The 288,358-nt window shown below is 40.3% G+C and overlaps 14 protein-coding genes and 1 long non-coding RNA gene across 24 annotated transcripts; 6 read left to right on the forward strand and 9 right to left on the reverse strand.

Moving 5' to 3' along the window:
• Nucleotides 1–13,727: 13,727 nt before the first annotated feature.
• On the reverse strand, nt 13,728–15,954 carry phospho2 (phosphatase, orphan 2). Its single transcript, XM_026377687.1, has 4 exons — nt 15,889–15,954; nt 15,246–15,323; nt 15,028–15,122; nt 13,728–14,921 (listed from the first exon to the last, which is right to left on the reverse strand). The coding sequence occupies exons 2-4, from the start codon at nt 15,314–15,316 to the stop codon at nt 14,356–14,358; spliced, it is 732 nt and encodes a 243-aa protein (XP_026233472.1). The 5' UTR covers nt 15,317–15,323; nt 15,889–15,954; the 3' UTR covers nt 13,728–14,355.
• A 1,090-nt stretch (nt 15,955–17,044) lies between these two features.
• LOC113174841 (synapse-associated protein 1-like) lies at nt 17,045–21,567 on the forward strand. Of its 2 annotated transcripts, none has more exons than XM_026378996.1 (9): nt 17,045–17,368; nt 17,678–17,796; nt 18,037–18,103; nt 18,834–18,907; nt 19,018–19,157; nt 19,253–19,407; nt 20,283–20,332; nt 20,444–20,600; nt 20,735–21,567. In XM_026378996.1, exons 1-9 carry the CDS (start codon nt 17,167–17,169, stop codon nt 20,863–20,865), a joined length of 1,095 nt encoding a protein of 364 aa, XP_026234781.1. In that variant the 5' UTR covers nt 17,045–17,166; the 3' UTR covers nt 20,866–21,567. The 2 variants fall into 2 exon arrangements, with proteins under 2 accessions (XP_026234781.1, XP_026234782.1); XM_026378997.1 differs by having other exon boundaries at nt 20,453–20,600.
• Nucleotides 21,568–27,759: 6,192 nt separating this feature from the next.
• LOC113174198 (adhesion G-protein coupled receptor G5-like) lies at nt 27,760–44,126 on the forward strand. Of its 2 annotated transcripts, XM_026377974.1 has the most exons (16): nt 27,760–27,957; nt 28,042–28,132; nt 36,004–36,067; nt 36,950–37,209; nt 37,623–37,809; nt 38,046–38,088; nt 38,366–38,459; nt 39,384–39,506; nt 39,695–39,811; nt 40,447–40,489; nt 40,609–40,715; nt 40,906–41,021; nt 41,118–41,383; nt 41,476–41,575; nt 41,814–42,088; nt 42,879–44,126. In XM_026377974.1, exons 3-16 carry the CDS (start codon nt 36,004–36,006, stop codon nt 43,022–43,024), a joined length of 1,941 nt encoding a protein of 646 aa, XP_026233759.1. In that variant the 5' UTR covers nt 27,760–27,957; nt 28,042–28,132; the 3' UTR covers nt 43,025–44,126. The 2 variants fall into 2 exon arrangements, with proteins under 2 accessions (XP_026233759.1, XP_026233760.1); XM_026377975.1 differs by lacking the exon at nt 28,042–28,132.
• A 1,204-nt stretch (nt 44,127–45,330) lies between these two features.
• slc7a6 (solute carrier family 7 member 6) lies at nt 45,331–51,876 on the forward strand. 3 transcript variants are annotated; one of them, XM_026378044.2, is made up of 11 exons: nt 45,357–45,467; nt 47,158–47,246; nt 47,479–48,037; nt 48,124–48,249; nt 48,502–48,646; nt 48,745–48,868; nt 48,971–49,074; nt 49,198–49,294; nt 49,974–50,123; nt 50,358–50,541; nt 50,643–51,876. In XM_026378044.2, the coding sequence occupies exons 3-11, from the start codon at nt 47,608–47,610 to the stop codon at nt 50,708–50,710; spliced, it is 1,428 nt and encodes a 475-aa protein (XP_026233829.1). In that variant the 5' UTR covers nt 45,357–45,467; nt 47,158–47,246; nt 47,479–47,607; the 3' UTR covers nt 50,711–51,876. The 3 variants fall into 3 exon arrangements, with proteins under 3 accessions (XP_026233827.1, XP_026233829.1, XP_026233828.1); XM_026378042.2 differs by lacking the exon at nt 47,158–47,246 and having other exon boundaries at nt 45,331–45,467; XM_026378043.2 differs by lacking the exons at nt 45,357–45,467; nt 47,158–47,246 and having other exon boundaries at nt 47,326–48,037.
• A 42-nt stretch (nt 51,877–51,918) lies between these two features.
• slc7a6os (solute carrier family 7 member 6 opposite strand) lies at nt 51,919–57,059 on the reverse strand. The gene is made up of 5 exons (XM_026378045.2): nt 56,817–57,059; nt 55,194–55,520; nt 53,696–53,902; nt 53,255–53,387; nt 51,919–52,670 (listed from the first exon to the last, which is right to left on the reverse strand). The coding sequence occupies exons 1-5, from the start codon at nt 57,003–57,005 to the stop codon at nt 52,540–52,542; spliced, it is 987 nt and encodes a 328-aa protein (XP_026233830.1). The 5' UTR covers nt 57,006–57,059; the 3' UTR covers nt 51,919–52,539.
• A 935-nt stretch (nt 57,060–57,994) lies between these two features.
• Nucleotides 57,995–60,807, forward strand: LOC113174239 (E3 ubiquitin-protein ligase TRIM21-like). The gene has a single exon (XM_026378046.1). The coding sequence runs from the start codon at nt 58,585–58,587 to the stop codon at nt 60,223–60,225; it is 1,641 nt and encodes a 546-aa protein (XP_026233831.1). The 5' UTR covers nt 57,995–58,584; the 3' UTR covers nt 60,226–60,807.
• A 206-nt stretch (nt 60,808–61,013) lies between these two features.
• On the reverse strand, nt 61,014–67,054 carry LOC113174896 (adhesion G-protein coupled receptor G1-like). Its single transcript, XM_026379089.1, has 12 exons — nt 66,911–67,054; nt 66,467–66,527; nt 65,644–65,743; nt 65,279–65,401; nt 64,837–65,013; nt 64,704–64,758; nt 64,524–64,615; nt 63,503–63,621; nt 62,710–62,984; nt 61,844–61,937; nt 61,379–61,692; nt 61,014–61,287 (listed from the first exon to the last, which is right to left on the reverse strand). The coding sequence occupies exons 1-12, from the start codon at nt 66,969–66,971 to the stop codon at nt 61,169–61,171; spliced, it is 1,590 nt and encodes a 529-aa protein (XP_026234874.1). The 5' UTR covers nt 66,972–67,054; the 3' UTR covers nt 61,014–61,168.
• A 1,532-nt stretch (nt 67,055–68,586) lies between these two features.
• Nucleotides 68,587–75,718, reverse strand: LOC113174636 (adhesion G-protein coupled receptor G5). Its single transcript, XM_026378714.1, has 14 exons — nt 75,709–75,718; nt 75,210–75,277; nt 74,642–74,863; nt 74,268–74,439; nt 72,353–72,518; nt 72,120–72,242; nt 71,878–72,000; nt 71,571–71,610; nt 71,360–71,466; nt 71,028–71,143; nt 70,303–70,571; nt 69,860–69,965; nt 69,275–69,603; nt 68,587–69,093 (listed from the first exon to the last, which is right to left on the reverse strand). The coding sequence occupies exons 2-14, from the start codon at nt 75,265–75,267 to the stop codon at nt 68,981–68,983; spliced, it is 1,944 nt and encodes a 647-aa protein (XP_026234499.1). The 5' UTR covers nt 75,268–75,277; nt 75,709–75,718; the 3' UTR covers nt 68,587–68,980.
• A 220-nt stretch (nt 75,719–75,938) lies between these two features.
• Nucleotides 75,939–86,825, reverse strand: LOC113174448 (adhesion G-protein coupled receptor G1-like). 3 transcript variants are annotated; one of them, XM_026378483.1, is made up of 14 exons: nt 86,753–86,825; nt 85,938–86,122; nt 85,782–85,848; nt 85,400–85,541; nt 84,793–84,912; nt 83,087–83,203; nt 82,874–82,919; nt 82,657–82,751; nt 81,236–81,351; nt 80,675–80,943; nt 80,481–80,577; nt 77,979–78,108; nt 77,711–77,858; nt 75,939–76,880 (listed from the first exon to the last, which is right to left on the reverse strand). In XM_026378483.1, exons 2-14 carry the CDS (start codon nt 86,119–86,121, stop codon nt 76,789–76,791), a joined length of 1,623 nt encoding a protein of 540 aa, XP_026234268.1. In that variant the 5' UTR covers nt 86,122; nt 86,753–86,825; the 3' UTR covers nt 75,939–76,788. The 3 variants fall into 3 exon arrangements, with proteins under 3 accessions (XP_026234268.1, XP_026234267.1, XP_026234269.1); XM_026378482.1 differs by having other exon boundaries at nt 75,940–76,880; nt 85,782–85,851; XM_026378484.1 differs by lacking the exon at nt 84,793–84,912 and having other exon boundaries at nt 75,940–76,880; nt 85,782–85,851.
• A 2,175-nt stretch (nt 86,826–89,000) lies between these two features.
• On the reverse strand, nt 89,001–97,845 carry LOC113174449 (adhesion G-protein coupled receptor G5-like). The gene is made up of 12 exons (XM_026378485.1): nt 97,498–97,845; nt 97,196–97,313; nt 96,643–96,735; nt 95,460–95,585; nt 95,252–95,297; nt 95,006–95,100; nt 94,016–94,131; nt 93,609–93,877; nt 93,415–93,511; nt 92,173–92,302; nt 90,962–91,109; nt 89,001–89,666 (listed from the first exon to the last, which is right to left on the reverse strand). Exons 1-12 carry the CDS (start codon nt 97,674–97,676, stop codon nt 89,581–89,583), a joined length of 1,503 nt encoding a protein of 500 aa, XP_026234270.1. The 5' UTR covers nt 97,677–97,845; the 3' UTR covers nt 89,001–89,580.
• A 1-nt stretch (nt 97,846) lies between these two features.
• Nucleotides 97,847–98,889, reverse strand: LOC113174450. Its single transcript, XR_003299906.1, has 3 exons — nt 98,804–98,889; nt 98,035–98,162; nt 97,847–97,906 (listed from the first exon to the last, which is right to left on the reverse strand). It is a non-coding gene; the product is annotated as an uncharacterized LOC113174450 (long non-coding RNA).
• A 7,034-nt stretch (nt 98,890–105,923) lies between these two features.
• On the reverse strand, nt 105,924–110,848 carry LOC113174637 (adhesion G-protein coupled receptor G1-like). The gene is made up of 12 exons (XM_026378715.1): nt 110,780–110,848; nt 110,025–110,119; nt 109,849–109,918; nt 109,465–109,606; nt 108,693–108,812; nt 108,334–108,459; nt 108,126–108,171; nt 107,863–107,957; nt 107,026–107,141; nt 106,543–106,811; nt 106,348–106,445; nt 105,924–105,932 (listed from the first exon to the last, which is right to left on the reverse strand). The coding sequence occupies exons 2-12, from the start codon at nt 110,116–110,118 to the stop codon at nt 105,924–105,926; spliced, it is 1,185 nt and encodes a 394-aa protein (XP_026234500.1). The 5' UTR covers nt 110,119; nt 110,780–110,848.
• Nucleotides 110,849–113,346: 2,498 nt separating this feature from the next.
• mmp15b (matrix metallopeptidase 15b) lies at nt 113,347–138,479 on the forward strand. The gene is made up of 10 exons (XM_026377992.1): nt 113,347–114,529; nt 121,646–121,794; nt 122,202–122,324; nt 122,648–122,955; nt 126,008–126,169; nt 126,740–126,936; nt 129,351–129,489; nt 130,466–130,616; nt 130,908–131,026; nt 133,235–138,479. The coding sequence occupies exons 1-10, from the start codon at nt 114,416–114,418 to the stop codon at nt 133,759–133,761; spliced, it is 1,989 nt and encodes a 662-aa protein (XP_026233777.1). The 5' UTR covers nt 113,347–114,415; the 3' UTR covers nt 133,762–138,479.
• A 38,705-nt stretch (nt 138,480–177,184) lies between these two features.
• Nucleotides 177,185–182,501, reverse strand: dhcr7 (7-dehydrocholesterol reductase). Of its 2 annotated transcripts, none has more exons than XM_026379064.1 (9): nt 182,405–182,501; nt 181,575–181,678; nt 180,387–180,609; nt 180,193–180,283; nt 179,821–180,034; nt 179,398–179,602; nt 178,948–179,079; nt 178,105–178,590; nt 177,185–178,011 (listed from the first exon to the last, which is right to left on the reverse strand). In XM_026379064.1, exons 2-8 carry the CDS (start codon nt 181,661–181,663, stop codon nt 178,126–178,128), a joined length of 1,419 nt encoding a protein of 472 aa, XP_026234849.1. In that variant the 5' UTR covers nt 181,664–181,678; nt 182,405–182,501; the 3' UTR covers nt 177,185–178,011; nt 178,105–178,125. The 2 variants fall into 2 exon arrangements, with proteins under 2 accessions (XP_026234849.1, XP_026234850.1); XM_026379065.1 differs by lacking the exon at nt 182,405–182,501 and adding an exon at nt 182,300–182,393.
• A 13,375-nt stretch (nt 182,502–195,876) lies between these two features.
• Nucleotides 195,877–254,110, forward strand: mtss1lb (MTSS I-BAR domain containing 2b). Of its 3 annotated transcripts, none has more exons than XM_026377810.1 (15): nt 195,877–196,604; nt 212,103–212,164; nt 212,368–212,441; nt 232,634–232,718; nt 233,576–233,667; nt 235,007–235,081; nt 236,098–236,106; nt 237,886–238,043; nt 238,183–238,290; nt 238,388–238,485; nt 239,798–239,945; nt 240,247–240,321; nt 242,047–242,229; nt 242,422–242,587; nt 242,698–254,110. In XM_026377810.1, exons 1-15 carry the CDS (start codon nt 196,518–196,520, stop codon nt 243,582–243,584), a joined length of 2,307 nt encoding a protein of 768 aa, XP_026233595.1. In that variant the 5' UTR covers nt 195,877–196,517; the 3' UTR covers nt 243,585–254,110. The 3 variants fall into 3 exon arrangements, with proteins under 3 accessions (XP_026233595.1, XP_026233593.1, XP_026233594.1); XM_026377808.1 differs by having other exon boundaries at nt 195,878–196,604; nt 239,669–239,945; XM_026377809.1 differs by lacking the exon at nt 236,098–236,106 and having other exon boundaries at nt 195,881–196,604; nt 239,669–239,945.
• The last annotated feature ends 34,248 nt before the right edge of the window (nt 254,111–288,358 follow it).

Below are 288,358 nucleotides of genomic sequence, written 5' to 3' on the forward strand. Positions count from 1 at the left end.
GTTAAAGAATATTTCTATCAACAGCAACTAACCATGTAAATAACCACCAAAGTACTACCATGTGTTTAAGTATAAGTATATAAGTATAGTTTAGTTTTTCTTATCACTAATGACACAGTATACAACTAAAATATTAACTGGTAAGACATCAATCAATACAGTATGTGAACTACATTTACCCTAATTTCTTGAGCAGAAGAAATTTCTTTTCTCTGAACAGTCTCTAAATTGTACTTTCCCTGTCTTTGAAATTGTTCCACAGCGGTTCCCAGCTGCAGGGCAGGCAGGCAGTTGAAGTTGCAGAGGATTCCCTTTCACCCACAACCAGTTTTCCAGGAAACGTAGACCAATCCACACTTCTTGGGTCTGAGCATCAAGGATCGCACTTGTGGCAGTGGATGTAAAATTTCCAGAACGTATTTGCAGGAGGTCATATACATGTTTGAAGTAGTTGTCACTTGAATAGGGATCTACATGAAGAGCCCTGCAGTATTCCAGAGCCTCCTCCCATGTCTTGTCCTCTTGTACTAAGATAGGTACATCTTCATAACACAGAGAATTAAAATTACCCCCACATGATGTATCAAACCAAACTGCCCCTTTCATAACAACACAATTCTCATTCCCTCCTTTGTTGTTAGGTTCTGTCTCACTCCACTGTGTAAAGCTGTTTTTCTCTCCATCAGACCAATTCCAGAGAGTAGAACCTTTTGTGACTCTTTGAAGACCAATCCAACAGTAAAACTGATTACAGACTGGTTTCTGTTCAGCATATATTTCACTTGCGCTGCTAAAAGTTGCCAGGTCAGTATAGTGTTCCCTGCAGTAGTTTTTGGCATCCAACTGGTTCACCATGACCGGTACAAAAACAAATAATTTCTCATGTTGAGAGACCTTCATGAACAGAAAGATAAAGTTCAGAATGAAAATGAAGGAATGTCCAGAGCTGCTCTTTGTCAACATGATTCCACAGACGTGGCTCAACCTGGAATCTTTGACTTGCAGAACAAACATCTCTGTTTTACCCTTAAATACATGAAAACAAATCTGCATGGCTTGTGCCAACCCACTTTTGGGTTGCAGACACAAACTAAAACCAATCCCCACCAATTTTTTTTAACACAAGCATCATGATCTGTTCTACTAATTCTACCTAAACAGCTTTAAAAAAATTATAATAATAATAAGTTGCCTTGGCCACATTAAAATGAGTTGGTATCAGAACACATAAAACACAGACATTCAATCAAGTCAAGGAAATATAGACTCATTTATAGCTAGGGTTATATAGCATGTATTTCATTTACGTTTAATAAAGTACTATCATATTTAAAGTACTAAAAGAAAGAGGGGGCAATTTTGGTGTGTATTATAATATGAAATTATTATTACTAAAACATTTTAGTATAGTGCCCAACTGAGCAGATAGTTAGGCAAAAGGTTTTTCTCATCACTACTAGACATGTTTACCAAAATTAAATATACAAAACTCAACACTGTCAAATTTTATACATATCCAAGATAAAATAAGTAGATGTATTGAGTATTTTCTCACAACATCCCTGTATCCTATTTGTTAGGGAAATTAGAAAACCAGGCAAATCCTCCGACAATTCAAATAGATGTTATGCCATGTAAACTGCAGCTCACTATCAAGGTTAAACAGGGCAGTGAAAAGAATTTAGTTTTGCTTGTATCCCTGCAGAGTGTGTGTGCAGTTAAGTGGCAACTCTGGTTCATTTAAATCAAACGGGGAACAGACTCGAGACAACTATTCTTAAACACAAAGTACAGAAATACAGTTCAATTAGTTCAAACACAGTTACAATTAACAGTGAGGATACTTACACATTCACATTCTAACAGTTTATTCCTACAGTTAAAGGCATTAAACTCTGACTTTTGGTTTTTGCATAGGGGGAAAACATTGGCTTAGGAAAGCTTGGATTCATTCAATAATAATACAAACACAGCAAGCAAGCAAAAATAATGTATGGGTAAAAGCAGGCTGGTTTAGTCCCATAATGGCTAAACACTGAAAGATTCAATGGTCCTTTGCATTACTGGTAAGAGGAGATAGCAGCTTCCTGCTAAACCCCACTTTCTAAATTAGTCAAGGTAGCATTTCCAACAAGAAAACACAACAACCTCTTGTCATCAATCAGTTTTTCTTCACTTTCTTCTTACTTGTTTCTTTCGAGTCAGTCGGAATTGCCTCTGAACTATCCATGTTGCTTTATGAGCTTTCATTACTGCTAGTTAACATGAGTGCAAGCTTCTGCCACTCTGCAGCTGTGGTAAAGTGAGTAAAGTTTAGCTGTTGCTAAATAGGTTTTGTTCTGCTCCATTATTATTTTAGTAATTGTGTATTGGTGCTTGCCACCTGACTGCTGCAAGATATGAACAGCAAACAATTGTGGAGCTAAGAAAACACACACAATATTAATTCAATTATAATATTAGGAGTTCAAATCTCATAAATGTTTCTCTTCTGGAGGACAGTCCCAATGAGCCAATCAGCTGTCCACTGCCAGGCAGGGGTAAGATGCTGGGTGGATGTAGGTTTTTTTACCTAGCAGAAAAATATTTCTATTTATAAGAATTGGAAGAATTAGAAGAAAAATGCATAATTGGGTTTAACCTGTTTTAGCGGTGACTCCCCTATTTGAGCAGCACCCTGCTCACAGTACCTACGTCCGATTGTCTGCTCTTATTTTGAGAAATGACTCTCCAGCCTCATTTGTTTGTGAAAGATTCTGCCAGCTCTGACAGCATTTTCTGAGAGACATGATAAACAAATTTGCATTTGTTTACCTTTACGCCATCCTCTCCACCTGTCAGGATGAAGCTGGCACTGGAGGAGTGGTGGCATTGGCTCGAGGGAGTTGAACATACATTCTCTGTTCAGTCAGCTAGCTGGGGGTTCTGCAGAGGTTCTGGTGGCTTACTCTGGTGGAGTCTAGTCTTGCTGTTTTTCCAGATACCACCCAGTGGGCTCTTACATTCTTCTTACATTAGGGGTGGTAAATGTTTTCTACTCATTTCCTTTCCCAATTCTGACAAGTGATAGGCATTCTGTAAATCTAACTTGCAGAATAGTTTAGTCTCTTGTGTCAGTTTGAATGTGGAGGAGATGAGTGGGAGCAGGTACCTGTTTTTCTTTGTGATGTTGTCGGTATTCGGTGCACGTCCCTCAGTCCTTCTTGCCCACAAAGATAAATACAGCTCCAGCGGGTGATGAAAGAGGACAAATAATCAAGGCAAGGATATGTTTCAATGGAGGTATCATTCTAGGGGCTTCAATGGTCTCAGTGACACACTCAAGCTTGATTCCTAGCTGGACAGCGAAATCCTCATCTAGAAGATCTGCATCAGCCCATATAACTTGATGAAAATTGAAAGGCAGAGAGATTAGGACCATGGCATGTCTGCAAAGCCTGATGATCAGGAAAATGGCGACCAAGCCAAGGAGGCTTAAGGTGAGTGCCTTGGGCTGGAAGGGGAGAGGTCCTGTGCCACATGGCGCCCTCATGGCTGCGCTCCACTGGGGTGAGAGAGGTGGCAAGCGCCACTGGCTAATAAAATCCTTGATGGTTGAGGACAAGCCCTGGTAAAACACATCGAAGAGGGCAGTGTCATTCCACTTACTTTGTGCAGCAGTTGTTCAGAAATCCACATTGCACTTAGTCTCCAAGTGAGTTCATCTTTGGTAGGGCCTGAACAGTCTATCCTGTCACGTTTTTGGTGTGGACCCAAAAGCACTTAGCAGGCTGAAGCAATGAGTAGATTCTTTAATGTTCATAATGAGTTCATACAAAAGAGTCCATAATGTTGTGAACAAAAACAGCAGGCTGCAGCAAAAGGCCGAAAGAAACAAAGGCATAACTTGAAAAAGCAAAAAGCTAACAGTTATCCTTAGTGAGAGGTAAATCTCCAATCCTTATATGTCTTTGTGCACAATTTAAATCATTGAAATGTTCGTCTTGCGTCAAGTCTGTTTTGGATCTTTTTAAGACTATACTCTCCCAGTTCATCGCTGCAGTTTGACTGATAAAAAGTAGTGAAGGCGAAATAGCTTAGTCTTACTTACCACTTACTAACTTACTCACACATAGCTAGTCTGACATTCACTTCCGAATTTGACCTTGTGTAGTTAATAAAAAAAACAGGGCTGCAACATAAGAAAAAGGAGGAAAACTATAAATAATCACATTACACAAATTAAAAATTCACCTTAACACTTTTTTACCATGAAATTTTAACCAAAATATGTTAACATATTTTTTTAAGTGTTTCATGAAAATACTTTCACCCTTCTAATTAAGCCAACATTTAATCTGTAAGTACTGTGTGAACAGAAAATATTCCACATTAAAAACAAATTTCTTGGGAATTGTCAACAAAAAAAGTTAAGTTACATTGGACAAAAATACTCTTTTTTGCTGGAGCGCCACCACTGTTATAATTATAGCAGTGACATTGGCATTTTGATGATTTTGCATATGATTATGCATATTGAATATAACCCTCGAGCTTGAAATGTAAATAACATAACGTTTTTGTTTTGGGGTTGTTTTTGTACTGATAAAATGTACACATTTCAGTTTTATTAAAAACACCTTAGAAATTACGATGAAAATAATGTAACGCATAATCCATTTGTGTTGCATACACTGTAGAAGAATCCCCCTCAGCTTACTAACAATAGGATCCTTGACAGCTACTAAAACAAATAACGTAGACCACATTAAAATGAGATGGCATCAGAACACACACAACACTGAGGTCCAATCAGTGAAAAAATGTTATTCATTTTTTTCATCATAAATAGACACATGTACCAAAGTTGAAAATCCAAAACACTGTCAATGGCAATACATTTCCCAAAGTGTTTGCTAAAATAAAATAAGCATATGTATTGAGGTGTCATCTGCACTGCTTACACAATCCCTGTGTCCTATTTGTTAGGTAAATTAGAAAACCAGGCAAATCCTCCAACTATTCAAATAGATGTTATGCAGTTCACCATGTGAGCAAATGTGTGTTTGCATTTAAGGGTATAAAGACAATAAAGCGTTTGACAAGGGTCCTAAACTAAAAGTATTCCCCAATCTAGGTCCATAATCTTAGCAGCCATCGACAGCATGGACGTAGGTCCATTTCGCTTTTCTCTATATAAGATTTCCTCCAGGTGTATAGATAAGAATGAAACACACATATGGTCACAGTGACATTGACTTTTGACCTTAGGGCACTCTGATCACTTCATCCTTGATCCTTGGACATTTTGTACCACTTGCTGTCATAGCTGTCAATTTATCAAACTAATCAAACTAATTTTTTTCCAGGTTTGTTTACACTTGACTCCAGTTAGCTTTTTGGAGGTTTGAAGGTTTTCACATACTTTTTCCACTAGCACTTTGGGGTTTTTTTCTCAATAAAGACATAAAACATCTTAATTTCTTTTGTGTTATTATTTTAGGCACATCAAATTTGTTAATAAGGCTTAGATGAAGATCAGATTACATTTTATGACAAATTAATGCAGAAAATCATACAATTCCAAAATATTCATGTACTTTTTCTTGCCAATTATGATGGTTTGTAGAGTTCTAAAACTGAGCTTCTCGGTTCTGCTTTGTTTCTAAAGAGTATATATTTCTACATTGACTTGGGTCATTTTCTGTTTGTATTGAACAGCACAGGGACTTAATGCTAATCCCATCCTGGCAACAATAGGCAGGACCAGCATCTGCAAATGTAAATGTAAATGTAAATTCACCCTCATCTCCACCGTCTCTTTCCTTTGTTCTCAGTCTGAACCTCTTCCCTTCCTAAAGTTAAACTTTGGTTTTTATTATCCTGTAATAAGTTACAGCAGCTCTTTATTTTGTGTTGTGTTTTTTAGTTTTATTGGAATTTGGTTGTCTTCAACCAGCTTGTGTCATGTGCTTTTCCTAAAGTTATGGGCAGAAGTGAACTGACTGAAAATCTTTCTAATCTCCTGCATTTGTGAGAGGACTTTTGGTGATGTTGTTAGGAGGCACACGTCACCATTGATACAGCGTTGCTTGTAGATGGCTGAAGCTAGCCTGTTGTTGACTGTTAACTTTGACCCAGCAGAACACAAGTCTGATCTCAGGGAAGACTTAAAATCCATTAGCAGTTAAGGAGGAAGAGGTGTGGAGCAGGAGAGAAGCGCTGAGAAAAGCCGCTGGGATGAGTCCCACTGTGGACCCCACTGGCCTTGGCTGAAGGATTCAGTGCTGATGAACAGACAAACAAGGCCCTGCTGCTATCTGACTTCTCAGTCTCCATTGCCTCCAGCAAACTCGAGTAACCTGAATAAACTCAGACTGACCTGCTGAATTTCTCAACTTAAAGGCACCTGTCAATTCAGTGCAGTTGTTGCGTCCCACAAAACTATATTTTATGTTTCTCACCCTTTTACTTGTAGTTCTATTGACGTACTACACTATTTTTTATTTATTAATTTTAGACTTATTGTAGATTAGTTCTATTTTTATCTTCAGTTTTGCAATATAAATTATCTTCAGATGAGTGGTACCTCATTTTAACATGTATTTCAAACATTTACACAAACTGAATTCATGTTTATGGTGATGTTATGTATTATTTAATGGTAATTATCGGCACAATCTACAGACTTAGTTCTTATTACCACACAGTGTTTATAAGGTAAATGACATAATGCTAAAAATAGTTTTGGTACATCACTACTTTATCTACACTTGCCAACACCAACAGTAATGCTGGTAGTTTGATTTATTCTCAATATTTATTCTTTATTCTCGGAATGAAAACTGCAACCAAAAAAGAAAAGGGGGAATCTATGAATCTATCACCAGTAGTGTCAGGCTGCACTGCTGCATACCTAAATATGCAATTTATTATATTTGTATTATTTCAAAATTAAAACTGAAACATGTTTTGCTTAGGTATTTCTCTTCCATGTAAATACGTCAAACATTTCACTGTTTGTGAACAGAAAACCTTGTACAATGCTTTGTATCAATACACTAAAACTACAACTACTTGGTCATTTTCAACAAAACAATAATAATATTAATAATTTGACATCAGACAAAACACACTTTTAATTTTATTTTACTATATTTTATGTATTGATAAGGTATGATTTTTTAAATTTAATAACAATTATAGCTGTGACATTTGCATTTTCATGATTGGTTAGACAGACAATTGACAGACATGCTGTATATTTGATTAGTTCAATGTAAAGTTGTTGTTTTTACTATTAAATAATGTATAATTTTTTTACGTAAGCACAACGTCATACCAACAAACTATACAATGTATCATCACATTAGTGATCAACACTATTATGCAGACACTTTTCTTTTTTTTACCACTGAAGACACAGTATATAAGTATTATTAACTTAAAAAAACATTTATCTACCTATACAGTATTTAAACTACATGGATCCTAGTTTCTTGAGCAAAGAAAATGTCTTTTCTCTGAACAGTCTCTAAATTGTACTTTCCCTGTCTTTGAAATTGTTCCACAGCGGTTCCCAGCTGCGGGGCAGGCAGGCAGTTGAAGTTGCAGAGGATTCCCTTTCACCCACAACCAGTTTTCCAGGAAACGTAGACCAATCCACACTTCTTGGGTCTGAGCATCAAGGATCGCACTTGTGGCAGTGGATGTAAAAATTTCCAGAACGTATTTGCAGGAGGTCATAGACATGTTTGAAGTAGTTGTCACTTGAATAGGGATCTACATGAAGAGCCCTGCAGTATTCCAGAGCCTCCTCCCATGTCTTATCCTCTTGTACTAAGATAGGCACATCTTCATAACACAGAGAATTAAAATTACCCCCACATGATGTATCAAACCAAACTTCCCATTTCATAACAACACAATTCTCACTCCCTCCTTGGTTGTTAGGTTCTGTCTCACTCCACTGTGTAAAGCTGTTTTTCTCTCCATCAGACCAATTCCAGAGAGTAGAACCTTGTGAGACTCTTTGAAAACCAATCCAACACAGAACTTGATTACTGCATGGCGTCTGCAGAGCATTTATTTCACTTGTGCTGCTAAAAGTTGCCAGGTCAGTATAATGTTCCCTGCAGTAGTTTTTGGCATCCGACTGGTTCCCCTTGCCTGGCACATATACATAGTTTCTGCTTTGGTGAGAAACCCGCATGAACAGAGAAATGCTGAAGATGAAGCCGAGAGTGAAGATGAAGAGACGTCTGCTCCATTTTGCCGTCATGATTCCTTAAAAGTGGCTCAATTTTGCTCTAAGGCATCTGTGACTTGCAGCATCAAGATCTCTGTTGTATTCTCTGCTAAACAGCCTTTAAATACCTGAAAAACAAATCTACATGGGTTGTGCCAACCCACATTTGGGTTGCAGACACACTAAAAGAATCGTCACCACTTTACTAACAAAAACATCCTTTACAGCTACTAAAACGAACTGAACAATTACGCTGGCAACATTAAAATGAGGCATTAGAACAAATACAAAACAGAGACTCACCCAGCGAAGGAAGTATTAACTCTTATTTAGATTTAGGGTTAGAGTTACACACTGTCACATTGAGCAGACAGGTAGAAAGCTGTTGTTCATCATCAATAGACACATAACCAAAGATGAATATCCAAAAATACTGTCAACAACCAACAACCATACATTTTAAAAAACATCTGATAAAATAAAATAAGCAGGTGTCATCTTTGGTGTCATCTGCAGTGCTCACAACTTCCTTGTGTTCTATTTGTTATGTAAATTGGAAAACCAGGCAAATCCTTCCATACTATTTAAATATATGTTATGCTTTCTAAACTGCATAACCATCAAGGTTAAACAAGAAAATTAAGTATGGGTTTTTCTTGAATCCCTGCAAAGTGTTGTAACAGAGGGAGGGCAAGCTTGTAACAATAGCTGGTGGAAGGTAAACAAGGAGAGAGTGCAGGCCCGGCAAGACAGAACGTGTTGTACGCAATAGGTGAAGTTGATCTGCTAATTTATACATTTGCAGATTGTTGTTTGCAAATTAAGCTCATGTGGATGTTATATTATCTGTGAGTGCTAACGGCACGGCTGTAAGTACCACAGCCAAAACTAAACCCATTATCTTGAAAGCAAACGCAAATCACGCACTCTGTTGTTGTAGTTATATCCAAACTCTAGATGATGTCCTTTTTCATTTCACGTTTATTTATTAGTGTGGAGAAGCCGGCGAACAGAGAGAAAGGAGGAGGAGGGGGATAGAGTTCATGTGTGGCTGAACTGTGTTATTAAGCTTTGCATTGGTAACTAGCAGTAGTCTGAAATTTTGAAAGAGAATTTACAGGCCGTAGCACTGCTGCTAAGAAGCTAATAGTACATCTTGACGTGTTTCTTCAATGTTTGATAACCTATAGTAATAATTTAAATATTTATTGATTTTTATTTATAGTAGTAGTTTAGTATGGTTTACCAAAACATTCATAGGTAAGATCTCCATCTACTGTATTAGAGTTCTGCACCTCACTATTCATGTCTGATGCCAACGTAAACTTCCAATACATAATATGCATACAAGTGGAAATATTATTATTATTATACATATTTGTTACTTCATTGTCTTGATAGATTTCTGATACGTTTCTCCTCAAATTCACTAATAGAAATAAAATAGAAGTCACTCTGAGATCTAAGGGAAATACAGTATCTCAGTATGTCTTCTTTTCAATTTTGCCAGTGAAAGAATTTGCAATTATTAGCAAGACTTAGCAATAAAAAAGCCACTATGGAGCAAATTGTGATTCTATACAAACTTCTCAAGTCACTGGGAACAGCTAATGTTAATACACAAACCAAACCAAACACTCCATATCATACAAACACAGTTACCTTTTACCCTAAGTCATTAGGTTGACCATGATTTCTGCATTAACAGAAAGAGGTTGAAGGTGAAGCTGTTTGCCATCAGGAGTCCCCAGAAATGGTGGGTCTTTGTTGTGGCAGCTTTAATTTGCATCAGATTTGCATCAAGATCTCTGAAATCAAACTGACCAATTACATTGCGTATGTTAAAAAGACACAGCATCAGAACACTCACACACTATACTAATGAAGGAACATACCGTACTTTTAATTCTTTAAGGATTGGAACACTTGAAATATTTAAAGTATTGACGTTTGTTGTATTACAGAACAAATGGTTGTTATTGAGGTGTTTTGTGATATAGTTCCACATATTGCAGATTATAATGTACCAAGGATTTTTTTATCTTTGGTGTTTAATCATTCGACACAGTTGTTTTCTAATGTTTTCTAAAATGTATATATGACTTACAGTATGTCAACTGTAAAGCAGCATCCCCGTGTAGCTATCTAAGAGGGCAGCTGAGGTCTTAAACAGTGACCGTTCTGATTCATTAAATCGAACAGAGCAGACTGATGCCGGCTATTTTTTAATGCAGGCCAGAGAAATTAAATTCAACATGACTCCAGTGGCTGGAGCTGGCAGCGCAGCTTTACCTGTGAACATATAACAGAGCAGGGAGGCAGGGAGATTTGCACCATATTGCAACACTGACTTATCAAACAGTGACTTTCAATGGATTGAGTGCTGTTACAAAACTGTAGTGTCTTGATAAGCTGTGGAAACATTCATTGTTAACTCACTTAATTACCACTCACCTAATTAACTCAATAAAACGTCATATGCCCCCCCCCCCCTGCACAGGTTCAAATTTGTGTGTGTAGAAGTGATTGTGTTGACATCTGCACACACTCCTCACAAAAATCTTGATTTCAGCTTTGTTAATATCTTGAAATAGGGTTAGGCTTAGGCAAACATAGTTGGTTATGTGGTTCAGATCATGTTCAAATGATTGTAACGTTCACTGATTCTGCCATAGCAGCTTCTCTGCTTTATCCACCTGCTTTATTAGTTGCCTTGGAGACTGCGTCCCATGATACCTTGCCGAGAGACTGGATCAGAGTTGTTAGAGAGAGCTTCACATTGTACAACAATAACAGAATGCTTCAAACTATTATAAATTGCGTCTTGAAGGTCTAATCTTGAAGAGCAACCTGTTCAAAACAATCAAGCAGTTATGTGGCTCTAACTATGAGGAGACTTTGAGATGACAGATGACAGTGGAGGCTGAAGATGAGCTAAGGAACATAGGTGAAGTCACAGAACATCAAGGTTCCTAACTTTCTGTTGTTACATGTTTTAAATAAGATAAATGTCCAGCATTAGATTTATGCAAAACAGCTAATTACAAAGGAACTCATTGTCTCTTAACTCAAAACGTCCATTACAGTACTGATTAGTTATGTGAGCACAATCTAACACAAACAAATTTACCAAAAACAACAATATATAGCTAAAATATAAACTAATAAACTAATACACTATAAAATCATCCACTATTCGTGTAATTTCTCGAGTAAAAGAAACTCCTTTTCCCTGTACAGACTATAAATTGTACTTCCCCTGTCCTTGAAATTGTGCCGCAGCATTCTTCCCAGCTGCAGGGCAGGTAGACAGTCGGAGCTGCAGAGAGTTCCCGCTCATCCACATCCAGCTTCCCAGCAGATAACGCCTTGGGTGTGAGCATCGACGATCACGCTTGTGGCTGTAAGTTTCCAGAGCGTATTTGCAGGAGTTCATAGACATGTTTGAAGCACGTCACTTGAATAGGGATCTAGATGAAGAGCCCTGCAGTCTTCCAGAGCCTCCTCCCATGTCTTGTCATCTTGTATTAAAACAGGTGCATTAACATAACACTGAAAACTAAAATAATAATTACAAGGTACATCTATCCATCCGTTTAATGTAGTAGTGTCAGATTGAGAAGACAGACAAAAGGGTGTTTTTCCTTTTTCATTTCAGTAGACAATGTACCAAAGGTACTCAAAACACGGTCAACAACCAACAAGCATACAGTACATTTTACAAAATGTTAACCCAAATCAAAAAGTAGATGCATTGAGGTGTCATCCGCAGTGCTCACAGCTTCCCTGTGTTCTATTTGTTAGGGAAATTAGAAAACCAGGCAAATCCTCCAAAAATTCAAATACATGATACACTATGTAAACTTTAGAGACCAATCCAACACAGAACCTCGTCATGGTATGTGAGTGCACACGGCATCATTTGGTTTCTGAAAGTTGCCAGGTCAGTATAATATTTCCTGCAGGTTGGGTCACTATGTCTGGCACATAAGCAGAGGTTCTGTCTTGCTGAGACACTTGCATGAACAGAGAGATGTTGAAGACAAAGACGTGGCTTGGCTTTGCTCTGTGGCAGCTTTGACTTGCAGAATCAAGGTCTCTGTTAAAGACCCCTTAAATACCTAAACCGAAGACAGAGAAAGTTCCACTATTACTCCCCTAAATCAAACTGACCTACTACATCACCCACACATACCACACAGATCTGTGGTGTTTCATCATGAAGACGTAAAATCTACACTCCAAGCTACCAATAAGTATACCTTTAATAAAATAAGTATATGTGCCGAACTATCACCTACAATGCTCAAAGCTGTTCTTAGTCCTGTTTGTTAGGTAAAACACTTGCATGTAAAAGGTGTAAATCATTTTTAGTGGCTCTAGATAAATATGTTCTTCTATTTCTCACTAAAAATGTCTCTTCACATTTAACTTTATTTCATCAAGTAAACTCATTGCAAATAACAATCTCCTTTCCGAGAGACACGTAAGAACAAGAAAAGCCCTTGACTAGAGGGACCAGCAAATACTGCATCTGCATTCAAGAAGTATTATTGCTTATATACATATACAGGTGTGTGTGTGCAAATTGACCATTTAATTAGCTTTATAGATGAGCAGATTCATCTCCTGTTCAATTCATCAATAAGCAGCCAAATACTTTATCCCACGTAATGTATACTGTAATCTAATGGATTCATATCTCTGGTCAGTCACAGATACCAGCTGTTTTCTGAGTCATTCTGGTCTAAATACCAAATCCTTTGACTGAACTAGTCCAAACCTTACAGACTTGCGTGCCAGTTTGAATGACCCTGTGATGCTCGCACTGTTGAGCATTGCTGTCTTTTCTACAATTATAACAATTAATCCTTTGTTTGAAATATACAAATACACCGTAGCTTTCCTCTTTCGTCTTTCTCTCCAGTCATGGCACGTACTTAACAATTTCTAAATCCCATTTACATTCCCAACATTTGTCACATTTTCCATTATCAGACTTTTAATTGAACACACAAGGGCACCTTTTCAACCTGTCTTTATCTGTCCTCGCGTTTCTCATTTGTCCTCTTTCACTTCAATTTGGTCCATCACAGACATTATGCAAAGGAACTTCATGTACATACTGCTAAGATTTTCTAAGTTAGTTAAACCATCATTCTCTAAGACTAATAAAGACCAGTGTTTTCTGCCTCAGCTTGCTCAGACAGTTGTCACAAGTGTATTTTTAGCTTCTGTCTGCATGTCTCCAATATGCCCTTCAAGCACAGAATAGATACAGTACAGTATTTGCCCAATTAATTTAGACCAAGTATCTCAACGCATGACCTTTCATCAACGATTACTATTCCTGTGAAGTGCCACAATACCCAGTAGAAGTTATACAGTTATATAGTATAGTGGTGTTTTAGTGAAGCCTCTAGAATATGACTTAAATTGTGAATAATTTTTACCTAAATCCTACAACTGGAAAGAAAAATCCAATGTTTGGACTCAGACATAGGCGTTACACAATTATTTATTGTGGAAAATTTTTTAATCTTACATGTGGCAAAGGTTTGTGAAGCTCTATGGTTATCAATTAGTTCGGTGCTGCAGTCAAAGGGATGACAACAAGGTGTGAGTCTGGGAAATCGTGCCTTATTTAGAGAAGGTGACTCTGGGTCTTTACTACCAACCTGACAACACAAGTTGTGTGTCGTGGTTCAAGCAAAGGAGAATTCTGAATACCTTAGCAGAGCTGTTCATGCTCACCAGGCTGGAAAGGATTACAAAGGGATTTCTAAAGAGCCAGTCAAATATCAGTTGAGGTGAGTTCAGCACCATCGTTCATTTTAGGTCTTCATTTTACTGTACTTCTGATGTTTTATGATTATAGTAGTATCCCCACAACTGAGCTATACTGCAGATAAAAGACCTAGACTGTCTATTCATACAGCTTAAACAACCAAGTCAGGTTAATACTGTTCAATACAGGCAAATGACAGTTAACATCATTTAAAAGTTATAAATACTATCATAACAAAGTGACAATTACAGTGAGTAATCACAGCCCTTTACGATGCAGACTTCATATTTGTAATATTACACCTAAGAACAATCGTAGTATTGCACTCCAGGGGCCCAGGCTATGACTGCATAGTTGCTCTCACTTCCTGGAGGATGTCAGTGCCGCTGCTCCAGACAACAACTCTAGCTCTCAGAGAAGGGTTTTCTTCCCGAGCTTCCAGTTTGGCTATCAGTTTTTCAAGGGTGTACCCCTTCCTGGGCATCACTACATCATGTCCTCTCAGACAGGACGTAGGGCAGAAATCATTCCCACCATCCCCCACGTAAAATATCTGCTCATACTCCACACCCCCGTCAGACTTTTCCGAAAGGTAAAGCTCCAGGACTTTTTTCTTACACAGGTTGACTGGGCACCGATCACAGTCGTGAGAGTGGTAGCACCGCACCTCCATGTACCCCTGCTCATTGAACTTAGCGGGGTTGCTGTAAACTCGGTCAACAGCCGCCTGGAGTCCAGCTGCTTGGAGGATCCAGTCTATGAACATGGTGTTGGAGTCCGAGATCACAATGCAGTCAATGGTGTCTTTATTCTCCGATATGAACGTCAGCAAGTCTGTCATTCCAGCTGTGAAGGGGATGGTCTCCATCACATGTCTGATCCTTTCAGGGCTGATCTCCTGATCTCCTGTATCACCAGATGAGAACCACGATAGTCACAGGACTACTGACATCCAAACATTGCAGCTCTATGAAACAATGTTTGTTCTACATACAGGACCATTAATTCTCACCTATGTGGCTCATCACTCTGCCCATGAACTCAGTCCACCGGCCTTTTGTGTAGGAATTCTTCACAGAGTCAGGAAGAGTCTGACTCGGAAGGCATCTGAGAGCAACGAAGGGAAAATACACGAAATGATATAGTATCAACAGTCCCACTCTTTATAATGAGCAGTGTGGAGCTTCAGTCTCCTAGTGTAAAACAGTTTTGTAGTGATTGATCATTTACCTGACCACCCAGGTGTCGCTGTTTTCATCGACCACTGTGTGGTCGAAATCAAACACTATCAGAGACCTCATTTTTCACCTGTAGAAACACAAGAAGCATAGTTAGGGGTATTGAGGAAGTTAATTTATTTATTATTTAGGACCTGAAACATGCACCTTTAGTGTGTTCCTGTTAGATAAACTGGCATTAGGCTTGTTTGTTCAGTCTAATCGTGACATGTGAGTTGCTATTTTTACAACGTTAGCTAAAATTATCAACTTGTATCATCAGTTTATTACGGCTAACCAACTGCCTGATTTCAAAAAAGCGCTTTCCTCTATAGGCCGATTGTATCACAGCACGTTAATTAATGCTTATAAGAGGTTTGTGTTACTTCCTATTCAATCTGGATATCGGTTTTAAACTCATTATATTTCGATTGGCATTTTGTGATAAGGAGTCTGGTGTAAACAACAAGTAAAACGTAAACAGACTATCGAAACAGAAAATGATTCCATTAAATTCTGCTTCACAATTCACACTAGACAGGAATAAAATAGAATAATAGACAGTAGAATAATTTCTGCACTAATGTATATGTTACTTTAAGACACACAAAATTCCCAGTAGTACATTTAAAAAGCTTGATAAAGTATAAACCTACCTCAGTCCACCGGTCTGTCTTCTTCCTCCTGTTCTGTTACAGAATGTGCAACACTTCCGGGCTCATCACCGCCACCTGCTGGTGATGTGTCAGGTTTTGGAGTTGTATAATAAATTATAAATTATTCATACCCCTGACAAATTCTAACTTATAGTTACTTTTATTCAACGAGCATGTTTTGTTTGGGAAATGACACAGAGCTTCTCCAAAAAATGGCATATCCAAAATTATTGTGTAATTAATTACAGCTTTTTGCATGTCTCCACTGGTATTTTTTACCCATTCATCTTTAGCGATGAGCTCCAACCCTTTCAGGTTGGAGTCTTCTCCTTGCCATCACCCTGATCTTTAGCTCCCTCCTCAGGATTACGGCTGGGCCACTGCAAAATTTTCATCCATTTCTTCACCACTTTTGCTGTGTGTTTAGGGTCGCTGTTGTGCTGAAATGTCCACTGGTGCTCAAGGCTCAAGTTTTTCTGCAGACTGCCTGATGTTGTTGTTGCCGTTTACTCTGATTATTATTACTATGATTCCCTGGACCACCGGCTCAAAAACACCCCCAGAACATTAGGTTCCCACCGCCATGTTTGACACTGGGGATTGTGTTCTTAGGGTTGAAGGCATCTCCTTTTTTACGCCAAATGAAGGCTACATCCTCATGGCCAAACAATTCATTTTTTTGTTTTATCTGAATATAAAACAGAAGCCCAGGAGTCTTCCTCTTTGTCTAGATGAGCACTTGCAAAGGCCAAGCAGGCCTTTGTGTGCCTTATCTGGAGAAGTCTGTGTAACCCAGCAGTGTGCAGTGTCCGTAAGACTGCCTTTATATGTTGCCACCACCAGAGCCCAGATTCATCAGGGTGGCCTTGGAGGTGATCCTTGGATTATTTTTTTCCCTCTCTCACTATCCTGGCCAGCACAGGTGTCACTTTTGGCTTCCGACCACATCCTCTGAGATTTTTCACAGTGCTGAACATCTTGTATATATATATATATTTTTTTTTTTTACATAAAACGTGTAGGGACAAAAGTTTTATTCAAATTAAACAGGTCAGATAAAATAATAAATAATTAGATCTGACCAAACAGCAAATACACACCACTTTGGCCACCAGAGGGCAGTAACTTGAACTGCTGAACGCCGAGCAGAGAAGAAGAAGAAGAAGCAGCAGGCCTGCCGGTGTAGTTCCTGGTTACATAAAGTAAAGAATCCTCTCTCTGTCCAGATTGTTGTTGTTCTCATCTCTGAGTCTTGGTAGTTATTTTATTTCGACCAGGATGTTTAAAGGTTTGGGGACGTGGTTGGGGTTGGAAAACCCTACGCACACGAAGACGTCGGATGACAAAGAAACTCTGAGCGTGGAGCAGGAAGAAAAGGTGGTAGAAGCACAGAACGAGGTAAACAAACAGCAAGCAGCTGACCAGGATGGAGAACCAGAGGCCAACCAGGAAAACTCCGAGCAGGGCAGAGGGCTGGGGGGTGAGGAAAATACTCCGTCCTCTCTGTGTGCTGTGTTTGGAAAACGTGAAGTTAGTTATTATTCTGGTTGGTTTGATGATGGGCTTGTCTTAGCTCGACGTTAGTCCTCCCGTATGTCAACTGTCCAGGCTCTCGTTGGATCAGCTGAACGTGGTGAAATGTTTCCTCATCCTATCATTTCAACTCCTTTAAACATATGTCGTTAACAGTGTTTGGCCGCAGGAGTCCTCCTGTTCTCATGTCCTACAGCCCTTACCACAGTCCCACCTTATGGTGATGCTGCTGCTGTTGTTTCTCCTCCATCTGTAGAGTTCATCTTCAGTTTTGCCACCAGTGCCACCAAGAAGATCTCTGAGTCAATGGTCGAGACGGCTCAAACCATCAAAAAGACAGTGGAAGAAGGCAAAATCGACGGTATCATAGACAAGGCATGTTATTTCTCTTTTTGACTTGTTTGACGAGTTCTGCAGCACTTGGAGTACACCTCTTCACCTGGGGAGCTGTAGTCGCTCTGTAGTCGCTCTGCTTGCTGCCAAGAGAAGCGATGACATTATTATTGCAATTTTCCATTATCAAATGTTCCCCCTAGACTTTATCTGTGTAATGTGTGTGTGTGTGTGTGTGTGTGTGTGTGTGTGTGTGTGTGTGTTATACTCATGTATTTGCAGACTTTTCTTGGAGACTTCCAAAAGGAGCAAGAAAAGTTTGTCCAAGAGAAGAAAGCAAAGAAGTCAGGTAACAATTTGAACACATGTCCAATTACTTATGAATAATGTAAACCTGACTCAAAAAGGACACTCCTCAGTGTAAGATTGTAGAATTTAGGTTTTTCATGATAAGATTGTGAAAAAAGATTCAGACCCTCAAGGCTGAGACTGTTTAATCAGTGGATGTTTCAGCAGGATAATGCACTTCGACATTCACCTGCAGTTTTTTAAGGTACTCGGCAGGAACATTGCTCGGATCATCTTGTTGGAGAATTTGCCACAGTTTTTATGAGGATATGCTGTAGTCTTTAGTTGCTTCTGTCTCTTCTTACAATCCCTGACTGACTCTGCGATGTTGAGATCACTGAATCTAAATATTTGAGTTTATCATCACACCACTCCTCATTGTCGATCAGTTGTAAATACTGGTTGGAAAATTGAGTTTTTAAGTACAGAATTGTGTTTTGACCTGGCCAAACAATGAACTGTATCTCTTTGCCAGAATAAATACAACCTGCATCTTATCAGTAGAAGTTTTACCCACAAGGGAATTTCTATTATGAGACTGTATTACCAGCTTATGATACTAGTTCCTGTTACTCACTGGCCAAGAAGCTTCAATTACCACATTTACAGGTGTGTACATAAGATAATAAGATGACCTAGATGCAGTTTGTTTCCATCATCTTTGTATTTTGTACGTTGATTGTGGTTTCTACACACTGCGGGTGTGTGTGTGGGCTGATGTTTTTGTACAGAAGCAGCGGTTCCTCCCTGGGTCGGCTACAACGAGGAGGAGACAATCCAGCAACAGATCCTTGCTCTCTCAGCTGTAAGCTAACCTGAAAGCTCCATCATTCCCTGCGACATTATCTCAGTCTTTGTAGTCTAGAATCATTGGGCCTTTTTGTGGGAACTGACCTCTGTGGCTGCTGGTTCTAGGACAAGAGGAACTTCTTGCGGGACCCACCTGCTGGTGTTCAGTTCCACTTCGAAATGGAGCAGATGTATCCACTGGCCGCAGTGATGCTGGAGGAAGACCAGCTTCTTAACCGCATGCGCTTCGACCTGGTTCCCAAACAGTCAGTGACCCTTGTTGCATTGTGTGCAGATTGCATAGATTTAATACTGAATCTATATTAAGATGATATAAAATGGATGGTGATGTGTTTGGCAGTGTGAAGGAGGAGGTGTTCTGGAGGAATTATTTCTACCGGGTGTCTCTGATCAAGCAGTCAGCTCAGCTCACAGCACTGGCAGCGCAGCAGCAGCAGCAGAAGGACGGCGAGGACAGAGGGGCCAGTGTTTCACCTGAGGACATCGTCTTAAAAGGTCAGACTTTATCTGCACTCCTGCAACAGCAAAGGCACTATGAGGCCAATCCCGCGTTGTCCGGGCTGTAAGATGAACCGTTGATCCCCGTTTCATTCTTCATTCCCTTCCTTCTTTTAGTGGCTCCCATTTAGTCCCTCTACCTAAATGTCGTGATTGATGGAGTGTTAATGACATTTACTGAGGCTCTTCCATAGCCGCAGAGGACTCCTGTAGCTCTGACATATGTCTTGTCAAGCAGTTAGCTTGAGCTAGGTTTAAGGGCCAGTTTGAAACTGGTGCCTTATCTCGTAGGAGCCAAAGAGCTGGTTCTTTTCCAGGAAAACTGGTTTGAGAGCAGCTTGCGTAAACAAAAACTAGTCTTTAGAGCGTTCCAAAGCTGAATCAGCTGTGAATGCTGATCTAGCACCCAGACCATGTTGGTGAAAAAGGGATATTAAGATTGACTGTTGGGTTGTTAGTTATATGTTTGACCAAATCCCTTCATATCTAGCGTCATCTCTAGTCCTGTTGGTTCCAGGGTCTTGCTATTTTGTAATTACATTTTTCTTTCATATAAAATTTCCTAAAATATGTTTTTGGTTTGTTTAGTTTTTCTAAAAGGTGGGGGAGAAATTAAACATTTGATTAAGAGCCTGGAAACAGAAAATCATCAGCATGTGGTATGACTAAGCTCAGTGGAGTTGGAGATGAAAGTTATGATAAGCAAATTTTCACTATCCTGATTATTAATCATCTTGCATGTTAGTACAGCTGCTGCCACTCATAACAAAACCAGACTGCGGTTTCAGAGGAAATCACTGAGCAAGGAACATGACACTTTTGGATTTGCATATGTAAAACCTAACAGCAGTGTATTATTTGTTTGTTTGTAGACAATGTCAGACCAAAAACACCACCAGTTTCCATCAGTGACATACAGAAGGTAACCGTTTGTGGGTTTGTATGTAGATTTTGGTACTTGCCACAGTCATTGGGAAACTTAAGAAAGTCGTACGCCGAGTTGCCTTCTCAGTCCTGTCTGTGTCATTGGCAGCCACCTCAGGAAGAAGAGGAGGAGATGTCGACAAGTCCTGGAGTGTCAGAGTTTGTAAGTGATGCTTTCGACTCAACGGCCATCAACCAGGAGGACCTGAGGAAAGAGATGGAGCAGCTGGTGCTTGACAAGAAGGACAGTGTTCCCTCGCCTGATGGTTAGTGTTAGAGGAGACAAATACGCCACACAGCTGGGAGCATTCTGTGTTATTATTCTGTGATTATATTTTAATATGTTGGAGAGAAAATGACTTTGTTGCTCATAACCCCGCTGTACCCTCTTTGCATCCAGATGAGTCGACAGACTGGGAGAAGGAGCTGCAGCAGGAGCTTCAAGAGTACGAGGTGGTGACAGAGTCGGACAACAAAGATGACCAGTGGGACCAAGAGATCGAGAAGATGCTCCAGACTGACGACAGCTAGATGACGACTGTGTGTCTCTCTTGTACAAGCACCGATCTGGGCCGGAATGAATGAATCGTGATGAATAATGCACAAAGGGGTGAACTTCCACACACTCTTAGCCCCATTCAGCTGTGATTTCTGTCTTGTAAACATATTTGTGTACCTGATGAAGGTGTAAGTCCAGTAATAGCAGGGGTCATAGAGTGTCACCTATGATGGAAGCAGTGGGTATGTCCAGGCATATTATTGAAGAACTACTTAGTTGCTCCTTCTGAAAATAGATTTATCTGCTTGGTTTCTTTTCTCTTCTCTGTTGTTGAAGGAGAAAAGCCAATAGAGGGCGCTCCAGTACAAGTACAATGAGTTTTCTGTCGCAGAGGGCCCATGTGAAATCTCGGCTGATCTGCATCAAGTTGATCTTTGTTCCCACCGCTGCTTTCTGGTGGGTTGTACAGTAGAGTCCTAGTATAGTTATAGTCATTTTAAATGTAAAGTCAAATGTATGTAAATAAAAAAGATTCTAACACTACATCTAACTCCAAGTTGCATTCCCCTTTTAAATAAAACAGCTTTGGAGTTTTAAATGGCTGTTTTTTTCCTCCTCCACCTGAGCTCCTGTGCTCATACTTGCTTTACTTTGTTGTCACTACGACTAAAATACTGTACGATTTCTGTTTCATCTGTCATTCTTTAATAAATATTCACCTTGTACAACGGACAGTAGACAGTAAGTCATATGTGGGCACATGCTATGCATTCGTTTTTTTATTTACAGCAACATATAAAAATCTTTGTAATAATATTTCTTAGCTTATCCACTGAGTCCCTGCATGGATACAAATAAAAACTGATTTCCTGTGGTTATAAAAGGGGCTCGTTGTTCAGAGAAGATGGACATTCTTGCAAATGTGGACATAATTACAAGTATTGAACATAATGGAATCAACGAATGCTGCTAATTGTAGCGTATCAACATATTAGTATACTACAAAGGACACAACATGCACATTAGAGGTGCTTTCCATGGGTAATTATTTTGGTTATTTTATTATACAACACAGGCTAAATGAAAATGTAAATAGGATGATAATAGACAACAAAATCCTAATGATTTCCTTATAGGAGGTACCAGGATGTTTAATAGATGGTTAAGTCCTCTTATTGAGAACTGATGAACACTGGGAGCTTGACATTTACAACTATACAAAATCTGGGTTCACATAGAAAGTTCTATGTTTGTTAATAATTATTATATCAGTTAAAGTTGTAAAGCTGGAAATACTTTTACTGGCATATCTGCATATGCATGCGAAGGTCCATCATGTCCATTGTGCTCCATTAGCATATTGTGTTTACTAATGCAGGTTTAGCGGTTTAAAATGCTAACTGATAATATAATAACACTCGAAAAATACTTGGTAGCTGTGTTAGTACAGTTGAAAAAACAATATGTGAATATGTTCATGAAAAACAAGGAGGCCAAGCTCATGAACAGTAGTAAACATGCACACATAAATGGGTCAAATCAGTCTCAGTATACTGGTGACAGATAAAAACATGATTTACCAATGTGTGGGAGTGTTATGAGTTATTTCTAGTGTTCACAAAAACATTGTCAAAAAATAAATAAATTTCTGTACGTATTTTCCAAAGATTTTTACAAATTTTACAAATATGTAGTACTGACTGCAAAAATCAGTGTTTTATATCATCTCTGACTGTTGCATGCTCAAATGTTTTGCTTTTGGATAAACAGCATTTTGAAATAAGACATGAATGTACTGAAAAATGGAATGTCCAAATTTTCTAATAGCAATTAAATGCGGCATTTCACTTACATCAGGACCGTAGAAGGTGAAGCACCATCTAAAACAATCTGTAAATAAATTTTAGATCCAAATACCGCCATTTAGTCAAGCTTGGCGTAGTTATTTGTAGAATTGATTTATACGAGTTTTAATGGGGGATAAGAGGGTGGATGGGTGAGAAGACAGCCATTCAAGAGAGTGAGTAAGTGAGTGAGGAATAGTGGAAAGGAGGCCTGGATGTTTGGGTTGTAGAAAGTCTATAATCATGTTAAAGACACGCACATAGCTCTGCTTGTGCGAACCAGACAGTCAAACTTGTCTCTGCATGTTCCTTACATTTCTGTTTGAGAGTAGGGGAAACAGATCTGCCTCGAGTGTCAACACCACCCCCACCACAACGCTGACACTCGAATGAATTGGAGAATAAATAGTCATTTACAAGAGGGAATCAATGCAAAGATCAATATGCTAATGTGCGCTTTGCTTTTTTTCTTCTTCTTTGGTTAAAGGCATGTGAGCAAGCGTATAATGTGATAAACAACGCCCTAAAGAACAGACTCTATCTCAGTGTGACACGGTGTGCTCTGCCTTTGTTTTGTCTCCGTTTTATATGCACACACGTCACTCTCATCACAGAAACACAGCCAGGGTCCACCAGCTGGTCTCTAGCAGGACACACAGTGGTAACCATGGTAACAAAGCCCGTGGTCCCGTGTGTGCAGGGTTATCGCCCGTGTGCAATCTTGGTTTAACAGTCTTTTAATAATACATAAAGGCGGGTCTCTGTGTGTGTGTCTGTGCATGTGTGTGTGTGTGTGTGTCTAGCCAACAGATCCACTGTCTGTATTTCAGACAAAGAAAAAACAGCAATGAGACATATAGTCATGTTAAAAGATTGTCTGAAATAAACAAACACATTGTGTGTGTTTCATGTCTGCCATGGAACATGCTGTTAGACACAAATCTAAAACTACCCTACAAATTAAATTTAGATTTTTAGTAGTATTTTTAGTGTTAACAAAAGTAAGTAAACAAAAACAAGGCTGGGGGGTGGAACAGAGAAACTTAGACCTGCTGAAAGGTGTTAGGGATGAAGGAGAAGCAATGGGGAAGTGAGAGTGCGAATAGAAAGAACAAGGGAGGATTTGAAGATACTGAAAAAAGGAACTGCACGGTTCCTTATATTACCTGTCATTCATACCACAAGCTCATTTAAAATGTACTGTAATAACACTAACCCCCTGAGTATAACACAAGCATTGAAGACACGCATCACTCACTCACTCACTCTTGTGGTATATTATCAACATACCAGGAGGAATGCTGGATTGATAATAAATAATTCAATATGATTTTTTGTAACAAGAAAAGAACCTTAACTAAATGTATGACAGTGTGTGTAGGCTATACGAACTGTACGGAAGCCCATTTCTGCCTTAATAATTAAATTTGGCCAAGCATTTGATTCGAATACCTACTTGAACATTTTAACGACATCAGTTTAAATATGGTTCCTCTGTTTCAAGTCTTTATATATTTCATATTGGCAACAAAATTTTACCAGTCAAATATTAGCATTTAGTTTGTTCTTTTTTTTTTTTTTGTGCTGATTGGCTCCAGTAAGTTCAGAGAACTGCAGAGTTTTATGATAATTTCCAGCCAGTGACTCCTTTCACACGCGAGTATCATGTGATAGTCAACAGTAAATTACACAAACTGAAATTATACTTAAAACACCTTGAGGTGGACATATTGCAATATCAAATATTTCAGTGCTTAAATGATAAAATTTCATGCTTAGGTACTTGCTCGCATCACTCCTTCAAGACAATTGAGCTTAGAATTTAGAGCGAACTTGTGTTAAACTGGGTAAACTGCTGTTTCATATGTGGTTGCTCTTTCTAAGGAATCAGGGGGCTTTACTGTAGAGTCCCATGTGTTAGAGTTTCATTTTTGCAGATTTGAGGTCCTTCTCAGTGACGAATTACTGTACTTTCACCTCAACATGCAGGTGCTGTTGTTTTGCAGCTCTTCTGCATTAGCATTGCTTTTACATTGATAAATGGTTGCAGTATTGCAAGCATTGCATGAATGACATGAATGCACAACTCCAAGGAATGGAAGGCTGAAATTGTGGCAGGTGGAAGGCTGATTTAAACCCCTGTAAAGCTGTTTTCAGAGTGAATATTGGACTTTCCCTTTTATGACGGTGCTGTAAAGTCATTTAAGCCAAAATGGTTGTGTTGCCTCGATACCCTAAAAGGCCCTGAGACTTTTGTTCCTCAATTTAACAGGAACGGGGCACAATGATACACTGTGTCTGCCTCCATGAAAAGACAGCCATGAAAAGACAGGCATGCATGCCTGAAAATGGTTTCAGTATGAAATTGAGAAACTTGGTGGATTTTGATTTAGCGGTTAAGGATTTGAGAACTTGTTTGTTAAGGTTAAGACTGTGTATGGCATAAGGTGAGAGTTCATACTGAGGAATGGGTGAGAATACACACAAGGTAGCTGCATTTGTTGAAATGTGTCATGTTTTTTGCTTCATAAGTCCTTACAGGTGCAGTAATACCTACATGTTTTCAGTATACAGTGTATCATTGTGAATACCGGGTTGTGTTTACCCATCACACCCATCGCCTTATTTGCACAGTGAACACTGAAAACAGACATTGGTAGACGGGACCCTTCATTAACAAAGCTTTTGATTTTGCACGTTACCTTTCAGTGAAGGGATCACAAGCCAAGTGACTGAATTTCACAGTGCAGTGTGCTTAATTTCCTGTCACGCTGACATTGGAACACTTTGACCTCTGTGTCTGTCTCTGTGACCACAACCTGACTTTTCTCAGGTTCACACTGACGTGTAAATATGTATATATATATATATATATATATATATATATATATATATATTGTCTTGACCACATTTAGAGCATGTGAAATGAGGTAGTGGTAGTATAAGAGTAGAACTACATGACATTGTTCACTGCTGGCAGCCATGCACAGACATTTTCTATTCTGTTGAACCTAACACTATTAAAATAATTGTTCATCTATTAAGGAGGAACTGCAGTCACCTAGTCCCTGCTGCGGTTTTTGCATGCTGATGGGAGATAAGATTACTAACCTGAGTCAGCTTGAGCTTGTCTACAGACTCCCACTCTCTCTGTGTTTCACGTCTTTCACATTTCCGTCTGCCTTTCACTCTCACTCCCTCCGTCCACCCGTGTATGGGAGTGTATGGGATTTGGCAAATTTATCACCACTTTTGTCTGCGCCCTTAGTCATCGCGTGTGCCTGTAGTTCTAGCACACCTGTCATCACTGAGACAGAAAGCCCCTTTATTACCCACACAGTTCAACTGACAAATCCAGACAGGCATGCATGTGCACACACACACACACACACACACACACGTACACATGCACACACACGTATTGAAGACAGTTGAACAGAGGAGCCAGGTGCTAAATCTTCCTTTTCCCCCTCCCCACTGACCACCTTTTTGCCCAAACCTTTACTTTTTCTCTTTAGAAGAAGAAGGAGACATAAAGTAAGTCAAAGTGTGAGAGAGGAAGTCTGAGCGGAACATGTGCTTTAAACTGCCAGGTAACCTCAAACAATGACATCAGGTAATATCGTGGGTTTAAATATTAACTTTTCCACCTGCAGCCTTCAGGTGTGTCTCGCACATTTTGAGAACAGCAGAGTAAATACGGTTTGGTTAGCAAGAAAACACAACATGGATTGTGTCAGAAAATAAAAGCACCACCATAGTTCAGAAAGTACACAATGCCCCTTTTTATATGCACCAAAATACTGCCCTTGTTCCTCCTTTGAAGAGACCTGTACCAAAAACCGAACAATGATGTGTGTTCAGGTGTCACTGGGAACTTTCCAGACAAATAATAGTGTCATACAGTCAGCGCTGTAATGTTTGCTGTGAAGGCAGAACGTCTATAGTAAGTAGTTATGCACAGTGTAAAAAGTGGTTAGAGTTCGTTAGAGGTATGTGTTAGAGGGATGTTCTTCATACTGTACATACTCAATACATTACTGTTAATGCGCTCTTATCTTGATAGACATCAAGAATATAATGAAATGGTGGCAAGTTTCAGTTCTTGTTGTTCGGGAAGCTCAAGGTAGGTAAAAGGTAGTTGTTTACCATTGTACACAACATAACTCTTGTACAGAAAAATACTTTTTCATATTCTCAAGAGGCAGTGCTTGTTTTTTGGTAGTGGTTTGCAAAACAGTCCACCCCTGATGTACAACGCTGCGGTCTGTGGTAAAATCTGTATGTCTGCCAGCTGCCTGTGGCATCGAGGTGCTGCACTGGCTCCGTGATACCAACAATGTCACAGGAAGATGTAAATAAGGAATGAAACTTCACCTACAAAGTTCACAGTTGAGGATACACACAGTGACAGACTGACTCATATCAGTGCACAGTATCCTGTGTTAAGGCGTTTAACTTGACACATCTCTTGAGCCTTTTTAATCCGATAATACATCGTGGGGGGATAATAACATGTAAAAGCAAAGCCTATTAGAATAAAGACAAAAGTCAATATGAACTTGTTTCTGATGCTTGTCTGCTTGTCCTGAGAGAGGCTTTGGAAAGTGAAATGGCTGATAATGCTCCAACTTCTCCAGGCACAGCCACCCTGTCTGGCTTTTCCATTGTGACACCTTTGGTGCTATGACAACAGTCAGGACAGACTCAGATTGTTGAAGAGGCAAGAAACCAAGACAGGCAGAAATAACCCCGCCTTCAAAATAAAAGAGAACATCATGTCACAAGAAAAAGCTCACAAACCAAAACCAATGACATCATCCAGAAAATAAAACTTCAACCAGATAACGGCGGGTGAACAGGTAAGCTACAGCAAGAAATTGACGTGTATTTGTCTGGGAAGTAAAAGGGAAAATAACCACAATACATTATAGCTGTTGCTGTTGTGTTATGAGTGTACATCTAGAAATAGCTTCTTACGTTGGGTGATGTATTGTGAAAGTCAGCAACGGAAGTGCGCGTCGTCTCCATGGCAGCTGCCTTCACACCAGCCTGGTTCCCCCCTCACTCACTCGCTCGCTCCGTGTCCGAGCAGCGGGTCCGTGTGGCGGCTTCAGTCAGCGCTTCATCCCGGCGTCTTGCTCTTTTGGACTTTCTAGTTTGAAAGAAACACTCCGACCGTCTCAAGTATATCGAAGGATTTAACATCACCTGGAAAAACAGCCAGACGCGAATGCGTGTTTTCTGTCCCTCTGGTCAAGCTAAATCGGTTCATTTGAAGTGAGTCCATCCCCGGTTTAAACGTGCAGTAATTACTAAACTACTTTATACATTTTCTTTTTTATTTTATTTTACTCGGTTCAGTTTGTGCGGAACGGGAGGGTGGAAGTTTTAACTGGAATCTCTGAGCACTAGAAAGTCTGCTCACAAAAAAAAAAAAAAAAAACTACTCAAGGTAAGTCTTCATAATTTACACACCTCTGGAGAAGAATGATAACTTTAAGCTAACGCTAAGTAAGCTAGGCTATATAATTATAGCTAAACATTCATTAACACCTCCAGTAGTGATGTCTTTGCACTTTTAAAGCAATTTTATCAAGTCGTTTTTAGCCTTTGTAATTGTAATTCTAGCCTAATGTGTAAAGTGTACGAATAAAGTGATGATAAGCTGAGAAAAAAGTGACGGTGGTGCTGTATGTGGGTATGATTAAAATGAGCCTACATATAGCCTCAAATCTCCAGAATAATACATACCTTATTAAGTTATTTATCATCCAATATAATCTAATCTAGTCTAATCAAATATAATATAACAATTTAAAATCTATTTTCTGTGTGTATATGTATATTATTTGGGGCAGGTGGTATGATGGCATCCTTGTCAGTATTTACAGTAACAGAGCTGTGTCAAGCCCTGTGTATTATCTGGTTTATATTGGTGTTGAAAGGCAGACACTAAAGGCTCGGAGCAGTGCATTCACACAGCTCTACCTTGCTTTCCTTACAGCTGTTAGCGTGCGGTTTCCTGACAGTGCCTAGATGCACAATCAAAAGAGTTCACTCATTAAAAAGAGAATAAAAGGAACTAGACTACTGTGAAAAAAGCTCAAAATTGGCATTACCCCAGTTGTAATATTGGTGAACCCTACAGATCAGAGACGCGCTTGATGTCTCAAACCGAAAGTAAGTGAAAGACGAGCAAAGAGGGATTTTTTTCTGAGCTCTCAATCCCTTGAAATGCAAATATTGTAGTGGATGTATGAGTCATTGCAGACGCTCCTTTTCATTTATGCTTACTTTACTTTTCATAATGAGGAAAAGAAAGCCCCTGATGGCAATTCCAACCTCGTGACCAACCCCTTAGGTCACACTTGGTGTGGTTCAGGCTTAATAATATGCTGGCTTTTGTCTGCGTATCTGTCAGTGTGTATGTTGCCTTATTGATTTTTTCATAGCCTCAAAGGAAATATCTGCAGCATTCCACCTGCTGCTCCAATTTCCTCGCGGAGGACATCCAGATACAGATAAAGGAAGCCAGGCACATTCGCGCAGACATGCACTCTGCGTAACTACGGTGCTTTCACAAAGAATGCAAAGTCCTAATACAAATGTAGCCGAGGGAGAATTCCACATCAGCCATCCAATAAATCTAATCTTCCATTTCAACTTGATAAGTTTCTGTACAGCAGACTTCAGTACTTGACCCTGCTTTGCAGCTCTGCGGATCTTTATTCTAGTATTTGTTACATCTGGTGAGATAAAACACTGAAGTTATTATAAACACTTTCAATTAGATCTCATGAATCTCACTTTCAGAAGCTTCCTCAGTAGCTGCTCAGTATGACTATAATGTATCACTTTCCCACGTTGGGGAGCTAACTTGCTTATACTATGTGCTATACAGCAACATCAGCCATAGCATGCCAGTTGTTTCCTGTATTGTGATGCAGGAAACCTAATCCAGATCTTACCAGCACAACACAGTGTGGGACAGTGCAATCTTGTCACTGCAGCATATTTTGCAAAAAGACAAATGGTGAAGACAAATGAGTTCAGTGTGTTACTTCCGAAGACACAAGGAGAAGAGACAGTTTCTTAAACACTTTACTTAGCTTGGCCGTGCTACTCCTTATAAATTAAATCTCTAAAACTTTAGAAAATAAGCAGATTAAATTAAAGTATGGACATGATGATAATTTACTCAGAATACTTAAGTGGTCTTTAGCCTCTATATGTTAGCTGTCATTTCTGTGCAAATGTGTGTGTAGACATATTTTAACCATTGGCTTAAACAGCCTCCAAACCAGCCACTGATCTCTGACCCCTATTCACGCTTGCTGTCACTTCAGCTCTAAGGCCTAACAACAAAGAACAGCTTTTGTTCTCTGAATTACTCTTTCATGCACATTCTTCTGCTGCTTGCAGAGGAGTAAGGTAAATCCAGGCTGAAATTCTCACAGGACAAAATCCAAACTATAAACTCAGTATGCTGTAAATGTAGGCTCAAGATAAGATGGCAAGTCATTCAGTAGTCATTATATGCCATCCTTTGAGGACAATGAATGTTTCTGTTGTAACATATTTAATAGTTGTATAGATAGTGACCAAAGAGGTGTAACAACCAACTGAGAGCTAGCTAGTATTGATAATATTTAGATTAGCTGTGGGAATAACAGGTTAATTCATAATATTATGAATGATAACGATAAATCTATGTATGTATGTTCTGCAACACACTGTATAATAGAAGAATATAATTTACAGTATATCACTATATCTGTAAAAAAAAAAAAAAGTTTTTTAAACATACAACATATATTGTGTGATCTGACAAATTGATTTGATAATGTACACATAGATATTGAATGTCATGATTGGGTGTGCAGTTTTGTAAAATAAAACAAGTGTATCTTTTGAGCACAGACAGCTGCTAAACAGCCATACACTTGAATAATAATAATAATAATAATAATAATGTATACTTTATTGATCCCCTTGGGGAAATTCATTTTGGACAGCTGCCAGACTGAGACGGCGCTAAACTAGAGGATTCTGGTGTCTTGTCCAAGGACACCTCAGCTAGTAGCCAGGAGGAAACGGGAATCGAACCACTCGCCCTGGGGTCTGTAGGCGACTGCTTTACCACCTGAGCTACTGCTGCCTCTTAAAAAAATGAGGAACGCTTCACGAATTTCCGTGTCAAAAGCCTTATTCATATCAGTTTGTGACTAAAATGGGCTGTATTTTGTGAAAGTGCAAAAAACTTTTTTTCACTTGTTTTCTGTTAAGTTGTACATGTTGCAGAGTCAGCGTTAATATGATGCAATATGTTTAGATGAATAAAGAAGAACTCTGTGGCATACACCTCTAGGCTTGCATTTTCACACTTCTCAACTAATGAACCAAGATTATGCTTTCGTGTTTTCTCTTTGATTAGTGTGCTAAGATGGAATAGTGAACTCGTTCAGGTGTTTGAAGCGAACTTATATAGGTGTAGTTTGAACTGTGCAGACAAGTTCATGAGCAAGGGGGCATTACACGATAGTTTCGTTTCCATTGTCTTTTATTCCTTGCAGATTATCTTAAACACCAAAGTGGGTCCAAATTAGGAGGTGGCAGATTTTTACTCCTTACCCCCTTCCTTTTGGCTTGTATTTATTCTTTGCTGCCTTTTACAACTGTAGTTCACCTGACCTGCTGTTCACCTACAGCCAAGACACGTCTGTTGTTATTGCCACTCTGATTAGTTGTACAATTTCTACAACTAACTATGCTGTATCACAGTCTGCAACTATATTTAAACATTTTTAAGTTTTTGCAGGTACCATGCAGGAAAATTGGAATTTTGATGGCATCCTGTCAGTGGATTTATATAGCCTGTACAGTCTTGTATGTTGAATCATCATTGTTCTGAAATTGGAAATATCATAACATATTGCTGTATCTATTTTTTACTCCCAACCTAAATGAAAAAAAAAAAAATCCAGCAATCAATAAATCTTTTAAATAACTCAGACACTTCTAAGATATATAAATACCTGTCTGTCATACTTCTCGGCTGTATGGCTGGCTGTGAAGATGATTAATATAGTGAAGTGAGTCATACCCCTATAAGATGCAGTCATCGTAGGAAGACACATGACAAAATTTACAGGAAAACACAAAGCAACAGTCTGGGAGATCATAGGGGTTATGTTCCTCTCTTGTTCACGTATGCTGGGGTTACTGAAACTCATGCATACATTCACACATAAATGCGTTTGTTTGGTATATGGATTGTGGTCACATTAAAGAAGTATGTGTGAAGATGTGTAGACGGCACTGGATCAACAAGTTTCAGAATGACTGTGAGCTTGTTAATGAAAAAGCAGAAATGCTAAGTATACAAATTGTTAACAGTGAGCCGACATGGAATTCACACACACACACACACACACTTATGCCAGTCTTTGGTCAGTGCCTCTTCTCGCCCACACACACACACACATACACACACACACACACTGGGCACACAAGAGCTGGGAAGTGAGAGAAAAGGGGAAATTCTTGTGCTGAATTGAGGCCTGGGTGTGCTGGGCTGGAACAATAGAGCGGGAGTGGGGATAGAGAGAGAGTTAGTTTACATGTCACGCCAGTTCAGTCAGTTATAAGAGAGGTTGAATATACAGGTTTGAGCTAAGAAACAGTAAATAAATGTTTTATCAAGAAGCCTCATACAAAGAACATGTCACATAACTGGTATATGCACTCATGCATATATACTCTGTGCCCTGTGCAGAATATTTCCAGGCTCTAAAAGTGTGGCTAGATGTTATATGTCTCACATTTGCACAGAAGGGTTTTGTGTTGATTGCCGGCTTCACTTGTGCCTTGCCTCATACATGTGCAAAGAACTGAGCCTTTCACTGTGTGTTCACACTGGTAGTGAACTGCGTGTGGGTGGGGTGACACTGGTTTACTGTTTCCCTCAGTACAAGTGGAGGACTTCTTCATTGATATAGTGTCTATAGTCAGAGAGCTGTAATGACAGTAGTTTGGGTGAGCCTGTGGTGAGTTACACATTAATGCTATGTGTGAATTCATCACTAGTGAAATGCTAATAGACATGTCATCACCCAAAACACAAGTGTGTTGTCCAGGCTTGGTCTACATTTAATTTTGAGAATGTACAGCTTTTACCAAACCTAGGCAGTTTATGTTGAACTAAACATATTTCATTCAAATTTACTTTGTACTTTGTAACATATGTTACTGTCCAAATATTATTTTAAAGCATTGATATTTGATGGTAGTTAAGTACGCTCATAGCTTTATCTATGATTTTTCCATCTATGGTTTTAATCAGAAATGCTAGAATAGTTTCCCTTTTGTGTTTTGTAGTCAACAGCATAGAAAGAGATTTGGTTAGATGTAACTGAAAACGTCAGAATGTAGACATTTTGTGGCAAAGTCACTTCCATGTCCAAGAAGGAGCCTAACATCTAACATTCTCAAATTATGCAACTCAGTTTCTAAATTAATACTACATGCAGTATGCAGTGAACAAATCCACATTGACCACTTTTGTCAATGTGTAGGTAAGTTAGTGCTGGGTTATGTAGGACATAGTTCAACCACTGCACATTTCTCGATGTAATACATAGTAACTGATGTGCTGCTTGACTGTGTACTCTTGTGGTTATTGAGTGACACTCAGGTCTTCACCATTTCTTGGCTGGTGGCCTCTAAACCATTAAAGCTAACTGGTGGTTTTAATGTTGTGGTGGACGGGAATCAGCTGTCTGTGGCTACACAGCGCCATAACCAGTGTTCTGATGCCTGATGGCATTACTTTTTTCACTTGCTGATCCCTCTCCTCCAAGAATGTCACTGCTCGCTTATCTATTAACCTGCTAAATCTGTTGCCACTTCAGGAACATGGTGTTTTAGCAAGATACTAAAACACTGCATGGGTCCTCCCTTCTTTGCAAGAGGTGGTGTGTGTGTGTGTGTCTGAGTGTGTCTATATAATGTATTAGTTCCTTGTTATAAACCACAGTGAAGTTACACCTTAGCACATTTTCGCCAGACGTTTTGTATCGCTCTTAAATTATCCGAATGAGAAGGGCTCAAACCTCGAAGGCATGCTATGTAAAACATACAGAGGTTGCAGTTTGACTTGAACTTTATGCACTAGAACTGAAGTCAAATAACTTAATATCCCATTTTATAATATCTATTATACTACATTGCATTGTTGTATTTCAATATTAATAATTCTTAAAATTATTTAATACTTTATTATATTGACATATAGAAAATATCAACAGGAAACATGACTATCAGACTACATAAGTTAGTCATCTTAGGCACTCTGCTGAAGAGATTAATTTGGCCTGCTCATAGAAAACTATGTATATGCTATATTTCAGCTTGATGTCCTGGAGATCAGCTTTTGTTATAGTGAAACAGAAAATGTACGTGGCATACTTTAAATGGAGATCAGACTTTCTGTCTGCAGTTTGGCCCATATCATTACAGATGTGCTCTGCATCTCACTTCTGTGTGTATCCTGCCGAGAGAGAGAAGTTGAGAAGTAGCTCCGTCTTTCTTACCAGAAAACTTGTTAAATTGCAGCAACTGTGGTTGTGGTTGTTGGCTGGGCAGTCATCTACAAGCCCTAGGGTTTGATGTATGCACTTGAAAGTGGGAAAGTCAAACTACATGTGTGTAAAAAGATGATGATCAGGAAGTTAGATTTTGATCTAGATCTAACTGATCAAACAAGAGAGCCTTTAATGTGACAGTTGATGAGTGAAAGAAAATGAATACAGAAAATGCAAACCAGATCAAGTCTGTAAATTTTAAATAACGGAAGTCACTGTGATACTACTGATATACTTCTGTCTGCCCTGCAAACCATTCCACAACAAGTAATATTGAAAAAGGAATTCAATTGTTGTAGTATAACAAATGACAGTGGTGTACAATGGAATACATAAATGCATACATCTTATACTAAGTATTTTATTTCATGTTATTTAGCTCTAAGAGATTAACATTGGGTTTGCTGACTTTGTTATAATAACTTTGAAGCAACACAATACTTGGGTTCCTGAATCATTTGAAATATTAAACCTTGAGGTTGTATAATAGTGTTGAAATATCACATAGCACAAAATTTCTTTGTAACCTGTTGCTTATCATCCTCCCCTGTGTGAGTGTGAGTGTGTGTGTTTGTTTATCAGTCTGTCTAGCTGTCCAAGGCTTAAGTCCATCTCAAGTATCGAGTGTGTGTTTCAGTGTACATAGTTATTAATAGCCAACTGGCCAACCCTGGCTATGCAGCTTGCTATTTCTCTTACTCTCTGCTTCTTTCTGTCTGTTTCTGTTTGTCTCTCTGCTTTGTCTGTGGTTCAGCTGGTTCCTGTCAGTCTAGTACTGTTAAGGACAACCGCGACAGCTCTTTTTCCCCTTCAGTATCACCGCGTCTGCACCTCTTTCCACACTGTCACACTTTTGTTTCGCAACTCCACGCAGTCACAGTTGAAGCGTTTGTTGCATTTTAAATTGTAAGTTTGTGAGTGTGTCAGTGTTCAGACTGGCAAGTGCATTATCATGTGGGCAGCAAGCAAATGCTGTACAGTCTGTGTGATGAAAGCTGTCTGCGTTTTTGGTAGAAATTGAAAATTAAAGATTAAAATTTAAATTAAATTGTTAGGTTGTTGTTAGGTGATACATGTCAAAGCACTTGTGATTCTCACATTGTCTGACATAATATGATAAGAAATAAGTTCTGTTTTTCCTTTAGGGAATTTGATATAGATATTTTTTTGTACTTGCATTGTATTAATATTCAAAACATCAATCTATCTATCACCATCACCTTAAAACAAGAAAGTTCAACTTGGTAAAATATGATAAAAGGAGTGAATTACTGGCCCATGTTCATGTGTAAGGCAGTTAAAGAGGAAGAGTGTTTCCATTGATAACAGCACAGAAAGGTCCCTGTGGGTATTTTGAGCGTGAACTCATTTGTATTAATCGGAAAGTACTATCTAGATAACAAGGCAGGGGTCTGCATAAGAATAGTATCATTAAAAAAACGTTTTAATGCGTCAAACTGGGCTGCCTTGAGATATCTTGAGCTTTTTGTTTTTCATAGGATGTGTCTGCACAATGTAAAAATGTAGGAGATATGATTGTGTTTGACATTTGTCTTTTTTTCTCTAGTTCTAATCTTGCAAATGCACATCACGCTTTTTTAAATTCTGCTTTTTGTCAACAGCTGGTTGTAGTGTCAGTTCTAGTATGCTGGCTGACTGTACTTTCTGTTTCCTGTGGCAGATGAACCCCCAACTGGTAGATCATCTGAGGGTTGTGTTCACCATGAGCTTCCTCCTCGGCATAGGTAGGATTGAACCACACTGGAAAAACACATCTTTATCTCAAGTACATCCAATTTTCACCACTGTGTTACAGCACACTGCACAGTGCACTCTACAATCTACATGTTTTCATTTGTAAAGAGTCTGAAACAATAGGTATTATAGGAGAACCTTTAAACACACACCACATATTATGTCAGCAGATGATACATTTTACCTGCCATCAATGTAGTGCTGTCTGAAGTTCACTACTTGAAGCACCACAGGATATTCAGTGTGGTATTCAGCAGGAGACAAATAACATTTTATACTATATATGATTTTTAGAAATAATCATCAATTATATTTGCACTTGTAAATTGCCCTTAAAAAGCTACTGCAAAGACTCTGCAAGACTACAGAATGAAAGCAGAAAACTGAAGGAGATGCTTCATTCCTAATCTGCAAAGATTTGTTGTGGTAACCTGTGGGAGTAAGACATGCACTGTGACCTTGGTGCTAAAGATGACAACACATTACACTGTACACAGTCTTATATAATTTGTGTAAATATATGCTTGAGGTCTGACAGAAGTCCCACAACCTCTATTGCTCATTCTTTATTCAGCTGACATGTGATCACGCTTTCTTTTTACAAGTACTAGACAGAATTATTTGCTCATCAGACTAAATCATTTAGCACGTGTGCTGACAACTGACAAACTGAAAAAGTAACTTTTCACTAACTCTCTTCCTACTTCTGTTCCTACCAATCCTCAGCATCCTAAACACAACTGTGCAAGTTATTTTTAATCAGTCTATCCAAAATTGAAATTTTTTTTACAAACTGTACAGTATGAGTAGACGTGGCTGTGGTTATCAGCAGGACAACAAATCTGATAATATCTGCCTTTTGTCTTGTTCAGCTGCAGCAAGTGAAAATGACCTGGACTTAAAGTTTTGTGGCACCTGGGTCCATGGCAAAGGAGCCCTGAGTCTGGATATCAACCTCTCCACAGGCTGTAAGGGACTCTTGATCTCAGCAAATGAGACCTATCTGTCAATCGATGGGCAGATCACCTCCCAGTGTAGCCGGTCTGAAGTGATTTCCCTTAAAAATCACCAAGAGCAGCAAACTGAATTCTGTCTTTACTGGGATCCACTGGTAGACCAGATGAAGCTACAGGTAAATCAGAAGGATTTAACATTTATCAATGATTTTATTTTCATGCTGTGAGTCCATACTTGTTGAATCTAACAGTTAATATAACCAATGTTCTAAATTTACACGCATCATTTAGTCAATTACATAAAAATAGTGTAGAAGACAAGGTAGGTTCTCAAATGCCCTATCAGTTTGAAAAGCATCTATTGTATCACTCTGAAATTGAAGGTGTGAAAACAAATCTTAAGTTGTTTTTTTTTGTTGTTGTTGTTGACAACTGATCTGACAGCTGATGCTGCATGTGTTATAGTAACATGGATGTATGTATGTAAATATTTTAATGCTCACAATACTACCTGCAGATTAATAAGATTTTGTATTGAAATTTTAAACAAGACTTAGTTGGTGTTTTGGTTTTTTGTAATGTTGCACAGGTCGGGGGAAATAACTTCACTCTGTGCTGGCCTGTCAGACTGCAGGGATCCTGCTGCACTGATCTGTCTCATGGTCAAAATGAACCTATGGCATCCTATGGCATACGCGATGGAACCGTCTATACTGATTTGATCAGTAAAAACACACACAAAGCCTACAACTTTGGTGGACAGCCCATCCAGTGCAGTAAGGAAAAATGACGTTTATCTACAGTACAGTAGTAAATGGAGCAAGCATGTAGCAAGTCTATTTTTCCACATTGTTGATGTTAAAATTTATCTTTGTGCATTCAAATGTAAATCATAATGAATAGATGATCTTTAAAATAAAAAGTATTAATATTCGAAGATTAAAGAAATGTACTTAAAAATTAGATTTCTGCTTTAGTCTCTTAGTTGTTGTTTTTCTTTTTTTGTTTGCAGCTATTTTATGTGAACAGGCGCTCAACAGATCCTACACCAGCACGTAATTTTCTCTTTTTTTACCTCAAATGTCTGAAGTACCATGATGTGGTGTTTTAGTCAACATCCTCCCTCCTCCCATTCTAATTACTGAGGCCCCTGCTTTGAAACTTTATGTAATCAAGTGCATAAACTTTGGCCACAAACAGGAAGCTAAGCTTTAAGCTATGTTAGAGGGCGGGGGCATACAAACACAGTCTTACTTTTGTAAAATGACTATCTAAAACCACTGTTTTGAACTTAAAATATTGTGGTGTTGAGTGTTATGTGTGTTTTTACAGATCACAAGACACTGTGAGGAAGGAGCATATCTGTGCTCGCAAGTCTGAGGTGGAGATGAAGGCAGATTTCACAGGCTACAACGTTATATCGCCTGTAAGACGAACACAAAGAAAAAGCACCAGAGCTTCTATCAAAGATGACATTTAAATAACATTATGCAAACACTAGATGTACGGCCTGTAGTTGAGGGTAGGATCACTTCGTTTTTCGTAGTTCTGCTCACAAGATGTGCTGACAACAAGCTGTATAGAATCCTGACGGTGTTGTCTAGACAGGCCCCATCAGCCACATTGTGACCACACTGGTTTTGTTTTTGTTGCATGTTCAAAAAATGACGCACATCTCCTATAAGACACAGAAAGAAACAAGACATGAAACACAGTGTTATTCCTGTTAGTGTTGGTTTATGTTGTGCAAAGCGTAAGCAATGATTTATAAAAACAATCAGCATTTAGTAGTCACTTTGGTGAGTAGGCTGAACTACTTCAGAGGCTGTGTTCATCCATTTTTAATCAGGCGCTTGCTTTCTAGCAGGTGTTTAAACAAGCTAATGAGTATTCATTCACGTCGAGGGGGGTGGTGCTTTGTTTAAGAATGTAAGTGAGAGGTTAGCCACATGAAGGCCAGTGATCATAGCGTTTTATTGACAAGTAGAGGACCGTTGCTGAAAAGCTTACATTTTACTTGAAAATAGGGGCATTTGTATACATACCCAACAATCTATAAGGGTCTAGATCTACTCATTACAACTGGGGTACACCATGGGATTGTGATACACACACAACCACAAGCAGAACAGCAGGGTGGTACAAGGCATTGATTTAAGTTCAAATTTGAAAACGTGAGAACATTTTATTTTTGCTAACACTGTTCTTACATCCTGTACTTGCCCTTAATAATTGAGAAGTGATACTCTATGATTAGTCAGTTTGCGGTTAAGAGTTTCCTTGTTTACTTATTATCAGTATTGTCTTCGAACTCTAGTGGGCTACCTCTCTCCTGTGTTCTGTTTTCCAGTTCACTGAAGGTAATTCTGTAAAAGCCACTGCCATTGTCCATCTACCTCCTGCTCTGAAGCAAGCTGCAAAAAAGACAAATAAAGTGGTCTGCACCTTTTTCAACAGCAACTACCTGTTTGAGGTGAGGCTTTGTTCAAGGCGCTGTGAGCGGAACACATCGTCCTATCTGCCATTTTTTTTATGTTTTGTTTTTTATTGATAGGCCTGCTAAAAACCTTACTTTTGTTCCTCTGGATTTAAATACTGTTTACAGGCTGTATTGTATGAGGAGACATTAACAGTGTATGTTTGTCTGTGTGTGTGTTCCAGGAGGATCACAACGAAGTTAAGGTTCTCAACAATGTCGTGGAAATCACAGTGGAGAATGAGGTTATCGCTAATCTGCCTGAGCCAATCAGGATTACCTTTCACCATGATACCATATATGTAAGTTTTTGTGTGTGTGTATGTGTGTTGCCTTTTTTTTGTTACCTCTGCATCAGTGTGTACTTTTGTACTTTTTATTGTCTAAATGTATATTCAGAATTTTATTAATTGATTTTTATTCTTCAGAATCTTTTTTCTTCACTTCGACTTTCAGCAAATATTTGACAAAAGGCAATTTGAATTATTTTGTATTGTAATGGGGGAAAGATGTACCGTGTGCACACTACATTTCAATTATCACAACAATCAACAATGTTTGCAAATGTCAAACTGCGGATGCACCTCTCCAGGCTGTCTACTTCAACCATACAGAGAACACACAGAAACCACCTGAAGGGTGTTTTTTATTACCACAATTTGCAAAGACAGATGTTGTTTACATGCTTTTAATAGTCTACAACTCAAGCTCAATTCAACTCAAGTGTGGTGATAAGTTAACTTGCAGCACGCTAGATGTTTTTTTTTTGATGTAACTAATGAATCCACCTATTAGCAGTGGCAGCTGTTTCACTGCTGCCACTGCTAAAGTCAAGTAATGTAGTGATTATTTTTAAACTTTTTAAATTCTATTAAAATGTGCAGCACTAAGTGGGGAAAGCATGACAGCTCCCATTCTTATCTTCTTTTCATTGCAGAAAACGCATTCAAGGAAATGTGTTTCATGGGACACTAGAAAAGGTGAGAACCTTTCAGAGCCAAACTTATAACAAATATTTAATCAACAAACACAATATCTGTATTTCTTTGTTTATTCATGTAGCTCCCACAGATAATAATTCACTATTGTCTCTATGCAGATCCGCTACAGGTCAATTGGGCGATGGATGGATGTGAGACAAAGCAGAGTGGAGAAAAGCAAACAGAGTGTCTGTGTAACCATCTGACTTACTTCACTGTACTGGTGGTGAGACATGCAGAGATATACAACAAGACAGAGAAAAAATAATCACATAATAATAATAATAATAATAATAAATTAATAAATTTAAAAAAATCAACACTGTGATACTTCAATTAAATATACTATTTACTACTGATATTTTGGTGGGTGAAGCTGTTGTTGCTCTACTCACTGCCTCTGTGTCCTGTCACAGCAACTTGAGCCTAGACCAGTGCGCCACCTCCTGGCACTGACTGCTATTACATCTCTGGGCTGCGCCGTGTCAGTGATCAGCTGCGTCGCTCTCATCATTTACCTCTTCAGAAAAAGGTAATGGTTAAGAGATCTTACTCAGCTTATCAAAACAAGACTAATCTTCTTTTGATAATTAAGAAACTCATTTCCATTCCGTCCTTCCCCTGGCAGACGATTTAAGGAGAAGTTTACGCGCATCCACTTGGGCTTGGCTGTGTCTCTCTTCCTTCTCCATCTACTCTTCTTCTTAACTGGGGTCCTGGCCAACGTAGGAGGAGAGCGTGTGTGCACCTGGGTGGGGGCAGCCCTCCACTATGCCCTGCTCAGCTCCTTCACTTGGATGGGCTTACAAGTTTTCCACACCTTCTGGTCGGTCTACAAGATTTTTATACAAATGTTTTCCCCACAGCACTATATATGGATTCTGGTCGGCTTTGGTAAGCATTTGAAGTAATACTTTTAAAATCGTATTTTGTGGCATATTAAAGTAACATGAAATTAACAGTAGACTATGAAATGTGTTTTCCAGGATTCCCAATTATACCTGTTATGATCCTGGGATGTATAGGTGGCATTTATGGTATCAGAGAGGTGGTGCCAAGCAACGATGTGAACAACCCATACTTGATGTAAGCAAGATTCTTTAGACAAACATAGCTGCTGTGGAGAAACGTGTGTAGTAATGCCTGGATAGTCAGTCAGTTAAATACAAGTAAAGACAAATAAATACAGAATTTAGAGCAGGGTCAGGAGTCAAGAATTTGTGTTTTTATTTAAAGTAGTAGTAGTAGTAGTAGTGGGGTACTTTGTAGCCAAGTTCTTGTACTTTTACTTGAGTATTTAGTTATTGTACTCTGTGTGTTCCAGGTGCTGGATGAGAACCGAGAGGGAAGCCTTGCTGGCTCACTATTTCATCAACTTACCCATTCTGATCTTCCTGGTCCTCTCTGGCATTGTGATGCTGTTCGTGGTCTACAGAGAAATAAAACCTAGAGACGAATGGAAGAACAATCGCGTGGCTTTTCTCAGCATCTGGGGCCTCAGCTGCCTCTTTGGGACAACTTGGGGCCTGACCTTCCTGGACTTTGGACCCCTCTCTGACTTTGTTCTGTTTGTATCCTGCTTCCTGAACTCTTTTCAAGGTGTGTAACACACTGATCCAGTTAAAATGTGTTTTGTGGCCTAGATTCAAAGAAAATACTGTTGAAATGAACCACTAGAGGCTACATACTGTATCTGTGTTATTGCTACAGTCACAGATGCTTTAACTATGTATGGTCAGTCTGCAGACAGAAAGATTTACATTGTTGGCTCAGAGATTGTTGACTGTGTATTTGGAGCCAGTTGGGCCATTGTATCAGTGTGGGAATGAGACAATGCCCAAGATTAATCAAGGCCCTCTGTTACTGGTGCCTATCAGTAGAAAAGCTGTTTCCTCTCACATGCAGCTTGTTTTTGATTCCAAAAACTCAACTTATTAACCCTTTGTTGCTGCAGAATCAGACAGTCAGACAGTTTGATCTAACAGCTTGCTAACCTGTGACAGTTTAATGATACATCGGGTTAGCAAGATGTTAGTTCAGGTAGGTTTAGATGGGCTAAGTTAAATTTATACATAAACATTAAGCTAAACATTTAAACTGACCCTCCCATTTCAGTTTAAATGTTGAATTCCCACATACAACTTAACATTTACCGTTGGCTTCTATTATGAAACCCCACTGCCTATGAGAAAAGATAGATAAGAAAGATGTGAAATGTCAACTGCCTGAAACAGAATTAAAGTAATTCTAGACATGTTTATAAATTACAAAGCAGCACATTCATTTAGTCTTCATCGTACATTAGAATTAAACTGTTCTGCTGTGAAGGGCTTGAATCTGTAAAGAAGATCAATGAATGAATGACTGATTCTCACCTGTTCCACCCCAGGCTTCTTTCTGATGCTGCGCTTCTGGATACTGGACTGTATGCGGAAACAGGCAGGTGGCTCTTATTCTGGCAGCACCAGCAGCAGCAGCAGCAGCAGCACTGGATCTACCAAGCAACGCATGCTACAGGCCCAGGAGAAGAGTTGAATAAGCTGAAAAGGCAGCACAGCAACAGCAGTTCTTTTCACTGTAAATGATAACATGGAGGAGGTGATACACTGTAGATTCACTGTTTCTTCTGCTGAAATGCTGCTGGGAAATTTGTGCCCACAGCTGACAATCAGTAAAAAAAGCAGTAAAAAGCTCACACCTCACAGACATCAGCTTAATGAATTTCAGAAAACTCAGTCAGTTACATGTCTTACTGTTCAGACCCACCTCTTGCTTCGTGTTGCTTCAACTGGTGCTCATTGAATATTAGTGCCAAGGAAATGATAATGCGTTTTAAAAGTAATTTGTTTATTTACAGCTACAGGTGACATGGTATAAAGCATGTGGCTGTAGAGGGGCTAAATATAATTATGGCCTTGCTGAAAGTATTTTCTAATCATCCTGTGGTAGAGTTTAGCTAAAACATGTGAAATAAGATATGTGATTCTTCTTCTGTGGAGCAGTGAAGAAGATGCAACCCCAGCACTCAGGAACTCATATTTCAGGCCTGGAGCCTGAATTTGTAGAATACCTAGACAGTGTCTAGTTGTACAGGACAAAGAATTTATTTGATGTTTGAAGCTGTAAGCTGTGGATAAGATTCATGTTAGAGAAACACTTTGTTTCCATATAGTTGTATCTTACTGAAACTCTTCTTGAACCGTAGATAAGCTTTTTGTTTTCAGTTTTGTACTGTGTGCTTTTTATAATCGAGCATTTTTTATAGCACTTTAGGTTTTTAGTCTTTACTTACTGTACTCATAAAACCTTGGTGAGTTGTGTTTTGCACCGCTGTGCATCAGAGAAGACATTTTTAAACACAGAGATGAGCCACAACATTAAATTCACCTGGTGGTGAACGGAGGTCAGCATGGGTAACGCCGACCAGGTGGATTTAAAGTTGTGGCTGATCCATGTAATGGCTCAGTGTTTTCTAAAGGAGGGTTACTTCATATTTTCTTTGAATTCAGAATGTCACATTTGAAATGTATTGTACATTGTACATGTTTAATTGTCTGTCCCATTGAAAAATCCAAAATGAAAATGTCTGCATATTATATATACTGTATGTGTGTGTGTGTGTGTGTGTGTGTGTGTGTGTGTGTGTGTGTGTGTGTGTGTGTGTGAATGTTATTTTCTTCTAGCACAGCCCACAATGTTTTTTTTTTTTTAATACTGTGATGTTTGCACTGTTTTATTTTAGAAACTGAATTTTTACTGTGTTACTGTGGATCAGTTTGAATTAAAATCCTTTTTATTAAGAAGAATTAACGCTTGTTCAATTACAGCTACGTGGTGTCACGTGTGTGTGTGTGTTAGAGTGTGTGTGTGTGTGTGTGTGCAGCAGTGCTCAGTAAGCACATTCAAGACTTGTTTTCCTGCGTTGTTGTCCCTCCTTTATCTGCGCCTGTGTATTTCCTCCCTGGGGGGTTTAGATTTGTTGTTCTCTTCACAAACTGCTGCTTGTTTACTGTTGAACACTCTCTGCGTCTCTGCTACAGCACGCAACCACAGTCGATTTTGTACAAAGTTCATAATTAGTCAGTGCCATTTTTGAAGAAGCTGACATATTGATCTGAAAAAAAAAAAAGTGTCTCCAGCGCCACCCGGTGCACGCATGAGAGCTCACAGTGTGAAAAACATGGCCTCAAACTGGAGCTGGAGATGTTACTGCTCAGCATGTAGTGAGGGATGATCACATGGAAACTACTCCACAGCATGACCAGAAATGTAACTGCACAGTCATAGGAGCACGGCAGTGGCAGTGGTATGCATCTGCCTGCCAGGGAATTTTCTTTTTCTAATGAGTTAGATTAAGATGAATCAATAAGTCCTGAACGACAGGTACTTGGAGACAACTGAAAAATACCTCTGCCCACCTGCTTCTCATCACCAGTGTAGGATTTAAAGAACTGGGGGCTGACAGCTCATCCTCCGTTACAGCATTCAAATGTGTGCCCCTGAATGGGTCCTACATATACTACAATTCAATGAATCTGTGCTGTACGTCAGCCTGTACTGAAGTCTCAGTTCAGTTTGTGTTCACTAACATGACAATGACACATACTGTGCTGTTAAAGGGCACGGCCCCTCTGCCCCATGCTCCTAACAGGACCCCTCTAATGACACAACCTTCACACACAAGTCAGTTAGACTGTCAGTGTAGTGTTACTGTCCCAACATATTCCAGCTCCTTCTTACTGTGACTAAGATTGTGTTGAGGGCTGCTTTGCCCTGTGCTGCTGCTGAGGACAGGTACTGTGTGTGTGTGTGTGTGTGTGGACATTAACACACACAGACACACTGCAGCGTCACACACACGTCTCCTCCTCCTCCTGCAGCAGCCAGTCAGTTGTTTACCGGCTCTGATGCGTCTGTCCGCGGACACCGTGCGCCCCGACGGTCAGAACCACGGAAGGAGGAGGGGAACCACCAGCAGGTAAGACTGAAACATGTCCCGGGACACAGCCAGGGGGGGGGGCTCACCTTTATTCCGATGCAGCATCGGGTCCCGTCTGTTGACAGCAGGGACAACAAAGGACAAAGAGTCCAGCAGTGATCATGAGAGGTGGACGGGGTTTGTCAGTGGATTGATGCCAGACCGGACTAAACAAATCCAGTAACCTACACGTTAGAACAGCACAGCAGAGCTCTAATACCTGTATTACTAGTCCTATTACCACAAACTACAGCTGGGACTGTTGTCATCACTGGGAACCGGGCCGGACCGTGTTATTGCAGCATATTGGTTTCTAATGGACGACAGGTATATTTGTCTCTCTGTTTGCCTCCTGGGCACATGTGTGGTTTCGATCTCTACATGACTTGATATTGAGTAAAACACTGTCTGAGAGACTGAAAAACAAAAAGGAAAAAAACAAAAAATCTAAACGTATTCCAGTAAGGTTGCGACAGACCTGATTGTGGTTTTACTTTGAAAATCAGAAGCGGAAGTGCTGATGCCGGTTTTGTTGTTCAGAGCCTCCTGAACCGGAACCGGGGTTCCTATAATAATAATAATAATAATAATAATAATAATAATAATAATAATAATAATAATAATAATAATAATAATAAAAGGGTGTTGTTGTTGGTTGACTTTAAATGATCAGTGAAATAAACATGAGATCAGACAGATGAGCCTGCTGAAGCAGCTCAAAAACCTTATCCAACACAGAACCCACTCTGTTAACTCAGATCTGCCACATGTTTATTAGATTGCCTCATTTTGTTTTACCATGTTGAGTTTTTATCATCAGGAGCTCTCTTGACATGTCCACCTGTCTCGTCCTGCTGCTGTTCAACAGCTCCCAAGTGGCGTGAGGCCACATGTTAAGGAAAAGGATGTGAAATAAGGCTGCAGGTGGATGGGAGCCTGAGATCATGTGAGATCATGCGATTCTTGAGCCTTGAGCAAGCGGCTCTCTACAATAATGTGGAGGGGAAGTCACTGCACCCCTCTCTGTCTCTCAGCGATCATCACACAAAGCAGTGGACACCAGCCCCCCCCGTCCTCTCAGCACTAACTTTACGCTCAGTGTCCTAATTTTGTTTTCGTTTTTTTTTATTTTAATCTCAGCGTCCCCTACGCGTTTCCAGCTCCATCACATGGTTCACTGTAGTAGATCACACCTATGTTACGTCTTCTTCGGGATGTTTACTGAGTTGCATAATGACTGTTGCATTTCACAGATGGGCACATATGCACACACACACACACACACACACACACACACACACACACACACACACACGTTCACACACACACGAAGACTCACACCACCTACCATCTCTTGCTCCCGGCTTGAACCAGTCGTTTGACTTGGGATTCAAGGCAAACAGCTTGAACTGTGTGTGTGTGTGTGCCTGTTGTTGAGTAATGGGAATCAGGTAAACATCAGCGTGGTTATTTTGAGTCACTGGCTGCTCTACTATCAGCAGATAAACAGGTGGCAGATGAGGAGCAGATGTGGAATGTTTGAACTGAAGCATGCGCCTTTCATGCGTGCAGGCACAACGCACAGGCGCCGGCCCTTTGTGATAACCGACCTCTCACTCCCATGTATTGTCACGACCATATACGCTCACTTTACATTTTGAGCTGGCTTCTTGTTTGCTGTTTGGTTCAGATCACAGATACGAGCCCCTGCTGAGTAACTCTCAGCCCAGTGAGTCACCGTAAAGACAAGAATCCACCTCAGGGCGTCACACGTGACGGGTTCGTCCCCTTTAATGTTTCCTCTGTTATCTGTTCATCCAAATTGTCTTGTTTACGTGCTTCGGCTGAGCTCAGGCCACAGCCTTTTCTTTCACCAGTGTTAGAGACACTGGTGGTACAGAAATGTTTGAACATGCATCAACATAATCATCATCATCATTTTGTTAGTTTTAATACTTGGTTGCATTTCACTGTATGACGCCACTTTAACACATGTGAATCTGTTGGACAGGTTGTTCCAGAGGTCGCCAGATAAGGACAGGGGCCTGTTGCGTCCACAGCCGGTCCTTCAGTTTGACGGCACCGTGGCCGACCGCGAAGACTTCAAGCTGACCGGCAGCGCGTCCTCTCTTCCCGTGTCATGGAGCCGCCCAAAGAGAGCATGCAGCTTAAGAAGGAGATCTCCCTGCTCAATGGCGTCAGCCTGATCGTGGGCAACATGATCGGCTCTGGCATCTTCGTCTCCCCCAAGGGTGTGCTAATATACAGCGCCTCTTACGGACTGTCGCTGGTCATCTGGGTCATTGGGGGACTTTTTTCTGTGGTGGGGGCCCTCTGCTATGCTGAACTAGGCACCACTATCACCAAATCAGGGGCATCCTACGCATACATCTTGGAGTCATTTGGTGGCTTCATTGCGTTTATTCGTCTGTGGACGTCTTTGTTGATTATTGAGCCAACCAGCCAGGCAGTCATAGCCATTACATTTGCAAACTACCTGGTGCAGCCACTCTTCCCAACATGTGAGCCACCATATGCTGCATCGAGGCTCATCGCTGCAGCCTGTGTCTGTAAGTACAAGCGCTTTACTCTGTGACCCACCTGCTGTCTGCTTGTCCAATCCAAGAACACCCATGAAACTGCCCTGTCTCCCCAGGCTTACTGACGTTCATCAACTCCGCCTATGTAAAGTGGGGCACCCGCGTGCAGGACATCTTCACCTACGCTAAGGTGGCAGCCCTCATCGTCATCATCGTCACTGGCATCGTCAAGCTGTGCCAGGGTGAGCGGCCCTTCTTTTGCTGTATACATACATGTGTGAGCATGTACATCGCTCATGTGTTCGATCGCTTAGCCTACTGTCATGGCTTAAAACAAGACGCTTTAACAATACAGACGAAACTACATTTCAACAGAACAGTCGGGAGCAGTTGTGTACAACCACAGATACACAGCATCATGACCACCGTTTACATACAGTACAATTGATGTGGAACCACCAACTGATTCCTTAATTGCTGTGTCTCCACCATAGGTTACACAACCAACTTCGAGTCATCCTTTCAGGGATCATCTACGGATCCTGGTAACATTGCACTGGCCCTCTATTCCGCCCTCTTCTCCTACTCCGGTTGGGACACCCTCAACTTTGTTACTGAGGAGATAAAAAACCCAGAAAGGTAACTTTTGTGATTCCTTTTCATTAAGGAAGTATGAGCAGTGTCAATCAGAATATTTCGATCAGAGCTGGTTATGATACAAAGTCCTGTCGTTCCAGGAACCTGCCCCTGGCCATCGGCATCTCTATGCCCATTGTCACTATCATCTACATCCTCACCAATGTGGCCTACTATGCTGTTCTGGATGTTACTTCTATACTGGCCAGTGATGCTGTGGCAGTGGTGAGTACCACTACCAGCAACCAAGAACATGTTTTTCATGAAAGTCGATGTTTATGTGAGATGAAACCACAGTTGCTGAATCACAGTGTGTGTCTGGTTTAGACGTTTGCAGATCACACTCTTGGTGTGATGAGCTGGACCATTCCCATTGCTGTGGCCCTGTCCTGCTATGGAGGCCTCAACGCCTCCATCATAGCTGCATCCAGGTACAACACACACGTAATATGTGTAACTTATTTTGACTTGCAGATACATTTAATATGATTATTATAGAGACCAGTGTATTACACTGTCCATTATGTGTTCTAATTTATGTGTGTCGTTTCCAGGTTGTTTTTCGTGGGTTCACGTGAGGGTCATCTTCCAGATGCTTTGTCTATGATCCACATAGAAAGATTCACTCCAGTCCCTGCTCTGATCTTCAATGTATGAACATGGATTAATTACAGTACATGCACAAACCACATTTCTAGAATCTAAAGATTTTCAGTGTTTTATATTCTCTATATTCTCAATGATTCCAAAATTAGCAGGTTACATGGTAAAAGATAAACTATTATGATATTACTATATATAATATACATATTTGTGCCAAAGTTCATAACAGAATTGTTGAGAAGAATGTCGACCTTTTACTGTCTATGGTAGAAAATATTGTGAAAAGAGTCAGGGGACTCTGGGGAAAGCACAAGAGCCAAGGACCAAAACCACTCAAAACAATGTTGAAGCCCTTTAGGTGGCTCTGCATGAGAAACGGTGATGCTACCACGATAGATTTAGCCATAAGGGCTCAAGACTAATTTGGACAACCATTGTTACTTAACACAGTCTGTTACTGCATCGTGAAATGCAGATGGAAACTCTGCTATGCAAGGAGGAAACACTACATTAACTCTGCACAGAAACACTGGCAGGTTCTCTGAGTTCATGTCAGACGGACTGAAAGATCCAAACACTGAAAAACTTTTCAAGTTAAAGTTTAAGCAGCTTAGCAAATCGCTGATTTTATTTTTCCCCCTTTCTCTTCATTAAAAAAAAGGTCCCAGCATTGCTCTTTTTAACTCTGTGTTTCTAACAATGACTCACCTCTGTCTCCGTTGTCCAGTGCGTCATGTCACTGATCTACCTCACAGTGGAGGATGTCTTCCAGCTCATCAACTACTACAGCTTCAGCTACTGGTTCTTCATGGGTCTGTCTATCGCTGGACAGATCTACCTTCGCTGGAAGGAGCCGGACAGACCCCGACCTCTCAAAGTATGAGCAAGTTAAACGCATGTGTGCAGGATAGGATTTGAAATGATAAACCTGACATTCATTGCAGTTTGACTGGTTTATAGACAGTTATTGCTCAGCCGACCCCGGCTCTTCCCTAGTGATATATTTTAGATTTGTTGGCTCACATATCGATAAATATATTTCCAAAACATTTTCAGAGTTGTTCGTTTTATTTGTAGCTCATGCTGTCCCTCCTGATTTCTCCCCCTGCAGCTGTCTTTGTTGTACCCTGTGATATTCTGTCTGTGTGCCGTTTTCCTGGTGGCAGTGCCTCTCTACAGCGACACGCTCAACTCTCTGATTGGCATTGCCATCGCCCTGTCAGGCATCCCCGTCTACTTCCTGGGCGTCTATTTACCAGAGTCCAAGCGGCCACCAGTCATCACCAACTTACTGCGTGAGTTCCACTACACGGCAACAAAGGCTCATCACGTCAGATGTCTCGATCTATTCCGACATGTATGGACTTAGCTGACATCTTGTTATGTCTCACTGCAGGTTCTTTGACTCACTTCACCCAGTACACCTGCTTCTGTGTAATGACAGAGACAGACAAAAGTGAGTAGCACCCCATAGACCCAGCAGTCTCTGCATCCTTCCAGCAGACAGTCACCATGGGGACCAGGGATGAGGGACGAGGGATTCTGCTATGGGGAAAAAGAAAGTGTTTTCTTTTTGTACTGTACGCTGTACTGAAGCTCAGACTTCACTGCCTTGTTTACAACACTGAAAATGCTGCCACAGATGCACAGGGGTGAACCTTGCAGATTTATCCTGGACATTCCAGCAGAGACAGTGCTGAGAGACCAGACATCACGAAACAGTTTGCAACACTATTTAATTACCTCTGTCATACAAGTGATTTGCCTTGTTACTTACACAGGTAACTGTATAAATACCATTTTATTAGCATGTGCCTGTGAGACTTTGCAGGTGACCATAGGGACCTGAAAGCATATGCAATAATTTCTTATAGGACTTATATAACTGAAAGGTATTATGTATGTGAGAGTGTGCTTTATTACAAACAAGACTTCAGCGTTATACATGTTGACTTCCTGAATGAAAAAAAAACATTTGTCTGCTGCTTTGTGAGGACATGTGACTCATTAATGTCATTGCCTTTATGTACTCTGTGCCATTGTTTTTATTTTTATTTTGGAATGTTTACTCTTTAGATTTTTTTTTCTTTTTACGGTATTAATTACTCCATCTTCGGGGCCAACAGTGTGTGACATTCCCACATCCACGATTTACCTGGTCTCAAAGTAAACTGCTTCAACATACTGTATCTTATTTCACTTACATCCACCTTAAACCGCACCTGTAGGTTTCAATTCAACTCCTCATGCCGTTCCATTCAGTAGGTCATATATGATTCAATGTGATCATAATTACAGTTAATAGCCAACAGGACTATGCGCAATCTCGGTGGCCGTCTATCAGAGTAAACATGACATAAGTTGTTTTTTGCAGTAAGGTTTTGTAGACAAAGCACTAAGCTGGTATTAATGCCAAACTTTGAGCCTAACAGTAGGACAGCTAAGGCTCTTAAACCTGCACAAGGGAAATTTTAACTCCATAAAACACCTGTCACACCTGCTATTGCTGGCCTACTTTTTATAAAACACTGCATTGCCTCAGGAAACCCTTGTGCTTACCAGCTTCAAACTTGGTGCATAAGTCCACTTTGAGTCTGACTTTTCATTTATTTTGAGTAAATTATGTCATAGAATAAATTCAGTTTGTGTGTTTATCATGTAGAAAAACAAAATCCAAAGACTCATGCTTTTATTTTGAAAGACGTCCTTTTATACACATCTACATATTTACAAAAAACAGGTTGATTCAACAGCCATTCAAGAGAAACAATCGGAACTTCGAGGGGAATTTCTGAACCAAACTCATATCCACAACTCACATTATGCAAAAACTAACACACACACTGCCACGCATTAACATGCACAAAATGCAAACACGCTAAACTGCAACCACACGCGAACCGACATGTCTCACTAACAGAAGTGTTCACGGCACAAAGCATACGAGGCATAATCACACTAATGTGCAACATTTCTAACACACATCCACAACTGAACAAACACCCGCACGCAAATTCACTCCATCACAACAAGGAAAAAAAAACAAAAAAAAAAACAAGACACACTGGACCCTTTCTGGAAATAACACCCACTGTTTCAAAGTCTGTGTAGTAAAGAGGGGATAGATGGACTGAAATGGATCTTAAATGTAGTCCACTGATGGATACAGTACATTGTGCTGTCCCATTCCATTTTCCTTCACTCTCGTCTACACAGAGGTCTACTGAGCAGGGTGTTATTTGTGCAGAGGGCATTTGGGAAGATCCACTGACAGGTGTGGGTTAACAGGTAGATCAGTCAGAATCATATTTGTCTCCATCATCATCATCCTCACCGTCATCACGGTGGCCCAGCTCGTGGAGAACGTCCTTCTGGTAGCGCTCCCAGCTCCTCCGGCTGTACGAGTGCTCCTCCTCCCAGTAGCCTGTAAACATGGGTCGGAAATATCAGCCAATCATTGATGGGAAGGGTTGCATGAAGTGACCACCATTTGGAAAAGTGTACAATTATGATAAAAACACTCAGTGATGTGTCTCTAAACACACATCAATGACGTGCTGACACTTGAGGATTCAGTGAAGTGTTCTGCAGTAGACCGAGGCAAGTATCCAGTCTGACAGGTTAAACAAAATCAACAGAAAGACAGAGAGAGGAGCTGCTGACGGAACAAAACATTTCATGTTTTTATTGACACCAACATTATGTGAGAGAGGGGAAACAACACACTGCATGTTCCCAAAAACGACACTGACTTCATTTTTTCCTAATGGAAAAACAAACAAAAAAACTAATGTGAAATAAAAAAAACAAATAAATGACTCAGCTCTCATTATGGGCCCCACACATGCATTTTTTCCTGGTAATGAACAGAAAAATGTATCTGTCAATAGACCAAAACTAAACAAAGCACTCCTCCAAAAGTCTTCTATAATAAGAATTAGACATAATATAATATAATATAATATAATATAATATAATATAATATAATATAATATAATAGATACCCACCACCATAGCGCTCCTCTCTGTCACTGTCTGGGTCACTTTCCTCATCAGGGTAGTCATTCCTCCAGTTGCCTTCCTCGTTTTCATCGTCCTCATCCTCATACACCTCCTCTTCATGAACCACAAGGTCAGGCACCTACAGTAAACACACACCCATCAGGCCGTCTAATTTTTGCTGCAGCAGGAGCAAAATGTACATGTACGCAAAACCCTGGAATATAATCAAGACCAGCCGTGTGTCTCTAGACTAGCTATCGAAAGCCAATGAGGTCGCGATCTGTCCCCCTAGAAGCACTAAAACAGATGTGCCACGGAACGGCAGAGCAATGGAGACAAATCATAAATTACATGGCTTTCAAGATCTACTCTAGTTCAACCATGTCTTCATTCACTCACTCCGATTTCAGCACTCATTCATCTGTCCGTCCATCCATCCACACACACCAGTTCTCCCTCATCAGCGTAGGCCCTGACAGACAGGATGTCCTGGATCCAGCCTGGTGTGACCGTTTCCTGGTAGTAGAGATCGTAGACGTAGTCCTCGTCCTGCTCCCGGTGTTCTTCCCCCAGTCTTTCACCAGATACACTCAGACGCTCACGCAGCATCTTTGTGTTGTTACACAGGATCACTTCTGGATCCGAGGACAGCGCCTTTAGAAAAGAGGATCAGATCCATGTTAAGAGTGCCGACTACTGCCCTTAACCGGTTAACAGTGTGTAACCGCTCAATATAATTACATGAATGAATGAATGAATTAATAAGTAAATAAGTAAGTAAAATAAAATAGAGAAATATTACAACCAGATGTAATGGGTTGTGGTGGAGATCCATACTAATATTTTATATTAAAATTACTTTACGAACGAGCAATCACAAATTTATAATAAATATAATTCATTTGCTAAACTGTAGAAGGCAAACGTTGCCTTTGCAACTAAAAAAACACAGGTGACGTACACAATGTCATCTTTGAAGCACACCAGAGCTGCTGCTGTGGTTTTTATGTAGAGACCATTACAAAAGCAAGTCATAGGTCCACTTCTGACAAAAACACAAATATATCAGATTTCAAGGACATCAGAATTAGGGCTGCACCCAAATACTAAGATATCCAGATATTTGTTCATGGGATAGATATTTGGTTTACATATGTGATGTTGATATTTATATTTTTAATTAAATATAAGATATCTGAAATAATTTAACTAACAACCGTATTTAAAATGTGGGCTATGTCTCAACTTGGGAGCAGTGAAAGCAACTGAATGAAACTTGGCCACCACAGTGGCACAAAAAGCATGAGTGGAGATAGAGCAATATACGAGAGACATGACAAAAGTTCATTCTGACCTCCTTACGTGGACATGCAAGGCAAAATAGCACAGATTACTTTTGTTTTTATTTATTTTATTGCTATTTTATTTATTATAAATAAACTGCCCAGTAGTTGCAGATCTGGGTAAATAATTGGCATGTATTGTAATGGCTGCACAGCACATTTCTCTTCCTGCGTGCCTCATCATACCAACTACTAAAGAGTTAGTATGCGTATTAACATCTCACTCCACTGTTTTTTATGTTCTTAATGGAAATCCTAGGTTTGTGTTACCAGCCAGAAAGTGAAGGTCACAGTAGGGACTGACTCACTTTGCAAGGCGGTGTGATTTCAGGCAGGATTATAAAAGGTACTGAAGGGTTAAAGACATAACATTTTGCTATATGTGTAGAAAAGTCAACTTATAAACTTTTTTTTTTTTTTTTAATGAACTGTTCTGTTTGTCTTGCACTCACTTTTGTCCTACTGGAACCAGTGTTTCCACTTTGTGCTTGTAATTTCTAAAATGCTTGTCATTTTAGAAAACCTTTTTAGAAATGTATTACCATGTATTAAAAGAAACAAAAGACACAAATCAATCTAGTTAGCTAGAATAACAACTTTACCTTCCCAGGAGACTTGTCCTGGTCCTCAAGATTCTCGTGTACCAGATCAACCACCTGGATTTCACCAAGACCCCAACATTTGTCCTCTTTCCCGGCTTTCTCTACATCCTCAGAGGCATCTGTCTGGGAGTTTTGCTGCTCAGCTGGACTTGACAACCCTGTACGGTGGCTAGAGAGTATTCTGTAGCGTTCCTCCCTCCTGGTGCTCCACTTCGTGCTCCGCAGATCCCGAATTATCCGCTGGGAACTGGCAGCAGAGGGACGCAGAGCGTGCGCCATGCGAGGCCGAGCCAAAGCCTGACGAACCTGCGTCTGAACAGGAGCATCCTGGCGATGAGAGAGCAAGGGTGAGAATATACAGGGCTCCAATACAGAAAAAAAGAAGACATTTAGCAGTAATTTCAGACACCTGGAAGTTGGAAGAAATGCAACAAAGTGACACACGGCTAAACCAGGACACATCAGACTTGGTGATCTCCTTAGATTGTCACACATCACTTTTAAAAAAACAAGTCTGTAACAGGGACATTGAGCTACTAGCTGTTAGCCGTATTGCATCCCATGAGAGTTTTCACATGTAGTGGTGTTGACTTTTTACATGCCTCCCTCCTCCTCTACCCTCCCCAACTTCACCCAGTATGTAAATCGTCACACACAGTGCCACAACAATAAAAGTCTGCACTTGCTATATGCAAATATTAGGAATGCATACACCTCTTCCTCCTCTGCATGACTGGCTGTCTATCTAGGGAAATCGCCGCCTTTGTGGACTGAGGAAAATCATCTGCTCCTAAACACCAACAAAGCCAAGGAGTTGGTGATTAACTTCTGGCGGAAACCTCCACCACCCATGCAGGTTAGGGCTCCATCAACAGAAAGAGACAGATAAAGTCTTAACAAGTTGGTAAAGAGAGCTGGCGCCATCCTGAGCTGCCCGCTTGATTCCATCAAGGCGGTGGCAGACAGAAGGATGTCGACCAGACTGACATCCATCATGGATAACCCCTCTTACCCCCTGCATCACATGGTGAAGGCTCTGATTAGCTCCTTTAGCACAAGACTGTTGAACAGTGCTAGAAGGAGCGCTACCACAGGTCATTGCTCCCCTCTGTCATTAGACTGTACATAACAATAAGTGCAGTGACACACAATCACACAGTCAATATGTCATTTTAGGGGTTTAGCATTCAATTTGAAACAATAGCCCTAGAATGTGCAGTATTCATTAATCAAAACCTCCATCTCAAAGCCCTGTACATATGTTATGTACATGTATTTCCTGTTTGTCTCTGTTCCCTCTGCTGCTGTAAACACGGGAATTTCCCCACTGATCTTATCTGGTCACAGCTTCAAAATGAGCTAACGTTAGCAAAGGCTAATGCTATTCGGGAGCTGACAGCTAATGTTGGCTAACCACAGTAGCCTGAGTGTTGTGCTAACAACAACTAGCATACAATACGCGTTGCTTCTCAATGACGACCATAAGTTCAAGTTAAACTTCACAAAGCCGTTACGTTCGTACGTAAACACTAATATTCATCTTGTTAGACGCTACTCCTGCTGTTTCAGCGGCAGCTTCGTTGACGTTAGCCCGCTCGGTGCCTGTAGCATTGGGCCTCTCACCTGTGTCGCGACTGTCGCCACGAGTTTAAACACAGAGTTTTCCACCTCGGCTTCATTTGGCTCCGGTACCGTTTCGCCCGAGCTCTGCGACGTTTCCGGCCGGATACGTTTGCAGGCCAGCAGCAGAGCATCAGCGGGGTCGGTGCCCCGTTTTCTCTTGACTCGCAGGATCGTGGTGTTCGGATCCATGTTGTCTCTGTCTGGCACGCAGCAGCATCAAAAAGGAGGAGGGCTCACTCCGCTTTTATTTCCGGGTACCACAAACGTCACACAGGAGCGCTGCTAGTCCCTGACAGGAATGTGATTAATACAATTTACATGACACTAAATCTCTAATACATTTATTTTATATTATATACCAAATTATCAACATTAATGCGTAAGGTGTCATGCATTAAATTTGTATTTCCTTCAATGGTTGAAATGTATCAGTTAATTAACCACTGTTGGTGGTTGGATCTCAGCAGGATTTGAGGCTGAGATGTTAATAGGTGCAGAGTAACAAGCAGTTCATTTTCACCCATGCACAACAAAACACTGAGGAGCACAGATGGCGTCAGGTCCTAGCAGCTGTCCCAACACATGTGAAGTGACTCCAACCTGCTACTGCTCCACCCTCTGCTCCTGTCATTCAGTAGAGGAGTCTGAGCCTAGTCCCCAGCAAATCCATGCAGACAGAGAAAAATCAATCCATAGATATTCACAATAACAACAAACACAAAAACCTACAACAAATGTAAGTGTAAGATGTTATACAGTATCAAACAATCACACTAAATACAGCTGTCTTTCCATGAAGAGTCAATCGCCCACTCCCTCACCAAGACAAACGTACACTGTATTCTGTTTGTGTGAATATTACTTCCTGATTAACATGTTGAAATTGCAGATCGACTGTATGTATATAAATCAAAGATACTGCTAGGTAGTCATGTAATGTAGTGATGAAGAGGATCTTCATTACAAACAAGTATATTTAAACTAAACTTGTTAAATTTTAATGCAGCTCTTCTATAACAATCCATCCCATCAAATAGAAGCTTGAACTTAATTTCTTACACCACTGATGTACATTTGAGTAAAATTAATTCAATAATTTGATGAAATGCTTATTTGAGGAAACACACTGATCACGTGAGAGCATGAGACGACACAAATAATTAATGTAGGTCAGTAATGTGCTGAATCTCATCCTCTGTCCGCCAGACTCAGCCTTTTTTCCCGTCACATTCTTCTTGCTGATGCCTGCAGTAATGTATTGTGTATTTGTGATGTTAACTAACAAACACACATCCGGTTGGTCTTGCTGATCAGTTCTGGTGATTTTAGCATGTCGCTTCATGAACAATGAAGACAGCAGGGTTTTAAAAGACAATGGGTTTGGTGGGGGTTAGTACCAGCAGCGGCTTAAACTGAAGAGGCGGAGCAGCATTGATCACATCCCCCAGTATCATTAGAGGTTTTGTACAGAGGCAGCTGGGCTGCAGTCAACAGAAGTGTCTGCTACAAAGACAGTTTAAAGCTTGGTCCTTCCAGCATTTTACAAGAATAATCTCCAACAGTCCTACATATACACATGTAAGTACATATTTATTCTGTTTCAATAGCCATCGTAAGCATTCCTCTGTAGCATATAGCACATTTAAGTTTCTGGATAACTATGTTTTTAAATAGCTTTAACCAACACTCTCTTAATCCAACATTCATATTTTGAAGTATTCAAATTCTCTTGTTATTTCACATCTTTAATTTTTAGTGTGTGTTCAGCATGTCAGCTGTGACCTGTCTGCTGTCTGAAGACCACTTTCTGTGCCCCATCTGTCTGGATGTGTTCACCGCTCCTGTTACCATACCATGTGGACACACTTTCTGCAAAAACTGCATCACTCAAAACTGGAGAATCAACAGAAAATGCAAGTGTCCCGTGTGTAAAAAGCTTTTTGACATTATCACTGAGCTGCATGTCAACATTTTTATATCGGAGATGGCTGCTCAGTTCAGGCAGTCAACTGCAAAGCAAACCTCAGAGGTTTCCAAACCGGGTGAGGTTCCCTGTGACGTCTGCACTGGCATCAAACTGAAGGCCCTCAAATCCTGCTTGGTGTGTCTGGCCTCGTACTGTGAAGCTCATCTGGAGCGACATCACACCGTGTCAGGACTAAAAAGACACAAGCTCATTGACCCTCTGGACAATCTAGAAGGCAGGATGTGTCCAAAGCACAACGAAGTCATGGAGCTGTTCTGCAGGACTGACCAGGTGTGTGTGTGTCAGCTGTGTAACAAGTCTGAACATGAGGGTCACAGGGTTGTTCCTCTGAGGGAAGAATGGGAAGGAAGGAAAACAGAGCTGGGGAAGGCGGAGGGTAAATTAGAGCAGATGATCTTGGAGAGACAGCTGAAGATCCAGCAGCTCAAACAGACAGCGAAGCTCAGCAAGGACGCTGCGGACAAAGAGACAGCAGATGGCGCACGTGTCTTCAGTGCTCTGAGGCAGGTTGTTGAGACAAGCCTGGCAGAGGTCACTGAACACATCAAACAGAAACAGAAGGCAGCAGAGGAACAAGCTGAGGACTTCATCAAAGAGCTGGATCACGAGATCTCAAAGCTGAGGAAGAGAAAGTCTGAGGTGAAGCAGCTCGTACACTCTGATGATCACCTCCATCTCCTCCAGAGCTTCTCTTCCTTAAGCACGTTTCCTCCCACCAAAGACTGGAGTAAAGCCAGTCTCCGTCAGCCATCATATGAGGGGGTCGCGGCCAGAGCTGTAGCTCAGCTCAAGGACACACTCAGCAAAGGAATGGAGAAGCTGCTTGAGGCTGAGTTGAAGAGGGTGCAGCGGTATGCAGTGGATCTGACGCTTGATCCTGACACAGCGCATCCAAAACTCATCCTGTCCGATGATGGGAAACAAGTAAATCACAGCGACGTAGAGAAGAATCTCCCCGACAACCCGGAGAGGTTTTCCTACTGTGTCATCGTCTTGAGTAAGCAGAGTTTCTCTTGTGGGAGATTCTACTACGAGGTTGAGGTTAAAGGGAAAACTAAGTGGGATCTAGGAGTGGCCAGCGTGTCGGCAAACAGGAAAGGACAAATCACATCCAGCCCGGAGGCCGGCTACTGGACGCTACAGCTGAGGAACGGGAAGGAATACGTAGCTCTCACCGACCCTGATGTGGTTCTTTCTGTGAAACAGCGACCTCAGAAGGTGGGAGTGTTTGTGGATTATGAGGAAGGTCTAGTCTGCTTCTTCGATGTTGACACTGCAGATTTGATCTACTCCTTCACCGGCTGCTCCTTCACTGACAAACTCCACCCGTTCTTCAGTCCCTGTTTTAATGATAACGGCGACAACTCCGCCCCTCTCAGGATCTCTGCTGTTAATCAAACTGATTGTATCAGTCACCTTTGACCGTTTGTCCCAAAGTACTCACTTTTGAAGCCGTGACTTGAATCAGCTGGTTTTAATAAACATGCAAACAGAACACGTTTCACTGTTAATCAAAAAGTAAAGTGCAAAGCGGCATCTACATCACCTACAACAGGACAAAAATCTCAGCCAGTGTTTATGTCCACACTGTGCTAATTTGTTAATGAAAGGTTGTGTTTAAGGCTTCAGGGTCACAGCAGGATCTCTGAGGGGATGTCGCACATGTAACACGTATTTGTTAAACTTTTAAAGTCATTAGCAGAAACAAAGAACCTGAATACGCGATGTAACTGGTTTACAATCCCAGCTTCACACACTAAGTTGTCTTTCGGATCATGCTACACATTATGCTGCTTCCTTTTTCACATTAAGAAAAAGCAGCAATATGTTAACTAACTAATTAAATCACAGTAAGCTGTCATTTAATTGCATGTGACCAGAGTTAATAGCACCCCTAACAGAAAGAAAACCACTGACTGGAGCTTTGTTTTCCTACTGTGACCGCTGGAGATATTAATGCCAGTGAAATAAAACATTTTAGTCATAACAAAAAATTAACAGTAAGTAAGTTAAGCTTTTTTTTTTTTACATAGGAAACTATGTAAACTATGTGATTATATATATATATATGAGATATCTAAAGCTATATATACATTATAGATAATATATTATATATAATATATATATATCTATGATATATAATATATATTCTATATAGATTAATATTATATACATACTATAAACTCACTACAGCTGGTGGTAATTTGCACTAAGGAGACCTGCTGGTTTATTTGTTTCTGACTTGGCAATTTCACAAATGCCGTCCCAAAGAAGCCATTCAGAATTTTCTCTTGGTGCCCCTCTCTGAAGGAAGCTATATACCTAATATAGGCAATGGACAGTACATATGCTTGAGCTGTGAATATCAGTTATTGAAACTGGTCGTCATCATCATCTTCTGAGTGGAAGGGTCTCTGACTGAGGAGTTATTGTTATCTCGAGATTTGCAAGTCAGAGCCAGGCACCACAGGAATATAAATACACCTGAAAGAGAGAAGAGAGGCTGTGAATTCTTCCAGAACATTATAAAACAGCCAGAAAAAACACTATGGATGAGGGTGATGCTCATACTGACCCTGCAGCGAGTTTAATATTGTGAATATGTAAATCCCAGGGAGGGAGATGTAGGTGGTAGCAGCTAAACCCCAGGGTAACCCCAGCACACAACTGAGGCCCACCACAGTGGCACAGTCCTTCCATAACCTAGTCCCTTTCTCTTTGTTCATTTTATTCCAGCTGCTGCTGCCTCCACCATCTTCCCTTAGCCCCCGCAGTTTTAACACCACCACGCCCAGCATGCAGGAATTACACAGTATCACCAGGCCTGAAAAGGCCACAATGGTGATGTAGCTGACTAGTGTCTGTGGGAAACTGCTCTTTATCCAGCACCTGCGGGTTTAAAAAAAAACAAAAAACCAAACTGAATGAGAATTCAAATGTGTGCAAATGTGCATACATATGTAGGACATTTGATTGTGTGTTAATATGTGGTTTATAATTTGAATATTTATAATTGTGACAATGAATTCTGATTTCCTACATTGTTGAAGTTTGGTTGGAGTCCCTCAGGTCCAAACTGTGGTTTCCATAGACCCCTGAAATTCCACAAATGACTGCTGTCAGCGTAGGAACACCTGCAAAAAAGACAAAAACGTCTTATAAAAGTGTACATGACCAGGGGCTGATGATGGCTAAAGGTTCCTCAGCATTTGCTTACACCTCTGTTCTGGATTTGAATGCGTATTATGTTATTACATGTACCGAAGGTATATGGAAAATGTTTGATACTTGTTGAGTGGCAAGAAATGGGCTTGGTTACATTTGATAGTGGGTTTGAAACTATTTATTGCTTCGTTTTATTTTATATTGTATTTGAGTTTGTTAAAAGAATAAAATGCTGTGTTTAAATTTTAAAGAACAAAATTCAAACAGATGCTCGCTGCAGACCTCTTGTTTCCCTCTTATGACATTTCTGGTTCTCACACTGCGTTAGCACACACCCACATGTCACACTGCTATTTGGTTCACTCTCATTGCTCTTTGCAGCTTATTTCTGTATTACGCAGGTCGCTATTTTCAGCGACCTGCGTAATCAGTGACACAGACAAAATTAATAGAAGACAAAAACGTAAAAATACCTGAACTATAATAAGGCATCTGTTTTTTCACGTAGCAACAGAGACATATTTTAACATGGGGAAGGCAGAGGGGAGTTCAAACACACATACTAACAGTTAAAAATCTGTATTAAGGCGATAAAACTGCTCTTCATAAGAAATTGGAATATGGAAGTGGACCTAACAGTTTAGCGTTTAGCCTTTACAAAATCAGTTTAATTCAGTTTGAGTTGTCTGTAGAGAAACATCTAGCACAAGCTCTGTCCCAACCAGACTCCACTCCACTCACCCCATCCCACCAAGCTGAGTTTGAGCAGGTATCTCCTGACGTAGATGTTGAACACTCTGACGAGGAGGAGGTACAGGTGGAATCCCTCCAGAGCCATCCAGCTGATGGAGGCCAGCAGGGACCAGTGTAAAATCAGACCCAGTGCTCGGCACATCAAGTCCTCCTCTTTATGACGCCATGCCCAGAAGCTCGACAGCAAGAAGCTGAGGTGGAGGCAGAGCAGCGCCCCTGTTAGCTGCATATGCACGCCGATGGCCTTCTCGGGACGTCGGCGTCTGAAGGAAAAGCAGTGTACTGTACATCAGGAGTATTTTTCTACTGTCTATTTAGCAAATACATACATGTGGCCATGTTGGGCAGAATTCTACATTTACTTTTACCTCTTACAGCTCATCAGAATACTCTGTATTTTTACATATACATACATTATTGGCATGTTTGCTAAAAGTGTTTAATTAGGTTACAGATGAATATCCCCTAATTCTAATGTCAGGCTGAGGGTGTCAGACGCTGTTAACAACCACTAAGCTTGTGTTGGCATGCAATATCTGATGCCTCTGACTTGCTGGCTGTGGTTTTCTCTGCACACCAGTAACTTATGTGCTTCACGGAGTGCATGCAAAAAAATTGCAGTAAACAAGAACCTCACACAAAAATGTCAATCATGTGGTTTGACTCATACACAAGCATTTACAGTAACATCATATAATAGATACATGATTACAATTTGAACTAGTTCACATGCTAACATGTATTTTCGACTTTCAGTCAAAAAAAAAGCAAAGATACTCACTGTAGACATATATAGACGATCAAGGTGATGATTGCGAAGAGGACGGAGAGTGCTGATCCAATGTAGGTTATATAGCTAAGGGTTGTAGAATTGCTCTCATCTACTGTTAATACGGGGTTCTGGAAGAGAGAAAAATGCAATGAAAACTCAAGGCAAACACACAAAAGAATCTAATAATTGAATTGGATTTGTCTGGAGGTACAACTGTGCATTTCATTCATCTATCGTCTGTGTGTAAAATCTGAAGACCAAAGCCTAAATACTTTGACATCTTGCTGAATGAGGAGACTTGACTTTGACCTGACTTTTTTTTTGCAGACTTTTGCTAAATTGATTCTACATCTGAGCTGAAACTTCCTTGTATGTCCATAACCCATTGACACAAAGGTGGCGGCCATTTTCATTGTCCAGCCATAATAGGGTTTCAATGTACTGTAATTCTTATATGAACCTACAGTTCAGTCAAGACGACACAACGTTCTTTTTCCCTCTTTGCTGCTGACAGGATCGATGCACTTCTCCCTTTAACACGTTCACCACCTTCGGTGTCCCACATATCCTCATCCACGTCTCCAGCCATCACCTCTTTAACTCCTCCACCCCCAGTGTCTAGGCTGCATCGTGAGATATTCCTCTACTGTTCCTATCTTGACATCCCTTCATAAAAATAATCTCTGTCGTAGTGGACTCTTGTTTTGCTTGTGCACACTGTCAGTACATTTTTTGAATGTGACTGATTTATTTTAAGATCAACTTAATGTTAATTTCATGTTAATGTTTAATGCAGATGGATAATGATATACTGCTTGGATTAGTTATTAGTACCATGCTATATTGTACTGCTGCACAGCAGATCAAAACTGAGAACTGTGTGGTAAATGGGGTCTGTAAATCCCCCCCCCATTTCACATGTGTAAAAGTTGTGAAAGAAGTTACACGGAGCTGCTCTGCTAACCTGCAGCTCGGCCTAAACCTTTGTAGGCATGCTGAGTGAAGATATAGGGAGATTCTATCACTTTACCACAAGAACAGCAAAGAAGCTGAGGTGGTTGCAGCTGCAAATAAATGCAGTTTCATTGACACTGGTGTCACAGCCCTCCGTACTCCAGTAGCCTAAAGAACACACATAATGGTAAGACATGTTGCTTTTTAAAAATGTCTTTAAGAAAACCACTGCTGGAGGTCAGCATGTGTAGCCCACCTGTTCCATTGCCTTCCTGTGGCTCATGCCAAAACACACAAGTCCCATTTTCTACCTGAAACAAGCAAATCACAATCAGAGGAAAACCTTTGTTTTCTAGTGTAATGGGTGCACAGTTAGTTTTAGCATTTACCTTATGGTTGTAATTGAAGATCAGGTTGATGGGCTGTGTGAGATTGCTGACAGGTTGGTTCCCTGCCTTCACTGCCAGGACTGACCCTTCCATAACAATGCCATCCACACGGGCAGGCTGGTTATTGGGTATGCGTCCTTTCATCCTTCCCTGTCTCGGAGTGTTAGGGGGTGCCAGCTGTAAGGAGGAGCAGGAGTGGAAGAGGAAACACATGACACTAATGGTGGGGGTAGTAATGTCAGCTGAGAACATAGAGTTCATGGAAATCAATGCAAATCAGCATGAGAGGAAAGTGTATATTCAGACACAGGGGATCAGCTCAAAGCAGGAGTCAGCATCAATAAGTCAAACTGCAGTCTTCCTATTATCTATACATCTATTTTTAGTACTCAACTTGTCCCACCCGAGAGGTTCTCGTGTGTGTACCTTCACAGCTACTGACCTTAAAGTGTGTGCTGTCGATCACCGAGGCCACCACCATCATCTCAGACGCAGCTTTTCCAATTTTACGGAGAGCTGACCATGGGATGTGAACATGGTGTCTGGACCATAGATTCATTTGAGCCTAAAAGTCACAAGTACACGTAAGTGTGTTTTGTACTGGAACACAAGGAAGGCAGATATTTCAAGTATGTAATAAAAAAAAAAAAACAATGAAAGAAGAAGATCTGTAAAATAATTTGTTTTTATACTCAAACACTAGCAAAAAACGTAGATGAATGTATTTCTTATCTTGTGCCTTTTGTTGGTCCATTAATTATAAAATTCAGACTTAAAAAAAAAAAAAGATAAGCGATAAGAGCTTACCCAAGATCTGGCACTGGATGAGAAGTTCACCATCTCATGGACGATGGGAAATGATGGTTTGCGTCCTTGTATACAGGTTGCAATATTGTTCTCAAAACACCTGCCAACACATATTTCACATATTCAGCAGAGGATTTTAAATACATGAATAGTTATTGATCTAACAACACAGTTAAACCGGCTTCAGGTTACATGCGGTAATACCCTGTGAGAACATTTTGAATGAATTTGGAGACTGATGTACATTATTGTCACTGATGAAGTAAGAAAAATGCTGCTGGTGTGGTATCAACAGAGAACTGAGGTGAAGGCCGACAATCTGGAAATGAGAACGGGTCCTTGACAACAGTGTGGTTTGTTACTTGATTTGTATAGTTGTTGTTTAGGTAACTATTTGGTTCCACAATCATGCAAAGTTGGGTCATTCAGTAACATTATTGATGTTTAACCCATGAGAATCCACCGTGACACAGGTCTCACCGACACTTTTTAAAATAAAGTTTGAATTTTAATGTATTTACATGTTTAAAGAGTGTCCTGTGTCCGACAGCTGAGCATGGAACATGAAGAACTGAACGCCTTGTTGTGTTGGGTAGTTTAGCAGTATGTGTTTTTATCCAGGTGTAATTAGGGTGTAATCAAGTACTCCTATTGATTGGGTGTCCCCGACTCTTTAAGAAATGTGTTCCACGTGGTTCATTTGGTTTGGTTTATGTTCCTTTCAGCAGAAATGGGTCTGGGTTCTTATGAGATAAGAAAGATGAATTGAAATAGAGCAGTGTAAGATCGACAGCATCGATTCTGTGTCGAATGTGTGAGTTACCTGGTCCATGAGGTAGGCTTCTTGTGACACTCGTTGGGGACATCATCGCAGCGGAGAGGTTCTGACACAGATAATAAAAGAGTCCAAGTGTGGACAATATATTGTATGAATAAACATGTAATAACAATGAATAAAACACAAAATACAATTTGTTAGTGACATATGTCAGTAAAGGGAATTTTTAACAGGCAACATTTTCTGTTCTGTTTCTGTCTGATCACCACACATTTAGAGAAACTCTGGGGTTTTAGTGTTGCACAATTGCTTGGGTAAGAGTTCCTAACGGTGTCTGACTTTTTTTTCCCTTCCCCTTTGTTAGCTCAACCACAAGTTTGACATATTAACAGCTAAAATGTTCTGAAATTCTCTTACGACAACACAGCTCTAACGCCAGCAACAAACACATGTTAAAAACAAACAAACACACACAAAAAATCATCTCACCAGCTGGGTGAATGGCAGAAAACCAGCCGAGCGTGACGAGACAAAGAACAATCCACCTCATCGCTGTTCCTCAGAGACACATCTGATGTGACGGTCGCAAGCACAGTGCGAGTGCGTATGTGTGAGATTTACTTGATGATGTGAGCAGGGAGTTTCACATTTACATCACATGGTAGTGGAACAGGGGTTAGACAGGAAGTGACCCGTCTTGACCATTTTGTTTTTTTAAAGCTGCTGTTAAGTTTTAAAGAAATGTAGAAACAATGTGTGTTTCTAGATTATTGGTTCTGTTATTACTATTAGTGTTGTTTATCCTTGAAACAGTGCAGATGATCATAAAAACAAACTATATACATTCAGTCTCCATGAAGTCAGCAATGCACATAATGAAAATGCATTTTAAGTTACTTTTGAGTGTCAGAATAAGAGGAACTGCTGACCAAACCATGCAACGCGTGGTCATTAGTGCTGTGGTTGTATGTAGGTTATTATTCAAGATTAACAGCAGCCGTGTCATCATGTGTGATCACATGCTTTATCATCTGGGACTCTAAACACATTTAGCTTCATTAGGCATCACAGGAACTGAAGACTTCCTGACTTCCCTTTGTCACACACATTCAAGTAAAGATTTCTGTTGATTACTTTTAGTTTCTCCATACTGCAAATGAACTTTATTAAAGGCTACATCTGTTACGCTCTGTAAATAAAACTGTTTTGCTTTGACTTAAACAAGAAGATGAAGCAACTGAACAATAGATGCTACATGAGTGAGACAGAGCTGGGCTGAACGCTCGTGTTGCGATGAACAGAAGGAGTTTAGGCTTGGACTAACTGGGTCATAGGTGGTGTCAGATACGAATCCAGGCCACTTGACCTTTTGTGGGTGGCCGACAGAATGGTATGTTCATTTCTTAGTCACCCAGCAAATTCAAATGAGTTAACCTTAAAATTAGCATGCAAATCAATTACGTTAAGTTATTTGTTATTTTTATTTTGTGCTATTTAGTAGTAGTAGTATTAATACATTCACAGCAGAGTTAGAATAACTTGATCATTTACTTCTGACATATTTTAAAATATACTGTGTGAAGTTGAGCTACCTTCTGTGACACTTCCTCCAACTTTTCAGTTCGTTTACATTTCCTTTTTGACTTTACAAAGCAAAAGATGAAGGATTGTGACGTAGCTGTTGCATCAGAGGGGCTCAGAGTCAGTGATCATGGTGTAATGGTTTCTATTAGTGTTGTACAACTCCTTTGATTAGATGACCCACATGTATTAACAGCTATTATAATATTTACAGACAGTGCAGAGCACTGTGTTTCACTGTTAAGTGAAAACCTCACCACCAGCAATGATTATAGAAGACCAGACTTGTGACACATCCACATGGTGTCTCTGGTGACATTTTTGAGGTTTCCTCTGTGCGACCCGAGCACAGCCAGAAGAAGAGGATCAAACAGACGATAAATTTATTCAGATACAGCAGTGCACAGTGACCCAACAGCGTCATGTCACCCTGTTGGTTTACCAGCAAAAGCTAATTCTATAGTAGCAACTGTGCAGAAATGACATACTTATAATGTGAACCAACAGTTTCAAGCAAGCACGGAATAAATGTTATGGATGTAACAAATGTATAAATGTAATGTTAAAATTAACAAACGCTCACGTACACATCTTGTTTGTGGGTAATTTACCTTGATTAAAGTAGGTAACCGCACCTATCTCTACACCTCATTTGTCAGTTACAGTGCAAATACTGCTGTGATTGCTGTCACACATCAGCCTCCCTGAGCTAAATGACCTGTCTGGGACAAAATCTACATGGTTGAGATGTGCAATGGAAACAACGTCTGATTTATGTTCCATTTTCTATCATGGATATTACAATCGAGGCAGCAAATTAAGATAGGACCTTTAAAAGTGATCAGTCTCTCTCAGTAAATATTTTAAAAAGTTATAGTTTGTCTGTTTCTATTGCTACATCATGAAATGAGCTATCAGGGAGCATGCAGTCAGATGCTACATCACGGCTTCATGCAGACTAATATCAATAAAAGGGAACTAATCAGTTTTGATTTCTGAAGTATTCACAGGAAATGAAGTCATCCTGCTCTCCATATCTCTCTTCCTCTGCTTCTGCACCGACAGACAGATCCACAGGAAGATAAAGAAACCTTGATAAAGAGACACACACATGTTAGGTTGGATTATGAGCTGACTAAGATCGACAAGATCAAAGTAATTCTAAGTCTGATAGGATACACACTGTCTTTCATGGCTTCTTAACCCAACACAGTTCAAACCAAACATGCATCTTCGGAATCAAAAGATCAGAAACACAAACTGAGAGCAGACCTTGTGTGGAGTTAAGGATGCAGAACAGGTAGAGGACGGGGTAGTTGACATAACCCGAGCCCAGGAAGGCCAGGCCCCAGGTGGTGCCTATTAGGCAGGTAAGACCCAGCACAGTGAGGCCGCTCCTGCAGGACGCACTGAACCTCTCTGGGTATCTCCAAGTCTTCCCCTCAGTATCTGCTCCATGCTTCAAATGGCTCCTGTACATTTGTTTCATTTTACATATGCTAGAGGCCACAGCCATCAATATGCCAGAGTTGAATATGAATGTAAGGGTAAAATACACCAGATTCAGAGAGTAGAAGAAGGAGTCATCTGTGATCCAGCAGCTGTGGGACCGGCAGGAAACAAAAGGACTGTGAGAGAGTTGTTTCCTAACACAGTGAACTCAGAGACTCTCTCTATATAAGACCAGACACTTTAATTTTAAGTTTTTTATTTGAACATTTACCACATGTGACGTTACTAAAGGTAACCGTGGGTGCAAACAAATTTACAACTGGTTTTTGCACCACATCACCCAAACAAATTCAGTGTGAACTGATCCTGAAGATGAAACTTAACAGTCATGTTGTGAGTACTCACATGGCATTAGTTTGGTTAGTATCAGACATGGTCATTGTCGTAAGTCCGTAAAACTGTTTGAAGTCCTTCACTCCTAAAGACACTGCCACAATAACACCAGGGACCCCTGAGAGTCAAACATGGTACACGTTACTACAGTGGTCCTCTTCAAAGAAGAGGAAGAGATAAACACACTGTCCACTTACAATACAAAGAATATTTCTTCGTTAATTTGTTGCTAGTTTCTGTAGAAGTGAAGCTCAGTAGATTTCATCAGATTCATTTTTTCTTCTTAAAACATTTTGTAAACAGTTTTGTAAACAAAAGAGAAACATATTCCTGGAACTTCCTGTCTGTTTTCTACTTTAACCACACTGATCTGGTGTCATCTAGTTAGTCATCAGACACTGACACAGCACATCAGTTGGTGCATGCCGCAGGCCAAGCGTTCTCACAACACTCACCCCATCCAACAAGAGACAGTTTAACCAGGTAGCGTTTGTAGTAGGTGTTAAACACCTTTATCAGCAGTAGGTACAGGTGGAGCGCCTCAATAGCCATCCAGGTGAAACAGGAGAGCAAGGAGTAATGCATGAGAGCTGCGACAAACACACACACCCAGTCTGGCTCGACTGTGGCCCCCCACTCCGTCAGCAGGAAGGTGGAATTGAGCAGAAACAAGGCCCCACTCAGAGACACGTGAATGGAAATGGAGCAATCCTTGTTGTGGTGTCTGAGAAAGAGAAAAAATTTATCATTTATTATTCTGTGTTATTGCTGTAGCTCGATTTCTTTTTTATTCTTTTCTCTAAAACTATACATTTTTTAGCATACATGTACATTTTTTACCTCCTTTGAAAACTTTAAGCTTCAATGCAACACAAAGTTTGACCCTGTGTAGTGCGTGGATGCAATATATCTGAGTGCATCTTTGTTTTGTAGGAGTGACGCAATACATGTTTCTAGAAATTGTCACTGATCAAGGAGCAGTAACACGAACTATTACTACTACTACTACTACAAAAAATACTTTGATCAGTCTGAGTCGAGGCAATCAACCCACCTATTTTCTGTCATCATCATCACTGATGACAGAAAGATGTCAAATAAGAGTCCCCACAGAGCCCTGATCACAACATGGAGTCAGTGTGGGATTACACAAAGAGACTACAGATACCTGTGTACCCACCTGCTGAAGAAATACATCACGAGGGAACATGCAGTGAAGAAAGCAGATAGACTACAACCTATGTAACTGATGTATGACAATATTGTCCAGTGGACTTCTGCAATTGGCTCTCTTATCTGCAAAAAAGATCAGGTAGTGGTTTACAGATTTTATACTTTACTTTTTTAGACATGTAGAAATTTTCTGAGACATGAGCAATAGTTTGCTGAGACCTATGAAATGTAAACAATATTCTATAATTACATAAATAAAGGCTTGACTTATTGTAAAATTATGATTTATAAATAGAAATAAATTGTTGGGAACAAGTAAAGTGCAGTTTGTCTGCTCACCAATAAGACAGCAAAGGGTGTTGTATGGTTGCAATTGCAAACAATGCTGTTGTGGATATCTTGGGTTCTGCTGTCGGTCTCACAGCCATCTGTTCTCCAGAGCCAGTCTGGGAACATAAGCACAACTTGGCATAAACCACTTTCTGTACCAAACAGAATGTAATTTTCATCCTTTGAGTTTTAGTCAGTGGTAGGCAAAGACCTCACCTACCTTGTTCATCAAAATAGTGACACTGCAGCCGTGTATCATTCTGTAGAAACACAGTCAGCTTGAAGTTAACAGTGGTTCTTAAATGAAGTTAAAGAAATTACAAGAAATTCCAGTTTCAGTATACTGTGATCAAATACTTTGATCTCTATTGTTTTCATTCACTTTAAAAGCTAAAAGTGTTCAGTGGTCAGAAGCTTAACAAGTTCATAGCCACTTAAAACATAACACACAAAAGGAATAATATATGTGTACTTGGAAGTGCAGAGCAGCCACACATTTATATAAAATGTGACATAAACAGACTTACAGCCATGTCTCTGTGTGTATCAACTCTGAAAATCATCTTTACTGACGTGTTGAGATCAACAAGGTGTCGTCCCCCCAGTAGTTCTATCCTCAGGACCATTGATGAGATCTTTTCCTGATCAAACTGGTGAAATAAAAACACAGAGAGCAGCCAGAGTGCATATCGTTTAATTTGTTCACTATCCTGGAAACCTGAAGGTCTTGGTGGACCTTGTTGGATGGTGTTAGAGTAAACAGGCATACTTGGAAGTGGCTGTGCTGCAGATAGCTGACCAGACCTACAATCCTCTCCTTACTTGGGATGGAGCTTAGCGCATGTACAGGAAGCCAAGTCTCAGGGATAAATGAAGCATTCTCAGGCAGCAGCTAACAAGAATGGAAAAGAAATGAACCTCAAGATTAGCTTCAACTCAAGATACAAACCCACACCCCAAATCAGCAAAGTTAATCTTATGATATCATGATAGCTTGCATGCCTGTGGTACTTGTTTCTGAATCCGGGGTTGGTTTTCTGAGTATCTGAGCTCAGCCTCACTGATGTTGAACACATTTAGAGACAGAAACATCAGGTTGTAGTTTTTGGAACTCTCAGGGTAAAGCTGGGATGTTTCCATGATGCTGTGGATCATCAGTCTTTCCGCACTGCAGCAAGAACCATTTGTGCAAACAGATGCGTTAGCCGCTTCCTCTATGTGTTTGCTACTACACTACTGTGAACATTGTCTATTATAAGGCATAGGTCATCGCCCGTGTAAACCAGACACATCTGTGGTCTCACTAACCACTGTTTTACCACTGTGTAACTGCGCCATTGTCACATGTCTCACTTCCTCTAGTGGTATCAAAATGATTCACTCCCAGTGCAAATTACGTATGTTGGAAACAGCTGTTTGCAGTGAACTACATTAAACAATTACGGTTTAAACAGCTTAACACAACCAATATTATAAATTCCCAAACAAATGCAAAATGCAGCTTTTAATGACTACAGCAGTCTCAAAGTCATTCCCTCCCCTCATAACAAGTGACTTCAGTATTTAGTAGAGCACCCTTTTGCTTCTGGTAGTGTTCCTGAGAATTCTTTGCTCATTCCTCAAGGGCATGGCTTCTACTTTGCTAATATATTTGGGATGCGTTCTGCACCTGCATTCTTCAAATATCATCATGTAAGCAACCTCTTTATCAGCGCAACAGTGAGAAACCATTTACATTCCATCTCTGTAGCCCCAGAGCATCACCAAGCCACCACCTTTCATCAGGGTGGCCTTTTTTCATCATGCTGCATGCTCCATTCTTCTTCCTCCATACGTAACACTTATTTAGGCCAACAAAGTTCCATTTTGTTGATTTGTTTTGATTTTTTAGCACAGTGGAGGCATTTCTTGTACTTTTGAGTCAGTAGTTTACAGTTTGAGCATGGATTATATTTAGCATATACCTTAATGCGCAAACTAAAACCTCAGTGCCTGTTGCCACCAATTATTTTTTGCTGTCACTCAAGGTTTGAATCACATCCTTTACATGCCACATCCAGGTAGAGGAGCCTCTGTTCCATTAACTTTGAACTTACAAAAGTTTCTCTAGGAACATTCAGTGACTTCACTATCTTTTAGTATTTTGTTTCTAAGGCAATAATCTTTTCTCTTAATTTTTCACAGTTCTTTTGTCTAACAAGGCATCTAATAAACCCCTATAGCCAGTTTAGGCATTTGATATGCTCTATCTCAGGTATGCTTGATACAATTAATGACAAATATGTACTTTTATGAGGGATTCTTTTGAGGTAGGTGAATCATTTTGAGACGGCAGTACACATTTAGTGTGGCACTTTGTGTTAAACTCTGAGAGACCACTTGAAACATTAGTTGTGTAGAATTTTTAAATTGTTCTTGTTCAATTTGTTAATGGCGAACAGCTGAAAGTTTGTAGATTTTGCCATTACACCTAATTTGCAACTGGGGTTGAATAATTTTGAGTGAAACAGTTTTTCTCTATTACGTCAGTGCTGTTAGGGTTTGAGATTAGACAGAAATGCATTGGTATCACAACATTAACAGCAGTGCTTATCATATTTTTCCCAGTCTAAGTCCCAGTCTCACTTCTGACACAGCTAATGTGTTAGTTTAATATTAGTTTTCATATCATGCAGCATAAATCTTGATCTATTGGACCTGACTGTTATACCACCACCTTCTGGCTGGTTGGTGTATGTGAGATGCTGCTGGTTGACGTGGTTTCTGAGCTGCAAGTGGATATGGAAGGCAGGAGATCAGGCAGTGTAATAGGTAGGTATGTTCATGTTGTAAAACAACCAAAATAACTGTACAAAAACAATGCTGACACGATTCTGTTGCTAACTGCACAAAAGAAAAGAGTACCACAGACGCTTACTTTATAAAGGCTGCCTTGGCCTCATGGTTGCTATTAAAAAGCTCAAAACATGAAATCCTTATTTGGAAGAGTTGAACCATTGCACTCTGGTTGGAACTGTCACTATGAAGAGAAGCAATCATTGGCAAGATGATGGAGGTCTCATTGCAGAAAACCATGGTGCAGTTGGCATCTAGTAAGTGAGAGAGGAAACGGACTGTAGATGAGATGATAAGATGATAATGTTTGAGCATCCAGGGCAGCTGGGGGTGGATGTGAATCAAATGGTAAAGCAGTCGATAACGTTATTAGTATGTCAGTGAGCGATTCGTACTGTGTAGGAGACACAGTGTCCACACATAGTTATCAGGCTATTTGAGAGACAGTGTACTTACAGTGTTGTAAGATGTACAGGGTCTTGTCATTATGTGTTGACGTTTGAAGGTCAGCCTCTAAGCATTGAAACGATCCATTGAACCACGGCCTTTCGCTGAACGTGCACTGAAATAAGCATGCAGATTCATGCTTGCTGCACTTCATGTTCATAGTCCGTTCATCGAGGACGATAGCATCTGCTGTGGTCATTTTAATTTCGCTTTCTGAAATGTTGAAACAAACTGAGCACAGAGACAAAAGGCCAGAAATTATTACTCACAGTGTTTCACATTACTTTAGTCACAATAACGGGAACATTTTTTCCCTCCTTTGACTCTAAAACATGCTTCACAATGTGGACGCTGTAAATTAAAATCCACTATGTGTTTGGTTTGTAACATGTGTACTGTACTGTCTCCAGATAATAGTAGTACTGCACTTTTTAATTTTGTCCAAAAGTCTGTAACAAGTAAAAATAAAGTAAGTAAAAATCAACACAAACAATACTTCTACATATTTTGTATAACCTTTAGACACGTTCTTGTTTATTGTATAAGTAAGTAAAACAAATAAAACTGAAATTCATACCTTGGCTTTGTTCAGCCAGCGATTTAGGCAGCAACAGTAACAACAGTAAGGGAACCATTGTGCTTTCTCTGAATTTGTGAAATAGAATAGAAAAAACAAAACTGAAAAACATAGACAAGCTACATTTTAATACAGATATATTGTGTGTATTTCAGTTTAGTTTGTTTAGTTTAATAAAAAAAAAAAACAAAACAAAACTCTACTTAGTACAGTATTGTTTTCTTACAACTGTCCAGTTCATGTTCAAACAACAGAGAACACTATACTCCTAACGATAACACTAGAAGAAATGTCCACCATTTAGAACTCTGTAACATCTTTGCCAAGATCAGTTTCCACATGAGTGAAAGGAGAGAATCATTTAAAAAAAGGAAGCTTTATAGAAACAATTTAATGCCATCTTCAGAAGAAATTGCACCGGACCACCACACACCATAAGCACATTAACACAAACAGGAACCTTTACATTAACATACAGTAGACATGCATTGATTCTTACCTCTGAGGCGAACAGCCACGGACAAGCGGTGATCTGTGCTGTTTGGGTGACTGGAAACTTAGAAAGTACAATATCGCTTCTGTCTGGTGAGCTGAGGATTTGTTTTATGCAAATATTTTATTAAGCCAACAAAATGCGTGTTTGAATGAGTCTTTATTTCATTTTTATATGTTGAGAAAAGACGTCACAGTCTAAACTCCACTAATGCAGTGAAACAAGCCTGACGGACCAACAAATGTGATGTTATAATGTGTGCAATATCAGCATACTGTGGAAAACTGCTAATGGCTGAAAGGCTTCCAGTTGTTACTGTTTAACGTACTTATCTTGTAGTGAAATGGTAAATGTAAACAAAGGGGTAAAGATAATGAACTGATAAATGGAAGATTAAATTCACAAATATATTTTATTACAACAATTATAATAGAACATTACATATAACACATACTCCCAGAAAATCTAAGCTATCTTACAGAACTCAGTCAGTACTAGGTACACTAAGTCACAGCTAAGACCTACATCTGATCTGACAGAATAAAAACCCTCTTCTCTTGACACTCCAGTTGACCTGGACACTTTTTGCACATGCATCACTGCCAGAACATGTGCTTGATGAATTCTCCCAGTGACTCTGGGGTTTTCTCCCTCACTCTTTAAATGTTCAAAAGAGGAGGAACATGACAACAACCTGTGTCATGATCTTCATCCCACAAATGGAAACGGTAACCATCTTCTCTAATCTGCACTGGAAATGGCAGAATATGTATAATAGTTCCTATTGAATAAATAAAACCCTCACTACGTAGTTTTTTTCTGAGTAAGTCTAGATATATTACTAATAGTCTAACCAATAGCTCTAAAACTGTGAGCAGCTCCAATGTTTTGTATAAGAAAACATCATTATGCAAATGATGTAAAGTAGGAACAGTGCCGAGCTTTCTAGTATTTCAGTAATACAGCCATGTCCTTACACCCAACAGACACACACACACACACACACACACACACACACACACACACACACACACACACACACACACACACACACACACACACCCGCACATCTAGTTGTGCTCAAGCTCAGCTGGTAGTACGTGTTTCACTGCTTGTCTGAGAAGCTGACTTTCCTGCCTTTCTCAATGACATCACAAACCACAGGAAGATGAAGAAACCTGCATGAGTTACAGAAAAAAAAAGTAACGTTAGAGAGAGTAAAAGAGGAAGCCATCGTGTAAATCATGTAAACTGGCCACTCTTAATACAATATACAAAAATTAGGCCAATAGCTGCAGCAGATAGAAGGATGTGGTTTAATATGTAACACTGAGTTATTTATTTTCTGACACTAACACACATTTACTTAACTGTACAAATGCCTCCATTATACATCTACAGTGGGAGAGTCCAGAGTTGGCCTCTATGGTCTGCTATGAAGAAAACAGTTCCTTTTTCTGTTTCTAGCTTAACTGAAATTTGATTTAGCACAAATGTGAAGTAGTACAAATTAGAGAAGGCCAACACCGGAAACATGCTCATCATCTCACGGCATGACGCAAGGAGAGCCTTTAGCAGGGTGAACACAAAGAAAGTGGCAAGAACAGATGGCATCCCAGGTTCCCACTCAGCACCAAGCTGGAGCTACTCTCTGTGTCAGTGGTTCCCCACCTTCCTTACTGGCAGACCATAAGCAGTAAGCATGGGCAGTTGCATGTGACCATGCATAAGCATGTGTCTTTATTATAGTTGTACTTTATTCATAGTGTTTTTCGCAGTGAGATACTCTTCCTTCTTCTTTTTGGTCATGGGCAGTCGTATAAGCATTTTACTGCATATGATTCTATGTAAAGCTGTGTACATATAATACATTTCAATTTGATTTAATTTTGAAGACATTAAGACGATTTCCTTAAGATTTATTCAGCATTTTTGTCTAACCCTTTCTGTTATTTTGACAGTAGCATCACCATGCGATAGATCTGATCTTGTGGAAGTGTGCACTGACCTTGCAGTGAGTTCAGGATGCAGAAGAGGTACAGACCAGGAGTGGTGATTGACACGAAGACCAGGCCCCATGTGATGCCAAGCAGAGTGGTGACTCCCAGCAGGGTAAAGATGTCTCGTTTGGCTCTGTCACGGTTGTTCTGCCCAAACTTACAAATGTAGTGACAAATGACACATTAGCAAGTCTAAGACAATCAAAAACTACCTGTTAAAGACCTAAAAATGTACTGTACTTATGTTGTCCAGTTGAGTGCTCAACTGGCGTTTACCTCTGTATTTTGACGCAGACTAACAACACGTCTGACCATGACCCCTAACATGATCAGGTTAAAGACGAACACCAAGCCAAATACTGCCTCTGTAGTCACTATCTTCACTGTGTTGTTTGTAATGTAGCATCTAAAAAGAAAAGAGCATGAACTACAATATCATAAAAAATCGAACTTTGTGTAGTAAAAATGGTGTTTCAGCCGACTACACACACACTTCTCATTTTTTTGTGGACTCAGCTAGTTTTTCTTTATTAACTTTACCTAAATATCTAATTGTTTTTATTTCCGAGCCAATTCAACTTAAAAGATTTGTAATGACAGATCTTACAGCATAACATATACAACACTCCTTACAGTGCAAACTGTCTTAACAGAAAAAAAAAATACATGGTGAAAAGTGACTAATTTAGACATTTCGTAGAGGTTTCTCTCATCCTCTTTTTCGATTACAGTAACCAGGGTTCCTGTTTACATGACACTTGACACAGTGTAAATGACAGTGAAACCGACTGGGCTCAAATACAAGCCATCACATTATGTTTGATGAAGTGCCATGTTTTTATTTACTCAGTTTGAAGAGTTATTTCTTCAAATTAACAGAGAACATTTTAGTGGGTGTGTAAGTTGACAAAACTATGAGTCATAGAAATATTAGGTACAAGACTGACGTGGACATAACAGGTCCAATGAACCTAGGTTTTCTAGAAGTCCAAACAATTACTTACAGTGCGAAGAAAAACTTTTTGAACTTTTTGGAATTTCATGGTTTTCTGCATAATTTTTTTTGAAAATGTGCTGTGATCTTCATCTAACTCACCACAATACAAAAACACAGTCTGCTTAAAATAATATTACACAAACATTATATGTTTTCATGTTCTTGTTGAACATAACATGTAAACATTCACAGTGCAGGGTGGAAAAAATATGTGAACCCCTAGCCTAATGAATTCTCCAAGAGCTAATTGGAGCCAGGAGTGAGCCAACCTTAAGTCCAATCAGTGTGATGATATTGGATGTGTTGCTAAAAGCTGTCCTGCCCTTTAAAAACACACACCAGTTCTGGGTTTGCTGGTTTCAAGAAGCATTGCCTGATGTGAACCATGGCTCGCAGAAAAGAGCTCTCAGAAGACCTACGATCAAGAATCATTGACTTGCATGAAGTATCTCCAAAAGCCTAAATGTTCATGTGTCCACGGTAAGACAGACTGTCTACAAATGGAGAAAGTTCAGCACTTTTGCTACTCTCCCTGGGTGTGGTCGTCCTGTTAAAATGACTGCAAGAGCACAGCTCAGAATGCTGAATGAGGTGAAGAAGCATCCTAGAGTGTCAGCTAAAGACTCACAGAAATCTCTGGCACATGCTAACATTTTTGTTGACACATCTACAATAAAGAAAACATCGAACAAGAATGGAGTACATGGGAGGACACCACAGAGGAAGCCATTGCTGTCCAAAAAAATATTGCAGCACGTTTGAAGTTTACAAAATTACCTGGGTGCTCCACAGCACTACTGGCAAAATATTCTGTGGGCAGATGAAACCAAAATTGAGTTGCTTGGAAAAAACGTACAACACTATGTGTGGAGAAAAAAAAGGCACAGCACACCAGCATCATCCCCACTGAAAAACATGGCGGAGGGAGCATCATGGTTTGGGGCTGCTTTGCTGCCTCAGGGCCTGGACGGATTGTTGTCATTGATGAAAAAATGATTTCCAGAGTTTATCAAGACATTTTGCAGGAAAACGTAAGACCACCTGTCCGCTAACTGAAGCTCCACAGAGGATGGGTGATGCAACAGGACAATGACCCAAAGCATACAAGTAATTCTACAAAAGAATGGCTTCAACAGAACAAAATACACCTTCTGGAGTCGCCCAGTCAGAGTCCTGGCCTCAACCCGATTGAAATGCTGTGGCATGACCTGAAGAGAACCATTCACACCAGACATCCCAAGAATATAGCTGCACTGAAACAGTTTTGTGAAGAGGAGTGGTCCAAAATTACACCAGATCATTGTGCAGGTCTGATCTGCAACTACAGGAAATGTTTGGTTGACGTTATTCCTGCCAAAGAAGGTCAACAAGTTCAAAGTTCAAAGGTTCACATACTTTTTCCAACCTGCAATGTGAATGTTTATATGTTATGTTATGTACATTTTATGACTTTATTAAGTCAGTTAATGAAAACCATGAAATTCCAAAAGGTTCACAAATTTTTCCTTGCCACTGTAACCTGTAGTAAAATACTAATAAATCTAAACTAACCAAACTAAGACATACACTTGCACAACATGCATTATTTAATCAAGATAACAATTAGTAGTGTGGGAAGAACAAATTGCATATATTAACTTTGTTAACTTTGACTATGTAGCCATCACATTATTACAGACAGTAGACAGAAACTCTAATGGCCATGCAAAACACAGTGTGTTTATATAAATAAATTACTAGTGTACATTGGATATGCAAACGTATCCTCACTTCTCTCTTACATTGCAGTGTCGTTGGGTTTAGATAAGTCCAAAGGGACATGACCATATGTGGATCTGTCTATGATGACCACCAGGGACACAATGACTGCAGGAATACCTGCAGGAAAAAACAATAATTTCACATGGGATTGATCAAACTTTTTCCAAATGATATTAACAGCTTGTAGGCTCCCAGCCTCGGCAACTCTACTCACCCCAACCTACCACACTGAGTTTGAGCAGGTATCTCCTGATGTATATATTAAATACTCTGACTAAGAGAATGTAAAGGTGAACACCCTCCAAGGCCATCCAGCTAAAGGTGGCCAGAAGGGAGTAGTGAAGAGCAAGAGCCATGTAGAGGCAGAGACCAGTGGAGGGCAGTGCTGCCACCTGCTGACTGGGGAGGAAGTGGACGTTGAGGAGAATCAGGGCAACGGCAAGGTTGATGTGAACCTTCATAGAGACATCTGCTCTCATGTGTCTGTCAGACAGAGGAGAACGGAGTTGTGGTAACTGTTGATTTATGTACATTATTATCAAAAAACAAAAAAAAAAACAACCTGAACATTAAGTGGAATTATATAAAAGGGGCGACAAAGGGAAAATAAGAAAACAAGGAAGTGAGGAGGCATTTACTGTACCAAGAGGGGAAAGAAGTTTCAACTGTAGATGGAAATAAATTATAAGAAAAGACTGCAGACAAATTTCATACATATGAGGAAATGATGAGAACAACTGAAGTAACAGAAAATAGAAGTGAAAGAACAAATTACCTGTTTGTGATGAAAAGCAGAACAGTGATGATCAAGCCAATGAGGGAAAGACTACAGCCAATCAGAGTGATGTACGACAGAATCTCTTGGTCTTTAGATGAAAGGGAAGGCGTCACCTGTGGAGAAAAGACGAGCTGTATATACACCTGTATTTAAACTATGACTAAAAATCAGAATAGGGATTTTACGTTATCTTGTTCTAAATTACATTTGTATTGATGTGGTTAAGAGTAGATAGTGGTTGAGTACACATCTGGAATACTGTTTTTTTTATACCATCTATATGTGCACAATTGTCTCCTATCCAGGTTTTAATTTTATTAACAAAACAAACAATTCAAAAACCAACAAGCAAACAAACAAAAAACAATGATTTACTTATACCATATATTGTAGAGTATGTTATTATGTTTTCAGGTTTTTAGATCACTAATTCAGCTTTCATTAGCACACTAATGAAAGTTACTTTACTTAATTACTTTATCTACACTGTTACTGGAGTTACCACTTTCCAAGGCACCAATAACATGGTGGCCTAATAACAACACCTGACATCAGGGAAGATTGTCAGTCATCCTGGCGAACTTATCTGTAAGTAGTTTCTTTAGTCTACAGTCTTCAGTCTTGTACAGACTAAAGACTAAAGACTATCTTGCCTCAGTTTAGATCCGTGCATGATACAACAAAAAGAAAGTGACTGAGTATGTAAAGGTGAACGCTCTCCAAGGCCATTCAGCTAAAGGTGGCCAGAAGGGAGCAGTGAAGAGCAGCAGTGTGAAGAGAGACCAGAGGAGGACAGTACTGCCACCTGCTGACGAGGAAGGAAGTGGATGAACAGGAGAATCAGGGCAATGACAGTTAAGTTCATATTCAAGTGAACACAACAACAACAACAACAACAAAAATCATCTCAAAGTGCTTACGAAACTGTCCACAGAATTATATAGAAAACCCAACAACCCCACTTGAGCAAGCACCAGGCGACAGTGGAGAGGAAAAACTTAAGATCCAAGCCAAGGGTGGGCGGCCATCTGCCCTGACTGGTTAGGGTGAGTGGATAGAGGAGATAGAGGAAAGAAAAGCATTCAGCAAAAAACAACAAACAGGAATGTCTGAGTGTCTGAGTATACCTGCAGCTTAAAAGCTTTACAAAAAAAGTAAAGGAAAGTAGTCCTAAATGCAGAGAGGGTGTCTGCCTCCTGAACCTGAACAAAATCATTAACATTATCATTACATGACCTCAAGCTCAAGCACACTTGGCTTATAGAGCAGGACCATGATCTAAAAACAAAAACAAGTCCACCTTTGATTGGCTCTAAAAGGCTAAATACAAAATTAACTGGAAAAAAAACAAAAAAAACAAAATCAAATAATCAGTTTTTCTCTCCAGTTCTATTTTGCATGTTAATAAAACATATTACCATGAGTACACCAAAGTATGTTAAGTGGGTACAGGAACAGATGATGTTTGTTTGACCATGCTCCCACTGGGTTATGCAGCCATCACTACTGTACTCTGATTAGTCAAGCAAACAAAAAGACAGGTGCATTAGGTGACATTTGAATTATATCAACTCAATCTGCTAGTTGGGTTTGAAACCTTAAAACCATGATGAATCCAACTTCTTGGTTACTCACCTAATGTGGAAAAATTTAAGAACACGCATCTGGGTTCTTGGGTTTCCTGTGACAATAACCAGGTTTTCATTACTGTTATTACTGTGTAAATGTAAAGTTGTTCAGTAAATCTTACGCACGTCATGCATTACTTCATAATATCACATGTTCATATTCATGACATCACATAACTAAAGTGAGAGCAAAAGATCTGTGCAACAAAGCTGTAGTTACGTTGATGGCTGTAGCCACATTCATGGTGATGTTGACCCGCTCATGTAGTCCTGAAATATTCTTGCCACTCACGCTCAGGCCGACCAGTCTGTTCTCATATATTACACCCGGGGCTCCCTGTAAGGTCGTCAGGACAGGACATTCAAATAGTTAGTTTGTCATTTACTGTAAAACGTAGGTAAAGTAACAGTTCTGTCTTGAAAGGAAAAGGCCACCCAGGGATCTTTTTCTTTTGTTGTTTTCATTTTTGTTAAGAACCTGTTGTTTACCTTACCCATATTGCACCAGAAGAAAAGTAGTGTATTTTATTGCATTGTGTATCTACTATAGAAAAAAACAATGAATAAAAGTACAAAAGAACAGGTACATTGACAGTTATTTGTTCCCTAAGCATTTGAGGATATAGCCCTTTGACAATTTGACATCTCTTCCTCTTTGTGACAATTTTTTTCCATTTATGCAAAAATAATGACCCTGAGATTCCTACATCTGTAATTTACAGAGTTTTTTTTTAAAATCCATAACAACATCAGAGAAGTGTGAGTGGGAATGAAGCTTTAATTAACTTTACTGGCTAAAAAAGAAGCCCAACCAGGCACCAGTGGGGGATGTGGAAAGAGACCAAAGAAGTTCTTCAACAGGATTTTACGCTGCTACAAATGCAGCCTGTCCCCCCACAACCACTCACTCCTCCTCAATGTCCCCTCCTCCATCTAATCCAACTCCTCTTCCTACACCTGTTTACATCTCCACCTATGCCCTCGCCACCACCTGAGCATGCTCCACTACTCTGTCACAGTAACAAGGGTCAGGCTTCCTGTGTCCTGTTTGTTTAATGTAATTTGTTCCCTCTGGTTAAAACAAGCACCTGGTGGTGAGTTGGAAGATTGATGAGCTTTAATATATTTAGTGAGTTTAATTCAGTTTAAACATGTATCACATTCTCAGTATGAAGACAGATTTGTGGCATTTCTAATATTTCTTTTTATCCAGACAAACCTGTCGTTCACTAATCCTGTTGTTCACCCCTGCATCTTGTAAAAAGCTGCTCATATGCCAAATGCATCATGCACACCTTAACACACAAATTATGTGCAGGACAGACATGACTTTTGAGAATGACACAGATATTAATTTTTATTTAAGTTTGCTGCCTCAGTGTTTAGATCTATTTGTCAGACACTGTTAATTTTTTTTATAGATTTATTGTCCCATTAAAGTGAATGTGATGGTAATATTCAAATGTGCTGTTTTCTCCAGTGTCATCCTGGTGACCTCTCTCCTCCCATTCTCATTGGATAAATATTGATCGCCTGCAGCTGATCAGGTGTCCTGCTTGCTCTATACAAGGGGTGGAGAGCTGCACTTCTGAGTCTCCTGGCCACGTGGTTGCCTGCTTTACACCTTCACTAAAACATATTATTACAGGCATTTCATGAGTGTCTTTTGACCAAGGCTGTAGTGCTCTGCTGCAGACTTGGGGAGACTTAAAGCACCACTACGATGTGCAAGTAGTTGGATGAAGGCAGCACATAAATGTGGCATAACTCTTTTTATATCTCATTATGAGTTTGTCTTACTCCAAGTCAAACTTTATCCAGTAATTCCTTCCTGCTTCACACAGCATTTCTCACCCAGCTTCTCATCACATGTAATAATACTGTGCTACTTTAGTTTTGCTTCTAGAAATAATTGTAATCTCTGACCTCATCTATGTGAGGCCAGGTAATCATACAGAACACAATCGTGTTGTTTGGTCCGGCATCCAACTCTTCTGGCAGCTGAACATTCACTTTGCTGTTAGTGACAGACTTATCTGTCATTGCCTATATCAGAGACACAGAGCCAAGAACAGGAATAGAAACACAGCATGTAAATACCTGTAACAACTACTGCATCTCACATCAACAGCTCAGAAAGAATTTGAATTTGCAAACAAGGTTGACTCGACTGGCGTTGATCGTTGAAGTCCTGTTGAACCACTAACTTGAATAAGAACATGTTTCAAATATACGCAAATATTTCTCTAGGGAGATGTGTTAGATTAAATGTTACTTCAATCGCCTCACAGACATGCAGGATGGATAAGCAGCCATGGTTTTAAGTTGGTTTAATGTTCACCATGTTCACCAAAGGTCAACGTCACACAACAACACATTTCTGTACAGAATTAGCTTTGAATCCATCCAATCAGTAGTCAAGACATTTCAGTTGTGGATCATGTGATGGCTTTTAAGCGCACTGTCCCTGAAAATAAAAATGTGTCACTGGCATTGTAACTCTGATTTTGTGTAAAAAACATTTCTTACTTACCTCACTGTCACTGGCATGAATTTTAAGACCTTTGAAGGGGTGGATGGGCTTGTAAAGAGAAGCTACCAAATTGCCGAAAGACATTGAAGTAGCATCAGTCACCTCTATTTCGTCTAGAAAATCTTCCAGGCTCTCGATGGCTCTTAAGAGAGAAGAAGAATCAATAAGGGCGTTCTAGACTACAGTTGTTTTCCTTAAAACATGTGATTGTGGGTCTCAAACCTTAAACCTAATATTAACCATGACCGTGTGACATTTCTTCTTTTTGCTTTGCCTTTTACTCTTATATAAATATCTGGTGGCAGGTGCTCTCACCTCATATAACGCACAACATAAAAGCGAAACAGTTAAGAATTCTTTGATATGTAATTAAAATGTTTACTTGATAGCATCCGTGTAGTGTCCAGTATTTAAAATTCTGTCTGCTTCTTCCATACAACTCATAGCATCTGCTGTAGAGTAAATACATTCTTTATTAATATTCAAGAGAAACACAAATCATACATAACAAAAGGAATATTTTGTACTAGCCACTCACTTGAGTTGTGTTTATAGTTTGACTTGTCTTTAGAGTCATTTTTACATTGAGGTGAATGGGAACATTTTGAGTTATTTTTTGTTGAACTTGCACTGTGATTTTCTCTCTCACATTGACTTCCCTGACGTGTGATGGTATGAAACATCAAAAACAGGACCAGCCACAAGAGGAACCGCCACTTCATCCTATTCAATTAAAATCAGTTGTTTTTTCATTTTGTAGCAGAGGCATCATGAAGTAAGATCAAAAGTATTAAAAGGCAATGAAACGTACTGTAGAAGTAAAGAGATTAGAAGAATAAATATGGTACACCAATATAGCAAATATATGCCTTTTTTAAACTATCATTGCTGACATGCTTCATTCATAGGGCTTCATTAGAGCAGGAGTGGTGTCAACATTAAGTAATTAATATACAACACAATCAAGGCAATGATGTAATTCTAAAGCAGGTCAGCAGTGTAAAATCTAGGACAGATGAGAGAAGCAAACAAACCAACAATCATACTAAAAACAAACTGCAGTAAACAGTAAACAGTAAACAGTAAAACAGCATTACAGCATCATTAAATTTACGGCAAAGAAACAGGATATTAAATCAGATTTTAATGCTGAAAATAAAAGTATGTTATGTATTTATGCCTTACATAGGAAGTACAAACTAAATCACCCCAGCCGGTGTATTGATTTTTACTGGGGACACAACATTTTCACACACTTACTAACCAAAAGATATTTCACAGGTGTAATATCAGCATCAGTACACATAGTTAAATCAGCTAATAAAACCTATTGAGAGTCAAAATAGAGCCTACCTTTGCTTCTTACTGAGTTCCTGTATGAATGATGTCTAGAGAAAACACAGAATACAGTTTGTGTGACAGCAAGACAAAAGCAAGTGAGGAGATGTGACATGACATAACAATCTGCATAAAAAGAGGAAGTGCCAACAGATCGACAGCCAAAAGTGTCTATTAAAAGTATCTCTGACCACTGCAAACATAGTGTCAACTCACATAAAACTATTAATTCAGGTTATACTCAGTACTCAGACTCTCAGGTTTAACATCAAATCATTTAATCTACATCAAATTATGTTTTTTGAGACATATTTCTACAGTAGTAAAATAAATATTTTAAAAAGTAACAAAAACATTCAAATAGTGTTTTACAAAAGTCTGGCTGTGACACAAAGGATTTCCCTGTATTTGCTTGATTTATGCCATGACACTTGTGTGTGGGCAGGGGGTGACTCACGTTGGCCTCTGGGGTTTGATCCTACTCTCAAACTGCTCACCTGGATCCAAAGCCCACAGGGCAGTGGACTCACACAGCAGGTGTTGATCCACATCATGACAAAGTAGGAAATACCTGATTGGTGTGTGAATAAATAAAGCTGAGTAATTAAGTTATAACAACAAGGAAGAGCTGGAAGAGCATGAAGTGGATAAAGTGATGTCTCTGCCAAGTGACAGCAGAGACTTAGCCAGACCGGCATCTACGTGTGACCAGTTGCCATAACCAAATTGTCAATCAAAGGTGTCAATATGCTTTCACAAATGGTGGGCCAAAACAAACAAACAAGCAAAACAGGTAGAGAGGCAGTGGATCACATCTCTGAGGAACAGAACTTCCAACAGAGAAAAAACTGAAAACAGTGAAGTTCCTGTTTGCTTCATGCAAAAATTTTTTAAGTCAGCAAAATGACTGCTGGTAAGTTTGTTGACAACTAAATTAACTAGATCTGACAAAGCAGCAAAGAGGATGTTAAACTGTGCTCGCTGACAGATTGATGTGGAAAACCCAAAATAGCAGTACACAGCAGTGTGAAATCTTGGTGATGTTTTTTTGAGAGACCAGCACCTGGGCTTGTTTCAATGGAAGAGAAACAACATTTCTGACGTGATTTAAACTCAAGGACAGTTGCCACACATTGTGTTTAGTATGTTAATGACTACAGTTACTACAGGCTAGAGTTTCTTCTTTACGCATCTTGTTTACGTTTACATTTAGTCATTTAGCAGGCGCTTTTTACCCAAAGCAACTTATAAGTCTGTACATTGGTAGGCAGGGTAAGTGAGAGGAGGTCTTGCCTAAGGACCCCTACTGGAGGTAGGCCATGGCTGGGATTTGAACCCCAGCATGTTGCTGCAGGATCAAGCAATCATTCAGTCAACCAACCAACCAATCAATCAATTAGCCATTATATTTTTAGGGAGAGTATAGGGAGCTGGGAGCTGTCAGACAGGATTGACTGTACCCTGTTCAGCAGCCACTTCTGCTATAACTAAACTTTACCCTTCACATTAAATGCACTTTACTGTTAAACACTGAGTGAACAAATCTGACTGATGCAAGGAAAATACAAGGACACATTAAATATAAGCTCTATAAAGACTTCTGTCAACCTGAAACTTAGCCAGCCTACGTAGACCGAAAAGACGTTGTTGACTTGGCTTGAACAGTATGTTTGTACTGTGTTTAAAGGACAGTTTATTGTCGATTATGGTGCCCATGTATTTAAATGACTCAGCTGTTTCTACAGTATGGCTATTTATTACAGTGCTGACAGAAACAGGCACATAATGCATCAAATCTAAAGTTTTAAAGTTAGGTGACAGATTAAGTGGCACTTTTTAGCTTCCTTTTTTTTTTTTGCCGTTTTCACATTTAAACACCAGATAATGTCGGGAGAATCAGGTAGAGACATTGTGAAGAGTTGTGCTTTAGGTAATTTCTGGACTATCTGAATTGGACCTGCATTCTCACATTAAGAGAAGTTCAGGGTCCAGGGTATGTCAAACAGTTTTAGTTAACTTGAATTTAAAACGATAAATGTTAAATATACCAAACAACCAAAAAGTAAACAAGAGAGACAGAGACATATCCAGAGTGTATTTTATTGTAACAAACATGATAAACAAGATTACACTGTAAAATTTCCAGACCATATCAGCATACTGTGGAAAGCCGCTAATGACCGAAAGATTTCCAGTTGCTGCTGGTATACCTCCTTATCTTGTAGTAAAATAGTAAATGTAAAAAAGCGGTAAAGATAAAGAATTCAATTCACAAATATATTTTATTACGACAAATATAATAGAACATTACACATAACACATACTCCCAGAAAATCTAAGCTATCTTACAAAAGTCACAGCTAAATCCTACATCTCATCTGACAGAATAAAAAACATCTTCTTTTGACAATCCAGTTTCCCTGGACAGTTTTGGCATATGCATCACTGCCATTCACATGGTGAATCTGGGATTTTCTCACTGCTCTACTCTATCAGTGAATAGTCAAAAAAGCAGGAACATGACAACAACCGGTGTCATGATCTTCATCCCACAAATGGAAACGGTAACCATCTTCTCTAATCTGCACTGGAAATGGCAGAATATGTATAATAGTACCTACTGAATAAATAAAACCCTCACTACGTAGTTTTTTTATAGATATATTAACAACACTCTAAACAATAGCTCTAAAACTGTGAGCTTCTACTGTGATTTGTAAAAGAAAACTTCATGATGTAGTTTACGTCAAGTACAAACAATGCCAAGCTTTAGTACTAAGTAAGTAACAGACTCCTTATACACACACACACACACACACACTTGGATTATGCTTAGGCTTAACTTAGCTACGTGTTCCACTGCTCGTCTGAGCAGCGGATTTTACTGCCTTTCTTAGTGACATCACGAACCACAGGAAGATGAAGAAACCTGTGCAAGTTAAAGAAACAAACAAACAAACAAACATTTTAGGTACAGTGTTAATGGTTTAATACGTTTAGACTCCTGAAATCTCTCTTTATCCAATATACAAAATAATCAATCCAGTATGCACTTCAAATAAAAGCGGCAGAGTATGAAACATAAGCATTTATTATGTAACATTCACTGTATTTTAATCTTATTTAGGTGTAGATTTTCCTGACATTTGAGTGGTCATGTTTATTTGCAACAGGCACAAATATCCTAAACCTCTATACTGTTTAAAAAAATCCACAGACTTTGGTTATTTATATTCTGACACAGGAATCTTCCATGCTTAGCTGTGTATACTTGTGGATTATAATTCCCTTAATTGCATCCACATTTCCTTCACTTGCATCTTTTCTTTGGATCTTATTCTCTCAAGTTAAATATATATTTAATGGTTGCAAAACTTGCTGACTTCAGACTTGCTGCACTCACTTCTGTTTGGATTGGAGTTGTATTTGTCCAAAAAGACACTTGTGTCATTGCCATGCAGTGTTGCAAGGTTTAATTATTATTTGTATTGCATTTATTAGTTTTCTGTTTTTAAATTTATTACTCATGAATCCAGATTAGGGATACACTGATTTGTAGACTTACCTTATTAGCTGAAATATTTAAGCAAATGTAAACAGTGTAAATATATTGTGAGCCAAATTTAGTCTGCAGAGACTCTGCTGTCTCAATAACAACGTCATATATATATGGAGATTGCGGAAGTTAAAGAGTCTGTATTTGTCTCTGAAACCTGCAGATATACAATCCTGATGTTTCCTCTGAAAACAAAACAAAATAAAAACTTGGGTGTCTAACATGGATTTTGGTGAACTTTTATCACTGTACTTCAGTATAAAACTGCTCTGGTGTTGTGATGCGGTTTCAGATCAGTGTCCAAACATCGCCCCTCGATCTTCGATTCTCAGAACAAAATAAGGGGCTCTAGGACGACCTTAAAGATGGAACAACGTCTGAGTATCAAGGATTGAGGAATGATGAATTAAGGGAATTCAAATGAACTCTCCGTTATTGTTACACCTTCATAGTTGGAGAGTCCTGAGTTGGCCTGTATGGTCTGGTATAAGGAAAATATGATATTTCCCAGCTTAAATGACTGTATTTACATGTGGCAAAGATTAATATACAAAGACTGATATCAAGAAAATTGCTTATGATTTATACAGAATTTTTTTTCTAACCCTTTGCACCCTTTTGACAGAAGCATTGCCATGGAATCTGATCTCGTAGAAATGCGTACTGACCTTGCAGTGAGTTCAGGATACAGAAGAGGTATAAACCAGGGATAGTCAATGACACGAAGACCAGGCCCCATGTGATGCCAAGCAGAGTGGTGACTCCCAGCAGGGTAAAGATGTTGCGTTTGACTCTGTTACCATTGCTCTGCCCAAACTGACACATTAACAGGTCGAAGACAATAAGAAATTACTTGTTAGAGACTATGAAATGTCCTATACCTATGTTGTCCAGCACAGTGCTGTTGTACTTTTGGATAGAAATGTATCACTTCAACAGAGTAAAATAAAGAATACGACAGCAGATATTTTATACTTTCCTTTTATAAAAAAACAAACAACACATGGAAGAATGTGATAGACCCCCTTGAAATGTGAGGTTAGTTTATTAAATATAATTGCTGTGAAATATTATAGAACAAGTCCAGAAAATAGCAACAATGTGTACCTAAGAACAAAATGCTTCAGTAAACAGTGTTTTTACCCCTGATTTAAATAAGTCAACCTCTCAACTTCCACAGGTGAGAGGCATAGAAACTAAAAGCTGCTTCACCTTGGTTGGTTCTGATCCTGGGAACAACAAGTAAGTCTCTCCCAGTCCTTCCCAATAACTTGGAGCTGTCTAGGAGCAGTTGACCTCAAATGTCTTGGAGCTTCATAATTTAAGTCAGAAATGTGTTTGGGCCAAAGACCATTAAGTACTTTATAAACTGTTAGTAAAATTTTAATATCTTATCTTTGGTTTACAGGAAGCCAGTGCAATGGTTTAAGGATTGGGGTGGAATGTTCCACTTTAATGGTGTTAGTGAGGACTGATGGCAGCAGCCTTCCGAATTACCGTAATTAAATCTGTAACAAATGCATGAACAACTTTTCCTGTGTTTTATTGAGATAGGAAACCTTTGACTCTTGCAGTATTTGTAGATGATAGTAGGCTGATTTAGTAATAAGCAATGAGTTTTGAATGAGTTCAAAATTGCACCATGGTTTCTAGCTTGCGTTGGGTTGTAGTTAATAAAGACATATTACTGAAGTGAGCAGCACTTAGATTATATAATCTAAGATAGAAGAAGTACGTAAATGTTGAACAAAAGAAGGTCAAGAACTGACCCCCGAGAAACACCACACACAATTTTGTTCACTCAGATTCATAAGTACCAATTGACACAACAAATCCCTGTCTTGTTAGTAGGATGCAAAGAGTGAGTAAAAACCCTTACCTCATTCTTTTGTCGCAGAATTATAACACGTCTGACCGTCACCCCTAACATGATCAGGTTAAACATAAACACCAATCCAAATACTGCCTCTGTACTCACAATCTTCACTGTGTAGTTTGTTATGTAGCATCTAGGAAGAGAAGATTATCAATAAAAAATTATGAATTGTGAATGAATGAATAAAAAGAAAAAACATTCTGTAGTAAAAATGTCAATTCAGCTGACTACATAATTAGGTACAGATGTGTACAAAACTGTTGGTATCTTTCCGTTAAAGAAAGAAAAAACCCACACAGGGCACTGAAATAACTTGAAACTGACAAAAGTAATAATACATGAAACTTTCCTAAAAAGACATAGCTTTGGAGTTGTGGTTCAACAGACATTTTTAAAAAAAACAAACTAATGAAACAGGCCTGCACAAAAATTATGGTACCCATATAAAAGATTGAAAATAATTTGACCATAGGGACACGTTTAACTAAAGTGTGTCCTGTAATTAGCATCACTGGTGACTTCAAACTTGAAATCAGTCAGTCTGCTTATTAAATGTAGGGTAAAAACTAGTCACTGTGCTGTTTGATATCATGGTGTGTACCACACTCAACATGGGCCACGGAAAGCTAAGAAGAGACTTGTCCCAGGAGATTAGAGAAAAAAAACATAGACATGTTAAATGTAAAGGCTATAAGACCATCTCCAAGCAGCTTGATGTTCCTGTGACGGTCAGACAGACTACAGTTGCACATATTATTAAGAAGTTTAAGGTCCTCAGGACTGTAGCCAACCTTCCTGGATGTGGCCGCAAGAAGAACTTTGATGACAAATTGAAGAGATGGATAATACGATTAGTAACCAATGAAAGCAAATCATGGGAGAATGTCCTTTGGACAGATGAGACAAAATTGGAACTGTTTGGCGAATCACATGAGCTCTATGTTCACAGACGCAAAAATAAAGCATGCAAAGCTAAAAACACCCAAGAATGGCTACAAAAAACCATTGGAATAATCAGTTGTGGCCGTCTATAGGTCCTGATGTAAACAAGGACCCCACTTTTTTCAAAAATGTTAAATAAATAAGATGAATTGTGACATGACGTTTACCGTCTTTATATACAATATATTAGTACATCCCATTTTCAGTTGATGTGGATGGAAACAGACACAAAAACACTTTGTAAGTAGGAATTAATTACTAATCTGGATTGTACATTAAACTTTGTCCCCACTTCTCTCTTACATTGTGGTGTCGTTGGGGTTAGATGAGTCAAGAGGGACATGACCATATATGGATCTGTCTATGATGACCATCAGAGACACAATGACTGCAGGAATACCTGCAGGAAAAAACAATAATTAAACATGGGATTGATCAAACTTTTTCCAAATGATATTAACAGCTTGTAGGCTCCCAGCCTCGGCAACTCTACTCACCCCAACCTACCACACTGAGTTTGAGCAGGTATCTCCTGATGTATATATTAAATACTCTGACTAAGAGAATGTAAAGGTGAACACCCTCCAAGGCCATCCAGCTAAAGGTGGCCAGAAGGGAGTAGTGAAGAGCAAGAGCCATGTAGAGGCAGTGACCAGTGGAGGACAGTGCTGCCACCTGCTGACTGGGGAGGAAGTGGACGTTGAGGAGAATCAGGGCAACGGCAAGGTTGATGTGAACCTTCATAGAGACATCTGCTCTCATGTGTCTGTCAGACAGAGGAGAACGGCTTTGTGGTAAGTATTGATTTACGTAGTCATATCATTAAAAAAAAGAAAGTTATATCAGGTAAAGAAAGAATTTTCTACTGAAGATGGAAATAAATGAGGCAACAAAAAAACCTTACCCATTTGTGATGAAAAGCAGAACAGTGGTGACCAAGCTTACGAGGGAAAGACTACAGCCAATCACAGTGATGTACGACAGAATCTCTTTGTCTTTAGATGAAAGGGAAGGCGTCACCTGTGGAGAAAAGACAAGCTGTAAAATTCAAGACTATACTGTAGCGCACTTCAAAGGCAATAATACCTTTATAGTTGACTATTTTTTTTGTCGCATATGGTTACACAGCATATTGTAGATTAAGATTTACATGCAAAATATACAAAAGCTGTTTAAATTAAGGATACCTACAGAGTTTATATAAATGTTTTTAAGGTCATCCTATGCGTCTTTGCAGTCAGTTTACATGTACTCTTGGGCTCTTTTGCGTCTCTGCAGTCGTTGTTTTACATCACTGGTTTTTCTGCTTCTTTTTTAGATCGTTTATATGATTTTGTATCTTAAACCTGAGCTTTGTGAATAGAAATATAAAACACTAGGTGACGGTATGTTAAAGCGTTGCACTGTATTGTCTATTTCTGTGTAAACCATTTTTAAAGATTGTTTATGATATGTGGCTGCACGGTTGAGCTCAGTATTATGTAAACTTGAACAGCAGGAAATAAAGATATGCTTGCAAAAAGATGGAAAGCTCAGGCACGCTTAAGCAGAGTCTCACTCTGTACAGTAACACTGCTTGTATTTTATGGAGATAAAGTGAGATAATTCACTCAGCCTAGTTCATGAGTCATTCAATTGTACAATATTCACAGTATTTATAAGCTTATATTCTACATATGCTTTGTTAGACAAATGTTATGTTTCTAACATTTTAGTACATGTACAATAAACAATGTAGAAACAATTCAAAATCCAAAAATCATTTACTTAGCCTTCATGATGATTTTCACAGTTTTTAGGATTGTAATACTCACTGAAGAACGGTTCAAAGAAACAACATGTACCAATGAGTTTGTCTCTACAGTTCTGCTTTGTATGTTGAAAAACATATTACCATGAGTACACCAAAGTATGTGAGGTGGTCACAGGAACAGGTGATGTGGCTCTCACCGCGTTTCCACAGGGTTAAGCAGCCTTGGCTACTGTACTCTGATAAGTCAAACAAACCAACAAGCAGGCAAATGTATTAGGCAACATTTGAATTATGTCAACTCACTGTGCTAGGTCAGCCTAAAATGATGAATCCAACTGAAATAACGGTCTTTATAATTCATGACAAATGGGATGCTGGGTTACTTACCACATGTGGAAAAATTAAAGAACACACATTTGGGTTCTTGGGTTTCCTGTGAAACAATAAGCAGGTTTACATAAGGTTTTTACTGTACATATTTAGGATTGTAACTACATCTTGGAAACAACATACAGCACCATGCATTACTTCATAATAATATCACATAACTTATTAAAGTAAGAGGAAAAGATCTTTGCAATAAAGCTGTAGTTACGTTGATGGCTGTAGTCACGTTCATGGTGATGTTGACACGCTCCCGTAGTCCTGAAACTTTCATGTCACTTACACTCAGGCCAATCAGTCTGTTCTCATATATAATACCCGGGGGTCCCCATATGGTCTACAGGACAGGAGATTCAATCAGTTAGTCATAGTCATTTACTGTATGGATCTAAGTAACAGCTCATTGCTAAAAGAAGAGGCCATCCAGGGATCTTCTTCTTTTGTCTTTTGTCATTTTAGTGAGAAGTTAGTGTTTACGTTCGTGGGTGTAACCACATTGCACCGAAATAATTTGTATTCACTTGAATTGTGTACCTACTGTAAACATTTGAGGATTCTGTCTATTTAAAAATAAAAATCTTTGTCCTTTGTGAGAAATTCTTCCTGTAACGTGGTTAGCACTGTCGCTTCACAGCAATAAGAACCTGAGTTTGAGTGCCTTTCTATGTGGAGTTTGCCTGTTCTCCCCATGTCTGTGTGGGTTTTCCTGGTGAAACGTGCATGTTAGGTTAATTAACTGTAAATTTCCCATTAGTGTGGATGATTTTCTGTCTCTACATATCAGCTGTGTATCAGTGACCTGTCCAGTGTGTACTCTGCCTTTGGCCCAATGACAGCTGGGATAGGTTCCAGCACTCCTGCAACCCTTAAGAGGAGAAGCAGCAAGGATGATGGAAAGATAACAGTGATAGATATTATTTGCATTACATACAAAGCTAAACTAGATTAAAGTTGTAAACCAGGATTATAAATTTAATTAATTCTGTGCTTTATTGATTTCACTTATTTGGCACAGTTTATCCTTGTGGCTAACATGAGCAGCTGGTGGTGAACTGGAAGATTGAGCTTATATTCAGTAAATCATTTAGTTTTAATAGCACAATCCACTTATGAAGGCAGATTTGTCACATTTCTAATGCATCCTTTTTTTTTTTTTTAACCAACCCAGACCAAACCATATGTTACAACTAACTCACTTCAGTTACTAAATCATGCAGCTTGTAAAAAGATGCTTAAACTGGAAGACAGAACTTGAAAATACTATAGGTCTAAAAGACACTAATCCAGGAGTGGTCCTTTAACTTAAGTTAATGTAGAACATATATTCACAGCAATTATTTCTAGTATTTAACTGCACGTTTCTTCTTCATAAATAAGTGTAGTCACTGACTTACCCCCTTTGTTCCAGACCAGCTAAGCATGGTGAACACAATCGTGTTGTTTGGTCCAGCATTCAACTCTGTCGGCAGCTGAGCGATAACATCGACCTATATCAGAGACACAGTGCCGAAAACAACGATAGAAACACAGCATGTAAATAACTAACAGAACATCACGAAACTCTCCAGAATCTCACCTCAAAAACATTTTCTTTTAATTTTGATTTTTTTTATATTTCTAGGATGTTAAGATGTTTTAAAGCAGTGCTGTCTTCTTGACATGTTACATGTTATTACAAACACTTCACAGAATGAATAAACATATAAGAGGTTAATTTAGCTAAATGCTAATATAAGCAAACAACACATGTGCTCATTGTGTTTGTTGTCTGAGTCAGTAGAAATTCAGAGAGAAGTATTCATTTTAAGTATGTATCATGAGTATTCTCAAGAGTTGAGTATTTTTGTCTTTAGTCAGAGATCAAGTCATGGCCGTCTACCAGTAAATGAAAGATGTCAAATCACTGTCAATATGCCTTTAACTTAGTTTACAAAAACATATCCTTACATTAATGGTGTTGCCATTTATGGTAAAGCCTGTGAAGGGGAAGCTGTTGGGTGTGTAGCAGCTGACACACAAGGATGTAAGATTATTCAGTAGACACTTTTTTAGTTCCTCCAAGGCACTTGCAAAAAACAAACAGATAAGGTCATTCTAAATGCCAGTTTTTTACCATTTATTTATAAAATGTTTGAACCTAAAACATGATTTCAACACTGAACATCTGAAAAGTATTCATGTTGCGCTAGTTTTTACTCATACCACAAAATCCTAATAGAAATGTAGAATTATATAATAAAAATGTTTACTTGATAATGTCACAGCAGGTCCCAGTAGGCAAAATGCTGTTTCCAACAGTCAAAATGCTGTTTCCAACAGTCAAAATGCTGTTTCCAATAGTCAAAATGCAGTTTCCAACAGGCAAAATGCTGTTTCCAACATTCAAAATGTAGTTTGCAACAGGCAAAACGCTGTTTTCAACAGTCATAATGCAGTTTTCAACAGGCAAAACGCTATTTTCAACAGACAAAATGCTGTTAGCAACAGTTGAAATACTGTTTCCAACAGGCAAAATGCTGTTTACAACAGGCAAAATGCTGTTTCCAACAGTCAAAATACTGTTTCCAACAGGCAAATTACTGTTTCCAACAGGCAAAATGCTGTTTCCAACAGTCAAAATACTGTTTCCAACAGGCAAATTACATTTGCCATTAACATCTGTAGAATAAATAAATACTCGATTAAATGTCAAGATGTACACATTATAAAAATAAATTTTTACGAAATGAAAATGCTTGTTTTTGATGTAGATTTGTTTGACTCGTTGTCTTTATTTGTACACTCACCTTGTAATTGAATTAAACTTGAATTGGCTTGAGTTAAACTCTTAAGAATTTTTGTCACAAGTAAATCTGCATGTCCATAGGTGATATCATGAGACACACCTAAAAAACAGAGGAGCCACCACTTCATCCTGTGAAGTAAAGAGGAGTCATTTAGAAACAAAGAAAAGAGCCTGCGCTCTGCTAACACAAATATGTAATGAAATAAGTTGAAAACTAGTCTTTATTAAAATATTATTACTGATGTGTTACTTCCATATGCCTTTTTTCACAACATGAATAAAGTGGGTTTCTACACAACCTATAACAGCAGTAAAATCAGGTGGAAGCAAGTGAAAGGACACCACATTCACTGATCTTTTCTGGGGATTCCACAGGAACTATGTTAACACATACTTTTTATAGCTAGATAGCTATAACCAACGATGACAAAGCTAAATAACTAACAAATATTTCTCAATTCTAATATCAGCATCAGATAGTTAGATAGTTAAATGTTCTGAGTTAAACAGAATCAAAATGGAGCCTACCTTTGCTTGTTACTGAGTTCGATTTATCTTATTTAAACCATATAAACTGCCACATAAGGAAATACAAACACTGTCCCTCAATCACATGTAATAATTGGTTATACAACAGGAACTATGTTTACAAGTCATTTTCATACACTTAGCTTAATAACCAACAAATATTTCACAGGTCCCCTAACCACATAAAGTACAGATAGTTAAATCAGCTAATAATACCTACTGAGAATCAAAATAGAGCCTACCTTTGCTTTGCTTACTGAGTTCCTGTATAAATGATGTCTAGAGAAAATACAGAATACAGTTTGTGTGACAGCAAGACAAAAGCAAGTGAGGAGAGCTGTAGAAATCAGCTTCATGGAAAGAAAAAACATGTAAATGGAGATCTGCATAAAAAGAGGAAGTGCAGTGAACAGATGTACCACTGTAAACCACAGTAAATAGAGTGTCTGGACAGAAACTAGGAATTATAACATTCAGTAGAGTAAGAAATACAAAAATAAAAACTTGTGTCAAACTTTGCATTAACTTTTTCTTACATGGCTAAAAGCAGAAAAAACATCCCCGAATCTGCTGACAGGTCCATTTTGATTCCTCTTCTTGCTCTGAAACAATCTGATTGCTGACTGATGTTGGCCTCTGGGGGTTGATCCTACCTGTCTCCAACTGCTCACCTGGATAGAAATACCACTGGGCAGTGGACTCACACAGCAGGTGTTGATCCACATCATGACAAAGGGGTAAAACCTGGAGGATAAAATAACAATCTTCATTTATTGAATAGTTTACTGTGACCTGTCAGCTAATGTAGCTACATGTTCTATAAATGTATAGACAAAGGGAATTCCCATAGCTGCCTTTTGCCTCCCTTCCAAGTGGAACTGCTTGAACTGTTCATGTCTTAGTTTATAATTCACAGAGAAGAAGTGGTTTGCTGTAGCAGTTAGCTCAGTTGGTAGAGCAAATAACTAGAATCACCCTGCTGTCTTATCAATCTGCAGTGGTGACACTTGTTTTTGTCCATTCTTAGAGGAAAGAATAGTAAGTCACCTTATCGATTGGTTAGATTCAGTGTGTGTGTCTGTGTGTGTGTGTGTGTGTGTGTGTGTGTGTGTGTGTGTGTGTGTGTGTGTGTGAGTGTAATATGGTCCATTACCTTTCTACAGAAGAGTTCCAAATGGGTGAGCGTTGATTCTTTTTTCTTTTTTTTTTACTTACTTTCACCTCCATCCAACTAGTAGGTAAGAGTATTGTAATTCTCACACCAAACTAGCCAAAGGAAAATTATGACATGCATCATAAATTATTTCAACTCAAAATTCCGCTACATTATCCTAAGGTGCCACACATTGTGTGGATTGATGAGACATTCCTGAACAAATGCTGCTGAGTGTGTGTATGTGTAATTACATCACCCATGTTTTCTTACATTTTACGTTTTAAAAGCTTAAAGCAAGCATAGTTTGTGAAAATATATTTCTATGCATCTTACACACATTGAACTTCAGCATTCATTGTTGCTTTTCTAATAAACGTAACATAACTAATTTAATTTGAGATTAGTTATATAGCTGGATAGCTACAAAAGAAAACAAAACGGTGATGTTGAAGTGCCCACATGGGCAAAGACAGTGACAACTGGGAGGAACATTGGGAGGAACGGCTTCCCCGAACCAGAGCAGGGTTTTGTTATTGGACTTCTTTGCCAGTGTTCAAAACTGTCTATCATTGTGCATGGCACCAGGACATCCTAGGTTGGAGGTTGATGATCAACTTTGTAATCGTGACCTCTATGCATTGTAAGGGTCTGTTAGGAACATCTGGTGGAACTCCCTTTAACTAACACCTTTAGCCAGATCCTAGGAGAGGTTGTGTTGAGTCGGAGCAGATCATATTCTCTTCCTCTTTTGCTGACATGGCAGTTCAGAGCTGTAGTGTTGGCAGGCCAAGTGAGCTGCAACCCAGACGGCCATATGGTTTCTGATATTTAAGGGCTATATAGAGCAGGGGTGGCTTACCCCCGCCTTCGAGAGCCTGTTTGTTTTCCAACCAACAGTGACCTTAAAGCTTTCGATTGTCTGAAAATAGTAGATTCAGGTAAACAGGAGCAAGTAAGGCAAGGATAGTTGGAAAACAAAACAGGACTGTGGCTCTTGAGGACTAGGTTTAGCCACCCCTTATTTAGAGGGTAACAAAACAAAAACAAGAAGTACATAAAGAGAAAAGTTAATTAAACACAATAAATAGATAAATACATAAATATAATTTTCAACACTTTTGGGCCATAAAAGTTTGCTTCTCAGACCAGACATCTTGCCATGTGTAAGTATAAATCTTCACTAGGATATAATTCCTTTAAAGCAAAAGGAGGACAAATCAGGGCTATTGAAGACTGTTTAGAGATTTAAGGCACCCAGAGAGCCTGAGATTTCAGCAATATTTTGCAAGACCCAAGGAGTTTAGTGATATTTATTAGGCTCAACAGTGGGGCGGGTTACCTATAAATCAAGGTGGAAGACAAGAGCTGCTGGACTAGAACCTCCTGACTGGCGGCCTCTAGTGACGATGTGATCTAGCCATGTGATGTCTGGAAAGGACTGAATGAGATGCATGTGCTTGCACACACTAACAAACAGTAGCAAGGCAGCAACGACTCCTTTTATTTCTAGTAGCAGTAGACAAAGCTACAGTACTTAATTAAAAAATCCAAGTCCTAGTCCAAAAGTCACAGTGGGACAGAGAAAGCATAGAGCAACAGCCCAACAATACACGATGCAGAACAGTAGCCATAAAAACTGATCAAACGTCTAATACAGAGGCAGACAGAAGACCGAAGGTCCTTGGTACAGAAGAGGTTCAAATGCCAACAGCATCAGAATCAAAACAACAATTTAGGGTGATGAGTTGCTCCCAGAAGAGAACAGACAATCTGGCAAGGTCAGAGCGCTGAAGGTGCTGCTTCAAAAGGGAAAGGTAGAGGTGAAACCAATTAGCCTGACTAGGGTATAAACTGTAACGGAGCAAAGGTAGGATCATCAGGTGACTGAGGATTTCAAAATAAAACAAAGAGTGCTACCATGACATAAGTTTACTGCAAGCCACACCATGTGACATAGCTAAACAGTTTTGGGCATAATATGAGGCAGAGTGGAACAAAGAAAAGTACTAGACACTGTCACACACTGTGTTGTGAAGGAGGAGTTTATCAACGAAAAAAACCCGTTCTTTAACAGATTTGATAACACTTCAGCTGATTACACTGGGTCAACGCTCATCATCACTTCCCCCCTCACCTTAACACACCTTAACAGATGCCTCAGAATCTCAACAAACATCATCCCACCACACTGCAGCTGACAAGAGCCCTCCATATATCGTCTTACCTCCTGGTAACCCATCTGACATGCCACTGATACGATCAGCACTCCTTTCTCTTCTAGAGGAGAATTGTAGACTAGATCAGTGATATCACCACATGCACAAGAAAATGTGTTGAGGTGCAGTCTATTAGAATTTTACTTTCTTACTGTGGATAGAATGATTTTGTACAGTATGTACTGTACCTGGATTATGTGACTGGGATTTCAACTAGATCTCACTTTTCTCATTTGGATTTCATTTCCAGGTACAGTGTTTCTGTAAGTTTGCTATAAGTAAAAAATAAATAGCAAACTTAAAAATGAACGAATAAACACAGTCTGTTTAATATATTTTATTTATTTGATTAAACTAAAGAAACTGACATCATGGCTGACTGACATGTACCAGCCAGTGAATGTTGCAGCAATACTAACAGCAGTAATGGAAACATTATGCTTTCTCTGGAATTTGTGGCAATTAAAATAAAGAAAAAAGAACAAGCTACATTTCAATATAGATATGGATCTTGTGTATTTCAATTTTCAGTATATTCACATCCAAATAAAAATATTTGTAAAGTCACAAAACACAAAAGGCATGCTGTGCTGATTACAATGACACTCTTCAGTGTTTTGTAAATGCTGTAGCTGATATGAAATGAAATACATATATAAACTAGCCTACTGTGCTAATACATAAAACAAGTAAACAAAAATGATTTGCACACTGTATAACATCAGAAACAATAGTTTTTCTTTTGTCCCTTCTAGATCCTCTCTCTACCAACCAACAAGACTGCTTTCCCATGGAAAGTCTGGTCTACTCATTTACATTTACATTTACATTTACATTTAGTCATTTAGCAGACGCTTTTATCCAAAGCGACTTACAAGTGAGGAACAAGGCAAGCAAACTATCTAAGTCAAGGAGAAACAACATCAAAGCAGAGTGCCACAAAAAAGTGTTTCTGTTTCAAGAGATGTTAGAAAGAAAGGGTAGAATTTTTTTATTATTATTATTTTTTTTTTTTTACATTAAGCTATTTGGCTGCTGCTTTTATCCAAAGTGAGGTACAAAGCAAGCAAAATATCTGAGCCCAGGAGAAAAACTGTGGCATGAAGTGTTCTAGGAAGAGCTGCTTCAGTTACATATGATATAAGTGCAAGTTTTTTTTTTAAGGTTTTAAGTGCAGGGAAAGATTTAAATGTGGAGAAAGGTTCAGAAGAGTTCTTTTTTCCGCAAGTTTTAAAAAATTGAGAGGGAGCTGAGTGTGCAGAGGTGGGCAGGTTATTCCACCATGGTGGAACCACAGACAAAAAATATAGCGTTACTTATCCTAATGAACACTAGATCAGTTTAATAAAATGTTTCTGCTTTTTACATTCATATAAATGACTTGTTGCTATCTTTGTACTAATTGCACATGACCATAACATCACAGTACATCTTCTTAAAGGCAGCAGCAACAACAAACCTTTGCATTAATACAGACAGTAGGCATGGAGAAATTCTTACCTCTCAGGCAAGCAGGAACAGAACAGCAGTGAACCGTGCTGTTTGGGTTATCTCATGACTGGGAACTTACAAAATACAATAACCTTTCTGTTTGGTGTATTGGGGAAGTTTGTTTTATGCAAATAGTCTTTAGGAAACAGTATGACTGCAGGTGATGTTTAAATTAGTTACCTTGCCATAACATTGTTAATGTTAAATATATATAGAGGCATGAAAATGTGTGTTAACCATTTCATGTAGTTCACATACATTTTTAGCTCTATGCGGTTTTTATGATTGTTATCAATAAAGAAATAAAAGATCAGTATTATTTTATGATATTATTTTAGGCACATTGTATTTGTTAATAGTCTTGACTTAGATAAAGATCAGATCACATTTTAAGACAAATCAATGCAGAAACTTCCAAAAGGTTTAATACTTTCCCCCGTATAAATATATGTGCTCTTATATGTAAGTATATATTTTAAACTACTTACATAGGTCACAGTTAAAGCCTACATTAACATTTACTGTATTTTCCCCCCTCACCTTTGGACCATTCAGCTTGAGTGGACACACAAATGAAAAATGTGTTTTAAGGCTGTATGGCAGGATATGTGACAGTGCTCTTTGTATTGATGGACACAACCTCCACCACAACATTTTTTTTAAGCATACCAGGATATACTGTATGACCATTAATTAATATAAGCAGGGGCTCTAAACCTGTGAGCTGTTTCACTTTAAGTAGTTAGCATGACCACAACCAATCATTAACACTCTTTAACATCATTACTTCTCTGCTACATTGTCAAAGATAAAAACATTCTGATCAACAATAGGAACAATGCCAAGTTTTCCAGTATTTCAGTAATATCCCCCTTATGCATGCACAAAAAAAATCTTGTGTCATACTAGTTGTGCTCAGGCTCAGCTGGTACTACGTGTTTCACTGCTCGTTGGAGCTGACTTTCCTGCCTTTCTTAACGACATCACAAACCACAGGAAGATGAAGAAACCTGCATGAGTTATAAAAGAAAAAAGGAACATGTTAGAGAGAGTAAAAGAGGAAATGATTGTATAAATCACGTAAACTGATAAGCACGTGTGTCAGGCCACTGTTAATGCAATATACAAAATGCAGGCCATTTTCCCCTTAATAGTTTTTCTTGGCATTTAAGTAATTACGTCAGTTTGTATTAGGAATAAATATACTCAACCTGCATCATGTATAAAAAAACACAGGTTCCATGCTTGACTGTGCAAATGTGTGCCTTCATTATACATTCATAGTGGGGGGTCTGGTATTAAGAAAATATAACATTTTCTGATTCTAGCTTAACTAACTGAAATTAGATTTAATATCAGGAGGATTTACTTACGATTTATTCAATATTTTTGTCTAACTATTTCGGTCCTTTTAACAGTAGCATCGCCATGCAATAAATCTGATTTTGTGGAAGTGTGCACTGACCTTGCAGTGAGTTCAGGATGCAGAAGAGGTATAGACCAGGAGTGGTGATTGACACAAAGACCAGACCCCATGTGATGCCAAGCAGAGTGGTGACTCCCAGCAGGGTAAAGATGTCTCGTTTGGCACTGTCACGGTTGCTCTGCCCAAATTTACAAATGTAGTGACAAATGACACATTAACATGGTCCCATTAGAGTCCATGAAATGTACTGTACCTATGGTTTCCAGTAGAGTGCACAACAGAGCTGTTGTAATGTATGCAGGGTGCGACATTAACACCCAGTAACCCAACAAGTGCAGGTGGATTTCAGCAGTAGCAGGTAACAAAGTCAGTTTTAGCATGCTTAAGTCAACTTCAGTCATGTAAATTGTGAACAAACATTTGAGGCCAGTTAAAATCGTCTTCTTCTCTGTCAGCTTTTCCCATCAGGGGTCGCCACAGCGAATCGTCCTTTTCCACCTCACTCTATCGTGGGTATCTTCTACACTCACACCTCATGTCCTCTGTTATCACATCCATATATCTCCGCTTTGGTCGTCCTCTTGCCCTCCTGCCTGGCAGCTCCATCTCCAAGATCCTTCTACCAATATACTCACTATCCCTCCTCTGCACATGTCTAAACCATCTCAGTCTGAACTGAACTGCTCTAACGTACTTCTCCGCCACTCCAGACGGCCTCATACAGTACCACAGCTCCTCCCTCGGCACCCTGTCATACGCCTTCTCTAAATCTACAAAGACACAATGCAGCTCCTTCTGACCATCTCTGTACTTTTCCATCAACATTCTCAAAGCAAAAATGGCATCAGTGGTGCTCTTACGGGGCATGAAACCATACTGCTGCTCACAAATCTCCACCTTCTTCCTAAGCCTGGCTTCCACTACTCTTTCCCACAGCTTCATTGTGTGGCTCATCAACTTTATTCCTCTGTAACTTTATTCCTCTTTATGAGGCCAGTTAAAATGCTGAGTAATTAGTAACTTCAGAAAACCACTAGCCATTGCTTTATCAAAAAGACTCATAAAAGAATGTGTTAGACCCTCTTGAAAGACAAGAAGAGTAGAATGCAAAGAGTGCAGTTTTTCGCTTACCTCCGTGTTTTTGCGCAGACTTATAACACGTCTCACCGTCACCCCTAACATGATCAGGTTAAATATGAACACTAAGCCAAACACTGCCTCTGTAGTCACAGTCTTCACTGTGCTGTTTGTTATGTAGCATCTAGGAAGAGAAGAGGATGAATAACATTTTAATAAATGCTGAAAATTCTAACATTCTGTAGTAAAAATATCAAATCAGCTGACTGATTCAGGTATATGCTTAAAAAGTAAGGGGTCTTAAATGAAGCTTTTAAATCAGTACACAGAAACTCTAATGGCCATGCAAAACACTTTGTAAATAGGAATTAATTACTAATCTGGATTGTACAATAAACTTTGTCCCCACTTCTCTCTTACATTGTGGTGTCGTTGGGGTTTAGATAAGTCCAAAGGGACATGACCATATGTGGATCTGTCTATGATGACCACCAGAGACACAATGACTGCAGGAATACCTGCAGGAAAAAACAATAATTTCACATGGGATTGATCAAACTTTTTCCAAATGATATTAACAGCTTGTAGGCTCCCAGCCTCGGCAACTCTACTCACCCCAACCTACCACACTGAGTTTGAGCAGGTATCTCCTGATGTATATATTAAATACTCTGACTAAGAGAATGTAAAGGTGAACACCCTCCAAGGCCATCCAGCTAAAGGTGGCCAGAAGGGAGTAGTGAAGAGCAAGAGCCATGTAGAGGCAGAGACCAGTGGAGGACAGTGCTGCCACCTGCTGACTGGGGAGGAAGTGGACGTTGAGGAGAATCAGGGCAACGGCAAGGTTGATGTGAACCTTCATAGAGACATCTGCTCTCATGTGTCTGTCAGACAGAGGAGAACGGCTTTGTGGTAAGTGTACAGTGTACAGTGAAAGAACTTTGAACTGAAGATGGAAATAAATGAGGAAACATGTAAGGAAAGGCTGCAGACAAATTTCATACATATGAGAGGAAGCACTGAGGTGATGAAAGCAATTAGGGTGCTGAAGTAACAGAAACAAAGTCAAGTGGGATTAGTTCAGTGGATGGCGTTTACCTGTTTGTGATGAAGAGCAGAACAGTGATGACCAAGCAAACGAGGGAAAGGCTACAGCCAATCAGAGTGATGTACAACAGAATCTCTTTGTCTTTAGATGAAAGGGAAGGCGTCACCTGTGGAGAAAAGACGAGCTGAATGCTGTATATTATGCATACATGACAAATTCTGCTTATGATCCTTTGGCCATTGTATGTGTCCTTGTAGTCAGTTTATTTCCTTTTGGTCTCTTTTGTGCCTTTATGGTCATTATTTTGCATCACCTGTTGTTCTGCTACTTTTGGAGTTCATTTTATACGTCTTTGTAGTAGTAGGTAATAAAATAAAAAGTTGAAAACATACTAGCACATGTTGCATAAACAAGACACATATTTAGAAAGTTGAATAATGTTTCTACGACAAAGCATCAAGGACGAGTTAACGACCGAAGAAACGGGCGTAAGAATAATATTTATAAAGAGCAAAATTAATAATAGTGTGAGAGCTGTTGCTTAGCTCTCTCACTGCATTCTAGATGTTGGTGAATGGTACTTTAAAGGTTTGCACATTATTTTTGTCTATTACTATTTTTAGAGATTGTTTGTGTCATTGTGGTTTCAGCAACTTGCACAGCAGGAAATAAAAATATACTGCACTTACAACAAGACAGAAGCTCAGATACACCTATGCAAAGTAGCCTGTGCTATACTGCATGCATTATATGGATATTATTATTTTATTAATTTAATGCATTTATTTATATAAGTCTAACAATGTTAGACATTTTTTTAGACAACTAACTATGCATCAATCAGTTTGTCGCTACATTTCAACTTTTTATGTTGAAAAACATATTACCATGAGTACACCAAAGTATGTGAGGTGGTCACAGGAACAGGTGATGTGGCTCTCACCGCGTTTCCACAGGGTTAAGCAGCCTTGGCTACTGTACTCTAATAAGTCAAACAAACCAACAAGCAGACAGATATATTAGGCAACATTTGAATTATGTCAACTCACTGTGCTAGGTGTGACTAAAACCTCCAAATGATGATGAATCAAACTTAATAATAAATAACGGCTTTTATAATTCATGACAAATGTGATGCTGGGTTATTTACCACATGTGGAAAAATTAAAGAACACACATTTGGGTTCTTGGGTTTCCTGTGAAACAATAAGCAGATTTACATAAGGTCTTTACTGTACATATTTAGGATTGTAACTACATCTTGGAAACAACATACAGCACCATGCATTACTTCATAATAATATCACATAACTCATAAGGGTTAGGGCAAAAGATCTTTGCAATAAAGCTGTAGTTACGTTGATGGCTGTAGTCACGTTCATGGTGATGTTGACAAGTTTCTGTAGTCCTGAAACATTCTTGCCACCCACACTCAGGCCGACCAGTCTGTTCTCATATATTAAACTTGGGGCTCCCCATATGGTCTACAGGACAGGACATTTAAATAGTTAGTTCATCATTTAATGTAAAAGTTGCTCAAACTGGCAACATAATTATTCTTAAATGTTCTACAGGGTTGATGTTTACCTTAACCACAAAACACAAATCATGTCAACTGAAAGCTATAAAGTAGAGTTTATGTAGGATATGCCACCAGCATTTATTTATAGTATTTAATAGCCTTTTAGATTCTGGTCTACAGTATTCAGTCTCTGACCCCATCTGTGTGAGGCCAGGTAATCATGCAGAACACAATCGTGTTGTTTGGTCCGGCATCCAACTCTTCTGGCAGCTGAACACTCACTTTGCGGTTAGTGACAGGCTTATGTGGCATTGCCTATATCAGAGACACAGTCCCAAGAACAGGAATAGAAACATAGCATGTAAATACCTGCAACAACATCATGAAACACATAGACTTATTGCACCTTAAATCAACAACCAAGGAAAGAAATTTGAATTTGCAAACGTGGCTGACTCGACTCCTTTTCTGAGTACAGTCACTGTTAGTTAACTAACTTAAGTGATTATATGTGAGAACATAGTTCTCAACATACACAGGCATCATTTTTTTGCAATTCCTAGAAGTTTGTTATTAAAGAGTGCTGCCTTGCAAACAAACACCTCACAAACACGCTGAATGGACAAACATAAGAGTGGTTCATTGAGCTAACTGCTAAGCAAACACAACACACATGGTCAATGACAATTCTAACTAATTAATTAATGTTTACCATGTTCACCAAATGCCAGCCAACCAACTGAGTTAGTTGTCTGAGTCAGTAGAGAGAGGATGTGTCATTTGGAAACACCAAATGCCTTTACCATGGTAACTTTAACCACGAATTGGCTTGAAACCCTGTAGTCAGAGTATTCTTGTGAGTATTTTAGGCAGGAATCAAGTGATAGGCATTGTGAGCCTTATCTGATAATAAATCTACCAAAAAGTAATAAATGTAAGTGAGATTCTGGCTATGTTTTAGTCTTACCTCATACTCGTTGGCATGAATTTTAAGGCCTGTGAAGGAGAGGTTGGGTTTGTATATTACAGCCACCAAATTGCTGACAGATATGGGTTTAGTATCCTCAACGTCTTGTTCCTCTAGACACTTTTCTAGACACTTCACGTGACTTGTGAAAGAGGACAGGAAAATGTAAGTTCATTATAATTCACAGCTGCTTTCTTTAAACCATTTAATTTTAAACCGCAAGATATCTCAACCTCAAACATGGTTTCAAATTTGATACTCGTGAAAAGCATTCATTTTTAACTCTTATGTAAATATCTGATACATTCTGAATATAAACACACGAACATAAAACATAAAATCCAAACTGAAAATAATTCTTTAATTTATATTTAAAATGTTTACTTTATAGAATCATTGTTGTTTCCAGTATTTAAAACGCTGTTTACTTCTTCCATATAAGACACGATATTCACTGTAGAAAAAATAAAAGATTTTTTAATTAAAAAAATATTTACTACATAAAAGGGGTCTTTTTTGTGTAGATTTCTTTCACTTCATCATCCTTATTTAAAACTGACCTTGACATGGATGTGAACATGAATTGGCTTGAACAGAACATTGATTTTGTGTCATATCAGACACAAAAAAACACCAGAGAAGCCACCACTTCATCCTGTAAAGTGAAGATTAATTATTTGGAACAGAAATACATTAAAAAAAAAAAAAAAGAACTTCCCCTGTGCTTTTCTAACCCACATATGTTATGAAATAAGTTCACACAAAGTTCCAACCTAATGATGTCCGATAATGTTTTCACACTCATTAGTCAATAGTTCATGTGCTTTCCTCAGAACATCAACAGTGTTAACATCCACTTAGTTACATATGCAACATAATCAATGCAATGACCTAATACAAAATGGCATACAGCAGACTACAGCCAAAATTGCTGTAAAACAGCACCCAAAAACAGACACCTCAAGATTAGTAACTGTAACACAGTTCAATCTAGTACAGATCACAGGAAAACAACAATATATGTGCTGTACTATGCCTAAGAATACAACAAGCACTGTCTTAGTATTGTACTGTATTTAATTTTACTATATTTTAGACTGATCTTTTTTAAACCATATACACTGCCACGTAAGGAAATACAAACACTGCCCTCATTCACATGTAATAACTGGGTATACAACAGGAACTATGTTTACAAGTCATTTTCATACACTTAGCTTAATAACCAACAAATATTTCACAGGTCTAATATCAACATCAGTACAGATAGTTAAATAAGCTAAAAATACATAAGGAGAATCAAAGTAGAGCCTACCTTTGCTTGTTAGTGACTTCCTGTATAAATGATGTCTAGAGAAAATACAGAATACAGTTTATGTGACAGCAAGACAAAAGCAAGTGAGGAGATGTGACATGACATAACAATCTGCATAAAAAGAGGAAGTACCAACAGATCGACAGTCAAAAGTGTCTATTAAAAGTATCTCTGACCACTGCAAACACAGTGTCAACTCACATAAAACCATTAATACAGATTATACTCAGCACTGGAGATTGCAGACGTGTTCTGAACTCACATTCTATATTAATTCACGTATTTATTATAGCAGTTACTTGTGTTACATTTATGTGCTAGTTACTAGCACATAAATGGTCCACACTGTGCAATGCACATCACTCAGGAGTTGGCTGCATGTCACTACTTTCACCAACAGAGGGAAGAAGCATGTTAAAAATTGAGGGGTTGCAAGTGTCTTATTCTGCAGTTTGCATTTATTGTAATTTGCCCTGGTTGCTACAAGTATAAAAATCCAAAGCTTGAAACAAGGGCTAATTATGAAAATGCATTACTGTTATGGGCAAAAATTTGAATTGCATTATTCCTTATAGCCTGATGAACAAGTTTGCATAGAACACAGGAGCCTGGATTTGTTTTGCAAATTGTGCAATTCTTAGTCCCATGTGGGACTGGATTGTGACATTCATTAGAGTAAGAAATACATAAATAAAACTTGTCTCAAACTTTGCATTAACTTTTTCTTACATGACTAAAAACAGAAAAAAAACATCCCCGAATCTGCTGCCAGGTCCATTCTGACCTGACCTGAGTGACGGTGTTTGAATTTTGGCATTTGGACATCAAGCCACTTGTTTAACTCTTAATATAGACCAATGCATGTTTATGGACCCACCTGCAAGTTATGACCCTGTACATGTGTTTCATGGTGGTGCAGTACATGTGCGTGTTGCACATTGTGCTGTATCCATCAACAAGTTTACGGGGCTGGACATGCAGGTGGCCTCTCTCTGTGTGTCTGTGTGTGTGTGTGTGAGAGAGAGAAAGACCTAATGCTTTTGTGTTATTCGAATTCTTGCATAGATTCATATGTTGCCAGTCTTACATTGAATTGTTCCCCTTGCTGAAGCTACATTATAAAATTTGGCTATACTCTTGAAATCAATCTGCTCTGCTCCCTCAGGTCTGCCTCTTCTTGCTCTGCTACAATCTGCTTCTCTCCAACACACCCAGCACAGCACTTCAGGTAGTAGTCATTATGAAATTGGAATAAATGAGAAAGAGCCAAAACTTGTTTTGGAACATATTTCTACTAAAGATATTTTTAAAAAGTTACATATTGTAGCTTTAGGTATCTAAGAAAAACAGTTAAATAGAGTTTTAGAAAAAATATATCAAGGTAAAGCTGTGACATGAAGGATTACCCTGTATTCGGTTGATTTATGCCATTACACTTCATTGGTGTGTGAGCAGGGGTTGACTGACGTTGGCCTCTGGGGTTTGATCCTACCTGTCTCAAACTGCTCACCTGGATAGAAAGACCACTGCGCAGAATGACTCACACGGCAGGTGTTGATCCACATCATGACAAAGTGGAAAAACCTGGATGATAAAATAACAATCTTTATTTGTTGAACAGTTTACTGCGACCTGTCAGCCAAAGTGGCGACATGTTATAAAACTGTATGGACAAGGGAATTTCCATATCTGCCTTTTGCCTCCCTTCCAAAGTAAAACTGCTTGAAATGTTCTTGTCTCAGTTTATATTTCACAAAGTGGTTTAGGGAGGCTTGATCAGTGACCAGTGTGTGTGTGATCAGTAGACTACAGACTACAGCCTACTGATAAGGATCTACATAGTCATGTCTCTCCACAGTCTCCATCACACAGAGTGGGAGCAAATAACTAGAATCACTCTGTGCTGTCCTATCAATCTGCAGTGGTGACACTTCCTCCCTTCATTCCTTCCTCCATTCCTTCTCACCTGGGTTCATGCTGACAACTGCCAAGTTGTAGACTGTTCATTTTATGCTGTTGCACAGAACTTTGACAGAATAGATGCTCTTACAAATATAATGCACAAATACGCATATGCCTCACGGAAACTTCTCATACTGGTTAATGAGTAGAGTCACCTTATCGCACAAATGGTGGTTTTGAATCTCATATCTTATCAGTCATTTCCTGCTCCATTCATATTGTGTGTGTGTGTGTGTGTGTGTGTGTGTGTGTCGCTCTGCTTGGTATTGTTCATTGTTCATCCACCAAGTTAACCACAGAATGACGTGACGCGCCGGACATGGTTTGAATTCAAAATAAAGTGCAGAAAGTGACCTCAGAGATGACTTTTTCAAAGACACGTTTATATTTAAGTTGACGGCCATACAATAGTAAAACTATCTCAGGGTGCTTGTGTGTGTATATGGAAGAAAATCAACTTTCTATACTGGTGCGGCAAAAAGTCCCCAAACGCTCATTTTCACTTATGGAGCGTGACAACAAGAGGTCCGTTTTATTTTGAAAGTCGGGACAGGAACTCGTCGTCCCGGGACTGTTGCACGCTGCCTCCTCCACGTCGGGTACCGAACCACCGCGGTCTGCAGACCACTGTCCGTCCTGCTCCGGCTGGGGGAGAGCACCTCACCAAGCCGCTGGCTCAGGACAGCACTAGGCAGGCACCGGCTTCCGGGAAGATTTCCTCACAGAAAAGGGAAAAACTGGATATAAAGCGGGAAGACGCGTCCATTAGCTCCTTCTTTATTTTTTAAAAACAAGAGGTCAGAAGGTAAACAAACAACAGTCGCCCGCTGTCCGCTACCACACCGCCGGGAGCTGCGGCTGAGGGAGTCGGTCAAGTGCGGGGAACTTCGGGCTCCACGTTTTGTTGTTGTTTCCCACTTTGTACACAGCAACTTTCTCAGGGTGAATAATAAAATGCACAGAGGAGGTCGTTAAACCACTGGACCCACTGAACATGTTCACCAAAGATTCAGCAAAGCGGGCGAGCTGTGGAGCCGCGGGGCAGACGGCGCAGGAGAAGTTGTGAGTGTTTAGTTGAAGGTGACCGGCTGCAGTGGAGTGGGGACGGTCAATGAAACGTTACCGGTACCGGGGCTCTCACCGTGTGTAGCGTTACAGAAAGGGGAGAGACGGGAGCGGACAGCGGTGCGGACGACTCGCCGACACTCATGGAGGCTCACTTTGCGATGCGGCTCTGACTGTCAGGCTGGAAAGGAGCTCTTTCCCACAGTGCCAATGCACTGTTGAAGACCACATTCCTGTCAGGGAGTAGTTTACTGCAGTAGTAGTAGTACTTTTTACACCGTAAACTAGCAGTACTGCAGTACTAAGCGTCGTCAGAGAGCCCAGAGGACCCACCAGGACCCAACAGGACCCAACAGGACCCACCAGGACCCACCAGGACCCACCAGGACCCAACAGGACCCACCAGGACCCACCAGGACCCAACAGGACCCACCAGGACCCACCAGGACCCACCAGGACCCAACAGGACCCAACAGGACCCACCAGGACCCACCAGGACCCACCAGGACCCAACAGGACCCACCAGGACCCAACAGGACCCACCAGGACCCACCAGGACCCAACAGGACCCACCAGCGACGAACGAGCGTTTCCTCTCGCGCCGGGACCATGGCCTCGTGGGGGAGCTGCTTCTGGTTGCTGTGGAGACGGAGCCTCCTCGCGCTCTGGCTGTGCGCGCTTGCGGCTCGTGGAGCTGAGGATGACGGCACCTTTAGCTCAGAGGTAAAAAAATAAATGAATACAATCGATAAAAGCAGCACATTGGTGTCTAAACTCATCAAATAACTTGACTTTAACAATAACAAATGACTTTATCATTTTTTAAAAAGCAGCTTTTCACCGTTTTGCTAACGCAAAAAGCAGAGATTCACCTCTGTCTGCTTCAGAAAGAGCTCTGTTTGACACAGAGACGGTGAAACTCACTGAAGTCGTGTAATATTCAACAAGTCTAATGTTTAGTGACTATTTATTGCAGGTAACTTTATAAGTTCAACGTTTTTTTTTTTTGTGTGTGCCTCATTTAAATAAACTAAAAGTTAGCTGTTCATCAGTGTTGTACTTCCAATGGGACCTAGCCGAGTCAAATGAAGACAGGGTTATTCACTGCACAGTATCTGGTTCATGCTGCTAATATTAATTTCTTTATTCCTATAATAACATTAACCTACTGTTTATTTTTCAGATCAGTTTTACAAATCATCTTTGCTCTTATTTTGGGATATGACCATGTAGTGATAATAATAGTAATAACAGGACTTTATATAGTACTTTCACATTCTAAGTGTTTTAAAACATGTTTGACTACTTGCACCTTACATGTTTGAACTAATATTGTATAGTCGTCTTGTTTGGAATCAAGCATTCTCACAAGTCAGAGGAGCATGACATACATAATTGCCCAGCTCATATCTCATTCAAGATATCAGTTAGGTTCTTCCTCCTAGTCAGTTATTTATCACAGTCCTCATATTGCCTTTTCCCCTTCATCAGTAAACATAGATTTCTTGTTTGTAGCTGTGTCACTAGGCACCAATGTGTGCCAGATATCAAGTTGAAGCTTGAACCAGCACATGTTGCATCCTTACTCTATCAGTCCAGCAGCCACCTGTTACAAATTTGTTTTTAGGGACGGTGTAGTATAAGAGATAAGAACTTTTATACCTAGACAAGACAGTGATTAGTGGTGGGGCTCTTGTTTCTGTTTTTGTGTGGCAGAGACAGACAGACAGACAAACAGACAGACAGCCTGCTGGGTCATTAGTTGTGAGCTTGCATTACCAAACCCAGTGACCAGGGTCTGGTTGTGTGTCAGGTTACAACACATTCTGATGGGGTATTAACATAGTTGTGGTGTGTGTACAGGTGTGCGTGCTAATGCGACTTAGTGAGACAAGAAAGGGTTTACACTTTGCTGCTGAGTTAGTGTATGTTTAATTGCACCCATGTCTTACATTTAACATTTTGAATACTCAGTGCACGCAAATGTGGATCATTTGAAAGTATAGACTGCCTCTGTGCATCTTGGACACATTGAACTTCAGTCCACAATATAGTTTTTACACTGAAGAGCTATAAAAGGGAGCAAAACAGAGAAGGTGCAAAAGACAACTCTGTTGAAAACCTGTCATTTCAAAGTGCAGTGTTGCTTTATTATCATAACTGAGAATCCCAAACACAGTTGTTTGCATTTAAAACAACTGTGTAAGTTATATAAGTTGAAATTTTGAACCTCAGAGGATATTGCAATGGTCCTGCAACAGCACTGAGTGAAAGTTCAGATCAATGTGTCTGTTAGATGTAAGTAAAACTGCAAGTATTTTAGTACTTTATGGTAGACTAATGGCTTATATATGTGAATGACCATCCTATAAACAAGCAAAATTAGATAACATGTAAACAGAAACATGCTCTTAGGATTAGGGATGTTAATCATTCATAAACACACCTCGTCTTGCTCTCTTTTAATCGCACTTTACAAGCAGCAGTAACAGTTAATTTGTTGGACTGAAAGTTGTTTTGTTACAGTATTTGTGCATCCATAGTTTCAAAGTAGCCTGTATCTTCAAAACAAATCCAGACTGTGTTGGATTGTGTTGAAACTATGTTGTACACCTACTCTATAGTTAATTCACAAGCTGAAAAAAACGTGTCTGGAGTTCAGCCTGATCCTCACTGTTGAAATATAGTGCAATGCATGTGTTTAGGAGTTGGACCGAGACCTCACCTCCTACTCTGTCTGGACAAAAGGGATGCAGTGGGAAGTTAAAAGGATGAAGGAAAGAAGAGAGGGATTATCGAATGTGTGTGGCAAGAAAACTCAGAAATTCTGACAAAAAAACAAAAGAAACGTCACTACGGCCACCAAGAGAAACCTGTGATGGAGTTATTTATGAATTAGAAAAAGAAAGGCAGGCAGATGGAGGGGGAAAGTTGACAGGGATTGTAGCGGTCAGTCTCAGCTGTGCAGCATGTGATGGCTGAATGTGACAGCTGTTCTCTAACTGGGACACACATATACACACTCACCGTGCAGAGGCATGCTGGGCCTGGGATTCGAAGGCATCTTAGTGAATACAATGGACCCTGTTGTGTGAAGAGAAAGAGCTGTGATAGAAAACTTGTGAATAGGAGAAAAAGAGGATGAAAGTGCACATAGAGAAACATGGACGGCTGTGGAGACAGTGTAAAACCAGCACAACAGCAATTTGTGATTAAAGCAGAGTAGAAATGGTGAGAGGTGAGACTTATTATAGAACATAACTTGACAACTTCCTCAATCTGTATCCTCTTTGTATCCATATAATCTGCAACATGTCGTCTCTTCACATTCCAGCCACTTCCCCCTTACTCCCCTGTGATTGGCTGTCACCACGTCCACAAAGATCACTACAGATGAGAACGATCTCTGAGCATGTGTGTTTTTAAATTCTCTAACACAAGAGTGCTTCATGAAATCTTCAAACGGAATAATTTAATTCTCCTCTTCTTGTCTGTCTGTTTCTTTCACTGCTCCATTTACTTATCCATCCTCTTGGTAGGACTTCTGGGGGGTAAGAAATGGCAACAGACCAAGATTCAGAATAAAAGCTCTGTTAGTATCTTGGCTGACATTGTGGTGGACACACACACAGACACACTTAAAAAGACACACTCTTGGCAGGTTTTACATCTCCTTGTATATTGCTGGGTCTGGTCTTGGCAGGTAAGCTCAAGGACTCTTTGAAAGACCATTTAATAGACGAGGCCGAGCGCACACACGCATAAGCACTCCCCTATTTCTCGTGCTGTCTAAGAGTTGTTTTGTATTCAGCCCAGCTGATGAAGCAAGGTGAGCGGCCAGACTGAAATACTTTACTGTAGCAACGCTGGGAGTGAGGGGCAGCAGGGGCTCATATGCCTTCATATATCTTCTCAACAGCACCGCAGCTCTGCCCTTGTACCCGACTACAGGGTGTTGTAAATACAATGGCAAGAAAAAGTATGTGAACCTTTTAGAATTTCATGGTTTTTTTGCATTAATGGATCAGGGTTGTTTCTTTACCTCATTGATGAGTGGGGTCATTTTTGACTGGCCCCCCACTTCTTGGTAAAGTAGCCAAAGTCCCAAAATGTCTCCATTTGTAGATTGTTTGTGAATTTCTGTCTTTACATCACTTTGTAACCCTTTCCAGCTTTATGTAAATCAACAATTCTCATATCATAGATCATCTGAAAGCTTCTTTTGGTGAGACGTGGTTCACATTTGCATCTTCTTCTTGTGCGGAGAATACTCAAAAGTGTGTTTTTTGTCAGTCAAAGTAGCTCTAGTCCAGACCTCCAAACTAATTTTCTTAACTGATTCTAACACTTTACTCCAATTAGCTTCTTGAGGTCATTATTCCAAGGGTTCACATACCTTTTCCACTAGCACTATGAGGTTGTTATGGTTGTCCTCAGTAAATACATAAAAGATCATAATTTCTTTGTGTTATTATTTTAGGCACATTATATTTCTTAATAATCTTGACTTAGATGAAGATCTGATCATGTTTTATGACAGATTAATACAGAAAACCATGAAATTCCAAAAGGTTCACATACTTGTACTCTTGTCACTGTATTTGCATGAAAGGGTGAGAGTGTGTACAAACAACATCAGATGCCCGGATATACACAAAAACACACACAGCAAAGACACAAACATCAACAGAGGCAAAAACCCTGTAGAGAAGTCGATCACAAAGGAGCAGGGAGAAGAGCCCGGAATATGAAAAGATGCATGCGTGTTGGAAATTACACCCAACCAGTGCTTGGGTTTTCCTTTAGAACACATTTATTGGAATTCAAATGGGAATTGCAATTTTAGTCCACTGTTTCTCCCTCAGTGTGTGTTGCGGTTGGATGATCATTGCTGGCTGCGTTACTGCATTGCTAAGTGCTTTGTTTTCATCCTCAGACAGTATGAAATATGAACGGCATTAGCAGACATGAAACAACGATCAATACTACTCAATACTAATCAGCTCCTGAAAGATCTTCTGTCTTTTGTGGACATGTTTTTTTCCATTCAGGAAATTCATTTATTTTCCTAAACTCATCTGAAGGAATTAGCATGCTTTAAAAGGTTTGACAGTTGAATTCAGATGCTGCATTTGTGATGAAATGAAGCTCGGCTCTTTTTTTTACTTATTAGCCTACCTGAGATTGTTTCTTTTGTATTCTTCCATTATTGTTCACCTGATATGTTGTTGCTGGTGTCATATTCATTTTTGTGTAAGAGTAAAAGTGTATGGTAAAATTGTTGGAGATGAAAGAGTTTTATGAACTCTAACACCTGTTTCCCTCACCTTGAACGGTGAGTGTGTTTGTAAGAGAGAGGGAGAGAGAAAGTGTTTAGATAGTGTTTCAGGAAGTGCATATTTATTTTTGAGAGAGAGTGTGTGTGCATCTAAATGTGTGCCAATGTGTTTGAAGCTTCCTTATCTGAAGGCAGAGGTGGGTCAGGGTCAAGTCCAGTTCAGCCCTATCTGCTCCTACACACACACAAACTTATAAACCCACTCACAAGCTGACGGCCAGCTTTCGGTCACTGTTAGGCCATTGGTGAATGTCTGTGGCCCTAGTTTTGTTTTTGCCGTTAGCACTTGTTGGATCCCTGTCTGCAACTTTTCTACTGTTCCAGTGTGTTGACTATTCGGTGGGAGAGAACACTATGATTGGCTGTTCAGTGCAACCAAACAATGGTTGAAAACGCCATTGTCTATTACATATTAGGCAATTAAAAAATATATATAAATCATCTGTTTAAACTCTATATACTGTTAGTCTTCCTTTTTTGAAGGACTAATACAAACTACTACTGTCACCTGTAGTTTGCACAGTTATTTCTTCTTGTGCAGTAGATTGTAGATTGTACGTGCTAGAGTACATGTTGACTGTAGTCTGTGTGTTTAAGTGACACTTTTTTGCCTCTCATCTGCTAAAAACAAACTAGAACAGATGTAAAACAATTCAGACTATACAAATGTTTTTGGAGAAATGACGTAAAGATGAATCAGGGTTCAAATGTTTGAGCGCTTCAGGATAGATACTCTGTAGCCTGAGGGCTTAAACAAGGTCACTGAGGTTTCAGGTGCACAGGAACAAAGAATATCACCTTACTGCACTTTACCTCTGAGTTACTCTCGATTTCACCATCGATCTTTGAGTTTGGAGAAACAGTGTTGAATGTAATTTTTTTTTGACAAAGGAGCATACGAACACCTTACCGTTTTGCAGGATTTGCTTCAGTTTCAGTTTCAAGAGGAGAAATGCAACTTCAGCAAAGACCGTCCGTGAAGTGGGTGACAACAGTCATCTACTACCTTTAATTGATCACAAAGGATGAGACCCTGTCAGGATGTGTCAGACTCAGCTCAGCATTTGACAATAATAGATTATTCTAATATTATAATAGAATTATTCGTTCACGTCATGATGATTGATCACACCAGCACTGTATAGACTGGTCTTATGTTAGACGAAGGACATATATGCAAGCATAATACAGTTGAAAAGTGCTTTGTTGAAGTTAAGTAGAGGCTTAATATAACCAGTCAGTTGCTTGGTGTTGATAATATCCCTCTCCTCTGATTTCAGATTAGTCCACACCTACTGCCTGTTGGCCTTTTTAGTACATCTAGTCATATTGTACTTGTGTAGACAGTGCAGGGTCTGGGAGACCCTTTGTAATTTGTTTTCATTGGACTGTAGGGATGTTTTGTCTGTGCAGGATCCACATACACACATAAACCTTTTGTCTTGTCTTTGTTGGGAGTTTTCAACTCCACCAATTCATATTTGTATGTGAGTGTTTGTGTGTGTGTGAGAGAGAAAGAGAGGGACAGAGAGAGAAAGGCTGAAAGAGGCAAGTTTGTTTTTATGACTTTAAAGGAGTGGGTAAGTAAATACAGAGCTTTATCAAGTAGTATTTTGCATTGTGAAAGATGGGTGTAAACGTCCATGCACAGACGCTCACACATAGATGCGTGCACACACACACATATGCACACACTTTTTTACATTCCCTGCACCACCACAGGGAGTGTGGCTGTGCATAGGCGTATCTAGTATCTCAGACTACCCAATATGCAGGCTGAGTGTGTGTGTGTGTGTGATATTAAGTTTCTACATAACAGGTGGGATAGACTTTGCGTCATCTGTGATTGGGTCAAGTATCACGTTTTCTCCCTCAAGTCTGCCATTAACCCCCACTCCCAGCCCTGGTCTTCTGGTCACATACTCCCAGAAGAAAGCCTCACAGTGTTGATCTCCTCCCTGACTTTTCCTTTGTATGTACAAAACAATAAATGCAACTCAGTGCACTGCAGAATAAAGTTGAGAAAAGGGATTTTTTATTTTTTATCATATAATCACTTTTGACTGTTTCAACATGTGTCCTTTTCAAGATCAATATAAAGTAACAGATAGTGAGTGTACTCTTCCTGCCTGAGTACCAAGGCAAATCTGTGTAATGACTGTCAAGTCATTACACAGAGCTGGAGTTGAGGAGGAGACATACTTTAAGCTGCCCAGTTGCATCACAAATATGCTGCAAAAAAGTTGCTGTTGATGTTATAATTTACTTCTTAATCACATTAAAATATTGCAAGACTTGATCATGTCTGTGTGGAATAAGCTGTTAAGGATTAAAGGCTTATTATGAAAGATATATTCTGAAAATGTTTATTTTATTGTCACTCTCATAATGAGCTTTGAGTCAGCATCAAATTATTCTGTGTGAAGAAATAGCACTGTTACTCATTTTACTGTTATAATTGTAAGAGTTTCCTTTATATTTTTCTACTTGTGTGTCTCCAGGCGTGGCTGAGGAGGTATGGTTACCTGCCCCAGGCCAGCAGACAGATGTCAACCATGCGATCAGCGCAGATCTTGTCGAGTGCCATCAGCGACATGCAGCGCTTCTATGGCCTAGAGGTCACTGGACAGATGGATCCTCAAACCATCAGGTCAGTAGGGCTTATTTGGGCTGTTTTTGTACGTTAATACTTACACAGACTTGGAAAAATGGACAAGCTCCCAAACTGCAGCCCCGCAGACCACTGCAGGTTCATATTTGTTTAAAATTTGGCAAAATCTCTAAAAGGTATTTGTTAGTTTGATTGGGCCTAGAGTTTGCCTGATATCAAAGTGAGTAATGTCTTTCTCATCACTCAATAATAACAGTTGAGCAAGTTGCACATTCTCCCTGGCTGCTCAGTGGCCTGGCTGCAGTAGGCAGCTCAAAGGTACATTGTAAATTAAACAAGAAAAAGTGCACAGACATCAAGAAGAGCGAGTAAAGGTTTTAACGTCAAACCCTCCTCTTCATCTGTTCTCTTGGGTGCTTCTTCCTTTCCACCCCCAACTCCTTCAGTGCCATGAAGAGACCCCGCTGTGGTGTACCTGACAAGTTTGGAGGCCAGATCAAAACCAACGTGCGGCGGAAGCGCTATGCCCTTACCGGACATAAATGGAACAAGAGCCATCTTACTTACAGGTAACAAAAATACATTTTGTTTGTGCGAACCTGCTAAATTGTACAGTAAATACACAAAGTCATACTTAATTGATTGTGTAATTACACATTATGTTTTTTTATTTCTGTCAGTTAGTTTTGTTGTATTAAGAATACATTTACCACATAAATCAGAATCTGTAACAGGATAATGCGTATGTGTGTTACTGTACTCAAAATTTGAGAACGTAGTAAAACTGAAAAACAGTATTTTTTCAAACTGCCTGTGAACCAATGGATGTGCCTTGCTTGCAAAGATACAGGACACTGGATTTATTTTTCTTATCACCTCTTTTTTCCCATAGTATCCAGAATTACACTCCCAAGATTGGGGAGTATAACTCATATGAGGCCATCCGACGGGCCTTTAAAGTGTGGGAGAGCGTCACCCCATTGACCTTTGACGAAATCCCTTACCAGGAGATCAAATATGGACGCCGCAAAGAGCCCGACATCATGATCTTCTTCGCATCGGGTTTTCATGGAGACAGTTCTCCTTTTGATGGGGAGGGGGGATTTCTAGCTCATGCCTACTTCCCTGGACCTGGGATGGGAGGGGACACACATTTTGACTCTGATGAACCATGGACTATAGGAAACCACAACGTACAAGGTAAATGGTGACCTTCAATCTGCAGTGTATGTTGTGTTGTGGATTTTAGGGAACAGGGTCATTTTGCTGTGCAACAGCTGAATGCTACAGGGAACTTGAGTGGAAAACCATACATATGAAGGAAACTAATGTTCTGAACATATTAAGCAAGGGAAAACGTCTAAAAGTGTTATTTAAGACACAGCAGGGTGGATGCTTCACAGTGCGTTTGTGTTGTAAGTCTATATTTATGTGTGTGTAGCCAGGGATTTCAGGTCTCTTTCATTTTTGTAGGTGTCTGTAGTTTTCAGCATGTCATGTTGCGTAGGTTGTAATGGATCTACTGTGTGTAATGGATTGCAAATGCAGCTGCCCCCGTCACTTTCATCTACAGATAACTAAAGTTGGTATAGTTCAGCTACAGTAGCTACATCATCTTTAACTTCTCAGTTGCTGCTACTCCATTTATAGCCGTAAAGGTTCAAAATAGAAACTTGGTGACATCATGAGAGCCCACTTGCACCTTGTGATACTTCTCAAATTTATCCCCAATTAAATTGTTAGGAAGCTGTAATGACATCCAAATGATATGATCATCTCTCACTGCTTCAGGCTTTTACACTTCTACTAACATGCACACTAAACTGAATTATAACTATAGCACACAATTTCTAACACTAAACTAAACATATGCAGAACTGAGGATTCTGAAAACATCTTCTTTTTTAAGAATCTTTAACAAGTGTTCACTACTCCTCTTCTTGATCTGCACCTATTCACCCGATGACCAGCAAGCGACTTGTGGCAACAATGAGCTTTCCTGCCCTGTTATCTACATAACACACAGCAGATGGAGAAAGCTAAGCTTTGTTGTTCACATAGGTCTGTGTGTGTGTGTGTGTGTGTGTGTGTGTGTGTGTGTGTGTGTGTGTGTGTGTGTGTGTGTGTCTGTATCTGTGTAATCAGCTGTGTGGGATGTGTTGCAGGACAGATCACAGGGACGGTGAAATGCCACAGTAAGTGGGTGTGTGTTCCACTCTGGGAGCTCTGTAGACTGGTCCCTTTGTTGCTTTACACTACTTACAGTACATGACTTAAAGGCTAAGTATAACTAAATTACGATCAGGTCTGACTGTAGGTGGACAGGTGTTAAACCTTTCAACATGATGTGGTTTTTATTTAACTGTTACATTATGTCATTCAGAGTTGCTGGGAAACCTGATGCAGACTGATTCAGAAGCAGACTGACAGTTTCTAATATATGTCTAATATTGTTGTTTCACCTTCTCTAATATACAAATACAGATATGCATATTTGATTTAGATTTTACAGTATTAGTTGTAACTAAACAAACTAAACATATCTTAGCTGCTAATGTTGTACAGAAAACTGACAGTTTTTTACTATTTATGGACATTCATGCATCAGCAATGAAACAGATTGTTATTGTTGTTATAGCATTGTCCAGCTAAATATTAATGTTTGTTATTGATACTGATGCTGAATCACACATAAAAAGTCGATTCGTTTAACATGAAGAGTGAGGCCTTATGAGCCATGTTTAAAGATCTACTCTCTGCTCAAGTGTCCTAGGGCATGAAACTCTGACCTTTGACCACGTTTTGGGTGGGGTCGAACAATAACTGTCTTTAGCGTAGGGATCAATAGTTTCATATAAACAATTAACAGCGTTTAAGGGCAAAGGCAGAAATTATTTTTATCCAGTCAGTTGTCTAAAAATGTTGTCTTGACGCATGATAGGATTAATCAGCCTTTGTGGCAATGTACACAGAAAGCTTCTACGTGTTATCCAAACAAATTGTTGACATGCACACTCAAACATGCCTAAATACATAAGAAACACTGTGGGCTAGTAGTGGGAAAAGGTCACAAGCCTTTGTGGTTCTTTGTGCTCAGATGTGAGTAAGTGATTGGCAAAGGCAGAGTGAACTTGGAGAGTGTGTTCTGGTTGTCAGGGATCTGCTTTATAGTGTTTTATTTTTTTTTTCTTTTGCACTGGAAGTTCCCTTAGTTGCTGCTGAATAAAGTGTGAGACGTGATAAACAACTGAACAAAGCTTCACAGAGCTGAAATATGACTTGAATGACAATGTGTGTGTAGGGTATTGAGAATTATACGTCTTGGCTGGACGTCAAACTTCACTGAGATGTTTGAAGTTTACTCCAGCTTTTCTCTGTCAAAGTGAATGGTTGTCACGGTTACCTAACAGAGGCCTCTTTATCTGCTCTCAATGCTGTCTCTTTCTCTTTTTATTCATCCTCAGCTATCAGTAGCACTCTGTCCTGGCCTCTGCTGTTTTCTCTCCTTGAGTGTTTGCTGAAACCTAGCATGGCACGAGGGCGTTCATGTGACTGAAATCATAGATGCTGGGGGGAGATGAACTGCGTGCATCTTTTTGTGTTTTATATTAGTGTGTTTGTTGAGGAAATGAGCAGATGCACAGACGGACGTCCAGAGCATTTCCTCTTCCGCTGCTCTACAGTGACATCATCAAGTCCCAATTCTCTAAAAGCATGTTGTCATTAGCCCAGATTTGACCAACCAGCGTCAGCATGGCAGACAAAGTTCAAAGTTCACAGAGAGCAGGACTTGGGCAACAAAGAGGTATTGAAGAAAGGGGAAGTACCCAACTGTTCCTGGCTTTACTTCAGACACAATCTTATAGGATTATGTTGGCCAACCCTAAACCAGGTTTTCTTTGGTTTAGAAAGGAAGTTGATGCAATGGTCAGTGTGTCACATCCAAGTTACGACCTTGTCAATGTGTAATTGCTGTGTTGGAAGTGGACAACAGCATCTTTTCACGGGTTAGAAATGTTAGAAATGTATCATTAGCGTGCCTTCTGTGGGTGAGATCTGTGGAGATTTTTATCAGTATCATATATCTGAGAGGGCAATGAACAGGCATTCTCATATATTAACGAGACCTTTTTTCTGCGGTTTGGACCCCCCACACCCCATGTCCATTAACAAGATAAGCAGTTGGATGGATATTGTCTCTCTTGTCCCCCTCTCCATTAACTTGTCCGTTTGCTCTATCATATCCATTCAGGTAATGACCTCTTCCTGGTAGCAATCCATGAGCTCGGTCATGCCCTGGGTTTAGAGCACTCCAACAACCCACTGGCCATCATGGCTCCCTTTTACCAGTGGATGGAGACTGAGAACTTCCAACTGCCTGAAGACGACCGGCGGGGCATACAGCAGATTTACGGTATGATGTTTCTTAGATGACAGTGACGAATAATTAATAATTAAGTTACCTTATGTTATAGTACCAAATGAATTAACTGATATTTCAGAAATATTAAAGGAATAAAATGACATCTTAGCTGAGAGCATGTGTCTGGTTGTCATGAATGAGATGGTTATATCAACATAGCACAGAAACTGAAGCACCTGCAAAACTAACTAATTAACACATTATATGCCCCTTTGTTTAATTTGTACCTAAAATCAAAGTGTTAAAATGACACATTTTAGATATGTGTAATGTCTTATTTTTGTCCTAGGCAACAAGTGGAGTTGTTAATTAATGAATTTTAGAGGTGCTTGTAGATCTTTTTTACTTTTGAATAGATTAGATGGTTTAGCTAACCATCTCCTGGCTGTTACGGAATCAATCTTCTCATCTACTGTAACTCTCAGTAAGAAAGCAAAATTTTGATACTAACAGCATAAAGTTTATAATAATTGAATTTAGGCAATTTCAAGCTGGACGTTTTTAAGTGATTCTTTGTCTCCTTCAGGTAGTCCTATATTTTGTGTTTGTTTTTTCCTGCAGGTCAACCAGACAGTGGCCCCACTCAGGCTCTTCCCACCGTGACACCCCGTCGTCCAGAGCCTAGGCCACCACAAACACCTCCTCGGCAGCCTGACCGCCCCAGGACCACCGAAAGACCAGATCACTATGGACCTAATATCTGTGAAGGGAACTTTGACACAGTTGCAATGCTTCGAGGAGAGATGTTTGTTTTCAAGGTAAATGCTTTGAGCATTGGGAAATAGGAGCATTTGTAACTCCTAGCTTTGTACAATTGATGAGCATACAACATTAGAAGTAACATGCATACCTTCCCATTGGTTTATTTAATGCCCTTGCTTGGAAATTCATTCGGCTTCCAACAGAGGAGCTGTTCTGACAAATATACTGTGTCAGTAATTATTCTTTTTTGGAGAATCAGTTTAAGACAAATTGTGTGTGCAGGGCCAACAAGAGGCCTGTTTTTAATCAGGTCCTTGTGGATTGTAAACCAACAGGGCCGATGTATTTTATGAGAAGGAACACTGTTAAACGGGTGAGGTGTGGTCAGGTGTTTGCTTTAAAGAGCCTCTGGACCCAAACAAAATGTTAACAAGGGCTGAAGCAGCAGTGAGCTATTAGCAGAGTTTTTACCTTTAAGAGATACTGTATTTCTTAGAAAGCAATCATTTTGCTGTAAGTTGCTGTTGATATTATACAATCCAGTACTTTTAGTATTTGTTATTTTACATCTGCATAATCACTGTCATTTAAATGAACTGAAATACCAGCAGAACATACAGTTCACTGTCTGCATGTGTATTTCTTCCTATTCAGGATTAGTCCAGTGACAGCCTACACATAGAGCAGATCTACAAAGATAAGTAATGATGTGTTTCAGTAGGAGAGGTCAGAGGAGGTTTGCAGATATTAGAAGCAGCTGGACAGAGAACACTGTAAAGCAGCTTCAGCCTCACTTTTAGAAATGATACCATGATAGCTGAAATTTTGATATTTGACAGTTAACCCTAACAACAGGGAACTGAATATACCCAACAGAGATCTGAACATGTTCAACAGTGTCAACGTTATTTTAAACTAGATTCCACATTCCACATTAAACCCATTGCCATGCAGTTAAAATATAAAAAATATTGTGTTTCTGCAAAGCTGGCTATGAAAACTGCGTTGAGTTTTTTGCTTGCATTATTGCGTTTTCATAGAATAGAATATTTAGACATCAAACTGTTTTTTAAATCTTTGTTTCAAAGGTCTATGGATTCCCTGTCAAACCTATAAATATCTATTATAATGTAAATAGACTTTGACTATAACTGATACTGACCAGTACGTATAAAACTTGGCATCATGCTTCCTGGACATGTGCTGCACATGGTCGAAAAGTTTTTATGTAAAGAGCCAGTCATGTCTATGTTATTACATCCACAGTCTCAACAGCATTAATCAGTATCCCAAATTAACTCTAGCTAATAGAAATAACCCAAACAGGGAGTTAACATTATATATCCTAAACATTTGTAGGATGATGTTAGCTTTTACATCAAAGCACTGCTCAAATTGCAGAGTGCTGCATCGCAGAGCTGGTGAGATGATGCTTGTTCTTCTCTGCTATTACTCTGCATTTTTATTCTGAGAAAATCCTTTAAGGAAATATAGTGTAAGTGGGACTAATCTGCTGTTATCAGTAACAGCTCTTCTCTACAGTCATGTTCATTAAAAGAACAAAGGAGCTGTCAATCTATAGGGAAATGGTTTCTTTCGTTCACTTATAGTATTTCTTCTTAGCACAGGGCTGGACATACAGACAGCCAGAAGAGCACACTGAGCATGATTGGAACTCCCTGTAGATCTGGTCTACTCTGCTGAGGACTAATATGGTCAATTGAGTCTTAATCTGGTCAACGCAAGGAGCTGTCAGACCACACAAATCGAAGAGCATGCAGTCTGTTTGGTTCAGCCTCGTCCTGCTTCTCTCAGCGATTGCCAGCCCGTCTCCGTTCTGTTCCACTCCATACTGTCCTGCGCCGTTCTGTCTGCCAGCGCGTCCTGCATGAAGGACAAAACTAGTTGTGCTTGCCAGAAAGAAGCAGCACTGAGCATTTTAGTGTTACATTATCCAGGACAAGCAGGGCTACTGACTCACCACTTATGAATGAGTCTGTGGGCCTTCAGTGTAAATCTTTCTGCTGGCTTGTGTGCACAGCAAATACAGTAAATATGAGTATTCCCAACGAGCGCTTGTTTCTGTGCTTGGGTTAAAATGTATTGCTGTACAGCTGGCCTGATAATGAAATCACTCTCACTGTTCTTTATAAAAGTTTCCTGTTGCAGGCTGTGATTAACGGCGAGAGTGCACTACAAGGATGTGATAAAGCCACCAGAGCAGAGACTGACTATTATTAGCCTGCTAATGTTCCGCTATTGTTGGTTTATTGTACGTTCTGGTCTAGTTATTCAGCAGAGTTTAGCTTGCTTTAATGGCCACAGTGCTATCTGATCTGAGGGAGACAAACAGTTAAAACCCTTTGTCTGTGCATCATTTCTCGCCTCTAACCCTTTGTGAATGTATGTTTGAAAAGTTACTTAGAGCAACACTCAAGCACACAGTTTTTTCCCTATATTGTGTCCTCAGGGCCGGTGGTTCTGGCGAGTCCGTAGGAATAGGGTTCTGGATAACTACCCCATGCCCATCGGCCACTTCTGGAGGGGTCTACCTGGAGACATAGATGCTGCCTACGAGAGACACGACGGCAGGTTCGTCTTCTTTAAAGGTAAGCAGCTCAGTCAACTTTTATACAGGTGTTTGTTGTTTTTGCAATTCAGTCTTCTTTTGACATGATGACTGAATGGGGTGAGACTTTTCTATAGAGTTGTTTGGAAGGAAATAAAAATCTCTTATCTATTTTTAATCCATACTCCTAAACGGCAATCCCCCCACTCTTTCCCATGAACATACCATCTATTCATAACAGCATGTGGTTATTTTTGCTCCAAAACAGCCCAGGGCCTCTTCTAAATAATTTTCATCAGGTATTATTAGCATTGCGTCAACCTCTCCAGATGCTGAGTGTAGAGCTTTCATTTTAAACAAGGAGCAAGGGGCTGGAGGTGGGTGGATGAATGGGTGGGTGAGTGGTTGGAGGAGAAAGAGGGAGGGAAAGCCATATTGGAGCCAAGAGGAGAGATGTAATGGTACCAGGAGGAACAGAGTCTCCCTGTCTGACAAAGTCAAAAACAATAAAACCTTCCCTTCAGCTAGAAATCTGCTTTAGCCTGACATGAGACAAGCCGCTCCTAGTGGATAATTATAAGCCAAACCCAAACTCCTTAGTCAATGATGTCGTACTCGCTTCTGCTGTGTTTTTTGATTGCTCGCCAAGATATCATTATTACATTCAGATAATTTACAAGTGTGTGTAAATGCTGGGTTGGTTTCCTGGGCTGTTCTTATTGTTCTCCTTTTTATTTCTCAGTCAATTTCAATAATTCAACATGTTCTGTGCCAGAAATTTAAATGAGTATGCATGAGGGGTATGTGGATTTGTATGTACATCTGTTTCTACATGTGTGTAGCCAAGTATACATATCATATACAGGACCTGTCATATGATTGTGTGCGTTTTTCCAGCAACATTTTCCAGAGTCCAGAAGGGTTATTTAGGATAGGGCTTGTCATGTTACGGTATGCATCAAAAGGGGTGTTTAGTTATCCACGCTGCTTTCTTCTCTGTTCTACTCTACTCCCAGGAAACAGATTTTGGCTTTTTAGGGAGGCTAACCTGGAACCAGGCTATCCGCTGGAGCTAACTCACTATGGTCATGATATTCCCTACGACCGAATAGACACAGCCATTTGGTGGGAGCCATCGGGCTACACTTACTTCTTTCAAGGGGACTGGTAATGTAACCTACAGCCTCACAGTATAACCTTAAAGCATCTCATCCACATGTTAACTAGTATAATAGTCTACTGTATGTGGTATCAGCACTTTAGAGAGAAGATAAAATAAATCATTTATGATACAAACACATTGACCTCTTTTTGCACTGCCGTAGTAAAGAAACAATACAAGTGTATACTAGGGTAAAATACAGATTATATTATTCACACTACACTATACAATATTCAGTTCTGCTCTTGTTTAGACAGATGATAAACAGTAACAACTTTCATCGCTACTGCCTACAGGTACTGGCGATTCAACGAACAGTCACGCTCAGCAGACAGAGGCTACCCAAAACCCATCAGCATCTGGGGATCGTCAGTGCCCTCTTCTCCTAAGGGGGCCTTCCTTAGTGATGATGGAGGTGAGCAGAGACACAAAGAGTGTTTTGTCTGTGCGTGTGCGTGTGTGTGTGTGTGTGTGTGTGTGTGTGTGTGTGTGTGTGTGTGTGTACTGCATGTGTAAAAAACAAGGAGGAGCAAGGGGCAGACAGTGGCAAACCCTAGACAAAGAATCAGGGTGTGGTTGTGCAATCATTTATGAGAGAGGGGGTTGATGTGTGTGGTTGCTTGTGTGTTGAGAGGTGTATTTTGAAATTTAAAGTGAAAATGGAGGAGGAGAGAACCAGTCTCCAGAGACTTTGTTAAGGACATTAATGATACTTTCTGTTATGCATATAACAAATAACCTTATACAAATATACAAGCTACATAATATATATACAGTGAGGGAAAAAATTATTTGAACCCCAGCTGATTTTGTAAGTTTGCCCACTAACAAAGAAATGATCAGTCTATAATTTCAATGGTAGGTGTATTTGAACAGTGAGACACAACAATGACAAACAAAACCAGAAAATGCGTTTCAAAAAGAGTTATAAATTAATTTGCATTTCCACGAAGGAAAGAAGTAATTTGATCCCTTCGAAAAAACGTGCTTTAGTACTGGTGGCAAAACCTTTGTTGGCAATCACAGAGGTCAGCCGTTCCTTGTAGTTGGCCACAAGGTTTGCACACATCTCAGGGGGGATTTTGGCCCACTCCTCTTTGCAGATCCTCTCCAATGTTTGGCAACTCGAACCTTCAGCTCCCTCCACAGATTTTCTATGGGATTAAGGTCTGGAGACTGACTAGGCCACTCCATGACCTTAATATGCTTCTTCTTGAGCCTGTGATTTGTTGCCTTAGCCGTGTGTTTTGGATCATTGTCATGCTGGAGTACCCAACCACGACCCTTTTCAATGCCCTGACTGAGGGAAGGAGGTTCTCACCCAACATTTGACGGTACATGGCCCCATCCATCCTCCCTTTGATGCGGTGCAATTGTCCTGTCCCCTTGGCAGAAAAACACCCCCAAAGCATAATGTTTCCACCTCCATATTTGACAGTGGGGATGGTGTTTTTGGAGTCATAGGCAGCCTTCCTCCTCCTCCAAACACAGCGAGTTGAGTTGATGCCAAAGAGCTCGATTTTGGTCTTATCTGACCACAACACTTTCACCCAGTCTTCCTCTGAATCAGTCAGATGTTCAGTGGCAAACTTCAAACGGGCCTGTAGATGGGCTTTCTTGAGCAGGGGGACCTTGCGGGCACAGCAGGATTTCAGTCCTTCACGGCGTAGTGTGTTACCAACTGTTTTTTTGGTGACTATGGTCCCAGCTGCCTTGAGATCATTGACAAGTTCCTCCCGAGTAGTTCTGGGCTGATTCCTCACCGTTCTCATTATCATTGAAACTCCACGAGGTGAGATCTTGCATGGAGCTCCAGACCAAGGGAGATTGGCAGTTAATTTATGTTTCTTCCATTTGCGAATAATTGCACCAACTGTTGTCACCTTCTCACCCAGCTGCTTGGCGATGGTCTTGTAGCCCATTCCAGCCTTGTGTAGGTCCACAATCTTGTCCCTGACATCCTTGGAAAGCTCTTTGGTCTTGGCCATGGTGAAGAGTTTGGAATCTGGATTGATTGATTGCTTCTGTGGACAGGTCTCTTTTATACAGGTAACGAGCTGAGAGGGCTGCCAATGTCAGCTCGTTACCTGTATAAGATCCACCTGGGAGCTAGAGATCTTGCTGCCGGATAGGGGATCAAATACTTATTTCCTTCATGGAAATGCAAATTAATTTATAACTCTTTTTGAAACGCATTTTTCTGGATTTTTTTTGTCATTGTTGTGTCTCACTGTTCAAATAAACCTACCATTGAAATTATAGCCTGATCATTTCTTTGTTAGTGGGCAAACTTACAAAATCAGCTGGGGTTCAAATAATATTTTCCCTCACTGTATATATATATATATATATATATATATATATATGTATGTATTATAGGTTTTAGTGTCATATCTGCACAGGTAATATGAAGCTTTACTCAGTAGTAGTTGGTTTTCATAGTTAGTTACACTAGGAACAGGATAAAACTGCTTCTCAGCAGTTTCCCCAAGTTTCTAATTTTTAGGCTAAGATAACCAGGTGCTAGAATCAGTTTCAGAGGTATCTTCCTATTTATCTTTCTATTTACTATTTCCCAAAACATTTAACTTCAGTTTTTTTCTATTGTCCTTGCCTCCTTCAGCTTACACTTACTTCTACAAGGGTTCCAAATACTGGAAATTTGACAACCACCGCATGAAGAGTGAACCAGGCTACCCAAAGTCCATCCTACGAGACTTCATGGGCTGCAGCGTGGACCTGGATCCCGACAGGGACACAGACACAGACTCAGGACGCAAATACCCAGATGTCAACCGCCCACCGTTCAATCCAGACGCAGGACGTGACAGTGATAAGGACAAAGACAGGGATAGAACAGATAATGGTGGAACAGACAAAGATACAAACAAAGATACGGGCAAAGGCCCAGACAAGGACGCCGATGAAGACTACCATGAGGGTCGCGAGGAAGACACAAATGAGGTGGATGTGGTGCTGAAGGTGGACGACAGTGAGGAGCGGACCATGAACATCCTGATGGTAACCATCCCGCTGGTCCTGGTGCTGTGCATCTTGGGACTGATCTACGCCATCATCAACACACTGCAGAGCAAGGGGGCTCCACGGCTGCTGGTGCACTGCAAGCGCTCACTGCAGGACTGGGTGTGACCCCTTGACATTGACAGACCGTAGACGCCCCCTCCTCTAACACAACCCTCTTCCCACTGATCCATGTGTCTCAAGTCTCTGTGCCCAGCGGCTCCTGCAACTCTTAGTACAAGCAGTAGTAGATCCATGCAAACACTGTACTGATATACAAACACAAACTAGGGGTAAACATAAATTATGTCTTACATACGCATGCACACATACACAGACACCACTCTAACCTCCTCTAGTCTCCCATGGTGCTCTACAATGCGTTGACTGTAGTCTATTTATATGAGAGAAGTTTGCACGTTTTCTTTTTTTTGTATGTTTTTGTTTCGGTTCATTTTGTGTGAATTTTTGTTGTTGTTATTTCTAAACCAGGAAGCCAATTCTATTCCCCCATCTCTACACCACCCTTGTCCTTCCCCTAATCTCAGCAGGGGCTTTTTGCTCACCAACAATGTAACATCTGCTAATGCTATCACATGTGCCGCAAAAGAAACAAGGCATTAGAGAAGAGAGAGCGATTTGTAGATGGACCACTGTGCTTCAAGTAGGCTCTCTTCATCTTACTCCATCTCTTCCTATTACTCTGCGGTATAGTCACCTGGGAGGTGAGTTAGACAGAAACAAACCATTTCACAAAGGTTAGGGGTAAAGTTAAAGATACAGGCAGCAGGCTTGTTATCTTAGCTGGGGTGTAGTCCGAAGCCGAGACCAAAAACCACTCATCAGCAGCCTTGTGTTACGGTTCTTCCTTCTGTCATCTAAGTTTCAAAAAGCCCCAACACCCAAAAAACAGAGACCAAAACAAGAAGTGAACAGTGGACACTGAACTGAAACTGTGGCTCTGGAGCATCATTATACCCCTATATCTTTGCCTACAGGTGGTGCAAACTCTCTCATTGTGATTGTTTAGCTTTTGAGCTGCTTATAGCCATTTTTAGCTCAGGACAGAACCAGTCTAGCTGTTTGTCCCTGTTAAAGTGCACTATCAAACCTCTCACTTAGTTTAGGCAAAGAGATGTTATTTAATAATGTAATAAAATCATGCTGAATAGTTTCTTTAGAATCTGGCAGATCTGACTACCCTTGTGTATCCCCTTGTCAGGGGTTGCACCACCCATTTGGCCATGCTCAAAGCAGTCAGTGTTATGACAACTGACAGACTAAAACTATGAAAATATAACCCAAGCTTAATTATCCTTTAAACCTGATTTCTTTTCTTTATGTTGTACCCAGCCAGTTGGACATTAGATCCACCTTCTCTCTTCTCCTTATTTGGAAACCTTTTAAAGACTTGTGTGGCTGAAAAGGTAAACAGACTTTAAAGGGGACCTCTTCCCTTAACTCTCATTTGTGTGACTGATTCTCTTTTGTGTCAACAATAAGACCTTTTTCTTTGTGCTACAGAGAAGACAGACTAATAGCTCATTTAAAAAGTCTGCTCACTGTGAAACGAGACAGGAGAGGGAGCATTCATTGCATGTGGGTGTGCTTGTGTGTCTGTGTGTGTGTGTGTCTGTGTGTGTGTGTGTGTGTGACATAAAACTAGGGAGAAACAAAGCAAACCCGGGACCTTTAACTTCAGGACAGGATGTAACGCCACAAAATGCAACCCAGCATATGCAGGGTGCAGCTAATGTACCATGCATACCATAATAGTCTTTTTACCGCTCTTATTTTTATTATTTATTTTTTTCTTTTTGAAAGAACAATTTAAGAAACCTCATTGATGACCTGTGGACTCTCTGCTGTAAAGACAGCGTAGCTGTGAGCGCCAGGGTGGGCTCCCGACACGCAGGCTCACATGAACAGAGACTAATCCTCTTCATTAAAAAACAGCAGGTGTGTGCTAATGCTGTTAACCCCTGTGGCCCCTGAACTAAACCCTGAACTCCCAGAATCAAAACTCTTACCACTCTCTTTTAATTCCCGAATGAATGCAGATCGCACTGAGGGGATTGTGTGCACAGAATAATGTCACAACTGCTGAGACAGTTTGAATTGTTGGCATTGACAATATTACATTTTTGTTTGTAGCAGACCCTTTCATTAGGTAAGGCAGCATTAAGAAGTAAGCTTACACTCTGACCAGGGGGGGCTCAGCTCAGCTGGTTGCATACATGTGGACGCAGAGAGTGAGGATAGACCATATCTCTTGCAGCTGAGAGAAGGAAACGGGAGGAGGGGGAGAGTAAAGGCTGTCCTCATCTCCCTTAGCTTGCAAAGTTTATATCTCAGGAATAAGGAGGGGTGGGAATAGAGAGAGAGAGAGCGAGAGAGGGCTTTGATGACTGTATCCCACTGGCAACAGCCCATGTGACCTAAATTCTTCTGCTACAGTAGCTCAACAACAGTGCTGGCCAGAGAGGAAACTTCAGCTTACACTAGGTGACAAACCCTTTTAGGGATGTTTGCTCTAAGTGCTTTGCTTGTAGTTGTCTATGTGCCCCCATTACATGTTTTAAAGCCCCTGTATTGATTCCACTGCTGAGTCTCATGCAGTAGCAGCACTGTAGAGAACTCTGCTATTCTTTTAGGCTCCCAGCGTGTTAAAGACAGGTTGAGCTGAAACCAGCTGGAAGTTACAGGACACATGTACCAAAAAGAGGAAAAAGAAGAGAATAACCGTCCATCAGTAGAAGTGTGGGGATTGATCTGCGGCCCCAGTCGATAGTGGTTGCCAGGAAACGGTATCCTGTGTCCATCCCTCACCTCCTTCTCATCATCATCCTGGGGCTTGAGGGGGGTTGGTTGGCGGGCGCAGCTAATCAGCGTTAAAAGCACCTACCCCCTTCTCCTTTCTCTCCTCTCGTGTCCTGCTCTTCCACTGGTCCTACAGACGCATCAACGAGCGTGCTCAGACAGACGAGCGTCTTGGCAGGCTCCGAAAATGCAACTCACTGCACCTGACAGTTCTTCTATACCGAGCTTCCTTCTCCTTCTCCTCTGTAATCTCCCTACGGAGAGTCCACAGGGAGCGGACCGCTTCAGAGCTAATGTAACCACTTCAAAAGTTGAAAACGCTCGACTGCACCTGAGTTTGCTTTACTTGAAATCACACTTTCAGTGATTCAGCAGTTTGAGAGGTTTCTAAGGTGACGCCGACTGGGATTGAATTTAGTACAATTCACAGTCTCAGGACGCCAAGCAGGAGATAGACACTGAAAAGTTAGGAGAGGAGTCTGTCAAGGCTGATTGATAAATATGTGTGTGTGCGTGTGTGTGTGTCAAGGCTTTCTCCTTATCTGTTCTACTGTCCATAGCAAGGCCTGGTCTCTGTTGTAAATCTCCCACACTCTCTATTCCTCCACCCCTCCACATACTGAGACCAGCCCTCTAAGCCTGAGGGGATCGTAACATCAACAATGGCCTTCTCTCTCTCTCTCTCTCTCTCTCTCTCTCTCTCTCTAATACACACACAAACACATTATTGTCTTCTCCCAGCCTCACCTTCCTCTCCATGCCCTCCCCTCCCCCTTTAGGAAAGTAGTCCAGGCCAAGGTCCAGCCTCTCACAGCAGACCCTGGTTTTAATGCCGTGTTTAGCAACATTTAACACAATGTATGATTTCACGTATAAACACTATACCTGTCAGAGTTTGAGTGTGTCAAACAAAGAGATGGCAAGTTCAGGTATACGTGGTAATGTTGATGCTCTCTTGTTGAAGCACGGGGGCCTTCATGCAAAGTATAAAGTAAGGTTAAGACATTGCTGAGCTTGCCTGAGCTTTCATCTCTCATAGGATGTGTTTCTGTAAACACTGCATGTTAAAGGTTCCTGATTCAGCCCTGCTGGCTTGGCTCTGAGCAAGCCTTTTGTTTTCTGCCTTTTTTTTTTTTTTTTGTTGGACATTTCTGTTCAAATCCTCACAATCCTTCAGAAGTCAGGTATTTCTCTAGCTGTGTCTGTGCACTCCTCCACCACCGCCGTGTATCCCAGCAATGTCTTATAACCAGCAGCTTCAAAAACAAGTCATCACATTAGTGCTGAAACAAACTAAAAAGATCAACAGCAGGAGGAAAAAAAAAAGTTGGCGGTGGTCAACTTAGATGGCTCTACCCTAAAGGATTGTGGGTTGTCAAGATCCTTCTCTGGTTTCCCACAGTGCGCATCACCTTGCTCACACAGAGCCCATCCACTCTGAAACCACTCATTTTAAATCACCACTCAACTGACTCGCCGACTCACCGCCACGGTGGAACTGAAAAGGTAGCTGACTGGTGGATTTTTCAGCCTCCTTGTCAGCTCTTTAACCCGGATGAGTCCTGCTGCTCTCATTGTGCTTCACACGGGCATTGAGACTGTTGAGCAGCCTTCTTGAGGAAACTGTATTCATCCACTAACTGCAGCTACAGTAGAGAGGAGATTATTGTTGGATTCAGTCATTTCTCTCCTCAGACTTCATCAACATCCCAACATGGGGTGAGCTGGGGAAAAATAGAAAAAAAAAAGAAAGCAGCAGTTAATGAAAACAGATGACGTTAATGTTTCACTTTGATAATTTGTCTTATTTCTGGATTTTATTTTGTGCATTTTTCTCTCCAAACTTGATATGACTTTTTGTGTTAATAACATTCCAATTAATTGTGTTGGTTGGTTGTTAGTGGGTTTTTTTTCTTCTTCTGTAGAAAATGTAAGATTTTATACATTCGTTGTGTGTTCACCTCTAGTTGAGTGTGTTAACAAGCCATGCTGGACATGTACACATTAAAATTAAAATTTGCTCTGTACAGTGTGTACGGCTGAAGCTTTTTATGCAGTGGCTGCTGAAGAGAATGGAGCATTAAGATTTTCTGCACGCACTCTCCACTCACTTCCTGCGGTGAGGTCACTGCTCATAGGGCCTCGCTTCCTGTCTCACACAGGACGCGCAGCACAACAGCATCAGAGAGAAGGGAGAGCCGGGTTTGGCCTGTTGCCAGGAAGCCACATGATAAGGGAGGAAGTTAGCGAGCAGCTTGTAGAGCCCACGGCAAACTGACCAGGCAACGGTGTCATCACACTGAAGGGATAGTTATTGTTCACCTTATTTTTAAATGTTGCTGTGATGGATTTTATCCAAACACACACCCAAAAAGTAGAGAACAGACAGTGACGGCAGACTTTAATGAGATGTTTTTGTGACTTAGAGTTAGTTGTGTCCTAGAACAAAAATAAAGAGACACCTACACGCATCCCATTTCAGGCACAATTGGACAAACTTTGCACCAAATCATAGTTATTTTGTCTTCATGCGAGTCCTCGTGATCAATTACTCAGTGCGAGCTTGTAAGAAAAAGAAAAGGTGTTGATCACCGAGATGAGAAAAAAAGTTTCTACGTATCTGTTCGATGCACTGATGGTCCAGAACCAAATATGTGGGAGTGGTCTCACCTGAATAAAAGCTGAACTCTTTATTGTCAACAGATTGCATGAAAAAAAAATAAACATGCATTAGTCTTTCTTTTAATAGTTTTATATTTTATACGTTTTATATGCGTGTGTGTTTCTTGCCTTTGCAGACAACGTCAGCCACAGATTAATGTTCACTTTACAAATCACTGGCACCAGCAGCACCAGCAGCGTTCAACACCTGTCAATTTGCAAAACTGTAACTCACTTGTTCACTAATATATTACAGAAGAATCCAGCGGTGACTTAGGCTCACAGATCACTGTCCAGCAGCAAGTAAATATAAAAATAATCCCATATACTGCATAGAGTGCATGGCCATGTGATCACATATACCAACACTTATTTCCAACATGATAACTATATCGAAGTAGGAATAGCAGTAAAAAAAGGATTAACAGGTGGATGAACAAGCTAGCAGCAGTTCTTTAATTACAGAGCAACATTAACATTTATGTCACCTACATTTTTGCTCTTTTTTCAGCTCCACCGACTCCTCATTGACTCTTTAGCTGCTACGTGCTAGAAATGTTGGTGCTGTGTGGCCACTTTCAGGGAGTTTGCCAGCTGCTCACATGGAAACGACTGGTAAGAGCAGACAGATGTGTTGTTGCTGGCCAACCTGGAAGTTAGTATTACCCTAGTTACCTTGACAAAAAGTCAATTAGCATTTTTACACCTCCCTCATCCTGATGCAGCCAAAAGCCGATGGAAAAATCCAACTAATTTGGAGCTTTATTACCCACTACTACATCACTCTGTGCTGCAAAACCAACTGAAAGATGCTGAAGTGCTCCACTGAGGTTGTAGGAACCGCAGAGTTGGCTGATAATTATCAGTTCATTACTTCTAATGGTTTCATATAATGCACATGGCTTTTCAAAAACTGTTTCCCTCAAATATTTATTAGAAGTACTGGTCCTCCAGGGTTGCCACAGTGTTTAACATATCTGACTACTTTTTTGAAGTGTAACTTCATTATACAAATCATTATACTGGTAACTACCAACATCTTCGTCGAATGCTGCAGGCAGGTGTCTAAACTTTCCAGCAGCGACCGACTTTTCGAGGCGCTGTCAACCATGACAACTTTTACTCTAAGTCGGAGATACAGCCGTGCACCTTAATGGTGCGTGCCATGTGTGCACGTGGGATTTGTGTGATTTGAGTATGTATGACCTGCTTGGCTTCGTGTTTACAAGTGTTTAATGCTTTCCTCCTGTGCATGTCTCTGGCCGGGACCGTAGCTTGTTAAATGTATCTGCTACAGTTATCACCAGCTACACCCTGCGGAGCCCTTGTAATTACTCGCAGTCATCTCTTTCCTCTAGGTAGAAAATTAACCTCACATACTCTCACACACACACACACACACACACGATGTTAATCACTCGCAGCTACATTTGATGACTGTGCTGCAAATGTCTCCACATGGTGAAGTTGAACCACCTGTCCAAGAATATGTTTACAGTAATACACCTGCCAGGCTTCCAGTGTGCTGTATAAAGAAAGGACTTTGGCCTAGATGAGTAGTCCCTGTACTTCCACAGGATTTAGTTTATCATCACTAGGACCTGAAGTGTTCTAGATGAAAATGACAAGATTGTTTTTTAAACATTCAGAGCCCCAGAGTGTGAAGCCTTTTACTTGGGTGTTTTATATAATTTTATTTCTTGAATTTTAGTGTACAGAACACCAAGGCGGATGAAAACCTGTCCAAACTGAACTGAGGAGTGGTGAACCAGGGCTGGTACACACTCCACATGTCTCACAATGTTGTAGGTTGTTTACGAACTGTTGTTCAGACATGTCTGACTTTTCCTCTGGTTCCATCATCATAGGCAGGCTAGCGTTTCACCAGTACTATACAATCAGTCTGTACAGCCTCTCTGACAGTGAGATGAGAGTGGGGGTATTTCACACCCACGTCTCCTGCAGCCAGGATGTCTCCGTGGAGGGACGAGAGGAACCAGTGACCCTCTCTGCGGTCTTGACCACCCGCTGGCGAGCTTTGCTTAGAGCGGATTCAAAGACTAGAGTCCTTTGATTTCTTGTGCCTTGGGCCACTTGCTCCTGAGTAAATGTGCCACAGGAAGAATTTGAGTTTTCCTTTTCTTTAAGTGGAGCATAACTTATTTAGTTTAGCTGATTGGATTAGATGAAACAACGAATACTGGGAGAGATGTGAAGCAGCAGATAATGAGATACAGCAAAGAAAATATGAATAGAGATGAGCGCCCATCAATTCAGTAAACCCACTTAAAAGCAATACAACAGAAAGACATCTGACTATAACAAGACAAATCAATCATGCAATGTTTGCGTTTTAGATATGTATGCTGTATATATAAAGAAAAACTGTTGATGAGATGTTGATGAGCCAGGCCAGTACACAGGACTCAAACCAGAGGGTTTATTTGTACATGTGAGTATCAGTTCAGTATTCAGTTCCCTTTTTTCTCTGTCACACTCCCATTTCCCTGCTTCGGTTTTATAGTTTCACAGTGAGGTAATGTTGAGTTAACATCTAGAGCTGTAATACGGCTTGGTGCAGTGTGTTTTGGTGCCAGTTTTGGCACATATGTATCACCCCAGTGCAGGGAGGACTGACTAGTGTCTGAGACAGTGTTCAGGTCACGTGATCTCACCCGTCCCCTAAAAAACTGTAGGTATGAGTATATCTTTCAAAGGGAATGTTATTATGTTTCAGCGCAACATATTTTCTGAATGAAGTGGTAAAAAGTGCATGACTGTTGCATTGGAGACTCAAGTTTGACTCCTGAGCTCTGTGTGTGGTTAGGGTTAGGCAACAACCAGTTAAATAGTGTTCAGCCAAAGCCAGCCCACATACTGGATCCACTGAGCTCACCTTGACGTCACAAACAGCAGGGACACATGGGGAAGACACCAGGGAAAAAGTCCCTGGTTAAAGGTTACTGTCAACTTCTTCACTGACAACAAAGAGAACCAACTCTTTTTACTTCAGCTGGGAAAGTAAGTCCACTGCAAACTGAAAGAAACTGATAGGGGAGTGAAACTGCAGCCTCTTACTGCTGGGTCAATGTGCATCAATGGGGTATGAGCTGTTGCTGTAGTTGTGTGTCACAGTAAAACCCTATCTCTTTAAAAAAGGACTTTGTTTTATATATATATATATATATCAAATGTACAACAGCAAAAGGATCACTGGCTGCATCACATTCAGATGTTCAGATTTTTTTAATGAACAAACTTGCATATTTATTATTTTTAACAGGAGTAGATTTGCAAAAAAGAAGTTAAGATGGCAGATTATAAAACACATGACACATCTGACTCAAAGGTTCACATCCATAGTCCAGTCTGTGGCAACAGAAGTACATTGTTAAAGTTAGGAAAAGTGTTTTGTGAGTCTTCAATCTGAATATAACCTGGTCTAATAAATGTTTTTGTATTGGCAATGTATTTGCTGCATGTTAGTTGTGTTTAAGTGCAGTTTCCTGGAGACAAGATTGCACAGTAACACTGCTACGGAAATATGTAGGTCTATAAAAAGCAGATGTTACATTTTGTGGAATTGAAGTTACTGTAGGGATCAATCTGGTGATCGCAAGCAGATTTTGTCGTCTGCCCTGCATCTTGTTTCCTTTGACGTCATGTTAAACTTCATGCTGGGTGAGAACTGGTCTGAAGAATTACGTTCCTGGTGCAGGTTTACTGTCTCCACCAGCTCAGGAAGGTTACCAGCCGTTGAAGTAATGTAAACCATTTGCACCTATGTAGCTTACAGACCTGTTGTACTGTTTTAACGGATAACAAACTAAATGGATATTGAAAAGGTTGCATTCACTCAAAATCAAAGACGGACCTTTAGGATGACAAGTGACACTTTTACCTGGGGTAACCTTTGGCAAATGTGAAATCACTTCCAGAGCATTTGTGTCACAAAGAAGCACGACCTACACATATACAGACACAGAGGGCCACTAGAAGTCAGAAGAACTGTAGCTTTGTCTCATCTTGCACCATTATATCAGTAAACTGATGCTGATTACATCAAATAAAACATCATCTCATACAGTTTCAGCTTTAGTCATGTTACCATATCATTCCATATATCACATATGGACTGACAGAGCAGCACGTACGGCCACTTATAAAAGAAGGAAACTCGAGGTTTATCCTTCAATTTGCAGCACAAGGCATGATGTGCTTTTTTGCTTTGGGTTTATTTCTTCATTTCTTTAATGCTCTCTGAGACGGGCGCTGTTGCTTAATTAGCAGCTTATTTGCATTTTTCCCTCATATTTTTAATGTCACTTTCTAATACGAGACAGATTCTCAAAGCTGGCACAATCACAAGAGGACAGAGCTTACCGCGAACTGCAGCAGTCTTGTGTTGTACTAGACGCAGAAATCTATAAAAACCGAAAAACAGTGAGCGTTACAGAGATTTGTGCATTCGTGGGTTGTTGCTGTTGTTGTTGTGTATTCGTTTGTAGAGTGTCCCGCTTGTTTGCAAAGCCTCCACAGGCACTCTGTGTGCTTTTCCTGAGAGAAAGCTGTGACCTCGTCTCCACAGCAGCTGGATCTAGCAGACAACCAGACTTTTCACTTCCCACAACCTCTTGTGTTGGGAACCTCTGGCTTTCTCTGACCCAGGAGAGAGGAGACCCGATAGCAGCACACACATATTCTCAAGATTCTCTCATATCTGTGGAGCTGCTGTGCTCGCCGTTAGGAGAATATCGAAATGCTGCTCCTGCCTCCTTAATGATTACAGGCTTACATCACTGTATCCCTGATGAACTACGATATTCGGAGCATCCTTCACCCTGTGGGGAATACTGGCGGCCTAAAAAGACGAGCGAGCGAACTCTCTACATTCAGCTCATGCATCAGATCCACGGGGGGAACTGCGAAGACTTACCTGGTCATGATGTTCTCCTGCCTTTATATTACTGTCTCTAAACTTTTATGACATCCTACATCAACTCTTTACAGCGCTTGATGTATTGGCGCTGCACAATGACGTGCACTACAAAGAGAGTACAAAGCGAACCCAGATGAAGTAGCGAGGTTTAATGCAAACCCGCCGTGTGTGTGTGTGTGTGTGTGTGTGTCTGTTTTATTGTGATATGTAGTTCCCCCATGTGTACACTAAATTCTGTATCTATGTGGAACACTATGTGTGTGTGTGTGTGTGTGTGTGTGTGTTTACCCTCTCATGTGCATGGATCTAGATTGTGTAGGCAGATGAAAACTGCACTGACTCTGGTTTCATGCTGATGTTAAACCTATCATCATAACACCAGTCAAGAAAGCTCATAAAATGATGGAATGTAATTAAATTAATGAGCAAAACATCACAGGGGACCCCTGCGGTTAAAGCTGTGTGAGAGCGCCAGTACAATACAACTGAGTTGTACAGCTGAGATCACTGTGTAACATATTATAGTGATAGTCTAAGGGATTACAAACTTAGTTTTAGTAATGATGTGAAAGTCTTTATCTCTCTAATACACTTTGGTTTCTATACTGGTGAAGACTTTATTGTATTCATGTTATTTGTTTCATGTATTGCTGTAAACGTCATTCTGATCAGTTCATATAAGGTCAACAAAGTATAATACAGCAACTCCATCTGAATCTGTTATCCTGCACCTGGACTAAATATAACATACCATAATATATCATCTTTATTGAGAACAACCATAAAAACCTCATGATCCTACTGGAAAAAGTACCTCATGATGCTCGTGGAAAAAGGTATTAGAATTAGAGTCTTTAGTTTGGAGGTAGGGTAGCCACTTTGGGACTGTGGCTACTCTACCAAGAAGTGGACGGTCAGTCAAAATGACCCCAGGAGCACAACAAACACTCATCAATTAGGTAAAGAAACAACCCAGAGTGACAGTCAAAGATTTAAAGGCATCATTGGAACTGGCTAACATCTGTGTTCATGAGTCTAGAGTAGGTAAAACATTGCTCAAGCAGGGAGTCATGAGGTTTTTATGGGGTTTTTTCAATAAAGACACGAAAGATCAGATTTTTTTTTGTGTCATTACTTTAGGCACATCATATGTTTTAATACTCTTATGACTTAGATGACGATCAGATCACATTTTATGACAAATCCTTGCAGAAAACCACAAAATTCCCAAAGGTTCACATCCTTTTTTTTTGCCGCTCTATGTGATTTGTCTCTGCGTTTCAGTGCAGGAAGTTGTGTGAGGACAAGACTGTTGCAGTGTTGGGTCACTAAGGTACTGTGGCAGGTTGACGTGAAGATATACAGTAGTTCACTCTACCTACCGACCTACAGACCTACTGTGTACGTATCCTGTTTAGCACAGTGCTCACAGCAGGTTACTCCTCCACAGGTTGTGTGTGGTAGTTAATTTGTGGTAGGATGATTAAGCACAGCTCTATTTAGCAACACAAACCATGAGACTGTCAAAGACAAAACAGCCATTATCAATACTGCTCGTCCTTTCAAACGTCACGGTGGATCTGGAGCCTATTCCAGCTAACACTGGGTCAGAGGCAGACAGTGTGTCAGTCTGTCTCCCAACTGACACATGGAGACAGACAATCATTCATTCTCACGACTATGGAATTTAGACCCTGCTTACATTTCAACATGTGTCTTGGGCAATTGGATTGCAAGTGGAGAGCAGAAACACTTCACCTTTGACACCTGTCCATGTACCGTACTTACACATGTCTCCATGTTGACAGATTTTGTTACTGCTCCAGTCACTTCCGCTAACACGCAACATACAGACAATCTGTCGAAAGTCAGAGGGTCAGCCGGCTATTGGCTGCTGACTGGTGAGTGACTAGATAACTATGAATGTAGAATTTGACACATCTTACACAAACATGATATCAGTTATTGAAGCAGAGGTGGATTTAGTTCAAATTGTATTGTCATGGTGAGAATTGTCTGATAAATAATTTACAAGTGAAATTATTAAAACTAACTAACGTGAAGTGAATGTGAGACTTTTAGGATGGTTGGGTGTTTGGGACTATGGCCATGACCAGGTCTGTATTGCCCAGTTGCCAGTGTATTGCAATGAAATGAAAACAACTGTTCTGTTGAGTAAGTCCTGTCATGTTATAATCAGTAATAATGAGTTGAGTTATCGACCACAGGTTCTGTGGCAACTGTTTAACTCTGTTCTCCTTAACATATTTATTATATTTATATCATCATTAGTTCTGCCCATCTGTCCCGTTTTTGTAAACGCAATAATACCAGGAGCAACTTAAAGAAACATCTTTAAAATTGACAAACATCCACTTGAACTGTTAATGATAACCTGATTAGAGTTTGGTGATCAAAGGTCAAAGTTACAGTCAATGATACGCCTCGTAAACGGCTGTCTGTGTTTGTTGTGAGGGTGTGTGTGATAAGTGTGTTTATTGCAGTTTATTCAGCTTCTGCAGAAAACATGCGATATATGTAATTTGTACTTGAATGCAGTACTTTTACTTGCAACAGTGTTTTCCTACCTCGTGGTATTACTGCTTCTGCTCAAGTAAATGATCTGAACAACATCGACCAGTATGCTGAGCATCTGGAGTCAAGATCAGTCAAACATTGTCTGCCCATGATGTCAGGCAATCTAACAGCTGTTAGGGTGGCACAGACACACACACACACACACACACACACACACACACACACACACACACACACACAAAATAACTTCTTCTGGAGAAACTCTGCCTCCGTCAGGGCAGCTGTTGGAGTTGTCAGAGTCCAGAAAGAGGCAGCGTTAGTGGGCCGCACAGCAGGAGGGGAGCCCCTGGTCCTGGACAGACACAGGAGATGGCGTCATATTTTCCAGGCAGCTGGAGCAGGAGCGGCGAGGTGGGCTGCTAACTAGCAGAAAACAAACAGATGCCAAATGGACAAATGTGTGTGTTTGTGAGGAAATGAGAAACTTTTATGGACCAGGTGGATTCCCATGTGCCATCGCTCCAAATCTGCTTTGTAGAGAGGAAAAAAAAAACCTCGTTTATATTAGATATTTTCCAAATACAAACTAACTGCTGCAGGTTTACATTTGATAATGAACAGTAATCTTTCTAAGCACTGAAACCTTCCTGCACATCGATGGGAAAGGACACATTTAAAGGCAGATATTGTTGGTTTATCAGACAAATGGATCAGTTTACACTGCACATTCAAGGCGAGGATGTTGTGCTGCCACGTTGTCCTGCATCAAAGATACCACACAAGCATGAAAGTCTTATTGTTTACCCACCTTCATCCCGGCACTGGAGGTAGTAAAATTGGCACATCCGCTTTGGCTTGATGTCTGTGTAATAGGGGAGTGGAAGCAGCTACGCACACTGGAGGAGAAACAGCATTTACCACATGACAGTACAATAAGCTGTATGTTGGTGGAGGCGAAACATGAAGGCTCCTAAAGGACCATTATGACCATGCAAGCATTTGGGTTAAGACAGTTAAAAAAGCTGCTTGGCTACTTTCTGTTTGCCCAACCAGTTGCCCATTGTATGCAAAAGCTCAATTCTCTGTTTATCCTCAGTTATTTTTTTGTCTCCGCTCCATGTGATGCTAGATGTCACACTAAGCGTCACGGCTTTAGTAACGGCTGTGCACGAACTGCAACTGGAATTAAGTATAAATAGGCGAAGCCATCTGTAGGCAAGTAGACAGGCAAGTGAAAAAAAAGTTTCTTTATCCAAAAATGTAGAAAGCAATTTACAAACAGTGAACAGTCAGTCTTATCAGTTGTACATCCAAAGGACGAATATCGATTTAAATGAACAATGAAGTCCCCAAAATTCAAATCTACATCTACAGGACATCTTTTTCCAAACACTTCTCAACCAACACCAAAAAAACTACTTTTGGACTCCAGGAAATGACTGAGCCCTGCTGTTCGCCACAAGCAGGTTTTAGCACGTGTATAGATTTAGTATAGATACAAAAATAGATAGAAATGATTCATTATTATGCACATATTTTGGACTTCGTATGCATCAAGTCAGCTGCTTCCCTTTGCTTTCAGCTATATTGCTAACTTAAGTTTTCTGCCTCCATGCTTCAGCTCTTCACCTAATGCACAGAGAGGAGAATCATATTGATCTTCCCATTTAATTCCTGACAAGAAGGCTGATGAGTCCATTTCTCCAAACCTTTTCTTCCAGAGTTAGTCGTTTGTGTGAAGTGCCTGTAGGTACAACATTTAGCATTTTGACAGTAATGCCCCCGTTAATCCGTAGACTTGGATACACACAGAAACAAAAGCATGACATCGAACGTCATTTATATTGTGGGTTATCTCTCCTGCTTGAAAACACAAAACAGGATTGCTTCATGGCACAAAACAGGAAGATGCACTTCAGTTTCAGAGTAAATAGATCCAAATACAAACATCCTGTTGGCAAGAAAAGCCACGGGGTTTTAGGAATATGGTTCTATAAACAGTCTCAGTTATTTATGGTGATCAAACCAAGGTAGCCAAAGTTTCCAAAGCATTCCTTCCTCACATTCAGCATGTGCAACATTGAGACGGTGCAAACCGTCATCATGCTGACAGACAGAAGAACTCTTTTCAGCTTTTTCAGCTCGGGCCCTCCGCATCTCAGCTCCCATTCTCTCCCTCCCGTTTTCATCTTTTTCATGGCAGAATCACTTCTCAGCTCGCTTCATCTCCCTCCATCACTCCCAGCTCATTCATCGCGCTGTCGAGGGCGAGTCTGTTCTGTCTGCGTTTCAGCTTCTCCATCAGATTCCGCCCGGGGGCCGGGAGGATTCCTGTAATAGCATCCTCAAAGTTAAGATATGCCTGCGCCCTGACACACATGAAAGTCGGAGGAGAGGCTGCGAGCCAGTGAGAGACAGAGAGAGACTGACTCAGAGAGACTCTGAAAGTGCACAACCAACAGAGACCTGACAGTCAAATTTGCTTGGTTTAAAGTGTCAGACTTAAACCTGCAAATTGAAACAGAATTGAAAACTATTCACTTTTAGCCATGTTTTCATAGACTGCAAATGAAAGACGGGCACGTAAATGTGTCTTATTTTGAATTTCTAATTCGCGGATTATAATTGAGTGGGAATCACACGGAGCCAAACCCCATCTGTCTGCAGCTTCACTCGTTTTCTCTAGACAGCTGGTTATCGGGCTCCTCTCAGCCCCTCCTTTCATTGCTCTAATAACTGCTGTGCTTTTCTCTCGTCCGCCTCAGAATAAAGGATTCCTGTGCAGAGGAAGAGCTGTGTGGCCCGACTCTCAGCCTCTACATTCATTCCAGCTTCTGTCTCATCTCAGCCCAGGGCAATGGCTTCAGTCTTGATGCACTCCTGACTGGCTGAGTGGGCTGAGTAGGTGGCTGCTTGTCTATCTCCAGTCTACCGACATGACTTTCTATCAGGCTGACGGGGTAAAGTGTGGGCGTACTATGGAGTTTAGGTTTTTCTTAGAGTATCATATGGGTCCAATTTCAATTTTCAACAGCCAGTGAGTTTTCACATGCAGGAAGGGAGATGTGGGCTTTAGCAAGATGCATGCTGAAGGTGATGAACAGACATATCTAACACTGGTTGTCACAATATTCAGACTTTAATTGTTGTGATCATTTCACAAAATAAATGCCTGTGAGTGTTTTGATGTGTTCAGCATTCAACGGGGAGAGCGAAGACGTTTACCATGCTGCAGGACAGTTTGAGTATTGGACTAATGTATGTACGGAGAGGTTTGAGTACCAGCGGGAGAACTACGCACTTTGTCTCTTTCTCTTTAATGGACTGAAAAAAAATATTGAACGTGTTTAGGTGCAGGATCAAAAACTGGAAAGAGTCTCCAGTATGTTCGCATAAGTCAGAGACACCAAGGAACAGTTTGGCAGATGCGTTTTTATCCAATGTTAATGCAGACAGGGGACGTCTGCGCACATTCAGGCAAGAACAGCAGGTAAACAGGCAGGAGGGCAAAGTCCAGAAACATGCAAAAGGACAAAAACCAGCAGGCAAATAGGTGAACATAGGAAGGCCGAAACACTACAGCTGTGTGGCAGACAGCGGCACGGGAAACATAACGCAGAAAGAGGGGAAATGGATTCCTGTAAATATTAGTAGAGTTGGGATGTTAACACAATGCAAGTCCTCTGACTGACTCAAAATGCACACTGGAAGCTGAAGCTTTAGGAACGACCGTCAACATCCTGAGTTGAACATCACGGCAAACCTGGAGTTCGATCTCGAACGCACAAGTTGCTTGGAAATAACCAATTATATACTGATTACACTGGACAAATTCCACTTTACTTTACTTTTACCTACTTACAAATGTTCTATGAATATGAATCAATGTACCAGCAGAGTCACAATCAAACATCCATGCTTGTCTGTTTTAAATTTGCACGTCAGGGCCGCGCTGACGTACTGGCTGACCCACTGTTTGACCTGATGGATGTCTGTCTGGCCTGCTGGCTGCTGGCTGGCTGAATGAAAACATTGTCCTCACATTGTGACCTATCCAAATTGCATCCTTGAGCTCACCAGGGCCATAGGGGAAATCCATCCCATATGAGCTGTAGCCTATATTAAGTGCCTGAGGCTTGGAATGGAGTCTGTCCTAAGAGAGGGAAATACAATGCAGTACTGAAGATCCCAGTCAACTCGGTTACATCTTCTGTGATTTGGTTAGCTTATGTATAGAGGGGACAGGCTTTTTTTTGCTTTCTCGACAAGATTCGGATTAGAAGATCAATACCAAATATGTACGCAAAGCAGCCAAAGGTAGCAGGTGAATAGGCAGGCTGCAGCTCTCCATACATTAAGCTGTAATTGAGTTTGCTTCATCCACAGCTGCACAGTGGACTCAACCTACATTCCAGCGAACAAGACAAGCAGAGCAAAGAGGCACACACTTAGAAAATATTTAAACGTGGTTTCACCCTGAGCAAACATGTTCTCGTTCCAGGCAGAAAGCAAGCATATCTGAAAATGTGAGGGGGGAAAAAAAAGCAGATAAACAGCCTGACTCATGTCTAACAGTGGAAATATTTGCCGACTGCACCTTGTATACAAATCCTACAAGATAGGATGTTTTTTTTTTTTCAAAGCACAGAGACAGACTAGGTGTTTTTTTTTCCTGCTTTCCATTCTTACAGCTAAACTAGGCTATAGGCATACCCGTTTCCCCATGCTGAACCTTGTCCACCGCGATATGAAAATCAGCAGCTATTAAGTATTGGGGCTGATCGGTGTATGAGACCTTGTGCTGGCTCATTCATGTACAACAAGAAGTGATCAAGAAGTGGTAGGAAGGTGCAGCAACCAGTCTTTCCTTGGCTTCTATGGAAAAGCAAGACTTGAGTGTAGAAGTGAAGTATGAGTCTGCAGGAATCAAATCTAAAGGATTTTTTTTTTTTTTTTGACTTAAAACTTAAACTTTTTGTTCTTCGTTTTATTTTATTCCCGTTCAAGGTCGTAAAACTGAATCAGGATCTGATGTAGCAGGGAGTCAAAAAAGCAAGGGTGTGTGTGTGTGCCATCACCCAGAGACATATGAATGCATGCCGGTTGAAATTTAAATGAGACGTTAACAACTTGGTGTCTCGGCCGACCCACTTATTCTCTATGGCGTGGAATGTGTTTGCATTGCTAATTGTATTGTGTTTTCTTGTTATTTGATCTGGCTCAGGAATGCAGACAGATAGGAAGTTAACAACCGCCTCTGTTTCGACCACTAACTTACATCCCTGGGGGTGATGCACGCGCACGCACACACACACACACACACACACTCACAGTAGGCAGCTCGGTAGATTTATAGGGCTATTTATCGTGCCAGTCGGCCGTCTGTCTAGTCCTCATCTATTCTTGTCATGCAGTTGTGTAGGTGTGGATTAAACCTCTTCCTGGATGATGCACACCACAAGTACATCTCACTTAATGAGAATAGACGCTATATAAATGTTGCACGGCCACAACTGTTCAAAAATATGGAGCCCTTCCCACAACATGACAAATAGGGAGAGACAGCTAAAAGAGTCACAGCACACAGCCTCGCTCATGACCTTTCTCTGGTGTCGTCTTCTCTACGGCTCACCTCCTTTGTTTTCTCCCTCTATGGCGCGGTGACGCAGAAATCCCCTAAAAATAGAGTGTTTTCAAGCACCGAGGCTCATGCGACAGGTGTGGCAGGTATAGCAATTTGCGACAGAAGCAGCACTACAATGAAAAAATCTCCCAATCTTCAGAGCAACGTCTCTCGCACGCTTCCTCCCCCCCATCACCCATAACAAGCGCCCGGATTGTGGTTTAAGAATAACGACATCAAAACAACAATAAGTACAAAGTGGGAAGGCGAGTTAAGAATGCCAAGAATGAACCTTGGGATGTAATAAGGATGAGACCTCAACCACAAGCAGACAAGAGTTGAGGGGCGGCCGGCGGGGGGCAGTAAGTCGCAGGCCTCCTGCCTCATGAGGGAATTACACCCAATCTGACGTCCTGAGGCATGTACTGTAGTCTTCAGCGTGTTGTTCACAGTGCCCTGTGTTTGCTGGGGTGCACATGTTTGTATTGGTATTTTATCTCATGTGATGTTTTCCCTGCTGGCTACAAGCTGCTGTTTGTCTGGCGGTGACAGATGTAGTGCTGTATGTACCAGAGACGGCTGGTACAACATTGTGTCTCCGACTTTCGCTGCGAAGCGGCGGTCTTGAAGTTGAGAGGCGAACCCGCCTGTGTGAAGATTCCTCTACATAAATAATTCCGTCTAATTTTTTCTTTTTCCTCCAAGCGTCTTGGTGTGCGATGACTTGCACTGACAAAGGCACGACACAGAAGTGTAGCTCTGTAGCTGTTTTTTCCTCCCCGGCTTCAATGAGCAGCCACGGAGGCCACTGTCATGTCTTCCTGATTTAATGTGCATTAAGTGCTTTTAAGAAGTTTGAAATACTTCAGTTGTTCGGTTGTCACAATTCAGACAGATAAAAACACAATAAAAATAACGAGGCTGTTTCAAACACGGGCTGACAGACACAATAACCCCCTAAAAATATTTGCTCACATGTTTTGATTCTGTTTTAAGATGCACTGAGGGAATTGTGCATTGAGGTTTGCTTTTCCCTGAGCGGAGGCTCTTAGGCGCCACTTCCTCTCTGCATTCACTAAAACCTAAACTCAACCGTGGCTGTTTTTTTTTTTTTATTCACAATAACATCGAGCTTTGAACTAGCAAAGCACAGGAAGAAACCTTGCTTGAGAGGCTGGTGTTGGCATCTTTGTGACCTTAGGTGTGCGAGGGGGTTTGATGATAAGCTTTCCTAAACGTTTTACTGTAAATACACTGTAAACACAGTACAGACAAAATCTTCCTTGTGTGTAAAAATGAATTCTAAATTGAACACGTCATTCTGACAGTTGTCTTCAGTGCAGCTGTTTGTTCTAGTAACCAAACGTACACATGACCTGACCTGCAGCATATTGTTAAGTCTTTCAGTCTCCTTTCCTGGATTTATGCAGCTGAATACAGAGATAATGTTTGGAGGCCTGGGCACTTCCTAAAGGCTGGTAACCTACGTTTTGTACTGTACCTGAAGGCATCTCATTCAGCACCAAAACTGCTGATACTGCTCTGCTGACCTGCTGGTCACACTAAGCTTTCTGTGCAGACAAAGCATAAGGAATGACATAACCTGACTGAGCCTAATTAAGAAACAATAGAGTGTTGCACAGGCGCTGTGCAAAGCAGGAAAAGTCATAGCAACCACAACCTGCTGTCACACATGTAGAAACCAAAATATTATTCTAGAACTTGAAACTTAAACATTTAGTAAACTGAAGAAATAATTATACCAAGTTATTTAAAAAATGTAAATATAATATGACAATTAGGACTTTTGGTCTCATATTCATCTTTGATCTTCAACATAATGTCTTCAGCCATTCACAGATGAACTGGCCTTGCCGGGTACAGAATTATATTCCAGTTGTATATATCAGAATTTCTTTTGGTGTCTTATGTGTGCAAGCACACTTGTTTTTGGTGGAGATCCAAAACGGATTCGAGCACTACAATTTGATCTGAGCACAGAGAGAACTGATTAAGTTTAAACTGGATGATCTTCAGAGTTTCAGCCCTGCTTCCTGATTTAGGCAGACAAGTTGGTTGCATTTTATATAAAAATCTTCCCTGGCGTATCCAATTACCTTCGTGTAAGACTGTTCTGTTCTCAGTTAGGCATTTCTATTGAGGCGCTCATGCCGGTGGCAACATTTTCTTCTGTGCAACTGGATATTTAATAAAGCTTTCGGAATTAGACGGATGGATGCTGTAAGCAGATGCTCGGCAGACTGCATCAGGAAAGGGAAGCCACATAATCTGAACACCTTCTGTGGTTACAGACAACCAGCTGCTGGACACTTCATCGTCTATAACCATCTGGCCACCTGTAAAAAAAAAAAAGACCCAACAACAACTAAAAAAAAAAACCCACTTAACTCCATGTGGCTCCATTACAGAGCATCTGTAAATACCACCTCGTGACCACACACATGCACATAAATCAAGCTTCCTCCAATTTGCAAATCTCATTTTGACTGACTACTTGTACACTGGTGAGTCACATAGCTGGTTTTAATATACAGATTCATTCTAAAATCCCAATCAGCATGTTGTTCTCTGCAGTTCTTATGAGCTCAGTGCACAGACAAAGAATTCAAACTGTAGCACCGTTGCCCATTACAGAGAGAGCTAATTAGCCCGGCATATCTTTAGCACCACTTTAGCACCGCTGCTTGGTGTGATTTCCAGCACGTGCTTTGTGTGCGAGAGTGAAAGAAAGAGAGAGTTCGCCAAGTCGTGAAGTCAGCCAGTGCACTGCACCTCTCCTCTGGCACTGATCACTGTAGGTGAGCCAGACTATTGTGCTTTGTGGTAGAAGTGATGCCGGGCTCTTTCCAGCAAAAACAAATAAGGAGACGTGGCAGCCTGATTTTAACCTGTTTCTCACTCGAATGTATCTCGCGCCACTCACTAGACATCGAACGTCAGTCTGCTGATGATGCGTCATTCGTCTGGCTCCTTGCAATAAACCATGTGGACACAAACTCCTAAATAATCCACTGATCCATATGTTTTTACATGTTGTCATCGGACTTACAAAGTACTGTAATTAGATCTAAATTGTTATTACGGATCATTTTGTACTAATTGTGCATGTGTCGTTTTGCAGTTAAATTTTTTTACTGTTTGGAGACCAATTAGTCAAATCACACAGCCACAGGTGTTTATTCCTTGTGGATTGAACCAGTTCTCTTTAAAGATAGAGTGCATTAAATAAAGTGTGAATGTAAAGCTTCACATGCCGTTTGCAATTGAAAAACTAAGTGTGAATTATTTTTATTTTAGGAAATACAGAACAATATTTTCTCCAACTGTGAAAAACCAGGCAGCCTCTTTGCAAACACAGTTTCGCCCTAGTAAGCTGTTGCAAGTTTGTTGGTTCACGTTGCTTTTGTATGGTCACTGTCTTACTTCTGCGTGACTGAATAATTTATTTCAAAATATCTATTTATCTATTTATTTATTTAAACGCAACCATTTCCTCATTCCCTGTGGTCCCACTGTCTGGATCCAATCTAGTGCCAGACAAAGTTCATTAGGAGGATTCCAATGGGAACATTGATGGGCTCACATCATCCAGTGCCACTGACCAGGAAATGAGTCAGTGTTACCAAAGAGACCAGCTTCCCCGTCCACTTAAAAAGAAGTGCACAGACCCTTGTGACGCCTGTGCACGCACACACATGTGCGCAGACATACTGATAGACCATTTAACGCAAATGTCAAAGACAGTTGTTGTTTTTCTTCTCTTGCAGTTAATGAAAAGCTTGTTTGACATTATTTTGCCAATGGAGGTTCCACTTAGTAAAGGGTTCACTTACTTTTTTCACCATCACTTCAAATGTCTAATGAGTGGGTTCAATAAAGACATTATTAGCTTAAGCACAGTGTGTTTGTCTGTTGAGTTAGGGTGAAGCTCAGATCACATATATAGGATCATTTGGTGTTTTTATGTGCTCCAAAGATGCTACTACTGTATATGATGATGATGATGATGATGATGATGATGAAGAAGCAAAAGCGCAGTGTGATCTCATGTGTGCTGCACAGTCTGCATTTAAATTGCGCTTTAGTGACCCATCACCCATCTGTGTCCAATAACAGAGTGGGATACCTGTCTATTATATTTCCTCCAAACATCTATTAATAACCGGTTGTCAGGATAATATAGATAAACGTGTCTCATTGAATTTATGGCACAACTTGTCCGTGATCAGCTGCAGATGTTTAATGTGTGACATCATTTTGGATGTTTGCAGTGTATGAACTGAAAGAGACAGAACTTGTTGGAACACACACTCTCTTTCTTTGACCCCTTATTTAAGCATTCATCTCAATCTCTATCTCTAGTGCATGTTGGCGTCCCAGTAATTACTACCTCCTACTCTCTCTCTTGCGCTCTCTCTGCGTTACATACTCTTACGCTCACACACAAATCAGACAACAAACACGAGGCTTTTCACATTTCATTTCAGTCTTTCATGTCTCTCCATTTATGTAAATTACAGGGCTTCATCAGATCTCGTCTGATGAAGCCTACCTTTGCTTGACTGTGGCAATTCTCTTGTGTTTCGGAGGATTTCCACATGAGTCGGGTAATTACGCCTAGCTATTTGGCCTACGCTCGGGGATGCTGCGCCATGGGTGGTAGACCGACTGCAGTTCATCCTAAGGTCAACAAGTAAACAGGCGTATCATCTTTCATGAAGTTCTGCTGCCTGTTCCGCTCACGGGCGTGTTCTGGTGCTGTGCTGTGTGCACACTTGACGCTCCATATTAAGCCATGCTAAAACACTTTTAAAAGGTTTGATCAATTCCCAAGAGTCGAGTGAAGAGTGGAAGTCCTCCATTACTGCTAGTGACCCAACAGTTTAATTCAATGGCTCTTTCGTCTGGAGAGATCAATGCCATGATTCAGCGGCTATTTTTCACTCGGTGACAATGGGGGTTGGGACCACGAGGGTCAGAAGAGGAAGGCTTGAATAGAAATTCAGTTCTCACAAATGAGCTATAGCTGTGAATGTAGTGGTAAATAAAAAGCTGGGCAAGCTACAGTGAAACCTCCAGTCAGTGACCATTTTAAGACACACTGTGACCATTTCCCCAGGAGCTCCTATTACATTTTATCTCCTGCCTTTATAAAAATGACTCCACTGTGCAGTTGAGTCAACACTTCTTCCACATGATATCAATGAAAACCTATGATTATTACGATAGAGAGTCAGTTAATTATATTGCAATGTGTTAATATGTCATTCATAGTGTAACGCAATAATCAGAGCAGTTCGCATGTGCACTGAAAGCTACAGAAATGATTTAGTAATTAGATAATGCTAGTGTTAAGACAGCCCAGTGTGATCCCTTTTTCTTCACTATATATATAAAACAATGTGTAATAACTAGTCATGCTCTACTGATTTATTGCTGTGTATTCATTGCTGTTATTACCATTTTAATTAGCATGTTTGCATATTTTATGGGTCGGGAACTAAAGGAGCACAGTCCACTCAGCACTGTACTGTGTGTGATCATCACTTCCCCTCTGACAGCCACAGAGGCCAAAAGCAAAAACATGATGGATTGGATGATGAGTAAGAAGAGAAGGGCCTTGAGGGGTAACGGAAGTTAACAGGGGGTGAAGAAAGAGGTAAGCTGGAAGATAAAATGGAGGGGGAGGAGGGCAGGAAATGGTAGCTTATCATCTGACCACTTCCCCGGTTCCAGACCAGTGGCTCTCAAAGTGGAGTTCCTCAAGCAAAATGAGGAGTGGTTGCAATTCAGTGTAATGATCCCTTTTAGGCCCTGTGCGGTCAGACAGTAATCTGTGTTGTTTGCACTGAAGTGCAGGCAAGGTGATGATAAAGGAAGCCAACACAGCACCAAGACAGACAAACTGATTTCTGCATCTTGTCCCCACATCAGTCAAACCTGGATCTAAACTGAGACGTGTTTCTCATCTGAGCCTGTGACATATAACTGTATGAGGTCAGCGCCGGTTCAGAAATAGATGATGGATAAATTTAACTGCAGTGCATGAAAATACAAACAGTGTGAGACATGTCACTTGCTTTTTAGTGGTCTCTGGCTGGAACAGGTTTATTTTGCAACCTTCCCTACAGTGTGAGAGGCTGAGTTTCTCTAACTACTGGGAAAGAACGGGGTTTCGTCTTTTGCTGCATGAAAAGCATCATTCCACCCACTGAACACATGAAGAAACTATTCAGCCTGTGAAAACACCTGCGTGATGTCATGAAACATGTAGATCAGGTTTAATGGTTGTTAACATTAGTTACTATTAGCAAGTGGAATGTGTTATTTCCATGTTCATAAGTTACGTAGTCATCTTTTAACCCATGCAAGTTCATAGGAATCAGTATACAAAAGCACCCTCTGTTTTAAATGTATCTTTTAATCTCTTTAATGTGTGCCTTCCAAGTCCCCCAACTTTATTAAAGTGCAACTTTGGAGTTTACTTTTAAGGCAACACAATGCTGAGTTTAAAAAAAAAACATAAACTGTACACATTTGTACAAATGTTTTATGATGGGCCTTTATCAAGACACTTTATCAAGCTTTGGCGTAAATGTTTCTTATAATTAAAGCATTGTCCGTGTTGTTTTACTCCAGCTACTGTAAATGATTTAGTTGGCAGAGATGCCCGTGGGCATAACTCACCATCGGCTATTTTGATGGAGGGGTCACAGGTCATACTAATTCATCTTAGTCAGGTGGAGCGCAGTAGCACACACACACACACACACACACACACACTGTGGCAGCTCTTTAATGCCAGGCTTGACTGCTCAGTTAGAAAGCAGAACAGGAAATGCTAACTTATAATAATGTGACCCATGACCCACTAGATGCTGTTGTTGTTATGTACGCTAATATCAGAATCTTTTGGTTCTGTGAAGACGTTTTTCTCTTATTTCTCATTTTTCTCTTATTTATTTCATTTAGAAAAGATTCCTCGCCATATTCCGGCAAAGAAAACCCACTGTGTCTTATCTGCTTTGCTGCACTTCAGTGATGTTCTGGGTGGAGAAGTATTTTTACTTTATTTTCCTAGAGACGTTCAGTGTAGGTCGGAAGATGGAGAGAAGTGGTGGAAGTGACGGGTGGAGCGCTACGGAGGAGGAAGAGTTTCAGGTGACATCACCCCTTCCTCTTACAACTATGTTTGTGACCATGTGCACGTCCAGAGGACTATTTTGGACGTGCACGGTGTGCGTCTGGATTGGTGCGTGTGTGCGTGTGTGGGTCTTGAGGCTGTGGTGAGACAGGATGACAGAAATGTTAGTCATCACCCCATACATCATTTCTCACACCTTAATGATGTCAAATACTGGAAAATAATCAAATATTAATGTTCGGTAAGTATCTGCCCACAACACACCAGGAATTTACCAGAACAGCTTTTTTTTCCCTTGACCACAGGAAAGCACATTAAAAAATACAAAACTCTTCTCCTTGCAGAATTTCCACTTTTTGGTAACAGTTTGAAACATTCTTTAGAGAAACAAATGAGACATTTAGTATAAGTCACTGACAAATCTAAGCATAGACGGGAAGAGTTAGATGGGAAAATAGATACTTTATCACTCTCATGTTTGTATGCTGAATGTGAAACGAGAGCCAGTAAGCACTTAGTTCAATATAAACAGCATATCTATTAATAAAAATACATATCTGCTTCTACATCAAGATAACAGATTAAAACATAGAAAGAGTTATAGTCACTGGATGCTTTACCCTTGAGCCAGGCCCAGCCGTGTCCTCTTGTTTCCGTCTTTGTGCTGAGCTGAGCTGATCATCTCCCGGCTGTAGCTTTGCAGTTGACAGACAGGTATCAGTCTTCTCCACTGTTTAGTGAGTTAAACACACACCCTGCAAGACGAGACAAACTCATCATACACACTTACTGGTCCATGACACAGGCAGACGGCTGTAAAGAAAATCGCAAGCAGATAACGACTGTTGGAGCTACATTACTCAGAGATTAGAGATGCTGTCTATGCCATGGTTGTTGCTGCTGAAACCTGAAAGCTCCTAAATAACACACACACACATACACACGTGACACACATAGGCCCTAGACAAAAGACAGGCGCAAGTCTCATGTGTTTGGAAGACACACACAAATCTTTTAGAAGACATTATGTGTCTTTGAAGAGCAGATAACAACCAGGACACTGCTCAAACTCCATTAGTCGAATTAGTCATACATGCGTGGCGTTGTTCACCGGGAGCCTATTTCTACCAGGCCTGGTTGTGCGCAATACAACATGTCAATATTTGGCACTCTTTAGCCTCACGGCTGCTAAAGCTGCTCTCTAAAACGGCCCCGTATTTTTGTTTTAAAGTGATATAGCCTATCCCATCTTTCTTTTTTTTTTTGACCATACTGTGAAGTCAGTCTTGGCTGAACTGACCGTGACCACATAAAACCTATACATCCAACCCCCACCCCCCTTCCCAGCTGTGTTTACTGTCTACAACTATGTTTGATTCCCAGGACCTAGAGACAGGAGTCCTGGGAGAAAACACACACACCACAGGACTGGAGGCCATGGACAGCGAAGGCCGATCAATCAATAGGATGGTAATAATAGTAAAGTCTGTGTATTGCATGAACCTGTACAATGGATTATTTTGTAGAATCTGAGGCACAGCTTGTTCAGTCCCTCTGGACTTCAACATAATAAAAAACAAAACAAAAAAAAAGCTAATATCTTTTCTAAAGACAGAACACAGCGAGTGTCAGTTCCAGTTGTGTTTAAGAAAATGTCTCTTTGGAAATAAAACTGAGTGACAGACAAATGGTTTTTATCTTAATCGTGATGCTTTTTCTTAAGCAGACATTTCTACCTGCCAGCCCCGCATAGTGGTGTTGTTTTCCTCCTCAGAATCAATTTTAAAAACAGCTTGGGGTGTGGAAAAAAAAAAGAATCTCGTACAGAACAAGCATTGCAGATATTATTAGGTTAGTTGTTAATAATCGTCCTCGGAAAGTTCGAGCAGTTCAGCGCAAATGTGGCTGGATATTGAGCAGGAACATGACCACAGAAGCAGAGCAGAAAATAATTAGTTAAAGGATGAAATAGTGCATGGTACCGCATAAAACAGAAGGGAAAGGGCAAAAGATGCTGCAATGTGCGTCACAACAACAACAGCTACTACTTCTACATTGTATAAAATGGCCTTCGAAGTATATTATCCTGCTGAACCTACTGTAAGGTCAGTGCTGTACAGGGTGGCATTTTGAAATAATAACAGGGAAAGCAACAAAAGCAGCTGATAAGAAGAAGGTTTCAACCAAATGAAGGGTCTCAAACAACAAAGAAAGGAGAGAACAAATACAGCAACTCAATTATTGAGACATGTGCAAGAAAATGGCAAACACAAACCAATCACAGAGGAATGAAGTGAGGGGGGGGGGGGGGGGGGGGGGTGAGGTCAGTACCTGTAACCACTTCAGCTTTGAATTCAATCTCTCCGCACGAATGATTTAGAGATCAGAGGACCGCGAGTGCCAGCCAGTGTGTGCACTCAAGCTTTTACTCTGTACATGGTCACGTGAAATATAAAGTTTAACAGAACAACGTATACTGTAATTACACGGAAGAAAATGACACAGTAAAAAGTCAAATCTGTTCGGGACTGATGCTGTTTGACTTGGATGTGTGTGCAACTCCTGAAGTGGGACTCAGCAAAAAAGCCCTGTCACTTCAAAGGTGCAGTTTAAGGGCACGTATGCACATAGAGACCGAGTGTCACCGTGGGCGGTTTAAAGGTCCTTACTGAGCCACGTCCACGTGCACACAGAAACGCAACATAGCAGACGCCACTGGTGCATTAGTTTGTCTGTGACTGAAGCAGGTCATTATTAGAATAGTTGCTGTTGATGCAGACCTTCATTTAAACCTGGCTAATGGCTCACTGTCGCCTGCACACAAACCAATACGCACACACACACACACACACACTTCCTAACTGATAATTATACATTCCAGGGACACATTGTCTCAGTATGTCGAGTCTCCATAACAGTCTGTCTCCATGCATCCATCTCTTTTCTTGTCTCCCTACATCTCTTGGTTAATTTCCACCGGCATTATACAGTATGTACCATCTGGGCTGGTGGTGAACACGTTCACACAAGCACACACACCCACACCACTTTCGAATGACAGATCTTGATTATATCCTGTCACAGATCAGATCAGGACCGGACAAAGAAAGGGAGACCAGTGTTGACTAAAAGTATTTTTACTTCTCGTAATTAAAATGAATAACTAACACAAAGAGAAACCAAACAACAAAACCAGACAGACAGGGTGGAGAGAGACTGGCTGATTGCCATCAGTTTCATACTGCAGTCAGACCAGGTGAGCTGAGTCTCACCGACCCAACTCTGCCCCCAACCAGGCCTGTCCTGAACCACAGCCATTTTGTTTCATGTCCCTGATACTGAAAACCTACTCATTTCACAGGTTTCTTTAGAAGTCTTCTCTCAGACGTTGGCAAACTTGGTACCAGAAAAAAAACATCTTTAAGACAACAGAGGGACACATGATTATAGTGAGGACAAGCAGAGGTAGAAGCCAGAGCAGAGTGATGAGTGACACTACTAGAGTACAATAGTGTGTTTTTGTCCTCCCTGCCTTGCCTAAACCAACACCACCATAAACAAAATGCCTCAGGTCAAGGTCTTTTTCAAGGTCCAAACCATGACCATGAAACCTGCAAACAGGAAGGCAATCAACCAACTACACACTAAACAAACACAAAGAACCAGTCTCCCACAACCCAGTATTCAGGCAGATACTGGTTACTTATTAACCAGGGACTACTGAATCTAGGAAGTCTCTGCTATGCAACTACCCCAAGAAAACCATAGACGTGATCCCAACTTTCTCTGCAATGTCAAGGGTAGTAAAGTCATTATTAAAGATTACCAGAAGTCTAACTCTAGTACCCAAATAGACCTGTAGTGCACAAAGTGTACAATGACCTAAGATGTCTCAAAGACAACAAATGGACACCAGAACTAGAATACTGCTAAACTCTCATATGACACTTCCCCAAATTACCATTTAAAGTAGGCAAAGTCTACAATTTTTGAACCAATTTTTGTACCATAGCACCAAAAGTCTACATGCTAGATAACAAACCCAACCTAACTGCCACCAGGGACAATACTACAAACCAAACTGGGTCAAACTACCACAGAGACTAAACGTCACCTTGCTGAAGTGTTTAGTTTGATCTCAGACAATCCATCACAGACGAGCTCAAAGCAAAACAAAGGAAGGAATACCACACATGGGTTGTAACTGCCAGGATTTTATTTCACGTAACTCAAAGGAGAAATCAAACAATAAAACAAAACAGTGTGCACCACGGGCGGAAAAGAAAGTTTGGTTGGCTGCCACCAGCTTTTATACTGCAGCCAGAGCTGGTGACCTGAACGACTCACTGGTGACCCATCTCCACCCACCTGCTGAGAAACAGCTTCAGAGTGATTACAACCCTTAGTTCGAACTTTATGTGATGTACAGTTTAAACCAAGCTCCTCCAGATGACATCATCTGAACTGAAAAACTAGTTTCTCCCCTGATGCCTAATGCTGAGCTAGGGTAACCATCATGTTCAGTTATTAGAGACAGACAAGAAGACAAATTGTTTCCTGTACTGTCATCCTGAATTAGTCTGATCCGATCTAATTCTGATCTCAATCCTGAGTTCAACCAGCAAACTGAAAAACTACTAGACACAAGCAAACTTACAAACAAACTCGTCTTGGTCTCTCTGAGCCACATTTTATTATCAGGCACCAATAAAGGATCCCATGAGTTGTTGATGGAGGACAATTTCATTTGAAACGTTCATAACAATTGAAAAATGAAATGTATCGCTGAGTTGAATCCATCCTGTATGTACCAAACACACACTCACGGGGTCACGGCATACAGTAAACTCACTCACATACATCCTGTAGTGTAGATACGCATCAATTAGCCCATCCTCCTTCCTTTTACTTACACGGCCTTGTCCTTTTCCATGTCTGTTTTCAGATCATAACTCCACCCCTCACTGCCTGCTCAGCCTCCACAAATGAGATAAGAGCACTAATGTGATTGAGGGAGAGAGAGAAGGAGAGACAAAGATAGAGAGAGAGAGGATTTCTAATTTAATAGAAACTCCATCAGGCTAATGGAACTGTGGACTGACCGCCCAGCCTCCTACACACACACACACACACACACTCAAATACACATGCATACAGTCATTTTACTCCTCACTACATCCCACCTTGTGAGCGTGGGAACCTATTAGCATTCACTGCCATATGTTGGGCCACAGAGCCAAATGAATACGCAGAAAGAGGGGACACGGGAGGTTGAAACAGAAGGAGAAACCAATGAGCTTGATAGATGGACTGCTGTGGAAGAAAAATGAAATGATACTTTTAGATGGATGTTCGGAGGAAAACAAAAAAGGCCCCCAAATTAGAGGGAACAAAGCACAAAGCGAGGTGGACAGGCGAGTGATGTGACAGTCACGGAGTGCAGACAGTTCACCAATTATGGCAACACAGGTCTCTGGTGCTCGTTGGAAGATGGGAAATGTGAATGGAGACCATTCCACGGGGATGGGGATGGAGATGACGGATGGTTTTTCACTCACAATGTGTCTGGTAATAAATGGGTGTGTACTCCCGCTCTAGTTATCACACACACACACACACACACAATCGTTGCTTATTCTCATTCACACACAGGCCCGTCCGCTGATTTATTTCCACTTACGCTCTCAAGTGCGGAAATTTGGACGAGTGACAAAACGTACAAACAGGACGTGTCCTTGAGCTGTACAGCCCTTGCTCTCCTCTTTTTTCCTCTCTTTCCCACTTCCTTTCCATTGCGGTGCTTCTTCTTCGCCACCAGTCACAATCAGTCCCGTCTGATAAAAGCTGAACATACAGCTACATTTTGTCCCGCGCACACTTCACTGGCTCTGCTAATAAATGGGATGTCATTGCATCTCCTCTGGTTTGTGACCCAGATGAGACAAATTGTCAGCGTTTGAGTGTCCTTCCAGGGTCCATGGCGTTTTTACAAAGGGAATCACGGTGAACAGCAAATAGCTCAAGCTGATGACACGCTTTGACGACTGAATTCTACTACTGGTTTTTTACTTACATTTTTAATTTTTGAGTACTTCTTATGTATGATTCAACAAGCCTGATGATTGGACTAGAAAATGCGTGCAAAAAGATACAAACTTAAAAAGAAAAAGAAAGAAAGTGGGAGTTTTTAAAATGAATCACCAGAAAAGCTGCAGCTCTTTGTGCTGCAGAGCAGGTATAACGGAGTCCCAGAATGCACAAGCTTCTCCCACCTGCCTGTTACGTACATTAGTATGTATAATATGTGTCTGTTGGTACTATGGGAATTCGTTTTTGAGACCTTGGCAGCAACAGAGACCTCTGACATTTTGCATTAATAAAGACCAGCTGTCATTTCAGTAAGGTTTCTGTCAGTTCAGAATGAGTAAGCAACTGAGTTGAGAATATTCATTCATCCCTATTAGCATGATCAGATTTCTACTCAAACACATGAGTAGCAGTTTGTGTGTTTTCAAAAGTTCACTGACCTATTAGAGTTTACATCAAAGGGTTTTTAACCAACAGAGGAACTCAAAAAAACTGAACCTGTGATATTAAGTAGGTGCAGTATGTCATCAGTCCACAACACGGACTCAGACATCCTCAATCCAGCTAAGTAATACAATTAAGCTGAAGTAAACAAGCAGGGAAGAAGGACTGTCTCCATCCAGATTTGCTCCATTGTCTCTTTTCTCATTTCGTACGCTCTCAGTCCATTTTGTGTGCAGCACCACATAGGAGAGGAGATAAGGAAGCTGGTGCATTCGTTCGAGGGGCAGACTGATTACTGTTGAAATCATTTGCTATCATTTTTTGAGATCGGCACATATTGTATCACGCAGGGTCCACAATGCTGGTTAAATAGATTTTTGCATGTTTGCGTGCTAATGGTGGTGCTGTAACATTATCCATTACAGATTCCATCCCATGTTAACAGCAACAATTTACTGTATAAAGGGATTCATATCCCTACACATGAAGGCAGACACACTAACCCCCACTGGCAACCACTCACAGCAACACCAATATGTCTCAGCAACGTCTGGATTACATTTTCATTGCTCCTCATCTAGACAGATCTGTCTTCTCTGCCACTACAGTGACAAACACGAAGGTTTTTTGCTGTTTTCCTCCTTTAGATAAGATAAATATTAGGTGAAAGGAGAAGTATTATATGAACTCCTGTCATTGAATTTCCATTATTTCTCCTTTTTTGTCATCAATTCTCAAGACCAAAAAAAGACCAAAAGCAACAATGACTTTATTTTACTAGTAAATACTGACTGTGCATCGAAACCCGGATATTCAGTATCTTATCGGGACTGTTTACCTGGACTTTTACACCACAGTCACATGACCTCAACAAAAAAACACACTGATATCAGAACAAGGAAACAGGACGTGCAAAATGTTAACTCGTTTCAGGGTTGTGGGAATCACTACTAGACCTCTCTATTCTCAGATAGGCAAATAATTATTAACTCTTGTTTGACCATGAGTCTAATAACACAAAGACTAATGTAAATGTGTCAAGGAACAATTCCACACTGAAATCTCAGGTGGTCTGAGCAGCATCAATTAGCACTTCAACTACTGACTATTGAGGAGCTGTGTGAGTTTGAGTATTTGGTTCATAAATGAAATTGATCCATTGGCGTTTGCTCATTTATAGATGGTTGATACCAAGCACTGTTATTATTGTAACAGAGCTGCTAAACTTATTGATTGGGTGTCTAACCAGATAGCTTCAGGTGCACTACCACCACCCTCTGGACAGGAGTGGAGCCAACCCTGATTGAACCCTGACTTCCATCTGATTTGAAATCTTTGTATACTTATTAATATATAATGTATAAAATACATTTTATTTCTGGAATGTAAATAAGAAAGCCTCTGACATATGAACACACCAACACAGCATGTCCACATTTGGATGAACTCTGAATGAGTATTTTAAAACTTCAATCACACGCTCACCACTGCATACAAAGACGTCAGATTCAGGCAATTAACGCTGTGTACTGAATGTGTGTTTGTGTGTGTGTGTGTGTGTGTGTGTGTGTGAAGAGCTATGACAGTGTGAACTGGTGAATGGGGAGGTGTGCGGATGGAGCTGTATAGGAAATGGGTGTGGAAATGCGATTATGTGTGCCAAGGGACAGGTCCACTGACACTCACACACGGGATGGTCTGTGCTGGGAACATAAATGGTAGATAGGCCTCAGAATGGACTCAGACGGGCACCGTGCCAGCTGGCTGCCAGAGGAGTGTGTGTGTGTGTGTGTGTGTGTGTTATTTTGTGAACAAATCTTAATGCAATGCCGTCAATGTGAGGGCATTTTAGAAAGGGTTTAAACGGTTGTTCGAAGGTTTAGATTTGGTTTTCAGGTTAGCTGTTTAGCTGTGGTGGTTAAGTGGAGAGTGAGGTGCAAGTGGGTGTCAAACATCAATGAATTTTCATGGGTGTGAGCAGACAATAAATATTGGGAGTCAAGACAATGAGCGAACTCTGTCTACACTTTGATATGTGTCCACTTTGTGCTGTCCCAACCTTCACCTGCAACATTTCCTGGACGATGCGGCCTGGATGTGGATATTAACTACAAGCTCTCATTCTGCTATTCGTGGCAGCAGCTGTTTTGGCATTAACCACATAAATGCAGTGACATTCTCTCCGTCTAAAAACAGCTCACCCACAAAGCCTTTCCACTAGATCTCTGTGGCAGCCGTAGAGGGGAATCCACAGCTAGGCTCGTTCAGTCAGGCACAATGACACAGGAGAGAGACCTGTGCTCACACACATACAAACGTACATATGATATTGGACTTTACAGTTTTATTTTGATTTAATGTTTCAAAGCACTTAATCAAAGCACATTTATTTGACTTTTTGACACAAAAGGCCCCTCAATGGAAAACAGATCTCAACTAATTGATCAAAACACCATAAACATAGAGGCCCACTAAACAATAATAAGTTAAAGCATGAATATACTGTACATTAAGAGCATTTCCAAGTTATTAAGCGTCCCGTGGAGTCCAGTTAAATCCATCATTGTGAAATGGAAAGCGTATGACATAGCTGTGAAGCTGGCTAGAGCGGCCTGTGGGCAAAAATGAATGAACTGAATGAGCATGCAACCTACAACTCAGAATCTATGAGAGAAAAACTGGGGAAACTGTACAAACAGTGCACAACAAAACCCTTTTAATGACAGTTTGACAAGTTGGAGATCCCATGGTCCGACTAAAATTTAGCCTTTTCTGCAAGAAATGTGCAACCTGAGAGAAGATCTGTGTTTAAAACCAAAGCATAAAACCAAAGCTACAAAGAAAAGGCTTCAAAACAACATGCTTATGTCCTGGAGAGGCTGAGTTGGTCAAATCTAAATCCAATTGAAAGTTTGTGGCTGGATTTAAAAAAAAAAAAAAAAAGGCCGGTCACACAGGATCCTCACGCAACTGTAAGTAGAGTATGAGCAGTTGAGCAAAGACGAATAACTGCAGCAAAGCTGATAGAGGCTCTGCTTCAGTACACTGAGTCAAGGCAGATAATTGCTGCTAAAGGTGTTTCTAGTCTGGGCCCTGTATAAAAACCCGTGCAAATCACCGAACTATGGCTTCGTCGCTGCCTGCCTTCCGATCTGTTATCATGTCTACCTGTACAAACATACAGCACTATGTTCTCACATGTTATATTTATATAGTATACAATAATATTATCTTGTTAACACACCCCTCAACACAAACACACATGCACTCCATATCCCGCACATGCACACATGCACAGATACTGTACATGCAGCTATCCATAAACTGGGGACAGTTGTTAAACCTCAAAAGATATAAAGAGAGAATAGAATCGATGGGACATTTCCTGGAGATCAAAACTAAATGAACAAACACACATACTGTGCAGAGAGAGAGGAGAGAGAAGAGAAAGTATGTTCTCAGCATTTGACAGAGGAATACCCTGGCTTTGCAGTGGCCAGACAGGAAGTAGGAAGTGGAGAAAGGAAGCGCAGAATGGCTGATGACAATACCTTCTACATCCTACTGGACAGCCCAGCATAACTGGGTCGGAGTGTGGTGGAAATCCCTTCATCCTCATCAGCCACTGTTGGTGTGAAAGATTTACAGACTAATATTGTAATGTGTAAAACCCAATATAATACTCAGGGAAATAAACTGGGCAGAAAATGGAAAAAAAAAATGTCTTTATTAAACTCATTCAGCTCATTCCAGCCAGGTCCAGTGTAAAGAAATCATTTCAAGACAGCATGTGTATTTTTATCAGGTATTAACATGCCCTTAATGCACCCGAAACAACCTGAATATCTGATTGCACTATTCGGGAAGCTGTCAGAGATGAAATGGGCAACATTAAATACACAATGAGTCCGAAATATTAAACTGCAGAAATGGGAACACGTCTATCAGGCGTCAGACATCAGACAGCTCAGATAGGCATCAGTATGAAAAGGATTATTGTGGATGGGAAGGAAGGGGTTTAAATGGTGTTTAATGTAAAGTTTGGCAAGGAAGGGAGGAAACAAAGCACATGCTGGTTTTGCATGAGAAGAGGAGTCCATTTTAATGTGTATGAGGCAAAGTCAACTATCAGCAATGCACACTTTCATAAACAGTGCATCCAGAAAGCATTCAGTGATTTTTCCACATTTTACAGCCTTATTCCAAAACGGAAAAAAATATATATATTTTCCTCAAAATTCTACAAGATATATATATGACAACGTAAAAGAAGTTTGTTTAAAATCTTTGCAAATTTATTAGAAATAGAAAATGGAAAAAATCACATGTACATAAATTAAAGCTTTTACTTTGTTGAAGCAATTTTAGCACCAATTACAGCCTCAAGTCTTTTTGAGTATGATACAACAAGCTTGGCACCTATTTTTGGGCAGTTTCTTCAATTCTTCTTTGGAGACACCATCAGGTTGGATAGGGAGCAGCGGTGCACAGCCATTTTCAGTTCTCTCCAGGGATGTTCAGATCTGGTTCAAGTCTGGACTCTGGCTGGGCCACTCAAGAACTTTCACAGAGTCGTCCCGTAGCCACTCCTTTGTTATCTTGGCTGTGTGCTTGGGGTCGTTGTCCTCTCGAAAGATAAGCCATCGCCACAGTCACAGTTCCAGAGCGCTCTGGAACAGGTGTTAAACAAACTTCTTTCACTTTGACCTTATGGTGTATTTTTTGTAGAATTCTTAGAACAGTAATCAGTTTAATCTATTTTCTGGAACGAGGCTGTAACATAACAAAATGTGGAAAAGATTAAGTGTTGTAATCTCAGTGTGGATGTACTGAGCCTAATGGCCAACGCTGTCATCGAAGTTGACTCCTTCATGTCGGAGGGGTAAACATGAGCACGTATCTTGCTCAAGTTTACCACAACTGATCTGTGATGCTTTATATTTTAATACACTGTAGATAGAAGGTAATGCGAAAACGTAAAAATAAAGTTGCACAAAAAAAAAAAAAAGAAAATGTAATGGTGGTGAGGCTATCGTTCTCATGACAGCATGCTGCACCCTGCTGTTGAGGGGGCAGTTTGGACTTCCGGATGGGAGTGATTTCCTGCCAGCGTAAATACCAACAATGCAGTTTCCTCACCATTGCATCATGCTTGTCTTGCTGTAGTTGGATATTCACTCTGTGTGAGAGTTTTTTCTTTTCACTGACAATATTAGAGCAGCTTCCTTAATGTAGATGAGTAGATGTCCTCATTTCAAAATATAAATAAGGCCAGTGTGACACAAGACATATCCAGTTGAGTCCGATGTCTATGTGCAACTGACAAACACAGTCATATGTGCAGTGTTAAAATCCACTGGTGACCAATCACTCACAAGTTGCTGAAAAGGCACAAATCACACCACTCCCTAGACCACAAGTTGTCATTGAGGTGGAAGGGGAGTAGAGGTGACCTGATCATAAATGACTGTGGGGGATGATTGAATCAAAGGAGGAATCGTGATACCAGTAACACAAGAAGAATCATAGACCATGAGACCATAGGTTTTATAGTCAGAGGACCTAGTATAGTGATGTGTGCAGGGAGGGGAGATCAAATTAAGGGTGGGGATGAGAGTATGTGTTTAGAACTGTCCCGCTGGATAAAGGTGAGGAAGGGAAAGAGAGTAAGTGAGCAGTGAGGGGATGAGATGACATATAGACAGACAGAGTTCAGCATCAGGCCAAGGGAGAGATGCAGGGTGGGGATGGAAATGGACTCTGTGTGTGGAGAGCCTATCATGGTTTTATAGTCCCTACAGACCGGCATTCATCATGTATGAATACGTTCCATGGCTGGACTGTTCATAAAATGCAACATGTGTTAGCCCTTTATTTCTGGCTCAGGCTTTGGCAGAGTTTCTCTGGCTCTGCATCAGCACTGCAACCAGCATGCAAAGGTCAAAGCTAATAATGTGGCGATGAAGAGCTGCACTCAGCATTAAGAATTCTAGTAGAATTGACTGACTATGGGGAGCGGCACGGGTAACGTGCGAAACTAAGCTAGAAAACACAGCTGGACCGCCAACAAAAGTCAAGTTTGAACAGTTATGAGGCGCATATGTGACTAAAATGCTGACTTCACACCAGCCTTCGTGTTACGCCCAACCTTTGGTTCTACTCTAGATAATCGAAAAGATGGAGCGTTGGATTGCTGTCATCATGTATAATCTATATAGTGCTGCATTTTAATGGTTTGTGATTGTGGGAAGTGTGATCGAAGGTAATGGAAGAGTGATTGCCTTTTGTGATTTATTAAAGAGAAGCTATTAGGAGCAGTGAGAGGCGCTGCGGCTGCTGCTACAATTATCATTAGATCTAGTTTAGACAGGTCAGCTAATTGTTAAAGAAGAAGTGCAAAGCTCATTCAGCATCTTTTTTCCAGGTTGCTGTGGTCAGGGAAGTTGAGAGAAAAAAAAAAAAAGATTCCACAGTATTTGGATTTTGACTTATCTTATTTACCCACAATGGAAAATAGTGAAGTAAAGAGTTCACAGATGGTTGTGAAGCAGCGACTCCTGGAACTAGTGGGGACGTGGTGTTTCACTCAATCTCGCTTCAGAATGGAAATGTGTCTCCATTTGTCTAAACAACTTGCTTCCACAGAATTAGTTTGTTAGTTTATATGACCTTGCTCATTTAATCCACTTGATTCTCCAGGCTTGAAACTAACAAGGAATTGAAGAAGCTGAAGTATGTTAAAGTAATGACGTAATGAAAAAACAGTCAGAGGTATTTCTTAGGAGTTGTGAAGTGTTTTTGAGTTAAGCTGGAATTGTTCTATTATTATTATTCTTAAGAAACAAATACAGATCTCTGCCAGAGGGAGTTTTTTTTTTTTTTTGGTAACTGTAGCTCACTGGCTAATGTTAGGCACTGTAGTCGGTTTAACTCAACCTTCAGTCAGACTAGTTGTCATCCATCCATCTATTCATTTCCTGTTGATTATCAAGAGTCAGCTCATCATATCCATCATATCCACATCATGTCCACGTCTTTCTTTCTACAGCCACATTTCACAGCTCTACTTGGGCGATCCTGAGACATTCCTCTTACCCCAGGGTCTCTTATAAGATGGGCGTGGCTAGAAGAACACCGTTCCTGAGGGCCCCCTGATCAAGATGCCCAAAATACCTCAACCGGCTCCTTTCAACACATAGGAGGAGCTTCTCGGCTCTAAGTTCCTTCCAGACGTCCAGAATCCTTATAGTTGTCTAGAAACCTTTAGTTTTGTTACACTAGAAGGGAAATATATTGTAGATTAAACATACATGCTAATACAATGAAATGTGCTTCTATTTCTTTTTCTTTTTATACCAAGACTAATTACGTCCACATCGCTATACACAAATATTCTGTTTCTTTAGTTCTACAGTATCAATCATCAGCTGGGAGGGATGGACTTTTTGCTTGGGTAATGCAGCATTAGCCTTTCATTAGCTTTATATTATGCATGCTGCCGTCAAGAATATTTTTAAGACCCCTATGTGGTTCTTGTTTAAAATGAGTCAGCTACCATCGAAACATTTAATAGTCAGCCAGATTCTCTACCACCTCATGTCAGCTTGATTAGCCGGCTAAGGCTGATAAAATCTGCCTGTGGCCACTTTCAGCGGTAATGAGAAACGAGAAGCTGCTTTGTTGAAATCCAGCACCCATTGTTTCAGAAGTGATGTTTTGAGTGGTAAAGTGGCTACCACGAAGTGTCAAGAGTCGAACTTTTGCCAGTTTCTAAGTGTGCTGTGATGTGACATCCAATCCTGCCTAAAATAGCAAGTACAACAGAGAATCTTGAATAACTAGGCCTGGCACCGGAGTCCGACCCTGAAATTGCTGTCACTGGCTGTCAAATAAGTCAAATAGTGGAGGAGGGCGAGGCCTGATGAGGCTGGAAAATTTTGGTCAGAGGGCGTCCTTGGTGTTGAAGCGCTACCCTGTTTGGCACCTTCATCTCTACACTCAAGTGCCAGATAATATCCCTTACCCTACTCCCTACCCTCTGGACAACTGGCTGTCACCCGGGCAATTCTTCCACACACACCCTCACACCCACAGATACATGACTGCCCATCTCCAAAGCAACCAAACATGTCAAACAAATCTCCTTCTGGAAACTATGCACCTGTTTCTTGTGTATGTGCTATCATTGAGAATACATTCATGGGTGTCAAGTACATTCCTCCTTCTATCATCTGGCTGTGGTACAGCAACTTAGACATCGGTGATCTCTCAGCATCATTTATTATCTAGTAAACACTGAAGTTTAACTACAGTTGCAGCAGCTCCGCTACTTCTTTGTCTTAATTTGGCTCAGCATTAATAGTGCCGGATTCAAGCTGTTCTCAGGTAGAGTCTATCAACACGGGATGAGTGGGACGTAAAAAATCAGGCCCTCGAATCCCATGTAAAATGTGTGCATTTAGGTTCCTCAGCCTCTGCTGCCGTGGCTGCTGATGTGTAAAGAGTGTGGCTGTAGATGCCACATCTCATATTAACAAGGTCTGTGAGGTAATCGTTTTTACCGTATCAGCCGTGTAGCATGGCCCGAGAATCCTTTTTAATCCCTCTAATTCTTTCTCTGCTCCTAATCCTTTTTTAATTCAACTCTTTCAGTGACTTACAAGGAGTAAAGCCCAAAATGCAAGCACAGGAATCTTTCAGCTTATTTTTGGCAGTCCCTTTTTTCTCAATTTAAGACCTGATTCAATATGTCTGGAGCAGCACAATAGAGGGAAATATTTTAGAGTTTAGGTGGAACCTGTTGGCTTGCTTCAGGCTAAAGGCAGATGCTTTTGGTGTCAAGCTATAACATTCAAGTAGCTGTGGAGGAACAGAAATCTAACGAAGGTCTAGCTTTCAGAGATTCTTCAGTGATCACGAAATCTTTCTGGTTATCTCTGCCCTATCAAATCCTGTCATTGTTAACTATATGCTAAGACCTTAAAACATCAAAAACGTCAGAGTTAGATTAAGTTAAACGACCAAATACATATTTCCTGGAACGGTCTAGTTACCAACAAACAATGTAATTACATCTGCATGTATTCTTTCATCTGCAACCTCGCTCCTCTGCCACTAAATCCTACAGAGTGGGCTCACCAGTATTCTAATGGGTAGCTGCACAAGCATACATTTAATGGCAATCAAGTCAATACTTATTATATACCACAAAAGACAACCTGAAGGAGGAGCTCTAGGGAAAGTCAGGGAATCGCCAAATACTTCTCCTGATAGCATTGTCAAGCTGAGCGACTTCTATTGCTAGTTGAAAGAGAATAAATAAAAGAGAGCCACTTGCAATAAATGTAACCATCAAACCCAAGCACAGAAAAAAATCAACATTATGACGGTTTGAATTACTCCTTTGCCACCAACCACAAGCAGCCAGCCTATCTAACCTCACCCACCGCATCGTGATCATTAGGCCAACTGCGGCCTGGAATGCTCACCACAGTGGTCTGCTGTACTTTATGGTACAAGTGAATTGTTAGTGCGTGCAGTTTGCTGACAAACCATGTATTTTTTCTCCCTTTGTGGTGCCCCTTTCCTCTCAGTTTACCCACACGTCTCTTACCCCTAAGCTTCCAATAAAAACTAATTTGGCCTCTTGGGAAATAAAACCAACATTAGCTGAGAAGTGGCACCAACTCCAACTATGCCATTGTGCTTTCTGTATATCACATTCTAGCTCTCTCCCTCTGTCTCTGCCTCTCGTTCACTCTGCCTTCCTATACTTCTTTCTCCCTGACCTCGACCTGCGCCTCACTGCAGACGAATGTGCAGCTGAAAAAGGGGATTCCACAATATTCTTTTTGTGCACAGTGGACATTTGGATGGATGGGTCCATGATTTCCACTTGTGAATTCAATATTCTAGGTTTTAGTGTCATCATTTTCTTAAAATTTCTGTCCATTTCACAGAGAACTAATTGTAAGTGTGGCTGTCAGTGAACCCGTCCATTGCACATTGAAGCCCCTTCAATCTCATGCAACTCTTCCTCGCCCTCAGTGATTATTGGAGAATCAATTAACCTGAAAAAAGAACAGTAACTTGGTTCCATGTAAAGCTTTATAATGAATTGGGTGCATATTGCATTAGCGTTGAACAAAGGCAAGAGCAATCAATGAACCTTCCATTATCATAAGCGATTTACATCCATAACTTGTAGCATTACACCGTTAGGAGACCTACTGATGGTGAGGTTCAGAGAGCAGGCAGGTGCTTACAAGGCATAATAGGCCTTGATTGATTACTAAAACACTTGACAGCATCTTCCTCACTATAATCTACATTATAATGTATTTTTGGATCACTGATTCAACATAAGAGTCTCAGACACTGTTGAAGTAAAAAAACTCTTGGCTAATAACAAGGCTAATTTGCTTCCGGTGCTATCGTTTGATCTTGTCCCAATGTCATGTAATCAGAGATCTGTGTGTACTTCAAGAATTTGCCATTCATTTTGAAGCTGAGGTTAATTCTTGACCTTTAGGTGGGACTCAAAAGCTACTTTAGGCCAATTTAGCAGCTGCTCTGAAGGTTCGATTGTATCTCTTCATTTTGAATGTTTTTGTTGATCAGAGTACTTCTGGATTTCCTTTTGATTTTTGGTGTACAATCCTTCTTTGAACCCTTCAATCATCGCTGTCCTAACATCAAAAGAAGTTGTGATTGCACTGTGTGTGAAACCTCCCTAACTAATAATGGCGAAGTGCATGAAGAGACTTAAACAGCTGATTGGGTCCAGGACTGGATGAATGACAAAACCATTTTAGGAAGACGCTTTGATCAAACAGTGTGGAGCTCCAGGGTTTGTGTTTTGAGCTGTTTCCTGTTCAAAGCGTGCTAACGATACATGACTGCATGTGTGATCCCGGTTGATCATGTGAAATTTATATTTTCAAGTAAAACCCTTCCAAATGTGAAAATTACCTTATTATGCAATCCCAGTGCTACAAATACACAAATCAGGCTTCAGCTGATTGACCACTGGGATTAGGTGTCTTCTGCTGCCCCTTGGTGTTGAACATTAAAAATTACATCAAAAGGTAGCAAGGCATGAGCTGGGATTACCTGTCAAAGCTATTTACATACACTATGTAACTGATACCGTTATACAGTAATAGCTACAAATACAGAAGCTTTCTGCAATATAATGGTGTGGATTTACTCAAGATCTCTGACTTAGACTAGTTTATGAAATACAATAACTGCAACTGCTGGTAGACACGAAAAGTCCTAATTAAAATTCAACTTTATTAGTTTATCACTAGTGGCAGTGCTAAAGGCAGTGCTGGTATGAGGTAACAAAAACACAACGTGTGCTGATTTGAAACTGCAAAAAACACAAAGGCATTAACAGACTTGATCAAGATAACATGTCTGTTTAACACAAAGCAAATAACAATGATCTGCTGAACTTGCAATTGTTACTTTTCAGAATGCTTTACAGGCAGTAAACAGAATGACCAACAAGACAAGCAACCACATGAAGTCCATCAGCTCCCCTTCAGTTAGACGTGAAAACCAGAGCACCCCGACAACCTTCATACAAAGATTATATAACTTCTTATGAAGCAGGACTCAATCACATGTGCTCCATGAAGACAAAAAAAAAAAAAACAGTCAATACTGATTAATGGAATAAATGTATCGACTTTCACTAGTGATTATTTATTCAATAAAAGCCTACACACTTATACAAAAAATGATTGGCCTGTATTGTAGGCTACCTGAGTGCTAAATGAATAGCTTACTTCTTCTGAGCAACTGTAAAAGGAAACCAACAGATGTGAGATTTACAATGATATGAAACAATTTTTTTGTGACTGAGAAACTGGAACCAGCCATGAACCCGATATTGATAAATGAATTAAACAAGTTACCATATTACCCTCGAACACATACTGAGATGCATTACGGGAATGTTGCAGCATTGTGTAGAGTATCACCAGTCGACTTCAGAACTGTCTGTTTCTGTTCCTGATGTGGCTTGAGCTGGTTAAAGTTGTCCTTGGTCTTGCCACACCATAAAGAGAGCATGTGCTGCACTTGTATATAGACCTGTACAGATGTTAGATACAGTACAAATTTCACAATGAGTGGAATTCAAAAGTGTTATGTGTGTTGTTTGTTCTTGGTGCATGTAAAACACACCTCCACTTCCTGCTTCCTTTTCTAAAACACTCCAGGTATCAGCCGGTAAGGCACAGCATCGGTGTAGCGTTTCCAGTCCTTGCCATACTTGCTGCTGCACCGGTGCTCATCACGAACACATCGGTGGACCAGCAGGATGGTCATGTAAACAATGTAGAAGTATGGCAGTATGTGGCCAAAGCCACAGGCAGCACAGTAGGCCAGAGAACCCATCAGGTCACCGGTGTAGTTGAAGTGACGAGACACGCCCCAGAAGCCCGAGGTCAGGAGCTTGCTGCGGTGGACGCCTCCATCAGCTGAGCGGTATGAGCACTCAATGTATGTCGGCTTGCGCCCCCATATGGAGCAGGAGCCGTCTGTGCGCCTGAACAGGTCCTTCTGGTGGTTGGTGGAGCGGAAGATGTAATATCCGATGAGGCCGAGCAACAGCACAGCCACGGCGTGGTAGTTAGAGAGCTGGACAGGGTGGTACACCAGGTACAAACCCTAGAGAGCAAAACACACAGTTTACTTTTTTATTGCTGAACAAATGGACCATAAAGTATCTCAAAGTCCAGCCTAGTGTTGCTGTACTTGTAAAGGAGCACAAGAACACATACACAGACACTGTCACAAATTAATTTTACAGTAATTGCAGTTGATTCAGATGCTTAAATTTAACAGCTAAATTAGGAAGACACGGGGGATTACAGAAATGATTCTGTGCACAACAAAACTGAGAGTTTTGATGCAGGCGATTGAGCATCAATAACAAGAAGCACTAAATGTTTTCCTCTGTGAGCACAGGTCGTGTTTGACCACATATTTGTTACAGGTATATATCAGCCTTTCTGTTTTCGTTACCTGCAATGTGTAAAGGTACGGTAGCCACACACAGTCTCCCCAGCCCAGATACCAGCCAAAGTGGTCATGGCAGATGTCGATGGTCTTCAGGTACCACGCCTCATTCCAGAAGAAATCCAACACATAAATGGCCTAGAGAAAAAACAACACATATTCAGTGACTATCTCGGGGGAAAAAAGCTTCTAAACAGTTAAACAATGAGGAAAACGTACAGTTATATTGAACAAAAACCTCATTCAGTCATTCATGGTTGTGGTAAAAGGTAAATCTTAATAAGGCGGTGATGAATTCTTGCTGCTAGGCTACACCTCCAGGTGACAACTACTGTAGCCAAATGAATGAGACATTTGCAAGACAAATGTGACATGTGTAATAGGTTTTTCATATTTATATTTATACCTCAGATTCTCAAGAGATATTGTTTTAAATCCATTCTTGTTCCTTCTTACCTGCAATACATTGACCAGAATCATGGAGTTGGTGACATGTCCATACAGTTCTTGCTGCTTGGCCATGTAGGACAGATTGATGAGAGTCCAGGCTACGATGCCTGGGCGGCCATTGAAGAAAAGCTTGAAGTCAAACCACTTGCCAATGCGTGGGTTAAACTCGATGCCCATCATGTAGTTGTAAAAGATATTCCCTGTGAATTTGCTGTAGAATCACAAGAAAAGGTGGAAGAAGAGTTGATCAAGTTATCTGCAGCTATACACTCCCCTCCAAAAGTATTGGATTTTTGCTGTCGACTGAAAACATTTGAGTTTGACTTCAAAAGATAGTATAGATAGATAGTATAGATATTATAAGCACTAAACTTGTGAAACATGCTCCTATCACTTGTGTAATCCTGCCCTGTGTTTAGCAATACTCACCAGTCTTCAGCGTTGGTGGGGAAAAGGTAGGCTTTAATAAAAGCAAAAGTGGACACAGTGTAACCCAGTATGTTGCAGCACCACATCAGAGGGATCCAGTTGTCGAAGATGATGGTTGGAGAAAACCAATGGAAATAGTGGGCGTTGGCAAACCACAAGGCGTGAGTGATCAGCCAACACTGTAGTCCGTTGATCTCATACTTGTTAATCAGGCCTAGTGAATGGATTGTAGAAGAGAGTATACTATGTCAAGAATGTCGTGAAAGAAGAATGAAATGTTTTGTTGCAGTGTTTGATTGTCCTCTCCAGAAGCATTGAATCACATCAGTATAATACTTTACTGATAAGCACTGGACTGTGTGTGTTAATTACCAGCAGGAGTTCGTGCTCCATCCTGCACTCCACCAACATAGCCAGGAAGAAACTTGTGGGTAACATCAGGAATACAAATATACAGGAACACCTAGGTGACAAACAGAACTTGTTTCAACTTTCTCATATTTGCCACAAATCCTTCCCATTTGATTGAAATCAGGAAACGAGCGCTTGTCTCTCTATTCACTTACCTGGAAGGACACCCAGGCAGTGTATATCTTAGCAGCTGTCCAGGTAAGGAAGGATGTCCGGGCCCAGATGGAGAGCAGCGTGGCCTCTCCTCGGTACAACTCCAACAGAGGCTGGGTGATGGAGCACTCGTACTGGTCACAGGCCATCACAAAGTAGAAGACAATGAAGGGGGCAAAGCACAGCAGGCTAATCACACCAATCAGGGAGAGCCAGTCCACCTCCCTGAGAAAGGATCATATTAACAGACAGATACGGAATGAGTTAACAGTGTAACGTGGTAGCAGAGTCAAGCTATGACTTTGTTTGTCACTATAAGTAAATTACTTTCAGAAAATAATAATCCTGCACTTGTGTAGATAGTCAATATGACTATTCCACAACTACAACATAAAACATAATTCTTTGCCTTTGCTGTTACTGTAAGTAAGTTATGCTGCCTTTTTCTACAGTATATTTGCCGTCAGTTTTAACGCCACAAATTACATGTGCTCTTCCTGCTATGACAAACTAAAATGTCCTATGTCAAAAAAGGTCTACTGTATTGGAGGAGTACTGCGCAGGAATTACCACAAAATCTTGCTAGTCTGCATTTTTCCTCGCGCCGTCAAAAAAAACAAAACAACTTATTACTTAACCATGCTATTTGTGTGGCTTTAGCAATACTGATCTGTCAGTCTGACATTTATTTATGGCTTTGGTGATCTTCCGACTAACATTTGTGATTTTAAGACACATCTCAACAGCTAATTGGATGGACTCCCTTCTCTAAACTCGATTCCCATCCCTCTCAGGTTGAAATGTATCCAGCTGAGCTATCTTAGCTGCCATCTAGTGCCAACAACAGCTCCTAATCAGTTTTGGTTTACTTTCATTTTTCGTGCCCTCTCATGTTTCTGTCTCTGTCATTTTGTAACTCAATATAAGGGCTTGTTTATGCATGGAGAAGATAAATATGTTTTGTCTGGCAGTCCAAAAAGACCATTTAAGTCTGCAGAGAAGTTGACATTGCAGTAAACATGTGGTGGTATATTCAAAGTGACCTACAGCAACCTGTGAAATAGCATCAACTCAAAGCAATATATCCTGGCACAGATTCAGCTAATGTCAAGGTGCATGAATGACTGACGATTATCGAAAGAGGTTAACGATACAGCTGTGCGATCATCTGCAAGTGCTGATCAACTCACCATGCTCTCCCCCACTGTGATGTCTGTTCAATGCGTTCTGAAGTTTTCCCCTTCCCCCTCTGCTGGGCACGTCTCCTGGTGGCCTCCATGGCACAAATGCACCTCTGGTAAGAGATCAAGTTATCAGGTTAAGATCAGTTGTGCAGCAGCATCTTACATTGTTTCCCACAGATTCAGCATATCATTTTTTTAACAAACATGTCTAAAGTGAAACTGTCATCAGGTCAAATCATGCAGATTATTTCCGCAAGTCAAACATTGACAGTATAAACAGATACTGTGGGAATGAAAGTGCGTGTCTGTACAGATGTGTGATAACAAACAGGGCCTTGAGTGGAGGTCACTTTGATAAAGGCAGCCTGGCTCTGGATGCATGTAGCACACGATCCAAGGGCAAAGGTGAGGTCAGGTCAAGTCATACGGTAATTTATTACTTTCACATGTGACAGTAGTGTAACGTGTTGGATAAGAGACGAGCTCAAAGAGGGAGGGCTGATGTTGCATAAGGCTGACAAAAAAAAAAAAAGAAAAAAGAAAAAGAAAACTAGCCCTGCTTGTGTTTTTAGTGTGTTCGGTGACTCCGAGTTAGTAAGAGTTGTCTCTTCCAGTTTGCACGGACTGGTTAACTTCACTACTCACCGCCTCACGGTACGTTACGTTACGTTACGTTACGTTACGTTACGCTAACGAGCGGAACATCCTTTGTATCTCCACCGATAACTTACCTCCTATGCAGCACAACGCGATTCAGAGCATTTCATTGACGTGAAGCACATTATACCGGGTTGTGACACCGTTACTGACGCATTATTCCACCGTGGCTCACTCACCTGTAGCGGAGTGGTGGATCGGTGCCGGGCTGCTCGTCTCTTCCCTCCTCGCTGACCAGCTGCTGCTGGCAACCGCTGAACGCTACGTAGTGCACGGAGCCCCGCCCATAACGCCATTACGCGTTAAAGATCAACCAATGGCATCCGGCCAAAGGCGGGGCCTGGTATGACAATCTGGCTTCTGATTGGTTAATACTACCTGGAGCCACTACCACCTGACAGAGGAGCCAGTGGTTTAAAGGTTTAGTCAGAGGAAGCGATGAGCTGATGGAGGGCACCACCAGCTGGGTTTATCCTCTGGTGTCCAGCGTCCACAGGTCATTAGACCATGATACCAAAGTGCAGACGGATCATTTTGCTAAAATCACTTTTTCAAGGTGTATCTTCCTATTACATTTCATGGAGAATAATAAATAGCATATAAAATGCAGAGAAATGCATTGCACTTACCAGAAATCAACCATATTCATAGGTGTCTGTTGTTTATAGGAAACAAATATTGTTGATCAATCTATCAATTATCTGGAGCCACTCCCAGTCGTCACACACCCTGGACACTAGGCTCCATAAAGATAGAGATTACCGCTGACACTCACATTCACGCCCATATGTTGTTTATGCAGTTGTTTCTGGTTTTGTGTAGTATTTGGTAGTTGTAGTGTCAGTGAATAAAAAAACAACTCTATATATTATTTTAGAAATGTGGAGGGGAAATGTCAGGACAAACCCAGCTAGTTCTCAACAAGTACAGCTGTGATCCTGAAAAGTACCTTTAACCTCTACAGTGTTTAAAGAGCTTTCTCCTCACATTCTCACCTGATCTGTAAAATAATAATTGATAAATGTTTTGTGGGGTAAGAAGGTTTTTGGATCCATAGTTAAATCTGGAAGGCCTGTGACATACAGTACAGTGCAATGGTGGACCATCCAGGTGCACATACTCAATGTAACCACTAGAGAGTAGTACTCAGCTGTTACATAAACCTTAGTGGGCAAAAGTCACTCAGTGCAATGCAAGACTATACCACTAATGCCTGCTCTCATAATAGGAGGTACACACACTTTGCTCTTCATGTATCTTCACACCAATCTCTGAATTCTTTATTCTACTGTGAGGATATATCCAGGGAGTTGGTTCTGTCATGATGCTATGGATATATACTGACTGCTGGACAAAGGGAGTGACCTGAGAGCTGCATCTACTTCATGAACCACCCAGTATGTGGATGCACCAGCAGGAAAGGGACTTGAATGTGTTGAAATGTGAGCAGTTGATTAGGGGAATTTTCTTTCACCTACGGACTCTAATATTGTACATAGGGAAAAATTCCTATTGCATTTCTTGTGGATTTTTATGCCAACTTAGACAATCAAGCATTGTATTGTTTCCTTCATGAAGTGTAATCAACACCAAACATGAACTCTGAAAGTAAGAAACATAGTTGTCCATTGACTGGACTGAACTCAAGCTACTCATTCAGGCGTATTCAAAAGATTTATATACAGTATTTATATACATAATGCATAGTTAAAAATGAAATTAAAGACAACAGAGCTCTACATCTGCTTTTTCCCAGAAGGAGAACTCTTCTCCAGTCTTCTATAGCATCGCCCCGCCTCATCTTTCTCCTTTCCTCTTTTTTTTTTTTTTTGAGGAGGGTTCAAACATTCTGCCATTTCTATGCATTGATCTTGTTCCTCTTCCCCACTGTGATTCCCCTTTTTTTTGCATTCTGCTAGTTTTCTCTGTTTGCGTCTCTACCAGCCTTATTGTGCTTCTCCCTTTTCATTCTTCTCTTCTATACTCTTTGATCAGATGCCTTGTTTCTATGCCATATCCAGACAGTGTGATGTATCTGGGCCAAGCAGCAGACAACACTGTTTCACAGTGTGTCTGGGACAAAGGAGATATTTTGTGCTGATCACACCTTATGTTACCTTGTGAAATGTGAAAGATGATGCAAAAATATACCCATCTGATCATCGGGAAATTTGTTCAAATGAGTTTTGGGGATCTTTTTGACATTTTGTCATTTGAGTAGATGGTTCAAATTGCATTTTTCCTCCTTATGAATCACAGCAGTACTGTCATAGTTCATAGTTCAAAATACATAATCACCAAAGCAAACAAACAGAATTTTAGAGGATGAATTTGGGTCACTAAGATCAGCATATAGTAATAATAAATAGCCTGGCATTTTATGGAATAAGGAACTGGGAGTCAAACTACTGATCCTTGTGTTTGCTTAACCAACTGTTCACATTGACACACACCTATGACATAAAGTACAGGCACAAATTCTCAGCTGGACTAAGGTCTGGACTGTTTAATTTGGCTACTTTAAAACATTAACATTGTTTTAAAACCAATTAGGTTTAATTTAGCATCGGGTCATAATCTTGCTGAGCAACAAATCTTCAAAATTTTGTTGCATTCATTTTACCCTCTACCTTCACAAGCCTTTAGGACCTGCTGCAGAGAAGCATCCCCATAGTATGATGCTGCCACCACCAGGCTTCACATGGGCATGGTGTGTTGGGGATGATGTTTGATTTATGCCAAACATAGCATCTATTCTGAAGGTCAAAAAGCTCATCAGTCCATTGAACCAGTTGTCTTCAAAGTCTCCCACACACTTTCTGTCACAGAAGTGAAAAACTAATTTAAATGGGTCATTATTGATGATATAAATTACAACTGGTGCTTTTTTGTTTTTTTTTAGTTTTATTGGGTGCTGTGCCATTAGGCTATAGGTGAAACCAAATGTTGAAGACAAATTAAATTTGCACAGGATAGTAGAGTATGTAAAAGTGCAAAAATTCTGCATCATACCTTTTGGCAGATATGTATGTACAATGATAGTAAAATATGAAAATTATGATTTTCCTCTGGCAGGAGTCTTTTGGAGCTTTGTGTGCAAGTGTTGTAAGTTGGATTTTAAGCAGATTAATGGTTAATGATGATCAGAATTGATAATTTTCTAATTGAATAATATTAAAGCAACCTAAATGTGTCCATATCTGCTCCTCTTTAACTTGTTCTGACTATGAAATTGCTCCAAATGTACACAGCTTTTTAACAAACTGAATATGTAAATAGAAAAACATATGGTATTATTAATGGTATTATTACCTATAGTGCAGGGATGTCTGGGTTGTTTGTGTGTGGATATTATTGCAATAAATGTGGAAAAAGCTGGCAGTGGTGGAGTGTGTGTCGAGCACATGTGTGGGTGGGGGGAAGAGGGTGGTTTAGGTTGCTTGACAAATCTTACCCTAATCAGCTCCCCTGGGATGGTGCACGAGTGTCTGTATGCAAAACAGCGTGTCTATGCAAGAATTCGGATTTATGAATATTGTGCATACATGTGCTCTCAGTTGTGCATAGTTGGTGTGTGAATGTGTGTATTTTTCTCTTTGTTGATGTTAAAGTGTCTTAGAAATGCAAGGGCCCATGGTGTATCAGCGACACGATGCAATATGCCTCTTAAATAATTTACTATAAATGAAAGTGAAAAATTAATGAGAGTAGATCCTCTTTTTTCTTTGTCTTGCTCCTTTCCTGCTCCCCTGCCCTGATGGAAATGTCTCCTTATTCTACTTATTTAGCCTGACCATCCATCAGCTTTGTCATCCACTTAAAAATTCAGGAGTCTGTAGTTTTTTGTTTTTTTTTGTTTTTTTGTTTTTGCCTTATACTTAAAAACATATATGATTCTCCTCATCATGATTTGTTGTGTTTCTGTTTTCAATTTCCCCTTTTGTGAAAGTGTTAGCTTTCAAATTACCACATGTGCTTCTGACAGCTGTGATTTTCGAACAAACCTCTACATTATCAGTCGTCAATAAGTCTTCTGCTGAAATAACATCCCTCATCTTACTATGGCGGTTAAAGCCTTAAAGGAATGTGTAATTACCCAAGAAATATGTAGTAAACTCAAGCAGGTAGAGACAAATTATGGCTTTAATTATCATGTAGCTTGGGAAAATATAAATAAATAACAATAAAATAAAACAAATAAAAATAAAGAAAGAATGAACAGAAAATACAAAACAAAAAATCAATCGCTGGTCAACTAAACGCACACTTGTCAGCAGCATATGGTCGAACTTTCTACCATTTCCATCACATCTAAATTCAAGTCATCCTGTTAAAATATTAGCAGATAATGTCTTAGTAAATATGTGTACTTGTTGTTAAAGTACACATGACTAAACACTGATTATTATACACAACTGACTCAAAGCACTCATTTTCCCACACAATTATCCTGAACGTATCTCCACTTCAAAACACGACGACATACCCAGCATTCAATGGTGAGTGCCATGTCAGAATAATCACATCTCATCATGTGCCCAATATTTGTAATGCCATGAGAACCCCTGGCAGCACAGAGAACTGCTTGTGGATATTTGCAACTTTGTGACTCTGCCATAGACTGTATATAAAGAAAAATCTGTATATGCAGTCTATAAATATTGTATAGTCTAAATTGAGAATATTTGTTCTATTCATATATATTTGTTGCTATCCTACACATGTTATGGTTATAATCTTTATAGTATTTTCTTCTCTTTTTTTATTTGCTTTAAATACTAACCATCACATGATCATTGCACAGTAGCAGAAGTTTTTATAAAAACATGCCACGTTGTATAGTGCATGTTATGAAATTGTTTAAGTGTGTGGTTTGGCAGACAAACTGAAACTCTGTGACACCATGTTGACAGGATGCTGTAAAACCAAAACACTGGCCATCTCATGGGACTAGATGGGCATGATGATGAGTAATGTCATAATTATTTATTTTGAGAAAGTCCAGCACTTCGGACCTTTAATTACAGCTCAGGATGTTTGGGAGAAGTGTGTCCTATATATAAACGTGGAGATAAAGAAACCAATGCTGTGCAGTGAGAAAAAAAAAGAATGTTGAACACATGAAGTTCAGCTCTGCTATTAGCACAATCCAACCTACAACTACCATAAATAACTAGATAAAATGGATTCACAGTCTACTGTATTTTGCTTTATGTGAAGAGACAGGTCAAACATTTAAATACCACATGTAACCTTTGCACTTGTCCGGTAACTGACCTGGAAGCTGTGCCTAGTTCATTTCCTGGTTTGTGAATTAATAAAAACACTGAAATCATATGACAATCAAGCGTCACAAGTCCATGCTGTTGTATGTACACATAGCTTGTCCTTGTGCCTATAGGGGAAATCTCATGAGTGGAATTGGAACAATGTAATTACTGGATCAAGTACAAGTTCCTGTAGATCAGGGCTACACAGTCCTGGTCCTGGAGAGTCACTGTCCTGCTAGTTTTCCAACTATGCCTGCCCTATCTACTGTCGATTACCTGGATCAGGTGTTTTCAGCCAATCAGAAGCTATAAGTGAAGAGGTGTTTGAAAAACAAGCTGGACAATGGACTCCAGGGACCAGGATTGGACACTCCAGCTGTAGATGCTTCATGAATCTTTCCCATCTCCTACCAATATGTTGTATGAGATCTATTGTGGAGCAGCAAATGCTTGTACAGTAAACAGTAAACCATAAGTATGTTTTACTGTTAACAAATTCCACAAAAAGTCTGTAAGGTCTGGGAATCCAGAACATGACCCATGTTCTTCATCTGTGCTGAAAAGCTCCATTTTTGTCCTAGAGGTATAAAACACACATCCCTGCACTGGGTGCATCTATAAACAATTCTTTAAACAGCAGATTTTAAGGAGTGCACTGAGTATCTGGTGCTTATGATTTGGTCGGCAACTACACGGCAATTAGGAACGCTGAACACCAAGTATACACTTATCAAGGTGACGCACATGCTAACATTTTTGGCATGGAGCATCATACCTTGATGCAGACATTGCCACTGGCATACTGAAAAACATATACAGTATATACACAAAACATGTTCTGCCTGCTCTGGTCCACTGGTTGCACGTTTAAAACTAAGTCTAACATAAATCTTTATTTTTCACATTTTAACTTTTACCAGCTAAACTGCAGCTGTGCTACTGAGCTTGACTAGACTGATGTGTGTGTGAGTTTATCACAAAATAATGGCAATAATAATTAATTAGAAATATCAGAGCTGTTCATCCAAATCCTCCCGCTGTCAACATTTCAAAACCTGATTATCCTCAGACATTTGCGTACGCGTGTGCAGGTGTGCTGCCCGATCGTGCCTCTGTGTGCCAGCGTGTGCCCTCTGAGCCGGCTCTGTTTGTGTGCGTTTCTGCGGGCATATTGTAAGTGTGTCTGTCTCTATGTGCATCAGCGCCTGTATTTATGCATGTTGTGACGTACGTGTGTGTGTTTAGTCTGTGAGATGCGTCAGTAACTGGGGCAGAACTGATTGTTGCTGATGGCTGTAGGCAAGCGCAGACCTACATTCTGCTCTGCCATACAAAGGAGAAGGAGGAAGAAGAGGAGGGGTGCAGGAGGGGAATAAAAACTGGGGTCTCTTCTGTACTCCCTCCTCTTTCTCCCCTTTTCTGTAGAAACCTTCCTTCTTGAGCTTTCTAATCTTTTTTCCCCCTACTCTCTTTCTCTCCCCTCCCCACATCGGTACAGTTTGTCTGGTCTGACACTTGACAAGTGCAGGGACTTACTCAGCACGCAGACGGGGAGTGACTCTTGGAGTAAAGTAGAGAAATCATAGTTAAAAAATAAAAAAAGGAAACACAAGTAGAGAGATTATGTGAGGTGAGATTGATGCAGGGGTACGTAAAGATCATTTTCCACCAGTCTCAGTGTGGAACCATTTTCCCATATCCCAGGATTGTTGGGAGAGACATGCCACATATACAGTTGCAGACACAGTCCACTGCACTGTACTGTAGGTACGTTATACCTAGTAGTTCAGCCAAGAGTTCAACCAGAACTAAGTAGATTCTGCTTGACTTTTATCTGTTAGTGGGTGTAGACTCATGTATCTCCTCCCACCAAGTTGCCAGACAACAATATTGATATTGGACAAAAACCTTGGAATGTGCTCAATGGCTGCGTTTTGAAGGTCCAATGATAATAGTTCTTAATTCCACATTTCTACAGTAACTGCACATGGCAACTAGCAACTATGGTATGGTTAAAGCATAGCATAGACTGTTGTTATGGGTCAGGAAATATTGTGGAGCAACTGAAATACAGTTGTCTCTCGGGAAAGACTATTGGTACACTAACTAGAAGGGAGCAGCTGTCTGACAGGATACATGAGGATACTTGCTACATAATATAAAGACAGACATTAAATCATCATCATATGTGGGATTTTTATAATCAAGGTAAAAAATACAAGGCACAAATTACTGAGATGTTTCATTTGACCAACTTCTTCGGAAAACCTCTGAAGAAGACGATCTGCAGGACTAGATTGTATCTGCTGTATATGACGGTTGTCTCCTTTGTGAGTTCACTTTTTGGTGGTTCTAAGGGCGTAAATGTGAAAACAATCTTATCTTTTGTTCCCACATTTAGCTTCTAAAACCTGCTTTACATTAGTGGAAAGGTCGCTGCAGGTTCATAACTGGTGCTTGGTTCCTCTTTGAAAGTCCTTTCTACCTCTTCGATAGAACTTCAAGCTGATGATAAATCACTTTCTTAAAAGGACAACTCACCTGCAGAAGTCAACAAGTTGCAGGTCACCGTGTGGAGAAGTGCTCACATCTGCTTCCTGCAGGCAACGACCTGCTCATGTTCTTCAGCTTCCTCTAAAAACATAAAAGCTGAGTCATGACATCTGACCCAAACAGGGACCATAAGCAGATTCTGTATTCTGTAACCTATTATTAAAGGTTTAACCACTGTGTGTGTGTTTGATATGCTTTTCTCTTCATATGAATTAACTTATTATTGTTAATAAGTGGTATTCTTAAAAAGAATATGTTTACATTCTTTTTTGTTATTGTTATTTTGTATTATTTTGCTTTGTATTTTTGTGGTTCACTCAAGTTAAATGAATATTTTGTTATTGTGTTGTTTTCTCTTTAAGGGAGAGTCTTTGACTAAGTCTGGTCCATTTGTCCTTTAAATCAAATATATAAATCTATAAATAATAAATAACAAATTCTACACTTTCCTGAGTTGTGAGACTAATGTCGTGGTTCACAATGACATTAAGAGGTAGGCTGAGACTTCCTCTTCAGTAGATTTTAATGTATGTGTCTTGACATAGAAAACATGGCCATTTTAAGCAGAGCTGCTTCCTACACTGACTCCATGCAGGCTCAGCTTTGTCATAGCTGATTTACTGCAGCATGTGAATCATCTTATTAACTCTTTTTTTAGGGCACTTAAAATTCCATCCTATACCCACTGACTAATCTTCTGAGCAATTTTACCACAAGCATTTCAAAAAAATATTAAGAGAGAATGGAAAAGGTTTCCTTTGTTGCTCACAGTGCACTGTTACGCCCGTGGTCGGCCATCCAGTGTAACTGTCAGCAGGTGGATATAGGGTTCAGTTTTTTGGTTCCGTCTTGTGGAACTGTGGCATGAGACTGCAGACTCATGTTGTGGTTTCAGTCTCGGTTTCAGAACCGTCAAGAAAGTGGATTTGGCACGACGTGGGGCCTTTTCATGTTTAGCCTCAGCAGAGCAACAGAAGCAGCAGAGGAGAATGATCTTTATTTGATTTCACCGTGTTTTTCCCTGTTTTCTCATGCAAATGGTTTATGTGCTTATCTAGATGCTAATCCCAGTCTAATGCTCAGCTTAACGTCACATACAGTGAGAATGGCTTCTAATGGTGAAGAAGGACATGTGTGCAGTTGCAATTTAAAGATTCAATGACAAGCGAAAATGCTCCTTTTCTGAATTCTTAATGAACTAATAACTTTTATAATAGAGTTTTATTGTTGAAAATTTTCCATGCCCTATTTTAGCCTTCCTGTTTTTTCACTTGTTCCATGCTTAGTTTGAAATATTTATTGCATATTTTTGGTTTATTTCTCTCCAGCCAATATCAGTCACCCACTTTGAGATCTTTTGTAATACGTGTCTCTGTCCAAATAAAACTGAATATGAGCATAAAAGGATAATGGTAGAAGAATGTAGAACTATGCCTCATATTGTGTTGTTCAGATGGGGATTTTGATCTCCATAAAGGGAAAAACTTTCTCTATTGTATCCGTAACACTGCTCCATAAAATAGAAAGCATCACAACAGAAACATCTCAAGCCAGAGAAAGGCACACAGCCTGTTAATATTAATATTATTAATATATTATATTATTCATCAACCAAGGATTGGCAACGAGGTACACGTACAAACCCTGCCACTAACCAATAGGTTAGAGCATATGAATGAGTCTTGAAGTTAGATTTAAAGGCCTACAGAGTGAGACTGCAGCAGGAAAAGGCCCTGCAGCCTGCTGACTTCTTAAACTCTTTTTAAACTCTGGGGACAGACAAGAGCCTTGTATCCTAAGAGCAGAGGTGGAGTATAAGAAAACAACCCAATAATCTAAGATTTAACTAAGAATGTAATGGATTCAACTTTGACCTGTGATGCACTGACCTTTCTGAATTCAATATATTTTCATGGAGATACAGAAATCAAGGCTGTCATGAATTACTCAGAAATATATCAACATACTACTAACTAAATAGTCATTGGACTGTAGTCGAGTTTTGGAGGCTAAATACTGCTGCTACATGGGAAACTTTAATTATATTGCTAAGCTTGAAATAATAATGTAATGTGCTATATTACTGCACTACTTAAAATATTATGATATAATGTGTTATCCTTTACACTCTGAGTCATGCATCTGCGACTGTGACAAATCTGTTGCTTTCACTTAATTTGATCTTTTTTTATTTCCAGTAATTCCTGTTGACCCTGACAAACTCATGTAATTTCAATTGGCTGAATCCAAAGCTTATTCAATTTAAAAAAAAAAAGAGCATTATACACTGCTTTGTCCACATATGTATAAATAACAGTCACCGAGCTTATCACCTTAACTTCATGAGGGTAGAACTATATGTCCACAGCAGAGCCTTTTGAGGAAATCGAGACTTTGCTGCTGGCACACATGCTCACTTCGTTGTCCAACAGTGTCAGTCGGAGGAAAATTGCAGTGATGTGGAATGATTTCCTGCACAGCACGGGGGATGCTTACAGATTTCTGTTAGACTGGAAGACTGAGTACACTAAAGCAGTGGATACTCTGTGCGTATAAAATGACTTTATATTAATTACTCCACTGTAATATTGAAAAGAGTGAATGTGACCTAAAATTGCATTTTGATTTCAGTCAATTGTTGACTAAGAAGTGATGCTAAATAGGGAAATTCTGAGGATTCAAGTGATTTTTTAAGTTTATTACAAAGTACGAATTCATAAAGTTTTGACAGTGTGATCATTCATACTTTATTCTGTAATTAACTATATAATAATTAATAATACTACCCCAGTGATAAATGGTTACAGTACATTCAGAAGTATTCAGTACACTTCACTTTTTTCTACTTTTGTGTTTTTTTTCTTCATTTTTCCTCATAATGAAAAAGTAAAAACAGAATTTAATATATAAAAGAAGTTTTAAAGCAAGACATGGCCAGACGGACTTCTTCAACACAATACTTAACCACAGTTAGCATATATTAAAACAGCATGGCTCAGTAGTAAAAGAGTCCAACTGCTAAAAGTAAATAATAAAAAAAAAATATATATATATATATATTTTTTTTTTACTTGTTTCAACATGTGATATGTTGTCCTTGTACTGTTTATCAAAAATAGGTTTTGAGGTCGAAGACCAAAAGCCACACAGATAAGAACATTAGGCTGAAAAGTGCATGAGACAGAGTGGGACTGCTTTGCTTTCCAGTAGCTATATAAGACACCTTTAAATTGAAAGCAGCTCCATTTTGAGGAATGCTTTCAAACCTTGTCAAATTGATTTAACCTGTCTGGAATCTGTCACTCTACCATACACAGCTGCTAATACATCCCCGCGGTTTGACGTATATTTACTTTCTACACTTGATCTGATTATTTTCAGGAAAGGCCTCGTGGGAGATAATGACAACTTAAGGAGGATTGTTGCTGCTCCTGGCCCTGTGCTCTTACGTTTCCTGCCAAGTCCAAGTGAACCAGTAAATTTTGCTGGTTGATGGTAGCCAGAGAGTCTGTGAGCAAACTGTGCTGTGTGCAGGAAAGACAAGACAATGTGTAAATCTAAGGACAAACACAGGAAGTGGTTGGCTAAGGAAAAAAAAAATGCTGGATATGTGATGTCTATTACATCCTTCCCACTGGATCAGTGAAGCCACACACGCACCAGAGATGCTCACATGTACGTATTTGAAGTATTTCTGAGGAAGCTGAAAATTTGCCATGAACCTTTTGAACAAATTTATTTTGAATAGCGTCCGTGACTTCAGTGGTTCTTTGAGTTCAACACACACGTTTTCCAACACCAATATCATGACACCGCATTCTGAAATCACCATGAGCTTATCATGTGACAGTAAAGTCTTCATGCCTGAAACCGATACAAGAAAGGGATCTTATGTACAGCTCGTCGTTTGCTGTGTAATTTACAAGCCGTGCTCTCTTACATGATCCATTTGTGGTCACAGAAGTATCCAGGGCATTGTGACCTTTGACCTTCAAAACATCATTCTGGCTCCTTATAGCATCATGCCATTTGAATACAGTTTAAATACAGCACAGTTTGCGTACGCACACTTTTTTTTTTAACCCCATACGTATGCAGTACATGTACTTCCTGTTTTTCACTCTCTTACATTAGTTTTATTTTAGTGTACAACTAAATCTCAACCTATTCCAAACAATAATGAACTTTTTTCATGTCTTGGGCAACAAACCCCCACTGAAAGAATTTGTTCCCATACAAGAACTGCCTCAGGAAACATTGTGGCTTCATACACAGTTATATAATGATGATTTTAACAGTAAGTCTTGTGAAACCTTTGACTTCTTAACCCCTTTAAAAAAGAGGTCAGACGACCTCCTTGTAATGTTCATTTCTCACACAATCATAATGTTTAACAGTTAACTGGCTAGGGTGACTAGTGTAGAAAGGGTTGAGTCGAGGACCTGTTGTTTATTCAAGCTAACTGAATAAAAAGTTAAACTAATATACTGCTGTGCTGCCAAAATACCTCATGCACTGCTCAGAGTTAGAGTAGAGAGCACCATGCTTTTAAACTATTGTAGAGCTCAAGTGTTAGGTTTTCTTTATAATTCTGTATATAGTCATTAAACCTTAAACATTGTAAAGTGCCTTGAGATTTATGGTGGTTTGGCGCTATACGACTGAACTTGAATTGAACTGAATTGAATAGATCAACGGAACCCCATTAAAGAAATTACAAAAATAAATAAATATTAAAATCATAATAATGCACCCTGGGAATAGTTTGCAGACGCAGCAGCTGTGCAGTGTATCCAGATGAACACAAAAAAAAAAGGACATTTAGACATGTGAGCGTGCGTTTAGCTGCTTCCAGAGAACATTTCCATTTCCACTTGTTCTCTTAAATTGCAGTCTTTTGAGCTCTTAGAGCCTCCTTATAATTTAATCCACACCTTTTCAGTTCAACTGGACACAGACCGCTTCACCTCACCTGTCAGTGTTTATACTCGTAGCTGCATTGAGCTAGGTGTTGTCAGATGTTGGATGCTTTTACTATATTTATGATTTGCTTACTCCTACATTTCTGTACCTAGAAAGTTACACCATGATAAATTTTCAAGTGGATATCTATGTATGTGTCCACACATACCCATGTTCTGTCCTGTATATACAGCTCACAGTAACTCTGGTGTGGCTTGTTGGACTGGTGATAACAATTTGAGTTTATAATGTGTCACATCAAACTGTATAAAGATGGAATTAAGTACAACTGGAACAAATAAATGTAGAGTACAAACTATAGAGAGACTTGATCAGAGTGTATTGCAGTATAAGCACCCAGTGATAAACTGGGTGCTTCTGGTTGTGGCAAGATTACTATGGACAGATTTAGCCAAGTGTATGTTACACATACTCAGGGGAAGAGAATAAGACAAATGAGAACAGCTCATAACAGAAGATGCATAAGGTGTTCCTGTATGAAGGAAACAAGGACGCTGTAATAAAAGTTCAGATGAGCAGTCTGTCCTCCTATAAGGTAATTATAAATAATTAGGATTAAGAAGGATGCACCAAATGACAGTCCTTATAGATCAGTGATGAGTTATCAAAACGACTTTAATATTTGTCTAGTTATTAATAGAGGCTTTATTAATCACCACACACCTTCACACTCTCTACTGGCAGCTAAATCTACTTGACATTTACCCCCTGCTGATTTTTTTTTTTTTTTTTTTTCTGGTGGTCTACGGTGTGTGTGTGCATGTGTGTCTCTGGATGGTCTGTCACACTGCTGCACGCACGCACAGCCGCTCAGCCTCTTTTTATTTGACTCGCTCTCCGTCGCACGGATCGTATTACCGCTCTCCCCGCACCGCTGAGCCCACCGCCTCTGCACCAATCACAGCCCGCCTTCACCTAACGCGCACATGCATTTGCGAGCGCACAGGCACAGGATCCTGACACACACACACACACACACACATACACACACACGCATGCACTGCGATCCATCGCTCCGAGTCTCCGCTGCTTTCACATGCGTCCCCGCCGACTCCGCGTAGCGCTTGGTGGCTGCGCCAACATGAGCGTGGTCGTCCCGGTGCCATCTGAACGTCTCACCGCCTGCTGACCTGGAGACGGGGAGGGAGAGAGAAAAAGAGAGAGAGAGCGAGAGAGAGAGAGAGCGAGTGAGACACAGAGAGACAGAGAGAGAGAGAGAGATCGACCCTCTCTCTCACAACCCATCTTCCCCTCGCTTGGAAGAGACCGCAGCTCGAGCCGTTCGCCTCGGCATCGTTCGTCATTCACCCCCATTCTTCCTCCCGTTCTGGCTGCATCCCCTCGTAACTGACGGCCTCCCGGTTCACAGGAGAAACCGGTGAGCCCGGTCGTAATTTTGTGGAAATATACATATTTTTCCATTTTGTTTTTTCTTGCTGGGTGTTGGTAGCGCGCAGTTGGTGCGCGCTTCTGCAAATTCCGGCGAATGGTGGATTTGGCAAACATGGAGACGGTGGAGAAGGAATGCGGGGCCCTCGGGGGTCTGTTCCAGGCGATTGTCAATGACATGAAGGTAAATAAAAAGGTTTTGTTATTTGACATTACACTGGTTGTGTGGTCATGTGCTGCCTCCGAGAAGAATTACACAGCCGTGTTCCACTGGAGCCGGTGGATCGGTGTCAAACGCACCTTTAGAAACAGCTCTGCTACAGAATGGCTGTTGGTTTGGGGTTTATCTAACGTTAAGATGGACGGACGACAGTGATGCGGTTGCCCAGTGTGTTGTTGGTGCGAAACCCACTCACCCCCCCCCCCCCCCCCCCCTCCCACCACACCTCCAACCTCCTCCATTCCCAGAATATCGGATGCGCATGTAAACGTCAGTGCACCCATAATCTGGCATGCTTTGCGTGACGCCACAAAAGCACGATCACTGCTCTGTTTTCACTGGGGTTCATCAATAAATGTGGGGACACGGTGTGATGACACACACACACATACACACACACACGTAGGCTCGTTTGGGTTGCAAGCCAGGAACTCCAAAGGCCTTCTCGTACCTCCATGTAACCACCGCTGTGACACATTCCGTTACATGTGGACGCGCAGAGTTTCATCGCGATGCTTCATCATCGACCCTCGTCACGACTGTAGACCTGGTCTGTACCCGTGGCAGCATCTTTGAGAACAGCCACAGGCGCGACCGGTGTGGATCCAGACGTGGCTTTGTCGCCGGCGTTGCTGTGCGTCTCCGTGAGAGTGCAGCGTCATTGATTTTTTGTCAGCCTCATCTGACAGGAGAAACGTGAAGGCGTGAGAAGCCGTGCAGCCGTCAGACACCCAAGCTCTCAGCCACTTGGCGTTTCTGTCTGTCTGCTTTTCCTCCATCCGCCTGTCTGTCTGCCTGCCTGTCTGTCTGTCTGTCTGTGTGTGTGTCAGTCATCGATTGTCTACCTCCAGCATGGCACTGTGCTTAATGCACTGCATGGACTCGTGATCTTCTAAGATGCTTTTGAAGAAAGCCACGAAATGATCCATGATGTGATCTCTGTCAATATGTCTGCCTGTCAGGAGCAGCTCCCTGTCTGCCCATCACGCCTTCTCTCTTTGTCTCTTTAGTTCTGAATGTTGTAGTTTGTGCATCCCAGCATCATTTAGCAGGTTTTACTGCAGCATCATCATCAGTATCTGTATATGTCCACTATAGATTCCATGTAGATCAACAGTGCTTCAGGGCATAACACCCCCCCCCCCCACCTTTTTTTTTCTTAATTATGATGCTTTTCACCTCATATTGCAGTCTGTGTGACCCCACATGGTAGAGGTCACAGCCAAGGCAACACTCCTATTGTGCAGTGAGAAGAGGCTATTGGCTTTCTATTTTCACCGTGAGACGTGAGAGAGAAGGAGAAAGTGATCAGAGTATGGATCAGGCTGCGTGTTTTGATCCCTAGAGTGTGGTGGCATGTGTTTCCTGACCAAACCCTACCCAAACCTGAACATGATTTCTAAATGTCTACTTGGTCCAAACCGTCCTGTACTAATGGGTCGAGTATTCAAATAATGAGAACGTTGCCATATTAAATGCAGCAACATGTTATAGGTAGGTATGTGCGTCAAGTGCTGCGCTCCCACGTTACTGCACATAAGCAAAAATCATGCAACTGTCAGTATAGTTATGACAGATTTTTATAGTGGGACAATGAAATGTGGCACAACCTACTGTAACATACATATAAAATACCAAAATCATAATAGATATCAGTGGATTCAGTAGATATTGCCATTCGGCTCAACTGTACAATCTTCTGATATATATTTGTTGTTTGACTTGTTCGGATTCTGTATTTCCACCATTTCATTTGTACAGTTTTATGTACTAGCTTCAACTACACAGTTCAGTCATGTGTACTCTGGTAAACATGGAGGAGATTCTTCTGAGAGCTGTTTAATAAGATGCACCCACCATGGAGATAATAAATTGAGGCTGTTTGGAGGGTTTGGTGCTAATGGGAAATCATTATTCTGCCAAATGCAACCATTTTGAGATGATAACAGACTTGTGGAAATGTTCATCCCTCTGAAAAGCATTCAGTGTGGTTGCATAGCAACATCAGCACCTATGACACAGCATCTGTACTAACTCCTCAACAGAGTTCAGGATGTAGGGATAACGTGAGTGAGTGGTACACTGAGGTACTGCAGTACTGTGAGACATCAGAATAAAAGCATTGTCATGGTCAGGCCTTATCAAATGAATTCTGTTTGAATAGAATACATTCTGAAAGTGTTTGGGACTTTTTCACAGCTAGTCTCAAAGTCTCAGGAATGAGATGATTTTTAATGTTGCTCTGTCCTGTACTTCTCTTGGTCTCTTGGGTGCTCATGCTTTAACACACACAATACTGAGGAAAACTGGATAATCAGTTCTCAAAGAATAAAACTTCAAAGGCTTCCCCGTTCTCATACTTAGTCTCTGTTTTCATCTATTATTCATTTGGTTTCTAATGGTCCTCCTGTTTATGTGATCCAGCTCACTCTGTAATAAATGGGTCACTGCAACCTGGGCTTAAAAAACACCACTGCCCAAGTCTGGAATGACTGAGTCCCCAGGGAGGCACTGAATGAACATCAGTGAGGGGATGAGAATCATTAGGTCATCAGCCCCCAGACTCACTTGGAGTCAACAACAATGGCTCATCAAAGAACAATTCACTTGTGAGCCAAAAGAAATACAGTAATATATATATATATATATTTTGGCTGCCTAGTTAATAAAGTGGATGCAAGACTTGCACAGCTGCTGTATATAGCAATGAGTTTTACATTTTCAGCCACTGGAACAGTATTTCCTGGGAGAGTTCCCCCTGCACATTAGTACATGTATGATATGATGCAGAGTCTTCCTGTTTCTGGCCCAGCATCTTATCATAGGGATGCGTTGCTTTCTAGAAAGCAAATCTGTGATGCTTATTCCGTTGTACTCGATGCACAACTTAGCTTGAATCAAAATTATGTCATAAATGTCCAAATCTAGCAAAAGTACATCAGTAGCAGCTCATTCGTCATTCGTTCATCAGCCTCTGTTGGCAAGTATAACTTTAGGTTTTTACTGTTTAATGGGAGGATTCATCTCAATATGTCAAAGTTCTATGCAAGTTCAGTGCATGTCTCAAGCAAAATGGCAAATATTCATTGGTTCCACTTGCTTATATGTAGTTCTGAGGGTTACTCAGTAGTAGTCCTGATATGTACTGTCTGGCAGCTGTCAAACCAAAATGTACCAAAGTATGTCATTATTATTTGATACAATAGTACAGGATATTTGGACAAAACAAGCAATTTGAAGAAGTCACCATAATTTGTGTTCTTGCTTTTTGCAGATAAAATGTATAATTAATTCATTGATAACGTAATACATTGATTATTTAATAATGGAATTAACAGCCCTTACAAATTGATAAAAGTGAATAAAATAACACTGATCCACTTCCAGTTGCTTTTATTTTATTTTGTATATTAATGGCATTTCCTGTCCTGGTCACTGGATTATTAACACCCCCTAAAATCTACAGTGCTTTTGCACAATAAGTGGGATGCAGAGTAAGGGTTAAGCGCTTTGAAGTAAAACAATCATAGTTTTGTCTGGAGTTCAACCTCTCCCTTAATGCTCTGCAGTGATTTTGCAAGTTTCTTAAACACTTTAAATTCTGGAAATGGACCGGGTGCTTCTAGGTGTCATGGATGCTCGTGAGTTCCAAACCAAACTCACGAGCTCTGAACACTGTTGAATGCCAACATCAGCACATTTGGTCTGTGCTGTTTAGAAAGCACTTTTTCTTCCTCTTTCTCCTCCACCTTCCTCTTCCTTCTCCTCAGGTCCACCCTTCCTTTTTCTCTTCTCAGCAGATCCTCCACCCAATCACGGGTAGTCACCCGTTGAGTGCCTGCTCTGTGTGTGTGATATATTGTGCACAACTTGGCCTTGGTTTCTTTTGCGCTGCACAGACGGGACAATTGTGACGAAGCTCATGATAACAAATTATCAGTCACAAAATAGTCTTGATTCTTTATGGTGTGTTTAAAGGACACTATCCTTCTGTAAAAGTGAGTTCAGATATTGTTAGTGCTATGTGATGGATACATATTGGCAAAATCACTCACATGCATACTCACAATAGTAATATTGTATGATGAGACACAGAGATCATATATGGACCCGTGGTAATATTTTGTTGACAGCAGCAGGAGAAGGATGGAAGGCAGAAGAATATAATTTCCTTGAATTTTAAAAACATAGGAGGAGAAAAGCTTCTGAAAGTCTTTTGAGTTTGTTTTCACTTTGTCATTGTCATTTTTTCTTTATCTACATACCGCAGCGCAAAGATTTTATCCATAGTCTTAAATCACAGTCTTCAATAAATGCTCTAGTCATAAAATATACTATGCTTTGGCTATGGTGTTAAATATAGCGAACTGAATTGGACTAACACTAGTGCCTTTCCTTGGCTCATTAGCAAATTCCTTAATGCCCCTTTATGGTGTCATCCTCACCGGATGTACATTTAAATTGTTTCTAGTTATTATTGTTGCCATTAATCCTACTTATACTTTTCATTTTGACGTACAAGTAACGAATATTCGAAATGCATCCCTGCCACATTTTGTTAAGGAGATTCGGTGATTAAATAGTACATTTCTCAAACTGTTTGTGGAGTTCTGATAGTCACCTAGAGTGACTAGAAATGTTATCAGAGTCATTTATGCAGTAGAAAAGCCAAACGCTCCTCTCTAATAGGAAAATTAGCAGCTTCTCAGCAATAGTTTAAAAAAGATAATCTTGGAGGTAAAGTGTGAGACTTCTACAAGGTAAATGAATTCTATCCCTTTAATTTGCTTTGCCATCATAAACCTGCAGACAGTGCTATTTATTTTGGAGCCTGCAACAGGTCAGTGACAGGTCACAGCTTCGAACTGTGCCATTACTTTAGACCTACAATATAGCCCTTGTAGAATTCACTCAGGTCCTTACACTTACCCATTTTTCCTGCTTACAACACCTTAACTTCAAGAACTGACTGTTCCCTTGCTGCCTAGTTCAATTTATCCCACTCCTTGACAGGTGCTAGTGTAATAAAATATTCAAGTTTATTCTACTGTCAGCAGTTTTAATGTTGCTGCTATATTATATTGCGATTAGTATGAACAACAGTTATGCTGTGATGCTCGATCATGCTAAGTGATGCCATACATTTCCTGCCATCGTAAATGGAGTTAAATTGAGTTTAAGTATTTTTTTTGGGACAAAATACAACATTTTTGAGACATTACTTACTCTGGGAACTTGTAATGGGTTTTTAATATTTTATAGGACTGAATGATAAATGCACAACTTTCTGCTTGTAGTCTACCATAAACAGTAACACACAAACTCACATGTTTGTGGATCACTATAGTTCCATTGTGTCAGTGAATGTTTCATCTTGGCTTTATAGCCGTGTTTTCATGTGGATGTCTGCCCTGTGGCATGGCTTATGTAAAATGCTGACTTTATACAGTAGAGTGTGTTCATCTGAAAAGGTCCAATTCCAAAGCAAGCAGAGAGCCATCTTTAGACTTTCTTGATACATTGATACTTGATACGTTTCATGATGTTATCTCTTTTGGCTCTGGGCTCTGACTTGGCCAGTCCAAAAGGCAGGTTTTGGGTCATTGTCCTTTAGCATCTCCCAACTTCTACAGAGTTTCAGCTGAGGTACAGACATTCTAACATTATCCTGAAGAATGTTTAGATACACTTTGGAATTAATCTTCCCCCGAATCACTGCAAGCTGGCCAGGCCCCGATGCAGCAAATCAGGCCCAAATCATGATGTTTCCACCACCATACTTTACGATTGGGATGACGTTTCATGATGATATGCTGTGCCCTTTTTCAGTCAAATGTAGTGCTGTGTGTTCTTTCCAAATAGTTCAATATTGTTTTAACAGTCCACAAAACATTTTGGCAATACTGCTGTGGAGTGTCCATGAGCTGTTAGGCAAAGTTCAGGCGTGCCTCAATGTTCTTTTTAGTAAGCAGTTGGTTCCTTCGTGTTGTCCTGCCATAGATATCCTGCTTGTTCTATGTTTTACCTAGACTCATGAACTCAGATGTTAAGTGTTAGATGCCAGTTCCAATGATGCCTTCAAATCTTTTGCTGTCACTGTTGTTTCTTTATTTTTATTTTTTAATGAGTGTTTAATGAGTGCTCTGTAGTTGTGCTTGGCAGAGTAGCAAGCAGTCCCAAAGTGTCTTAATTTGTAGGTTGTTTGCCTAACTGTAGACTGCAGACTTTGTAACCCTTACCAGCTTTATGTATATCAATAATTGGTTAAAGAAGGCATAGCTCACATAAGTGTATTCTTCTTGTGCGGAGCAAAATTCAAAAGTTGGTTTAAAAGAGTGGTTTTCTCAGTTGAAGTAGCTCTAGTCTACACCTCCAAACTAGTTTTCTGAACTTATGCATACATAGCACTATGAGGTATTTATGGTTGTTCTCAATAAAGACATTGAAGATCAGAATTATTTTTGTGCTTTTAGGCACATTATATTTGTTAGATGAATTTGACTTAGATGAAAATCAGATCACAAACCATGAAATTCCAAAAGGTTCACACACACACACACACACACACACACACACACTAAAAACATTCATTGAGTGAAGGTATTGTGGACACTGTGTTCTGTGAATAGCATTGTCTGAAGCTTGTCTGTCTCCTCATTAAAGTAGTAAACTAGAAAAACAAAATCAACAAACCAGGAGAAGTGGAAGTAAACTGCTCAGTATCCTCAGAGAAACTGTCTATTGTTGTCCATCCCTTTAAAAAATTGAGATAATTATGTCCTTGGACTGTGGGCCATGCTGCAAAGAGTGAAGATGTGTGGTAGTGTATCATTAGTTTAATCTGTGGTGTGTTTGTGTCTGTGAGGTCCAGGGGACTTCCCACCACAACACCATTGATAAAAACGAAACCCTCTCAGTCCTGCTGCTTCTCTATGTCCATGAAGCTCTGGTTCCATTTGACCAATAGGACTTCTTCATACTTGAGACATTGTGATCATCACAAATGTATGTAATACTAATCATTATCAGTGGCTTAATTCTATGTAAGTACAGTATGAATTAATCTAAATAGCTACATTTATTACACCTGTGCATTTCTACTGTGAGATATTAAGATTTGTCCTTTGTGGTCTGTGAGGTGAAATATGCATGATCACTCGATATGGATGCTCATTTAAGAAAGTTCCTTAACAGTTCAACAGAACAGAATATGAAGAAAGGTAGACAAGCAAGCACAAACAGATACACCACTCAGGCGATTCGGGTTTGAGTGATTGTGAGTTACAAGTCGATCTGCTGTCAAGGAGGACCAATCAGAGCAGACCTCCTCCTAGAGCAGTGCTGTCCCATCCTGGAACGCGAGGGGCACTCACTTTTTTTTCTTACGCTTCCTGCTGCTTATTACTGGGAACAGGTATGTTCAGACAATCAGAAGCTGTGAGTGCAGGGTTGGTTAGAAAACAAGCAGGACATTGGCCCTCAAGGACCAGGATTGGATACCCCTGTCTAAAAAGGAGTAAGACAAGCCACTATGGGAGGTGCACAAAACCTGCCCACAACTCACTTGTTCTACTGTGATTTTAGTAATTAACTATTTCACTATTTCACACCTTTTAGTTCTAACTTTCACCCTCTGTGTGACTTTGCTGAGCGAATTCTTGAGCGTCGAGGATATTTAAGTAACGTGTGGTCTGGAATGGTGCTAAATATTTGCCTTGTATTGTTTTTAAGTGATTCAGGTGTTTTTGCCCTTGAAAGGTTTTTATTGCAGCAACAACAACCATTCACTTCAAAAGTAAAAGGTGCTAATGTGCCAGCAGAATCATTGGACGTGTAAAAGAGCATCTCCCTTGTTAGAGCTCGTTAAAATCTCTGAGGTCGTCAGGGCCCCGGGGCTCGTTAGGGCCAGTAGAGATGAATGGGGAGGACTGGTCATGGGAGGCGTGGAGGCTGCTGGGAGTCAGCCAAGACAGCCTCTCTCACTGAACCCTTTGTCAGGGCTGTCAAAACCTTCTCATCACGCTCAGCTGTTCACTGTAAAACATACTGATCATTATGAACAGGCCACAGACAGAGAATAACAATGAATGTGGCAAATCAATATTCTCTTGTTCATTTCCAAAAGCGCTACTGAATGAACAGAAACTTTGCTTCATGCTCTAAATATTACATCTTCATTTTAGGGAAATATGCTTGTACTGGATTTACCTCTGTAATATGTGTGTGTAGACTTGCATGAAGATCTGTATTAGACTACGGACTGAGCAAGGCATAAGTTGTAAGAATGTGAAATTCAATTCTTGTTTCCTCGTATTAGAAGCTGCAGAATAAGGTAGAATGGTACAGCTGTTGAGAATGAGAAAACAGGAAGGAGAAAAAATACAATACAGTACAATACCGCATCTGCATTTAGCCATAAAGGAACCCAGCCCCTCCTGTCCATCAGAGCTGACAGCCTGTATCTAACAGAATGATGTAGTGCTGTGCAGCCCTGCCTTGTTCCCTTTTATGCGTTTAAATAGCTCTACATTCTCTAATGCATCGAATGTTGCCCAAGGACACACTTAAGGACATTATGGAAGAATAAGTTTATTAGACATTTTTTAATAATTTGTATCATTATGTCTAAATTAAACCTAAGCTTATGTATGTATGGGCCAGTATTAGTATATTGTAAGTATAGTAATATTTTAGTTATTGTTGGCTAATAACAAGGTATAGACATGTCTTGGTCACAATAAAATGTACAAAAATATATATTATTCATGTTAAATGTTGATATAAGGTAATTATATAAAGTTGGAATCAGCTGAGATATAATCAAATAGATCAGTATTGGTGTATCAGTAGAGAATCAGTGATGCTATGGTCTAATTTGTCACCTATACAATTAATCTAGCTTTAGTCACTAACTTTGTCTGTGTCGCCACTTTTTTGGATGAGTACGACTGCCTGTTATGATTGATTATAGGTTGGTTTAAAGTGGTCTCCAGTGGTTTAAAGTTTTCCAGCTCCTCTGGAGAGATTCTAGAGCATTCCCAGCTATTTAGGTGATTAGGGTAACATACATACTCTCAAAATATTAATAAGTATAACCTTTAATTTCAGACTTTTAGTTTGGATGGTCCACTAACCATACTAAAATAGTAACCATACAAAACAGGTGGTGCAACTCATTCTGCTCAGTTAATGTTTTTAACTTCAGTCTTCTCACAGCCATGAGTTTTTAGGACACCATCGTTTTAATCTGTGTGGGTTTCGTCCCGCTCAGCTATCAATGTCGAGTTCCCTTCCTCCTTATCGCTGCACACATATCTCCCTAAGTGCTGTGGGTCACAACAGCTGCCGTCACTTTCACTAAGTGATGTGACGGATGCACCTCCATTGTGCATCAACAGCCCTTTCACATGATTGGAGCAGTGCGGATAATAGTGACTTTCAGCCCAGTAAAGGAGAAGACAGGGACAGGTAATCGACATCTTCACGACGATAAAACCTTGGATGATTGATGGCTGCTTGTGAACAGACACTAACCCCCAATGAAAGATATTGTAGATGCCCCCACCACAATCTTTTCAGTGTCTAATTATCTTTATATTTCACGGCTCGGCCCTAATTACTTGTGTGTATGTGCAAAACATTGCTTTTGACCTGAAAGCTGCACAGCTGAAATGGGAACTCCACATCAAAATACTTCAATGTCAGCACTCAGTCCCAATTCCAGGGACTTTTTTCCTCAATGCAGATGATGGATATTTTTGGATTTTATGTTATCCCATTTTTCAGCTATTTGTATGCCATTATTTTAAGGTATGTCAATACATTTTCATAATTAGCAAAATGAGAAAATAATTGACCTTCAGCATGCTAACTACAAACAAACATTTCTTACTTCCTCATCTCTCCCATCGTGATACAGTAGCGTTCTATTTAGTAACTTATTCTGTGTGTACATTCATGGCATATTACATGACTTTCATGGGTATTGTTTTACCCAAAACATGGTGCACACATGTCATTGGGCAGATGCTTCACTGATATGGTTTCTCTGATCTCTGGCCTCACAGCGCAGAGATACAGCAAACAAACAGATGGTTTCCTCTTTCGCCTCATCACTATGTTTAGATTGGAATTAACTGCTGCACTTCATCAATTATGCAGCGAGTCAGCCTCTGTCTTCATCTGCATGTCGAGCCTTCTCCCTTTGAAACAAAGTGCCAACCAGTGTGCTGGGGGATGTGTTTTACTCAGCGTGATGGAAGAAATCATGACTCCACTCATCTTCCTATTGTGTACTTTGCGTTTTAAGTATTTTCAAGTAGTATTTTGAATGGCCCAGCTAAATTACCTCCATAAACACATATTCAGTATGTATTCCTTGCAGTATTTTAAAGCGGTAAAGTGAGCTCTACCTCTGTAAGTGAATCTGAGTCACTGTAATAGTGTGATTGACTACAAAGCACACAAAAGACCCCATCATTCTTCCTGGCAGGATTGGAGACAGATAATACGTAGCATTTTTCTCTGCGGGTTATACATCCATCCCCAACCTTGATAAAAATGAGTTGGATCCTCTTTTTGAAAACTCCCAGCTGGTCAATTATGCATATAAAGCGCTGTGAAATTAGCCTCTTTTGTTTGGTTCTTGCGTTTCTCTTTTAATGTGTGAATTGGCACGATTATACAACAACAAGAAAAGAATAAAATAAAAATAAGACTAATCCGTACATCCCTCTCTCCCTGCCTCCACCCGTTCCCTCACTCCCCCTGTCTCTCTTGCTGGATTTCCTCTGTTTTTCTGTCTTGCTGTGGGGGAAACAAAGGGAACAAAAGAGGGAGAGGAGACAGTAAGCTTCTCATCCACTGTAGTGAGTGCTGGAGTGGAGCTCCCAATAGAACGCTGGGCAGACTGGATGGACTGATGGTGCTCTGAGAACTAGGCCAGAGGACTGTTGACAGCACTCCAGAGTCCAGAGTCGGGACCAGATGGATCAAAGGATTACTGGAAGAAAGAGTGCAAAGGGAGAAGGAAATATTTGATATATTACTGGCTGCGTATTAGGGATTATTATTAGAGGATAGAGGAAAATAGAAGGGTGTCTGTTCAATTAAAGACAGAGATCAAGTGGAGGGTAAAGCGCTTATTAAATATATTGATAAATGCCAACAAGGACAAGTTGTTCTTAATTGAGTTAACAGTTGGTCTTAATTGTGATTTGTATCCGCAATGGCATCTTTCTTACCTCAGTTGTAACTCACTCAAATCAGCAAAACACGGGTATTATTCACGTGCTTATTGTAAAGACAGCATGTGTGTACAGTAAGTGTGTTAAGTAGGTAGTTAGCTTATTACGAACGAAGCACAGCAATGAAGGGGAAAAGCATCAGATCTAGTAACTGAAGTAGATTATGGATCAGGCCACATGTGGTGGACGGTCCCAACAAGAATATGTCTGAACTTATATTTCTAATATGGCTAATACTTGACTCTGAGCAAGCCCTACAGCTTGGCTGGTCAATCTCCTGAAGCTCATTTGAACCTAAATGTATCTATTTTGAAGCAACCCACTCTCTAACCTTAAGAAATTGATATGCAGGTACAAACTCATTGTCTGTTCAATTTCCATAGCATAATGAGTGAAGGGAAGACCACTGCTTTTTATACTACTAGATAGTTCTTAGGCACAATCCCAATTCATGCCTTTGCACATACCACTTAGCCAAGAAAAAACAAAAGACCCACACACACTGCACTCTAGGATCCTAGCAACGTTTCAATCTAACACACATCTTTCCAAGGCATTGTCAAACAGGCAACACAAAGCATTGGAACAGAGCTATAATAACTATATAACTTTATAGTGCAAATGCCACTTTGGAAGGTACAAAAAAGGGGGAAAAAGAATGCAGTGACATGAGCAAATGATCACAGAAACTACTTTGCAGGAAAAAATGTGAATATTGTGATGCACATTCACAGAATGTAACACAGATAGATAAAATGTCAGCCATAAATAGGTATAAAGGCTATAAGTTAAAAAGAAAGAGAGTGTGTACCGTACACCAATAGATGAAGAGGTGATCAATGAATGTAGTTACTGAAGTGACATAAAATACCAATGTCTGTTCATCATTCACTTTTAAGGATGGAGATATGATATAAAGGAGTACTGGATAGGTTAAAGAGGGATGGGGTGAAGGAAATACTATATACAATAAATAGCAAGAAACTGGAAGGAATGTAAGAATGGAGGATGGAGGAGTCTTGAACAGCTCCCTGGGGTGAGGACGGAAGTTACAGCCAGACCAAAAGCGACAGTGCTGCTTGGAGCCAGCAACATCCGGAGTGTGGAATGATCGTCCTGTCTGCTTGTCTCTGTATTCGTGTAGGCTATGGGTTCATGGGTGAAATAGAATCCAATGGTGGCAGTTACAGTTTATATCTATTAAACACTGTGGATCTTACTTTGAGATTTCTAAACCTCTCTGATTTGAACTGTGTGGCGTACTTACAGGTACTTACAGGTGATTTACTGCACTTTGTAGAAACTGAATGCAGCACTACATCTTGTTACATTAAGTGTAACTTCACTCTGACAAAGACAGAAATAAACACAAGAGGAAGGAAGGGCGTAAAGTAACTGAGAAAAGAAGTATCAAGGTATAAAGCATAAAGCTATACATAGCAGCATGTACTAGACAGTATCTGTGTCTGTTTGTGACTCTCTGTGGATGTGCGCGTGCACATGTGCGTGAGATGTAATCATGCATGCCCTACCAAGTCTTTCTGTGACACGGGAAGTGGTGATGTAATAGTGTACTTCTCAAAAAGCTTTTTCACACACTCACTGTCTCCTCTTCTGTGTCTCTTGCACGCTGATGCATTTGCCCCTCAGCCACCACGATATTCCAAGAGCTAGAATCATGTGAGAGCAGCGGTTACGGTCACGGTCGGTGAGCTTCACACTGGTTAAGACAACCCAACACTCGCAGACATATTTATGGAGCATGGAGCTGAAGGGCTGGCAGCTTTGTACCGTAACCTCCTTCAATGTAAAACTAATTTTATAAGAGTTCATACAGCAGAGCTCTGACTTTCATTTTTATAAAGCTTTTTTTTTCATCTAACATCACAATAATTAGGCTGGCATAACCACAATTATTATTATAATGCAATTTTCATATTGGTCTTTTGCTAATATCAACGTTTTTCAAATCTCAAATATACAAACTTATGTTTGTGTATGTTTGTACAGTAGCCTTCCAATTAATAGAGATGTCCTAATATGTTTTTTTTTTGTCCCTTATCAGTGTTGAAATTGACTTTTATATTTACCTGCAGTGAAAACTAATGAACTATGTATCTGACACATGGAAACAACGTTTGTATCTTACTTTCTTCACGAGTTACTAGATTCAAATACCAGAGTCGTGATTAAAGAATGAACCTATTAACTTTATAAGGTTACCGTTTTTGGGAAGCGGGAGACTGAGACTTTCTAAATTGGCAAGACATGATCCTCTGAAGTGAAGATGTGTGCAGCTTAATGTATCACATTAGCTGATGTAGCTGATGTGATACATTAAGCTACATTAATACTTTAGTTCTGTTGCAACAAACAACAAACACATCTTTGGCTGAGTACAGACATCAGCTACAGAGATGGTTTAACCGTCGCTTCTGTCATTTTAACCTGGAAATGCATCGTCAGCACAGCTCGATGTTCAGCATGCTGTTGTTTTCTAATGATAATAGCCTCAATGCATTTTGACAACTTCATTGTCTGAATCACTTGCTAGTGTGTATGTGTTTGTGGACAGATAATGGCATCTGGCATCCGACACCAAGACGCATATCTATTAAGTCCTGGAAATTGCAAAGATGGACCTCTGTGGATAGCACTAGTTTTTTCAGCACTGACGCTTGATCAGCATGAGATCTGGAGAGTTTCACGGCCGCATGATGTTGAAGTGCCCATATAATCACAATCCACTTTGTGGTTATTTTGGTACATTTATATATTAAAAGATATGATGCATGTAGACACACAGCAAGTCTGTAAGAAGTGCACTCAGAGTTGATGCTCTTAATGACATATTGTCAAGTCTCAGGGACCCAATCCCTGCTCAGGATCGGTCCAAACACCGCCCACAGCGACCTCGGCTGAACCCAACAGCAGCATATCCTTCAACATGTTCACATTACTGCTGCATTTATTCTTAATATTGAAGTGTGTCTGGGACAAGACCTGCATAAGGAACAGGATGAAACACACACACACACACACACACACACACACACACACACACACACACACACACACACACACACACACACAGTTAGTTACCACTGGGTCACTTGACACCAGGATTGAAATGCACTTAAAAAATGCTAATAAGGTCTAGAGCTGCTCATGTGGGTACAGTGTGTGTGTGTGTGTGTGTTGGGAGCGGATGGTGGAGGGAGGTAAATTTTGTTACCACGGAGAAGTAGCGCTGTGATTCCAAACCAAATTAAGGCACATCAAACAGGCCGGATCAAAGAGTATACAGCCCTTACTGCCTGTGCCAGTCTGACATCACAACAGGATGCCCCTCCCCCGAACGCACACACACACACACACACACACACACACACACACACGCACACACACACATTTCCTTTCTACCCTTTCACTCTCATTTCTTAGATTTCTGTGCGTTTCCTTAAGTTTCGTATTATCAGATTTTTCCCCCCTCTATCTGCCGCTATAAAGAAACATAATCGGATGCTGACGTAAATACAAACAATCCTCCCCCCAGCAAACAATTTGCAGCCATTTAACAGGGTTATAGGTTAACCTGGATCAAGTATAATGTGATATGTGCTGAGGCTGGGTTTGTGCGATAGAGCAGTCATCCAGTCTAAAGGAGGGGTGGGGGGGGGGGGGGGGGGGGGGGGGCAATGGGGGAGCAGCATCCATTAGAGACATAGCTTCAGCTTTGAATTGTGTTAGCAGTCCCGTCTGTTCTTTGATGCAGTCTCATGCCAGTGGCTGTGTTCTGTCAGTGTTCTGTGTGTGTGTGTTTGGGTAGATGGATTAGGGGGCTGCATGGGGAGAAAAGGAGGGGTGGCTGTTGTTTTGGGGGTATAGGACGGCTGAAAGAATGAGGAGATGCGGAATCAGTTGGAGAGAGGATGGGATAGGTGTGTGTGTGTGGATGTGTGCTTTTACATTTTTTTACATTTATATTAACATGCTGCTGTAACGTGGGTCTGTTTCGAGGAAAACTCTCTCACAGCCTGAACTAAATACAATCCAAAGTCATTCTAGTTGGTTGAAATCAATGTCTGCTCCTCCAGTCAAGTATAATGTAAAGTAATATGTGATATCTTATGTTAACATGTTTTGTTGTGTGTGTGTGTGTGTGTGTGTGTGTGTGTGTGTGTGTGTGTGTGTGTGTGTGTGTGTGTGTTGCCAGTGCTCCTATCCTGTGTGGGAGGACTTCAGCGCCAAAGCCACAAAGCTACATTCCCAGCTCCGGTAAGTTCGTCTGACAAGAAAATGAAGTCAGACATTTAATACATAAACAGTTTGTGTCAAACTGTGAAACTAAAGTTTGAAATCTATTTTTCTGCTTTCAGTTGAACTGATCATCTCAGTACAATCACCAGTGCAAAACCAGACCTCTGTATGTGGGAGAAGGTGCTTGTTAAAGTAAAGCTTGTTGTTTTCTGTTCATGTAGAACCACGGTCCTGGCTGCGGTGGCCTTCCTGGATGCCTTTCAGAAGGTGGCAGACATGGCAACCAACACCAGAGGTAGGACAGCTGTGTCTGTGTGTGGATGTGTGTGAGAAATACCACTGTATCTCTACTACTGTATGTATAAGTCATGTGCATTGGTGCATTCTCTGCTGTGGTTCACTGCCTTTCATGCCCTTCACGTAGCTGTTAAAAATCTTATAATACGATATTATCTACCAGCATGCTGAACTCTCCTTTGGCTGATGAAAGTGTTTCCTGCAGCTTTAAGGTTCACTGTGTCCCAAACTTCAAAGCACCGGGACAATAAAAGCATCTTGGAGATGCTGATTAGAGTGTTTTCTATGGCAGAACATGGAGTATTTCATTAGACTTCCCAGTGCAACAGGAAGTTCAGTTTCCACTTCTAATAGCAAACAACCTATGGTTTTGAGGATTGATACCAGTGTTTTTTGGGGTTGAAGAAGCTTTTTGTTGATAGTGTGTTGTGGAAGAGCTCCTAAAAACCAGTGAAATACAAACAAGATGACTTACTCAGAGTTATACGGTTGCTTTTACTAGCTGGCCTGATGAAAGTCATGGGGTTGTGAAAAATGTTTTGTGATTGTTGTGTGTGAGTATTTTTAAAATGGGGAACCCATACATTTCAAAGCCAGCTGAGATTATCACGCTTATTTGAATGCAACATGGTTTGTTTGTTTTTTTCGTCTGCTCCATTTGGCCAAAAAAGGACTGAACGTTTTTGATCAATGGATTGCTGTTCTGTTACATTTTTATTCTTTGGTCTAACACTCTTGACACCCTTAATATTCTATGTGTAGGCTTAAAGCTTGGCACAAGTTGTGATCGAGCGTGGGCTGAGAGCTGAGAAGGTCAGAGAAACACTCACCGCCCACTGAAGGCCAAACGAACACTAGTACCACTGAGAGAGGAGGAACGTAGGAAGACGACTGAGACTGCAATACATGGAGCATCTCTTCCGGTCGCAGCTTATTAGGTGCAGCTGCCAGGCAGGGTGTATGCGATGGTGACGTGCGTGTGTTCTGCCCCAGGTGGGCTCCTATACAGGAGGATGAAGGAAGGAGGCTCATGCTGCTTTTATGGGCCAGACAGGAAATCACCAGTGTCTGTCAGCTCATTACACATTCACATAACAGTGCCGCACACATAGAGGCAAAAATATAGCATAAATAATGTTGTCACAGAGATGCAGACTGTTCGTCAGAGGCTCTTTGTGCTTTTTTGTACTGATGAGTCATTCGTGGTGGAGTCTGTTTGTCAGATTGCTGTACAATCGCTGCTCTTTCTCAGTGTGTGATCTTCTCTAATAGATCGGTTAAATGGATGGAGGCAGGAGACGGCACCAATAATGATGCTGTCTGTCTTGCTGCTATTCACTATATCAATGTGCTACTTATTACATTGTGTGTGTGTGTGTGTGTGTGTGTGTGTGTGTGTGTGAATTAAGCCCAAAGGGGTACTGATGATCCTGTGCTCTGCTCTTGTACCGACACTCCTTTTTATGGCCCCGCTTTGGCTGCGTTTCTGTTCTGCTGTCAACCACACTTTATTAGAACCACTTCCACAGAAGCAAATATTAGACTTTTATTTGCTGTAAAATGAGTTATTTTTATTTCTATAATGTGTTAATACAAAATACAGTATAACCCTAAAGTTCTATTGATCCTCTGTGTAAAACTACACAGAAGTAAACAAAGTAATTATAATCAGAATAATAATTATAGTTATAGATGAATTCTAGTGTTAGCATTTAGCTCAGGTGCAACAGTAATAAATGACCACACTGATGCTAATTTCTGAAACAGAACCAGAGTATTATATTTCCCATTGTATGCGCACACACAGTTAAAGTCGGGAATCTGGACCCTGAATGTTCTGTAGACTCTTTTCAATTTCAGCTCAGTGAAGTGGTAGCACACAGAATGAACAAAGCCATTTATTGCATCACATGCTGTACCTAAGGTCACCTGTGGAAAATAGTCCCAGAAAAGGGGACTAGTGGTTTTGTGCTGCTTGGATCTTGGCCGGGCCTTGTTTTCCACTGGGCATCGTAGGCAGTCACTCAAGCTGATAAAGTTAGAGGGTTAGAGAAACCGTTTTTCTTATGTTTCTGATAGCGCTGGAGGAAATGCGCAAGTGTTTGTGAATTCCCTGGTGAGGAGTGAATTGGAGTGCACTTTCAGATGTGCTCTCTCCAGTCCCCTCTCATAGCCCAAATACTCACTTTCCCCAGGGCAAACAGGTTGTATGTGTGTGTGTATGTGTGTGTGTGTGTGTGTGTGTGTGTGTGTGGGAGAGAAAGACAGAGAGAGAGGGAACACATTAACAAGCAGGCAGCACAACTATGTGCTTGACATAGGTTTTTTATTTATAAGATATGTCATGAATAAATAGAGTTTAGGTTTGTTAGACCTTGTGTTTATGATTATGTCGTCTTATTCTGCTCACTACCTCTGTGAGCAAAATGCTGTCTGAGTAGACCGCATCACTTCCTCTTCATCCTTGTTCCAGTATTAGTGAGAGCGGCGACGGGCCACAGACTGCTGCGCACCACGTGTTTGAAATACACCTTAAGACATTTCACAGAACAGGCGTAGACTGGTTAGATATTGAGCACAGAAACCAGTTTTATTTCCAGTGAACATTTGTTTTGCAGTTTTTTGGATGATCGTATCTGCCACATTTCTGTCGCCACCCTCTTCCTCTTCAGTTGTGAAACTTGTGCATTGAGCATTTTAAGCGTCTGTACAATTAAACTACTATTTCACAGTCTCACAACAAACGCCATTAAAGCAGATAGTGTTGATGGCAGCTAATGAAGAAGGGATTTGCTATAGTTGTGCCATGTTGTAGAACTCTTTTGGGTTATGTATCAGATTTTGCAGCCAGCAAGAAATATTGCAAGCCGCTAGCCAGAAAAAAAAAAAAAAAAATGATATAAGCAAAAACAAGTTTTGACGACTGTGCAAAAAATAGCTTTAAAGCACTGTTGTGGGAAATCTTGATCATTATTGTTAAGCACTGTCTCACGTTTTACACTCTGTATGTTGCTGATATATAAGTTTCAGTTCTCTAATAAATCTGTTTAATGCTGAAGAAAAACCCTTGTGCTCCATAAGTTTTTTTTTAAAAACCTTTTCACTCATCAGCTCCTTGTAATGGTAATGATCGCGATGATGCATCTCTTTGTCTACTTCCTCCACCTCCTACTCTCTCTGCAATATAGCAGCAGTAAAGAAGCTGGGTCAATCCCAGGACTCTCACTATGCACTGCTGGCACGGGGCACGGCAATAGAGTGTGCATGCAAGTGCGTCTGTGTGTGTGTGTGAGTGTACGTGAAAAGAGTGAGAGATGATAAGAACGATGATGAGATGGTACAGGATGTCTGAGGGTTTTATTGCCAAGCTGTGTGCATGCATCCGAATCCAAGGCTCCGTAATGAATATCATAAATCTTATTAATACATGCACATGCCTGCATAAAATCACGCATACAACATGTAGACAGAGGTGAAATCCCCATCATTCCCTGGATGAGAAATGTGCTAAAATGGAAGTTACATTACAAAATGATGAGGCACCATGTAGGAGAAATGATTAATGCAAGACTAACTTGTTTCTGTGATCATTTGGTTACAGCAACGTTGTGTTGACAGACTTGATAAACTGTGAGTCTACCCTTTAAAAGAAATGCAGAAGCCAAGAGTAGAGTTCTGTATGGTAAGTTTCAATTTGTCCAGTCATAAGACAAATGTGAAAACATCACACGTTTTATGGTTTAAAACATCATCTTTGTGTGCACGGACGCCCAAGCTGGTGCTATTTCTACACCGCCATACCTGCGATGATGGAAAACGATCTGCAGCCTCACATGAGAAAGAACGAGAGTGATTTGATTTGCAATAATCAAGAAGTCAGCAGAAACGGGGCTAGCGTTTATCTCAACTACAGACGGTGGGGATGGGAGAAAAGAGGCTGGAAAAGTCATTTCCAGCATGTTTACCGTCTTCAGTGAAGCCAGAGGAAGGGAGCTGGGGGGTGGGGGGTGGGTGCAGGAAGCAATGAAGTTTATGGGAAATGTGGTCTTGATTTTGAGAAACGCTACCGCTCATGATTCCACTGGTGTGACATAGAGGCTGCCAATGCTCCTGAACGCGGTCTCAAGACTTTACACTAATTATACCGAGGTAGGACTTTCAATTTGCGAAGCTTCATCAGCGTTTAAAACCGCTACACGCAGCACATTTAAACCTCAACAAGAGGGAGGAGGACTCGCGTCGCTTTGGCGTAAACAGAGAAGCCCAGATCTGAGGCACAGTGGCGCTGTGTAGGGAAGAACGGCCTAAATATGAATGCGACTACATAGTAGTGAAATGATAGAGATCAACAGTTGATGACTGTTTCAGGGCTCAGAGGAGTGAACTGATGACTGTAGGAAAACACAGAGATCCTTGAAAGAACATTTGAGTGTAGAGAGCAATAAAGACAGAGAATAGACAGAGGACTGTTGTGGGGAAGTTCTTCAACAGCAGGCCTGTACGTACTGTCGCTGTGTCATCTGACTCTTTTAAACAGTATTAGAGACATTATAAAATCGGTATTGTTGCATCTTGTGTGCAGTCAAAGTTCTCACCTACACATGAAGTACTTTTTATACCAGGACACTTCTTCACAAGTCGCCACAACTTCAAAAAGGCTCTTCCAGCAGTTTTACGGTTAAATACATCTTATGTTCAGACTGTGGTTGGGTTTAGCAATTTAGTTGTGATTGCTCCCTCACAGCTATGGAAAGGCAGACGTGCAGGTGTGTGTTCACCGGGCACAATAAAACTGTATTCTACACCCCCTCATTAGCTAGCTGTCTGCCTGGCAGGGCCCTCCATGCTGACTACACTGATGACTCCCCGGGTGGGAGGAAGAGAAGTAACACTCAGATGTGAGGCCATTCAAGTTAATACAGCTACACACACATGCAACTCAGCAAGAGTGCTTTCCCTTATTCAGCTTGCAGCATCCCACCCACCCACCCCCCCGTCTGCAAGGTTAACCAGCAAGTTATTAACACCCCTCAGACACTCTCTCACACATGCAGTTCAGACATACATGCAAATGACAGTGGATTGGAAGTTTTCACTGTGTTTTTACAACATTGAATTATGGTCAGTTTAGATTGTCTTTATATTGTGCCCATGAACGTTCAATGGTACTCTACGAAGTGATCTAAAATTCAATGATTTAGTATTCAGTGTTGTAAAAAGTGTAAGTGCGCGTGTGTGTGTGTGTGTGTGTGATACATGCGTGTCTCCCCTTTTCTTGCTCTGAGTCTGACATGGATCTGTCGTTCTTTCAGCCAATCACAAAAATGTGGGATCACATTTAAGAGCATGGTTGCCAGGCAACAAGGAGAGAGAGAGAGAGAGAGAGAGAGAGAGAGAGAGAAGTGGTGGCAGAGAAAAAAATAGCCATGTTGTTGCCAAGAGGAGAGGAAAAAATCTGAGCACGATGGCTTAATTGCATTTCACAGATCACATGGCATTCACTGGATTTACATTTGATCTGATACAGCTGAACCAAAGTGGTTGATCCGGGGTTTTGTGACTTGGATGATGGTTTGTTGGCTAAATGACGCTATCTTAACCCTGCTGTGACAACTGTAAACATGTTCGTGACCTATCATTTTAAATGTAATGATCCGCCTTATTCCAAGTTTGAGGAATTCAAGCATGCTCACAGATTGTAAACAAGCCAACGCTTTATATCTTGTTAAGGGATGGAGTCCAACACAAAGCATGTGTGTATATTATTATGGGGTTTTATAAATCTTTATAGTCAGCTGTTGACTGTCAGTACTACTGTATATCACAACTTTGGGCTGTTTGTCGCCTCATATCATTTTGTTGCCAGACGGTTAAGATGTCTACCACCAGGCGTCCGCTTCCCGGTTGCATGCCGCTATGTGGCATGTCTCACCTCTCTCTCCCTGACCTTGTTCCTCGTCCTTTAGATTGTCAGCGATCCGAACACAGACAATACTAAATAAGTTAATAAAACACATCATGATCTTTACTTCTTCACTGAGTAATGAAGTGTAATGAATTCTTCATTTCAGATGTTCAACTCTGGACTCTGGAGAACTTTTTCTTTCTTTCCCACCCTCTTTTTTCCAGGCTATGTCTGAGAGGCCTGTTGTTGTGGAGAGCTACAAAAACAACATTATTGTCTTTAATTAAGCCTCAGCCACAGTGTGTATCTATATTCCCTCCCTCTATGCCCCCATCCCCTTTCTCTCTCTCTCTCCCTCCCTCCTCCATGAAGCTTTTTTTCTGTCACTCATTTAACTGCACCACACTTCCTCTACACTCATCCTCCTCTTCCTTCTCTTTTTCTCCCCTGCTCCTTCTAATTTCCCAACACGTTTCTCCCATCATTCCTTTGCCCTCCTGCTTCCCTCTATCCCTCCCTCTGTCCCCCTGGCAGCTCTCTAAGGACATTTCCTGATGTCACAGTGCAGTATTGTCCCAGAGGTCAACAACACAAGACACGCTCTGTTGTGCGCACACGCACACACACATGCAGTGCACTCATTCGGCAAGCATGGGAAGCTGAGCTTCGTGAGTCTCGCTGCTCCAAGGCCAAGTCCCGTTTAATGAGACAAGAGGCTGAAGTGACGAGTGCTATGTTTGTGAGTGTGTGTGTGTACATGTGCATGTGCATGGGTAGTCACTGATATACTGTATTTCTTAAACACCAGCAGTACTAAGCTCTCCATTTTAAAACTTTCTTTCAGCAAGATTTAGTAACTCTTACTGAATTTGTTAAAACTGACACAGTGTGTGTGTGTGTGTGTGTGTGTGTGTGTGCTCATATAGCGAGAGTTAAGTGTTAATCTGCAGCATTAAGAGCCATCAGCCAGGCGTGATAACTGGCATGTCTGATGCTGGCTCAGCTGTACACACACACACACACACACCTACACACACACAAACACACACACACACACATGTCCTTGTACTGCTATCATTCCGAGGACTCACTTCTTTAAACCCTGTAGCGTAATGGTCACGACTACACACCTAACCTCAGCCCTATCTTGAAACTCAAATGGATTCCCCACTGAAAAACTTTTGAGCATCACTCACACGCTGCAGGCTTGACCAGTGGTGGGGTTGTATTTATGGTGTGGGGGTGATGATTCAGATTACCAATAAGGCAATTAAATAAAAATTCAGCATATTCACAAATTCGAAAGGTTTTGTCATCTGTGTGTCGTGATGGCACAGCACTGCCTCTGCATTACTCATCAAAGCCCTGTGGATAAGGAAGTAGTCATATTTAGTCTGCATTCAGATTTTGGCACGTATGCAACATATTCCTCCCTGCTTTCATGTTTGTTACGTATGTGCCAAAGAACGTTTCCATTCGTCCTTTATGATGCAGTGTCTATTTGTGCACAGGCAGCTGTGTGTGTGTGTGTGCGCTTCATCCTCGTCTGTTCATTTTTTAAAAATGTGTTTCCATGGCAACAGTGGCACACACACACACATTTGCCCATGTGTTATGTTCTGGGGATTCTCTGTCTAACTCTTTATTCGCCCATGTTCTTTAATACATCTTATTAAAAGTTTGTTTTTGTTAGCATGTGCTACAACTTAATCAGGCAGCTGTGGTCGGAAGCACCAGAATGTGGTATCGGTGTATTTTAATAGCACAATAAGAATATAGACAGCAAGTATTTTTGTGTAGTCTCTGACAGATTTATTCTGTGTTGACTTCCACCAGCTGATGGGAAGTTATTTGCTATTGTCACAGTAACCGTTCTCACTGTTTGATGCTGGATAGAAGCACCTTTAGTGAGAGACATTGTCCGCCTGACAGCTAGAACCCCTCAAAACTACATACAACATTGCCTTCCTAACAATGTGTGTGTGAGAGCACAACATGATCAGAAATAAATTGTGTTGGATTCAGTCTATGTGATTATAAGTTGGAGGGATTGGCTGTGCTGTGTCACCAAAAAATGAACCAGCTTCTTCTGTTGTCCCCATTTCTCCTCCAGCAAAACATTATAAAGCTTTTATATACAATGGAAAGGTGGCGTATTGGTGCACTAAACGCAACTTCAATGTGCAATAGTGCAGTGGATAGTTACAGAGTTAGATATAGTTAGATACCAAAATCCCCTGGCTGTATCTGTGTGTCTATGAGTAAAAGTCTGTGTTAATGTAGGTGTTGTGACCCATTGTTCACACATTCTGTTAATTTTGCTCCAATCCTGTTCTCTGTATTGCTGCATCTCTAGGGGTCAGGAGAGTGCAGAGAGGTAGAGGAGCATACATGATGCCCTGACTACATTACCCACAATGCTATATTTAGACCACTGCAGTGTGTGACTCAGCACAGCCAAACCTAACTGTGGTTTGACAACACATAGCTGGCTGGTTATGTTGCTACACTATACAGTCGCAAGAAAAAGTATGTGGTTTTCTGCATTCATATGTCATAAAATGTGACCTGATCTTCATCTAAGTTAAGAGTATTAATAAATACAATGTACCAAAAATAAAATAAAAAAATAGCACAAAAAATTCTGATCTTTCGTGTCTTTATTAAGAACAACTATAAAAACTTCACAGTGCTTGTGGAAAAACTATGTGAACCCTTTGAATAATGACCAAAAAGTTAAGGAAATTATTTTGGAGAAGTGGACTAGAGCTACTTCAACTAACAAAAACCACTCTAATACGCTTACGTGAACTATGCCTCTCCAAAAGGAGCTTTCAGAGGATCCATGATCAGGAATGTTGTTACAAAGTTCTTCCTGGAAGAAGCTAAAATTCTGATCCACAGCTAAAGGGAGAACCTGGTTGAGGTCATAGATTTGATGACAAAAGGTTCACCTACTTTTTCTTGCCACTGTATGTACAGTTACTTGCATAAATAATGACAATGCTGTTTTAGAAAAACTGGTTCATGAATACAGCATCTTGAAAACCACAAGTTCTGAAAATCAGAAGACATAAAGTCCAGTCAGTTTTTGTTATATAACGCAAAATGATCTACAAAATACTACAGTTTGTACAGAATATGACACCTTCAGTTTGGAAAACTACATATTACATAAAATATATAATATACATGAAATGGTTCCTGTAATCAGTGGCATTTTTTATTAATTCTATATATCAATAGGGGTGTACAGTATTAACCCAAGATTAAACAGACATTAACATATAATCATCATCAAACTGCAGGGCCACTGCAAGTAGAATTTCATATATTGATATTATATTCTTGATGTTAAAATTCGAAAGGGTACCGCACTCAAATTAAACTTCAAACCTCAGCATCATATTTGTATTGATGACAGGAAAGATATCAGATCAATATCAGGTGCACAAATGCAGTTTCAATTGATTTTCCTTTTTATTGATTCTAGTTCAGTGTCAGGTTTCTGAATTAAAGAGAATGAAACAATAATGTATTGTATGAGGTTGTGGTATTGCTTTTTCATGATAAATGCATCTCAATCCATGGTAATGACTACTGGCTGCACAGTGGCCTGTGATTTGTGCTCTTGGTTAGAGGCTGCAACAGGTAAAATGAGGTCACAATTGTTTATATTTTATATTCTTGCCTTTTGCTTTACAGCACAAATCCTCTGCTTACTGGTAAACAGAGACAGGCAGACAGATTTAGGGCACACCTTTTTAAGTACCACTGTTTACTTTATTCCAGCATTTTTTTTCTCTTTGTACAGTTCATGCTGGCCTGTCTGGTTTTACTTTCTCTGGTGGTATTTTTAGCAACAGAAAGTGTCCTTTGCCAACAGCCTTCCATTTTTGAGTATATATGCCCTGTCTGGAGGCCCGTAGTTCAGCTCTGCTTTGGTCTCTTGGGAGACGGTGTGTATCTGTATTTCGATTTGTACATTTGTGTGTGTGTGTGTGTGTGTGTGTGTGTGTGTGTGTGTGTGTGTATGTAAGTAAGAGAGCCTCTGTAATCAAAGCCAGAGAATGTGCATGCTTTCCCAGACCCAGCTGATTCCACTCTAAAGGATTACACCAGCACACTCTGTGTACTACAGTATCCAGGCATATTAATGGCTCCAAGGTGCTGGACTGTAGGGGATGTGTATGGACATCCATGTATATGTGTTTGGAGGGCATTGGACCTCCTCAACGTTGAGGCTGTTTGCCAACTGGTCTGTCGTTGCATGCATTTTAGTTTTATGTTTTAGTGAGTTTTATGTTTGGTTTTCAGGAACTCAGTCTTTGAATTGCAGTGAACTAGTGTGGGAGAATGGCTAAGATGGGAAACTGTGACATACATGCAAGAGTGACAGCAGTATGCCTTAACAAGCACTTATCTATAGAACAACAGTGCAAATACACACACAAAGAATCTGTTGTCTCAAATTACTTTTGAGAGCATTTGGCTCTGACCTTTCACCTCTGTCTGTCCAACACAGAAGCACTTTGGCTTCCATTCCTGTGATCAAGGTGACTTTTATCTTACTTCCTGTCTCACTGGTTGTCATATTTCTGCTCCAATTATCACTATACCATTTTTCTGGCATTCTGATTAGAGTTAGCTAGTTAGTTATATGGCTCAAATTTGACCCACAGTATATATATATATATATATATATATATATATATTTAATTGTATGTGGCAACATCAATATGTAATCAGATTTTCAAGAAAATGAAGCCAGATACTGTTTATGCAGAATAACCAGATGGGAATCGCCGTTACTGCACTCACAGTTAGAAGGGCAGTAAACACACAATGAGAACATTTTACAGTATAACACAAAACAGCTTTTTCTAATGGATTGTATAAACTGCTGGATCAATGTGATTTATTTCTGGCAACCGTGACTGATATAAAGTCCAGAAAACATAAATCAGCTGATAATATGAACAATGTTTGGAACTTCTCTTTTTCAAGTGAAAATCACTGACAACCTGTAAGACAGAGTGCTATAATTTTAGGAAGCACCTAATTGAAGATTATGTAAAGAAAAATCTTACAGTGCTTATTACCTTAAAGGGTAATTTGAGTATGCTGAGTCATTAATAGTAGCTAATCAGGCCTGAACGAGCTATAATCACTGTACAGTTTGCACTAGCTCCGTTTAAGCCACAGCACACAGGCTGACATTTTGGCTCCGCTTTGATAAGACAGAAAGTGTTTGATCACCACTGGTCCAGACAGTTTCCTCACTCTCTCACATCCCATTAGGCTTTTCCAACACTTCATGGGTAAATTTCCTTTAGTTTTGTGAATCACCCAGCTTGTGATGCGACTTGTCAAAAAATAAGTTGGGTTATGTGGATGTAATTGTCTGTCTCTTCTTCTACCTGACTATATTTCATATATAAAATCAGTAACATGTCTCCTGCATGTCCCGGTAGGCTGGACGCGATTTTCTTATTTCACCCTGTAAATAATAGATAGGAGAGATGAAAGGATTCTTGTCCTTCTTGTTATGGCCACACTATTTCTTAAAGATTTATTAATGCTCTCCACTTTCCTAAGGCGTCTGGGGACATAACTGACTCTGGAAATCATCATCTGTGCGACACTGTGCAGCGTAATGGGTCGCCGAGGACAGCGTTTGATAAGTAAGCAGCAGGACTTGCTGCCAAGAATTTGTATGCAAAATGTGATAGATATGCAAACAAATGATTATTTTTTTTCTCTATGATAACACGAGGAAGATAAATTCTTACCATCGGGGGGGAAATAGAGGGCAAAGAGTAACACTTATTCTCAGCAACACTGAGAATGTTAAGAAATGCCAATGAAAGCAAACTTGAAGGGAAACAGCTTATGCGTTATAACTGTTTTATCCCTGACAGCGTTCGTCAGTTCAGCTGTCACTGCCACTCTTATGCTCGTGTCACCGTGGCAACGGCAGTTGGTGTGAAGAGATGGGCTTTGACAGGAAGTGACCTCGCCATAACCTTCTGACTGATGCCACGGGTCCGGGGAGGGGGTTCAAAGGCCAGAACTGTGTGTGTGTTTGTGTGCGTGTGACTGGAAGAATTTCTGACTGACAGGATAAGTTATAGTTCCAGTCCTATTGAGGCATGAAATATTCTAGCTGGATGCCCTGCTGGAGTTTGAACAAAGCCGTTTAGAGTTCAAATCAGGTTATGCTTGCTGTTGGCTTAAGTTATGCTGACACCCTCTCAGGAGACGTCCTCCTCCACTATTCAGATTTCAAACACCTTCTTCTACTTTAGTCTCTAGCACACACAGTTATCATTTCCTCATCAGGGTGCAGCCTCCTCATTAAGTGTCCAGCACCTTTTCAAATAGATTTTACAATAACAATGAGAGAGAACTAGGTTTAAACATAACTTAATTCACACTTAGTCTCTATGACAATTTATAAGTCACATGATTTATCAGTGGAGCAAAGAGATCCAGATCCTCTGCTGCTGGTCTTGGGGCCCTGAACTGGGCCAATTTTGGTCACAGGGGTCTCTAGCCCCTAGCCCTCCCTCTGCCCCACAGACTACTTCACAGACACAAGTTGAAGGTTTGGCCGTGGCCAACACAATTCCCTGACTTAAACATAAGTGAAACAATGTGGTAGATCTCACATGGAGGAACTGAAAGAGTTTTAGCCGGCTACAAGAAAAAATGTTTGGAGGGTGTGATGTCTATCGAAGAGCATTCGCTGCACAAATTCACACTCCCTGCCACAATGATGTTTGTGCTTTAACTGAATTTGTTGAATTGTCTGCACTTTTATCCCAATCTGAACATTTCCCCTTTCTCTATGATGTCATTTGGAAACAGCTCCTAACACTTGTTGTTGTTGTTGTGGCTGTACAAGCACGCTGGCCTTAACCTTTTAAGCTGAAGGTAAACCCACTCGCCACGAGCTCATTTAAAATTTATACACCGGCTGTAAACACACACAAATCAACAATTGCACTCACTTGTTGTGGAGCTGTGATATCGAGCATTGGGGTTCAGGTTATCTTTGTAACCTATAAAACCATCACTAGATGTCCTCTTTATTTTCGTTCTGATTGGCTAAGGCACATTAATCTCAACACTGATCACCACTTCGTTAAGCTACATTATTGATTTTAAAACCTAACAAGCTTTAACACAGTTGCATCTTTTCTTCTCCTTATTAAAAATCCGTCCAGACCACGTCGTCTTGTGGCTTATTGCTTTAGTATAATGTATCACACTCTAATGCATTCCTACAGAGTGTGCTATTGGAGGATTTACCCTGGAATACACTTCAGTGTGTGTACTGTAGACGCTGTTGTATCAAAGACTGATGGCTTGTTTTGGTGAGGGTGAGTGGCTGCCTGGTTGTCTGGGAAGCACAATCCCTGACTTGGTTTCATGGTGAGAGCAGAATCTAGGCCTCATGAATAATTCGGCTTTATGTCTGGCGCTGCTACTACTGCAGTCTCTCTGCCGCTGCCTGTCTTCCCCTCTTTAATCTGTGCCCTCAACACCTCTTCTTTACCCTTGTTTTTGTCTCTCTCACTCTCTCTCTCTTGTGGCCTAACTCTCTCCCCTCCTCTTATTGTTGCTGTGTCACCGCAGAGATGCTGGTGTCAGGGGAACTGATGGCCGGTTGCCGCAGACATCTGTAACCCTGGCAACTGCTGCCTCACCTGATCTGGCATTAACCCTCTCTGCCTGTTATCACACCCAGGACACAAAAGCACTGCTGCCCCTCCTCCCCTCTGTGTTCATGTTCCTCCACCCTGTATGAGTGACTATTCTCTTTTCTGACATTGCCCTCCTCCTTCCAGTCCATTCCTCTTCCCATTTTTACGTACTGTTACGTACAGTGACATTGAATAAGATCTGCTAATGCACAGAGGCTGTTGGATTTCCAACAGCAGCAGCAGCAACAGATGGCTGAAAATGATATGGAGAATTTTACCTCTGTAGCCATAATAGGCTGTTATATAGGTTACATGTTCCGAATAGTTGCTAGAAAGTCTGTGCACAAAGGTCATGCATAAAGAAGATGTGACCTATTCATTGGTGAGAAAGAACGACAGAAGACAGTTTTGTTGTTTTCCACTCCCCATAGCAGACACTGCCTTAGTTAATGAAACACATGTTTGTTTTAGAAGTGGGATGTGCCGACCGAAATTTGGAGCGGCTTCTCATTAAAGCTACAATAAGATAATGGATGGAATCAAGCTCTCGGTAGCACAAGACCTGGAAATCATTTCACTCCACTCTGCCTCCCTCTCCTTGGTATTAGTCGTATTAAATTACAATAAATCAGAACAGCAACACTTACTAGTCAAGCAGAAATAATCTTTGTGTGATTTGGTGGTGTTCTTTATAGTCCTGTTAGGTGAATATGTCTGCGTTGCTGCCAGGCTGGTCAGTGAGTGTGGGTCACAGAAACTTTTGATTGATTGATTTAGAACATCAGGGCCCAGGTATGAAAATAACATGGCTGGCTACATACTTACTTGTGGCACCAGGACGGAGCTTTATTAATACTTATAGCTACTACTACTATTCTCCTGCAGGTATGAGGTGGTGAAACCTGAGGCAGTTCTTGTTGTTTTCCTGCTATGTCAACATTTTTGTACCAGGAAATATAGTACAAAGTATGTACCAATGTTCACAGGTACAGGTTGAGTTAGAGGTACAGTGCTCATACTCTGCTCTACCACTGTAGGAAAGGGCATGTGTAACGTTTTAGGTAAATTCCTGTTCATTGATTGCTTAATGTGCTTTAAACTAACGACTTTCCTAAGAATGTTGTTCCATTAAAATGTCCACACACTCGAGCCTGTTCTCTTGATTAATGGGCAAATATAAATCTATAAAAACAGTGCTGCAATTTGCAATGTGTATGACACACTACTAGAAGAATGACTGTAAATACAGGCCTGAGAGTTGTGTGGAACCAGTCAGAAGAACACCAAACAAGAGCATTTGTTCTTTAATTAGTCATAAAATATACCAGAATAGAACAAGTGAACGGTCACAGTCCCTCATATCTGTGATAATAATGATAATAATAAAGATTTTTAAGCATATGTGTGTCTTTCTTGATCCAGAAAATTACTTTTTGACTGTTTACTTTTTTCCCCATCACTTGATGTGACATAAAACACACACACACACACTCACACACTCACACACCCGCTGAAACATACATGGATGAATTTTGTCATTATCATTTAGTCTGGTTATCACTGCCATTCATTCTTCCAGTTGCACTTTTGCTTGCATTGCACAGCAAATGGAGAGACAGAGGCTGATGAATCCCTCTGCAAGATCATAGATAATAGTTGCCATGGAGATGCACTGGTGGGAAGGCCACATACGCCCCAGGCAAAGAAACACAGAGAGAGAGAGAGAGAGAGAGAGAGAGAGAGAGAGAGAGAGATGCATGCTATCATTAGAGAGCAGACTCGTTGAAATTCTCTGGGAAAGTAATGGTATACAGCAGCACATATGTTTTATGACAGTAACTGGAGTAATGAAGTACCTGTAAACAGTCTGTCCTGCTTATGTTAAGTCTTCCCTAAACATTTTAACGTCCAAAGATGATGACAAAGAAAACAGCGATTAGAAAAGCTCTGCTCTCTCTCTGCTGTTTCTCTGTTTAACAGTATCATCGTACTTGTGCTCCAATAAAACTGTGGCAAGTTGATATTTGTGCTTTAACTCACAGCACGCTGTTCATGCACATGTGTGTGTATGTGTGTGGATCACCGTCTGCAGTGTACTTTTCCAGTTTCCACAGTGTGTGTGTGTGTGTAGTATTCCCTCACTGTCCTTCAGTCTCTCTCTCTTCCCCTCTCTCCCTCTCTCTTGCAGTTCAGTTCAGACATTTGTTTCCGTAGCAGCAGACAATTTGACCTTAGCAACCAACATTCAGATTCTCACCTTAGCAACAGGCCAAGATCTGCGCTGTCATGGAAACCGCAACAGACCTGTCAGTTAAGTCAGTTGCTAGGTGACAAGGAAGAGTAGTTGCTTTGCCATTCACTGGGTAGATACAATTTCCCTTGGTTTGTGACTACATGTGTGCAGAAATATATGCCTCTTATATCGATATAGAACATCAACCAACATACACATACAGTAAATCATACATTATACTACATCTGCCAAACTTCCGGGCTAATTTTCGCTACCTTGCGTGGGTGGGTCTCCCTCACACTTCCATAAACACTTGTATTTTCAGAGGGAGTTTTGCGGCCAGGAAAAACTGATCAAAAGCAGGAAAGGGAGTGCAAGTGAGAGGAAAGGGAAGGAAGGAGGGTAAAGTCATGTTTCCCAGGAGGGAGTCCTTCCCTCTCTTTACAGGACAGACGACAGAGGGAGGGGCGTTACAGGGTATGAGGTTTATGCTGAAATACTGGTAAACTTCATTCATTCTGACTAGAGAAGCTGCTTTATGAATGAATAAGCTTTTATGAATCTGATTAGCTGCATAGTTTTTCATTGTCTTTGCATTTTGTTGGACACCAAATAAACCTTATTACGTAAAGTACACATAAACTGTAGATCAGTGGTCCCGAAGCCTGGTCCTCAAGGCCCACTGTCCTGCTTGTTTTCCAACTGACCCCTGTCATAATCAGGTGTTTTCAGCCAATCAAAAGTTAACAGCAGCTGCTTCCAATCAGTTTTTGATAGGCTGAAAACACCTGATCCAGGTAATCAGCAGTGGGTGGAACGGAGGCAGTTGGGAAACAAGCAGGAAAAGAGGGCCTCGAGGACCAGGGTTAGGGACGATGAGAGATGACTACTGCTGCTTTCTTGATCAAAAATAAACCAGCCTCAAACTCATTTTACCTGTAACTATACAATAAAATCACCCACATGTCCTGTGTGCTGACTAACAGGTTAAAAATGTCCACTGAAGGATAAACTGATTAGATTTTTAGTGGTCAAGGGTCAAAGGTCAGGAATGCCTGGAAAGGAATTTCATTACATCTGGCACACATGTCTGATTAGAGCGTGGCCCTGGACAGACAACCACAAGGTGCTGCATAGTGTTTTGGTTAAACCTGCATTATTTTGGTCAGGAAGTGGAAACGGGAAGTAGGTTGTAACCACTGTAACTGTATAGTGAAGCACTCACCTCTTTACAAATCCAACCAGTCCCTTTTTTGTCCACTTGATGAATTTGTTTTCCTGATGATAGAAGCTGTAGAAATGGAATAGTGTTACTAAAAAGTGCATTGCAAATTCTTATTTTTAGATGTATTAATTCCTGTCTTCAGTACATTTTCTTCCACACAAAACCATCACACCACCTAAATATGTGAACTAACTAAATATGTGCACACTCATTCAAATATTCACATTTTCAAATCAAAACGTGCAGTTTTATTTGGATCTTGGTTGGATCTTGGAAGAAACAACCAAGCGTTGTTCACACCATAGGCACTTTTAGTTCATATAAAGTGCTAAAACCTTTTTTATTTGAGGCTAATTAATCTGACCTACACACACACACACACACACACACACACACACACACACACATACACAGTAGCTGCAATCCAGATGTGAGTAGTGTGTGTTCTGCGCTGCCCCTCATCTTGTTGTTGATCTCCTTTGGAGTCTGAGAGGCATGGTAATAACAGAAAAACAGGAAGAGAACCATCATAAATGCAGAGATCAAACACACACATACACACACTTGGCAGTAACTCTGGTCCCATGGTTCCCCTTTCCAGCAGTGAGCTCATTAAAATGTGCAAGACGACCCCTCTCGTCTTCATGCGCTCTCATGTCTCCTCCAGCACTTCTCCTCTCCTTTCTTCCCATATCTACCTTTTCAGTCAATATGAAATTTCACGCTTTCGATCGTTATGATTCGTTACGTCACTCTCTCCTCACGTCAGTTGCACGATCCACATACTGATTCGGGATTAGATCACACTGAGAGCTCACGGTTCGTAATGCTGGTTCATTTGTACGACTGATGCATGCGTGGTGTTTACTTGAAGAGTGTGTGTGTGTGTGTGTGTTTGTATGACTGTGTGTGTGTTTGGGGGAGGGTGGCTTTAGTTTAATGAATGGTTGCCGGGTAGAACAGGAGGCGTGAGGGAGGAATTTGTTAATTATGAATGGAGCACTTCTCCCTAGATGTGGACAACACACAGTATGCATGTGTGCATGGATTTGCATCAGTTGAGTGTATGGCTATGTGATAGCATGATTGAGTATGATTCCTAAGATTGTTTTAAGTAGGGGGTTATTGGTTTCAATCTGCAAAACATTGGTGCTAGGAAATAAATCTACCAGCAGGGGGCGGTAGTATGTGTTCATCTTAAAAAAAAAGGGAAAGCAGAAGAAGGCCGATGACTGTAAATGGAGACGTTCACAGACGGCCCGACATCAGCCGATGGTCGGCTGTCATCTTGGTTTGTCACAGTCCTAACAAGAGAAAATGAAGCTTATCCAACTTAGCACATATACCACCTGCCACCCTAAACTACCTGGTCTTTTAAGTGTACTTAAACAGTTAATCATACATTCAAAAGCTCATGGGTTGGTAAATACACAATGAGTGTATAGAGAGTCTCACTTGTGAGTGAATGCAGCGTCCTTGCAAAAAGTACAGTGCAGTAGAAAGTGTCTCCTCTTTGTATGAGATAATAATGGTGTGGAGGTTGTGGTAGTGGGTTGGCATGTAACCCGAGCCCTGATTTCCCACAGCTATGGTCTTTCTTTAATCTTGACCACGGTGTCAGATGCAGAAATGTTGTCTGCTAAATGTCCACTTTGACATCTACAACTGGCTCATTGGTCAAACTGTTGACATCTAACAGCGTTGAACATAATTCAAGGTTCTGCAGAATTTCCAATATGTTCTTGAGCAGCGATGTGATTGAATTTCCGTGTGCAGCATGAACTCAAGTCATTTGGATTTCCTGTTGCCATGCTCACACACATCTCAGCACAATACGCTATACAATTTACAACATTACAAGTAAAAATGAGATCAATGTCTTAAACAAACATCTATCCATTATCCTGACTGCTTGTCCTCTCAGGGGTCGCGGGAGTGCTGCAGTCTGTCCCCGCTGACATCATCCTGTGAGATACTCAACCCCCTCTGTTGACCAGAGATGTCCATGCAGAATTTCACGACAATCCATTAAATAGTTATTGAGACATTCCTGTCTGGACCAAAGTGGCTGATTCATGGAGCATCTGATATTCCCACTGCTCATATGTTACTCCAGATCTTCTGTGTTCATTTTTCATGTTAACATTAGAGTTTCTTTTCCCAAAGTAGAATAGAAGTTAAGAAAAATTGTAAATCTCACATGTGCTCCAACATAATCTTAATCTTTGAGGGTTACTGGGGACGGCTGGGTTCACCCTGGACACGTGCACTCACATTAACACGTTTTGGCTCTTTAGGGCCACCAACCAAGCCAATTGCATGTGTTTGTACTAGTCCAGGAAACCATGAGACAAAAATGAAGAGGAAAATATGAATGTAGTGCAGAATACTTCCGAATAGCGCTGCATTCTACTGTTTAAGCCCATGTAAGCCCTCATGATAAACAGTGTCTCTCGAGGAAATCCCACTGGGCTGCTGTTTAATCTGGATTTTGCAGTGTGTACATTTCAAAGGGAGCAGTGACTCTAGTTTTATTTAGTGTACTGTATACTCTACAAGCTTTAGCTCAGCTTTCAGTTCATACTGTAGCTTGACAGTGAAGCTACGCTGTCGATTTCTCGCCGAGTTCCACCTGCACACTTGCGGCGGCAGAAGTTGCAGCTCTGAGCACCTTGTTTGGACCGGCAGCGCTGTCTGCCATCTCTTAAACTGACTTCAACTCCGGGGTCAGCTTTTTCCACATGGATCCACTCCGCCTTAAAATAGACTCGTGTTTACAGTTGCAGGTTACCCGCTCGCGGAACGGGGGCCCTGAGCGCGCTCCCACAAACACACAGACTCACAAAACGCTACTTTATTTGGACGAAGCCCGGGCTGTGTGTAGTATCTACTCATGGCGGATCGGTGTCTTGTGTAAATACTGGCTGAATGTGAAAGGATACTTGGTAGTTTTCAACTGTGTGAAGAATGTAATGCTTTCACTTGACACAGCACACTAATAGCTGTAATGTAAACAGTGATCGCAGCTTTGTGTGGAACATAAAAAGAGCTGCTTGTCTTTGTATGTGTATGTGTGTGTGTGTTTTATCATATGAACCTGGCTGTTTCGTGTTTCCAGGGGCAACCAGAGATATTGGTTCAGCTCTGACCAGGATGTGCATGAGGCATCGCAGCATTGAGGCCAAACTTCGCCAGTTCACCAAGTAAGACAATGTCCTCCTTTGTTTCCTTCCTTTCTTCCTTCTCACTGTTTCTATCCTCCCTGACCTCCTTCCTTTACCTCCCTTTCTTCCTTTGCCCACCATATACTGTTTTTGCCCAAAGCAAAAGACCTCATGTGTGCCTCCATCTAAAGCTGAGCTTGTAATGAGGGTAGTGATGGGACTAATGTTTGGGGAGTGTGTCTTGTCAGCTATGTGGATTCCATTAGAAAAGATTCCTCTGTCTGTACATATTAACATTATTGTAAATAAATACAACCATCGGTATGTGACACAGACCGCTCTGGAACGCTCCTCAAGTCTGTTTTCAACCATTGTTTGCCTTTTCCTTCAATCTGGATACTCTTTAATGACTTTTCCACAGCAAAAGCTATTACACTGATGTTGTTAATGATGATGATGATGATGATCTATGGTAATGACATGGCTCCCTTTAAATACAGAGTCAGTCTAAAAGCTCTTGTGGGTCTATAATCCTACATTTACTGTATGTTAGAGCATTTGGATCACACATGTAAGTTTAGACAGGAAGGAAGGCCACCGTTCCAGATACTAAAATTATGAAGTGGAACAACACATGGAGGAAATTAATCTAATGATCTAATTCCAGAAATATACCGTAGCCTCTCATTTTCTGTGGGACTTGGTGGTCTGAATCTGGGGTGGGAGGGGTAGCTGCTGTTTACACTGTCTTGTCAAGACACCGCTCTGTGGAAATATCAGTCCTCTGAATTATTTTCTATGAGAACAAAAAACCTAACGAGATGTTTTCTCTCGATTTACATATATATATATATATATATATTTATCTGTATTTTTCTTTTCAATCTCTCTTACAGTGCTTTGATGGAGAGTTTGGTCACTCCTCTCCAGGACAAGATTGAGGACTGGAAGAAGACAGCCAACCAGCTGGATAAGGATCACGCCAAAGGTAGGAGCAGGTGACAGGTTATAATGCTACTTCATGAAACTAGTGAATCACCTGCTCAAAATAAATGAAAGCCAGGAAAACAGTAAGAACCTCGTGCACTTTGCATTCATGTTATTAAGAGACTACATTTGTTGTCAAATACCAACCCCTGATTTTAAATGCTTTTGGCAACTAGTGGTTCAATAAATGTCACCATGTCGAGTCTGGTTGCATTTAATATGTACATGCATACATGCAAACTGTTCTAAGTCAGCCTTTCCAACTTGTAAGTTTACTAAGATCAAGTCATGCTAAGGGGACAGACTTTTGTAGACGTAAGTGTGTTAAATCCAGCTTTTTATCTAGCTTTTTATTTCTGGCCATTGTAGATTGATTGGAATCATAAATGTCTCAGCTTGTGTAAGGATCATAAATGCTCTCATAGAGCTTATTTTCTGCCATAAACCAAAGCACAATGGAAAAATGCTTTTGGTTTTTCACTAAGGGAACCAGAGTAAGGTTAACTTCTTGGGGTTAGCCTACAAATATACATGACCCCTACTGCACTCTGTTACTGCAATACTGGTGAGGTACCAAAAAACAATCCAGGAAGTCCAGCTTGATTAATATTTCCATAACTTTGAAGGCTTATCAGACCCCAAAGCATAGCACAGCTGTTTTTAATCCAACCTTAGTGAAAAAACTATAGATTGTCATTATTCTGAGTATAGTACAGAGTAATTCATCAGGAAGGAGGACTTGAACGTATTTGATTGTCCAATGCTTAGACAATGTAGATACTTTTGTTCTTTACCATTACTGCTAAATTATTGCTGACTGGAGGTCACAGTGCACTTTACTGATTGTACTGTCATTAGTATTTTTTTTTTTTTTTTTGTATTACAAAGAACTTACAAAGCCCTTTGTAATACAATTAGTCCACATACAGTACATTATAAATACTGATGAATAGACACAAATAGGACAGCAAAGCGGCACCTTGTGCTGTAATATTATGGAGGAACAGTTCATCACTTCTATTACTTTCTGCATCTCTTTTTACTTTCTAATCATATGTACTAAATTTTTATAGAATTTCATGTTTGCATGTAAATCTTGTTGATTTTAGACCGACCGTACTGCTAGTTTGGAATGATAGCCACAAACCAGAGATAATGTTCAATGATGTGACTCAAATTACTGACTCAAAGTATTTCACCCCAAGCGATGGAAAAGTCTTTACCAGTAAGCTCTTTAGCTTCTGGAAGCAAAACTGGATCAATACAGTCAATGCTGGAAATGCAAGATGAATTAAGGGCTTTACATTTGCGTTGCTGAAGCATCTCTGTTCATCCTGCAGAGTACAAGAGGTCACGCCACGAGATCAAGAAGAAATCATCGGACACCATTAAACTTCAGAAGAAGGCTCGCAAAGGTAACGGGCAGCACTCGAAAGGTCAAATGATGCTGTGCAAATTCAATCAGACTCGATCAGATTTACTGGTATCAGTGGTGGTTCTGTGTAGCTTATGTACTTTAACTGCGGATTTACATTAGTTTTTATCACCGTAATCACCTTGATCTCCCTACTGTTGCTAGTAGTGCCAGAGAAAGGCAAACTCACACTAACACTAATTCCTCGGCCATAAACTGGATCGAATGTTGATCTGTGGTTTGTATGTGATTGGGGTCCATGATAAACGCATTACAGACTAGTAACATACAGTAATAATACAGGGATTACATTAAATGCCAAAACACACATGCAGAAAATTATGCAGTTATTTGCTGAGCTCAGGAGCCACAGGCAGACATGCAGGCTGCAGCACGTTAACTGTAGGTTTACACTACCATCCAGTGGCGAAAGCCGGCCTCGCAGCTCATTTCTCATTTGTCCCGAAACACTTCACTGAACGATGCAGCAGCCAATAATTAGTGGTGTCTTATTAGAGCAGCTCTCGTTCAGTTGCCAGGCAGATGAATACATACACGCAAGAACGTTTCGGTGTGATATTCTGATTTTAAAACACAGTATGTTCTCTATCTGTACTACAGCCCATAGACCTGTTTGTGTTATATGTAAATCATTTGGGATAAATACATAGTGGTAACATTTAACTGTACAATAATAATAACAATACCTTCAGTAATCAGTAAAGTGACAGTGAAGCAGTGCAGTGTGTGGTTATTATTTCTGGGTTTAGCTTTTGGTTGCAGCAGTATTATTTTGCTCTAACCTGTGGCACTGCAGCTGTCTTGTGATGGCTTCTTTATACTAACCTTAACCATGAGTTCTGCTATTTCTCTCTCACCCCCCCTCCCCCTCACCCCCCTTGTTTATCTCCGACCCCACCCCTCCTTATTTTGCTTTCTTTTTGCTGTCCCCCCCTATTCCTCTGCTACTGTCTCTCTGTCTCTCCCGCCCTGTGGTATTTGTGCCCCCTGTAATAGAGATCCAGGGTAAGTATCGGCCTGTCGCTCACTACTATGCCACATCACCTCCTTTCTCACTCACATTCCTAACGTTGCCCTGTAGATTACCCAGCTGAACTCACTTCATTGAGCATATTACTTACAAATAGTTTATTCTCAGAATTAGATTGTTTTTTATTTTGAAATATAAATTAAGCCAGCTGCAATACAATGACGTTTTAGAGGTTTTGTCTCCTGGTGACCGACTGGAGTTCAGCTTCTATAGTTTTATAGTTTGACAAGCTGGAGATATGCAGTTTCACCCCAGTAATGCATGATGTAACTTTAACTTTTTCATATATGACTCCTGCATGACTTCTGTAGCTGCTGCTATCAGCTTTGTAGCCACGCTGCAGGCTTTCATTCTGCTCTCATGGTACCCTTGCTCTCATGTTCTCTTTTTCATTCTTTCTCTGTTACTCCACACTTCTTGGCTGACTTTTGTGAAAGCCATGATACTTCTGAGTTATTTCACTTCCTCCTTTCTCTTCATTGCATTTTTTTTTTTTTCTGTTAACAGCAGATAGAATTAAGATTTTCAACACAGTTCTTAAACAGATGGCTATTGTTTGTGCTTTGGCTCTGTTCTGTCATTACACTGAATCTGGAATGGCACAGTGACAGAGGAAATTTCATACTCTCACACAGTATGATCAATATTTTATGGATGCATTCAGCCTAAATCTTAGTTGACACATAATCAATAGTCTTTAGCCAAATCCATGTGTCATGATGAATCCAGCATCTGCTGCTGTATAAATGCGAGTATCCACAAGGCAGATTTTTTTGTGCACTTGAATTTTACTGCAACATAATGTGGCTTCAACAGCCAAAATTCAGTGTTTACACCAAACAGAAGACAGATAAAGTTATGCATAGTTGGTAAACGTAGGGGAAGAGAGCCAGATGGTTCCCTTAGGAGTTTGTGGAGACCAAAACAGAGGTGAATATTACATGTACTTGACAGGTGAATACAAACATGACCCTAAATGAATGCTAATGTTGCCCTATGACTACCTAGAGGTGTATAAAAGCACTTGTTTGATCTGTCCCGGGTCATTTTAAGGCTGCCTCTGTTCAACTGCCTCTGGAACACATAGATCTTGATCCTGCTCACCTCACCTCACCTCTATTTATTTCTAAAATTTTAAGCAACATTTGGGCGTAGAGGGAAACAGTTCCAGTCTGGGTTCCATCAAAAGCACAGCACAAAGCCAACTTGCCTTAGAGCCACGAAGAGCCATCTTATCTCACTGCAGTCAGATCATAGCTCAAACTGTTCTTCTTGATTTACAATCAGTTTCGCTCTATCTCTTGCAATGCTGATGATGTCCAACTGTATGTACAAGATTGTCTCAATCATTCAATCAATCAATCAATAATTTCTTTTTTTCATAACAAAACGGAATTCCTGACACACTGTTGATTCCACATAAAAAAATTAATAAAGCACAGAGCCAAAACATTAAGCAAGGTGTCACTGATTGTTTAGTGGCATTCAGTTTGATAATCAATATGTAAGTTTGATGGAGCAGTGCATTATGGGAAGCAGAGGCTGCTGCAAAGACATATCATACTGAGCCCGAAGTGTGTCATGGCTTGTTTTGTTTACCCACACATAGCAACTACATCTTTCTTTCTAACCACTTTGTCATTCAGTATTTTTCTTTCCTTTCTACCACTATCTTCTCTCTGACCTGACTCACTCACTTCGAGCTCATTTTTGTTTTCCCCTCTCGTCAATACTGCGTGACCTGCACATATCAGGACGAGGGGACCTGCAACCTCAGCTGGACAGTGCCATGCAGGATGTGACCGACATGTGCCTGCTGATGGAGGAGACGGAGAAGCAGGCAGTACGCCGCGCCCTGGTAGAGGAGAGGGGCCGCTTCTGCACTTTCATTGGCTTCCTTCAGCCTGTTGTGGTAAGGAGATAGAGGAAAATGGCAGGTGGTGTAGTGGGGGGGTTGTATTGAAATATCACTTTTTGCAGAAAATCTCATGGACGGCATGGAGACCAGAATCATATAAGACTAATTGTTTTACTTATTTATATATTTCCAGAATGGCGAGATTGCAATGCTAGGAGAGATCACTCACCTCCAGGCCATCATTGATGACCTCACTGTGCTAACAACCGATCCTCACAAACTGCCCCCTGCTAGTGAACAGGTGAAAGAGAGATACAGCTATAACATGTAGAACACACATAAAAAAAAAAAACTTTAAAAGTTGAACTCCTAATTCAATTTCTCTCTGTGTGTCTCAGGTGATTATTGATCTGAAGGGGTCAGACTACAGCTGGTCCTATCAGACCCCTCCTTCATCCCCAAGCAGCTCTGGCTCACGGAAAAGCAGCATGTGCAGGTACACACACACACACACACACACACACACACACACACATATTCACACATTCACGCACACAGACACACCATATGCCCAGTCTGCAGTGTTCCTTGCAATGATTTTGAAACTGTCTGTGTGAGTATCAGAAAGAGGAGCCTTCCCTAATGTTTGGTTGCACTGTGATGTCAGTCTGTGTCAGTCCATTGTTAATGTTTGTGCAGTCATCTTCTGAGTTTATCGGAATCGTCACATAAATCAACCATGACATTCAGACAGAGAAACAGCAGCTGGTTTGGTCATAAATAGTAGATTATCTGCTTCAGTCTAAAGAACCAGAAGAGTTCCTGCCTTGTTACACTGCAAATGTTCACAATATTCAAATTTGTTGAAATGAATGCTGCTAGATTAACACTAAAAGGTCAAATGAATTCATGTTAATCTTTGTCTGAAAACTGTTTCATACACATGATCATGTGAAAACAACAAAGAGAAGAAAAAAAAAAAAAGTGCATGTGTGTAACCTGTCTGTTAGTGCACGCTGTAGCAGTAGCAGTACAAGGAAAGCCCTTAAAGCATGCCAACAGTGTGTGTGTGTGTGTGTGAGTATGTGTGTGTGCACTGGATGTTCATAAGCTTACACACTCTCTGTCTACCCCCTTCTCCCTTTTTCTTTCCCCTCCCTCCTCTCCTTACCACAACCATCATTCTCTCTGTGCTTGTCTCTTTCCCTGCTTGTCTGTCTTTTATGTATTCTTTTTTTTATTTTGTCTCTTGTTCGTGTGCACTTGTGATTCGCCCTCTTTCTCTCTTGCGGGGTGTTTGGTTACCTGGTCTCCTTTTTTCTTGTGGTTCTCTGCTTTTAACCCGTTGCTGGTGTGTGACTTTAATGCGTCAACGCATTGCGGGTTTTCACTAACCCGATGAACAAACAACTTTGCGGTGAACTACTCCTGAACTTCAACCTATCGTGTAACCCAATCGCAACCCCACCTCCTTCCAATCATCACTTTTTCATCTTTATCATTAACCACCCATCATATCATACCTCTTCGTAACTGTATCCCCTTTAACACATCTCTGTAATCGTGCTCTATCTCTCTAAATATTGTCCTTACTCCACATTGGCACCCACTACCTTCATTCTTTACTCACGCTCTTCACCCCTTCCGCACCCCCCCTTCTCCCGCTCCCCCCCTTGCAGCAGCGTCAACAGTGCCCACAGTAGTGCCTCCCGTTCATCGGGGGGAGGCGGTAGTGGTGGTATAGGCGGTGGAGGTTCCCAACCCCACTCACCCACCTCCTCCTCCTCTTCCTCTTATCGCTACCGTAGCAGCCTGCCGCATCAGCCTCCGCCACCGGGGGGCATCGCGGCACACCGTCTCAGCAGCGTCTCCTCCCATGATTCTGGCTTTGTGTCCCAGGATGCAAATATCTACTCTAAGCCCCCTTCGCCTATGCCCTCGGACATCACTAGCCAGGTACAAATGGTTTATCCACACACTGAAATACACACATGTATTTGTATGTTGAATGAATCATAGGGATGGGATTTAAGATGCAACATGAAGAAATTAGTAATTGATGTCGTTTGGAAATCTGCTGTGGTGGTGGTCTTGTTATCATATGGTCCAGAATTCGATACCTGCTAAAGGCAAAGGTTACAAGTTATTACTTTTGGGAAATCAACAATAATTATCTCACATCACAAGCATATTAACTTTGTTTTTGGGGGGCGGTGCGGGCTATTTATTTTTCTATGTGTGAATCTTCTTAAATCAGAAGTCATCCAGCTCAGCGTCATCAGAGGCCTCGGAAACGTGCCAGTCAGTCAGTGAATGCAGCTCCCCTACCACTGTAAGTACGGCTATTTATACTGTGCTGCTTGGTTTAACACAAAAACCACAATGAAAGAATGAAAAGCATATAAAGTGTGTCACAAACGCAAAGGATCTGTTTGGATTATAGATATTTCTATGTTTGATACCTCGATATTGGTAAATTTTAAAATTAATACAATCTTGCGAAAAAGATCCAAATTAAACTGATGAAACAATTGACTATGCTATAGCCTTACTTTGTGTTCTGAGGGTCAGTACCAATTTCAAAGTTTGTGTTCCTGCATCCATCAGTGTTAATAGAAACTCTGAATCTTAAATGTCATATATCGCCATCAGTTGTGCAGCATATATGCTCTTCTAACCAAAACTGGATTTGGTTGCATTTTCTTAATTCAATGAAACACTTTTTGTTTTTAAATGCGGTGCATGGTGGTGACACCTGAAGCACCTCATTTAAAGAAACATCTCTGCTGTAATACATGGTTGGACACCTACAGTAGTGCTATTTGCACTGGGAATCCTGGTCACCTTATGGCCAGACATTATCTAGTAGCCAACACAAGTCTTATATATGAATACCAGTTTTTATGTGCTATACCAGAAGCGCTCCTGTTTTGAATTCCTTTGGTTGCTTTTATTCACATTCGAAATCTTGACTTTGTATCCTTTGATCCACCTGCATATCTGTAAGCAAAAGCAAACAATTTCAACAATACTTTGTGAGGCAAATGTTGTGATTTTAAGCAGCATCTGCCACCCACAAAGAACCTGATGGCACTAAGCGTGTGATCCATCTTTAATTTGACTAACACACGGTGTCGAGACTGTGTGTCCCCCGCATTCACTGGTTATCTTGATGACGTTTTGCACAACCATCATGCAGCTGTTCATCTCATGACCTTTCTAATCTATGCGGTAGCTGTGCAGTTCAGACTTCACTGATGTAGTAGTTAAACTAATTACGCTTATTTGCATATAGTGCCATTGCAATGCATGGTCAACCTCCTGCTGATGTGCTTCTGCTTTTCGGTTTCACACTGAGGGCTTGGTGTGCTGTTGGCCCAGTGGTCCTACACCACAGCTGTCTCTCTCTCTCTTTCACTCTTGCTTCGTGTCTGTTTTTTTCTTCCTCTGATGACATGACTATGTCTCTTGTCCCGCAGTTTGGCTCGTCCTTCGCTACTTTCCGCCCCGCTTTCTCTCACTCTGGCTCCACCCGGCCTCTCTCTGTCATTCTTCCTGTTCCTGCGTCCCCACCCTATATCCGCCCCCCCGGATCCAGCTCCTCCTCTCCCACATCAAAGGTTCCTATCTGGAAGGTTTGTTCTTCACTCGCTTCCATTTATTATGTTGCACTTTTGCTTTTGTTTCTGTTTCATCATTCCATTAATGCACGGAGTTTATTTTCTTTTCATTTTAATTATCTTATTAACTCATAACCCATTTTTTTCGGCCTCTCACTCACTGGTTCTGCAATCCACCTACTACAGATTCACTAAAACTAAGCAGGGTGTGGAGAGCTGAAACTCAACAACTTCAACCTTCAAACCTTCAAATGCTTAAAAAGTCCCCAGTGCACCCACACATCCACACTTTTCCAAGCACCCACACACAATCCACCCATAAAGGCCCCCTCTCTCTGCACGCAGATGAAGGGCTTCAAACTGCTGGAAAGTGGACAAGTCACTTGTGCTAATGCTACCTGCTACTTCCTTCTTATTAATTCCACTCACCTCTTCAGGATTGGTCTAAAGCAGGTCAGTATGAGCAGCCAATGGCTGCCGCAGCGGTTCAGAGGAGAAAGGAACCCCTCGATAGGCTGAGAGAGAACGAGGCGTCGCCGAGCTCTCAGGGGTACGCCGGGCCATCGCACCCTGATGATGGGCAGAGATCCAGGATGATCCCGGCTAACATTGCTGCCAAGGTAAGGCTTAAAAATAAACCAAAGCAATCGGCCAGACATTTGCTAATGTATGAAAGGCTTATGTGGTGGTACCTGGATTACTGGAGCTCATCATACATATCCAACCTTTAATGACGGAAAGGATGAAAATAATTACTTCCAGTTAGAATGTCTATTTTAATTTCATTGTGGCCTCTCTCTGTATGTCCTCAGCATGGAGACGATGTTTCACCAGCAGCCAGTGACCTGGCCATGGTGCTGACCAGAGGGCTCAGTATGGAGCAACAGAAAAGCAACAGAGACTCCCTTCAGTATTCCAGTGGATACAGCACAGAGACGACAACCCCATCCTGCTCCGAGGACACAATCCCTTCACAAGGTGAAAGTCAAGTTATGACATTTTTCTTGACCACATTAATCATCTCATTTTGTTTTTATTAATTTTAAGCTCTGCTATTATAAATAAATTTTAAAAACTCCTTCACCCAGGTTCAGATTACGACTGCTACTCAGTGAATGGTGACGCTGAAGGTCCGGATGGACAGACAGAGTTCGACAAGTCGTCCACCATTCCACGCCACTCCAACATCGCCCAGAACTACCGGCGTATGATCCAGACCAAAAGGCCAGCCAGCACAGCCGGACTACCCACTGGGGTTCTTGGTCCTGGGGCACATGGGATACCAGGGCAACCTGGTGGAGCGGGTGGAGGTGGGTCAGGGACACCAGGCACTGCCACCATTCGGCGAACGCCGTCTACCAAACCGGGCGTAAGGCGCACACTGTCCAATGCGGGGCCCATCCCTATCCGACCACCTATTGTGCCTGTGAAGACACCCACTGTTCCTGGAGACTCACATTCACCTGGTGCAGGCGGTAGTGGGTATGCAGGTGGAGGACAAGCGGGTGGTGTGCCTGTGCGTGTGGGCAGTGAGGAGTGTGTGTTCTTCACTGGAGTCGAAGACACACAGGGAGCACTTGATTATGTGAAGGCGTCACCCAAGCGCCTCAGTCTGCCTAACACTGCCTGGGGATCAGGAGCAGCATTGGAGGTCTACGCCCAGCAGCACGGGGGCCTTGCAATGGGATCGGGCTCAGGAGCTGGGTCGGAGGAGGATCAAATGATTGCGGCCAATCGGCACAGCCTGGTGGAGAAGATCGGCGAGTTGGTAGCCAGTGCGCATGCCCTCGGTGAGGGGCAGTTTCCTTTCCCTGCACTCCCTGATGACCCGGCACCACCAGCAACTGGCCCTACCGACACTCAGACAGGGACAGAGGGGGCGGAAGGGTCTGGTGATATGTTGACCACCATCAGGAGAGGAGTTCGCCTTCGGAAGACCGTCTCCAATGACCGCTCAGCACCACGCATCTTGTGATTGGAGAAAAAGCAGGAAGGAGATGATGCTCGTCAGCCAATAGGGAGTCAGGTGTTGGTGTGGCGCAAACCCAACCACCTAGTACATACACAGAAACTTAACCATGTAGGGAAAGCTATAATATAACAGAAGATGAACAAAAACATACACAAAAAATAAGTTTAAAAACACCATTATAGTAAATGATATATAATATAATGATGATAATAACATTAATAATGTTAACCCATGCAGACAATTAAAAGTTAAATACTGAATATTGACCGGCTCGTAGCAGGCCACTATAACTAGTGTGTGTTGGATGCATGTTTGTCTTCTCTACACCATCACCCAGGGATGGAAAGACTTGCAGGAAAAACAGATAAAGATAAAAAAAAGGAGGCAAAGAAAGAGAGAAAGACTGGGTTCTGACCTGTTTGCCAACTTAACACCCTTTCCCATCCTCTTCTCCCACTAACCTGACTGTCTAATCCCAGATGAAAGACTGATGACTGAAGGAGGCACCGGCAGAGGCAAGAGAGAGGGGGAGTCAGAGTGCCACGTGACCAGCTGGATTTGAACCCAGGCTGTCTCAGCAGCAACACACTGCACTTATTAGCCCACTGAACTGAAGCATTGGTATTAGCATGGGGAGCTAACAAGCCAGAGGGCTCCTCTGGTTTCCAGTGTAAGAGTCTTTAAAAAAATACTGTTGGCATTGAACCGTGCTAGTGCCCCTCTTCCCCTCTCTCTCTCCCTCTCTTTCTCTGTGTAGTGTGTGCGTGCATTCATGTGTATGCATCTGGGCAAATGTTAAATAGGAGTGTGTGTGCACATGTGTGTGTGTGTGTGTTTGTGCGCGTGTGCGTGAGGGGGGTGGGTAGAGCTCTGCTGCAGGACAGCTGGTTACCCAATGAGGGCAGGGCTTTTCTCCTGTGTGTTGTGCGTGCGTTTTCTTGTTAATATTCGTGACGTCATTTACCTTGTTACCCGCTGTACGAGAAGTTATGAGAAGTAATCCAGGCGTATAGATATATTCATATATATTTTCTAGAACCAGAGAGAAAATGTTAAATCAAAAATGGAGCAATAAATGTGTTTTATTTTCTTGTTTTTGAAAAAAGAGGATCAAACAGAGGATTGCAGGTTCTCCTTTGTCACATTCAGGCAATCATCAGGAATGCTAAATTACACATCGACTGTGAATTCAGGCCTAGCCAGTGTTGGCGTGGCTCTCTCTCTGTCCCTGTCTCTTTCTGGGGGAGGAAATGGATCAGAAAAAATAAGAAAAATGTTGGTAAAAACAAAAGGAAAATTGTAAGCACTTTGAGAAATGGCAGAGTATGTTAAACAGCCACTAGGTGTTGCTCTAGTCACACTGTATGTTAGGGAGAGCGAACGTGAGAGGGGGGCTTGCCAATAAACGACCGTGTCTTGAGGAAAACTGCTTAATTTGTAGAAGAAGTAGAAGAAGATCGGGAAGGACAAAGAGGAAGTGATGAAGTCTTGTGGGCCTGGAGTGATTGGTCAAATGAAAGATGGGATAAGAAAGTAGAGTATAATATCTAAAATGAATGGATTGGACATCAGGAGCCATCAGGCTTCAACAAGCCATCACCTGCTATGAATTGTGAATAGTGCTGAAACTTTTGTATGTTGTACAGTAGTTGCACTGGAGACAGATTGAACCCACAATGCAAAAAAACACATTCGTCACATTGGTCACAGGTTTTGGATTTATCCTTTTCAGGTTTGGTTCAACTTATTTTTTGTTACTTTGCAACTTTAACTTAGTTTTCATTGGAGCTACATTCTACTTCATAGTCGATCAAAAACTGATGTAAAGTATGGATTACCTATAGTAACAAGGACAATGTTTCAGAAAAAAAACACACACACACACACACATTACTGTTTTTAAATGCCTGAAATACTGTGAGAGTGGAAAATGAAATTCCTTTCGCCTCCATTGTGGTGTAGTGGAGACAGAAATCTCATCCGTCAGACAAATAAAACCACAGCTTTCAACATGCCTGGATATTGTAGAAATACAATAAGTCAGGAGTATTTGTATTAGTAATGTAGGTATTGTACTTAATCAATGATGGAATTTAAACACCTTTGCAAAAGTACATTTGAGTGGAGTGAATGTACTTGAGAGTTTTCGACCCTGATTGTAGAGGTACTGTATTTCATATTTCCAGTACTGTGTATTACAAATTAATTCTCACTCGTGTTCATGTGCAAATACTGGTAAGGATCAGCACCAGTAGCATCAGTTTAAATAATGTTTCATTTACAAATGTTGTGTATTTTTGCATTGTGGGAAATCAAATGTAAGCATTGAACACAGCTGAACAACTGTCTCTCGCCCAATGTTTGCTTTAGTTAAAACTTTTTTCCCTCTTTACAAAAGAGACTCCAACAATCTTTCGTGTCATTTAAAACTGAACCATACAGAAAGAGCGGGTTATAGTTGCAATAATGTTGGTTTGGTTTCTATCTTATGGAGAGTTCGAGATGGGTTATTGTCAGTCTACGGGTACAGAATTCAGACTGGACACATTAGCTCAGCGCAGCGGCAGGAGGTTCCAAAAACAGAAACATAATGCAGTTCAGAGTTATCTCAGCAACTGGTAGCCTCGTCTTTGCTCGAGCCTTTGGCTGAGGATGGGACAGCTCAGTTGTGTTGCATGAGGAGAGTCACAGGCCTAAGCTAGTTTAGATGGTCTGATGTGGTTTGATAATTGGTTGTCTGCCTGCGGAGAACAGAAGTTACTGCAGAATTGGTTATTAATGAGTGAAAGGTAGGTCCAGCATTTATTCAGTCACACAATATCAATATGAGAATATGAGTGATCTGTTTTTGTTATTGTTTTGTTTTATTGATTCTTGTTCGAACACAACACTGCTGTCAAAATTGGGGAAAACACAAATCAAAGCTCAATGGGCGATTCCTCTGTATGGTTCGAGCTCAGTTCGGTGCAACACAGTTCAGCTCAGGACATGGCTGTATGAATGGATTATTTGTGGACATAATATAATATGTGGGAATAGGTGAAGCCTGTTTAATGCGTTCCTGATGACAAAAAGAGCAGGAGCGTTTAATTAGCTGGCAGAGAGAGGGAAAAGATGTGTGGAATGAGCATTTCACTGCCTGTTCATACAACACGTACTGTATGTGCTGTACTTGTAAAACGAAAACCAGGCGCACAAATTTGGCATAAAGGCTTGTTAGAAATTATTGCATTGAATATACGGTTCCTTTTTTTGTTTGTTTGTTTTTCATTCTGCAGTACTGTTTGGATATTTAGTCTTACTTTTAATTAATGTAAAAAGATCAGAAAAAAAAAAAAAAAAACTCCAGTTGTAACACAAACTACTAAGCTGTGTAACATATGGATGTAGGATGTGTGGGCCGAGAGTGAGTGTGTCCTTGTTTGGCTGTTGAACTGTAGGCTAGTGAACTCTTCATCAACATGTCTGTACGCTCTTCTAGCAGTGACATCAGCACTCTCACATGCTCTTATTGTCAACTTTTATTTTATTTTTTTTCCTTGAATAGAGCACTGTTAAAGACATGTTTGTGGCTGTTAAAACATGTTTCAATAGGATGATTTAATTTAAAGTAATGGAGGGGGTAATGTTTGCAATTTTTACACAATGTTTTGGATGGAATATATATATATATATATATATATTTTTTTTTTTTTTTTCGTTGTCATGGGAGGTGGGAACTACTGTATGTATGTTGTCACATGCTGATGCTGTGTGTTGCATTTGCTGAATCTGACTGGCTGAGAGGGCGGAAAAGGGAGCGCAGCAGGCTTGGACTCCATCCACCCCCCCCCCCACCGCACCACCAAGAAAAGAATATATCAGGTGGCAAAATGCTCATCTGAAGAGTTTGTGAGTAAGACCGCCTGCCGAGGTCACACTGTACATGAATACACAGACATACTGTATGCTGAATGTACCTCAAGGTGAAGGGTGACATCAAACTGTACGTACGTTGTTTGACTCGCTTGACTTTTTTGCAATGCCGGAACTTTGTTCAAGTGTAACTGAATGAAGTTTCCCGTTTAAAGAGTAGGAAAGCAATACAGGGGTAGCGTGCATGTACGTACATTTTACAATGATGTTCCAGTGTGGGTATGTTAAAGGAAAATACCACTGTTTTGTCCACTCTAGGATACTTGTGTCAGCCATCGAAAAGCTGAAACTCTGACAGTTAGGGCACTGGCTAGAGCCAATTCCACTGGTCTGAATGTGTGTGTGCTGTATGTTTATTAATTCTAGTGTGAACTGAAAGAGCTGAATTCACTGCCAGTTATCTACAGTAAGTTATTGCCTGAATAAAAGCTTCATATTGTTGCAGAACTGACATGCTGCTTAATTCCAAATTATGGATAACAGCTCAGGACAAGACAGGAATTCTAACATGGCCATGGTTTTCACACTGAATGAAAGATCAAGACAGTCAAACTGCACACGTCCTGTCATGCAACAGGATGACTGGTTGTATGATTGAGTGTGAGATGATAAGATACAACACTGTTATTTTCCTTTAAAATGCCCAATTAACAGCACAAAAGTTATTTAACTAAACAATAATGTCTTTTTTTTTTAACATGCTGAATTAACTGTGTACTTAATAACTGTCTGAACAAGCTGAAATAACTACTCTGCTACAGATGTTTCAATATGCCCATTTTTATGAGTGTATGTGTACGTGGATAGAAGTAGGCCTAACGATATGTGGGCAAAGCAGAAGCTACAGTGAACATGGGACATTCAGTGGAAACACACACATTTACTACATGCGTGCGGGCATGCGTGCGTACTCACATACACACACACACACACACACACACACACACAAACACACACACACACACACACACACACACATACACACACACACACAAAAAAACATACATATAAACACCATAGGGCTCCAGTCCTGTATTCTTCAACTGGTAAAACGACACAGTCTTATCTATAGCACACCCAAATGGAACAAGCACTGTAAAAAGTTACAATTTAACATTATCCTAATTTGATTGAGTTACAGTGTTAAAAATCGGACCATTCAGTAGCATGTTACAATATTGCGATGACCTAGTCAGGCTGGTGTGCGAGCTAGACAACACCTAGATAAATGCAGACATGGAACATGGCACATTTCTTCTCACATTGCAGGCAGATACATATGATATGCATACGTTATTAAAAATTGCTTCAGAAAACTCACAAATGCTGAGAGAACACTCTTTGATACACACACACACACACAAAAAACAAAACAAAACCTACCACCACTTGAAGCCGCAGTCAGCAGATGGTTGGCTTAGCATAGCATAAAAATTGGTAGGACAGAGAATCCAGAACGCTTAACTGATCCGCCTCCATGGGTGGAGTGGTAATGTGCTGGGCTGTTCCTTGGCTTGGTGCAGTTCCTCATAGTGACAAAAAAAAAAAAAAAAACTCTATTTGGCTATTTTCCAACAAGTTGATCTGTTCTTTTAATGTTTGGTTATTCTTGGAAGTGGTGGAAACACAGAAGGATTTAGACAAAAAGACTCAACAGCAGCATTGTATAAAAAAAGCTTGGAGCTGAACTGCCAATCAAACACCTTTGGAATCTGAACAATTAAAATGGAGTATGCAGAAAGCAAAAGAAAATTGGATTTAGACATTCCCCTGGTCCCAGACGTTTTTGCACCCACATATCCCTCTCTATTATCTTCCTATTCTTCTTCTAACGACGGGCTCCGACCTCCACACCCTGATCTGTACACCCAGGGACGCTGCTGCCTGGCTCTTGTCAGGATCAGAGCCCCTTTAACTGTACTTATAACCAATCAAAGCTAATGAAAAATAAATGTTGTCTTTATTTTCATCACAGTCTACAGTGAATACAAACTCAGCTCCGTTTCTTTCCATGTCCGTCCTTCTTTCCTTCACGCTCTTTCTTCCTCTCTCTCTCTCTCTCTCGCTGTGTCTTGTCTCTATATTATATCGTATGTTGGAATGAATGTGTGCAATGATTCAAATGTGGGGGTGTGTGTGGTAATGGCTAGCGGGGGGTATCATTATGGGTCCAGAGTGTGTTGTTCAAAGGAGGATTGGAAGCATTAGCTACTGTAGTCTTATCCCATCTTTATGTAGTAACATGAGCTGGTTTCAGGGCAAGCAGCTGGATGCCTGACGCTCCATCTCGGTGCTGGATTACATTTTAATTACTTTTGATCAGACTTTTTAAACCATCTTCTTGGCATCATCTCACACTCAGCTTATATTACTTTGATTGTTTCTTGGTGGGTTCCTCTGAAAGAGGCCTACAAGATGCGAGTACATCAACGTGTTGTTGGCCATTTTAGCCACACTACCCTCACAAGAAACCTGCTTGTGTGCAAAGCACAGGTTTGGTAGGAGCACAAAGATATTATCTTTTACAGCAGAAATATGTTCCAAAACCTATGTTATTGTGTAGAGGCGCTGACGATGCTTCCCACGAAGTCAGACTAGATTCACAGAACAGTCTGTCAGTCAAATACGTGATGCACTTTACAGAGTGCAGGTAGGGGGAGGGCTGGGTGGAGAAGAAGCAGCATACTGCAGCTTTAAGAGGAAAATATGGTGTATCATTTCTTTCTATATATCAGTAAATATAATTACTAAATCACTTTTGAAAAATCAATATTTTCAACAAAGCAAGTATTAAAATGGCCTCGGGCTGCAAATCAATCTATATATGTGGCCCTTTTTCCACTACAGTAACTTTGTGAACAGTGTAGCCATTATCACAGCTTCGGAGTCCACTGTTGCACTTGATACTAAATGCTGGCATTGATCAGGAGGTGATAATAAATCCATATCTTGCATCTGTGGGGTAAAGGTGAATGAGTCTCTTAAAGCTCAAGATGCAAGACAACCGAGACAGGATCTGGAAAGATGAGATCGGGAGAACACGATAACAATAAGAGCTTTTAATAAGGCGCAGGAACTAACGCTTCAGCATCTCCCCAGATCCAGATCTTGCATAACATGCTTTGCAAGCCAGTAAAAACTCAAGTGACTGCATCAGTAATCTGCTATTCTCCAGCCACTGTTTGAGAAGTTCCTCCTGTAAATTTCATTCATATAGAGGATGAATAAGCTTAAGGAAGATTTGTGTCCCAGCAGTCACCATCTTGTCATTTTGCTGTTGTCAGATGTGATATAATGGAATTAAAAGTAGGGTAAAACAGACCCTCAGGCTCCATAAAAACCATAAAACATACAGCCACATTCGTAATGTCTCGTTGACCATCCGCACCTCAGCTGCGTTTCCCTGGTTACTCAGATTTATGGTAAATTGGCAGACTTCCACTGTGAGCATTTGCTTGTGCTATGAATATGCTGTTTGAAATCCATATGGAAATTTAGCTCACAGTTTTATTTGTGTTGTGGAGCATTTGTTCCCTTCAAATATGTATACATTGGAAACTTACTATATGTCCGGTATAAAATTTAAACCCATTAGACTTAATTTGGATGAACATACTAAAGTTATTTATCTGTCAATGCTGTATCTGAAACCTCGCTGGCCATTCAAAGACAAACTGTATTTAATGACTGAGACCAAAAGAAGCATTGTGACTTTGTGGGTATGTACAGTACAACCCACTCCTTTAGCCATCTGCCTAGGTTATATTGAATGTCTGTTTGCATGAGTGCGTGCATGTGTGTGTTGCACAAGGACACGTGGTTAAGACCCCTACTGTTCCTCCCTCCCACCTCCCACACACAATCTGTCAATCCTTCATGCAAATACTGAAGAAACCCACTGCATATTCACACGCTCACACTTACACACACTCGTCTGAAGCAAACATGACTAAGGTAGATTCTCTAAAGCTACATGAGGGTCTAACTGAAGTCCACCAGGGGGAACATGATGAAACACACTGCAACTTCCTGTCAAATAGCCATGCAGAACAGAGTGACCAAAGTGGCCTCCTAGTACCACTGTCACTGTAACTAAACTGAATGTCTTAGTGTCAGTACTCCAGTTCTTGGTAGTGTCTCTCGCTCGCTCTTCTTCTTCCTTGACAGCCTCCATCTGAACTCTACAACAAAATCTCTCCACAACTCACCACTGCAGCATTGCTATCACCTCTACTGGGCTGTTTTCTTCAAAGGATTACATTGTGACAGAGCCAACATCTGCTTTATCTTTCTGTACAAACCAATGTTTTGCTCCTCTCTTCTTTCCTGTGTAGCCCTGCAGGCACTGTGGTATTGTCTTTCTCCCTTATTTTCCTGTCACTTCTTCTGCTCTTTTTATTTAATTTATTACAAAATTATTTCTAAGGTTGTTTTGCCTCTGCCGCTGTTAATAAGGTTTTCGTTTCTGTCTTCCTTTTTGTAAAATTTACCCCATTTTGTTAACTTTAGTCACTGCTAATGTAACAAAACGCACTGTGATGATTCCAGTATTAATAAAAGTTGTACTTAAACTGTGCACAGCTGTGTGAAGTTAGTGTCATTCAAGAAAGAAATATGGTCAGGGCACTAAACCAACAGTTCAGTAAATCCTTTTGTAAGTGAAAATGGAATATGCTGAAGTTCTTTATCTGACTGATTCAGTAATGTCACGTAGACATCTATTTAAAGCTACTAACAACACCTAAAGAAAAACATCCCTTTAATAGGCATTACTGTGTCATGATGCAGTGCAAGTTGGATATCTGTGTAACTTAGTGTTCAGCTTGTTGTTAGCTAAAACATGACTCTATTGGTCGTTTGTACTGTCAGCAAAAAAATTACCAAAACAAAAATATTACGATTGTGTGCAGTCTAATGGCACAGACCTTTGTAGTAAAAAAAGTTGACGAGCGTGGTTGAGTTTATGAAGAAAGAAGGAGAACATTCCCATAGAAGACTAGTAGACCATTCTGTTAAGGACTTTCCCGACATGATGCAGTGCTACATGTATAATAAATGTCAAACAATCTTAAGGAAGCAGTCATTTTAAGCTAAAGTGTAAACCTACTGTAAGCTGCATGTTTTTTTTCCTAAACCCAACCAAAACATTATGTTTGTACAGTTGTAATCTACAGTTTATATCTATTTGGGACTAAAATGAGTTATATCAGCCACTGTTTTGATACCTGGCAATCAAGGGGCTGCAATTTCAACAGGTGCCTGCTGCTGGGGGGGCGCTCTTTCCACAAATGTTTCTACGGCTTGTATTAAATTATTTTTGGACATACTGATGATCCACATACATGATACACGTGATTTTGATTATGATCAGATTTTTCTATTATGTATTCATTAGGTCATGTTGATGACCTCAGGGACATGTCTCCCTGTATTGCAATTAACAATGCTGAGCTCCAGGTGTTACTTGGACCAAACTTGTTAGAAAGGAGATGGAGCCAGCAGCCGTTGCCATGGTTACCTGTTGTTTTTTGCTGGAGATACCGAGGGAGGAGAAAGGAATGAGCAGTCTTAAAGGAGTTATAAGTGAGAAGCTGAAGCTTTCAGGAGACTGTGTTGTATTGTTTATATTGTAGCAGTATACAACAAGAATGTTAATTTAAAACTGGAATAATAGAAAAATTAATTAAAATGAAAAGTCAGATGTACACAACAGCGCAGAGGTTTCTTTGATTGTTTTGTAGAACATCTCCTGCTGTTTGAACAAAATTACAGCAATGTATGTATTCATGTCTTACCAGTACAGAACACAACTGCTTTTAGAGACAGCAGATGGAACAGATACAGCCGCCCCTCTCCCCGTAGAACCTTTACGAAACTCAAGTTTGTGTGTATAAATACTCACCATGGACACCATCTATTAACTTTTTCAGTGAATTGTTGGCTGGAAAAATGTTGACACTAAAACTAACTTGTTTTTAAATGTAGTTTTTTAATTAATTTCTTTGTATTTCCTCAATGGTTCTAAATCACTCTATAGGAACTATCGGAGACTACTCACACCATTGTTTATTACCCCTCAATGTTGCATTTCCAGGGCTCTGAGCCTAGAGCCCTTGGAAACCAGAAAACTAAATCAGGTTTCTCTCACACCTTTGTGGACATGACAGTTTTCCTAATGCTGAATATGCGATCTCCACCTCAGTTCGTTTGCCTTTTTTTCAGAAAGTTGTAAATCACCCAAGAAGGAAGAAATGAGGGAGAAGAGGTGGCATCAGATATATTTTATTGTATGCTGGCAGGGGGCACCCAAGACCTTCAACATGGCCAAACCGATATGTCAGACACCTTAGCCACTCAGGTAACAGGATACACTGTCCTTAGCTGACATGTCCTCAAGTACCCCCAGCTGGTTGCTGAGACAGACATTTTGATCTTATACTTCATCTGAAAGAATCAGATAATCCTCTATAAAAAGAAGTGAAAGAGCCAAAGACACATGCTTGTCACGCATAAAGTAGTTCTTAATCCTTAAGAAAAAAAAGACAAAACAATTTCAAAATCTTTTATTCTATATCTACTTCAGGGGATTTATGTTTTGTTTTCAATAAAAAAAACAACAAAAGCTGCTGCTGCAGGCCACCATCTGCTGAGAATCAGTGAACACTGGTTAACTGAACCAACTCTTGTCAGCCTGTCGTGATTAAAATCATACTGAGAGAACAAGGACAGACTTCTTTTACTTAACACCTACTCCCATGCTACCAGCATGGGGGTACACAAAGAAACTTTAATTAAAAATAAGTGCGCCACAATTACTCAGAGGGAAGCATGCTTCATTCATATTTGAAGCAGCCTAATACTGTAAGCCTGATGTACAGTCTGTTTGTGTGTCTATACGCTCAGCCGGGTGCATCTTTGCTGCTCTGTCCTTCTCAAGTTGAGTCTCTAAATGTTTAAAATGGTATGTTTCAGTGTTTGTGCCACTGATAGCAAGCTGTTGTATTGAAAAAAAAAAAAAAAAAAACTCACTTACTGTGGGTTATTGACAGAAAAGCAGCACACAGCCTAGGCATAGGTGACATAATTTGCTTTTCAATAATGTTGCAGTAATTGTTTATTTTGATGGTTTTATTTTCTTCCTTATCTACACTACCTGCCTTTTAAGAAGTCGTGTGCATCTTTACTCTTCTGTATTTTGTGTTGATTTGCAATCAAATTTCCAAATAAATTAAAGTGCCATATGAAGTTCAAATCCTGGACCCATTTCAACCTTCACAGACTTTTATCAATACAGGCAGAAGAAAGAAATAACTGTTAACTCCACAAATGTCATTCAATCAAAGAAAGATACATTTCATGTAATCTAAATAAAACTCAACACCAGCAAAAGAAAAACTGATTACTAGCAGAGTGAATGTTTTTCTGCAACAGCTCATCACCAAAAAATAACTATTTCTTACTTGAATTTAGGTGGACACCTGTGTCAGTTTGGAAAAACAAAAGTAAAACATAACTAAAACTCATTAAAGCACCCCTGGGGTACTGCATGCACAATAGTGGGATAGACAAACTGGGATGGTCAACAACAAAAACAAGACCAGCAGCAATGTCCTGTAGCAGTTATATGTGAGCAGCTGTTAATGAGTATAATATCATATGAAAAGAAAGTGTTGCCGTGTCTGGGAGCTTTAGCACTCTTGCCAGAGGGCAGGAGTTGGAAGAGGCTGTGGCTGTTTGCGGAAAAGGCACAGGTAATAAGAAAAGCGAGAAGATTGGAAATAGCCAAAACGTGTTAGCATGGAAAATATGCTTTATTAATTTTTTTAAATGTTAGACTGCTTCTCAGGTCTCACCAACAAGCCTGTTCGACAACTAGAGCTCATGACGAAAACTTCGGCAACAAAGGCCACGAAAACTGAACAAAGCCCTCCAGTTGTGCTTTCGATGTGCAGCTGAACTGATTTTAAAATAGTGCTGCTCATTTACCCACTGGTTTAAGGCAGATATACATATCGTATTTCTTTTTAGAATCGGAACCCCCTCGGTCATCAGACACTGGCTCGTTACTGCTGAGATAAAACATGGTGAACAACAGTTTACTTAGACGTGGTTGCAACGAACTTGCAAAAACTTTGCAACTGATGCTACTTTTAAATCAAGGGTGGAAGATTAGTTTTCGAAAAAAAAAAAAACTTTTTCACCTCCTGACATTTTTCCACCCACCATATTGCTTTAGAGATTGGTGTGCATGAAAACAACTAAATTCCATATATTAAACATTTCATTTCATTTCTTAATTTTACAGTTATTAGCACAAGTACAGATTGTTTAGCTGAAGTATTTTATCTCCTGCTTCATGTGCAACAATATTTTACAACCGAAATTCCAAAAAGGGCACTGTGTAAAATCTACATAAAATTGCTATGATGTGCAAATGCAAATCTTAAACCCATGTGTTATTCACAATAGAACTGAAAAAAACTGAGAAAATGTACAAGTTAAGACAGAAAAATAAGGTCTCCAAAGAGTTTGCTTACAGCCCCTTTAATTTTACATTTTACCATCAACTTATGTAGAACACCCGCTAATTGCTAAGGGTTCACATACTTTTTATTGACACTGCATGTTGGCAATTGTAGTATTTAGTTAAGTGTAGTTCACTTGAACAAAAAAAGATGTCCCCCTTAGCTACGCAAACAGAAAAATGGACAAGAGCTACACAGATCCTGACATTAAACCCAAGCTGTCCCATGTGCATAAGTCATAAAGTGTTTAAAGAGAACTAACATTAAAGAAGTGCATGTGTAATGGTTGTAGACAGACCAAAGGAGCACTCCTGCCAAGTAGTTTGTCACCAGGCCAATCTCCACTGGAGGCAGACAAACACTTATTTAAAGAAAAGGTAGCAGCTCATCCACTATGATGAAGAAAACTGGTAGGTGTAGGGACAGTTCGTGCATCGGTAAACATTTGCACCTGTTCGCCGTACAGATTTCAGTCTCATTCATCCAGGTGTGACTGTTTTCAGTGGATCATCAGTTTGTGTGAATATATTCTGGAAAAATGTTATGGTTTTTAGTAACACATTCATTCAGTCATTGTAAGTCTGTCTGTAGTGCACAGTGGGACAATGGAAAAGAACTGGAACGTGTTATCCTCATTAACTAAACTAACCTAATGTGAGGACATACAGCTGCACATCATATGCATAATCTAGACTAGACATAAGTAGGACTCCGACTTCTACGTCTGTCTTTTTTCGTCTGTCTCATTAAACATCCAGCAAATGTTAATTTCACTGTGAGCTACTGTGATGCCCATCGGCCTCTTAAAACACCCAAAGCCCTTCTATGAAAAAGGTTGTGACTCCCAAAATAGACACAGCATGACAGCAACTTGGAGAAAGAGCGAGGTAGGAACGAGCAAGACAAAAGAAAAGAAGGACTGCTAGTTTTGCTTGTGATGAAATGAAATTCTAATCATGAGGCAACAAGGCCACAGAGTGACATGTTTTGATTATCACACTGATAGGTGGCCTACTGTGAGACCTCACAATGAATCAGGAAGATCTCATGTTTAAATGTATATATTACTGCAAATAGATGGAGGGCGTGGAGCAAAAAAGAACAGGAAGAATCAGTGGAGAGAATAACAAAGCAAGGTTGCTGCAGATGAAAAGAATGTCTGGAGTTTGGGTGTCTAAGAGGATGACAGAAAAATGTCAGTCTTGTCTGCATTTTGTGGCTCTCATCATACCCAAACATGGCTGTCAGGCTTCAGGGAGAATGGCGGCTCCTTCGTCTGAAGCTGCTGAAAGCCAAATCAGAAATCACAGGATACCTCAGCTCACAGCGAAAACCATCAAGAGCATCTCTTCTGCATACCGAGTGGCCTCGAGGAGAAGTGGGGATGGGAGGGAAGGAAGAAAGAGAAGAAGCTTGACAGAGGAAAGAAAGCCTGTCTTAGTAAATGACATACTGTATGCTCTCACAGCATGTCCACAACAGAATGAATGACAAAGAAAAAAACAATATGAGAAAGTACATCTGTGAGGAGTGACAATGAGATGAGAGAGATGACAACACAAACACAAATATTCATGAAGTGCAACAGAATATAAACTGTCTAATGCTCACTGATACACTAGAACTTGAATATTTTGGAAATGTGACAGAGTTGTTCAAACTCCCAGAGTCTCTGAGAATGTGACATCTCAGGGTCAGCTTGTTGAACCCAGCTCTGCTTTCATCAGACTCTGCTGCACTTTGTCTGACTCTTCTCAACATTCGTTTGAAACACGTTTTTCCTGCGGTTGTTTCTGGTAAACAATTCCTCAGAAATAGCCATTCACTGTATTTACATTTTTTTAAGGGCATAGTTTTGTTTTGTTTTTTTTTTTTGTTAGTGATGATGCTCACCATTTCCACATGAGACTCAAATTGGCTGAACATGAGCAAAGGATTCACAAGAAATGATGCATGAAATTCAGCAATTCATTTTTTTTGTCATTTTATCTTATTAATAACTTGCTGGTTCCTCGCCACAGCCATATCAGAGCTGTTTTAAGTTCCTAGTTAATTATGCTTTATTTAAATGGTAGTAACAGTGACTGGCCATGGTACCTCCAGTAGAGGTCCTAAGGCAAGATCTCCTTACTCTTACCCTGCCTTTGCCTTGTACCTTACTTGTAAGGAGCTTTGGATAAAAGCATCTAACAAATAACTAAATGTAAATTTAAATTTAATCAGAAAATGTTAAGAGCTTCCTTGCAAAAGGCCTGAGCTCAAATTGTATGAAAACCAGTCAGAAACCAGTTTGTCCCAGATCCAAGCTGGTTTGAGCGACTTTTAAAGGCAATCACTACTATGATCTGGTGTCATGGTTGTGACCTCTGAACTCAACTCAAACTGAACTTAAAATGTTACATACAGTCCTGTTTTAAATGTAGAAATGGCTGTCTGCCTCCTGAAACTGAACTGAGAGCTGGTTCCAGTGGTTATAGGATAGTAGCAGCAGTACAGGATATTGTATTATCTATATTACCTATATTTTGAGTTGAAAAAATGCACTAAATTGAACCACAAGGAACGCATTCATTAACCTTGTGATCTGAAACAATCAGCATGAACACCTTGAACTCTATTTCTGTATCCTCTATATCCTCCCAATCTGTTTATTTTCTACTGCAACTGCAATATCTAACACGTGTGCAGTTAAAATGGAAGTCAGTCTTGATTCTGGACAAAAAGTCAGACAGTTCCCAGATTTCCCACCCCATCCTCAATCTGGTTGGAGTCAAACTCAGGACAATTCTACAAACGTACAAATCCCTTTGTGGAGTGTCAGGCACTGTTTTCATAGAACGTGGCACATTTTTTCATTGCACTCATTTGCATTTGCAACAGCGGTTGATAAGACTAGACAGGCAGTCAATAACTCAATAGAGTGAAGAAAAGGTCATAAATCAGTGCGAAATACAAAATCGTATCAGAGTGTGGTCCCCAACCTCATCGATACCCACCAGGGTACAGCTTTCCATTTCAACAAATTACTACAGAGCTGATTTCCTTGTCTGGCCATAGGTGGGTGCATCAGTATTTTGACTGCATGGTGTTGAAAACCACTGGTTTCTGAAATCAAATATCATATGCTCTGGTTATTATGCAAAATAATACCGTTTCACTGCAACAGATCAAACTGAGCTAAGGATGTGATTAGGTTTTCTGATTGTGTTTTAGTCTATACTGCCATCCTCACAAAATGATTCACTTTTGTTCCTGCCTCCTCCTGATGCCTTTCCAATTTTCTAAAAATCAAATTCCTCCTTTTCTTCAAATGTTTGCCCTCCACCTCCTCGGCTCTTCAGCAACATCTTTTCATAATGGCAGTTTCTCACTGTCAGTGTCCCAGTCTGTTTGGGAATGAGTCTCTTGTTTGTTGATAAGTGGTCTGGTATTGGTGGCTTCAGCCCACAGCAGAACACACACTAATTAAAGACAGCTAATGAACGACAACATTAGCATATCAATAAAGGCTCCTGCTCTCTCTGCCCGACTGCTGAGTCTATGATGGTGCTGCTTCCACGGCCAACCATCTAAACCCAGGCTGTTCCGAGGAGGATACAGGCAAATATACAATGTATTAGGCAGAGAGTTCATAACATGGTTCAGAAAATAATCAGTTTCATATCCAGGTATTAAATACAGTTTTTAGCCAACTCTGAAAAATCTGTTAAACATAGTCAAATATATTTAAGTGCAGAATTCCTTTAGGTTCTGAAGTTATTGTTAGTGAAAAGCGACATGATGTTTAATATGACCTTCCCTATTATGTCTCTTATATATTGCAATTTCAAGAATCTAAGAAAACGAAATAAACCTGAATATCTCATCTTATCTATTGCTGCTTTTTGTAGCTATGGTAAATGAATAATTAGATATTTAGTTTTATATCATTCATTTATATATGTTGAGCATGTTTGAGTCTAATAACCATGAACTTTAACCACCACTAACTAAACAAGTTTATCATTGTCTCCCACTGAACTGTTTTGCTTTGAAGAAGTTCTTTCATTCTTCACATGTCACACTCACAACAATGGGGCACAAGACCTGGATGAACATGAAGTCAGTGAAACCTTGACCTTTAAACCCTTTGGTCAAGTTGCACAAATTTGAAGGAAATTCCCTCCAAGTGTTCCTTTGAAATGACATTCACAAGCTCTTGAGAGAAGCAGAGAAGCTTAGTGGTAGTGATGTGTGAAGATGGAACTGTAATGTAGCTAAAAATAGCTTTTTAGATTTGACATTTCCATATTTACCCTGGGTCTACCACAACATTAAAACTACCAGTGAGATTCAACGTTGTGGTTGATCAGTGAACAGGAGTCTAGAGTGATTAATAGTAAATTTTAAATCTATTAAAATGTGGTAATGTGGGTTAAAAAATAATAAAATAAAGCTTTAGTTTGTCTGCAATGCTTCTTTGCATTGCTGCTTGAAGTGGAATAATGTAAGAGCTTGCATCACAGTGAGTATACAGACGAGCTGTGATGCAACCCGCTTTCAGCGTGCTACTTGACAAAGCAACAGAGAATCATTGACTCACTATGTGATCCACTCCTCTTGTGTCAAGAGCTGACACTCTGGGGACTGACACTTTGAACCTGCATCTGCGCTGCGCCGGTTGAGCCTCAGCCCGTTGTGACTCTAACGCGATGCAAGCTGATTCACAGACACCTGCCGTTGCGGACGCACACTTTTCCTGCTCAGGAATGTCTGGTTATTATCTCACGTCAGTTTCTATGCCGTCACACTCATCTCATAATTAAATGAAACGTACACATTTCATTATTAGTAGAGAGTTAGCTGGAGTAAACTGTTCCATAGTGACTGTTTCTTTTTTTCATGATTCCACTTTGACACCTCATCGCAAATCCCCAGCATGCACTGGTGCCCGAATCTATCTGTTCTAATCCAGCTGGGGGTTAAGCATATGGCTGGACAGCTGTGAATGAGCTCAAAGCCCAGGATGAAACCCATAGTAGTTTTAAAACTCAAACACAGTCGTTGCTGATATGAGGGAACATAAGGCAATGAAGGAGAAGAGTAAACAGAGCTCAAACGAAATTAAACTTTGTCAAATGTGAGAGAGTTTATGGGCGAGTCCCCGCAGCCTGGTGGAGCACAGCAAACAAGTGGTCTGCTTGGTCTGGTAAAGACAGACTCATTCAGTGGGACTTTATTTTCTTCTTTTTCACTGGTCTCCTTTTCTTGAGCCCATGGAGGCCAACGGCTGCCAGGACAGTGAACTACAAAGACTGACCTCAAGTCCTGTGGAGAGGACGAACGGTTTATTAATCTTTCAGTTACACGATTCTTGGCATAAATCAAGAAGGGCAAAAAGAAAAAAGAAAAAACTGTAATGTTAAAACACTGAATTAATTAGCCACTTTAATTGTGTGTTCTCCAACTCCTATTCTCTGCGGGCATAATTAAGATGTGTTTATTTGGACACAGTTTGCTCTTCAAGGAGGTAACACAGCTAATTGGTATTATACTCAAGTCATGCATACATTGTAATTATATCAACTAGCTGCAGTTGCAGACGCCACTGTATAAAGCTGGCATCTCTAATTACTGATTTAAAAGATAAAAATTAGGACGCATTTAATGGATTTGTAAATGCAATAATATTTAAAGGATGGGGATCTGGTGAAACTTAGAACTCAGGCTCTTGGGAGAAGGGAGGGGGTGAAAAATTCAATTGGATCTTTCACCGACAATATACTCCCCACAAATCAGTTCCACTGATTCTTTCAATGAGGAATTGTTTGTGGGTGGGATTAGATTCTGGTTCATTTTCTACCTGATAATGTTGCATAATTACACTCATCATTAACAGATTAAGCCCACAACACTTTTTACTCTCAGACTTTCTGTAGCTCTAAACCTTGCTCAGACAATAGTCAATCAACTTCGCACTTCCTTTCCAGTTAATTTCCCTGTAACTCTATACTATACCAAGAGGTGTTTGTGCCATCTAGTGGGTTGCTATTGTCCACAGCTAAACTCAGGGTCAGGGGTGTTGATTGTTGTGTTTTTATTACAAAGTGTTTATTGGTTTCATGGTATTAACAGTTAAGCTCAGAATCAGCATTGATTGTTGTACATTAACAGTAGACGGTAAACAAGGAAAATGCTAATAATTAAAATACGACTATGCAACCCTGTCCCTTAAAAATGATCTTATCCTATACAACTAACCTGCAATCACACATAGTTGTTGCGACACTGGGTTTTTTGTTAACATAATGAGAACAATTAGCATAGACGACAGGTCACAAATAACTTGATCATGAACATCAGAGTCTTGTACTGGAGTGGGTACCTGGCAGGTAACCTGCTAAAATTGCAGGTATGGGCATGGGTAAAAACTTTCCCTCAACTTTAGCCCAATTGTACACAAGCAACAGGAGCAGTGTGAGTAGTTTGCACATTCTACATCATCTGACATCATCACACAAGGCATGCAGAGCTGCAGACATGTCAGATTACCCATGATGACCTGTGTCCACCATAATATTAAAACCACCAGGTGATGTTATGGATAATTGGTTTATGTGTTTAGCTCAAGTTCGCATAGGCTGCGGGTACAGGTCAGGTTGAGTGCATATTTTATTTAGAAGTGAGAGTAATGAGTCAGGTCTGGTATTGAGTTTTGAGGGGTGTGGGTTTGCAAAACTGAACCAACGCAGGACTCTGCGGCAACATATCTGTAAAATGTTCCCATATTATAAATGTTTTTTCCTTCCAAAATATGTGACAAAGTTTAAGTTTTGTGACATCAGTGTTATTGAAGCGTTTTTATTATTATAATTGTTAAGTTGATGTACCTGTAACCCCTGGTTAAGGTTAGAGAATGTTAATGGTCATTTAGAAAAACGTAATGGTCCACCAAGGTGCTTTTCTTGCCTAAACCTAACCACACACTGGACTGTGGAGACAGAGAGCCAGTGAAATTTGTCGGGCTCCTAGCTGACTTTGGGCTGTACCGAATTAGAACATGTCCAACTTACAATTTAGAACCAAACACCTCTGGCCCATAGCAGCACTCTATAAACCACTACAACCAACAAGCTAATGGTCACATGGAGTTCTAAGTTTTGGGTGGAGTTAGTCTTTCAGAAATCAAGATGTAACACACGCACAGTAGATCTCTGTTAAATTTTCAAATGCCTACAGTCTTGACCATGCACTCACACACACACACACGCCTACCTTTTCTCCTCCAGCTAAAGCTGTAATTGACTCAAATATTTCAGGCACAGCTTCACAATAGCAACAAATATTCTGCTAATTAAAGCACAAGTCCCAAAGAAATATCTGCTGAAGCATTAATTGTCACACTGCGAAATGCCTCTTGTCATTCGCCGTGTTTGGCTTGAAAACAAGTTTTTTTTTTAATCTTTTATTGGTGAAATGTGTTTTGACTCCCCCTTGATTGCTCATCGCACTGTCTTCAATCACAGAGCAGTTAAAAATACAATTAGGTGGAGAAGGGAGGGAGGCTGTCCCGTGCACGGGGAGATTTTTGATTTAAAAAATGATTAGAGATCATGTGATGCAATTTTTAAAAGCCAGAAACCTCAGAACCTGCCTGCATAACAATTGACCCTTTGGTATTTACCAGCAGCCCTTTGAAGAGTTGTATTATGTAAAAAAAAAAAATCAATGAATCACAGATAAGACAGGATTTAAGAGTTTCAGCAGTGCTCTCCTAATTATCTGTGAGACTTATCATTTGCTGAATAGATACGTCTTCTCTTTATGTTCACCCACTATGGGTAATTTAGTCTTCAGAGACAATATTAAAAGAAGCAACACAGTGATTTATTATGAGAACTGGAAGAAAAAAATAGAAAACTTCTGATAACTCTGAAAGTCTGAAAATAAAAGAGTTAAGCCTGTAATGTATTGACACAAATCACAAGGCTTCTTCTTGCTTGATCTTTGCTTTGAAACGAGAGTTTGAGAATAAATTTCAAATAAAAAATGTTTCTAGTGCTAGCTGGAGACTGTTAAGTTTTCAGAAAGAAAAAAAAAAAGGTTATAAAATAATTTTTAAGTATGTGGAACATGCTTCTTCAGTGTATACATGGAGGTCACCTAAACCTAAACCATCTCACGGTGACAAACACGGATGGAGAATCGGAGCACAACTGTGAAACAGTGGTTCTGTCACTTCAAAAGAGAAAAAAAAAGTGAGACTCATCTCGTGCCAGTTTGAATATTTAATGCAGATTTAATATCACGCTTTTCTTTCTTTAAAAAAAAAACAAAACATTGCAGTGCGGACATCAGGATAGAGATTGTTTTAAGGCTTTGAACATCGCTGCTCCTTTCTTTCTTACACATCTTTTGCTTCATTGCCCCCTCTCTCCTTCAGTCGTTGCAAATTGACATTACACTCGCCCTCCCCTCACCTCCCCTACCCACACCACCCACCGCCCCGCACTTTTGGGAAAGAACAGATATTGCTCCCGCTGATGTGTCTTCGTGATAACGACCAGACGATCCTGCAATGTTTATTACCATGGTAATGAGGAACCACACTTAGAGAAAGATAGGGAAGAATTTCATTAATTGTCGCCATGGCAACTTATCTATTAGCTGTAGAAGAGTTAGAACAGTTGTAAATCTTTTTTTTTTTTTTTGTCCTTTTAGGAAATTCAAAAAAACATAAAACAATAAAAAAAAAGGGGGGGGGGGGGGGTCGCCATGTTCGTCTTATGATTTATTCAGTCGATTTTTCAAAACGCCTTTTGTCTTTTTTTCCCCCACTTATTTTTTTATTCACTGGATGACAGTATGAGATTAATTGTACTTAACTGGGATGGCGAAGTCAACCAGTGTGCGCGCGCGCGCACACACACACACACACACACACACACACCCCAAGAAGCTCAATAAAGAGCAGCACCAGCTTGCATGTTTGACCCACTCTCCTTTGTTAGAAAGGCGCTCTGCAGCCCCGTTTTATGTAGCATTCCTTGCACACAATGCTCTTGATTCAGGAGAACACCTCTGCTCTTCTTTATCACCTCCCTTTGTCCTAGTTCACCCCTTTTCTCCCCTTCTGTCCTGTTCCAAACACTTTGTCTCTTTTCCTCCTCCCAGCCTCTTGTAAGATCTATTTTTCTCCTCTACTTTGTTGTCTCTTATCTCCCTTTCCTCCACCACATTCTTTCCATCTTCCTCTCATCTCTCCATCATTGTGAATTTTTACCATCCCACATACACACCCCTAATTTTTTTTTTTTTTTTGCTGATCTTTTTAATCTTCTTAACCTATTTGCATATTCACGCTGTAATTTTCCTCCCAGGTTGCATTTAAATAATACAAAATCCAGTCTATATTTGTCAGCTGTGAGACGATCCTATATTTATGAAGATAATTGAACACAATCCAACCGTCAGAAGATGATGCCAGAGGGGGGGCGTAAAAACAAGGAGTCACATCTGGAGGCCCACTTTTCTCAACCTCGTTTATTCTCCTCTGAAACCAGAGCATAACTGCGACAGCCAGAGTTCGACACCTCACTCCTCAGACTCCATCCATGTCATTTCTTTCATTTTGTTCTTGTTAATAATATTATTAGTATTTGCAGGGCTGCTTCTTTGGATAGGTTCACACATCCTTTGTTTCATTGCACAGTTCTGCAAGTGTTGTTATGTGACACTGTCTCCACTTTCATAAGGTTCATTAATTTGGTTTCAAGGGTGCTTCAACATAGCGGCATCCTCTTTCTATCTGTTTCCTTCTGTCTCTCTTCCTCTGTAAGTGGGTCAGATTCACTAACTAACAAACCCCTTCTAATTCATCATCTGCCGTTATGAATGGCAATACTCATCAGCGTGATTAATCAATTGCAAAAATCACAAATAAGCACCCCTTCTCTGATGACATTAGTCATATCAAAGCGTGTAAAAATTAAATGTTTGCTCGTACTCTCTCACTGTGTGTGTGTGTGTTTGTGAAATCGGAGGAGGTGGAGAAAGCATAACCCTCAGAGATTGTGATCTGATATGTATCTTTTGAAGCTGTGTTCTTGTAGTAAGTGTGGATAATTGATCCGTGCCTTTGATTCCAGCTCCATGTCTCTCCACGGGTGAAAACATCATGAAATGTGTGAAATCCATGAATTGAAGTGAGAGGACCTATTGGAAGCTTTGAAGCTGACATGATGATTGCCCTCAAAAGAAGCTGTCTGATATCGTAAATTAAATCTCCAGCATTGTGAGTAGCTGGGCTCCTAAAATGTGTGTGCGTATGCTTATGATTGTGCACAAGCAAAGCCACGCGCACGATGGCAAATACAAACTTTGAGGGCTGGTGGAGCCAAAAAGTTACAGCACTACTGTATGCCAAAGTGGCACGAGGAGTTGCACTGACGTGCAAAGGATGGAATATAAACTGTTTTCATGCTGGTTTAATTTTATGAAATTTCTTATAAGTTTGATGATATTTTCACACTGACAATATTGTTCATTCCAAGGGGAACCTAACCATAATTTAAAGAAGTAAAGGTCTGTGAGCTCCAGACAGAAAAAGAAAACAGGAAGAGGACTGAGCCCCCTAAAGGACTTTAGCGCCTTTTCAGTGACCAACGAGATGTTATTTGTGGGGATTCATCCTATGTGAGGTTATTGTTTTATTCTAAATAGACATGGACAATGAAAAAAAAGTAAATGCTAACCTAACAATTTTATTGCCCAGTTAATTTAAATGATCAATTTTAGTTTTAATTACTTTGCTTTTTGTTGTTACAAAATGTTGTCCTAGAGCTAAATTGCTAAGAGGAGAAATGACTAAGTCCTGATGTCCACTAAATTCCACATCAAACCAATGTTTCTGAAAAAAGTCGCTGTGACTATATAAAATGCAAAAATGCAAAAGACAAAATATTTGACGGACTTGCCTAAAATGAAAGAAACTAAGAGATGGTCCGCCTGTGAAATACAACACTGTAGGTCATTTCACACACATATGTCTTACCGTGTGTTGACCCTCAACGTTTGCCAAGAGGAAATTGAAAAGAGGTGGAATTTGAACAAGGTCTGCCCTCTTTACGTGGGGGCACTCTTAGCACAAACTTTGACCTTAGTTGTTTGAAAGATTTGGCACAAACGACCTATGTGGGCATTAATGTTTGCCTGCTTTTGAATGCACTTTGGTGAAAAAGTCTAAAGGGAAATTTAAGTCTCAAACTGCATTGTGCATACCCGTGCATCAAGAGGGATGATGAGTTGATGGGTAGCCTAATGTCCAAGGCGCTGGGAAAATAAAGAATGCATTATATAAACATTGTATAAGTATAAAATATAAAAAAGACCAGCCAAGTGAATGTCTCTAACCAACCCGTGTGCATTTCTGACTTCTACCTGCCCAGAGAAGCATGTCTAAGACATCAGTCTCACACCTTTCCTCCTGAAAATTTAATGTTTATTTCAAAACATGCACCGACATAGTCAAAAAAAAAAGATGGGACGGGGGGTACTTTTTCAAATCAAACTTACTTTTATATAATCACATACGCACAAACATGGCAATAAGACGGTACTCCCACATATTTATAAACTGAGGCTGATAAGCAAACATGCAGCAGTACATGCACACACTGACAGACACAAACACAAATGCATCCACACTAATTCAGTGCACACACCTATGAACACGTTCATGCAGTAGCAGAGTGGAGTAACCCCTTGACACTGATCTATAGTCAGCGATTCATTACTCCCTCTAATGAGTGAGATGAGATGGCTACTCTCAGAGCACCTCCCCACTATACCACTGCAACACTGCAGCAAATTACATCCACTACAACTCTCGCAGATGCACAGACTGAGGTATAAACAATCAAAAATCTCCTACCTTCCATCACCTTTCACATTGCTTGCTTTCTTTATTCTGAATAAAGAAAGACATACACGTGCTGCCTGTGTTTCAAATTATGCAGCACTCGCTATTGATCAATATTGAGAAAGCAGTTATAGGGTGCTTAAGCCGGCAGTCATCCTCAGAGAAGGTGACTGGCGATCCACATCCTCTTCATCTTTCCGTAATCGCTCACTGGAGAAACCAACAGATGAGGACACACATCATGTGTGCGTATGCGCGACCAATTAAGGGTTAATTGGTCGCACATACGCACACAGTTACACCCCTGAAACAGAGCAGCCTTCAATCGAACTGCAGTGTTTGTTAAAGATAAAAAGGTGTTTGTTGTCTTGTACAAAATAAGGTCCAAATTCAAGTGAGAAATGTATAATTAACAGGTATGGGCATTCATGTTTATAGCTGGGACACGATCCTAATATGCTAAATTTAGGCTTTCATGCTTCTGAAACTGCGTGCTACACCCACTTCACCCCCATGTACAACAATTGCATGATAGACACCAACCACTGGCATTAGATGGAGATTGCACAGCAGGAGCATTGCACATGTACTAATCATGCATAGGTAATTGTGTGTAAACTAGGATTTGGCAGGAGGAAACTGGCAGCTCTACCAAAGAGCCGTGGGCTCGACTTAGAAAAAGGAACTAACATGTGCACCACTGACATTTCACAGAATGTGATGCTGCGACAGCAGCAGGCTAGATTGCTTTAATGAATATTGTTGTGTACTGAACTTATATCCAAATGGGCTTTCATGTTTTTAACATGGAATAATGTCGTCTCTACATGAGGTTGGCTGTAAATTGATTCTGGCCACTTTACAAGGGCAATGAGTGAAATAATGCTAAAAAAATGTTCTTTTATTATTTATTCATATTATTATTCATGTCTAAATCCATAGAAATATAACTAAAACTAATTTATTTACACTTTGGTTCCAGGTTCTTCCCTGTGTCTCAGAACATTTTGGATTTGCATCAATGCAACCACAATGACATTTCAAATATATGTACACCATTAGGAAAGTGAGAGCAATGAATTTCTTTTATCAACATGCCTATAAGCAAAAAATACTGAAAGATTTCAGATTGAAAAATTACATAAACATGAAATGGCAATTCAGTCTAATTAGTTATGAAAAGAATCAATTGAAATGATATGAACTGATTGGAATATCACAAGTAAGAATAAATAGAGCACAAAGTCATAACACAGTGAGAGCATATTTGATCAATTTTATATTTGATGAACTGTCCACCATTGAAGTGCATGACAGCCAAAAACATATTTTCCTCCGCCTGTGTGAGAGCACAGTGTCAGTTAGCCATTCCTCATTTAATGAAGCAGCCCTAGGTTTTGTCTTTTAATGAGACTACATAGTAAAGTCTCCTGTTTCTGGGTTCATAGCCTTAGGATAGAAATGTTCAAATTTACAAAACTGATTGAACTAAGATCACAAGACTAAAGAAGGATCTAAAGTGGATTTTTGCTTAAAGGTCTTCATAAGCTAGAGGGAGGGGGATTTCTAAAACAGGCATTTCTTTTACATGAGATAAAAGTAAGCTGAGAAAATGGATTGTGTTATTTATTGAAATTAGAGGTGCTCGGGGATTACTAGGTACTAACACATTGTTTGATTTGACTAATTAAATTCTACAATGAATGTACATGTACTCTACTCTGAGGGCAAGGGGTCAGTTTTTATACCCTCTGAGTGTCTCTCTTTATGCATACATGAGTGAACATGATATAAGGTAAGTTGTAATCATCATGCAGGTAATTTACTTGGCAATTAGAGTTGGTTTGTGTGTAAGTGTGGAACTGAGATTCACCATTTAGTTCTTATTAATTAGCTAACTACTGGACATAGGGTATATTTTTGTCTGATTACATGGTCAGTAGGTCAGTATAAAACAAGCAACCCCAAAATTCTTTACTTTGAGATTACACAATGTCAAAAGTATTTGTTAACTTATCTCCTGTATGTTGACTAGTATCAGTTTTACATTTTATAACTTTCAGTGTTTCACACTAGAGAAGCAGGTGTGGAAGTAGGTTTATTTATCATTTTATTTAGGATAATCTGACACATACAACTTAATTCCGCACCTGTGTATGATTTGATTAATAGCTGAAGAAAGAGAGGAGGACCAAGAAAAGAGCCCTGAGGTACTTCATATTTCACATGAGCTCATTTACCCATTAACTAGTACTAGTGCAGTGTTTACTGGAGTGACAGGCCTCGGAAGCAGACTGTAAAGGTTAATAAATGTTACTCCGGGACATAAGCTAAAATTTGTTTAGATACAACTGCTAAGGTACTTTATTTTGGATATTACTGTCCATTGGACTTAGGAGACTTTGATGTCTGTAGTTTCTGCTCTTAGGCTTGTAATGACCTGGACTTTCAGAGTTTCTGAAAGTCTTTTCCAGACTGACAGCTCTATTGTGACTGTGTTTTTTCAGTTTCACTAATAAGGCCCACAAAGAAAGCTTTCACAAGTTCAACTTTACTTCTTGTCAAATATGGATAGTGAAATAGAAAGATTAATAATATAGTTTACAGTGTAGCATATTGCAATATTTTTGTTAAATTGACAATCTTTTGATGATGGTGATGAGTAATTGTATTTTATATTTAAAACAGCCACTTTTTCTCTCAGTCAGTGTGTGTGTGTGTGTGTGATGTGGTGTGTTTCTATTTTATCACCACACTGTACTAAGGAAAATGATGTTACTCGGCACCAGAAAAGGCTGTTGAAGAAGCAGTTCAGTAGGCAGGAGTAAGTACAAAAAATAATTAACAAATCAAATAGCAGCAAATAATGAACCCTCCAAAAAATCAACCAAAAAAAGAACAAAAGAATCATTAATAAAAGTTGCCTCCTCACAACAAGCTGCCACCCCCATCTTCCTCTCCACTTAAGTGAATGGCATTTTATCTCCTCAGTTCAGCCTCATCTAACTGGAACCTACCACAAGGTCTAAGTTAAGGGCAGGTTAAACAAAGGCAGAGCATAAAAGCTATATCAAAACATTAAATTAAGATACCTCAGTTGCTGCTCTCATCCTAATGTGTCTATAGGTGTCAATACACATCACAGAGCTCTAAAGATAGAATGACACCTGTCACTGCAACAAAATGCTTCCAATACTCTTAACAGCTCCCTGCCACTCACTGCTACGAGGACCTGATGACGCAAACCTGTTTCCACCGTCCCTGATTGAGCAGCTGATCCAGTCCACTGTCACTGGCAGAAGAACAACAGAGAAAACACCAGTAACAGATCACAGCTCAAGTAAATTGTGTTATTCACCAAACCTGATGAATGAACGAAAAGAATAACTGAAAAATTAGACTGGTATTAATAATTCAACAGACAAAACACTGCTAATGTTGGGCAACATCATCTAGTGGAAAGGGAGAGGAGCGACCTTTTCACAGTGTGAATAATAGCTCGTGAGATTAAATGCAATGTTTTTATAAAAAAAAAAAAAACCTGTGGTAAAGTTGTTCAAGTATGACCACTTGGCTCAGTGAAATGTGTTTTAATGAGATGCTTAAAACCCAATCAACACCTATCATGATAACTCTCAATAGGATCCTGTTGGTCAAATGTGTTTATGAAGTTAAAAACTAATTTCATAAAGTATCTTTGGTATTGTCTTTTGGTATGTCTTCTTCTGTAGTCTTACACAATAAACTCTAAGAGGTGTGGCCATTTTAAAGTTAGAAAAAAAACAAACAGGACTGTAGGCAGAGAAGAAGAGATGAGACACTGACACTCCTGCTCCCTAATAAATCATGTCAGAACAAAACGAACGAAAGGAAATCTAAAAATAAATACTTAATACACACCAGCTTCCACACAATGTGTGATCTTACTCTCTGTTTTTCACTCACACATACAAATACCAACACTGGAAGTGAATAGACAAAAACACAGCCAGAGCTGGCAATTGAATAAAGCCCAACACTGCTCGTTAATGTTGTGTTTCAGACTGTATATTCAGAAACCTTGCCAGGTAATTGAATTTGCAGTTTAAGCCGTGTAAGGCCAGCTACTAGTCATGCACACATCAATAGACAACCCTGCATGTCCAGATTATCCACAGCGGAGTTTGATAACAGAGGCACACATCATATTTCGCTGTCACTTCTTTAGTCTGAGAGAGCACGAGTTGTTTTTCGACACAGGGTCATGTCATGCTCGGTGCATCACTTGACAGTTCCTGAGTTGCCGCAAACCCAGCTGCATCTGCATCTCCCTGATTACGCCCCAGCTGTTCCTCAGGGCTTCGGAGTGTTACAAGCAGTGTATCTGGCCACCCTCTGTCAGTTTTACAAGTTGTCTTGTTCGAACCTGTGAGTCTGACAGCATGAATTTCTGATTTACAGCGCTTGCAAGTTTTTCATACTGACTCCCTATGTTCCCCTGGCTTGTGTCAGGCTCCTGCCTATTTGGAGCACTATTTAGACCCCTAGGAAAGGTTTGGTTATTTTAATAATTGCATGCCCTGGTCAGTGATTTTAATCTCTTCTGGAACACACGCACACCCTAGTAATAATTATAGTCCAAATTACCTACTGTTTGTTGACACACTCCCATAATTTGAGAACTATCCAGAGAGACGTCTTGTATTTTAAGTGTATCTCTGAGAATTTGCATGCAAATGGATGCATTTTGTTTCCTATTATTGAGTTATATTAGCTTAGGGCACACAAGAACAGAGTAGAGAAGGATTTCTGCCAGTCTGATGAGATGCCAGCTCATTAAAACTAGTCATATTTGGAAATAATAATAACATATAGGAAAATAAATTGTCAATTAAATTAACTAAGTAATGATGTGACATCACATTCTATTGTAATACTGCAAAACATTATATCAATTATAAACACAAATTAAATAAGATTTTAAATGATTTTTAACCACTGCCAAATTAGAAAACAAAGAAACGTCTAAAGAGCAGGTTATAAAGTGTGTGTATAATTGTTTATTAATTGTATTGAATATACAATGCCTATAAAATTCCATTACCTTGGACGTTTTTACTTGTTAATTGTTTACAGTGTCTGTCTTTTACAGTGATGCTGTTTTCTGTTGCCTTCATCCAACTGCTTTTGTGCTTTGAGTCTCCCCAGTTCTGCAGCGTAGTGTCAATGTAACAGTAATCACTAACACACTGAACACAATGCATGTGTCGCAGGCGCTGAATGACATAACTAGTTCTCAGGTGTTAAGTGGATCTAATGGGCGTTGGAACTGCACAGAACAGTCCAAAATCAGAGTAACATTTGCTATCGTAAATGTTCTATGTTTACCCTGCCTTCACTTCCTCCACACAATATTCTACTAACCACTTACAGTAGGTATTTGTTACCAACTATCTGTACAATCAATAACAAAAAAGTCCTTTGAAAATTGTATGTCAGCAATATTCACACCCCTTCTCCCCTAACACTCGACAGCGCCTTGGATCTTTCATGCAGGTGGTAGGATGACACTACCTCTTAAGGCGGCTAAAAGGAACGGACCACCTACACCGGCTTGGTTACGTTTATTACGGTACAGGGAGGTGGCCTATTATGTAGTGAGGCAGTGTCAAAGTGGCTACCGGTCAATTTGACAAACAACAGAAACATACTTTTTCAGATCAAAATGGAAATCCCATGGCTTTTTATTTTATTTTCCTGTGCTTAGTTTGCATTTGGCAAAAAAAAGTTAGTTGTTGTTTCTTTCCATTTGTAAGCAGCTGTAGTGGTTTAACCTGTGTGGTGTTTCTCTATGCCTGCATTCCTACTAGGTTACATGCATAAACTCTAGCAGAATGTTTTTGATTGTTTTTGCAGAGCGTATGATACACTTGGTAATGTCAGCTGGCACATCTTTTAAACAACAATTATTAGCACTATGAGGTTTTTATGGTTGGTCTCAATCAAGACAGAAAGATCAGAATTTGTTTGTGTTATTGTTTTATTTTCATTATATTTGTTAATACTCTTGACTTAGATGAAGATCCGATCACATTTTTTCACAAATGAATGCAAAAAACTATGAAATTCCAAAAGGTTCACATACTTTTTCTTGCCACTGTACATTGGTGGAAACAAAGGACAGAGGCTTCCAGGCTACACTCACTACCAGTCACCTGCTCTTGTGTAGTTTACCTGCTCCCACTATCAACTGTTGTGCAAACAGCATTCTTCAGCTGCCTTTGGTCTGTTGGTTTCCCGTCCATCCTCCCCTGCTGCCTAATGACCTCCTCGTGTTGGGCCGGTGCCTCTCCACTCCTCTTCATTAAAGCCTCTCAAACCTTACCATCTGTCTCGGCCCCATTGTGTCTGCATTTCTGTCCAGTTCCTTTTAAAAGAGGTCTTTGTTGCAACTGGATATACATTGAGTCATAGAGGGAGAAATACACAGGTGTCTGTGAAGAAATTATCTTCACCTTTTCTATCAGATGAGGGAAAACAAACCTTTCTTCCAGAAGCCAGCTGGATCCTGGCTTGTTGTCTTGGAATAGCCACAAAGCACCATGTGGAATGTCAAAACTCACAAACTGAAGTAAACAATGGAGTTAGTTGGTTGTTCCCGAAAGACAGACAGAGAAAAACCTTAACTCTGGACCACTGTTTCAACAAATACAACATACCATGAAATGGTAACAGCTTTCCAGATAACTAGAAACTATCTCAGTCAAAAACCTTAATTCACATTCAGCGCACTCGTTGTAAATGCTGTGATGAGTTTTGTCATTATCTTCAGTAATGAACTTTGCAAGTTGAATGGTGGCTGCAGTTTGTCCATAAATTACATCCACATAATCCAGAGAAAGGGGCTTTGGGCTTTCTTTACCTCAGTAGGAGGCAGCTTACTTGCAAAATTTCTGTCGCCGTTAATAAAAACATTTTTCATTTGAAAAATAATTTTGTAACAGCTGGGATGATAATTTCCGTATCTGTTGACAAGAATGTATGTATAAAGCACCAATCTACTCAATGTAAGCATTGCCCAATAGGCTTCTATAAATTATTATCCATAAACAACAGCAGTGATGATTTTGACAGTCTTAATAGTCCAATATTTAACCACAACGACAATCCTTTCACTTTAACGAGAAGTCTTATTTTGTTTAGGTAGCCTAAAAATAAACTTTTCTTTTTTATAAAATATTATAGTTAGAGATGGATCAGGTGAATCGAAACCATCTCTTAGTTATGCTGCTATAGCTTAGTCTGCTGGGGGACCTCTAATGATACACTGAGCTCCTCGCCTCTCCTCTATCCATTCAAATGCTACCATTGTATGTCATTAACTTAACTTAACTGCGTCTTCTCTCTCCCGTAGTTGTGCTTTCTCCTCTCTGTCTCCCTCTGTCCGTTCTCCTCTGCAGGTATCCTCGGCTCAGGAGCTGTATATCTTCACAGTGCAGTTACTGGCCCTACCAACCTGTCCAGTGTTTTTGCTGCTTGTTGTTTTTTGTTGCCTGCAGTTCTTTTCTCTCTTCTCTTTCCACTCGCCCTAACCGGTCGAGGCAGATGGCCGTCCACACAGAAACTGATGTTGTGAAAGAACATAGAATTCGCTTGACAGAAGATACATTTCCATTTAATAAATATTATTTGTGCGCCTCTCTGCTTTGTAGTCAGAATGTTGGTCCCTGGATCACAATTAGTTGAAAACCAATTTGTTGATTAAAAACAGAAGCCATTAACATGTAGGGCGCTTCTTTTAAACTCTGATCTGTCTCGCTGCATGCTTGCATCAAGCTTCTTAGTGTCTATGTATGAGTTCTTTTGGAACTTGGTGGTTCTTTTTGAGTAGATTTATACAGCATGATAATGTTTTATGGCTCAGACTAATTGGTCCAATTATGGGCCAAACAGAGTCCCCAAAGGCCAAAGCCTGAGTTACCAAGCCCATCTGCTTATGGAACACCCTCTCAATTTGGATCAGCTTGTCAATCTGCCTGGGGTAAAATACACATGCACCCACAGCAGAAAGATTAGACATGATCTTTAGATGTTCTGCTGTGTACTTATTAGTGAAGTCAGATTGAATATCTTTTTTCTTAAAGTGAGAAAACAATCTGTTTACTAGTATCAGTGCAGTTCAATGAGTCTGGGTCACAGACTCAACAGTATCTCTTCACATTGAGAAAGTTTTTGGATTGTATTTTAAATAAAAAAAAAAAAAATTGTTTATTATTGAATGTTACATGCTGTCAAGCATCAAGTTAAATTTTTTTTCAGTACTTGTGCACGAAGTATTATTAGTGAATGCACTTTATTATTTTATATATATATATATATATATATATATATATATATATATATATATTCATCATAGTATTATTTATATATATATATATATTCATCATAGTATTATTTATGTTATGGTATTAAGAAAACTATTGTGTACCCTTGCCACTAATTTTAACAGACACAAGTAAAATCTCTTTTTCATGTAACATGTAACACAAATGAGAATGAATGATTATGTTAAACACAATGAAAAATATATAATTAAATAAATGTATATGCACACAAAACAATACAATTCATTTGCATCAAGCAAACAGTAGGTAGACCGGTAGTTTTTCCCTTTAGTTTTCAATTATCCATTGATTCTTTTTCCCCCATTAAGTTCAGTTCAAGGTGCCTGAGTTCAGCAAACATAGTTTGCGTCCAGGTTCCGCCATCCAAATCCATTGTGTTGTTCCAAGAAATCTAGAAGAGCTCTAATTTAACATGAATGGAGGGGAAAAGAATGGTAGCTGAATTATAAGTTTGTAGATGCACTAATTTGTGTAGAAGTGTAATTTTAACTCCAACCTCTTAGCTTGTTACCATAAGAAGAGAGGGGAAAAAGGAAATGAGCTGGTGAATCCCAAATATTATAGTGCTGTATATTTGATTTATTTCTTTTATTAACCTGGGTTACAGGTGCTGTTGCTGTTGCTGTTGCTGTGTGGTCTGAAAGCTGCCAGAGCTTCACTAAACCTTTTTTCCTTTTTCACTGACAACCTTTTACATATCACAGTAGGAAACACAGATGTAAATACTGACATTATAATGACTGATTTCTATTTAACTACTTCAGTTTCAGGGTCCTGGTAATGTGCATGCTGGCTCACGGTCACACGGTCAAGGCTTAATACACTTGAATAAAGAGCAGAAGAACAAGGCTCAGAAAAACATTGGAACAAAAAGGCATTCTTTGGTATTAGGCTATCGAAGTACTATTTGGGTTCTTTAAAGAATGTTTTAGAAGCGGGTTCTTCGAAGAACCCCCAAAGGTACTTCAAAAAGTAACCCCTTCTACACTGCCCTGTCAATGATGGTTTACCAATACCAGTATGCCTGTGTCCACCAGGCAGCTCCACTGGACCAGTTAGGGTTAAGAGCCTTGCTCCAAACAGTCATGCTCAACAGTAGCGCTTTTTTTTTCATCCATTCACGTTTAATCCTGCAGGAGAAGAAACCGACAACCATCAGGTCACAAACTTCTCTAATCTTTGGGCCACCACTGCCCCAAATATTAAACTGGAATTCAAAACATTGTATCTTGACAAGTAAACAATCTTAATACCTTTTAAAAGATAACAGCCGTAAAAGGGAACTGTACCTATTTCCAACACATACACAAATAATATGCAAAGGCTACTCACAGCTTAAAAAATATATCATGTACAATATGTAAAAATCCAATACATTAGACAAAGAGATAAAACAACTTGATTTGCACACATTGTTTAGTACTTAAAAGAACCAGATAAAGCATCGTGAGAACCATCCACTAAACAGAAAGGTTTTTCACCTGTTCTCTGAAGAACCCTTATTTTTCTGACATTACGCAAGCCATAAAACTGATGGTAGAAGAATATGAAGCAAGCATTTAATTTTAATCTAATGAACATGTAGCAACAGTTTTGCTAAACATTTTTGTTGTTGTTGAAATCGTGACTTGCCAAAGGTTGTTAGAGTTTTTGCACAGCCGCTTACGACTTCTGGCTGAATTCTCAGGGTAAAGTCATGACCCATTATAACAGACATTTCTGCAGTTTGTACACACATAAAAAATTCATTCCAAGTTACAGTAAAAGTGCCAGAGAAATCTGAGCCATGCATTTTACTTGCATTTTACTACGCACACACACACATAGTGATTTCTTCCTCACTTCCTGGCATCTTGCTATGTTGTCACATAGTGTAAGCACCCTTCTATTTGCTCAAGAATACAACCCCATGACAAACCAAGTGCAATAACTGTTTTAATATCCTGTGTGAGAGATCGTAAGTTTTATGAGCTCTGTTCCTCTTCCAATTTTTTAGACCCATCTCAGTTTAAAAAAAAAAAAAACCCACAAACGTAAATTATGAAGCCCATTGTAAAGTAAGAGCTCTCTGGGATTTTCCAGAAGAGGCTGCTTTGAGCTTTGTACTTGAAGGAAGCAGGTACAGCATATTATTGTGTGGCAGAGTGAGAGAGAGGGCGAGTTTAAGGGAGGCTTTTAATTCGTAAATACTCTCAAGTAAAATGGCTCCGGCACCAGCATGTAACGCACACGGGGCCCATCTTTAAGCTTTTGTATCATGCTCTATTTTGTAAGTGAAGGTCTCACCTTCTCAATTCAAAGCAATACAATAGCATCCTTAAATAAACCTGTCGTGTCTATAATAATGCAGGAATAATTCAGAGGAACTTTATTTTTTTTTGAAGCTCACAGAATGCCTAATAATAGATGTTTTAGAACTACACCGAGAGCAGGATGTTTTACAAGATCAAGCCTGGAGGATTAAAAAATCCACAGATTTTTAATACTGCACGAATGGACCGTGCTGGACCTCGACCAGAAACCTGCTCCTGTTCAGGCAGTGCTCAAAACTAAGAGATTTGATTTTTGTCTCTGAGTTTTTCACTGGTGTCAAAAATGGGGTTTTGTTGCGGTTGCAAACGTGGCGTGTTTGTTTCCAGACTGCAACGGCTACGAACATAATCTACATATTTATAACTCTGTTTGATATCATTAATTTCATCTTTGATATATGCGTTTGTGTGCGCGCGCGCTTGTTTCTGATTGATGTGCATTATGCTTCATCTCAGCATAAACTGCGAGTGAAGATTAAAGGAAAATGGGGATTCAGCAGAACGCGTCTGGAGTTGGCTCGCACGTAAGCAAGATAAGTGAAAACAAACAAAAAAAAAAAAAAGCACGGATGTGTGCACGCGCACGCACACATGACTGAATCTTTTTCACATTTGTTTCATCTGGCTGATCTGTTGATCTGTGTTTATTTAAAAAGCAGAGAGACTGCAGATGTCAGATAACCCTTGGCTTCCCTCTCTCTCTCTCTCTCTGTGTTTCTCAAATTTAAATGAGCTTCATCTGCATGAAATATTTGGGCATCTGTTTGCCAAAGAACACGATGACATCTTGAAGAACAACAACTCGTCGAGCAAAATGCCATCATAAAAATTACAATCAATTAATCAATAAGCAATTTGTTATTTTGATATTACTGTCTCCAGTTAAGCTAAGAGGCTAATTTATCCTTTCATTTTCTATTTCTACCTTTTTCTCTTTCCTTCCCTGCCACTTGGCATCATCTGCATACAGCGTTATCCATCATACAGAATAATGGTGTGAAATCCTGACTCTGGGGTAGCCACATGAGCCTTATCTAGACAGAAACACAAACGCTGAATGAATTTGAAATCAGAATCCTGATGCAGTGCGCTTGTTATGGATGGGCGCACTTTTAGCCGTCAGCGAGCATGTTTAATCCAAGCTGTATCACTTTGTTTTGTTCTGTGTTGTGACTGCTGCGTGTGGCCTGTGATTTCTGATGCGTGAGCCCCTACTCGTAACTGATGACGCCCCACTGTAGATCAGCGTGTGGTATATGGGAGATTTTCTACACTGATCAGCCACAACACCAAATCTACAGCATGAGCGCTCTGACCTGTCTCAAGCCAAGCAGTCCCGTACACAGCAAGCTGTCAATCAGCAAATACATTCCGGCATTACATTTTTTTTTCATGCTGACTTCTGCTCACATTAAAATCACAGGGTGGATTAAAGTTTCAATAACTAATGTCAGAAGGCTTTCTCCGAAGCAAAACCAACTCAAGACTACAGTCACAGCTTTGCTCTTGCCATAGGCATACATGGTGAGGGACTGGTTGCAGTCTTGTAGCCAAACTACTATCAGCTTTGTATCTTTGCATCCAAGGAGATGCATCTGTCAGCCTTGTTTTGTTTGCATTAATCTCTTGTGCGCCATGGCTCTTGTATTTGTGCTTCTCTTGGATTTATGTGAAATAGCCCTGTCATATATTCCCAAGCAACAGAAAGCCAAATGCCTTAGAGTATAGCGTTGACCAATGACATGATCACTGCAACGTTTCACATTATTTAACTTCTCGGAGCATCCTTTACAAGCCGTTACTTTCCCTTTAATCTTGTTCATCTGCTCCCATCCTTCAGGGATTTATTACTTCCCCTCTTTGAAATTAATATGTGCATCAGTTTCTAGTGTGTTCTCTGGACCTTTGTGAGGTTTACATAGCAGGCATGTTAGAGAAGAAATAAACATCAGCTTTGTGACATTACGTGGACACTGTTGTTAGTCAGATGACAACAGAAATCAGATTAAAACAGCCACATGTCATTTAAGTTAGCACAAGACCAAAATCAGTCCACTCTGCTCTGCCCATGCTCCCTGTTTTACCCTTCTGTCGCTTTGACAGCATCTCTCTGCATTAAGTTTTTAATATTTCCATTTAGAAATGTATAATTCAAAAATAAAAGTTCCATTCTGTGGATTTAAAGTAAATAAACAAAGGAGACATGCAGCCACAAGCAGAATCTATGTAAACAGTAGTGATACTAGTCTAGTTGGTTCTGGAAGTACTGTGCCCAGCAGCACAGCAACCAGCTGTTTCAGCACACGTACGTGTCAGACCTATGCATTGACAAAAATGAACAATAAAGATTGTATATATTCAATTTGATGATCTTATATTTTTAACATGCTTCTCTGTATCAAAATTCACTAGATCATGCAAAATTGCAGTTTCATTGAGCTTTAAGAACACAGCTTTTCTGAGCTCTTTAAAAGTTGGGATTTTGTTGATGCAGGGCTTTTCCCCACACTTTCTAATGTACTCTAAATTCCCAGATGAAATACACAGGATTTCATCTTGGCATAACATGATTATTTCCATTTTAAGAGTATATTTTTATAGTTACTCTTCAACTCAGGTTTGAGTAGCCACTGTCAGGTCATTCTCTATTTTCATCTTTTCTGTAATTACTGAACCTGCTGACAGAGCTCCTGTCTGCACTCAGCTATGTATAATTAATTAACGGATGGAGCTGTGTGGGGGTGTGGGTTAACTCTGCACCGTTGAAATGAATAAGGCTTGTTGCTTAAAACATGATTTCTGAACGTGATTTCTGAATTCTGAAGGGGAGAAGCAACTGCTTTCTTAACTGTCATGTAAACAACAAACCTTGTGTGGTATGCGCAAAATAAGACACATGCTGCACTCCACACTGCACACAGCAGCAGTGGAGTAGAGAGACAACGTTGATCTATCCTCATGTTGGAAACAAGTCCGACTCAAACTAAATGATGTGTGTTTCCACCACAAAGTTCCTGGTACTTGACTTTTCCAGGAACTTTCTCTGGGGCAAAAGTCTCTTTAAAGGAATTGTAATTTGCATTTCTGCAACAGATTCAGCATCCTGGGATTATAAACAAAATCAGCTTACTCAGCTTATGTCCAATGGTTTGTTGCTTTGTATGTCTTTAAATGCGCTTCATAGTTGCCCTAATTTCAGGCACTCTTCAAAGTAAAATTGCTTGGGATGCCCATCCACATGTATACAAGGATGTATAGCAGCCATGTTACTACAATGCATCTTCCCTGATTACCCACATAACCTAGTTTATCACAGAAGTATCTTTTCTTCAGTTTGTAATGGTCTCAGCAGTAAAATCTTGGTTTAGCTGAGTTTACTACTAACTTTATGTCTTGGGACACACTGGCAGTTTTCCTTGATTGATTGACTGATTTAAAAGCCTTTTTTTTTGCAGTAAACAACTTGTGACCATATAGACCTGCTCTACATACAGTATAGGTCACGCTGGCTGCTCCTTCATGTGAAGTTATTCCAAACAGGAACTTGGGCAGATGTGTGTGCCAGAGCACACAAAAGGTGAAGGGGAACCATCTGTCACTGAGATATTAGTTTTCCCAGGAGCCACAGTGAAATGTAACATTTGGTGCTCTACTTATGACTTATAAATATAATTGCTCCATGATTGATAATGCACTCTGCTTGGACTCTACAGGTTTTAGGTTCAGGACAACTCCCCCACTTGTTCCTTCATACGATGACCCTTAGGGATTATAAAGCAAACTTATTTTCATGCAGTGCAGATACACACTAATGCAAAGTGATGGATGGGAACATCTGAGGGTAAATGGTAGCCCAATTTTCTGTTAATGCTTGTATCGGCTTTGAATGGCCTGATACCTGTGCACTGCTGCTAACTAAAATTACACCTGACTTGCATAAAATATCGAATCACATTGTGTGTAAGTGTATAGCTCAGAAGTAAATAGCTCAAAACTTAACCATTAAGCTATGGCTATGTGCCAGGTTTCACTATTGAGCTCATGTTTTATCAGTAATAAACACCTTCCTATATATGTATCTGATAGTGAAGTGAATGGCAAGCAGGCAGTACACTTACCTCCCACAGGCATACAGTGCTCGCACCGGAGGCAATTAATTACTGAGCCTTTACCACAACTGTCTAATGAAACTGGGATTCAGATGTATACCTGCGGAGTTGCGGCGGTGTGTGTGTGTGTGCACGCACAAGCATGTCTCAGTCTTATCTTAATGCAAGTAGACTCAAGGTCTGATGGGAGAGTCTGTAAAAACAAAGAGATTAATGAATAATGCAGGAATTGTGCGCTCAAACACACAAACTGAAACATGCACATACAGACTTGCACCCTTACACCAATATATATGAATGTATTTACATCAGGGGTCCCCAGTATGTAGTTGAGTGAATGTATGCATGTGAGACAGAGAGAGAGCCCATTGCCGCATCCACATTTTTTACAAAGGGCACTGGCATGGTTTTGAGTTTGTTACCATGGCAATAAAGAGGTTGTAGTTTAGAGGGTGGGTGGCAGGTAGAAGTAGTGAGGAGCCCCTCCACTGAATATTAAGAGTTCGGAGAGATGTGTCTCTGCATCTCTGACTTTGTCAGTGAGCTGTCTTCGCTGCCACAGGCGTGGGACCGTGGGATTGTAAATAGTTTCTGTCATTTAGTTTGAATTCCCTTATAAAAGTGAATGATTAATTGAACTGAAGTGATTGATTTTAGGCTTCAGTTCCACAACTCTACAGTGCCCAGGAAAATGTTTTGGACAAAATCAGAGCACCTGAGATGTGGCAGAAAAAAGAACATGCTTGGAAGATCTTAAAAACTGCTTTAAGTAAAGTTTAAAAAAAATCCTGTGCATGTATAACATGTGCAACGACTGTTGATGACCAGACAATTGTCTGTCTGTCAACCCTAAGTATAGCTTAAACATGAGAGCACACTCACTGCAGAAAGAAAGAAAACAGTTGTCAACCCCTGTTGAAGACATGGGACTGTGTCACTGTGTGGCTGGTCTTTGTAACGTTTGACATACTGTATAAGTCGCCCGAGACACAGTGCCTTGTAGGCCCTTTTAGTAATCCATTGATGCACTGACAACATCATATGGATAATTACAATAAAAGTTATATTCTTTTGTAAGGCACACTGACATAATAATATAGGTTACAGTTAACCCAAAGTGAATGTGTACTTGCCAGTTTCAGACTAGAAATTACAACTATTTTTACATTTCATACTGTAGAGAAGGCTGACATTACTGGCTTTACATCTAAGAGCTGCTTAGTACAATCAAAATGCTTCTGGGGTAGTCGGGGGAGTTCAGCAGTTTGCTTAAAGGCAGCACCAAAGTAATTACAGCATTGAAGTATGAAAGTAGGAAAGTTTGAGTTTGAGTGTTCTTGGTTTATTTCTCTGTCAATCTGCAAATTCAGCATGTACCTTTCCAGAGAAAAAACACTGTTACAATAGCTGTAAAATTACCTCTTTCAATCATTCGGAATATAATATAATTTAATTGTAAACGGACATGTATGCCATTCTGACAAATCCTCCAGTGTGTCAGGCTGCATACTTTCTACCTATAAGACCTACAGTATAGCACCATTAACAAACATACACCATCCTGCATCCTGCGGCCCTATCCATCACCTCACATGTCTTTCCCTTGTCTCTGAGCCACACAGATCCATCCAGAAATCTGGACAGGAACCCTGGCTTCATGGTTAGGATGTCTGGACTCAGCGCTAGCCTCCAGTGCCAACATGATAACATGCCAACATGTGTCCGTTATCGTTCAGAGAGCAGCCACGACTTGACATCGCCCTGAAGAGCTGCTGATACTAAAACACATTTGTTATCCAATAGAAACCTCCACATGAGAGTATAATATCAGCATAAAATGGATCTTGGCCTGGGACAGTCACTTTACATGGATCTGTCCCACCAAAAACGCCTGCGCCTCTGTCTGATATACTTGGTCCTTAGTGAGAGGAAGGAAGAAAACAATGGCCCCATCCTTTCCATCCATTGCATTACCGCCTTTGCAGAAATACAATAATTGAAGAAAAGAATAAAGGAAATCATGAGTGAAACTGTAAACACGTCCCACTTAATTGAAACAGGGTTGGAGTCTTCAGCCACAGTCAAGTGTTGGAAATGATGTTGAAAACTTAACATCTTATTTCATCTTAATGTAATTTTCTCCGTGTTTTCTCCCTGCTGTTTTTTTTTTTCCTCCTCCCTTTCTCTTTCTCTGTCATTAAAAAGGCAGGTGTCAGATTCTCTGTTTGTCTCCGCATGTGCAACAGGCTCATGAATATTGGTTTTATTTTCTCCCCACTTGTTTGTTTGGACTGCATGTCTAGGACAGCTGCAGGTGCTCTTTGGAGAGATTATCAATCTGAGAAATGACTCTCGTACTGATCCCTATTCAAATAACTCGTGAAACGAGCCTCCTGCTTGACTTTCTATACATTAGACCGCCTCATTATTTCAACTGATCCTTGCTGTGTATTCTCTACTTGCACATGGACAGCAACGAAAGTGATCGAGCAGAGAGGCTAGTGGCCTTACAGAGTATAGCGATATATTTATTTATCTATTTCCAGTAAGTCTTTGATTTGGTTCATCACCAGCATGTGCTATTAGATCTTTTTTTAAAATTTCAAATGAATAGATCTTTTTTTTTCCTTTCTTCTGTTGTTTACCTGTCTACTTCTTTGCCTTTAGATCATCACAAATAGTGGTAGGATAACACAAAACATGTTTGACTGAAGAATCAAAGACCAAAAAAACATCCTGAAAAACTAACAGTCCTAAGTGTGGCTGTGCATTTTCTTTCAATCCAATACCACACGGCCTTTATACTCTACTAATGATCAAACTAAAGTCTCAACAACAGCGGCACTCAATGTGTTTTCAAGTACCTTACTAATATCTGGATCAGGCTCCGGGGCAAAAACTAAAAATGTCATCAAAAAAGTTGAACTTCCACAGCATAAAGGAGCATCATTATGTGGGAACTTACTGCCTTGCCCAATGACTTCCCACTATTTGGGGAGCTTGATTCATCCATTCATGGTTCCATTATTCCCATTGCCCTTTTCTTCTACAGTAGCCCTTCTGTCGATTTAGATCAAATGCCTTCATTGCTCTGGCACGTTGATGATCCACTGGTTTGGGTTTTTTCCCTCCAGGGACCACACATTGCACATTGGTATGTACCAGTGCTAACTGGTGTGGAGTACCCCACACCTCAATTTAGGAGATTCTCTGTCCAGATTGAGCATAATTACCTGGCATTTGTCAAAGTTAAAAGCAGGAGCAGCTAATGTAATATGAGGATTCCTGCTGTTAATGGTAAAGAACAGGCTTATGAACTACACTTTCCAGCTGTGAGTCTTCAACCACCACTCCCATATTATCTTACAGTGAGTTTCTGTAACTCTAGAGATGACTAAATCTTTCACTCCACAGCTGCTTCAGGTTCAAATCAGGACTTAAACCCGTGGCACAAAATTCTGACTTTGATGCATTAACCAACAGAACTACATGGGGAGTATAGAAGCAGCAGATGTTGTAAGACAAGATGGAACAGCAGTGGGAGTGAATATAAAGGAGATTTAGACTTGAGAGGACGGGGAGCACACCAGCTTTGTTTTTTTTAGCAATATGGTATGACATGGCATTGCAATGTGACTAAGCAATGCAGATCTACCAAGGTTTGAACAAATACAGAGTTTTTAAAGGCCTAGAAGTCAGATTGCAGCAGGCAATAGTTGTGTGAATGATTTCATTTTAACTGGAGATGCGTCAATCAGACAGTATCTTTCTCAAGGCAGTTAAAAGCTCGGTGTTTCACAGAGTGTTGATTCAGTTTTTAGTTCCATAGCAATCACTGGCCTCATGTTACTGGACATTGTGTGGTCTACACATTTTGAATTTGAGAAAAAGAAATTGCTGGTATCACATCAGCATCTAATTAGTTCCAAACCCCTGAGTGAATTTATTGGAATAGTTATTGGCAGTGAAAAATCTCTACAACAAACTCAATTTAGTAAAAGTTCTGCTTCTGAGCTTTTCACTCCCATGTTTAGGATGGTGCATTTTGTGTTAAGACACATGCCTTTATTGTCGAGATTTTGATGTGACTTCTGCCACAGTAGTCAGTGCTGTTGTTGGCATATTTCAGATGCTCTCTCTATCCTGACGCCACCGTGACCCTGGCCAAGTCTGTTATAAGAAAGTGAGAAAGTAAGTAATGAGATCAATGTACAGTTGCTGGCTGGGGAGTGCCCGAGGATGCTGAGGAGGCAAAAGTCAAACGTGCTGGAACATTAGCAATGCTCTGCTTACTCTTCTGCCATGACCCTAGCCAAAATAAATAACTTGCAAATTGATGTTTGGAAGGAGTTAGGGATGCATGGTGAAGTTGGCTTTTTCAAAATTCATAGTTTTATTTATTGAGTTGTTCTATAGTCATAGCTGACTGGCAGCAGTTGTTTCATGCATGGTTCACAGTTCTGGGCTCATTTACAGCTGGGTGTCAAAATCCAACCATATTTATGCAGATGTAGAGTAAACGGCGGCTGTTAACCTGGCGCGTCTCACTGCTACTGGTTGCCTGTCAGCTTCCTTATTGATTTGGGATTTTCTGTACTTTTTTTAAAGGCACTTCATGGTCCTGCACCAGCTTATTTGTCTGGCATGCTTCCCATGTGCGACCTCTCAGATGTTCTGGCATGAGTCTTAGTTGTTTCAAAGTTCAGGACAAAAACTTGTGGTGAGGCGGATTTTAATTTTTCATGATCCCAGCAGTTGAACCATTCTGGCTGAGGATCTGAGAACAACTGACAGAGTTGATGTTTTTACAACAACAAACTTAAAACCTTAAGTTTTAGTTTAATACATCATACAGGGATTATTATTTTTATACTTTATTTGAATGTTTTATCAGTTTTATTACATTTATGTTTTAATTCCACACATGTCCACTTTTCAGTCTGCCGTACAGTATTTTAAACTGAATGAACCTGTACAAAAAATAGTGGATAAATAAATACAATTGCACTCATTGATTAGTCTGTGTAGAGTCAGCTTCTTCATTATACGGTATGTTTGTGGAGTTGATGTTAGAGAATTCTTGTTTCTCCTCAGATGATTTGAAAGGCTGCCTTAAAGACCAGAGCCTTTCCCATCAACACTATCAATTATCATTTGTTGAACTGCAACCAAATGTATAGTCTGTGATGCATATGCATGGCAGTAGCTTCTCTGTCACTTTAAATTTGCATAAATTCTCATTCTTAAAGTCCTAATATTCACAGGATTTAGGTATTCTGAAGAACCCAGCCTTACTGTATTAATATGAATATTTTAATACAGCACCAAATGCAAACATTTTCTATTATTAAACAAACAAATTTAGAGGATTGTGCAGCCTTGGCAAAGATATTTGCTTCTCCGAGTGCTTACTTATTTATCTAATCATGAAAACAAAAATGAAATGTACTGTAGGACAGCAAACCTGAATGTCATACTGTAATTTGCTTGGTTCATTTTTTACTCAGAGGATATTAAAATGTTTTTCGCTTAAAAATAGCTACTAAACTTTAATTTGAAAAGAAATAAGAATGTGTTAAACCAATTCAGTGGAAAAATACCTAAATAATAACCTGTTTTAAAAATCACATTCA

This window comes from Anabas testudineus, chromosome 3 (genome assembly GCF_900324465.2).
Source record: "Anabas testudineus chromosome 3, fAnaTes1.2, whole genome shotgun sequence".
NCBI lineage: Eukaryota > Metazoa > Chordata > Actinopteri > Anabantiformes > Anabantidae > Anabas > Anabas testudineus.

What these genes read in the sequence shown, in the direction of transcription:
- phospho2 (XM_026377687.1), bottom strand. Translation starts at nt 15,316, where the DNA reads ATGAGGTCTCTGATAGTGTTTGATTTCGACCACACAGTGGTCGATGAA. An exon ending in AGCGACACCTGGGTGGTCAG is followed by an intron (nt 15,123 to 15,245) that starts GTAAATGATCAA and finishes CGTTGCTCTCAG; the next exon opens with ATGCCTTCCGAGTCAGACTC. An exon ending in CAGAGTGATGAGCCACATAG is followed by an intron (nt 14,922 to 15,027) that starts GTGAGAATTAAT and finishes CTGGTGATACAG; the next exon opens with GAGATCAGGAGATCAGCCCT.
- LOC113174841 (XM_026378996.1), top strand. Translation starts at nt 17,167, where the DNA reads ATGTTTAAAGGTTTGGGGACGTGGTTGGGGTTGGAAAACCCTACGCAC. An exon ending in AGATCCTTGCTCTCTCAGCT is followed by an intron (nt 18,908 to 19,017) that starts GTAAGCTAACCT and finishes TGCTGGTTCTAG; the next exon opens with GACAAGAGGAACTTCTTGCG. An exon ending in TGAGGACATCGTCTTAAAAG is followed by an intron (nt 19,408 to 20,282) that starts GTCAGACTTTAT and finishes GTTTGTTTGTAG; the next exon opens with ACAATGTCAGACCAAAAACA.
- LOC113174198 (XM_026377974.1), top strand. Translation starts at nt 36,004, where the DNA reads ATGAACCCCCAACTGGTAGATCATCTGAGGGTTGTGTTCACCATGAGC. An exon ending in ACAGCAACTACCTGTTTGAG is followed by an intron (nt 39,507 to 39,694) that starts GTGAGGCTTTGT and finishes TGTGTGTTCCAG; the next exon opens with GAGGATCACAACGAAGTTAA. An exon ending in CTTCCTGAACTCTTTTCAAG is followed by an intron (nt 42,089 to 42,878) that starts GTGTGTAACACA and finishes GTTCCACCCCAG; the next exon opens with GCTTCTTTCTGATGCTGCGC.
- slc7a6 (XM_026378042.2), top strand. Translation starts at nt 47,608, where the DNA reads ATGGAGCCGCCCAAAGAGAGCATGCAGCTTAAGAAGGAGATCTCCCTG. An exon ending in CATCGCTGCAGCCTGTGTCT is followed by an intron (nt 48,038 to 48,123) that starts GTAAGTACAAGC and finishes CTGTCTCCCCAG; the next exon opens with GCTTACTGACGTTCATCAAC. An exon ending in GAGATAAAAAACCCAGAAAG is followed by an intron (nt 48,647 to 48,744) that starts GTAACTTTTGTG and finishes CTGTCGTTCCAG; the next exon opens with GAACCTGCCCCTGGCCATCG.
- slc7a6os (XM_026378045.2), bottom strand. Translation starts at nt 57,005, where the DNA reads ATGGATCCGAACACCACGATCCTGCGAGTCAAGAGAAAACGGGGCACC. An exon ending in AGGACAAGTCTCCTGGGAAG is followed by an intron (nt 53,903 to 55,193) that starts GTAAAGTTGTTA and finishes TCTTTTCTAAAG; the next exon opens with GCGCTGTCCTCGGATCCAGA. An exon ending in CAGAGAGGAGCGCTATGGTG is followed by an intron (nt 52,671 to 53,254) that starts GTGGGTATCTAT and finishes CCATGTTTACAG; the next exon opens with GCTACTGGGAGGAGGAGCAC.
- LOC113174239 (XM_026378046.1), top strand. Translation starts at nt 58,585, where the DNA reads ATGTCAGCTGTGACCTGTCTGCTGTCTGAAGACCACTTTCTGTGCCCC.
- LOC113174896 (XM_026379089.1), bottom strand. Translation starts at nt 66,971, where the DNA reads ATGAGGTGGATTGTTCTTTGTCTCGTCACGCTCGGCTGGTTTTCTGCC. An exon ending in GCTTCTTTGCTGTTCTTGTG is followed by an intron (nt 63,622 to 64,523) that starts GTAAAGTGATAG and finishes TCTCTCTTCCAG; the next exon opens with AACCCCGTATTAACAGTAGA. An exon ending in ATCGTCTATATATGTCTACA is followed by an intron (nt 62,985 to 63,502) that starts GTGAGTATCTTT and finishes CTTTTCCTTCAG; the next exon opens with ACGCCGACGTCCCGAGAAGG.
- LOC113174636 (XM_026378714.1), bottom strand. Translation starts at nt 75,267, where the DNA reads ATGGTTCCCTTACTGTTGTTACTGTTGCTGCCTAAATCGCTGGCTGAA. An exon ending in ACTAACCAAACTAATGCCAT is followed by an intron (nt 69,604 to 69,859) that starts GTGAGTACTCAC and finishes CCGGTCCCACAG; the next exon opens with CTGCTGGATCACAGATGACT. An exon ending in CATCCTTAACTCCACACAAG is followed by an intron (nt 69,094 to 69,274) that starts GTCTGCTCTCAG and finishes CTCTTTATCAAG; the next exon opens with GTTTCTTTATCTTCCTGTGG.
- LOC113174448 (XM_026378482.1), bottom strand. Translation starts at nt 86,121, where the DNA reads ATGAAGTGGCGGTTCCTCTTGTGGCTGGTCCTGTTTTTGATGTTTCAT. An exon ending in TTCATGCCAGTGACAGTGAG is followed by an intron (nt 84,913 to 85,399) that starts GTAAGTAAGAAA and finishes TCTCTGATATAG; the next exon opens with GCAATGACAGATAAGTCTGT. An exon ending in GTCTGCGTCAAAATACAGAG is followed by an intron (nt 77,859 to 77,978) that starts GTAAACGCCAGT and finishes TACATTTGTAAG; the next exon opens with TTTGGGCAGAACAACCGTGA.
- LOC113174449 (XM_026378485.1), bottom strand. Translation starts at nt 97,676, where the DNA reads ATGACTGTTGAAAACAGCGTTTTGCCTGTTGCAAACTACATTTTGAAT. An exon ending in CTTTAATTTTTCCACATGTG is followed by an intron (nt 95,101 to 95,251) that starts GTAAGTAACCCA and finishes TTGACTTATCAG; the next exon opens with AGTACAGTAGCCAAGGCTGC. An exon ending in AACCCCAACGACACCACAAT is followed by an intron (nt 92,303 to 93,414) that starts GTAAGAGAGAAG and finishes TTCTCTTCCTAG; the next exon opens with ATGCTACATAACAAACTACA.
- LOC113174637 (XM_026378715.1), bottom strand. Translation starts at nt 110,118, where the DNA reads ATGAAGTGGTGGCTTCTCTGGTGTTTTTTTGTGTCTGATATGACACAA. An exon ending in ACGTGACTACAGCCATCAAC is followed by an intron (nt 108,172 to 108,333) that starts GTAACTACAGCT and finishes ATTGTTTCACAG; the next exon opens with GAAACCCAAGAACCCAAATG. An exon ending in CTTTAATTTTTCCACATGTG is followed by an intron (nt 107,958 to 108,125) that starts GTAAATAACCCA and finishes TTGACTTATTAG; the next exon opens with AGTACAGTAGCCAAGGCTGC.
- mmp15b (XM_026377992.1), top strand. Translation starts at nt 114,416, where the DNA reads ATGGCCTCGTGGGGGAGCTGCTTCTGGTTGCTGTGGAGACGGAGCCTC. An exon ending in AGGAAACCACAACGTACAAG is followed by an intron (nt 122,956 to 126,007) that starts GTAAATGGTGAC and finishes ATATCCATTCAG; the next exon opens with GTAATGACCTCTTCCTGGTA. An exon ending in CTTCCTTAGTGATGATGGAG is followed by an intron (nt 131,027 to 133,234) that starts GTGAGCAGAGAC and finishes TGCCTCCTTCAG; the next exon opens with CTTACACTTACTTCTACAAG.
- dhcr7 (XM_026379064.1), bottom strand. Translation starts at nt 181,663, where the DNA reads ATGGAGGCCACCAGGAGACGTGCCCAGCAGAGGGGGAAGGGGAAAACT. An exon ending in TCACAGTGGGGGAGAGCATG is followed by an intron (nt 180,610 to 181,574) that starts GTGAGTTGATCA and finishes ATCCTTTCTCAG; the next exon opens with GGAGGTGGACTGGCTCTCCC. An exon ending in CGTACCTTTACACATTGCAG is followed by an intron (nt 178,591 to 178,947) that starts GTAACGAAAACA and finishes TTTGCTCTCTAG; the next exon opens with GGTTTGTACCTGGTGTACCA.
- mtss1lb (XM_026377808.1), top strand. Translation starts at nt 196,518, where the DNA reads ATGGTGGATTTGGCAAACATGGAGACGGTGGAGAAGGAATGCGGGGCC. An exon ending in GGATAAGGATCACGCCAAAG is followed by an intron (nt 233,668 to 235,006) that starts GTAGGAGCAGGT and finishes TTCATCCTGCAG; the next exon opens with AGTACAAGAGGTCACGCCAC. An exon ending in AATGCAGCTCCCCTACCACT is followed by an intron (nt 240,322 to 242,046) that starts GTAAGTACGGCT and finishes TCACCTCTTCAG; the next exon opens with GATTGGTCTAAAGCAGGTCA.